This window comes from Vanacampus margaritifer, chromosome 4 (genome assembly GCF_051991255.1).
Source record: "Vanacampus margaritifer isolate UIUO_Vmar chromosome 4, RoL_Vmar_1.0, whole genome shotgun sequence".
Classification (NCBI taxonomy): domain Eukaryota; kingdom Metazoa; phylum Chordata; class Actinopteri; order Syngnathiformes; family Syngnathidae; genus Vanacampus; species Vanacampus margaritifer.
The window spans coordinates 12293466-12581823 of NC_135435.1; the positions used below are offsets into that span (position 1 = coordinate 12293466).

General features: G+C 38.6%; 17 protein-coding genes and 1 long non-coding RNA gene across 45 annotated transcripts in view; 6 read left to right on the forward strand and 12 right to left on the reverse strand.

The window, feature by feature from the left end:
• Positions 1–7566: 7566 nt before the first annotated feature.
• stk16 (serine/threonine kinase 16) lies at positions 7567–12695 on the reverse strand. Its single transcript, XM_077564834.1, has 8 exons — positions 12608–12695; positions 11872–11992; positions 11477–11696; positions 11243–11376; positions 10948–11035; positions 9905–10033; positions 9680–9801; positions 7567–9106 (listed from the first exon to the last, which is right to left on the reverse strand). The coding sequence occupies exons 2-8, from the start codon at positions 11955–11957 to the stop codon at positions 8968–8970; spliced, it is 918 nt and encodes a 305-aa protein (XP_077420960.1). The 5' UTR covers positions 11958–11992; positions 12608–12695; the 3' UTR covers positions 7567–8967.
• A 495-nt stretch (positions 12696–13190) lies between these two features.
• pcnp (PEST proteolytic signal containing nuclear protein) lies at positions 13191–17244 on the forward strand. The gene is made up of 5 exons (XM_077564211.1): positions 13191–13295; positions 13758–13984; positions 14394–14468; positions 14960–15015; positions 15976–17244. The coding sequence occupies exons 1-5, from the start codon at positions 13250–13252 to the stop codon at positions 16082–16084; spliced, it is 513 nt and encodes a 170-aa protein (XP_077420337.1). The 5' UTR covers positions 13191–13249; the 3' UTR covers positions 16085–17244.
• A 53-nt stretch (positions 17245–17297) lies between these two features.
• Positions 17298–24854, reverse strand: LOC144050694 (interleukin-18 receptor accessory protein-like). 3 transcript variants are annotated; one of them, XM_077564208.1, is made up of 12 exons: positions 24676–24854; positions 24410–24605; positions 23108–23264; positions 22867–23035; positions 21847–21918; positions 20857–20977; positions 20594–20748; positions 19170–19310; positions 18536–18634; positions 18328–18465; positions 18130–18245; positions 17298–17873 (listed from the first exon to the last, which is right to left on the reverse strand). In XM_077564208.1, the coding sequence occupies exons 1-12, from the start codon at positions 24761–24763 to the stop codon at positions 17586–17588; spliced, it is 1740 nt and encodes a 579-aa protein (XP_077420334.1). In that variant the 5' UTR covers positions 24764–24854; the 3' UTR covers positions 17298–17585. The 3 variants fall into 3 exon arrangements, with proteins under 3 accessions (XP_077420334.1, XP_077420335.1, XP_077420336.1); XM_077564209.1 differs by lacking the exon at positions 18536–18634 and having other exon boundaries at positions 24676–24853; XM_077564210.1 differs by lacking the exon at positions 24676–24854 and having other exon boundaries at positions 23108–23337; positions 24410–24549.
• Positions 24855–26188: 1334 nt separating this feature from the next.
• Positions 26189–42206, reverse strand: LOC144050654 (interleukin-18 receptor 1-like). 2 transcript variants are annotated; one of them, XM_077564141.1, is made up of 10 exons: positions 42197–42206; positions 30499–30748; positions 30186–30372; positions 29957–30107; positions 29105–29170; positions 28845–28971; positions 28622–28776; positions 27923–28066; positions 27386–27538; positions 26189–27301 (listed from the first exon to the last, which is right to left on the reverse strand). In XM_077564141.1, exons 2-10 carry the CDS (start codon positions 30690–30692, stop codon positions 26955–26957), a joined length of 1524 nt encoding a protein of 507 aa, XP_077420267.1. In that variant the 5' UTR covers positions 30693–30748; positions 42197–42206; the 3' UTR covers positions 26189–26954. The 2 variants fall into 2 exon arrangements, with proteins under 2 accessions (XP_077420267.1, XP_077420266.1); XM_077564140.1 differs by lacking the exon at positions 42197–42206 and adding an exon at positions 32284–32332.
• Positions 42207–47769: 5563 nt separating this feature from the next.
• LOC144050567 (serine protease 23-like) lies at positions 47770–53204 on the forward strand. The gene is made up of 2 exons (XM_077563940.1): positions 47770–48021; positions 50893–53204. Exons 1-2 carry the CDS (start codon positions 47996–47998, stop codon positions 52061–52063), a joined length of 1197 nt encoding a protein of 398 aa, XP_077420066.1. The 5' UTR covers positions 47770–47995; the 3' UTR covers positions 52064–53204.
• A 534-nt stretch (positions 53205–53738) lies between these two features.
• On the reverse strand, positions 53739–71621 carry tmem39a (transmembrane protein 39A). 2 transcript variants are annotated; one of them, XM_077564532.1, is made up of 9 exons: positions 71338–71621; positions 68140–68332; positions 63863–64085; positions 62564–62647; positions 61430–61584; positions 59515–59872; positions 59254–59441; positions 59064–59184; positions 53739–56374 (listed from the first exon to the last, which is right to left on the reverse strand). In XM_077564532.1, the coding sequence occupies exons 2-9, from the start codon at positions 68250–68252 to the stop codon at positions 56138–56140; spliced, it is 1479 nt and encodes a 492-aa protein (XP_077420658.1). In that variant the 5' UTR covers positions 68253–68332; positions 71338–71621; the 3' UTR covers positions 53739–56137. The 2 variants fall into 2 exon arrangements, with proteins under 2 accessions (XP_077420658.1, XP_077420657.1); XM_077564531.1 differs by having other exon boundaries at positions 71326–71621.
• A 763-nt stretch (positions 71622–72384) lies between these two features.
• Positions 72385–81629, reverse strand: ildr1a (immunoglobulin-like domain containing receptor 1a). Of its 2 annotated transcripts, XM_077564611.1 has the most exons (10): positions 81388–81629; positions 80516–80587; positions 80076–80246; positions 79843–79992; positions 77802–77921; positions 77546–77692; positions 75689–75814; positions 75437–75618; positions 73640–74227; positions 72385–73521 (listed from the first exon to the last, which is right to left on the reverse strand). In XM_077564611.1, coding segments are annotated over exons 2-10 (1524 nt in total). In that variant the 5' UTR covers positions 80517–80587; positions 81388–81629; the 3' UTR covers positions 72385–73482. The 2 variants fall into 2 exon arrangements, with proteins under 2 accessions (XP_077420737.1, XP_077420736.1); XM_077564610.1 differs by lacking the exon at positions 80516–80587 and having other exon boundaries at positions 81388–81628.
• Positions 81630–84352: 2723 nt separating this feature from the next.
• On the reverse strand, positions 84353–110216 carry LOC144050909 (uncharacterized). Of its 5 annotated transcripts, XM_077564594.1 has the most exons (11): positions 110058–110216; positions 103840–104199; positions 101246–101365; positions 96186–96242; positions 93050–93196; positions 92790–92957; positions 91400–91528; positions 90755–91097; positions 88875–89604; positions 86914–86946; positions 84353–86623 (listed from the first exon to the last, which is right to left on the reverse strand). In XM_077564594.1, exons 1-10 carry the CDS (start codon positions 110170–110172, stop codon positions 86914–86916), a joined length of 2202 nt encoding a protein of 733 aa, XP_077420720.1. In that variant the 5' UTR covers positions 110173–110216; the 3' UTR covers positions 84353–86623. The 5 variants fall into 5 exon arrangements, with proteins under 5 accessions (XP_077420720.1, XP_077420719.1, XP_077420723.1 ...); XM_077564593.1 differs by lacking the exon at positions 86914–86946; XM_077564597.1 differs by lacking the exon at positions 86914–86946 and having other exon boundaries at positions 103840–106123; positions 110058–110200.
• A 714-nt stretch (positions 110217–110930) lies between these two features.
• Positions 110931–118089, reverse strand: LOC144051060 (coxsackievirus and adenovirus receptor homolog). Its single transcript, XM_077564828.1, has 7 exons — positions 117759–118089; positions 116454–116620; positions 115201–115417; positions 114899–115063; positions 114100–114216; positions 113852–113978; positions 110931–112348 (listed from the first exon to the last, which is right to left on the reverse strand). The coding sequence occupies exons 1-7, from the start codon at positions 118072–118074 to the stop codon at positions 111847–111849; spliced, it is 1611 nt and encodes a 536-aa protein (XP_077420954.1). The 5' UTR covers positions 118075–118089; the 3' UTR covers positions 110931–111846.
• Positions 118090–118907: 818 nt separating this feature from the next.
• On the forward strand, positions 118908–122906 carry LOC144050588 (uncharacterized). 2 transcript variants are annotated; one of them, XR_013293876.1, is made up of 3 exons: positions 118908–118986; positions 119727–119800; positions 122018–122906. It is a non-coding gene; the product is annotated as an uncharacterized LOC144050588 (long non-coding RNA). The 2 variants fall into 2 exon arrangements; XR_013293875.1 differs by lacking the exon at positions 122018–122906 and adding an exon at positions 121835–121989.
• On the reverse strand, positions 120233–126904 carry vegfd (vascular endothelial growth factor D). Its single transcript, XM_077563972.1, has 8 exons — positions 125924–126904; positions 122405–122606; positions 122201–122321; positions 121960–122029; positions 121744–121871; positions 121546–121664; positions 120699–120864; positions 120233–120603 (listed from the first exon to the last, which is right to left on the reverse strand). Exons 1-8 carry the CDS (start codon positions 126035–126037, stop codon positions 120585–120587), a joined length of 939 nt encoding a protein of 312 aa, XP_077420098.1. The 5' UTR covers positions 126038–126904; the 3' UTR covers positions 120233–120584.
• Positions 126905–127428: 524 nt separating this feature from the next.
• On the reverse strand, positions 127429–133116 carry pir (pirin). The gene is made up of 10 exons (XM_077564499.1): positions 132968–133116; positions 132243–132339; positions 132049–132141; positions 130210–130290; positions 129630–129836; positions 129482–129566; positions 129207–129251; positions 128583–128665; positions 128442–128508; positions 127429–128367 (listed from the first exon to the last, which is right to left on the reverse strand). Exons 2-10 carry the CDS (start codon positions 132333–132335, stop codon positions 128228–128230), a joined length of 894 nt encoding a protein of 297 aa, XP_077420625.1. The 5' UTR covers positions 132336–132339; positions 132968–133116; the 3' UTR covers positions 127429–128227.
• A 376-nt stretch (positions 133117–133492) lies between these two features.
• On the reverse strand, positions 133493–141282 carry LOC144050858 (uncharacterized). Of its 8 annotated transcripts, none has more exons than XM_077564493.1 (10): positions 141180–141282; positions 139640–139850; positions 138227–138372; positions 137940–138155; positions 136274–136637; positions 135952–136085; positions 135583–135822; positions 134087–134248; positions 133746–133835; positions 133493–133659 (listed from the first exon to the last, which is right to left on the reverse strand). In XM_077564493.1, the coding sequence occupies exons 2-10, from the start codon at positions 139848–139850 to the stop codon at positions 133495–133497; spliced, it is 1728 nt and encodes a 575-aa protein (XP_077420619.1). In that variant the 5' UTR covers positions 141180–141282; the 3' UTR covers positions 133493–133494. The 8 variants fall into 8 exon arrangements, with proteins under 8 accessions (XP_077420619.1, XP_077420617.1, XP_077420618.1 ...); XM_077564491.1 differs by having other exon boundaries at positions 138227–138375; XM_077564492.1 differs by lacking the exon at positions 141180–141282 and adding an exon at positions 140663–140789 and having other exon boundaries at positions 138227–138375.
• Positions 141283–144162: 2880 nt separating this feature from the next.
• Positions 144163–148159, forward strand: il1fma (interleukin-1 family member A). The gene is made up of 7 exons (XM_077563926.1): positions 144163–144314; positions 144392–144510; positions 144694–144790; positions 144919–145279; positions 146639–146764; positions 146939–147069; positions 147860–148159. Exons 1-7 carry the CDS (start codon positions 144303–144305, stop codon positions 148085–148087), a joined length of 1074 nt encoding a protein of 357 aa, XP_077420052.1. The 5' UTR covers positions 144163–144302; the 3' UTR covers positions 148088–148159.
• Positions 148160–149398: 1239 nt separating this feature from the next.
• ace2 (angiotensin I converting enzyme 2) lies at positions 149399–165057 on the reverse strand. Of its 2 annotated transcripts, XM_077563704.1 has the most exons (19): positions 164093–165057; positions 160121–160252; positions 159876–160034; positions 159693–159786; positions 158137–158280; positions 157290–157405; positions 157099–157204; positions 156877–156968; positions 155708–155880; positions 154335–154561; positions 153489–153633; positions 153277–153375; positions 152825–152947; positions 152096–152274; positions 151963–152021; positions 151785–151882; positions 151577–151693; positions 150739–150933; positions 149399–150664 (listed from the first exon to the last, which is right to left on the reverse strand). In XM_077563704.1, the coding sequence occupies exons 2-19, from the start codon at positions 160187–160189 to the stop codon at positions 150568–150570; spliced, it is 2292 nt and encodes a 763-aa protein (XP_077419830.1). In that variant the 5' UTR covers positions 160190–160252; positions 164093–165057; the 3' UTR covers positions 149399–150567. The 2 variants fall into 2 exon arrangements, with proteins under 2 accessions (XP_077419830.1, XP_077419829.1); XM_077563703.1 differs by lacking the exon at positions 164093–165057 and having other exon boundaries at positions 160121–160309.
• On the forward strand, positions 164369–224550 carry nhsb (Nance-Horan syndrome b (congenital cataracts and dental anomalies)). Of its 6 annotated transcripts, none has more exons than XM_077563696.1 (13): positions 164369–165146; positions 208608–208760; positions 208840–208976; positions 209184–209231; positions 210222–210266; positions 210396–210440; positions 210724–210786; positions 211083–211278; positions 211381–211512; positions 212441–212593; positions 214378–217506; positions 217795–217915; positions 220352–224550. In XM_077563696.1, exons 1-13 carry the CDS (start codon positions 164867–164869, stop codon positions 220983–220985), a joined length of 5136 nt encoding a protein of 1711 aa, XP_077419822.1. In that variant the 5' UTR covers positions 164369–164866; the 3' UTR covers positions 220986–224550. The 6 variants fall into 6 exon arrangements, with proteins under 6 accessions (XP_077419822.1, XP_077419827.1, XP_077419824.1 ...); XM_077563702.1 differs by lacking the exon at positions 164369–165146 and adding an exon at positions 204222–204421; XM_077563701.1 differs by lacking the exon at positions 212441–212593.
• Positions 224551–230152: 5602 nt separating this feature from the next.
• Positions 230153–257213, reverse strand: scml2 (Scm polycomb group protein like 2). Of its 3 annotated transcripts, none has more exons than XM_077563145.1 (14): positions 257093–257213; positions 253522–253595; positions 253302–253367; positions 252919–252989; positions 251154–251388; positions 249360–249448; positions 248985–249228; positions 237260–237570; positions 236183–236312; positions 235873–236079; positions 234077–234250; positions 232533–232748; positions 231970–232121; positions 230153–231094 (listed from the first exon to the last, which is right to left on the reverse strand). In XM_077563145.1, exons 2-14 carry the CDS (start codon positions 253541–253543, stop codon positions 230969–230971), a joined length of 2043 nt encoding a protein of 680 aa, XP_077419271.1. In that variant the 5' UTR covers positions 253544–253595; positions 257093–257213; the 3' UTR covers positions 230153–230968. The 3 variants fall into 3 exon arrangements, with proteins under 3 accessions (XP_077419271.1, XP_077419270.1, XP_077419272.1); XM_077563144.1 differs by having other exon boundaries at positions 231970–232124; XM_077563146.1 differs by lacking the exon at positions 232533–232748.
• The window catches only part of cdkl5 (cyclin dependent kinase like 5), a 53787-nt gene continuing 22339 nt past the window's right edge, over positions 256911–288358 (forward strand). For 2 of the 3 annotated variants that reach the window (XM_077563140.1, XM_077563143.1), the window contains exons 1-5: positions 259786–260091; positions 272157–272481; positions 274422–274456; positions 287329–287374; positions 287461–287597. In XM_077563140.1, the coding sequence (XP_077419266.1) occupies positions 272445–272481; positions 274422–274456; positions 287329–287374; positions 287461–287597 (255 nt within the window). In that variant the 5' untranslated portion in view covers positions 259786–260091; positions 272157–272444. Of the gene's footprint in view, positions 257027–259785; positions 260092–272156; positions 272482–274421; positions 274457–287328; positions 287375–287460; positions 287598–288358 lie in introns of those variants that run through there. The other variant, XM_077563141.1, reaches the window with a different exon arrangement.

Genomic DNA, 288358 nt, shown 5'->3' on the forward strand with positions numbered 1-288358 from the left:
CTTGTTAAAGCTTTCTTGGACTCAATTCACTTTGAGCTAATAGAGCTATAAGTATTTGCTTTTCCAGGACTGTTTAACTAAACAACATACAGCATGATGATGATTTTTATCTTTCAAACATGAACCTTTGAGCTGTTGACCTTCCGTAATCCAACCTATTTGCACTCGTTGACCTGCCGTCTAATGCTGACTCAAAACAAACGTGTCATGTCTTCACCTGAGAAGTAATGGCTCCAAGTGAATTAAGTGGCATTAATGTGGATATATGTTTGCTGTGGTGTGAAGGCGTGTGGTTGATTTTTGTGTGGCACTCCGGGTTCAAAAGAGGGTTAAGAGTGAGGCAATCTGTCTACCTGCCATCATCAAAGCTCATTGTGTCATCAATTAAAAGGTCAAGTTAGAGTGGCGGCATTCACTGTGAGGATTATACACCAACTTGCATGTAAGTACAGGTACCTGAAAAACACTGTTGTATGTTTTCAATTATGACCACGGGGGTTATGTCCTTGCTCAGTATTAAAGGGGAAGTCAACCCCAAATGTTTTTTTAAATTACAATAATATGTTCTATGCAGCCCCACTAGTCTAAATACCGTATTTAGGTTAATATTGTGTTAGTGGAGCAGCAAAATCCAGCCATTTTTATCCATCTCAGGAGGCGGCCATTTTGCCACTTGCTGTCGAATGAAGATGACATCAATGTTGCTAAAGGTCTCAGGTAATAGCCAATCACAACGCAGCTTCAGAAAACAGGTGAGCTGTGATTGGTCGTTGCCTGAACCCTGAGCAAGTGTGATGTCATCTTCAGTCGATAGTAAGTGGCAAAATGGCCGCCTCCTGAGATGGATAAAAACGGCTGGATTTTGCATCATAACTCATATTCCACAAATGTAATACTAATCAGAAAGTCATGTTTAGACTAGTGAGGTCACATATAACATTATTGTCAAGAAATTTTTAAGGTTGATTTCCACTTTAAATCATCAGTCCATTCATTTTCTGTCGCATGTGTTATCATTAGGGTTTTGGATGAGCTGGAGCCATTTTGAGCAAGAGGTAGTACGCTCTGGACTGGTCAGTCGTCAGTTTTAGGCCAAATAAATGATCGTTCACACACAAACTAGCTACTATTTATCGTCTGCTTACAACAAAGATCCCGACATCGCTTACTCAGATTGTTTCTATTCCATTGGAAGAACGGCCACCAAGGAGCCATTTTGTCTGTCACCACATCACGGATTCAAATATATAAGTCCAAGTCCACTAGTGCCGTTAGCCACCGCTAACCGCAGAACAGGCAGAACAATGACAGCATAATGAAGTCTTTTTTTAAGCACTCTTATGGCGATTGAACATTACTTCAGAACGAAGTTGTGTTGTTGACGTCGGTCACAACAGTTTTTGACGGCCGAAACACATTCTCCAAGACGAGTCAAGTCAGCCGTTACGCCACAACACGGTGCCGGGAAAAACTTCAATATAAAAGCGTCAAGGCATTAATCTCCATACATAAGGTAACATTTATTTTGAAACTGGTTTTCTCACCGCATATTGATGCAGTGTTGCCAGATACTGTATGAAATATCCTCACAGTGTAAACTGCTTACTGTAAAATCAATCAATCAATCAAAAATAACATGTAAATGAGAGTAACTCGGTCCGCCAGGCATGTAAACGGGTTACCTCGATTGTTGCACAAAACGGAATTCTGACCTAAACCCGAATATTGACTGCATGTAAACGTAGTCACTGTGAGACTCCAGATGTAAAATTTAAAACTGATGAAGCCTTTTGGATTAAAGTTTAACCGTCTTCAACAAACAACAGAATCCAGTTGCATCGATTCAACCTTTGCGTGCGTGCATTTTATTGGCCTCACAACCTCAGTGTGACTGCATCCAATTGGCATAATTGAGCTGGGTCACATGATAAAGAGACCCATAATAATCAATGCAGGTGAAATAAAAAACAGCTCCCAGTTATTACTTTTGTCCTTCTCCGCCGTCAATCCCAAAGCCCCCCACCCGCCCCACACATCATTTTAACAGACTGGGAGCGCTGTTTATTTGAAGAAAATGTTTGACACCTCTAGACGCGCGGAGGTGAAGGCAGGGGGAGGAGCTTGGGCTGAATACCAGCCGAGATAGATGAGATGTGACAGGCCCGCCACTCTTGTCATCAGCATGACACAGCTGTCACGGCCCTATTTCAGGAAAATTAAACAGCCTTACGGTAAACCGGCCCGCCGGCTGGGGGGAAGGAGGGAGGGCAGCGCGCCACTAAAATGCGTGCGTGAGAATAAAAACGCTTGTCGTATGCAGATGGACGTTTCCTCTCCTCTCCTCCTCCCACCGTGTTTGCCCTCCCTAAAGCGCCGCCCTCTCTTATTGACATGGTAATGGATCCAAATTGATGAAGACACTTCACTCATTCAGTGACAAGTCTACTGGCCAGCTCCATAAACAACGCCTCCTCATCCATCACTCATGAAGAACCTCCCTCCAGCGCCTGCTTGCCACTTGTCGGCCGGGGACATGTTTAATCAGCTAATTTACTCTTCTTTGGTCGGCATTAATGACCGCGCCACTATAGGATTAGTTTGTCATGAGATGCGCTTAATCAGTGCTGATGAACTGCTCATCAAACTATTAGCCTCCTTTTGCCTTTGCCATGCTTAGCGAAAGGTGAGAGGCCTGCATTAAAACACAATCTGCTGGGTCATGCTTCTCTTTTTAATTGGCAACAGCAGCTAGTGGTGTTGTTTATGAAGAACCTTCACAGTCGGAAAGACCGCCAAATTACCTTGACGTTACCAAAAGGCAAACTTGAACAAAAACAGGCCAATTCACCAAAGAGTCATACAATTCTTCTGGGTGGCATCAACTAAAGTGTTCTCCGAAATATATCCATGTTATTCAACCAAGGCAGAGTGATTGTGAAAACAGAGTAAATAGTAGGCCGAATAACAGTGGAAAAGATGCTGTGTGAGATTGAAAGCGAGACTCAATGATAATATACATTACAACAGAGGAGTTGATTTAAAAAAAAATAGACGTGGTTGAAAGCCAAACAGTCATAAAAATACAGCATATGCCTCGAGACAATCTTGTCGCCCCTTTTGCTGACAAATGACGGGGGGGAAAAAATGACGAGCTATCAACCATGCACCAACAGAGTAGGTTTTCGTTTATCACCAGAATCGTAACTAAGCAGGTCCATCACTAACAGACAACCATTTTGTTGACGACTCTATGAAGGCATTTCATGTATTTTACATCAGGCATGTTTTTGCTAAGGGGTCCCCATGAGGGGATCTATTGAATTCGTTACAACGGTGTGATCCACCTCTCATAGCAAAAATTGGAGAGTTAAACTTGTTTTAACTCCCAGTGTCATTTTAATGTTTTCAGAGTTAAATGGCGTCCAGAGTAGTTGTTATTTCACAGAGTTGGTCACCTAGAGTTCGATCAACTCCAGAGAGTGTTAGAGTGACTCCAACTTAAGGCATGTTGAATTGACTCTCACAGAGTTGATTTCAACACTTTTTCAGAGTTAAATGCACACTTTTAAAATAGTGAAAATATTTCACACTGGGAAGGAGTACATTTATAACTCACGAAGCAGAGTTACTTAACACTACAGGAGTAGACATTTAACTCTTCTCATAAAAGTTGACTGCTAAAAGGCCTGCTGCGACCTTAACCTCTAGGCTATCCAGCCGCATAATTATTTGGACATTAACTTATAAGTAAATTCAACCTGCAAGATCAGCCAGTCGAGAATCGGATTTCAGCGTATTTATTTATTTTTTAATAGCGAAGCCTCGAAAAAAATACTCGGACATGTTTTTATCAAGGCTTCATCTCATAAAGTACTCGCTGAAAGTTGGCTATCTGTCAATGATGGGTCGATGTAACGGTGGTTTTCAACTTCAACCCAACATCTCTTTTGAAGAGAGTATCTGAAGTAAGTAAATGTTGACCACAGTCAGACTGAAAATGAATTCATGGCCCCAAATGTTCCTTTTGTCCGTCAGTATTTCCCAGCAAGGAGGAAAGGAGGACGAGGAAAATGTCTCTGACTTGTCTCTCAAACTGGAGACGAGCAGGTGAGACTTCAATGAAGCAATAGAAAGGATGATCAAGGATGATGAGTGGAAAAGGGGCCTCCTGGAATTTGATTTTGTTGAGGAACTTTCCTTTTTTCTATCCACGCAAAGATGACCGAGGAACTCGGATGAAAGGTTGCTGGAATTCTAAAAATGCTTGAGAAGATTCCTCGAGGTCACTGACGGTGTTAATGTTTGAATGAAGTGACAATCAATGAATGTCGTTGAGGTTATTTAATCATCAAGAACTGCACTTCAACAACTGAAACTAATGTTGGTCTCCGTCTGAAGACGAGGTCCTTGCTGTTTCCACACAAACACACAGTTACAGTGCAAGAGAAAGAATTGTGCCTTTAAAAGAATTGACAACATCCGTCCTGTTCTGACCCAATACAGTAAATAAAAAGTATTGATCCATCCACCCCAACTACCACTTTAAAAGACTTATTGTTGAGGTCCATTCCGTCTAATCACTTGGCAAAAGAGTCTGGCGTCTAAATAAAGAAAGGAAGATAAATAAATAAATCCGTCTGGGGACCAACGTGTTGCTCTCACCTTTGCAGATGAAATTACCCGAAAAGCTGTTACAAATCAATATAATCAATGCAATCAGCTAACTGACACAGGCAATCTCCTGCCAGTAAGTAAAATACCCCCGCTGGAGATATTTCCATCTCGAGTGCCATAATTGCCCCCAAGGGTGACGTTAGGGTGCAGCATTTTGTACACTTAATTAAATTAGTGAGCTCAGTGGACAGGGTGGGTTGACGATCTGGCGCAGAATGGATCGCTCTGGCCCTGAGCCAGTAATTAAGGCAATACCTTTCCTGATTACGCCAATCCCCCTTAATGAACTCATTATGCATTTTAACCCAAACACACCCATGAATTAATGAGCGAGAGGAAAGCGTCTGCATGGAGGAGGAAAAAAAACACATTGTAAATCATCCACTTGGTGGTGTAGACGTAATGGCCATATTTCTCCCTCTTTCCGCCGCAGCCAAGGGTAATTTAGACGCGAGTGACAAGCGCAAGTTTTAGGTCTTTGCAAATTAAACATTAAATAAATAGGATCTTTTATTTGGCGGAAACTTCAAAGAGGTCTCGGAACATTTCTTTGTGAATTGAATGTACTGGGAAAGTGACACCTGCAATGCATCCCAACGTACGTGTCAAGATGAAAGAGGCTGACTAGGAGCGGTTTAGCACTGACCCATAATGCTTTGCTAATTAAACATCTCACTAATTGATTCATGGCAAATCAATAAACCCCGTGGATAGTTTACGGCGTGAGAGTTGCAGTCAGTTGCAGGAATGAAACGCAAACTCAGATTAACTGGATAATGTGAAAAATCCCTTTGAAAGTGGCACTCAAATGAAGGTTGACCTTGCGCTTGTATTGTATGACATCACTTCTGCCGGCGCTTGAGAGTCAATAGAAATGTGTGTGGGAGATAAATTGGGGCCCAGGGGAGTCTGGGGTTTGTGGGGGCACCTGGGGAAGATATCATCTGCGATATGATTATTTCAAGTGTAATGAATTCTATCTAATGTTTGTAAATAAAAAAGGCACATGCACTGTAAATACTCCCTCCCCCCCCCCCCTTTTTTTTTTTTTACGGCTGGTCATTTACGGCTTGTCATTTGTGTGTGTTTGTGCCTTGGAATGTAATCGGGGCAGCAGTATAAATGCGACATCTGACTGATCTGGGTGGATGTGAGGGTCATAAATCCAGCCGGGGGTCCAGTTTCATTTTTGTTGTCAAGGACTGTGCACACCAAAACAAATATAACCGAGGTAATAAAAGGGCACTTTTCATTCAAGACTAAAGCAATATGACAAAAAACCCTGCAAGAAGATTTATTCTATACACTAGCAATTTGAAATGTGCCCAAATCGCATGTTTTCATTTACTTTTAACATAATTGCTTCCACCATATGTTAGATGGACATTTGCCATATTGTTGATTTAATGTTTCTGAATGGGCACACACGCTGATGATGTAACGTGATGATTGATTCATTTGGTTTCTAGTGTTGAATCTAGTCAAAAACAGTACCATGTCTAAGAGCTATTCGGAATTATTTGGCATACTTATTTATTGTTGGGATGTTCTATACCCTTTTTTTCAGACTGAAAAGGTACGAATACCTTTTGAGTAATTATCCTTACCACTTCTAGCGGTACATAAAATTCCCTTAATGACAGAACATTTTAAAGAAAGATATATATATCCCAACATAGAATTTTTCCTTAAAATTGCATTGAAATGAATGGCAATTTTATATTCTTCTAATTTCTAGTTGCTCATCGTAAAATGGCCACAAGAGCACGGCCAATTCGGGTATCGTCGGCTACCATCACAAATATCAATAACTTAACATAATGCTGGTATCAGCACTGATATCATATCTGGTATCAGTACCCCCCCATACCTATTTTAGTTCATTAGGTTTCAGAGAGGGCTAAAATATTCAAAACACCTGATGCAGTGTAATTTTACGAGATTGTGAAAATAATCATACAAATTATGAAAATCTTACTATTATAACATTACCTTTGTGTATACAGATTTTATATCATACATATATATGTTTAAAAACGTATTTTTCATAATGGGTGTAAATGATTCACCCCAAAAAAGTCAAGCTTTTTCATTTTTACAAACGTATACTATTTAAAACAAATGCTCTACCTTCTTTCTGATATTTGGAGTACATTTTTTGTGTGTTTAAAATTGCTTTTGCATGGAATTTCAATTTCAATAAACATTTGCTGGGGACTAAAAACTAACATTTCTAGCATACATACAGTATATAGATACACACGCACACAGGCAAAATTGCTGGCACTCCTCCTTTAAATCAAGAAACGCCACAATGGTCATTGTTGAAACTAAAGAGACTGGAATTTGCTTTTTGGCAAGTCACATCAGCTCAATGTTTACGGATGTAAACATGAAGCACACAGAGAAAAGAACAAAGTACCTATAATGAAATACATGTCTTGAATTTGTACAGGGTACAATGAAAATATGACATATTGAAACGATCAAGTCAGAAAGCAAAACACATAACAAAAAAATAGTCAGGAATGGCTGAAATCAAAACACTGCACTATTGTAATTATTATTATTTTTATTTTTTTTTTAACTGTTCTACCGGTATTGAATGTCATTGAAAGAAGCCAAGCAAGCTGTCTGGAGAAGGCACCCCTTTAAACCTGCGAAAGCTGGACATTTGCTGATTGGGGAGTGTGCCAAAACACTTGTCGATGGGTGAACAGAAATCCTCTGATGGATTGCAGCGTTCACCACAAATGGTTGTGTAGCAAAATATTAAGTTAAAAGCGCAAGTCGAAAGGAAACCAAGTGGTACTCCCATATTTGGCCAATATTGATTTTTTAAAAGAATGCAGTTATAAAATAAAATAAAGCAATGCCAGAGGTTTCATTAGATACTTTTCAGTAAATGTTTATTTAAAACTTTTGTCAGTTTCAAGCTATTTCTGTGACATTTGTAGGTATTTATTTCTTTAATGGAATGCTACAAACAACTTTGTCTTCATGTGTACTCATGCATTGCCTGCCATTCAATTGCTTTATAACATCCCAAAAAATGTACAACTGAAAAAAAACGATAGCATTAGTCTGATATCATTTTCCACAAACAACACCCACTATTCATGGTTATCATTACAGGAATATTAAACATTGACTTTCACACAATTAGTGAAACAAAGTGATAATTACCATTGAAATAATTAAATAGTTTTCATTTACAGACAAGGGCAGGTTGCCACTGCAAATAATACAAAAAAAAAGTACCATTAGCATCTAGTAAAAGAGTGACAGAGGCCCATTGAGGGCGAGCCCTGAGAGAACAAAAGTGTCTAAAAATCACACATGAATGCAAGTCTTCACTTAACATGAACACAAACGTGGGATGTAGCATGACGTTAAGGTTACAGTTAAAATGTCTCACGTTATTATCAAAACGATTGAAAGCTTAATTTGTGACTTGTGGAAGAGTAATATCTCACCTCTGATGATGCACCGCCACCGCGTGGTCACAAGTGGCAATGCAATAAGGCTCTGCTACTTAAGTGCAGTTGTGAAGTTGACTGATACTGTTGTACTCATTATAGTACACGTGTGTAAACACGTTACAGGCCACAACTAAGAAATGCAAATATTATTAAGTAATAATACAATTAATAAGGTGACATCCAATCTAACCTCTTTCTTTTAGCACAGAACGTCAATCTCAATACTTTCATCCACACGACCATTTAACAAACCGTTACAAATTAATCTCCATGCACCAGTTCAAATAGAAATAATAAAAAATATATTTGAAACAACAGTTGGTCCTGTTGGGAAATCTGCTTATCTGCTCACCAATTACCGAGCTTTCTGATCATCTGGATTCAACAAAGCACAATAGCATCAATAATACAAATATTGATCATTGTCGAGCTATTAGGCGCCTGCAAACAGATTCCGACAATGTGTGGAAAACTTCTCTATGTTGATCTCTATGTTGTGTTTCCAGCTTGTAACTACCTTATTTGAGCACATAAGGCACATTAGAACAATTTTGCAAAAGCAAATACAATGGAAAGCAAAAGCAGGGAATGGAGATTCTATTAAAGGCCTTTTGATAATATTGTAAGCCTGTCTGCCCAGCACAAATTGTGTGTGAAGCAGTAAACCATTGAAAAGTTAAAATGTCACCTAACCTCCCAGACTAAATATACAGTATATCCTTATTTTCACCTTTACACTCGTTAATAAATTAAAGATTTCCATTTCTGGGCGTAAAATAGCAACTATTCCTCAATGTGTGCAAAAGTCCTTTTAGACCGTGTTGGTTTGGGTGTTGGGGCTGCAACTCTGCAGGTCCTGTACCTGCTCAAGAACCCAGTAGATGTTCGGTCTCTCCTGGGCGTTGGATACCATTATGGAGCTGAGCAGCAACTGCAGACCCTCTGAGTAACTGCAGGAGACACATTTAAACAAAGAAATGCTATTTGGTAAATCTGTGCCGAGCCACAAGTATGTGGAGGGCCACTGTACGCCATCTTTATACAATTTTCTTAAATAGAATGCTATTTTTCCTTATTAAACAAACAAACATTTTTTTTTTTTTGGGGGGGGGGGGGTCAAAGCTGGAACGGATTATCAGCATCCCCATTCATTTTAATGGGAAAAGATGCACAAACACACAGAAAAAAAAAAAAAAAAAAAAAAAAAAAAGGGAGAACAATGATGATGACATTTCAAATGATCAATACTGAGATCTCCCAGAAAAAAAAATAAATAAAAAAAATAATGGGAAAAGATGATTTGAGATACTCATACAGTATCTTAAGGCACCATTGTATTAAGTATAAGACTACGTCCGGTCCGGTCCATCTATCCATCCATCTATCTAGTTTTCCAGAGTTCCAACCTCCAGGGACACACCACAACATGGAAGCGTGACAGAAGTTAATCCGTTTTTTTTGTAATTTAATCATCGTGTCAAGCTAATGAACTAACCCCAGTGTTAACAGTGATGACAACTCACCTGCAGGGCTGTGGTATGACCACGGGGTTCTGGACTGCCAAGGCGACACTATCGCCTCTCTGAAACACGAGGTCGTAGGGTCCCTCCAGCACCATCATGCAGTATAACACACAGCCCAGTGACTGGATGAGTACAGAAAGAAGCAAAATAAGGGAGAGGGCGCTTTTGACAAAGTCACAAAAGTTAATAAGATTCACCAACTAAAAGTCAAATATCGGGTGTTACCCAAATATCTGTGCGCTCATCAACAACACAGTAGCTCTCCACATTGAAGAGTTCAGGTGCACGGTAGGAAATGGTGCATCGCTGGGCGGCCCAATCCTGTAAAGTCATTGCTTCTCTGGATCCCCGGACCTGGAATTGAGTCCCAAATGTAGAAATAAAGTGTTTGCGGGGGAGCCCAAGAGTGCATGCAACTTCCATCCATCCATTTTCCAAACCTACTTGCCGGGAGCACCAGCGATTGCGTTGCAACGTGCAAAAAGCTGGTACAGTGGATGGAATATAATGTCAGGCATCCTTCAGGCACATGTCTTAGACAGGCCCAGCCTGGAGCCTCAGTTGTTTACTCTTCGTAACTTTCCACTGCTACGGCCTTGAATTTCTCTATCTACTACACTCTAAGCTTGCTCACACTAGATCATGCTAGTTAAGACTGCAGACAGAGTCATAAATAGGAAAAATACAGAGGCATCATTTAGGCTGTGTAAACCCACTTTACCACGGTAGGATAAAAGGTATAACTCGGGGTAGTTAATGTTAGCATAGCAGACACTAAATAAAAAGATAGAGCAGAAGTTTGGACGGAACTTAACGTGCAAGTTATGAGTGATTCAAAAGGGCTCATAACAAACGTTTGCCTCTTCCACTCACAATTCTAATTCCATCACTTCAAACTTCATATTGCATTTGCGGTGCTCTCCCAAATTGTCTATGGTAAAAAAAAAAACATTTGACCACACAAGACATGCAATTTAGTAAAGTCTGCTATTTACGATGTTAGTAAATCAGGCCCTAAAATGTGAATACTTCTCATAACTTTAATTCCAAAACTTGCCACTTATTGTGAATGGCTGAACATGATCTATTATCCACAATTTTGCTCGGTAAACACTATGAAGCAGGTTACCTAATCCAACCAGTTTGTCAAGATGCGTCACAAACCAGTAGACAGTATCTTAATTACACACTTTAGGGAAATTAAGTGTGTTTTGGGATATGTCCATCAAATATTCTCATAATTGTTCGAAATGGTAAAAGACTCTTACCTCAACGTGGGCTATGTTCATAGAGCCCAGATCCATCAAGACGGGACTGTCATCCTCATTCAGAAGCACATTTGTAGGTTTAAGATCTCTGAGCAAAACACATCCAGAGGAATCAACATTTTCAGACTAAAATGAAAGATTGCAGAGGTACTTTGACCAGGGATCCTACATCTTAAGACAAGTTAAATTCAATACTTTTATTCCATTTGAAATAAAATTTCTGAGGAAAATAATAATGAGAAAATAGTCAAAGTACCACTGTATTTAGTTGCACGGTTGTATAAAAAGTTCTTACCGGTGAGCATAACCTTTGTCATGGATGGCCTTGAGTCCTGAACAGATCCCACGAAAGATTTTTAAAATCTGTTTTTCGGGCATGTAGCTCCCTTTTTCTCGAAGCTTCTCCAGAACCGACCACAGACTACCCTTCTGTTTGTGTGCGTGTTTGGGGGGGGGGGGGGGGGGGCAGTTTAATCACGTGTTTGCCAAATGGTTATTACTTTGCAAAAAAAACGTAGATGCAACTTACACTTATGTAAGGCAGAAGCAGCCAGGCTTCACTCTTCCCGTTACGTTCAACAAAGGTGTGCGCCACAAGGGTAAGTATATTTGGGTGATTAAACATCTGATGCATCTCCATTTCTGTCTGGGCCTCCTGGCGGCCTTCTCGATCATGACACAGGATCCTCTTCAGGGCATAGAAGCGACCATCCTTTACCCCCTCAACGAGGTCCACATAACTGAAACCACTGGATAAAGAAGAATTTGGCTTTTTGTTAAAAGGCAATGTTTGTCCAAAATAAATAAATGAATACATACATATATATATATATATATATATATATATATATATATATATATATATAATACCAATGCAGACTTATGTGTGTTTGCATCTAAAATGCACCATACATGTAATCTTACCCCTCATCAAGTTTCTGCAAGAAGTAGTATTTTTTGCTATCAATGGTGATGGAGCCACGGGAGCAGATGCACATAGCCTGCCCCATTTTGACTGGAACATTATATTATTTAAAAAACTAGCCTGTGAACATAAATATAAAAGCATAATTAGAAAGAAGGAAATTAACACAATTTAGTCAACATGCAAGTCCTGGAGGGAGTGCAGCGAAGAAAAAATGTGCAAAAGAAATATGAAAAGAACTAAAAGTTGGGTGGAAAAAAAACACAAAGGTTAATGAAAAACATAAGAATTTAGGTTGTAAATGTATGTCAATGATTCCGATAGTATTTAGGCCAAAAGAGAAGGCCTTGCTGGACCGCCTGTTGTTTTGGAAGCGAAGTAATAAATTAAACATCTTTAATATTGTATTCAACTTGCCTTAAGGGGACAGTCTACCAGACGTAACGTAGCTACGAGTGTTGGAAGATCTACAATTCATCACAAGGCTAGGGTTATATTTTGACCTTTTAATGCAGTTAAATGAGTTAATAAAAATATAACGTGGTCACTAGATGAATGTTTACAGGTCTAAAATTGAACTGAGGACAACAACCTCACTGCACGTCGGCCACCCTCACCTCAAGTAAACATCGAGCAACCTTTAGAAAACGCCAATATCATGAATGTAAGTGTTTTTATTCATTTGTTACCTGATAATTGCGCGAAATTATACGCCAATATGCAATGAAAGATTACCTGTTGGTTAGCATCACCGGGCTTTCACCGTTCCGGGTTTCTGACGTCATGGACTAGCATTCTTCTTCTGTAGTATACAGAAAAGCAAACAGATGTAAACGCGCTAATAGAAAGCTGGTGGCCAAACTGTGTAACTGCACCACGGGCGAGTCGAGTCATACGAGTGGCACAAGTGCGCTGTTTTCCTCACTAGGAGAGCATCTGAGAGAGCAGAACAACTGCGTGTTACAAAATACTTTTTATTTTATTTTGACAGCTGCATACCACTTGTGCCAACAGTCATTCGCGCTAAACATTGGGAACATAAATCATACAGCGGTCTGGGGGCGAGATCCGCACCTGCTAAAAAAAGGGGGGTGGGGGGTGGGGGGAGAACACTTGTAAATACATATACACGTTCCCTTTACTCTGAAACATTTGTTAATGATTATTAATTATTATAATTACAATTAATGATTAAATATATGTACAGTAGCTCATATAGTTTAATGTATATGAGAAGTGTCTTAACTACTTACTACCACTTAATTAAATAATAATTAAAAAAGACAACAATTCTTCTTCGTTGGTGGCGCTGTGACACTCATAATCGAAACTAAAGCGAAGAAGAAGACGTAGTAGCTGCAGTCCATTCAAATCAAAATGGCGAACCACGAACGTAACAGGAAAAATTACCGCGACGACGGAGGTGATATCTGTGCTATTTTAATGATTTTAACTTATCCTAAAGACGCTTTTATGTAGTCTTTGTCTGCATTGGTTCACATATTCCCAAATCAGGTAGACAATACGTCACTTCTTGAGCCCTTCTTAAAATGTAACGCGCTAACATGTCAGGTGTTGTTTGGCGACGAAACTACCGTCGTTTGTTGAAAAAATAGCCAGCTATTAATCAAACGTGTCTTTATGCGCGATGTTGAAAATGTATTTAAGATGCTCAAACGCAAATGAATTGTGATCGACCGAATGTCAAACTGGGCAATACACGCATGAACTAAATTTGAGCGTTTCGTGAGTCACATTTGGTGGCTCTAAACCTAGCCGTGTAGGTAATGTCGTTGTTTAGCTCTTTGTAAAATAAATAAATAATAATAATTAAAATAAAAAAAATTCCGTTGTTCACCTGGGTGAGTTGTCTTGCCTCAAGCAGGGCCGCTGGAGGAGGGAGGCAGAGTGAAAACTAAGCCTGTCTCTTGTAGCACGGTGGGCGGAGGAGCGAGCAAACTCAAACGCACATCCCAGCATCTTTCTTCCGAGGATGAGGACGAAACCCCGTCTGACCCACCAGCGCCCCGCAAAGCCTCCAAAATAGGCTTCGGCATGAGCAGCAACACTGGGAAAATGTCCAATCCTATATCTATCAAACTTGGAGCAAGTGTGAGTACATACAATAGGTTTGAGCTTTGATTTTGTTAGTTGTTGAGCTGGTCCCTTGTGGTTTGAATCTGACACACACACACTAGTATGTATTTTTTTTCAGATGTAAATAACTTTTGAATCAAAGACCGACCATGTATTTTTTTGTTGTTGTAGCGTTTGTACTTTATTTACCGCCATTGAATTTAAGGAAGGGCAAAAACCTGCCTTCAAGGTGTCTAAAGCAAAGCATTAATCTTTAGATTATTATTTTTTTTGTCCTTGGGAGATAACCAGGAAGTGTTTGTCAGTTAGAATAGGCTTTGCTCACTCGCGATCCGAATGAGCAATATGGAGTTGGTCTCAAGCAAACATGTTGAAGGCCAATGCAGTAAAGTAAAATTTTCCTCTGTTTTCTGTGTTGCCGTAGAAACCCAAAGAGCCTGTACCAACGGCCCCACCCAAAAAGCTTGGACTGGCAGCCGTTTTCAATGAGGATGATGATGTAAGTAAAACATTTTTTTTTGTTTAAGACAAAAAAAAATTAACTAGGCAATTGTGAATGGAAGCCCTCTAAATATCTGACATTCAAAAGTGATAAGAGCAACCTCTCCCGTGTCTGGAGAGGGGAGTAGTCATGAAGCCTGTCTCCTATGCTCTGCAAAACATCAAGATAGCAATGTCCTTGATAAATTCTTTGCTTGTTATGTTTTGAAATATAATCGAGGTATTCTGATGTCATGGCTATGACTCGAGAAGTGAGGAGATGGGGTCGATGCTTGATATTCTTAAAGATGCGCGTCTGATTAACATACTTCTTCATCTCACACAGACAAACACATTTCCACAATGGTATACACACATGCACGCACGTGACCCTTTCTTTTAACGTGTCTGTACTGTATGCCTAAAAAACTTGTACGTACAAACGTATGGCCATTACTTGGCCAAACAGCACCAATTGAAATGAGCTAATAAAATGTTCTCATCTTGCAGAGTGAGCCTGAGGAGATGCCCCCAGAAGCAAAGATGAGGATGAAGAACATTGGCAGGTACTTTTACAATTACATCGTTTTACTTGGGATGAATCCTGACATTTTGGACACTACAATGAACAAAAACAAGAGTATTGCTTTGGTGCTGTCTTGTAGCTTCTTGGTGCAAATTATGTGCATGTGAATGAAGGAGCTCCATTTGGACAAAATGTGTGCTTTGCTGCCATGGTGTTGCATTTTGATATTAAGGAACTATGCTGGAGGGAATTGAGGAGATCCATGTAGACAAAAGTAGTGCTTGGCTGCCATTTTGTGGTATCGATGGGTAGATATTTGCCATTCGAGGCAAGGCTGAGTCCCTATCCCCTGCAAATAGTTACCCAGCTATTCATTGTTATGTTTTGACTCGAAATATTGTGCAATAGTTGAAATTCTACAGAGAGTTGTGTGCTAATAAGTACTACTTTCCAGAAACACCGCATTATAATCTCAAATTCAAGAAAAAGGGAGTAGTCGCACTACACTAATCCCACGACATTCACACCTTTCTTTTGTGCAACCGTTCCCCAGCTATTCAATGAAAAAAACTCATGTGTGCCAAATGTAAGCCTTTTTTGTGAGTTTGGTAAGATGAGTTTGAAATCATACATTGTTTTAGGGTCATTGCTTGTGGTATGCTTACAGGGTTAAAGTTAGGGTTCATATTAGGCCTGTGATTCTCAGTGTGGTATGTGGGGAAAAAGATCATGTGAAATGAACATTTAAGTACAATTCCAATGCTGCTGAAATAGTGTATCAATCGCCGTTTTCCCACAATTCGGGGTAGGTTTCAGTCTTTTTTTGGATTACTGTATTTTCTCCTTTTAATATGTATTCTAAGTTTTGTTAAAAGTAATATTTTTTTGTTTAAAAAAAAAAAAAAAGAAAAGAAATTGAGATTTACTACAGTGCATTGCATTTTTCTCCCAGGCAAGTCTAGTCAGCATTTAACATGTTTTTTGTCTGAAATCTTTTTAGGGAGACGCCAACATCGGCAGGACCAAACTCCTTCAACAAGGGCAAGCAGGGTTTCTCTGATAATCAAAAACTTTGGGAGAGGAAACTGAAGTCCCAGACAGACAAATAGTGAAACAAAACCTTTCCTTGCCACTCAAGGCACAGTTAAATCACACCCAAGCTCTCTACAAAGGCTTAAACTATTGTAGCCTCATTTTGACGATGTCCTATGAAGCGTACTTTAAGCCTTTTAGGGTTCTCGGTTTGTGCCCCTACAGCTATGTGCCGAGCAATGAGAAACACAACGACATGTGCTCAAGTCAAATGTGTAACAGTTGCTGCACATTACGTCTAATGGCCAATAAGAAAGGTTCACGGCTCCTTTTTCTTCCTGCTTCTTCATACATGTAGCTGGCAAGGTGTACTTCTTTTGAGCCGTTTTGTGTATACATGTATATAGAAGCGTGATTGTGTTTTGTTTTATCCATAGTAGGGTTGCAAAGGGCATTTCTGGTGGCTTTCCATAGGAAGTTGAAACGGACAATTTGGCAAATATTCAAAATCATGGCTTGTGACCGCAAAACCTTCTAAATTGCAATATTCATACGGCAAAGGTAGCCCTCTGTACTTGTATGAAATAAGGTGGTTTCAGTCAGGATTATGTTAAAATATATATTTTCCCCAACTATAAATTCCTTATTAGGAACCCACCTTTTGTGAATTCTTGGTTCATTCCCATGAATTCCTATGGAATGTTGCTAACATTGAAGCCACAGATTTTGCAACCTTAATCCTTAGATTAGTTGTGTTCAAGAGTGAAAGATTTTTTTTTTTAAATCGCATCAATTTAGTTTTTTCTTCTTTTTTTCTTTTTTTGCCAGCTGTGCCAGCTCTCCTCCCTCACCCATCCCTCTAATTGTATTTAGGTGTTTTTTCACTTTATGAAATTACACATGAAAGTGTCTCATTTTATTGGTCACCAGAAGTCTGAAATGTGAAAACCATGCAAATATCTGCCTCCTAAATAAACTACATGCTAGTACTAAGCGCGAGTTAAAGCCGAGGACTACCAGAAAACAAGACTTTAATTGATGCCTGATTAAAAAATGGAAATACTTTGAGGAAGAACAACATAAGTCATCTTGCTTCCGTCTCATTTCCTTTCTGATGCCTGCCACTTATAAATCAACAATATAACATTTGAATTTCAGAATTGGTTACCTTAACTGTATGATGACACACCACAGAACATTGTTTTAACAGACAGGCCAATAAACATTTTTGAAGATATTGTGTTACGTTGCTTCTGTCTGCCATAAGAAATGCAAACACTAACACATGAAAAACATTGAAATGTTTTATTTCCCAGCGGACAATATGTTGATCTCTTTTTCTCTGTCTTGCAAGTTGAAACTATCAGGCATAAAAATCCCTCACCTTTCGACGAAATTCGCTGTTTTTAAACCAAAATAGGAGTCAGTGTAGCTATACTTCAAAAAAAAAAATCATTCAGTGTTTGAAATGAGCGTTTTTTTCAACAATATTTAACATTTTCATCACAATTAAATGATGTAATGACTATCAGTACTTCGACACACATTGTGAAAAAAGTGGCATCAGTGCATTCCCAACTATTCCCAACTCTTGGTTTCTGTGCTAGTTGTGTACTGTCCATAATGGACATGTGATTTGCCTCTCGTAACATGTCTTACTCTGTGTGTGGGTAAGACCTTCCTCAGCGACCTCCAGAATTGGCCAGTCGCTCTTTCAGTGTGTCCCAAATTCCAGTCCAGGCCGGGTAGTACCTTCAAGGCCCTTTGGACCACTGAAGGCATAGGTGAATCTGGCTGTATGAGATGTGCGGAAGTTCTATTTGTCCGTATCAGCAGAATTTTAAGAGTAGAGCTCTGCAACAAAACCTTGGAAGACAAAAGTGTGAGTCATTCAGGGTTTGCTGTGATTCAATTACATGTACTGTTTGCTCCAGAAGTATTTGGACAATGACAGAGTTTATAATTTTTCCCCTGCATACACCATCGTAATTGATTTGAAAGAAATAAAAAAAAATTGGGTCAGTCTAGGGAGTGGAATAATGACTACAAAGGTCAATTTTTCTGTTATTAAATAAATGCAACAACATCTTTACAAACTTCTCTGTGATAGGTTTTGACTTGCCTTAATTCCTGATTCCAGAACAAACACAGCATTGCTGTTGGACAAATATTCAGTAGACACAACACAAATGAGGATTTGACTTCTTCGGATTGCACGCACCACATCGTTTGTGTAGGCTGCCGAGCAAAAAAAAAATAGACATCAATAGAAACCACGACCCCACTCATGTGGACGCATACTGAGAGTTGACCCTCTGACCTTCACCAGGAAGCATGTCCCTCTCCAGCAAACAGAGGCGGTACCCCCACAGGTCTTCCAAAACCAGGGGAATCAGCACCTCGGGTGGCCTCAAATCGCCGATACCATGCTCAGAGTTGAACGGTTCAAGTGGAGAATCTGCAAAATGAACAATACATTGTTTTTTGTTTTAGTCCGACCGCAGTGACCTGAAAACATGTCCCCCTACCGTGTGATTCTGGTCCTGACAGTGAGGGGAGTGTCAAACCTGCCTCCTCATGTGGAGGTGTCCACACGTAGGACAAAAACACATCAAACTCTTTCTCATCTGATAGAAGGGGGGAATCCGGAGATTTTAAATACATTTCAAATCACAGCTGCAGTTGACTTAACCTTTGAATATTTATGTGCAGTATGATCATTCTTATGCTGTTTTAGCTTTTCACACTTTCAAGATTACCTTGGGTGGAAATTTTGTACCTCCAAAATAATCACTTTTCAGGAAATGCCAAAAAACTGCATTTTTATTCAACATTTAACATTGTATCATCAAAGAGAGAAAGCCATTTTAAACACGTTAGATAAATAAATAAAATAACACCAACATGCATTGACACACCATTAGTATAGATTTGTGAAAGATAAAAAAAAACTTTTACGAAATGAGTGACATGAGCATTTTAGGCCTCACTCCAGCTATATATAAATAATATAAGAGTCTTTTCACTGTTTTGAGACTCCCCTATGGCATGTACAGTTTCAAGATTCCCCCTACTGGTGAATCTGTAGAGATGTCGTTGGACATACATCTACCACAGTAGTTAGTGTGTGTGCATGCGTGCGTGTGTGTGTTGCATTCCCACCTGCATCAACTTTTCCACGTTGAAAGCGTGAAATGTAAATAAGTTGTAGTTCCAACCATTTCACACGCAAAACAATGCCCAGGCCGGCAACCAACAGCAAAGAAGCAATTTGATAACCAATCAGGGATGATGGCCATTTTTCTGCAACCAAAACATGCTGGTTATATTGTAGGCAGGCTTGGGGAGTAACGGAATACATGTACCGCTGTTACGCAATCAGATTGCAAAAAAAAAGTACCTGTATTCCATTACAGTTACAGGAAAAAACATGTAATCAGATTACAGGTACATTTATTAAAAATGGGGATTACTTCGAGGGATTACAATTCCGATGAGAGAGTGCAAAAGAGGGCGAGAGAGTGAGAGAGAGAGAGAGTGCGAGAGTGCACGTGCACGCCCACGCGAGTGAGACCGTTGCTACATGTTGGGGAGGTGGGGACGAACAAACTGACTAGTCGCGTCCTCCGCGGAGGACGCGGGCAGTTTGAAAAAGCTTCACGGACGGGAGGAGGAAATGGCGACCGGTATTCACTGGAACTTACTCGGAGCGAAAGTTTGAGCTAGAAGTCCAGCGGCATGCTACGCGCTGTAGCTTCTTGCTAGCTAGCCCGCTAGCCTACAACTATAATGTGAGTTACACCTTCCAAACAAATCTTCCTCCCAACAATTCACTATTTAAACATCATACACAACATTTATACACGGCTAAACTTGTGGCTGGGATAAAAGTTCATGTCACACATTGTCATCCTCATTGGATGACTATCTATCTATCTATCTATCTATCTATCTATCTATCTATCTATCTATCTATCTATCTATCTATCTATCTATCTATCTGTCTATCTGTCTGTCTGTCGTCCGTCAAACTGTGAGGTATGGTTGCTTTCAGTGACAGTTCGAAAACAGCATATGGCCTTCAATCAATCAAACAAACAATCTACAGTATAGCCTACATGCTTTTTAATTACACAAGGATATTTGCTATTTGTAGGCTATTTGTAGTCCATATCATCCGCAAATAAAAGGGGCACATTGTATAGAATATATATTGTGGTGATATTTATTTTTATTTTGTCTTCATGAGCATACTCAATATTGGAGTAATCCAAAAGTAATCCAGTTACATTACTTTAATATTATGGTACTCGGATTACGTTACTAACTAAAAAAAAATAGCAGGTAACTTGTAGCTGTAATGGATTAAATTTTAAAAGTAACCCCCCCAACCCTGATTATAGGTTGTATATTATATATTTGACTATTTAGGGGTAGCAGAATCAAGCTTGACTTGGCCTATAAACCTTCTTCAGTCTCATCCACCCACAAGAGTAAACTTATCAGCCTCAAACAAAAGCTCTACACGCTTCTAGAATGCACAGGACCGTACTTCAATAAAGTGTCAATAAGCAAAATAAGCCTACCTTTAATTTTCCTCTTGAGTTTGACCGTGACGCTGCTGTTTTCAACAGCGTTTGTGGCCATGCAAGTGTATGTGTGGTTCAGATGAAGATACGTCACTTCCTGGATGATGGAAGTGTGCGTGACCATGAACTCTTCAAATGACAACCTTTTCTTGCTGAATCAGAGCAAAAATGAAAAATTCATTAATGTCTCAAAATAAAAGCATTCCCTAGATTATCAGAAACTACCAAACATATGACAAAACAATGCGACAGCGACTCACTCCTGGCTCTCGGTGTGTAGCAGAATTCTGTTGTCCATGTTATTCATGTACCACTGCACTTGTGGTGAAAAGTTGACCTCAAAAGGAAAATGTACAAGACATCTCAGAATGTGGGGCTTCCCTAAAATGAACGCAAAAAAATGAATGTGCCGTATTTGCAACAATTCAGCTTGACAGTGAAAAGGAAGCACTACATATTAAAAAAACCTAAAACATTATTATATACCATATGTCTTGGTTTCTATAAATGTGACGTGATAGTGGTGGTGTCAAGAGGCCCAGGTATCAAAAGGACGGTCCAATACTGCTTTTATTGCTACTTAAAGCTGTTCATACGCGGAAAATTTAATTTTGAATCGCTACTGCCACCTGTGGCTGAAAAATAAAACTACAACCCCTTTTTTGTAATTGAAACTCTGGTTTTTAACATTCACGGTATTAGAACATCAATTCAAACTTTGCTTGTTAACATTCACAACATAAGAAAACAGCAATTCAACATAAAAAAATAAAACCAAAAAATTAAACAATAAAAAAATAAGATAAATAAGTAAAAAAAAAAAGAATGTTAAATTAAGGTCAACTAAAAATAACTCACTAAGGATTTTCAATGTATATGTACTTTTCTTGTTTCTTGTCAATTTCAAGGAATTGATAAACAAATCAAATTATGCAAGAAATATATGATAACTCGGAAGGGATTTGGAAATTCTTATTTTGTGCCAATAAAATTTTCCGCATAAGAGTGATTGATTCCAAAGGATAAAGAGTTGTCATTATTAATGAAATTTGTAATGACACCTTTTAGATCAATTGTAATGATATGCCCAGTTTTCTTACATACATATTTTTCAAAATCCCTTCAAAATTTTGATGATACAGAAACTAACTGCTGCTTTTAATATCGTGACATGATGACGACAATATTGTGGCAGTTTTAATATCGTGATATCACGATATAGCCGTTATCTTTACATCCCTAGTGCTTACCAAGCTCCACTTCCTGTGCTGTGCTGCCATCAGGTAATGTAATCCTTGGAGGGCTCCTCGCTTCTTTAGAGGCTGATGGAAGGACATGTTTTCATTGTATTATTATTATTTATTTTTTCTTTTTTTACATTATTTTGGTTATTATTATTTTTATTACAAAATGCAAATATACTTATTTTCTTTACAACACTATACACCCCAACAGTTGCTTCGGTAATGACCAATCACAGCGCACCTTTTTTTTTTTCTGAGTATGGTCATGTGATGTTCACAAGCTGAGCCGTGATTGGCCGTTACCTGAGCCTTGAGCAACAGTGATGTCATTTTCAATCGACAGCAAGTGGAAAAATGGCCGCCTACTGAGATGGATACAGACGGGTGGAATTTGCTGCTTTATTCATTATCCACAAATGAAACACTGTTGAGATTAATGGGGCTGCATCAAATATATTGGTAAAGAATATATATAATATAGTAATAAAAAACATTTTGGGCTCGACTTCCACTTTTACTCATTCACTGCCATTGACGGTTTTAACACGTCAAAAATTCATTTGAACTATTTCTATTAGTTTAGCATTTTTTCCACTTTTGTTAACAAGAGTATGAAAACCTTTTTTTTTTTATTGTACATTTAGAACAGATATAAAATTTGTGATTAATTGTGAGTTAACTAGTGAAGTCATGTGATTAATAACAATAAAAAATGTTAATCGCCTATTGCCCCTAATTTTTAATAATGTTTTTTTTTTTATGAATTTATGGCAGTGAATGAGTTAAAGTGCTGTATTTCTTAGAAACCATCTTGTTGGACCTATGTCGAAATGACTTGAGAACTTCATATAGACCAAAGTAGTGCTTTGCCGCCTTTTGTGGCATCTATCTAAACAATTACAGTGCGTACATTATAATTTTTGGGGGGGAGCAGGGCTTCGATCGAAGGCTGAGTGACAGTGCCTGCCCCTCTTAATAGCAGGCGAACACTGTAAATAACGTATCGAAAATTCAAAGTGTACTTACGTATGGCGGTTACGTTAACAGGCCTCCTGAAGGTCCATTCTACTCCTTGTTCTATGAAGCGTGAATCACAAAAATATCGCCCCGTGTCAGATTGGTAAACTGTGCATAGATGCAAGTGGCCGTTCTTCACGCAGGAGTCACGATGCTTTGTCCACACACTTCTGTTACCCTGAAGAAAGGACATGCGAGTGTTTCTATTATTAAGATCTTAGGATTGTGCGTATGTCTGCCTATGTCTCACCTTGTACCAGGTGACACCTGTGCTGATTGTACAGCTGAAACCGGGGCAGGGGATCTTTCCTCCTGCACCCGCAAGCAGCATCACCACATCCACCTCCTCAGCCTTGTAACATGCCAGCCGGCGTTTGTCCAACACCTGGAGATAGAGGAATCTTTTGCTGCCATTTGACAGCAGAGATGTCCCAAAAACATGTTTCATTGGAAATTCAGTAGGGAATTGTGAGAAAAACTCTGAAACAGAGGACAGTGAACTGCTGTTATATATCGCGGTACGCTGCTGTATCGAATGTTTTGGGTTTTTTTTCTTCCTGGACTGCATCCAGCTGTACTGGAATCAGTTTGTGTTGATGTTACATCAAAGACCAACAATGAAGCTCATTAGCATTGTAGACTCAAGTGTTTATCAAATATGAAGTAAAAATAGAAACAATTGTAGGCCTACATTTAATACGATTATAAGCTACAGTAGCATTATGCAAAGTTTAACATTAACACTGTGTTTAAATTAGGGGTGTCAAAATATGTGCATTATTTTTTAGTTAAAGTTCCTTTAACACCACAATTTTTTTTCAACCCGCAATTAATGACACCCCCTTACTTGGAGAGCATGTACAGTTGCAACGCAGCAGACACGTCCATGTCGAAATTGAGCAGTAATTAATTTAATAATATTGCATGTATTTGTGGAGACTGGGATCAAGTTTTATTTTACAATTTTAAAAATGTGCAGAATTTCTGAAGTTGCTCCATGTTAAAGATTACAATAGCTCTTAATATGAAAAGAAAAATGCACTGAGCTGTCACTGATGCCTTACAAATGCAATTATGCCATCTAGTGGCAGAAAAATGACCTAAACACAAATCAATATCACACTCGTTTTTTTAACAGTACAGTACATATTTTTAAATTGTATGAATTATTATGAAATGATGAATGAATAATGATGCAGCCATATTTCTATTAGTTAAATTGTTTCCCTTATTTTATGTTAACAAGTGTATAAAAACTTTTATTGCACATTTAGAACAGATATAAAATTTACGATTAATTATGAGTTAACTATTGAAGTCATGTGATTAATTACAATAAAAAATGGACATCCCTAGTTTAAATGTTAAAAAAACGAATTAATTAATTATTAAAAATTTAAAACCGTTAATGATTAAAAACAGTTCAAGAACATTAAATGCAAATGTGTTGTAATTAAAAGTTCAAACAAAAAAAAATGATTCAATTGTTGTCACAAGAAATTTGGGAACCACTGCTGGAAGACAAGCAAGCACTCACAAAAAGCAGCATTACCCGGCAAGCAAAGTGTAATTTCCTGAATGTTTGGCTTCGATTAAGAACTCCCTTCCACAGTCCAAATTAAAGCCTCCATTTTCTTCTCTGCCTACTCCAATCTTGTACCATGTCACCTTGTTGTTAATGCACGGCATCAGAAACATTTCACCCTCCACCACTCGATAGTGCTGCTGTGTCATAACCTTATGTGGACCTGGAGACATTAGCAGAGAAAACACCTTTTTAAATCTAAACAAAATGCCTGCTTGTTTCAAAACAAATACCTGTTTTATAAAGTCGATTGCGTTTCACACAGCATCTTTCCAGGAAAACGGGAAATACCCAAAACAGCAGAACATATCCAGTTTGCATCCTGTTTGAATTATCACATCATGACTTTGTCTCGAACCAGCATGTGCTTTCTGCGTCTTGAGTGGTAGAGAAGATTTTTTCAAAGGGGATGATGGTGCCGAAGTAGGTGTTAGCTACTCAATGCAGTGGCTTCCTGTTGTTAGGGCATCTGCAATGACATCATGGAAATTGCCCCAGTTTGTGTATGTTGAAAGCCATGCTATGTGAATTACAGAATCATTTCAGTTGTGATGTGTAACATTTCTTATAAAGCGCGCCAAATCCGGTTATGCCGCAACATGCCCGGCAACACTGAGCATTTTGCTCTCTCTCATGATCTGTCAATATTAAACCTAGTGGAATTTCTTTACATGAAATTATGTCATTTGGTTGAGAAGTTTGCTGTTGAAAAATATCATGCTTAAATCCCTTTTGTTCAATATGTCAGTTTTACAGCAAACCTTGGCTATTAGTGACAAAAAACAGATGCAAGTGAGCATGCTGTGCCTCTTTTTGGAGAACTGTGCAAGCAAGAGAATGAGAAACAACATTTTATCTAGCCAACAAAATTTTATGGAGCTAATATGTCCTCATTAGAGAGATGTTAAAACGTCTAGTTTTGGTCTATTGGTAAAATAAACTTTACTTGACAAAATAAATTTATTTGGAAAGCCTCAACTAAGGAGCCATTTGGACTGTTTTGCATTTCCTCCAGTTCCCTGCTTTGAAAGAACGCACTTGGTTAGCCGTTAGCAACGAGCTAACCGTTGCTCCATGGGCTCTCACCCCTGTGAGAGCCAAGAGCCGAATGGAGGCCGTCTTGTCACTTGGAGTGACCCCAAGCCACTTGATCTTTAGATGTGAAGCATGTTTTACCCAGCAAGTCCACAATGGATAAGGAAAGTTCTTGGTTGTAAAAGTTCCGCAGGGAATTTATAATTTTCGTTTCCACAGCGTCTTAGAGTTCTCAGTAATTAATTAAAATGAGTTTGATGACTCGTTTTTTAACTTTTTTTTTTTTTTTAACTTGTATTTAAGCATATATGTATTTTTTGTTATTTTTATTTCCATTTATATTTATTTTTTGGGATAAAATTTTTGCAAATAATTTTTTGTATCCGTTTTTATTTTCACTTTGTCATTTATTTATTTATTTAATCATTTCTTTTTAATTTTGGCAGTTTTGGTCCTCCATAAATGCAGCCCGTCCCCTCAAAGTTCCAGCTTGGCTCATCAAAACCCTGCTGCTAAGACAGTACTCGGATGTCCCCTGGGGAATTTAATTATCTCGGAAATTTTTGTTGGTGGAAATCGCGCAAACTGAATTTTACCAAGGTAAATTGAAAAGTTCTCCAAAAGTTCCGGCGGTGGAAAAGCACCTAATATGGAAAAAAACACGTTGATTGTTCTTTGTTCCTTTGTAGTAAAGTTGTGTAATTTATTTACAACACGCATCCATATTGAACGTGACAAAATAAAAGCATTCAACGTTGTGCAAAGGAGTCTACTGTAACACAATTTAGCAGTAATAAATTAAATAACAATGCATATATTTGTGGGGTCTGGGGTCAAGTTGTATTTTAAACTTTTAAAAATATCAAAAATTTCACAATTTACTTCATGTTAAAAAAAGGCTCTTAATATGAAAAGAAAAATGCATTGCGCTGTCACCATTGTCTTACAAATGCAATTATGCCAAAATGACTAACACAATCACTCGTTTTTTTTTTAAAGTACATATTATTATTTATTTTTTATTGAATTGCTATTAAAAAAAACTGTATCAATGACTCAAAATATTCAAACATTTTTAAATTAGGGAATTTTTGTTTACATTTGATTGTAAATTTAGATATAAATTGAGATACAAAATGTGCGATTAATGTGTGATTAATCATCAGTTAATTATTGAAATCATGCGATTAATTACGATTAAAACATTTTAATCGACTGACACCTCTAATTTAAAGACCTTAAAAATACAAGTGCCATAAATGTAATAAAACATACCAGAGTAGCATATTCTATACTGCATATTTGACTTCCTGTGAGGCTGGTCTGGAACATACTACGGCGGGGAGATTCAAGGAACTACTTTAATTTGTGGTTACTTCACAGTTCTATGAAAACGACACCAGCGCAAACAAAATGAGTGTGGTCTGAGGATCTCATGAGATTGCTTGCAGGTGCACTTGTGCTTGTCGAGGACGGTTTAACACGGCAGAGCTTCTAAGGGGAAAGCTTTGTTTCCATTACGTGCTGGTGGGAGGTGATAGCGGAGCTTCTTCCAGAAGGCGGAAGAAGGTGACAGGGAGCTTAAGCCCTCCCATGTGACACAGTGGCCCGTCTTCTCAAGGAGCTGGAAGGCCTCTGGTACGGAATCCCATTCCGCTTCATTGGCTCTCTCAGGTTTGATGACAACCAAGCTTGTCTTGCGTTCTACTAGGGCTGCGTGGATGGCACTCAACAAGCCAGTCTCCAGACTCTGAGCCGCAGAAGAAGGTACCAGGACCACCGATTGACTTTGTTCTATGCAGTCGAGCAACGCCTCGGCCACAGCTGCGGCGCACCAGCAAAATTGTACGTTAGCTGAAAGTGATTTGCCTCAAATTATTGCGAATGGGATGAAATAGAATAGAATACCTTTTCCTGGTTGTACATCCCGTTCAAAGAGGCAGAGTTTATAACCAAAATTCTCTTCTAGAACGTTCTGCAGCCACCTTCTATCACATGGTTTCAGTCCTGTGACTTTGTCGCTATTATAACACATCAGAAACACATCATAGGTCTTCACACCTAAAAACAAAACAAAAAAACAGTGTGCCTTGAGGTATGAGTGAGCCAACAACAATTTTTCTTCGTTCAATAAAGCCAACGTTTGGCTTTTTTTTTTTTTTAGCGTAGTACGCTGGTAGTGCACTCAACTCACTTCACAAGAAGCAGCAGCTTGGTAGACCATGAACAATTCTTCAAGAAAAAGGCTTCAAGCTGTTTAATGCCACCCCTATTTGTTGCAGTTCACTGTCAGACTAAAACAATTTATATATATATATATATAAAATTGGAACACTAGTAAATCAAAGCACAGTAGTAGTTGAATAGAATTCCCATAGTGTGCAGTGTTTGTTTGTTTGTTTTTTTCCTGCAGAAACAAAAAGCCACCCGGTGACTTATTCTCACCTGAGGATTTCCTACGGCATCCCAGAGTGTCTCGCAGGAAGAGAGTGATTTCAATTTTGAATTTGACATAGACAATGACAGTTGCAGCCATTACTGCCACAATAACCACTGGGCAGAGTGCCACAGAAATGTGGGAACGTCGATCTGAAAGGAGAAATAAAACACCTAATATAGACAACATAAACAAGATAATAATATTAAACAGTGGCAGCTGGTCAATAGAGGGCGCTATGGTGCCACCCCACCATTGACTATGATCACCACATTCCTTAGGTTGAAGACATTACTATAAAATAAAAGTAATGCATGTCTAATTTAGATGAGCGGGATAAATAGTATATGCAGTAGTTAACGACAAGTTGTTTCTTTCTGTTAGATGTCATGATGTAGTTTTCATCATTTTAATGTTGGTCATGAAAGTGTAACATGAAAAGCTTATGTATTTTTTGAGGTGGAACTTGATGTAAAAAGTAAAAACAACACAAAAAAAACAATAACATTCTAATCACTTATATGTTTAGAAAATTGAACATGCCCATTGGTCATCATAAAAATAAAAAATAAAAATAATAATAATTTATCAGCCGACTAGAATTTCCTTGTCATTTGTAGTCGAAACAATTTTTTGTCATATTTTCAATGGAGGTTTACACGATGAGCCATTTAAATATTGCATCCAGCGATGCATCTTAGTCTTACCTTTTTTGGCCAAGTTGATGGTGACAGTAAGAGTGACGTAGCTTGATTTAGAAAGGTATTGCATTTTACAGGTGTAATTATTTAAGAGATCATTCTCTGTTACTCGTTTCAACACCAGATTTGCCGTGGCTTTTTTCCCCTTGGTTGTATATTCCCTGTAAAATGAGATTCGAACAGTAAGATAAGAAGATTTGTGCATCATTTTTGCATGTCGATTGTTTACCACGTATAATTGTAGAATACTGGTAAGGAGTCATCATCCCTTTGGACAAATTGGCCCCCGCTCAGCCAAAACAAAGAACTCTGGTCTGAATTAAATTCAGCTTCACATTTAATCACAGCCAGCGAACCTGAAAAATGAAATCAGTCGATGCAGACAGTGTAGGATTGATAACAAATTTGATTGAGCTCAAAGTTGACTTGGATAGACGCCAGCTCCCGGTGAAGCAGTAGAAAATGAAAAAATACAAGCGTGATGCTCACCTACATCCACATAAATGGTTTCATTGTCCAGTGGTGATAAGATAACAGGATGTTTGTCCAAGGTTTCTATAAAAATATAAAAATAGATCATTTAACATGTGTCGCTTTACTTTCTATTGTGCAGTAGATAAATATTTGCCTGCATGCTGATTTTTGGATGAACTGAGAGGAACATTTGGCCGTCATGGACAGCAGAAATCATTGTTCCATTAATCAGAACAAGTCAGCAGCAACAATCCATTCAAAAACATGAAGACGGCAATGACCAAAAGAGGGAGACAGAACGGGAAGGCTGTCGGGTCGCATTTTAGCGCCCCAAGTTTCTTAGATGAAAAAGAAACACAAAGTCAACAGCGGTTTTTGCCTTTGGATGTCTTTCTTATGATTGCGTAAGCAGTTAGGCCTGCAGTTGTTTAGATGTCATTCTGGGTTCTTTTGTGAGTTGTCATTACACTCTCGAGAATAACTTTGGGAAGGTTCTACACTGTTTCCAATTTGCTCCTTTTGTGGATAATGGTTTGAAGGAGTGACAAAGTTTTTGAAGTAGCATTTTAACCATTTCCAGATTTACAGTAAATAAATTCCATGGACTTTGTCATTGATCGTAAATTTCTTTGGATTGCGACATGATTATTTTCCTTGCAATCTTTTTTCTGACAGATACAAACAATTTTTTTTTGGGTGAACCCTTAATACAAAGTTCATTTTGAAACGGCAATTTGTATTTACTTTGATTGCATTTGTGAGGTAATAAAATTGGCTTGATAATCTGTAATGTTTAACTCGGAAAATTTGGGGGGAAAAAATGGATCTGCATTTAAGAAGAGGGAAAATACTTTTTGGGCGTCTTACGTTTACTAGGCTGGACGTCCAACACCAACGTGTAACTCCTGTTATAGATTTGACCATCAAACAGGTAAGGTCTGGTGCAGGTGTAAACGCCATTGTCTGTGTCTTCCACACTTGAGAAGTAGCTGACAACTTTCCGCAGTGACTCACCCTCCTGCAGGGTTAATTAGAACGTGATGCAGTTTCATTCTTCATTCAATGGTAGAAAGTATTGAAAAATGATTCTAAATACCTTGCGCCATATAATGTCATAACTGGTAAAGTTGGGATTACTCGGGGGTGGGATGTCGTTGTCCGGACAGGTCAAAGTGCAGGACTCGTGTGTGTAACACGTCATCGTGTACTGAGTACTGTTCTCCAGCTCTCTGGTCAATGTGGAGTACACGGTCAGCCTGAACCAGAACTGCTTGCTCACATTCCTGCCATGTGAAGAGGGATAAGAGTTTGGAGTGTGCCTATGGAAATTTTACGCACTCAACCAAAAGAACACTTGTGGTACACAATCTATGTTTGAATTGATCACAATAGGTCTGGTTCCAATTTACCTTTGTGAGCATGAGTAGTCGCCCTGATGGTTTACTGAAGCAGTGAGAATAAAAAGGCTCCTGTCCAAACACAAGAGACCCATCTGTCTCTGTTCAGCCGGTGATATCTTGCTCAGGTCCATCTGCAGCTTGTTCTCAATGGTCCATATCACCGGACCATGATATCTTCCCTGTTGACAATTCAGCACCACCATCTCACCTGCCTTGACATAAACGTCCCAAGGGGCGCTCGGAGTCGCCACACATCTACCTGTGGATTAGAAGTTTGTAATTTCTAAGTGTAACCTTTCAATGAGTCATTCCAGAATTAGAGGGCATTTTTTATTCTGCCTTGCCTCCTATCATTTTTTTTTTAACTCATTCACTGCCATTGACGGCTATAGATGTCAACAATTCATTTGAACTATTTCTATTTAACATTTTTCTCCCACTTTTGTTAACAAGAGTATGAAAACCTAGATTTTTTTATTGTACATTTACAATATTTAGAACAATATTTAAAACAGATATAAAATTTGTGATTAATTGTGAGCTAACTAGTGAAGTCATGCGATTAATTATGATTACAAATTTTAATCGCCTGACGCCCCAAATTTTTAATCATGTTTTCTTTTTTAGTCATTCACTGCCATTGACGGCTATAAACGTCAAATTCATCTCAACTATTTCTATTCGTTTAACTTCCCCCCCCCCCACACTTTTGTTAACAAGAGTATGAAAACCTAGAATTTTTGTTATTGTATATTTTGATTTTTTTTTTAAAATGAGTTCATGGCAGTGAATGAGTTAAATAACACAAGCACAAAATACAGAAACATGTTCTTACTGTGTAAATTATATTTGTCCTGAGACAACAAAAGTGAGCTACATGACTCAGCAGAAAAGACAAGCTAATTTCTCTGACCATGGAAAAGCCCTAAGGCAAGTCCTCACAGCCATTTAAATTTTTAATTTTAGCCATAATGGAGTAGTCAAACCACCCCAGCTTTTACTTTTATCAGAAAAAAATACATTAACATCAACATTTTCATTTGTTTATTAGATAGCTGTTTGTTCTTTAACAGTTGGCATAAAAGCTAACACAGCTAAATTAGATGTATTAAATACACAAAAAAGCACCTCTATTTAATTGTAAAGGATTTATTCAGATTTTTACATGTGTCCCAGGTAGTAGGGTTCGAACAATCACAGCAAAATATGTGATTTGACAAATAATATATCTCCTAAAAAGTGTACTGTTGATTGTTGAGCTGGCCATTTAAAACAAATGGCCCATTTTCAAAAAATGTTGGTGCGTAAATTATACTCCAATTGAATGACCCTAATACATTATGTTTACATGTTGAAGGGTGCTTTTTTTCCCCCCCTTTAACCACATCCTCATTGTTGGGCATCGAGAATCATGTGATTTCGAGAAAAACAAACGCAGCATTTCAGCAATATGCAATGTAATAGTAGTGTTACAAACGTAAGTACATTTGTGGTTTTATTAATTATGCATGATGGCAGAGTTACAATATAGTTAACAGCTCAACAACAAAACATTTTTAAATTGAAATATTTGATGAAACTGGAGATAAACATAAATTAACTTTTTTGACAACTTCAGTATGTGCATCAATCTAAAAAAATACTGCATGCACATTTGACTCATCTTAAAGTTTAAACAATATATACTCACAAAAAGTGTTGTGAATGCTGCTGTTAAGCTAGAGATAAGATTATTATTTTTTTAAATCAATGATATCAAATATAATGTAATAATCTCCCCATTTATTCACTGACCTGTTAAAGATGCAAGTAGTAAAAGCATTTGAAGGAGCGGCACCTTCATGATGGTGATGGCTGGAGCAAATGTGCGTTTTCTTTCAAACACGTTCACGGTTTCTCAGAATAGTTCTCTTAAAGTGAAAGTGAAACTTTAAGAAAGCGTGTTAAAAGCAGACATCTCTGGAGTTTCCAATAAACGAATGCCTTTGACACGTCATTTCATGTGACATTTTTACATGAGTTCATTAATGATGTTTTGATTGAACTGACACTGTCAGAGAATTAATTTTGAAATATTGTTTGAGTTGATAGATTAGACATACAAATAGACCTGTATTTGGTAATTGTTTTTGTCAGGGGGCAGTGGTGGTCGCGGACCCAAACGCGGGGAAGCAAGGCAAGAAGCAGAGGTGATGATGAAAAAAAAGAAAAAGGAATAGAACTAGAAAAATTCCCGCGGAAATTTTGAATGGGACTGCTGACTCTTGTAAATGAGCTGAACAGTTTAAAATTTAAACGACTGGAATCAGTCAAGAAATGTGGAAGTTAACCATAATCAACATAAACTAAAAGTATCTTACTGTCCCTTTAAGAAAAATGCAAATTCACGCACACACATTTGACTTGGAGACGTCACGCACCCACATTCTATTGATATTGTATGAGAGATGCACACCTCGAACAAAAGCCTCTCACGACTTAACGGTTAAAGATGCAGATTCAAGAAATGGCTCGTTAGAACGGCAAGGGTTTGGGGAACGCGAGCATGTTCTCACTTTTTTAATCGGATGAAAAATGACCAAATGAGAGCAGGTTGAAAACTTATGATTTATCCAAAATGAAGAGGAAAAAGGAGGCGAATTTAACATGGAAAAGATAGGTGAGTTAGTCCGACTTCTCCTCGCTTAAAGTGAAAATAAAGGTACTAAATGACACCTTAGCCAAATAAAAGTTAGTTTGTCTGAAAGAAGAGACTTGTCACTACAAAATGTGAGAATTTGATGTCTAGTGAGCAAAGATTGTGGCCATGGTGACGAGTTGAAGTGAAACTTTTGACTTTTGGAAATAGATTTTTTTGGTTCCCGCCACTCAAAGCCTAATTGCTCTACAGAGTGTGTTAGAAGGCTATTTCACTCACTGTCTTTGAACCCGCACAGGCATTTCATTCCTTAAAATAAATTTCGACACTGAGCTAAAGATGGGAAAAATTGCTACAAAATGAGCTAAAATTCATATCGGTCGGTTAACATATGCGCGCGCAGCGTGTCTTGGTAAAAGGTGCTTGATCTGTAATTTGTTCCCCCTTTCTCCATTCATTTCCTATAGGACTTTTTTGGGAGTTTTTTGGGAATTGCGTCGCCATGGTAACTTGGAATTCCTAGAAAAGTAATGCCGCACCGAGTCAGATCGAGCCACATCGTTTGATACCTCATTTGTCCCGGTGCGATCTACGGTACGGGCCGCATTTTTGCGGAAAAATCTGGGGATTTTCTAGGGTGGAGAGTAATATGTGCTGCTTTCAGCAGTCCCATAATTATACAAAGCAAAAGCGAACTCCAAATGGCAAGTGAAACAAAACGTGGGGAGGACAACAAGGCAAAAAACTGGCAGCATGACGGGAGGAAAACAACAATGAATCGACGCAGACAGGAGACTAAACACACACACAACAAGACACACTTGGGGCAAGACACAAGTGGCTGAGAACACTGATTGGTTGACACGAGGAAGGGCAGGATTACACTTAGCAAGAACAAGGGAGACACAGAAGGAAAAACGGAACCCAAACATGACAGTTGAATGTTGTACATGTTGGAAACAAAAAAATAAATAAACACCTTATCGTGGTCAAGGGGTTGACTACGGTGGAAAAGAGGCTAGCCTCCTTTTTTTTTCTTCCTTTACTTCTTTTACTGTTTTTTTAATACATGTGCTTTGGTTGGTTTACTCTTTTTTCAAGCTGTTAGGTTTCGGTCATTTGTTTTCATTGTTTCATTGACTTTGTGCGATATAACACGTTTTACTTGTATTTTTTCCCCTCTCTACATTCTACATGCATGGTTTATAATCTTAAAAGCATGTAGGCCTACACAGGGTGTTACCTTGTGCTTATTACACCTTAGTACATGGGAAGTAAAAGTGTCTGTGTGTTTTTCCATTTGGACTCTGAGGGGTGACTGTCCTATAGATGACCCTACCGCACCATGATGGAACATGATAGTGCCCCAGTGCATTATGGGGACGGATGTAAAATAAGAGGGCCTCAGTTGGGCCCCCCGAGTATCTCAGAAAGGATGGAGGCAGGAAAACAAAACAACACAAATCACTGGGAGTTCAAACTATGTCAGTAAATGATTTTTTTTTTTTTACTTTCTTGTGGGAGGATTGGTTCATTCAGTGAGTCATTTTTACTGAATGGGGCACTGATGTTGCATTGCAATATAACCAGTTGTGTGGAGTAACAAAGTGGATATACTTAGTTACTGTACATAGGAATTTTTTTTTCTGCTAGACTTCTAATTATTATTATTTTTTGACTTATGACATTTGTTCATTAGAGTTCTCCAGGGCAAAAATTCTCTATCCATGATGAGTGAGAATGTTTGGATGTTTTTGGCTACAAGAATGATTTGTCATAAACGTGTTGTGTCTTGTGTCACTTCAAAGAAATTGTTGCCAATTTAGCATTTTTTGTTACTTGGAATTTTTCAGCACTATTTTTTCCTTTTATACTGTATATTTTTTTATATATAAGAGCTTGTATTTTCAAACTAAGGAGTCAAATCAGTATTTCCAGTTTTAGTAGCCTTAGTTGCTGTGTGTGTGTGTGTGTGTGTGTGTCCTGCCTGACCTTGCTCATTTTCTAAACACTCTGATGGCACTGAAATCTAAAACAAATATTTTAGGAATGAGAAATGTCCTCCGAAAGAGGACCCACCCAGACAATTCTTGCACACACTTTATTCCCACACTTGTGATGGGACCAAGAACGCTATTGTTATAAAAGTGATAGTCACTTGGAGGATAGGAACATTTCTTCCTTGCCAAACCGAGGTCAGTTTAACAACATTAAGAGAAGAATCGGCAGATCTAAACTCATAGAAGAATCTGAACAATAACAACAAATGATTACAACATAATTGTGAGAAGTGTAATGGAATGGAACCAATACAATTCCTGGTTAATTAAAAGTTGAGAATGAAACAGTCTTCTTCATCACATGAAGAGACTAAGACAATTTCTCTGTGATGAAAACACTCAAAGATCAAGCCAAAGAGCCGCACCTGATCCCTCAGTCCCATAAGAGCATGTCTGACAGTTAGTGCACATACACGGCCTCATTCTCCACATGTACACAAGTACACACACATGCCAATAGCACCTCGTGTCACACACATAAAATATACCTCTACTTAAGCCTCCACCTATCCTGTTCCTCTTCCTGATCCTAAGCTACATCCTGATGTTTCCGCATCTGTTTTTAATGCAACATAAATAAGCGAGCGTACCAAAAACTGTGGAAGGTCAGACATCAAACACAATCTCTCTCACAATCACGCTGATCACTTTGGTTAGTTTTCTCATTGTAAAGAAAGAAAATGTGACTAAATATGCCAAATACTTGGTTGCTGCGCTTGTGTCAGTTGTTGGAAGGTATAAAATTATTGTAACAACGATACTAATTTCCATTAGCCCCTTTATGGGGTTTCACGTTATAGAAGAGGTGCAACAATTAAATCAATTCATTGACAACTTATCAATTATAAAACTAATCATTAATTACTTTGATAATCAATTAATTATTTAGAGATATTATTTAATTGTAGAATTTTAGCCTCTGAGCAATAAACGTTCACAGATTTCTGTTGTTCTCTAGTCAATAAAAGCAGGCCAATTATCTTTGTGTTTCATCAAATTAAGACATTTGTTTTTACTTTGGAAAATAATCATCAAAAGTTTTGCCCATTTTCCGACATGTTACAGAAAAAAAAACAGTAAATAAATCATAATTAATTTATGTTTATCTGCAGTGTCAATTTGAAGTAATGTCCTGTTTTTTTTTAATAAAGGGGAAGACAATTCAATCAGTTAATTAATTCAATAACCGATTGCACCGATTAAGATAATCGTTAGTCGCAGCCTGACATTATATGCTAGCATTATGCTAGTAGACTTTCATAAGACAAAATGAGATGTTTTAGTTGAATATTTTGCACTTTTTAAACTCTCCCTTGTGTTTATGTGTCAGTTTTACTGAGAGTGACTAAACACAATTAGCTTCATATTCGGAGAGCTGTGCGAGTGAGAAAGTCTTCAATTCCCAAAGTGATGTTATATGATAGACTCCCATTTGTAGACAAACAGAGAGTGCAAACAAACTCTAACAAAATAAAACACGTGCTTTAATAAGTTCAATTTTGTTGTAGTTGAATGGATGGATCGCAGAAGTTCACAATGTTATCAAATTATACTTATAACTTAACTTGTACTTATAATACATAAAAAATTGCAAATAGTTATGCGCCTGTTTCTGGACACACCACTAATATTCACTTTATATATGTATATATATAAAAAAAATGCACACTATTTCAGACCAAATCCTCGTCATCGGCTCACAATCTGCCGCAATTTATCATTGCCATTCCCTGTGCACTTGTTTTACTGGAAGCTGATGTAAGCGAGTCGAAGGGGGTTTTCACGCAATCCATCCACAGTTTGATCAGACTTTATGTGGGCGGGGTTGGTGAGGGTTCAATGCTATCCAGCTGTATGGGGATCAAGGTAAAGGTCTTACAGTTGTGTCAACATGTATGGAAAACCATTTGAGCATTTATTCCCTGATATGCGTCTAGTTCAGTGCACTAGTAAAATGACTGTCTTACTCACAAGACTAATTCTCTTAGGTCATTTGTGCCTGTGTGTGCGTCTAGCTTGATAAATGAGAGTGACTTAACATGCAATCGGTGCAATCACAAAAACAGATGGATGCAAATTCCAAATGTTTACCACTCCCTTAAGCACTGTCTATGAAAAAAAAAAATCCAGTCATTTTCCCTTGCTAGTTACTTAAAGCTGACTGACTAACAAATACAGGGAACCCCCCGTTTATGACTGTATAATGTTTTTAATACAATTATTTCCGGTTTCCAGGCAGATGACCATACTGTATTTTGTAAACAAAAACAAAAACATTTATCAACAACTGCTTTAAAAAAAAAAAAAATGCCACTGACATCTAAGGCGATACTGCATCCAAAATCAGACCTAACCTAACAAATGACCTCATATTAAATGTTCTGATTAAGTGATACTAAGGTAACCATCATAACACTGGAACAATAATCCCAATGTTATAAGGACATGGAAAACCCCTGCACAGGTCTCCCTCTGACACCATTTCCCACACGGAAGCTCTAATTAACCCATAAAGCGCCACACTTCCTGCTGGTCAATAATTATGCCGTGCCTGGCGCCTAGGCAACTGTTATTTCATGTGAGGAAGGGCGTGTGGTTGACAGAGGTGGAATGACAGCAGACACAACGGCAGACTACGGCAGGAAGTCTTCAATTAACTCGTACATCGGATCTGTTACCTCATCGAGGCGTCACGCCCACCTGCGGGCCAATGGAAACAGATGTTTTTGTAATACAGCCAAACTCTGAGATGAGGTGCAGAGGTGGCAACTGGCAAGTACTCATACACTGTAACTGCTGCTAAAAAATGTGGAACAACTGATATTTCTGTAGTACTGTATTGTGGAGGAATAGCATTAAAGTGTTTTTCACCATTTCAGTTTTCCTGTTTTCTTTTTGGCCTTGGCTAAAATTGTGCCCAGTGACGTATTTTGGCTCAAGCCCTACCCCACTATATGAAAACTTGAGTGCTTTTGTTAGCATTAGCTTGCGAGCTAGCTAGCGGCTAGCATGTCTCATAACAGCGTGGAAAGCCCTGCGATGACCATGTGGGATATATTACAAGTAGATACATTTCAGTATCCATTTTTCTGGTCGTAATATTTGTTTGACAGCTGACAGGTGCGGTAGCGCATTTAATATACATATATTAATAATTCAAATTTGGCAGTACCCATTGTGAAGAGGTGTTAATCTGCTCATTTGAAGCCGTTTCAGTCATAAATGGTCAAATAAAAAGGCTATTGTAAAGATATTTTGGGGTAAATTGTTTAAGTAAAAGTAGAAAAGGACTGACTCTGACATGTACCAAAACATGTCAGCATCCTGTATGGCGCGGCACGACCTACGTAATATAATTAGCGATTACTAGACCTACTATTATATATTTTAAAAAAAAGTATGTTGATGTAATAGGACATTTTTTTGGTGTGCATATTATTTAAATTAATAGTGAGTTTTTTTAAATTAATGAACAGTGAAAAATCTAAAAATATCTCCACACTGTCCTTTTGATAGAAGATTGGTGTTGATTAGCTTTCAGCTCCGTGACCTCAAAATCTAAATTCCTGACTCTCGTCATCACATTCCCAATGGTGCGCACCCACGCGCACAAGCGCACACGCAAAAATTGGTTGAGGACAACATAAGTAGAGATACTGATGATGCTTTTTTTCCTAGTTCATAATGCTGACACTTCATGTTTGAACATGTGTCACATGTCGCCTCCATCGCTACCAGGATGGATAAATTGGACCTTTGAGCTTTGGGGAACAAGCACAGTGGAAGAATAAGTTCCATAACAGGAAATGTGCATTATTGTGGTTTGTGTGAGTCATATGGCGTCACCGTGGAAGGCACACAGGTGACATGAATTTAATTGCTCCTGTGGATTCTCTTTGTGACATAAAATGACTAAGAGGACTTTTCTTTGCCAAAAGGTCGCCCGACTATGCATGTTTTTGTGTTGTGGGGCAACTCGAGTTAGCTCTTGGGTCCTCAATACATTAAACTTACTGAACTGTTTCGGTTCATTACAATGTTCAGATGTTTTGTGGCTCCAGACAGATTTTTTTGTTATTCATTTGGCCTACTAAGGATCTTTTGACAGTAAAGGTTGCTGACCCCTGCTCTAAATGAAGCTCCTCAATGTTACGATATGGTGGGATGAGGATCCAGGTGCAGGGAAACAGGGCGAGGAGGCAGAGGTGCAGTAAAAAAAAGGGGGGGGGGGGAGGGGGAATTTAATTAAATAAAAACAAGGAGGTGAATATGGATCTGACTAACAAAACAACATCCCAAAAACAAGCAAGGCAAAACGAGGGGTACTACAAGGCAAAAACGCGGCAGCATGACGGGAGGAAACCATAATGAATTGACGCAGACAAAAGAGAGACAAGAGACTTACAGACGGAAGCAAAGCCGACTTCGTTCCTCAAATCTCGTACACACAGAAGCATTTCAAGACTTGCGTGTGTCCAAAAGAAAACGCTGAGGACGTTTAACGGCTGTAATGTATATGCCAAGTCTGGAGTGGCGCTGTAACGCAGCCACAGGGAGTTGACGGAAAGCGTAGAAGAAGAATCAGTGAAGAAGACAAACACTTTTTTTTCTAACTTTATTGCAATCTACAGAACAAACGTGGCTTTGCATGTATCAAAACAACATGTAAAAGACGAACACAGAAGAAGTGACAATGGCGGGTGATTCAAGTACAATGTGGGAATAAAGAAGCAAAATATTTTTCTGCGAAACCATAAGCAAGCTAAGGAGGCTGCGCAAAACGACAACGAGCCGGCTATCCGCCATTGATGTTGACAGATTGACACGCGAGAATTGGCGCATACGTCATCAATCTGCGACAACACGTCGTCATCGAGCTGCGACCATTACGTCCTCATTGGAGGAGTATCCTGCATATGGTATCCAGATGGAAGCGTACGGTGCGCGTTTTGAAATCTTTCCACTCAAGAGCCCGGTTTCAAAAGTGATTGGTTTCAAGCTCCGAAACCGCGCCATCGTGGGATTACGAGGATACATTGAAACTGGCTTTTGTGTGGACGGGGGCTTAATACACACACACACATCAATTGATACGAGGCCCACCTGGGCAGGACACAAGTGGCAGAGGGTGCTGATTGGTTGACACATGAGGAAGGGCAGGCAAACACAGGTGGACATGACAAAGCTTGACGAGACTAGGAAGGCACACAAGGACAACATCACAAAACAAAGATCATGACTGAAACTAAGGTCAAATAAACTCAAACAAAACAGGAAATCAAGGAAATGAACCTAAACAAGACCCAACCAAAACCATGACACTCAACTCACTTCAGTACCAAGATGCCACCACCAGATGGTGGCTGGAAATTTTAATCAGATGATTAACATTGACAACATTTTTAGTGGACACGGTGGCCAGGTGCTTGCCCCGGGCATTCACTCTGCTTCGCACGCCACTGGGATCGTTCCACCGCGATTACCGCTATTTAATTCTATCTGGCAGATAAACTGCACTTGACTCATCAAGAGGCTTTTACTCAAGGATGGGTGGAAATTTCAGTGCTGGAGATCAGATTAGATGCAGACAGAAGCAACCAAAGTCTGAGTCACACCTCGGCGCAGTCGACGTGCCTTTTGAAAGGCAAAATTCAAGAAATTGTGATGATGAATGAGACATGCTTCAACTTGGATTACTGTGCAGACTGCTGAAATAAATCATCTCTCTGCTGTGGCCGGCGCAAGAGCCAACTGGTAATAAATAAGAGTGTTCCATTCAGCCTTACACACTTTTTATATAGTCGGAATGGAATTGGAAACTACATGGAATTCCCTCTTGTCAAGTAAAACCAAACTAGCCTGAAGTCAACGCTTTTCTTCTTTATGATGGACCAAAAGAAAATAAAAGAGCGACAAGCAGTACGTCGTATTTTAAATAACCACATCACACACCAATCAATCAAATGTTGCCACACAACGTGCTCCCCGCAATCATGACTTAAGGCAAGCGCATCAATTTAACAAAGTCTCCGTCCATCTGGAGAGCTGGCGTCTCGCCAAGCTGACCCTCCAATATTCACCAGTCCATAACTCGGACAAAGGGCAAACATTATTACTATTGTAAAACAATAACTGACTCAATTGGCTTCACTGGAGGAGGAGGCAGGATAAAAATGGCAGCTAACTCATTCTACATCCTTCATGATCACAATATATGACCACAGGGAACATGATTATTTTATTTATTTATGTATTTATTGTTTTTGTACTGTACTAGAATAAAGTCAGTGTAATTGCACGTGGACTACAGTAGGTGGCAGCGGCCCTCTCATTGCCAGATACTGCGAAATGAGTATTAGCTCCTCTGCAGACGTGTACCTAAATCCATTTTATAGACGAAATAGACAAATGATAATATTCGTAGTCACAGCGGAGATTTGGGGTAAAACAATTTCTTCTTTCTGGTCTACAGGAAAGTCTGAATATACATTTGCCATCATGCAGCACTGAGGTCTAATGGAAAAAATGCAATGTAATTTATTTTTAGTAATGAGTTTGCAAATTTTCATTAGACAATTATTTGTTTTAGTCGAACATTTGGATGTTTTTACATATATGTGTATTCTCTTTCGTTTTATGTAGTATTCTTCCGATACCGTTTTTTGGCCCCCGATACCGATTCCGAAACGCAGGCTGGCTTCAAAGTGCCGCACACCCTCATGGCAGGTGGTGCGCCAGAGGGCCCGGTTGGCTGCGAGAGCCTCCAGGTTGTCTGGCGGGATGCCGCATTTTTTCAGCACGGCTTTCAGGTGGTCTTTAAATCGTTTTTGTTGGCCGCCTATAGGACAGTGACCGGTACGCAATCATCTTGATTTTGCTAGAACATCAACATGAGGGATCGGATGGTATGCTTAAAGAAGTGTATTGTGATAAGTTTAAATGTGTTAGAAACATGTAAGAGGGGTAAACATGCTTAATTAAAAATGTTTTTTTAATCTGGCCTATCTACCTGTACATAGTGGCTTTTCATCTATTGCAGGCGGTTCAGGAACAGGATACCCTGCCATAATAGGAGTTCACTGTAAAATAAATATTCATGAGAGGCGAACTGATGCTTGAATGGTTACCTTGTCTGAGTTCCATGCAGGTAGTGTGGGTTAATAATTTTCCCTGCTGTGATTAACTGGTGACCAGTCCGGGTGGGGTGTAGTCTGTTTTTGTTTTTTTCAACATGGGAGAGGCTTGAGCTCACTCAAAAACCTGGAACGATGTTATGAAAAATGTTAGAAATTACATAAATTTATATTCGACTAGGGCTGAGCAATACATTTAATTAGTTTAATTCATCGTTATTTTGAAAATCAAATCGTTGAAAATTTGCTAAATCGAATTTTGTCTTCTGGATTATTTAAAGTTGTTGTCCTTATGTTCTGTTCCATCCAAATGTTATTGTGAGTTGTAATTTTTCACAAGTGTTTGTATACGGAATGGGTGGTTTACAAGACATGTTTACAATAGCTATCAACTACTTAATTGTGGCAATTAAGCACAAACTATGAATGTTAAGTTTATGTTAACACTTATTTAGTATCAGGATACATCATTGTTGTCTGAACAGTTTGCACAGGAATTATTTTTGAATAAATGAAACCTTTAAATAAACATTTGTTGGTTTTATTCGATTAAAATCAATAAAAATGTAATCGTCATGGATGACTGAAAAAAAAAAAACGGCCAACCCTACATACAACTAACAAATCTTGATTTATTTAACTATAATAAAGTGTTATTAAATTAACCATGTCTGTTATTTTAGGTTTTGGCAAAGTTTGTAAACGCACGGCACACAGCTCAAGTAATGGTCACAATTCTTGTCCACTAAAATTATAGACCAGGCGTGACAACAATATTACAACGGACACTATTCCTCAGTAGTCAATTATACAGTACAAGCAGTCAGTGTACCAAACAAAATATTTTGAAGTGTGATTTTTCAAGTTCAAATAACTCCATATTGTTGCTCTCGTGTTGTTGTGCATCTTTCACCGGTTGTGAGTCATTTTCCAAAGGGGCAGGAAGTCACACGCTGAGCCGTGCCAATGTTTTACTCACACACAACAGTCCAAAGGCCAAGTTCCGAGGGAGTGTTAAAATCACTCAATTAACAAGTGATCATTCATGTGCTGATGAAAGATGTATTATGGGAAACCCCGAGAACTCTTGCTAACACAAGGATCAAAATGTGGCACACCTCGACAATGGCAATGCACCTACAGAAAGATACTGATGAAAAAGAACACTCACGAGCGATAACATAAAACAGACTGGGGCCATAGAAAGAATGAAGAGATGTTTTCCCTTTTACACTTATTTCATGCAGCAGTGATTAAATTTCAAATTGAGAGCGAATGCCTGCCAAACAAATTCCACACATCATTCTGTAACCGACAACACAAATGTTGCCCTTCAAATACCATTCATTGAGCATATCAAAACTGCCAAATGAAAAGAAAATCTCCTAAAGATCTGAAAATATGTTTCTATCTGAAAAAACACGTTTCCTCCTTTTGTTTCAGAATATGGAAACCAGGGGTGTGCCCAAAAATCAATTCTCATATGAATTGCGATTTCTCATTTAGTACGATTCAGAATCGATTTTAAATGCCCAAAAATCGATTTTATTTAAATTAGTTTAAAGTGTCTTGCCCTTGTTCGTGTGTCCCTTTATTGGGAGCGCTGTTCATGTTGTACACGATTTAGCCCCTTAGGGGCGGTGTGGTTCTGCGCATTCTGATATACTGTTAAGTTGTAGCCACATTAGAGAGTTGAAGGAAAAAGTCACGATCAAGTTATTCCAATAAAAGTTGTTCTTTTGCAGCGTATATGCCGGTGCAGAGCAGATGCCGGTGAGTAATATTAACATGCTTCTCTGTATACGTTTTTGAAGCATTTTGTATGAACAGCCGTTCTTTTGAGTGATAAAAGTGCCGCGAGTAGCGCGCTACTTAGCATTAGTGAGTAAGACTAGAGCAGATGATAACAATTCTTTGCACATCTATAAATTGAAGCAGAAATCATTGTCAGTCAAATAATTTTGAATAAAAAAATCGCTTCTAAATTGAATTGCAGACCCAAAAATCTGAATCGAATCGTGAGACAGGCAAAGATTCCCACTTCTAACGAAAATCTACAAAAAAGTGCAGATACAGTGTCACAAAAGGGAGCACACTCTTTCATGGTTACAAAAAAAAAAAATGGAATGACACTTTGATACAATACGGCAACAAAAGTGTTTACACCCTAATGTGAAACACTTTTTTTTTTCAAGGTTCACACCAGCGACCTTCAAACACTAATGAGTCACATGACACTGGCGAGAAAAAATTATTTGGTCCAGTTTATACATTTTTACTTCTGAGTGTACTCACTTTTGTTGCCAATGGTTTAGACATTAATGCAAGATGTACAGTAACTGACTATTTGCATTAATTGTAGTAATGTTATCTGTATGGTATTTTCCTAAGAAAATATAAAATAATTACAACAATGTGAGTAGTGTACTCATGTTTGTTGCCTGTGGTTATTTTGAAGGAAATGTTAAATTGACACTGTTATACAAGCTGTACACTGACTGCTTTACATTGGAAAATGTGACAATGTGGACATTTTCACTTTGGGGTGTACTCACTTTTGTTGCCAGTGGTTACTAATTAATGTCTGTGTTTTGGGTTTTAAGGGGACAGTACATTTTAATTGTTATACGCTGTGCATTGACTACTTCACATTGTAGCAATGTTATTTATTCAATGTTGACTCATACGAATAAATAATACAATATTTATGGAAACGAGAGGGGTGTACTCACTTTTCTGAGATAGTGTGTACATACCTGTCAGCAGACAAGGAAAATATTATGAAACAAAAACACTGTACAGTACAGTACGAGTTCCCGCAATGACCGAATAAATCTTTAATTTAGCATCATTCGTTAGTTTTGTTTAGTATCATCTGGCAGTGTACTGTTTACCATTCGTCGTCATGAGGAATTATAAGTTGTATATATAACGGACTTTGGGTTGTATGTTCCTCTCAGACTCGCCCTTTGACTTGGCCCAAGTTCCCTAACATTTCACAGCAAAGAACTTCTTAAAGGTCTTTTGCGGTGATCTGCTGGAGCCAAACAGCTGTTTTGTGGCCTTGAGGGACAGCAAAAGGAGAACGAAATGAGAAAGCGAGAGGCGCAAAAATGGGGAAACAAAAAGGAATGGAGCGGGACGTAAAGAAAGCAGACTGAAATACAGTCAATGAGGGTGTCCATACGTGCTTGATTGTGTCAGGGGACAGAAGCATGAGAGTGGGTGGAATTTAACAATTAACATGGCCAGTAGTCCAGGGAATGTGGGTCTCCGTGACAACAGTGGGCACAGCCAAACACACGGCTTCTTTCATAAGCATCGCAAACACAAACGTCTTTCTCACTAGCACTGAGCAAGATGTGTTTATGAAAAGCCATTTCTTTTCCACTTCAAAAATGTATCTTGCACTCGTGAAGAAGATGAGGTGGAGCGAGCAAAACGTCTCGCCCCATATTCACTTTCAGTGTGTGTGTGTGTGTGTGTGCGTGTTAATTGTAACTGTGTTGTGGGACGGGAGGGGTTGCGGGTTATTGAGGGCAGAATTTGAGCCAGTAGGTCCACCCTACAAAGGAGATGTAATCACTAACATGTTTACCTTAAAACACATCAAGTGACTCTGAAGTCAGTGCAACATTGCATGATCACATTTTAATTCAGTAAGCAAGGAAGAAATAGCATAAATGAGGTTAGGGAAGTACCACAAAAGTTCAACAGTTAGATAAAAGCTTTTGGGTTTTTTTTTTTACATGGAAAACTTGGATGTTTTTTAGTCTACTTTCCTTGCACAGTTCAAAAGCAAACATGTAGGCTTAATTGAAAACTAAATTGTCCAAATCAAGTGCAAATTTGAGTGTAAATGGTTAATAATGTCTACATGTGCCTTGAGATTGGTTGGCGACCAGCCAAGGGTGTGTGTACCCCAACTCTCACCCCAAGTCAGCTGGGCTACACACTGCTCATAAAAAGTTGGGCTTTTGGGTTAAAAGGAAAGTCAACCCCCCATTTTTTTTTTTACCACTAGTCTAAACACGGTTTTCTGATTAATATTACGTTTGCTTGATTACAGTTGCTCAGGGCTCAGTCAATGACCAATCACATCCCACCTGTTTTTGAAGCTGAGCCGTGATTGGTTGTAAACTGACCCCTGAGCAACAATGGTTGTGTCCGAATGTGCACCCTACTCCCTGTATAGTGCCCTACTGAGGGGTCACGCCATTTTGCAGGGGTGTCCGAATGTCCAGGGAGCCAAAATGAAGGGCACTCAAAATTACCCACAATGCACTCTGAAAAGTAGTGAACATCGATGCTCCCTCAACCGGGTTGATATAGACCAGAATGCATTGCGAGTATGACTCGAGCGACAGCGCAAGCACGAGAATTAAAGCGATGCATACATATTGCATGCATATACTATGGAAATAATTCATTTGTTTTAGTTGAAAATATGTACCCCAAAGGAACTAACATACAGTTTTAAAACATTTTCATTCACAATAAATAGAGGGAGATTTTTTTTTTCTCAAAGTTTGACTTCCCCTTTAAAGTTCAGAGTGAACCTAAAATGTGCCGTCACTTTTACAAGTCAACTAAATTAGATGTTCTGCCACAGGAAGAAAATTAAGGCACAAACAATTACCAAAGGACTATTTATTTTATAATTTTAACACTTCTAATAAACAATTAACTAATTTGTTGTGCCCAGATCTGCTATGAACAGTTCACCTTTTTACAAGCTAATTTCTTTGGCCTGTCATATTTGTCTTTGTTTGGCGCAACCCTGTTACAGATACTGTCACATGAAAAACATATTTAAAAAAGTATTGTAGAATAAATACATTACAATTAAAGAAATTACATTAAATTTGGTGTTGCTCTAATTACAATAGCAGAGTTTCAAGTAACATTGTTTTTGCCTTGAAGTGTACGCTAGCTGCACTAGCTCCTATGCTAACTGGTCAAGAACAGCCTTAATTTTTTATAATTAAAAAAGAAAGAAAGAAAAACATCAACATTAAATGTACTTTTCTGTTCTTATGAGTAACAAGGTGGCATTGGTTTGAGTGATACTCTAGCTACCACACTGATAAAACATGAATTAGAAGCATAATTTTAGCTTACCTACTCATGGTCACATATGCAGCAATTAGCTTCATGACGTCACTTATAAAGTCACGTATTCTTTTTTTTCTTTTTTCTTTTTTATCTTAGAGCGCTAAAAAGGTTTTAGTAGCAGGTTGTGTATATGTTGAGACAACTCCAGAGCATAATATTTAAATAAATATTTGTTTAAATTTGTTGAACGTGAAGACAAGTCACACAACAATTGCATGTTTTGCATTGAATCAAACAGCACGTTTGTGGACGGGGCGCGGCGTGACTCGAGTGTCACGTGACTGACTTGCACACTCTCTTTCTGCAGATGTGACAGGCGGCAGGCAGGCAGGCAGACACGCATGCAGGAGACCTCCTCCGTCCTCCTCCTCTTCTTCCTCCTCTCCTCACCGACTCATCGTTGCAGCCCACAGGACATCCGTGCGCTGTCATGGGACAACTTGATGCATCGCTTCGGGATTAGTACGGAGACGTCGTGTTTTACTCCCGACACTCAATAGTTGACCATACAAAATTGCAAGACCTCAACTTGGACAGTCTGCGTTTATCTTGCATGAACTATGTGCTCCAACACTGGACCAACACGGTAAGTTTGTGTGTGTGTGCGTGACTATCCAAATAAGCGTATTTTATTTTACGTACTACACCTGTAATCTAAAATATTAAAACATAAAGTGAACTGATGATAATAATAAAGTAATAATAACAATAACGACAATGCTATATATAGCCTTGTCAGAAATCCGTGTAGCTCAGTTAAGCCTCTAGCATTTTATTTGATATTCTAAAATATATTCATAAATTATTTACTTCCAAGTGTAGTCGCTATCTAGTGTTTGCATGACTTTGATGCCATCAAACCATGTTTGACAACATGACATGCTAAAAGTTCTACTGGATTGGGGATATCTTGCTTCTCCAAATCTGTTGCATCTGTCATTAATGCAAATCTCAAATCAGTATCAATCAAGATCCCAACAGTGTTTGACATCATCATCATATCTGTTTCAAATGCAGGGAGCAAAAGTAAATCATAAAAATAAAAAAAAAATCTAGTACAAATACCTGAAATATCTATCCAAGTACAGCAACAAAGTACAAAATACTTACCCCACCAATGCAGGCCAAAGTATGAAATAAACAAGTTAATGACTAACTACAAATGAACAAAATGTGCAGAAAATAAAAGACATTGAGAAGTTCATGTTTTTAAGTAGGATATAAAATTTAAGTGGGCGTTACATTTGGCCCCAAAGTCAACAATCAAGCATGGAAAGCAAAGAGAGGAAGGGGTTTAACAAGCATGTGTGATTAAAGTCTGGCTTGATCTATGCATCCTAAATATACTCGGGTCATGAAAATATTATTAAGGCAGTCTTGTAGACTTAATGCCAATCCCTAAAGGACACTTTGGGGAATTTCCATGCGAGTCTCTTAAGGTTTGAACTTTGCCCTGTCCGACATATTTGCTCATTAAAATACAGTGCATGTCTGCAGCTGCTAAATTCCGATGCAGATGAAAGGCCTCTCCCTCAGCTCCCATGAGGTTAATTTTAAATCCATGATGCCGGTTTTGAGAACGTGGATGTTTTCCATGCACGCAATCAGAGGAGCTCAAACATGCGGCTTATTATTATTATTATTATATTATTAAACGGATTTTGACAGTATGCGGTCGTGACCAATTAATCGGATTCAAATCGACATCACAAAGTAGTACAATGCTATTGACCTATTTGACTTCTGTACACTTGTTTGGTAGAATTTGGTGAAGTTGTCGCAGTGAACACTTAACAGACTGCAAGTGGTTATTTAACGACTTTAGTAGATACATAAAGTGTCTTTCATATTAATTTATGGTTCATTTGCATTTATAATACATTGGATATTGTAATACAGATTAATTATTGCTTGTGTTTGTTAAAAAGTACATGGGAAGAGGACATCAAAATCACAATCTCAGTACATATACAGGCAAGTCGGAGGCAGAGAAGGTCCCCAACCAAACTTAGTAGTTATTGGGCCTTTTCAGAAAGTCAAATCACCCAACATTTATTTACAAGACGGTGCTTTTGAGAACAATAAGACTGTTTTCGACTTCACTTTTCCTTACCTGGCATGATTGCACAATGGCGAGTATAAAACTTGATGTGGAAATTGCCCTTAGCAGTCTTTAAATGTGAAGCTAGCTTTTAATTTATTTGATTGGTTGCTTCATTCTCTTCATGTAGAGTCAGTTAATGTCATTTGTGGCCTAAATATTGCCGCCGTAAAGAATTATGGACATTGTCCTTATGTGGAGGTTGGTCAAGAGTAACCTATGCTAAAGGTGGGCTAAAGGTTGAATCGAGGCACCTTTCCAAAGCAATTTTAGCCTTCCGGATAAAAAGGGGAAGAAAAACAAAAGTATCCGAAGAGGCCCATTGTTTCCACAGAGCTGAGAATATACACACGCCTGCGAGTATTGCCGTGTGCGCCGTGTGCATTGACGTAAGCATGTAGCTGCTAGTTTGCATTAAGCTAGTTTGAACTTCCGTTAGATTAATTTTAATGGTTTGGTTGAACTTTTCGATTTTAAAATACAAGCGTTTCCTCAAAGTGATTTTGTATGTTACTCTCGAGTGAAAAGAGGCGCTAAAGAATAGTTTCACAAGTGCGTTTTGATTAGTTTAAGGGAGCTTTAAAGTGGAAATCAACCTTAAACATTTCTTGACAATAAAATGTCATATGTGACCTCACTAGTCTAAACATGACATTCTGATTAATATTACATTTGTGGACTAAGAGTTACGCAGCAAAATCCAGCCATTATTATCCATCGCAGGGGGGCGGCCATTTTGCCACTTCCTGTCGACTGTAGATCACAGTTGCTCAGGCAGATAATGACCAATCACAGCTCACCTGATTTCTGAGCAACATTGATGTCATCTTCAGTCGAGAGCAGGTGGCAAAATGGCCGCCCCCTGAGATGGATAAAAACGGTTGGATTTTGCTGCTTAACTCATATTCCACTAAATATTCACCAAAATACCATATTTAGACTAGTGGGGCTGCATAGAACATATAGTCCCCCCCAAAAAAGGGTGTTGACTTCTCCTTTAAGTTAAACTGGGTTAAAGTAAGTGTTATTTTTTTTTTTACTGTCTGTAGCAGAGGTCCCCAACCCTGGTCCTCAGGGACCGGTATCCAGCCTGTTTTCCATGCCTCCCACAGCCAACACAGGTGATTCATATCATCAGCTAATCAGCCATCTCTGGAGAAGGCTGATAACGATCTCCACCTGTGTTGGCTGTGGGAGACATGGAAAACAGGCTGGATACCGGTCCCTGAGGATCAGGGTTGAGGACCACTGGTCTATAGCATGGATTTTCACAGATCACACGTGGGTTTGGAATCCTTTGTGATCCTTGATTCACCGTATACTGACTTTTCAGTACATACTCTGTTGCATTTCCAGGTTCCCGTCCGTCCACCTTCTCTTCCTCGTCATCCTTCCCGCAGTTTTCTCCTTCTCACGACCCCAGTGGATTCTTCAGCGTGTCCCAGTGGTCCTCCCACAGCAAAGCGAGAGTCGGCCGGCCCCACACTTCCTGTCACAAGCCCGTCTTGACGTCACCTCCCCGTGTGACCCAGAATGCCACAAAAGTTCGCCACTGCCCAGCTTTGAGGAGCTGCAGCAATTTCTGGCCTATGAGACTCTTCACTCAAATGGTCAACTCACTGAGACCGCCATTGGGATCTATGGTTATAACCTCGGGTCCAACAAAAGCCCCGCATACTCCTCTGCGCCTTCTGAGAAAGGTCAACGGTCACATACCAGACGAAAGCGTCAGATCTTTGGTCACGACGGGCGATACAGCATTGCGGGGCAGAACTTTGTGCTTCAATATCCATTCTCAGTGGCTGTCAAACTGTCCACCGGATGTTCTGGTACGCTCGTTGGCGACCGGCATGTTCTCACGGCTGCTCATTGTGTCCATGATGGTAAAAACTACGTGAAGGGTGCTCAGAAACTCAGAGTGGGCTTTCTAAAACCCAGACAACGAGACCTGCAGTCTCCAATTTCCAACTTGACTAACCATGTTGAGGTCGGTCCAAACGACGGCCCGATCGTGTCTGAGAAAATGAAGTTCCAGTGGATCAGAGCCAAGCGCACACACGTACCCAAAGGATGGATTAAAGGCAACGCCAATGACATCGGGATGGACTACGACTACGCGCTTTTAGAACTCAAGAAAGCCCACAAACGCCGTCACATGAAGTTGGGCGTGAGCCCTCCTTCGCAGAGACTTCCTGGGCGACGTGTCCACTTCTCAGGGTTCGACAATGACCGTCCGGGAGAGCTGGTGTATCGTTTCTGTCAGGCCGGAGAGGAGACGTCAGACCTGCTCTACCAGCACTGTGACGCCCAGCCGGGGGCCAGCGGGTCGGGGGTCTACGCCCGTATGTGGGAGGGGCGGCGTCGGCGTTGGGTCAGGAAGGTGATAGGCGTGTTTTCTGGCCACCAGTGGGTGGAGCGTCAGGGGGCGTCTCATGAATTTAATGTAGCCGTGAGAATCACACCTCTCAAATATGCGCAAATCTGTTATTGGATAAAAGGCAACTTCGTGGACTGTCGAGAAGGCTGAGGAAGGACACTGACGAGTCAAGACCACTCACAGCACTGATGAAAAATGAGCTCCGAAAATCACTGCGCCAACAAAAGTTGCAGATGCAAAATTATTACAGTGAAAACGCCCTTTCCTCATTCTGCAGGCCTCAAGATTGTTGATGTTTATTCAGACAAAAACAAGTGACAATAGGTTAAGATACATTTGAATGAGCCTCTTTTTTTTGTGTCTGGTCGGCTGGCACTGGCAACAAGTAAAGTTTTAAACAATGAGTGTCATAGTTTAGGCATTTTGTGATTTTTGGAGATGCGATGATATAAAAATTGAACAGCGAGACTCGGACAATTGCTTTATAATGCCAAGTGTGATAGATTGCACTGTTTGAACTTTCTCTATTGATCTCATATTTTTGATGAATGTACCAGTGAGCTACCAAAGATGTCATATTTGCTTGTGTCTTAACAGATAATCATATTCTTTTCAATAGTCAAAGCCATTCTTTCAAGTATGATCTATTATTTTTGCTATTGACTTTCTAAAGCTCAGCTTCAGGTGAATAGTATCATTTTAAGGGAAAAATATGTTGATTGTAAATTTCATGGAGACAACAAATCTAAAAAAGAAGTTGGGACAGGTAGCAACAAGAGGCTGAGTCAATTGCACTTGTAAAAAAAAAAAAGGCTGGAAGACCAGTTACCACTAATGACTTACTGTAAGGGAAATCACAGAAAGGCCTCAGCAATACTTCCAGAAAACATTGTGGGTGAACACAATCCACCGTGCCAGCCGCCGTTGCCAGATAATACTCTACAGTACAAAGAAGAAGCCATTTCTGAAGAAGACCAAGAAGCACAGGCGTTTCTCTGGGCCAAGGGGTCATTTAAAATGGAGTGTGGCAAAGTGGAAACCTGTTTTGTGGTCAGACGAATCACGATTGGAAGTTCCTTGTGGAAAAGTGGTGAAAATGGCCTCGTCGCAACTTTTTTTGAGATTTGTTGACACCATAATATTTAAAATCAAGTTTTCCCTTAAAATTATGCATTTTCTCAGTTTAAACTTTTGACCTGTCATCTATGTTCTATTCTGAATAAAATATTAAAATTTGGCACTTCCACATAATTGCATTCAGTTTTTATTCACAATTTGTATAGTGTCCCAACTTTTTGGGAATTGGGTTTATATATATATATATATATATATATATATATATAATTTTTTTTTTTACTTCAACTTCATCGAATGTTTTGTTACAGCGCCCTCAAGAGGGAGTTTGTGGGTGAGCTGTCAACCCCAAACCCTTTCAATAACCTTTGTAAATTACATTATTGTTTTCAGAAATGAATAACTGGCAAATAAATGAAATAAATGCTTTGGAGATGTTGCGTCGTCTGCGTACATGCTCAGTCACTTGTACAAACACACAATGTGTTCATTTCAACGCCATGTTTTATTTCAGATGCAAAAAAAAAAATGCTGAGGGTGAAATGAACACTGTAAAAAGCCGAAATATGAGGACCAGCTCCTTAAACAGTGAACGTGATCCACAAAAGGCTCAACTGCATGCTGGGATATGTTACACAGAAGGAAACTGAAGTTTCATTGACACCGGCATCTGTATCACTGTCACCCCATCTAACGAGCGACTCAAGACTCAAGTGTATGGAAGTGAAAAGGAGACTCTTTAGAAAATCTGTCTGAAAATGAAAATTTCAACTCAACTTTATTCTGAGGAGCTTTCAGCAAAACACCAAAATCAGGCAGAATGTGTTTGAGCAAGCACTTAAGTGGGATGAAGAAATCAAAATGCAAAAGATGTTTCCTATCAGGGCAGGTATTGTCCATTAGGAATTTCAATCAAGTCAACAGCGCCACCTTCTGGAGACAGTCACTACATTCAAGCTGGCCCGAGTCATCTGCACATACAGCAAACAAAACTCCAAGGCACAAAGAGGCACGTCCTCCTGAGCCTCACTCATCCTGAACCTTGACTGAATATATCAAATTCCATATTCTTCACGAACGTGTTTAGTCATTCAGGCGATGCGTGGCAAACATATTTCAATGAACCACTAAAGAAATGCTTTGTCAGCGGATTTGAACGCGACTTAAAATGAGGCACACGTCATCCAAAGGCAGGAGGGTGCATGAAGAGCTTAAGAAAAAAGGCAGCGTGCAAGGTGACCCGAAAGAAGCCAACTAACGGAAATACATGAATTGGTAATGAGACAGGCGGGCGTGGATGACTCCCAACACCGCGACTCAGCATTGAGCACCCATGTCATTAAACATCCTTTGAAAATGACATTCAGAATGTAAATGAGGTCGTTACGCGAACTCGACAAACACACACGGGCCCGATTTGGACAGCAACTCAGACGTTGATGACGGTGAACTTAAGGAGCACTACGAGGACTTCATGCCAAAACAAAAAGCAACAGCTTTGCATGAATCCATGGCCCATTGGTGCGAGGGACGCAGGCCAAGGTGAAGACGCCTCGGGCCGCAAACCCGCGATGGCAAACAAGCACGTGTCCATTGCGAAAGGCCGACTACGCAACATAAGCGCAAATTAAATGAGGAAGCTCATGCAGCAGTTTTTGTCGGCCAAGTGAGAAAAAGTACCAAAACGGGTCATGACAAAACTAACACTACTCTTGATGGACGTTAAAACTAAGGCTCTGTAAAATAGCATCTTAGCATACACTACTCGCAAAATGTTCAGGATGAAAAAAAAAATGAAGAAAAAGAAAAAAAAGAGCACTTTAATGGTGAACTTTATTTGACCTCTAAGCTTTTCAATGTACATTTTCATCTGTTCAATATACTATAATACAAATCTCTGCATGTTTTGTTTTTTAGCCACAGCTGCATTGGTAATTGTAAACATTAACACTCACTGCCAGGCCTGACCAAAATTGGTCAATTTCAGATTTTTCCCACAAATTGATCCTAGTGGCGAGTCTCCACGTGGGTCTGTTATATTAACAGATTATTAAACTAAGTGGTGACAATTGCTTGCTTTCGTCAAAAATGCAATGTTATGGGCTCAGAAAACGTGTCAGTTTTGGAGAATGTGAGGATTCTACTTGGATGCCGGTACGTGGAAATGTAGTATGAGTCGACATGGCATTTTTGATTGGCTGTTACATATCTGTGATTCAAATCGCAGGAAACTAGTAGCCCACACTTGGCTACTCATGAAAACTAACCAAGTCTAACAAACGTTAAACAGCAAAATACGCAACAGGTGTTTGATTTCCTGGTTTGATTTGAATTGGTAAACGGTCCTCCTTATACACTTCACATCTAGACATCAATTCATATTTACATTTTGCTGTCCAGCTCATTTGACAGCACAACAATCTGTGTTTAAAATCAAGTTTAAATAATTGGACATGTGAATTCAAACGTTTAGAGCAGGTCAAAGTTCGCTGGTAAAGGTTACAGTGCATTTTAAGTTCATCCTGAACTTTTCGTGAGTAATATAAGTTGGCACCAACACTTGTCTTTAAACACTTTTGGCGAAAGGTGAACTCTCTGCTGGTTGCCTAGCAACTGCCCGTACCATTCTGTGGCTGTTGCTGACTGAAGCTGAATATTTGATAAAAATAAAATAAAATAAAAAAATCATGAGCGAGGGGTAAGTGTCCGGCAGAAAACAACAATGTCTTGACTTTTCCTCAAAAACAGCTGCATCTTTGTTTTCCAATTTACTTTGTGGATCGAGTCAATCGGGGACAGAATGTATAACGGTTGACTGACATGGCCACTTTTTACATCTTTGGTGGAACTCCTCCCTCTTCTAGCAACACAACGCACATGAACGGAGCATGCAAATGTCGTCAGCGTGGTAATGCCCGGCGTAACTCGAAATAGTATACAAAATAAAATATTCTTTTAAATAGTTTTTTTGATTTTTTTTTTATAAACATTGCATTAAAAATGTAACCGTATCAAAACACGATTATGAGTTCATATTCCTGTCCCTCACCCTCCAACTGTGAGCGCCGAACACCCATCTGGTCTCCCAATTTTAACACTAGCGCACGTCCCCCACCTTCAGCGCACACGCGGTGGGTGTTGAGGGTGTCTTTACTGCGACTTTAAGCCCAAACTACTGGACAGGGGGTAGGAGTAGGCTTTGCCCAGCACTATGCGGTCTCTGAGCAGCTTGAAAAGGACATAGTAGTTGCAGAAAAGAATAAGGCCCAGAGAGAGAGTGTGGTTCCAGCGCTCAGACAGGAACAGCGAGTACAACTGATACAGAACCACGCTGGTCTCGATCCAAATCAGCAGGTTCAGGATCCGCAATGGCTTGTGGAAGAGGAACTGTAACACCAAAAGAGAGGATAAGGTCAGAAAACTTCAAGAGCATAAAAAGGTCCTCATGGGTAAAAAAAAAAGAAAAAAAAGAAGCTAATTCATATATCAACGGCTCTGGAGCTACATGTGGCTCTTTAGCCCCTCCTCTGTGGATCTCTAAAGGAATCAGTAGAAATTAAAGCTGCAATGTTGATCTTTTCCCCCCAAAATATCTTTACAGTAGTCTTTTTATTTGACCATTTATGAAATGTCTTCTAATTAGTAGATTAACACCTTAGCTGTTCACAATGGCTACTCCTGCAAGCCTCTGGCTAATAGTTTTCAGACTGGATTCAGGTTCTAATTTCCTCGCCCCGTCTGTGGATGTGCGCGGTGCATGTGAAGAGGGGTATGTGCTTTTTCATTTTTCGTCAGGAGGTGGCAGTAGCAATTCAAAATTGAATATTCTACGTTCAGCAGCTTTAATATTTTTACAGAATTTTTTTTATATATTAAACATTATTAAAATGAATTAATGATTAAATAAAAATTATAATAATTAAATATTTAAAAAATCCAAGAGTCCAAATTTTTAAGTTGTCAGAAAAAGGGAGACGAACGATAGATGAAAAAGGTTTAAATGTTACCTAAAAATGTCCAACAAGTAACAATAAATGTTCAAATACAAAAGAAGAAAAGCAGAAAAGTACCATAAATTGTCTTTAAGATTGCCCGAAAAAAGTCTGAAAATGTATTTTAAAAAAAGGCAGAAAAGAAAACAATCAAAAAGTAAAGTAAAAACCCTGAAAACTACCAATAAATGTCCACAAAATTGCCCAAAATGTCAGCAAATTGATAGCAAAAAAGGCAAATAAATGTAAAAAAAAAAACATCCATAAAATGTCCAAAAAAGGAAGACGAGAGGAATAAAATTACCATAATATATCCATAAAATTGCCAAAAATGTCAACATTTTACAGAAAGGCAGAAAAGTCTAAAAATTAATGACAAATGAAAAATTACCCCCCAAAAATCGTAAGACCAAAGGTAGAAGAAAAATAATCTCGAAGTATTGGATGCTGCATGTTTTTCTGTCTGTTGTAGCTCTTGGGCCCTCAATACATTTGACTAACACTAACACACTGTTTAATCCATCACAATGTCCAAATGTTTTGCGGCTCCAGACAGATTTCTTACATTTATTTGGCCTAAAATGGCTCTTTCGCTGACGCCTGTCGTACATTCTAATTCTACACTTCATTCCCTTTAAAATGATATACAATACATGGAAGTACCAACCAAACGGCATCCAGCGATTACTCGTCATTTGTCAAGATAAGCCTGGCGGGCCGCCACACTTGTGAATTGTGGGGGGAAACACTGACATTTCATTTCATTTCATCATCATTAATAAATGTCGCATCAAATGATGACATTGAGGAGTGATATCAATATTCAACAAGCATCTCAAAACATTTCTACTTCCTTGCATCTCACTATTCATCGCTGCAGAATGGAATTTCTGGTGGGAGGCGCTCGCAAGTTAACAGAGAAGCATTGAGGGCCAGTATGGAAATTGCATTTGCAAAAATTTCATGAGTCTCCATTAAAAAGCCAAGTATGAGCCTTTGAAAGAGTTTTTCTTTCCATTTCAAAATCTGTTTCCACCACCCAAACATAATTTCAGAAAAAGTGAAAGTATGTTTTTGCTTTTCTTGTGATGCACCTGATAGCCCATGTAGTCCATTTTGCCAACATTTATTATTGCATGTGAATGCCAAAAGATAGTTTCATGACTTATTGTGTTTGCCCATATGTAACGCGTATTTTCGCTAAAAATAGCAACACTACAAATTGCCTTAACTTCTAAAAAGCAATCTACGCTACAAGGTCCCCTTTAAAATTTTTTAAAAAAAAAATAGTTGAACACTTTTCATTCACTCCTGATTTTGAAAGTACTTAACCATCGATTTGTTGTATATGTTTAGTACTATGTGTTGAACACATTTATATCGTCCTGTGGTTTCTCTTTTTTAAGACAAAAAAAGGTTGCGCTTTACCTTGACTAGTTTCGACGACGACTGCCGCCTTCCTCAGATGCTGTCAAACTGACAGTTGTGACGTGTCTTATTAGCTGATGTTTCTGGGCGTAGCCGGCTGTCATGTGACGCTTCACGCCGACTACGCCCTCCGTCGCTCGATTTCCAGAGAAGTGGATCCCATGTATGCGAAAGTCGAAAAGGTCCTTCGTCCCTGTTTAGTGTGACCGGTCCCCATTCCCTGATCCCAAGTCAAGTCAAGTCAATTTATAAAGCCCTTAATCACACAAGCGTCTCAAAAAGGCTTCACATGCCCACAGTTGACAAATCAGCGACATCCCCTAATCGAACTCTATTGCTTCGTTTATCTATCTTTTGTATTTTTGTCTTTGTCGAAACTAGTCAAGCACAACCATTTTTGTCTTAAAAAAAGAAAAACCACAGGACGATATAGATTTGTAGACAAGATGAATTTTTTTTTAACCACAAATGTATATGGTTTCACAGCCTATCATAGTAGTACTGCTAGTAGCTATGGTATAATTTTGGGGGTCCTAATGGCGATTGTTGCCTTTTGCACTTGAACTCATCACTTTCACTACTAGTTCCGGTGCAACCCTTGATCATTCAAGTCAACCATTAACAGGTTACTATGATTTACGAGCACACATACTCACATAAAATCTCGCATGTGAAACATCAGAGGGCATGGCAACATTATACGGTCCAACTGCTTTATACAGACAGCGGCTGTGTCGTACCAACACCCCTTGAGGCCAAACCGTCTGTTCTGACCATCTGGGGGAAAAAAAGAATAAGAAATTGTTGCATTAACCATGAAACTTAAGAAGTGGGGGTGTCACTTACAAATGCTGAGGTGCGTTGCTGTATGATCCGTGCTCCAGCTTCTGCCATCGGCCCAGGTGGGCCGCAGAGCGATGGAGCAGGTCGCAGTAGTTGGGAGGCAGCAGCTGGCTCATCAGCATCACAAAGGCGTTGATCCACACCATGATCAGATGCTCGCATGACCAGCGCATGTCATAGTATTGGGTGCTCTGAAAGAACAAATGTGGCTACATACAGTCCAGCACTGAGATGAATTCAAACGACGCAGAAGAGCGAACCTACCCTCACAAAGCATAAGGGCAAGAAGGCGACATAATAAGCACTGAACAGCGAGTTGAACAGCACTTCCTTAATCCGCCGATTGAAGTCGCTCTTCAGCTCCTCCACCTCCGATCGAATCAGCTCCGGCGTGTGAGTGTGCGTGTGCGGCGGGCAGGTGTGCGTGGGCATGTGCTGCGGTGCGGAAAACTGTTCTCTGAGGTTCTCCCGTAGCAAGAAGAGGAAATCCCGGGGTCGAAAGAAGGGCGTGTCCGTCAGGTCCGTTTGCTGGTGGTCGGACGAGTAGTCGCAGTCGGCTGTTGACGTTTGGCTCTTCGCTCCTTCCTGGTGGAAACAGCAGAGCGGGACATACACGCCAAACCTAAAAACAGGAAAGGGGCACATAGTCATCATTGTAGTATAGCCCAATGAGTCATGTGTGAAAGCCTCAAAAATTGTCTATAGTCGTAGCGATCACTGATTAGCATAGAGAAAATGCATTTGAGGGTTGTCAAGATTATTTGAGACAAAAAAAAAGGAATTTCTATAAATGGCCAAAATACCCAAGCTAATAGCCATGCTGACTGTAAAACATGTTTGATTTACTTTTTTTTTTTTTTTTTAAAGGTCACATAAATCATGTTCATGTTGGTGGAACATTATTTTAATGTGCGCAACTGAAGCCCACATTTTAAAAAAAAAAAATCTGTGTGGGACTGAGCAGATTAATCACCATTTTGTTGAGTTGAGCCACATTGGAAAAGTGAGAGGAGTTTGAAGTGGCTTTCAGAGGAAGAAAGGATAAAAGGAAGTTGCCAAAAAAAGAAAGAAAGAATCCTTGGTGACTTTATGAAGAGCAGTGAGAGCAGCATCACAATGTGCAAATAAAACAAAGACATTACTCAGCATCAAAGTTGGAAATGATTAACAGTCATAATCAGTGGGCCGGGACAAGGGAAACTTTTAGTTACATTAGTCGGACAAATGTCTGTTACCAGTGAGGCAAAATTGGGCACTAATTTAGTCACTCTCAAACCTTTTACCCTTAATACGACCTAATAAAAAAAATACTCAGCGCTCCAAGTACCATCATCATGACCAATAGTAAAATGATAAAGTAGCAAAGTAGGCCTAAGTGATCGTTACAATAATATTATTGCAAGTCACTGTAACAATTTGCACAGTAGGATCATTTACTGTGCCGAAATATATTGTACTAAAAAGCGAAATATAACTGAGAGGCTTGTTTCAGACCACCCCCGCAATAAGATAAATCTGCGATATAAAAATACCATAGAGAAATACTCCCTAGGTATGTTTTTTTAATAGCATTTATGGCACTTAATTCTTAAACTGTCACACAAATACTACAAACACATCTAAATCTATAAACCGTAATTTATAGAGAGACAGCAAGTGCAATGAATAACAAAAATATGTGCAGTATAGTGTAATAGTGACCCAACCCCTCTGTGGTTACAGTAATGTAAACAATCCGTTATTTTTCAAACTAGCAATAAAAAAACAAATTTAACATCTCACAATATACATCAATAATCATGCTGAAAGATGTATATTATAAAATGATGAACATACTGACGTGACGTCGCTTTATGTAGAGTTTAAAAGCCGGATCCCAGATGATGACATTAAATAACTTTAAAAACAAAACAAAACTGTGCGGATGGCTTCCAGGCTTTCATTCCTCCTCTTCTTTTCAAATGTATGTTTCAAATGCAATCCCAGAGTAAGTTGTGTGTCAACATCTAGTAGTCAAGAATGAATTAAACCCAAAATAGACGACATTTAGAACGATAATGTCCCAAACAGTACGAGTAGGACGCAGATGTCAGCTAGTGCAGTTGCAAAACGTCGGCACACCCCTTTCTCCATTTGCTCTCATCAAATTTTAAAATACGAGCCAGTACAGAACACTCACGGGTATCCCAAGAAGAGGAGGTTGAGAACAGAGTGGTTCTTGCAAAGGTTGACCAGCGTCCAGCAGAGCACCCAACAACACATGGTGAGCAGACACAGTCTTGCTGCAATCAAAACCAAATAGCAGACCAGCGACCCCCTGCTGCTCTGAGACAGCTGGACAAAAGCAAGAAAAAGACGTTTCATGAATGAGATGAAACAGATTCATTAGCTCCAAGTGTCAGATTACAGCAGTACCTTGACTTACAAGTGCCCCAACTGTCGATTTTTTTTCCATCGCTGGGTTGATTTTTTGCTGCGTTGCAGGCAACTTTAATTTTCAAGTGAGCTTGAGACGCTCCAATGAACATCGTAACATCTGGCTATCATCAATTCATGCACTATAAAGGTTGTGTTGTGTGATCCTATTTTCCATTCATTGTGTGCATGTCTTTTTTTTTTAATGATGTGTCCACAGAAGAAGCACTCATTGAAGCACATGAATTAAAGCTTGAAATCACTGAAATACATTTATGTGTGTGGTGGACATGGCAAAGCAGTACAAGCGGAGTACGTCTATGCTTTAGCTAGTGCTACATATGAATAATGATATGTAATTCATAATTATGTCTATTTATTTAATATATAATTATTGATTCATTTATTGTGATTTATGTTTTATGTTCGATTTTATTGACAGCACTTTGTTACAGCTACAGTTCCTCTTTAAGTGCTTTAGAAATAACTTTGAGTTGAGGGTAGAGGGAATTGATCAAAAATTACTGTCAGCCAACGATTTTTACGCTGTGGATCTCTCTCCATGAAAAGATGGGAGGAGCTGCTGAAAGTGAGGAAAGATACGGTCAAAATTGGCAAAAAAAAAAGACGTGAAGATTACCTTGAGTGTAAGTGAAGTGAAAAAATGGAAAAGCATTTTTTTCCTTTACATTATATTGTATTATATACATACTGTACAATGCTAGTTTTCTTATTAAAAACACAATATTGGTGTTTTGGGGGGCCTGAAGCAGATGAATGGCACTGGGGATAGTTGATTTGAGATACGAGCCTGGTCTCGGAACAAATGACACTTGTGAGTCAAGGGTACGGCTGTATCTGAAGTAGACTCGCTGGGGGGGAAAGTGAGTGAGTTCACCTCTGAAACGATCGTCCAAACAAGCCTCCTGGCCAGCATGACTGTGATGAAGATAGCCAGGTGGTAGTCCATTAGATGGAAGCTCTGCAGGTCAACAAGCAACGGACAAAGGAGAGACTAGAATCCATTTTCATTGCACAATTCTTAGACTAGAATCAAGCAAACAGACTGATATTAATCACAAAAAGTAAGGGATTTCGTTTGACATTTCAAAATGAACCTAAAATGTGCATTAACCTGTACAATTGTGTTAATTTTATCAGCCATTTTTAAATGTAGTCTGTTTTAGTCCAATTTCAATCACACTTGTTAGTTTCTAACAGTTAGTCAACCTCATCTTGTTTTTATTTTGTCCCTTTTTAGTCGACTATAAATCTAGCATTTTTGTCTTTATTTTAGTCCAAGAAAACATAATTTTATTTGTCTAGTTTTAGTCAGCAAAAACTTTCAACGTTTTAGTCAGCATAATCATTTTACCCCTGTATATATATTTTTTGTCAGCAGATAATGTTGAACATTTCAGATCTAAAACTATTTCACATAAAATTTCCTCTCATCTTTTTGATGAAAAACAACTTGACACTCAATTACAGTATATCAACAAGTGGCAATTATGGCTCCATGCTATGAGCTAGTAAATTAGCCAGCATTAGTTAGCGGTCAGATTAACATTATTGCTGGAACGTTATAGCCATTGGATTAATGTTGCGCTATAATATAATAACATAATATAATATAATATAAAATAATATAATTTACTCTTTTTTTTAAATATATATTCACCGTGAATCCGACTATCCCATGTGTTTGTGCAAATTTTGTGCAAATTGCACTCGTTAGCTTCAGATTTGAATGGCTGTGGATGAGTCACTGTGTGTCCCATGACAGTGTCACAGTGACAGATTAGTAGAGACAAGATTTTACGAAATCATATAATTTTCGTCTAATTTTTGTTCATGAACTAAAATGTCCATAGATCTTAGTCCAGTTTTTATTACGTGAAGTACATTTTTACATTCTCGTCTTCTTTAGTCGACGAAAATGCATACTGATTTAGTCCTAGTTATTGTTTAGTAACGAGGGTTTTAGTCTAGTTTTAGTCCAGTGAAAAATGTGTGTTGGCCAAATTAGTTTAGTTTAGTTTTCATTGACGAAAATTAACTCTACTGTACAGGTCAATTTATATTTGACCTTTTCTAATTTTGAATGTCCAACTGTTTAATGTTTCAGTCTTTTTTTTCCGATCAAGACATTATTTGTTGTTACATTTTTACAGCTTCCAAAACGGTGTGTTCTTACGAGTGAGGTAGAGGTGGGTGGCTGGCTGTACGGGTACCACCAAACTGTCCTGTAGATGTTGACGTACTGCACAAACAAGGCAACCAGTAGATAGAGAAAGAGCAGGAACTCAAACAGCAGGCTGCTGTCCAATGGCAGCGGAGGAATCTTTGAGTGGCGGACGGGCTCGGGCGTTATGACGGCTGAGATAGGTGGCGCAGACAGACCCAAGGAGCTACTGTTCCTAAAAGAACACACAAACACAAAGAGTGAAAAAACAACAACAATGCATCACTGCATATTCTTTTCTTTTTTTTTCTTTTTTTTACAAACAATTGTACAGAAGAAAGCATCTAACTCATGATGCGTTCGGCAGAACACTTCACAACTGCGTACCTCATTACATCCTCCTGTTTATTGAAAGTTTGTGCAACTTGTTCCTAATTAACGTAGGTAAACAGTGTAGTTAATTATGCATGTGCACAGTCGTCACAAACGAACATGAGATGATTGAGAAGCGTAAAGGATGAATGAGGATTTGTTTGGATTTTTTGTACGAATCCAGGTGGTCATCAGTAAGCGAGCTGCCATGCGGACGATATGTTGTGTTCAATTAGCGCTGCAAGAGAATAACATGCCAAAATGCAGCTGTGCCTCATTATATCCTGTTTTAGCCTTTGGGCTCCCTACGAGGTCGCAAATTTGTGATACTACTTTCCAACATTCACCTGACAATCACTTATCTATTTCTTAAATATTCCTGCTGGCAGCAAGGCCGGATCAAGGAGGTTTCTGCCGTCTGGGGAATAAAACACCATGGGGTAGGACACATTTATTTATTTTTACCGCCGCCTCCTTGGTCGGTCAGTGCGCTCTTTGATTGGCTTCATTACGTTGACTTCACAGTCCACAGGGTCGAATGGCTCGAAAGTAGTCAGGTTTCTCCAAAAACATGAACATTTTTTCTTGTAAATATTGAACATCTTCAACATTGAAGATTGTCTGCTTCGACTCGCTTTGGAAGGTCGGGAAATAATTCTAAAGAATATTAAAAGTGTGTTTAAGTCAAACATGTTTAAAAAAAGAAAATAAAGAACTATCCATTTTATAGTGATAGACCGATATGTTTTATCCAGGGCCGATACGACACAATTATTAGTAGTCAGGGAGGCTGATGACCGATATTTCAAGCCGATATTCATTTGCAAGGAAAAAAAAGATCTTATTTACGTCAAATAACAAACAAAATAACTTTGTGTAAATTTCATTAAGCATATTTGTTAAAACAACTTTTCAAATTTTACAAACTTTAGACACTTTTGTTTAAAAATGATTAAAAATTGCAGGGAGCTTCCTGGGTAATCACCATGTGTAAAACTAAACTGAAAACTAAGCAAGTAAATAACTCTCTAAAGTTTTCTACTGCAAATAAGGTTTTCCAAAATTTCTACATAATTTTCTTAATTTTACCAATGGTTATTTTATTTAAAAAGCATCATCCTTAATAAAGTAGAAATTTTAATAAATTAAAACTTCCCTGTATCTCAATGAGCACTGAATGAATACAAAGGGAATTTTAGTTTTTTTTTTTTCCTTCGGGGTTTGTAAAAGGTTTCATATGATCTACGCAGACAGTGAAAAATTGTCTGAACATGTTAAAAAAAATTATTTGCAACAAGTAAAAAGTTTGTGAACTTATTACAAATCCTGATGAAAACCCAAAATTCACTACATTCGCAAGCATTCACTGCGAGATGCCAACTTTAACGGCCTTCAGATTTGTAAAAAGGCCGATGCAGATATTTGTCAAAATGCCAAATATATCGACCTGGCCATTAATCGGTCTATCCCTAACATTTTTCTACGGTCTTTGTATTGTGGATTTTCACCTATGGCAGTCTGGTCTGGAACATCCATCCATCCATTTTCTTAACCCCTTATTCCTCACTAGGGTCACATTCCCCCTTATTAAACGGGGGCACTATGGTTGAATTTAAAACCATGGCACAATCAAGTGATTGAAGATAAAGGTCCTGCTTTAACCACTGATTCAATCAAAGTGTGTGCCTGTAGAAAGTATTTCTTAACCTCGCCAAACCAGAATGACCAGCAGGACAACCAACCATGTTAGATAGGATGACCAATACTTCACCATCAAACAAAAGGCAATAAAGCATGCCCATCTACACGCTCAATAAGTGGACCTGCGAGGCATTTGTGGTCATGTATCTTGGTTCACCTATTGCGGATTCAGTGCATCGCAGACAGGACTCTGGACTGGTCTAGAAATGGTCCAGTTTGCTTCAAAACTTTGAGATAGTGAATGTAAAATTTTCAGCTACTGAAGCAAATGCGCAACTAGTGAATTTGCTTTTTTTTTTTTTTTTTTTTTTTTTTAGATTTTCAATTACAATTCTTGAATATTTTTGTTGCTGAAAAATCTACTCCACACTTCAGTCCATTTATCAGTTATATAGCAAAAATGTGTGGTGTGAATATTTACTTGCAAGTCGTCTTACAGTGTGCACCCTACATTTTATATTTGCATCCCTAAAATTTCCGGTTATGGGCCAATACGACGGCGTATTAGTATAAATATAAATGTATTTTTTAGAGGGCGGTGGCAATATACAGAGAAAAAACTCGCAAATTTGCCACTTTAAAAAGTGGCAACAGATTCGCGAGAAAAAAACTCTGAAAGTTACAAGAACTACACGTAATGTCCTACTCGACTGTTTGTGCCAATAATTTTCGGTGGGGTTTCCAAATAAGCAGATTGTAATTGCTTTAGCATAGATTAACCATATTATATTAAGCATTCGCTCTTTGAAGCGTTGTGTAAGGCCACTGGCCAGCGACAAAGACGCCTCGCTTTGCGAAGGTCCACACCCGGACGATCAAGCATTTAAGTTAATTTGTTCAAATGTATATTTACTTGTACATTTATGTTTAGAGAATTATTATTGACACATTTTGGTATTTTTTGTACAAGTATCTAAGTTGATGTGTCAAGTATGCTAGCATCTGATTGGTTAGTGTCAGCTGATAGGGGATCAGGAAGTGTTGTCGCTTTGGCTGCGGTGAATGACAAGCTAAAGTTTAAATTTAAGAATGAATCCGTCCCCATTCTGCCTTTTCATTTTATAAACTGTGTCCCATTAACCACCAAAGAATCCTCGCATAATTATACTATAGCTATGCTACGTGCATTTCTCGTAAGTTTCTGAGTTTTTTTCCCTCACAAATTTGCCACTTCATAAAGTGGCAAATTTACAAGTTTTTTCACGCAAATTTGCCACTTTATAAAGTGGCAAATTTTCCAGTTTCTTGGAATATTGCCCCCGTACGTGGCCCTAACACGCCGTCGTAGGGCCACTGTGTTCCTAGTTTAAAAAAAAAAGAAAGAAAAAAAAGGTTAGTCTGGCGTCCTGACAGATTTTTTAAAAATTCATATTTGTATTGCTGGTGGTAATACGCCAGCCACATGGAGGGATTTGGTTAAAACGTTGGGGGGAAAAAACATCATTAAAATACATATTACAAGGAATAAAGTATATGTAAAATAATGTAGAGCAGAGTTCACCAATTCCAGTCCTCGAGGTCCGGAGTCCTGCAGGTTTTGGATGTTTCCGCCCACTAGCACACCTGATTCATATAATCATCAGCATGCCTGATAACGATCCTGATATTTAGTATCAGGTGTGTAGGCTGAAACATCAAAAACCTGCAGTACTACGGACCTTGAGGACCGGAATTGTTGAACCCTGATGTGGAGCATGTTAACTCATTCACTCGCAGTCACGTTTCATCATTATTCACAAACCCGTTGAAAACACTGGGGAAAAGAACTTGTTGCAACATGGCTCTGGTTGATCTCGTATAGTCAGCTGCCACCTGCTGGCGTTTTTTTTTGTAATAACTACCATTGCTTTAAGCGACTTCTTCAGGTCAGAGGCTGCGTCAAAGCCTTATTTATGTATGCTCTAGCAAAAATAAATTTAAAAAACATAGAAATATGTTTTTGGGACCATGGCAATATTTAAAATAGAACTATTTTATACATTTTTGGGAGCAAATGAGGTAAAGAGCGCCGTTGTGATGACTTCCTCTGAGTCTTTGAACGCACCGCTGCTACTGCGTGTACAGGGGTGCAGACGCCAGGTAAGCGAGAGAGTAAATATCAGAGCCCACAGTCACCATGTTGCTGTATTACTTTTTCAGTATTTGTGAGATAAATAGACTAACGTCTCATCTTTTGATCCTGGACACAACAGTGAGAGAAACGTTGCAAGTCATACCTGTTTCTGAGGCCTGTACCATTGCCCAGGTTGCCTCCAACAAGAGTTTGCAGGGAGGGCAGGGCAGAGCGGCTCAACTGCTGTCTGCTGGGACCCCTGCGACCCCCTGGCATGGTCGCCGGTTACCGTGGCAACCCCGGACGCTGTGACTCCCCCGTTGCTCCTTAATGAGCGACCATATACGCTGAGGCCACTGTGAAAGAGAGCAAAAGACGGAGACTTAGCAGAAGAAATGTAAACTTGTTTCCATGACATTTTTCACTTTTCATCAAAGAGAAAACAAATGTGATTGTATTCTAAGAATTGAAATGGTGATGTTTTATCTCAAAATCTTATCGAGCACTTTCATGATTTGCGGTTTGGATACAATCCTGAGCTAACATTGACGAGTGTGATGTGACCTGAAGCTTCCAAAACACAAACATTGATAATGCACTGTGTATATGCAGTAAAACAGACATTGTGACCCCCCCCCCACACACACACACACACACACACTCATCTGTAAAATTGTGGCGGTAGCATTTTTTCCCAGCAAAAATCTTTGGAGACATGCAAGTTTATTGGATTTTAATTGATTATATTGAACTTCCCCATTCTCCCATATTTGTATTCTTCAGTGGCGTCGAGACTGAAACAGGTGAACCTGACGGCTTTTCCAAATAGAAAGTTAATTTTTGTAGTTACGGTATTATGTTGCTTCATTCATTTAGTTTTGTAACGGTCACATCAGATCGGAATCAAGTTGAAAGCATGGTGTGTCCTGATGCACAGGTGATGGCTGCTCTTACAAAATGACACATTGACACGCATTTGCAAATAACAACGGGAAAATAATGATCAGTGAAATCACAATGTGTCACATTCATGAACTGCTACCCCAAAGAATTGCATCCTGCAGTAAAAATCAAAGTGGGATTTGAAGCAGTCAAGAGTCACACGTTATAGTATATCGTATATATAGAGAGAGTTTCAGCAAGATTAAGATGTAAAAGCGATATCTTTAATGAAATGTGGATGAAATGGACTACTTTTATTTCTGAGGATAGACCCGACTTTGTTTGAATTAGACGTTCTCATAGATTTTTGTTTTTTTGTTTTGGGAAATCTGTTTTTTTTGTCATTGTGGTGTTTTGTTGTTGTTGTTCGGGGTTGTCGCTTGTGTAAAAAAAAAAAAAGGAGAAGAATCTTAAAAAGAAAAGAAAAAAAAAAAGAGTCACCCTTGGACCATTTTTCTATTTAGCCATTATTTCTGTCAATGTGAGTAACTAATGTCTGCACTTGCTCTGTGAATTGCCGGGTTGTGGGTGCCCCTGTGCTCACAAAATAAATAAATACATAAACATTCCGTCTCCTGTTATTCTTAAAATTGGCTGTTGTCGTCGCAAAGTTGTCATGGCAAGTTTTGAAAAACACATGACTGGGACTGGGTGAGGGGACATCTTCGGTACTTTGGTTAGATACACGACATACCATTCTTTTAGCTCTGTTTAAACTTCACTGGGAAAGTGGCAATAAACAGTTGGAAGTAAGCAACTGGCCTCTTTTGGAGGAATTGTTCACTGTCTGCTGCTTGTGAAGTCAGTGCTCCAAAGTCCAAAACAAAATGTTTTGCATGCAACAACAACAACAACAACAAATGGCCGAGCGACAGCATATCTCGAAAAGTGGGGTCACTCATAAGTCAGGGTGCCAATGTACTGTATTTAACAGTATGAAATTGCTCTATGCACAACTGTTCTTTCAAGTGCATTCGTTCTGGGAATAGGCAAGGTCAAGTTGTCACATTATTTATGAGGGACAGAAATGGCAACATGTTGGAACTTGGATAAGTTTAGGCACCACTACAAACTTATAAAGAATTCAAAATGTAAACTAATGATGGTTTTACAAAAGAGCTGCTGCTTGTTGGTGCGTTATGCTGCTATTTACATGTCGTCACTGTCCCGTGAAAAACACGTAAATTTTTGTCATTTTTACGGTTATGGGATGAAACTGAATGCAGACATCCCAAAAACGTTTTTAGAAAAAAACAAAAAAGGAAATAAGTGTTTTTCACAGGACAGCGATTAGTCGACTAATCACGACTACTGTTACTGATTAGTCGACTAGCAAAATAATCGTTTGTGGCAGCCATACCTGTCACACGAATATAGGATGAGCATGTATGGGACAAACTAAGTATGTGATGTCGTAGGTAGTTGAAAGAATGTGTGGTGATCATAAAAAAAGATGACCCATCTGATTGTGCGAATGAGGACTGGCATGAAAAAAAAGCCACATACATTTAACTCGAGACATGCAGTTGGTCAGCATCACTCACGGCGCGTTTCTTCAAAAATTAATTGGAAAAAAATCATTAACAGAGTAATCCATTGTTAAAATTGTAATTAGTGAGCTGCTCTAAAAATGAAAATGTGCAGATAATCCATGTGATCAACATCGGAATAAGTATCGGCCGATCTCACTCATGGATGATCAATATCAGCAACATACTGTAAATCCCTGATCAGAACACCCCTACGAGAATCTTTTTTTTTCTGATTAAATAAGACTTCTTTGTTTTTAGTAGGTTTGGTGTTTATATTGTCACAGAACACAATATGTATTCTGTCTGTTTTGAAACATCATAAGTCAAACTTAAGGCTCGTATTTGATCAACACTTAGGCCTACTGCAGTACAGTACTTCAATGTTGCCCATTGTGGTAGCACTTGGATAGCTGTGTGGTTTTGTTTAGTTTTTTGGCTTGTTTTTGTTTTAGTACTTGGTGTTAACCATTTGAGAACCACTGATTTAAACTATTTGACCAAATCAGTCCTTTGGTGACACACAAACACATTCGTAAAGGGGCAACGTTTCAGTTAAAAAGTCACTGGAGAAAACGGGAACTAATATTGCAGGAGAGTATTTAGTCATTTCATCTGGGTCAGACTTTAACCCTTGAAAGTATTTCAAAAAAAGAAACAAACGTGGGCTGATTTCATGTTGATGGCACCGCTGTGACGTGCACAAACTCAACCTGGCGTTTCTCAATTATGATACCAGGCAGCGTGCTGTTTTTTTTAATACGCCGGTTTGAAACTTCAGCAAATAGCTTCAAAAATGGGGGAAATATGTGGATGTGTGTATCTGAAGAACACGTACTGAGCGTTTAAAACGCCGAGCAAAGTCGCATTTTACTCACACGACAACATACGGGAGGGTGAAGTGAACGAGGATGCATCAGTCACTTGTGTGGCTTCCAGCCGGACGAGTCCAGACGGAACCAAGCATTCCTCCGCCTCCTTTTTACTCCAATAAGACCGAACACAGCACCGTGGAGATGAGCTCCGGTGGTTCCGGACAAGCTGGTGAGGTCCTCGGTCACTCCGTACCTGAAAAAAGGCGTCTTTTTCAAAAAGTTAAGCGCAAAGCTGCGAGGAGCAACTGTGTAAATGCATTTCACAGAGACCGACGTGGCAACCCCGCACCTCCTCTGGAATGACGTCATCAGCGCGCGACATGAATCATACAGTACTGAATATAATATGTTGCGGGTCAAGGCACCATCTGAGAATCTAATGTTCGTTATATGGTGGTACTACAAGTTTTTCACTCGCTTAGGTAGTAGTACAGATACAGTACTGTGGGAAAGAAGTATTGTTTCAACACAAGTAAAGTACAGACACAAATGTACTCAAGTACAACAGTGGAAAGTAAACTGTTTACTACTGTCCATGTTGGTTGGATGTGTCTGTTGAAACTGTATGCAAATGCGCTATATGTTTTAGAGAAAACCCAAACCGTTTCAGTTTATTGTGTAAATGCATTAGCCTATGAGACTCCCCATATTGAATACACAAAGCAAAGCAGGCATGCTAAATATTTGAAAGATTATGCTAAATGACAAGACAGTATGGTTTGAAGTTCTGGAATTATTTGCATGGTGTACGAAATGTTAGTGCTGATTTCGTAGCTGTTTAATTTCAATATCCATTTTAACACACTGAGTGAGGGGTAGGGAAAAAACGTGATCTTTTCTGTACAACTATTTAAAACATATGGTTTTACCATTCGGGTTCGGCTAGATTAATTTTCATTTTTAGGAAGGACAATTTTTTAAATATAAAAAATAAAATTAAAATAAACTTTTGGGGTGTGAAAGTGGATTTTTCTATCCATCCCACATCTGCTAACAGTTGTTTGACCCAGTATAAGGGAAAGTCATTTGTGAATGCTTAACTACACAAACTCAAAACAGGCATAATGTGGAACAAACACTTTAATTACATTCATGAGACATTTTTTCTTCCACAAACTTAATGTACTTTACAAATGTTAAAAAAATAATAATAATCATACGTCAACATTTGGACAGATAAAATTGTATCCTGTCCATTACAATGGTAGAGCTTAAACATCCTTGATTTCCCACAAAATGATATTAACAGTATTGTATGGCAATTATTTACACTGTAATGGCTTTTACATATTCTTAAAAAAAAGTCATCATTGTAATTCAAGGCTTCACATGATAACTGCACAATATTAAGACGACAAAAAAAAAATCTAACACATTGTGTAGATTTAAATAATTTCAAGATAATGAATGTAACAGTTACAGTATTTTGGCAGGTGATCCAGCGCTACTGCCTCTAAGAGCTATACTACACTCCTTACTTTTTGACATTAATAAAGGCAAAGCTGGTCACTTGCTGGAAAGAATGACTAAGACAACTCTAACACACTTACTTGAATAGCTATAGAGAGCTATTTGAGCATTAATTCAATATCCTTCATATCCAGCTTTATGTCCACATAGTTGTTGGTAATTAGAGTACGAGTAGGCCAAAAGGTGGGACTAGCAGTGGTGGAAAAAAAAGAAAAGAAAAAGAACAACAAAACCATTACTAGTGACTTTCTAAATAGTGAGGAAAAATAACAAAGTAGTGCATGGACCTTAAGATTTATATCAAGGATATTGACTGATACTAAAACATCTTTCCATAGCATTTATAGCAGGCCATTAACATTCAGTAACATTCTAATTTCATTGATGAACCATTAGAGGGCGTTCATACATTTGACATCAATTTTAAAGCATTTTTCTGCTGCCAGGAAGGCAGAATTGATTTGTATGCAACCAGGTGTGATGCTTTTAGATGAGGCCAAATATTTTGCTACTCTATTTCATATAATTTTCTGAGCACATATTGGTCAACACACATTTCTCATCATGATGGCTGAAAAGGTCTTTCAAATCGACCAGGAGTTTGACAACAAGGGTGCTAGCAACTCCCAGTTCAAGTGAGGTGTGCGTGCGCTCAGAAACAGAGGCCAAAGGGCGTTTTCACAGCTCCGTTCAAATGACGACGCTGGTGCCACTGCGAGAGCTCTTAACCTGAGAGAGACACACCAACTTTAGATTCATTTTCCTCACAGCCAGGAAAAGCTGATTGATTTTATTTTTATTTATTTATTCATTAAGTGTCACTAAATTAAAGCAATGTTTTTCTTACAGAGTAGTGTCCGTTCCTCCTTGGTCCTGGTTTGTTTCCAGGCTCGTACTCAGTGTAGCCGGGAGGTTTCTCACCCCAGCCTCTACCCCCTCTCCTCCCTCCTCCTCCTCCTCTCCGATTATTGTCCTCATCATCAGAGCTCCAGGACCCTCTCGCCCGACCTGCTCCCGATGGAGCGTAGTTTCCTCTGGACCTGCTGTCAAAGATATCATCCCTGGAACGGGATCGAGGGCGGTCCATGCCTCCTCGTGGCCCGCCACGCGACCGCCCATCCAGTGACTCCTCGCTGTAGCTTCTTGGAATGCCTCTGGACCTCGTCGGTGAGGGATAGCGTCGGCCCGGTGTCCCCCGCTCCCCGAAACCGCCACGGCTGCTGTCGCTGGAGCTTGGAGGGCGAGTCGTAGGCGCGGGGGGCGGCACTCGGCCCGGCTCGCGTATCGGCGGGAGGGTGATGACGCGGCGCTCTGGGGGTATGTCACCAAGGCCAGACATCATGCTGGGGGGCCCGGCTGAAAAGGGGACACTGATGGGCATGTGCTGGTGGGCAGGTGGAAATTGTGTCATGTGGGGGGGTGGAGGTGGCTGAGCCTGATGGCAGGAATACGTTTAAAAAAAACAATTAAGAAGGTCAATATCAAGAAATGATAGGTTTCCAGTTACAACATTATAAACATACATTACTTTTGTATTTCGATGTTTTATTTACAGTATACAGGCAAGTCGGAATTTAGAGTTGCGCTCATTCAGTGTAGTACCATGCTGTGTTGCAACAAGCAGAGCAGCACTGAGGTCTACTGGAAGAGACGCAGCTTGTAATGAATAGCAAGAAGAAGAGGCAGAGAAGGTCTCCAACTAATACTGCAGTGCCCAACAGTAATCATCAAAATTCCCACACAGCTGAGAGAATTTCCCTGTGAGAATTGTTGTATATGTTGCTGCATACAGTAGATATTTGAAGAGTTATAATTACCACAACTATTACACAATGAGCAATTTTGCTAATTTTCAGTAGCCTGTCTATGGCATTGCATTATATGTTGTGCGAGTGGACTTTAAATTTTTATTTTTTTTATAAATTATAGTTGATTGAAAATTTTTTGTTTAACTACACAATGTTTACTTCCTTTTCGTTTACATGACAGTTTCACAGTGAATTTCAAGTGGGAGTGACAAATTAACAGTTTGAAGCAAACACACCCAGCCTCTCACTTGGAGAATTGTGCAAGCAAGAGTCTTCTTTCCATTTCCTCAGTTATGTTATACAGGTATGAACAGCAACTAAGAAACACTTTAAAAAGTGTGTTTTAGTAAGGTTTTCCCAGGTCCAATCTGTAATAGATTACAGATTGGGCCTTGGTTTATTCGCCCCCCCTTGCTCATGTCCCCCGCCCCCCCAATCTAAGAAACTCGGGGCGCCGATTAGCAGACCGCCAGGCTTCCTGATCTGTCTACCTTATTATATATAATTTTATATATATTATTTTTCAAGTTTCTCTGAAGGGTTTTGACTGTGAAGGCAAATTCCTTGTGTTTTTACATACTTGGACAAAAAACTTTTTTTTTTAAAGTTTTTTGTATGGTCTCCTTGTCACAGATTATTTATTTATGTTTTTATTTATTTAGTACCTACTGCAGGTGGGTCTGGAACGTACCCACCACAATAAATGTGGTTTCACTCTATGCCATGTCAACTTATTTATGCAAATCAGTGTCTCAGTTGAGTAACAAAAATGCCAATTGAGGTCTTGAGATGAACGTTTGCGAGACCTTAGATAACAATAACAGCACTGTACATACCTGAAGCAGAGGACTGGCCATGTCCAAACCCCTCACCTGACTCTCCATGTAGTCAAGCATGTGATTGGTGTTGGCAGGCATGTGGCTGCCGGGGATACTCGGGGCAGGTACACTGTAAGCTGAAGACTGGGGTGGTGGCAGCGGCATGGGTTTCATCGGCATGCTCTTCCCTGACATGGATCCTATTGGGACAAATCATCAAATAAGCAGACTACAAAAGCAAATGTATTTTTTTTGCAGTGTGAGTTTTACCTGCATATAGCAGTGGGTTCATTTGAGATGAGGGAACATGGCTCATTGGTCCATATATAGGCTGTCCTCCCATCCACGGAGACATGGCCTTCTGAGCATCCTTCATCATACGATGCTGCATTACCGCTGAAAGACAAACAGTGAGGAGTTTATGAAGCTACAAACACAGGAATAACTTTTGTACACATTTTGTATGTATCCAAAACATATCACCAGAAGTCAAATCAAAGAATAATAAAACTCTGGGCAGCATTAGGTAGTTACATGCTACATTTTACTCTGTTACATATACTTAAGCAAAATGTTCAAAGTGACGAGTTCATGTGTAGCATGGCAGAAAAAACTTGTGACTTGCAGTCTAAAGAGGTATAACACATGTTTATATAAATAATAAAGCATCAGATTTATATGGCGCTTTTCTACAGCACACTCAAAGCGCACACAGGAGACACATTATACTCACACATTCCTCATACTCCTGTCCTAGGTTTACCTTACATACTACACAAAAAAACAGCTGTGACATGCTGTCATTTGTGTCCAACTAAAATGTTCAAATTTCAACCTACAAGAAGGTCACTTTAAATGTGAGAAAACATTTGGCAGTTTTCTATGTAATCTGCCTGGTGATGCTTTTGTGCTGATTTATGAGCATAAACAAAGGAAGTTGTAAAAGCTGCTGAATGCAAGAATATTTAATTTGGAATCGTTGCTGCCACCTGTGGCTGAAAAGGAAACTGCACACTCCCTTCTTCACGTACACAATGCGCACATGAAGACATCTCCAGAGAGGGTGAGAAATTTGAACGCAAATCCAGTCCAAAAATTATTAGTCAGAGGCTTGCAGGCAGTACCTTTTGTGAACAGCTAAAGTGTTTATCTGCTAATTAGAAGATTTTTCAGTCATAAATGGTCAAATACAAATGTTATTGTAAAGATATTTTTGGGCAAACTGTTACATAGTGCAGCTGAAAGATTAAATTACTTAAAGATTGTGTGTTAGGATTTACTATTTTGTTTTAGTTCAGGTTATATTTGTAGTCAAAATCTTGCCCCAGGGCACAGTGTGAATGTGTGAGTGCATGAATAATGAATCCATTCTATTGTAAAGCGTCTTCGAGTGCCTGGAAAAGCGCTATATAAATCTGATGCATTATTATTAAATAGCATATTCCCATTGTCATTTTGACATGCAAGCAGTTTAAAAAATATATCAAGAAGTTAACAGTTACGTAGTATTTAAGTAGTTTTTTTCCCACAGAAGTCTACTATTTTTCTTTTACTTTAGATGGTATTTTAAAATCCCAGTTAGGCACATTTATTTATTTATTTTTGAAAATCTGTTCTGTTGGTCAATACAGACATGGGTGTTATTTTTATAATTTGTATTTTTTTTTTACAATTAAATTTTTTTTTGATGATGTAATGTTGAAGGTTGAACAAAACTGCCGTTTTCGGGGTCTCCTGAAAAGTGAGTGTTTTATACCAGAGAAATACAAAATATAAAAGAAAATGTGGCAGCCTTTTCTGACATATTAATGGTGTGTCAACAAGAGACTTCGTACTATGAAAGACGAAAATTTGGCTAGATAGACTTTCAGAAGATATATTGTAGCGCCATGTCAACAGCATAATTAGAATGAAACATTTGTAGTAAGGATAATGCTGTTTCAACAAGTAACTAACTTTCGGCTCCATCAGGTGTTATCACCGTGAGTCAATACAGTGCAAGTTTACTGAGTACTGCAGATTTTCACTTAAGTGTGGGTGTGGGATAATCTGCAAATGAATGGCTTTCTGCAGTCAAATTCAATTCAAATGTGAAGTTTCCATGAAAAAAATACCAAGCCTTCCTACCTTTTTCCGGGCAGCAGCACTTCTGTGGGCAGCAGGGACAGCGCACATAGCAACAACATATCTGAGGACAACACTGGCAGCAGCAGATGCCAAATAAGATGATGAGCAGGAGAGCTCCGATGACGATGAAGAGCACGGTTAACCAATCTGAGGGTGAAGGAGGAAGAGTCACGTTTATAAATCTACAGTACATCCGAAGAAATGCACCTCATGAACATGTCACTGGGTGTCTATATTACAGAAAACGTTTTCTTACGATAAACAATAAGTTTGACTTCTTTGTCAGAGTCTCCGGTGGTGTCTCCAGGTGCGTCAACTGCACAAAAGTACACACCGTTGTCCCACCACATCACCTCATTGATGACCAGGTCAGCCTCTGCAAAAACACACACAATTGTTCAATTAAACAAAGTAAGGCTTAAATGAGCCATTTTGGCATCACAGAAGTATAAATAATTGGTCCTTTTGTGTTGATAGTTATTATACTGTATAAAACCCTGAGACAATAATGCTGTCAGCACCATTTTTTAGTATTATTATACAGTGTTTCCCCCACCATGTTAATACCAGGGCGAGCCACCCAAGTAGATTTCAAGATTTAATAAAATTATATATATATAAAAACACACAAAAATGTGTCGCGACCAGATATACTGCATGTAACATTAGTTCGCCGTCACTCACTTGTGGATTATGAGGTTAGAGGAGACGCAAGTAGCAGGACTGGGAAACCCCCACCCCACCCCCCGGAGTCCACCCACCCGAGTCCACTTCAAATCTGTGGGAAACACTGCAGTATATTAGAAAACGGCTACCAATATTCCTTATAATAATGCCACTAATCAGTGTGAATATTGAAGAGCATAACAAACCATTCCAACTTCAACATATTCACCTCATTCAGGACATCTGAGCAATTATTTTCCTAAAATTCTTACTTTTCCCCAGAATTATCATTACCATACACACACACACACAAAACATTTATGTGAATCATGAGACATTCAACAATAAAAGTTCCCCATATTTTCCATTCCAACTTCAAAATGTTCAGCTCATTCTAAACATCTTGGGAACTATTTTCCACATTCCAAGAATTCCCACAGTTTTCACACTAAAATGACCAAATTCTGAGTTATTTGATTTTCCTCCCCTTTCTTCCTCCTCCAATATTTCTCAAACAATTCAAAGACTCATTATACATTTTCAAATGAATTCCAAACATTTCAGTTCAGCTTTTCAGAATTGCAATTGCATGTCATATAAAAACAAATGCAGATAACATCCATAAACTAAAGTTAAAAAAAAAAAGAAGAAAAAAAAGGACATTTAAAATCCCACCCAGAACCAACTAAAAATAAGACAAACAAATGTTTTTTCTCTTTTTGAATAACTTATATCAAATGGACTGCTGGTGATAATCGAGCAGAAAAAGAAATAGTGTATGTAAATGTACTGTATTTTAAATTAGTTTTATTAAAAATTTAGGCCAGGAATCGCAAAGGCAAATATTGGCTGGAGGGATCATGAGAGAATGCAATTTACAATTTCTGTAGAAATTGTGTGCTAAAGCTGAAGTGAATTGCTGTACAATTATTTAAATTGTTAAAACGTACAATGTCAGACCTCAATTTGGAATAGTTTCAATCGCTTGAGAAATGTGGAAGGAGGTAAATGTGCAAAATGCTCATTTATTTATCTATTTGGGAATGTGTGTCTCCTAAATGAGCTGAATATTTTGAAGATGAAATTGTTTGAATCAGCCAAGAAATATGGAACAAAGAGAAAAGTATGTAAAATATCTCTTAAAAGGGGAAGTCAATGCAAAAATGTTCTTTACAATATTTTCTATGCAGCCCCACTAGTATAGACACAACATTCAGATTAATATTGCATTTGTGGAATATGAATTAAGCACCAAAATCTACTAGTTTTTATTCATTTCATGGGGCGGCCATTTTGCCACTTGCTCTTGACTGAAAATGACATCATAGTTGCTCATGGCTCAGGGAACGACTAATCATGGCTCAGCTCAACTCAACGTCACATGATTACGTAACTCAGAAAACAGTTGAGCCATTATTGGTCGTTACCTGAGCCATGAGCAACTGTGATGTCATTTTCAGTTGACAGCAAGTGACAAAATGGCTTTCCATTCAGTTGGGGAAAAAAACACAAAAATGCTTGAATCAGTGGAGAAATGTGGAAAGCTTAGTATGGCGAAAATTCACACATTCACACCATTAGATATTCTTTAAGATGTTCTCAATAGCAAACATGCTGTTGTATGAACTCACTGTCTTGGATTGTGATCTTGCGTTCGCGGTATTCTGCACCACGTATGGCCTCGTTGTTTCCTCTCTTCTGAATCACGGTACGAACTGTGCGCTGGCGATCGGGGCAGTCGTTAGCTGGATCCTGGCCCAACTGAAGTGCTGACTGGTAAGCTACACAAACGCACAATAAGGTGAGATTCAATGGTCAGATCAGAGTCCTCTCTATGGCTTACAGATCAAAAACCATCTCTCACCTGTGGAGTAGTATTCCAGTACAGGGTCCTTGCAGAAGGACTTGAACCTCCAGGTGACCAGTACATCTTGAAGGGGTGCAGATGTGGAGAAGTCACAACGCAGGATCACATTGGCAAAAAGAGCAGTGGTGCGCTCCTGCTGGGGAACGATCACCTGAATACACAGCGACACTGGAGAGGCACACCAAAAAATGACATACAGTAGATCATCATGCTTGTTGCTTTAATATGAATAAATGGGAAGTGCGAGCTAATCTGTGTGCCACATATAAATGTCATAGAGTGGAAAATTTCTACGGGAAGTTAAGCCAAGGCATTTTGAGAATACACTGCTTAGAAACTTGGGAGTTAACTGGGAATTGAGGGTAATTTAATGGAAAGAATAAATATAAACTTTTGTTTCATCAAAAGCAGACAATCATGCAAAGTAAATAGCTTACTGAGCTCAGTTGTGCCCGGCTTCTTTGTTAATTATGCATTATGCTGCCCCCTGGAGGCCGAGGTGCACACACCTGAAGGAGCAGCACAATGTCCACTGAATTAAAGCATGAATTCATAATGTGAAAAAATGTCCTGTATTAAAAATGATGTTGTAATTTTGTTGTTTGGGGGCAATGGTTACACATTAAAATTTGTATTCAATGTACAACAGCACTTTTTGTTTAAGTACTGATTATACTAAAATATATTTTCCCCACACAATATTTAAGTTCTGTTTTAAGAGCCAATAAACCTCTAGTTTATTCCATTTATTCCCAAAAATACTCATATTCCCATGGAAAGTTTCCTGAAAATGTCTGGCCTTTTGAAATCCTCTTTAGAGCAAAATAAAAGGAGTATGGTAAGAATTCGACAGTGAGTGTTTTGCTAAAACAACAGGGAGCTCATCTCACAGTGGACCAACCAGAAAAACAGGTGACACAGACAAAGGGCACAGGAAGTGAAACCAGTCAACATACATCAAGGTGGGTGGGTTGAAACCATTAAACTCCAAAATGAGCTCTTTCAAATTTATCGTAGGATGCTATGGAAAAAACAACAAAAAAACTCTCCAAAAATATGACAGCAACAATCACTCTAAATTGTTTCAATTAAATGTACAAAACGATCCATATGATTAGATAAAACATCACATCACGTGCCAGGCATGAAGAGGGCTGAAAATATCCTGAACCGGTTAGGGAGAGCGTTCACCCCTTGAACATATTTATTTGAAATGGAAAATATATATATATATATATATATATATATATAAAAGAGGAAAAATCACAACATTAGGACTTAACATAGAGAAAAATAAAGCATACGGTACCTCTGAGTAGCGACGAGAGAATGACGGTGGCTAGTAATCGCCCCATGGTGTAAAAACACCGCTGTCACGATTTAAAAAAAAAATACTATTTCAAAAAGCAGCAGAAAAAAGTACAAAACGCAAACCAGTATGAAGAAGGGTTTGTTTGAAACCGTATTTACCAGCAGCTACTCGTTCGGACTTCTTGTATGTTTGCGTATGGGACTGAACTGAAGTGAAGTCAGCCGAGCCAATTGACCACACCCCGAAACAGGTGAACGTTTCCTGTGCGGTGACGTCACGAAGCGTCACTGTGTTTGTGATAGTATTTTTTTTAGTTCATTGTTTCTACATGTTGTGTATACTTACTGTTCGTTTAAATAAAGTTTAGTGACTAAACAATCGTAAATATTTATAGAAGAAACGTGATTTGATTACAGTAAAATTGTTTTTTGTTGTTTTTTTTGTTAAAAAACGATAAAAAAATTTTAATGGAAAGTTCTTCTTAACTCTGAAAAGGATATGATTAAAATCACAACCTAGCTGCAATCCCGTTTTATTTGCATAATTAATTTATCCATTCCAGACCACGGTATACCTATTCTTTGGCAGCACTTTTATGTTATTTTGGCAAGTTAATTGTCGAACTTGTTACTTCCAGCCCTTTACACCAAGTAGGCATACCACTTTGAAAAAAAAAGTACTCCAATCAAGTAGCCTACCACGACAATAATCAACATTAAAATACAGTACTAAAGTAGGCCCCAGTGTAAATTTAAAGCAGGAAAGGGGTTTTATTCCTAAAAAGTATACCAGTTTATTATTATTATTATTATTATTATTATTATTATTATTATTATTATTATTATTATTATTATTATTATTATTATCAAGGTCATTAAACCCAGTTTACTGAGCTTAAACATAGGGGAACAACTGTACTTAAGAAACTATTCCATTAAAATGGACTGCAAATAAAAGTTAACCACAAATTATACTGAGGACAGGGTAAAACTATTGTATTTTTTTTTTAAACAAACAGTTCTTGAGGAATACTGTACTGTACTTTTTCAATCTCTGCAGATTACAACATGACATAAAACAAATGTAAATAAAGAGCGGTTGAGTCAGACGCAAATGAAACCTAATTAGTTTAAAAAATAATTGTGAGCAGAGAAGTTTGCTGGTTGTTGCTTGTGCCAAGTTTTCAAAACGCAATTAGATAGAATTAACAATAACTATTTATTTCAGTCAGTTATTGTTCATCTTCACTTATGTAAAGAAGTTGAATCAGTAATTCTACCACAGTTTTTTATTTTTATTATTATTATTTATTTATTAAATTTTTATTTTTTCAGTTATTTTTCTTCATATAATTGCGCTACAGGAACAGGACGGAGGTACACAATACACACGCAAGCATTTTGCCACCTGTGACAAAAGCACTTCTCAACATAGCCACTAGGTGCCAGTCTAAATCAGCAAATATACGAACAACCAAGCAAATTGTATGGAAAATGGTGCGACAGTACCTGCACATGCCCTCCCTCATATAGTCAGTGTATGTTTTTTCCCCCCTTGGTCTACACAATCCAGATATTGTTTTTGTTTGTTTGTTTTACTATTTTAATATATGCTGAGAGGTGTTTGCAATACAATATTTTGTCTACCTTATACCCTAGAGTAGGGGTGGCCAAGTTCGGTCCTCGAGAGCCACTATCCAGCCTGTTTTCCATGTTTCTCTCTACTAACACACCTGATTCATGATCAGGATCGTTATCAGGCTTCTGCAAAACTTGCTGATGAGCTGATCATTACATTCAGCTGCGCTGAAGGAGGGAAACATGGAAAACAGGCTGGATAGTGGCTCTCAAGGACCGAACTTGGTCACCCATGCCCTAGAGGGAAATGTGACCTAGTTCAGGCAATGCAGTTTCAGATATTCGATTTTTCATTTGCATGTATTTACAAATCTAACAAATATTAAAGTGAGTTTACTGTTCTCAATAACCTATTCCCTTTTGTATGGTGAATGATGACATCATGATCTCGTGGAGGGAGTTGCTCAACTACATTCCTAACAAAATCTGTAAGCATGAGTGGTCACTGGCTTTACCTCCCATCTGACTCACAGACAACCAAAAAGGGATTCTTATAAATGTCAGCGTGTACACAGTTTATCTTTGCATGAACAATATGTTTCGAGAAGAATATCCTCTTTGTTTGATTGTTTACCCTACTTTATAGCACAGCATGAACTGACCTTGTATGACTTCTGGTCCTTGTGCTTATACAGTTTTACTCTTTCGCTGTTTTGAGATTCCCCTATGACCCTTCAAAAACCAACAGGTGCATGTGACTGCAGGAACCTCTGCACAGTTCTTGGGACTGTTTCAAGCTCCCTCCTGAAGACTGCTACTACTGTCCCACAAAAAAATAAAAAAAATAAAATAAAAGACACACATATGGCATAGTTACCGTTTAAGATTCTCACCATTTTCCCCAATTTCTCAGATTCAACACAACCTAGTTTATCTAAAATTCATTGCAGTACATGGTTCAAGGATATCAAATACATTCCAAAGATATCCGAGGCTGAGCAAGCAGAACTGCTGCGTGTGTTTTACTCCAGCTGTGTAGTGAAGAATGGCAGCCTGTCACTGCAACAATGGACAAAGACATGAGTCATACTTGGCATTGTTTCCTTAGCCAAAATTAGAAAAAAAAATGCACCAAATGATATTCCATATCGCCAAATTAATATGTAATTGCTCCTGAAGTTCAAGTTTATGAATAAGTAATTTATTGAATTTCCTTGATATCCATCATAAGGCCCATGTATGGTAGTCTGCTTTTGTACTGACTAAAATGTCATTATTCTTTTATACACAAAAATAATGGGTACACATCGGAAATCTATACTGTAATCTTAAAATGGCACATTCTGTATTTTTATTGTTTTACACACAAAGGAAAAACTCAAGAATCCCATTTGCACAGCTTTTAATTGGGAATGAAGCTTCACTTACACAGAGTCAATACATGTTACTGTTTTATTAACTCATTCACTGCCATTGACGGCTATAGATGTCAAAAAATAATTTTAACTATTTGTATTATTAAAATTGTAATCATCTGACGCCCTTCATTTTGAATAATAATTTTTTTTAATAAGGGGCATCAGGCGATTAATTTTTTAAAATTGTTATTAATCACATGACTTCACTACTTAACTCCCGATTAATCACAAATTTTGTATCTGTTCTAAATGTACAATAAAAAAAATCTAGGTTATCATACTCTTGTTAACTAAAGTGGAAAAAATGTGAAACTAATAGAAATAGTTCAAATTATTTTTTACGTCTATGGCAGTGAATGAGTTAATAGGGACTTCAACAAATGAATTGCAATGTACATACTGGTACTAACCGGTGAATTAAATTTGGTCAGGAAAACAGTCAGCGTATTCGTATAGTCCAAAGTCCAAACATTTTTAGATTCACGTTGATGCATGCGAATCTCTTAACAGACAGTGCAGACTTTCCCCGTGTTGCCATAACCTTGCATGCCTTTGGATGGACAACAAACTGATGTGATTGGTCAACTAGTTTGTGTTTGCTGGTTGAGCTACTGTTTTGTGTCGAGTGTGGTAGCTTTAAAATAAAGAAATCCAATAGCGGCTTGGGGTGAAGGTCACACATTATTAGGCATTGTTATTTGAACTCTATCTATTGTGTTAAGGTTAAATGAACTTTAATTGATTTCCATATTTGGTGATACTGATTCATCGAAAAAAAATTCAAATAACATCCTCTGTTATTTGTTGAAAATACATCTAATTGCTGTATGCCATTTGAGTTTGAACTTCTAACAATGAATTTTTTTGTATGTTTTAAAATCAATAGTTGCATCTTGTATTTTTGTGCCGTATGAGTTAGAATTTGATATTTTTTCACCATCAAATTTTGAACTGATGTTTTAACAAATCTGTGTAAAAAAAAAAAAAAAAAAGTGTAAAATTGGCGCTCACTGGCAGCCACGCTTCCGTCAGCCTGCCCCGCGGGGGCAGCTGTGGCTACTTAAGTAGCTTACCGCCACCACAGTGTGAATGTGTGAGTGCATGAATAATGCATCCATTCCATTGTAAAGCGTATTTGAGTGTCTAGAAAAGCGCTATATAAATTCGATGCATTATTATTATTATTAAAATTCAAATTATTTTATGTATGAACTCAAATGGTAGAAAAATACCACAAGATCTGACACTGAATTATTTGTACCATTAAAATAAAGTCAACTAGTGTTATTTTTGCACAATTTGAGTTTGAATTTCTAACACTTACGTTTCCCCCCATGATTGTTAAAAAACAAACAAACAAACAAAAACAGTTTGACCTTGTGGTATTTTTTTGCCATCTGAGTTTGAATTTGAATTTAAGAGGTTGAATTGGTTGAATTTTTAAACTCTTTTTTCAATCTCTTAAATCTCTTTCCGATGGTTGAAAATGTCCGTTTGATGGTAAAAAAATAAAAAATCATTACTAGTAATTCAAATTTAAACTTAGATGGCACAGATATACTACACTAATTGACGCCAAAGAACTAAGTTGGCATGAGGCCATAGTCATGCTTTGCTGCATTCTTGTGGCAGTTATCGGAAATTGCAAACCTTTTTGTGTGGTCGTTAAATACTTGAGGTTCTTTTGTTATTTGCAGTAGAGCACAGTCTGCTGTACATGAAAGCTTTTTTTTATTTTTATTGTGTAACCTACTATATGTTTCAACTCAAAATGTTTTTAAACTTTGTTAATGATAGTTACCATACTGTTATCAACTCATACGTACTCTCCACTCTTTTTAATGTATTTGTCTCATCAAACAGAAATGAATGTGCTCATTGTGCCGGAGGCATAAAGCTACTTTTATTCGTTTCCATCCGCCTTTAAAAGAAGGAAGGTCAGTGGGGTGGTCCTGTCAGGAGGGACTTTCCAGGTCACACACCAAGCCCACATTAGTCCAGCTGAGACGTACATTTGGCAAGTGGTGACTCAAACGAAGCACCGATGACATCAGCAGTTTAGTCAATCTGCATGTCATCTATGTCTCCATTCAAGTGTACCAGTTACAGTGAGTCTTTTATCAGCTCTCACATACGTACTGCAGCTCCCATTGAATCACATGGTCTGCCCCTTCCAAGCGCTGAGGATCTTTCAGCCAATCACACGATGAGGGAGTCCCGGCTGAGAAGAGTTGCCTGCTGAGGATGAAAACAGTACAAGTGAGTTTACGTGGCAATGTGTGGATGAATAGAGGCGTGATTCCCTGGTTAGGCCACACGGAGTTATAGTGGTGAAGGGGAACTTAGGACAAACTGTACTTCAACTTCTGTCATTACGATTCAAACACACTAAAGTGGAAGCCAACTCTGGTAAATACCGCATTACATTTTGAGAAGGACTTTTGATGTTGAAGAGAGTTTCGCCAAATACTTTAAGGGGGGGATGTTAGTGAGGGTGGAGGGACTGGATGCAGAGCAGAAAAATCTACCTAGTTTTCATTCGGGTCGCACGCGAACCTGACCTGTAAAGGTAAACAGTTTAATATAGAGCAGTGGTTCCCGACCTTTACTGTGTCAAGACACATATTTTATATGAGGAAAACTCTCACGGTATGCCACCAAACAAAAACGTCACAAGTGGGTACACAGGTTTATCTCAAATGAATCTACCTACCTCGCGTAATGGAAGAGTATTTCATTACTATGCATGTCACTACATGCCATTGGCATAGAATAGATGAACAAAGACACATTATTTGCAGTAAATGAAAACTATATCGCAGTCATCCCTGCCGCTAACTCACAGATTTTTAAAGGGGAAGCCAACCGAAAAATCTTCTTTACAATAATATATGTTTTATGCACCTTCACTAATCTAAACGCCTTGTCTAAAGCAGGAATATCCACCATTTTGTCCATTTCAGCGGGCGGCCATTTTGCTACATGCTGTCAATTGAAGATGACATCACAGTTGCTCAGGGCTCAGAACCAATCACGGCTCACCTATTTTTTGAGTTTGAGATGTTTGCAAACTGAGCTGTGATTGGTCGTTACCTGAACCCTGAGCAACTGTGATGTCATTTTCACCCGACACCAAGTGGCAAAATGGCCACCCCCTGAGATGGATTTATACAGTTGGATTTTTCTTTAATTTAATTGTATTTAATTTACCATTAATCAGAATGTTGTGATTAGACTAGTGAGGGCACATGGAACATATTTAAAAATATTTTTTTTGGGTTGGATTACCCTTCAAGCAACGTTTTTTGTGTTTTTAAAGTGTCATGCAAGTCCGAATTTAGAGTCATGTGCCTTCAGTGTAATACCATCTTGTGCCGTAACTCTTGTGGGCAGGTATACTGGAAGACTTGCAGCAAGGAATTAACAGCAGGAAGAAGAAGCAGAGAAGGTCCCCAATTAATCTCCAGTAAAAATCATTGTTCAAATAAAACAGAAAGACTATATATGATATGCCGGTTGTATGATGTTTGTTTGCGTTGCTCGTCTGTGCGTGTTAAAGTAGCAGTTTTTTGAAAGTTTTCAATCACTGTAATAAATACGCTAATTCCATTAGCCTTTCTGCGGCATTTTATGCAGCATTAAGCTAGTAGACTCCCATTCAGTGTTAATTTGGACAATTGATTTTTATTTAGTTTTAGTTATAGTGTTTTGACAAAAAATAATTAAAGTTTTAGTCATAATTCAGTCATCTGATTGTATTTTAGTTTAAATCCAATTTTAGTTGACGAAAATAAAGAGCAATTTTAGTCGACTAAATTGACAGTTTAATAGATATTTTCCTTCAGCATACATTTAAACTTTTATACAGAAAATTATAACACACCTATTTGTAACTGTAGTTTAACATGCAAGACACATTTAATACAAAGGTGTCTTTATTAATTGTTTTAATGAAACATGTTGAACTGACAATAACATGAACTTAGTTTTCACCTGAATAAAAAAAAAAGTGCATAATTGCTTGAGATTAATCTTACAGGTGCAGTTTTAGTCTAATTTTTGTCTGAATTTTTTCTTTTCGGGACGAAAAATATGTAGAACATTTTTGGGTGTTAAAATTATCACTGCTGCCATTCGCTGAAATTAGATGGTTTAAATATACAAAGTTCAATTCTCATTTTATTTTATGTGTCAATTTTACAGTTAACTTAACTGGGAGTGACGAACTGCTCACGCAAATACACTTTGCTTCTTATTTGGAACCTGTGCAAGTGAGCGTGTCTTTCTTGATGAGAGAGTGGAAATAGGTCCTTGTGAATACTTTAAAAAGTATGTTTGAATAATTTTACATTTGTTTCAAGTGTGCGGGTGGATTAAAATAATTTTGGGAAAATGTGTAATTACGCTCTCTCTATAAAATGGTAGATCTGGAATGTGGAACCTCTCTGTGTCTCCTGATCAGCACCCGTCCCAACCAAATATAACTCACCACTTTCCGAGTCTTGTCTCTGGTCTCCCCTCGCCGACTGAGCGGGGAAGGAGCAGGAGGTTGCGGAGAGCGAGTGCATGCTGGGAGTGGCCGCGGAGACGGCCTGTCACTCCTGTTTCGCTCTGTATCCGAGTAAGGGGCCAGTGAATCGTCTTCAAGTCTGTTGCTAGGTGACCTGCTGCAGTGCCGGCCGGACTCCCCGCTGCTCTTTTTCGAGCTTCCCTTTGAGGGTGTGTCTGAATCGTCCTCTCCCCTGGCGCCGCTCTTCCCGTGGTTGACTCCTCGTAGCTTAGCTTTACGCTCCAGCAGGCTGTTCAGGAATGCGCTGTCATAGTCTTTCTCTTGAGAAGAAGTTGATGGTGGACTCACGTGGGGAGGGGGTGAGACGTCCCGCCCATTGCCCCAGGTGCCCCGCCTCTTTTTAGGGGATGGAAGTGGACTTATGTTATGTCCATTTTTCTTTTTTCTTCTGGGTCGCTCCTCGAGGTCACTGCAGTCTCCGAGCTCATTGCGATCGTCGTAGTGGTGCTGCGGTGGACCGTGCCGGTACGAAGGACATCTACTGAACTCCCGAAGCTCTGGTTCGTCGTCTTCATCATCTCTTCTTTCTGCTTGTCTGCGTCCTCTTTGCTTGTATGTCTCAGCGAACTCTTCCAGCTCATCCAGCGAGCCGGTCCGTCCCGCAGTTCGATAAGACTTTCTTTCCAGATGCTCCGATCGAGGGTTCCACCTGTAAAATACAAGAACATGTCAAAGCAGAACTGAAAAAGAAGGTGAGGACAGTGTAGGTATATCTTTGGGGAATCTATGACACAGATACCAAATACCGATACCACTGCACTCAAACAGAATTGCTGACCAACTTAATTGATTTGCTTCAAGTGGTAACACACGATTGAATTAAGTTAATCCAAGTGAATATATTAAGTTTAATGAATTTAGGTGATTAAACTTAATGTCCTCATAATTAAATAAGCTTTATATATTAACTTGGATTAACTTCATTCAATTAATTGAAGCAATTCAATTAAGTTGGTCAACATTTCTCTTTTTAAACTTAAGTTGGTTCAACAATGCTCTTTTTTGTGTAGTACATAAAAATCCCTCCCAAAAAACAATGACAGATCATTTCAATAAAAACCTATTGATCCCAATTTAGCATTTTCCTTAAAATTGCATGAATTTAATGGCAATTTTCTATCTGTCTAATTCCTGATTGTAAAATGGCCACACCGTTGCGAGTACCAATACCGTGAAATAGGATTGTATCGACAACGATAACGATACCTCGCAACAGTACTCGCCCATCCCTAGTTTTGAGTTACGAACATTGTCATGGAACAAATCAAACTTGTATTACAACTAGTGCTGTAAACGATAACATTTTTAAATCACATTAATCAAATCTTGATAAATCACGATTAATCGCTTAATTAAAAAGGCTTTTTTATGGCCATTTTTTGCCTGCTAAATTTGAAGAGATGTGTTTAATGTTATGAGGACATCTTCAACATTTTTCGATCCACTGCACACGCTCATCCACCTCTTTTTCTAATCAGTTCATTACTTGCATAATTTAAAATGGAAAAAAATCACCCCAAAATATTCAGAATGTCATACACACACATTTACTTAAATGCTTTACTATAATGCATGTAGTTATGTTTATTAAACTTTGACAGCACTCATTTCAGCGCACTACTGTATGTTGAAGGGACAGGAGGAACTTCATTTAGTCAGGCCGTAGTGTTGTCTAATAGGAAAGAAGGGCTTTGCCGCCATCTAGTGGCATCTAAAGGTAATTACAAATCTTTTTGTGTGTGAATCAATCACTCAGAGATAATCTGTATTGTATAAGATGCAGGTTTGCTTAGCCGTACCTGTTATGGCGATTCTCCTCACTGTGGTTCTGTTGCCGAGCATCACGTATGTGCCTGTGAGGCTGGGGAGGAGGATCATCACTGTAGCGGCGTGGCAGGATGGAGACCTCTGCACATGGACGGGGCTCTGGCTCAGGGTCCCCGCGATAACGCTGGGGCGATGAAGGGGGGTTGTCACGCAACCGCTGTGGCTCTGGGCTGCGGTTGTCTCTGTATCGTCTGGGTTCAGGTTGAGGATCGTCATCCGGGATGGGCGGAAGCGCTTTCGTCTGGACCTTCCGGAAAGTTTGGCGAAAAGCGTTTTCTCCCTCATGGAGGGAACTCAGCTCGGACACGCCACATGCTGGAAGGAATGGATGGATTAATTAGCATGACTATAAAATCACAATTTAGTATTAGATTAAATTGTATGGATGAAAACAGAGAGGAAAATGTGAGAGCTTATACATGTTTGATGAGAGAAAAGACATGCAAGTTTGGATATCAGAACTACCAGAAAGGCAGAATTGTTGAATCCAGAGAATCATGCAAAGACAAACCTAATAAGCAACAATAAGATGAGCATCCTAGCATGCGGTGTCCGAGGATTACATGAGCATGCTAAAGAATCTCTTGATTGCACATGGACGGGTTTCTGAAGCTTACACTGGTGACTGGCGGACCTGGTGGGGTTGAAGTGAGCCAGTTGGTTCTCTACATAGTGCAGAACCCTGAGAGAGTCCTGGTCCTGAGGTGAGGGCAAGCGGTAGGGAGCTCCTACTGCATGCATCGGAACTGGACATAAACACTGGACCCCATCAGCACTTTTGATTGTTTTTCTTGGTATGAAACACTAACTGTATGAATGATGCTTTTCTTTTCTTTATTACTATTGCTGTGGTCGAATTAGAATGACATAGAAGAAGGTAGGGATATTGGGCTTTGAACTTGAAGCGGAAGTCAACCAAGCCAAAAATTATTGACAATAACTCCCCATTAGTCTAAATACTGCATTCTGGCTAAAATTGCGCAAAATCCAGCAGTTTTTATCAAAAACAGAAGGCGACCATTTGCCACTTGTGTTTGAGTGAAAATGACATCACAGTTACTCAGGGCTCAGGTAACAACCAATCACAGATCAGCTTCAGAAAACATGATTGGTCGCTGTCTGAGCCCTGAGCAACTGTGATGTCATCTTCAGTCGACAGCAAGTGGCAAAATGGCCGCCCCCTGAGATTGATAAAAACGGCTGGATTTTGCTGTAAGTCATATTCTACAAATGTAATATTAATCAGAATGTCATGTTTGGACTAGTGAGGTCACATATAACATTATTGTAAAAAAATGTTTACGGTTGACTTACTCTTTAAATTGACCATATCTAAATATTTAAACTCAAATATTCAAGATCAAATTAAATTCTTAGGTTAGGCCTGAAACTTCAATATCCCAATTTTTATTTTTATTTTTTGTAGGGTCGCCAGGCGATAATTTTAATTAACCGCATGACTTCAATAGTTAACTCACGATTAATTGCAAATTTTATCTGTTCTAAATGTACAATAAAATGTATAATAAAATGTTTACATACTCTTGCTAACATAAAAGAGGAAAAATATGTTAAATATCGCTGCATCTTTTAGTCAAAGCTGCAGTAATTTTATAATAATTCATGAAAATTGAGTTAAAATTAAAAAGACGTACTGTACTGTAAAAAGCGTGTAATATTGATTTGTATTGAAGTCATTTTCTGCCACTAGATGGCATAATTGCTTTTGTAAGATGATGGTGACAGCTCAGTGAAATTCTGCACATTTGTAAAATTGTAAAATACAACTTGACCCCAGTCTCCACAAATCTATACATTATTATTAAATTCATCACTGCAAAATTTTGACGTGAATTCCTCCAGTTCAGGCTTTCCAAGTAAGGGGCGGTCATTAATCGCACGTTTAAAACTAGTGGAGTTATGGGAAATTTTAATTAACTCAAAATGAACACACTTTGACACCCCAATTTTTCTAATACTCTGTTATTAGAAGTGAGAATGACTGACCTACTGTGTGTAGACTACCATCTGAAGGAGGAACAGATGACAGCTTTTCCACCAGCGAAGGGGGTGCAATAGGCACCATTGCTGGGACGCCAGAAACAAAGTATGGCGGGTACACAGGTGTCTGCAGGGTGGAGCTTCCCGTCTTTATTCCTTTACCTGCCTCGTACACTACAATAAAAAAGAATATAAAGTGGTACTTAGTCTAAATTGTTGTGAGGCACATGTGAAATTTTCAGATTTGTGTTTCACGTTTCACTCACAATGCTTGGGGCAGCAGCACGTGTCCGGGCAGCAGCAGCAGCTCACGTAGCAGCAGCAAGAGTGAGGACAACACTGACACCAGCACACGCCAACCAACAGAAGGAACAAGACGCTGCCCAGTGCCACGGCTGCCACAAACACCCATTCTGGAAGAGCAGACAATCAACAAAGAAATAAGCACGGACACACACAAGAACGTTCCAATAAGAGGTGTACAATATTTGGCATTTGATTGAGACCTTTTAGTTTCATCAACCCTTACATACTGTTCTTTTTCCATGTACACATCGTATGTGCTGGGTCTATTCAATATCCTCATAATAATTGTCTATACCAAATCATGAATAACAAAATATATTCATAGCCTGTCTGACATTAACAAATGGATATATCAGAGAAGAAGGAAGGTGTAATGTTTTACACCACTCATTTTTGTATTAAGACAGCTGTGCCACGGGCCTGGGGGGGGTTAATAAATATAATAAAGATGATGATCATAATGATGCATTTAATAAATTGATTTCTATAAAGATATATTTATGAATATTTATGAATGAATACAATGACATCCACCACCACACCTATCAGCAGAGCGCAGAATCTGTCTGCCTGCACCTTAACTCATTTACTGCCATTGACGGTTATAAACGTCAAAAAATTCATTTAAACTATTTCTATTTAACATTTTTTCCCACTTTTGTTAACAAGAGTATGAAAACCTAGAATTTTTGTTGTTGTACATTTAGAACAGATATGAAATTTGTCGCAAGTTAACTAGTGAAGTCATGCGATTAATTACAATTTTAAAAAATAATCGCCTCTTGCCCCAAATTTTTAATAATCTTTTTTTTTATATATATATAAATTTCTGGCAGTGAATGAGTTAAACAAATTCACCAATATCACGTTACACCACCTGTGCCACCACTTAGACCTTTTTCACCTGGTCTAAAGTCTTGTTTACTTTCTGTCACCAAATTGTCAGATGCACAAAAAACAAAATGCCCTCTGTCTGCCAGATTCCCAAAATAGACTAAACTGGACTTGGCCCGGTACGAAAATCAAGATGCGGCAGTTTTTACGCTGAAAATAGAGCAAATTATGTTATTCTGATAAACAGACAGTTGAAAACCGCCCAAAAAAAGATATTTTGATACAAAAAAATGCTTGGGAGTATTGAGTGCTGATGATTACACCTTCATTCCGCAAGCAAATAAACTCCACAACATCTCTGGAGTGGAGACAGAAAGGGAAGGACGAGGCTGATAAGGACATTCTAACTATGTGAAATCAAGGGCAACAATATCTCTTTAAACACACAAATACACAGAGAGGAAACCTGATTTAGCTACAGGAAGGAAAGGAACAGTTCCCGCTGCTGTTTCAACAAATCCGTTTGTAATGGGATCTCATTAACAAACATTACCACACACATCCACTCCAAAGATAAGCTTCCAGTAAGCATTCTGTGTGGCCCAGTAACTCCTTATCATGTTGTCAGACGCATCTATACAATTGCTCCACAAACAGCACACTATGTGATGATTAAATATGGAAGGAGAACGGAATATCACGTAGACAAAAGTCCCTCCTTTTAGATGACTGTTTGTCCTGGGGCGTTTTAGACAATGAGATAGCAAGCAAGCCACAAACATAAATAGAACTTGAAAAAGCATAACAGCTGTTTTGCATGGGAGCTGGGCACCAAAAGCCAAAAGTGGATCTTAAAGAGCTTTGAATAAGTTCTCCACTTTGACTAAAGTCATCAACTGTTTACTTATAGTTTTAATGACCGTTTCTCAAATATTTTACACAAAGTACCACCTCAAACAATACTTAGCTCTCCAAGTGTCTCCATCATACAAACTAACATACAGTACAGTATAGGACTACTGGCAGCCAAAGTGAAACGTAAATTGAACATTATGCACAGACTGAACATTAACACTGTGCTTACATACAAAAAAAAAAAGTACTTAAATGATTCAACTAGGCCGGCACGGTGGCTGGCTGATTAGCACGTCCGCCTCCCAGTGCAGAGGACGTGAGATCGAGTCCGGGCTTCGGCCTTCCTGGGTGGAGTTTGCATGTTCTCCCCGTGCTTGCGTGGGTTTTCTCCGGGTACTCCGGTTTCCTCCCACATTCCAAAGACATGCATGGCAGGTTAATTGAACACTCCAAAATTGTCCATAGGTGTGATTGTGAGTATGATTGTTCGTCTCTGTGTGCCCTGCAATTGACTGGCAACCAGTTCAGGGTGTACCCCGCCTTCTGCCCGAAGCCAGCTGGGATAGGCTCCAAACTTACATAAAAATGTATGCCCATAACTTTTTAAAAACAGTTAAAGATTAAATGCAAATTTATTACGCCTAAAACTTAAATAGAACCGAACTATAAAAATATGTATTGTAAATGCAAAACAAAAAAACCAAATGAGTCAGTGTACTTATATTGCGGTTTAGTCACAACATCATAGTGGCCAAAGGGCTTAACAGAGGCTCACATTCACCCATCCACATTCATACATACATACCAGTGAAGAAAACAAAACAAAACACACTCATACAAACACAGAAAATTAAGGCGCCTTAATGTTCAAAAGTCTGTAATCTTTCATGAAAGCAGACTGATTATCGTTTATGTTTAATCAAAATAAGACATTTGAAAAACATCAGCTTTTACTTTGAAAAACATTGATCGAACCAGTAAATAAATCCGTTTCAAAAAAGATTGGTCAGTACGTCATCATTCGCTCTTGTGTGATATTGCTGAATTATTTGTTGTTTAACAGTTTAGTTTTGTTTTTAATCACTGACTAATACCTCATTAACAGCAACAGTAATCAGGATTTTTTTTAAATACATTTTAGTGCAAAATCAAATGTTATCAGGTTATTGTATACCATTGTAATCAGTACAACAATCAAATCTAAAAATAATGGATAGTGACAGCCCTAAACTGAATATGACCTGTCATTACAAAATAAATGTCAATGCAAGCAATTGATGACACATGTCTACCAAACCAGTTATTGGCTGAATAAAGCATAGATTATACAGTTAGCACACAGTTAGTGTTAGTAAGAGCGAAAGGAAGCAGATGAGGGTGAGGGTTGGGGGTTCATTATGCCCCTACCTGGCATAATCTTCAATTCAAAGTCAGGAAGCAGATCTCCAGGCAGGCCTGAGAAACCTGGTGAGAGACAGAGCACAGGTGAAGAGGAGAGGAGAGGGAATGAGGTGGATGTAACCAAAGAATCCTGCGTTGAAGGAGGTTATTGGTGCAGCAGCATGCATTCGGACAATGAGAAATATAAGAAATACAAGCACTTGAACACAATCACTGGCCACTTTATTAGGTATACCTGTACAAGCTCTTGGCATCCAATATACTGTAAAACCGGCAAATTAAGAATGTTAACTTAGATTGTTTTGATTTGTTGTTGTTGTTTTGTAAGGTTAGAATTGGTCTTATTCCACTTTAATCTGTTTGTGTTTTATCTTGTATTAACTGTCAAATGTGTTTCTGTATTTTACAACGTATATACGGTATGTATACAAATGATAGACTTTTTATTTTGCTTATAAACACTAGTGAATTATTTTACCGTAGATTAACTACTTCACTGACTAAAATGGCAATGAGTAAAAAAAATAAAAATAAGAATGACGAAACGTGAATAAAATCTCTAATTACCACCACTTCTGTTCAAATCAGCTCTGAAATTTAATGTGTTCTTGGTTTCATTACTTTCATAAAAATGACCACTAAAACATTTATTAGCTTATGCATTGGATCGCATCAGATTGTACAGGTGTAAATAAAGTGGCTGGAGTGTACAGACACAGATCAAGAATGTGAGTGCATCAGATAGTCAGTAAAAGAGCATCAGCATGCACCATTCCAGTCTCGTTTCAAAATGGATGAAATCAAAACAGAGTAATCGTTTGATTTGTGAAAATAACTTCAGTGATGACAGCTGCAGTGGATATGACATGCAGAGTTGAAATATGATAGGTGGCAGTCATCTTACAAACAGGCTGCGTGAAAACATTCCGAAACTTGGCGGCCTTGGCTGGAGCGTTCCGTTTATCAATTCAGGATGAATCTCTGAAGTCTTCTTATTAGTCACTTTAGAATTTTGCGATATTGCTATACCGGTAATTCTTTCAATTGCGCTGCTCGCAGAAAGTTAGGGAATAGGGATATTTGCTTTTTGGGTGAAATTTCACAATGACACTATAAGGGTTACGGTATAGCTAATTTTATCCTTTACAGGTGAACTCAATTTGACCGTCTTCAAACTCTTTGGAAGTATTTTATATACAAATGAATCGTGAAAGGTGATCATACCAGCGTGCTCTTGTGAGCAGTCGAAGCAGAAGGAAAGTGACAAAGCTACAAAGCTAAAGTGATAAACAATACTGCATGTGTAGTCCTGATGCTTAGCTTGGTCCCAGCTGACAGTGGCCACACCTCAGTAGGCATCTTTCAGGGATGCTTAAGTGCTCTTTTTCTGGCTTTGGGAACAGACAAAAAACGGTTCGGGGCCTGAAGGATTTGGGGGTTTTATGATACTGCTCTTCAAGATAGTATAAGAATGCTGTGAGTCCGCTGAAAAGACACACTAGCGAGAGGAACTGCAGCCATTTGTCTGTAAACTTGCTTGTGTCCAGAAGATTCTGTAAAATAAATCCTTCGAAGGGCCCGTTCAAAGATCTCCAGTCTGTATTCAGAAAATCAGGATTCTCTCTACCCGAACAACAACGGACACGCGGAAGACAAAGATAGTCTTCTAACAATACCTTAGGTTTGCTTTTCTGACACCAATCTGCTTGTGTGGAATTCCAGTAGAACTGCTGCCTCGGTTATCAGGTGTCAGATGACTCAGCTTTATATCGTTTCAAATATGCTGCTTGCAGAAGCGAAGCAGGTGGTATTTGTACAATTTGTTTACGCTACTTGAGCCAGAACGAATGATTCTGAAGGCCCTGGACAGATTATACTGGCAATAATAAATTACTGAATAAAATAAAATCTCTATGCAATTACAAACCCAATTCACAAAAAGTTGGGACACTATACAAATTGTGAATAAAAACTGAATGCAATTATGTGGAAGTGCCAAATTTCAATATGTTGTTCAGAATAGAACATAGAGAACAGGTCGAAAGTTTAAACTGAGAAAATGTATCATTTTAAGGGAAAACTATGTTGATTTTAAATTCCATGGTGTCAACAAATCTCAAAAAAGTTGGGCCATTTTCACCACTGTGAGGCATCCCCTCTTCTTCTTACAACAGTCTGCAAACGTCTGGGGAATCGAGGAGACAAGTTTCTCGTGTTTACAAATAGGAATGCTGTCCCATTCTTGTCTAACACGCGTCGCTCTAACTGTTCAACAGTCTTGGGCTTTCTTCGTTGCACCTTCCCCTTTATGATGCGCCAAATGTGCTCTAGAAGTGAAAGAAGCGGACTGCAGGCTGACCATTTCAATACCCGCAACCTTTTCCAACACAGCCATGATGTTGTAATCGGTGCTGCATGTGGCCTGGCATCATCGGGTTGAGAAATGCAAGATCTTCTCTGAAAGTGATGATGCCTGGATGGGAGCATTTGTTGTTCTCCAATCTGAATAAACCTTTCTGCATTGACGATGCCTTTCCAGATGTGGAAGCTGCCCATGCCACACGCACTCATGCAACCCTATACCATCACAGATGCAGGCATCATCGTGTTGAGAAATGCAAGATCTTCTCTGAAGATGATTTCCATCCAGTATGGCTTTTCGCCCTTGACCCTTACACACAGAGATTGTTCCAGATTCTCAGAATCTTTGGATGATGTTATACACTGTAGATGATGATTACTTCAACCTTTTTGCCATTTTTCGCTGGTAAACACCTTTCTGATATTTCTCCACTATCTTTCTGCGCAACATTGGAGGAATTGGTGATTCTCTACCCATCTTCGCTTTTGAGAGACACTGCCACGCCGAGAAGCTCAATGGACCTCATTAGTGTTTTTTTTTTATAAGTGCAATTGACTTTTCCAGCCTCTTATTGTTACCTGTCCCAACTTTTTGGAGATTTGTTGACATCCTGAAATTTACAATCAACATATTTACCCCCTAAAATGATACATTTTTTCAGTTTAAACTTTTGACCTGTTATCTCTGTTCTATTCTGAACAAAATATTGAAATTTGGCACTTCCACATAATTGCATTCATCTTTTATTTATAATTTGTATAGTGTCCCAACTTTTTTGGAATTGGGTTTGTATATTGGCTGTCAATTATGTGTAGCTTTTTACTATTTACGGGCTGGCTCAGTCACTTTTCCCCGTGAATAACGGGTCTCCGCTGTATTCTCTTTTCATGCAGTTCCTTCATCCATTTGGTGTTTTTGGATTTGTTAACATTTGCACAAAATCCAACATACTAGACTAAATTAGCAGTTGTTGTTTTACACACCATTTTTGGACACACGTAGACTAATTTGATTTCCATTATTACGCACAGTTTTACAGCGATCACCATTAGCTGCGAGACATGATGTCACCCTTCATCGATTGTAGTACACTATTCTGACCACTACCCCCGTCTGTTTCATTAAAAATAATCCCCATATTATTGCCACTTGAAGCCATTTGCTCATAAAACAAAGAAACCTCTAAACAACTCTCAGAGGCCCTAACAGTTGTTATGGGAACAGAAGCGCCTCACATGCCCTGTCCGCGACACTGAGACAAGGAGATACATTTTAGCTCGCAGATTTCTTGTGTGGCCCAACTCAACAAGCGCCATTATTCAAATAACGTTTTTTTTTTTTTTTACTAAATACCAGTGAGGTGCTGATGTGTGTTTTTGTACATACACATAAGTCTTCAAGTGCCGACAGAGCAGACAAAAGGACTGAGAATGAGTGAGAGGATCAAGCCTCTCAACTGTTGCTATAGTAACACTTGGACTTGCACATAAATTGAGTACACTGTCACTGTATAGTGCGACAAAGTAGCAACAATAGAACTACTGTATGCTGCAGTCATACACACTACACACATGAGATAATGTTAAAGATTCTTTAACAGTAACAGTAAGATATGTTTCTAAACACGATACACGCTCAAAGATGATTGCTGGAAACAAAACATACATAGAGTGAGAATTGTTCCGTACTAAGTTGTGAAAATTTTGTGTTAAACTAGCCCCTCCCTCTTAATATACTATAAGTGCTTGAGCACCTTCATTTGCATCATTGGTTATCCAGCACAATTGATTTGTGCAGTTAGCTAATTAGCTATGCTTTGAATATTACGCTGCAATGCTGCTTTAGAGCGCCTCATTGTCTGCCGTGAGTGCGCGCACGTCACGGAAATAGGTCAGAGAGTGGGAGCAAAAAAAGACGGCAGCCAGCGTGTAGACTGGGACTTTAGGCTGGCATGTCCACATTGGAGTGCCTTGTTGTAGGCCATGAGTGCACAGGCATCATGGAGAGAAGGTGGGAGAGAGAGGGGGAAAAAAATAAAATTCTGACGTGACAGCCAGCATGCAGACCGAAGCTTTAGAGTGCCTCGTTGTCAAGGCATAGAAAAGTGAAATGACCTGGTGCGATACATTTCAGTCATCGAAGGCTTTAAGCATATTGAGGCTGAATGTGTGGACATGAGATGTAGCATCCATTTTCTAGCTTTATCAATTGTACCTTTTGGTTCGATTATGACCATTTTGGCTAATTGAAACCAATGAAAAAAAAATTAATAACTTATTAACTAGACTGATTCATATAAAGGGCTGCAAAATAATAAAATCAAACAAGTTCTGATGTAATAAAGCAAAATAAGTGAGTGAGTTGCTATGACAACGGGCCATGAGTTCCAGCGAAATCACACCGCTTGTTATAAAGCAGCTTATTAATGAGGTTCCATTGTTCTCTTGGCGGTGAATAGGACCACTTTTGAATGCCACATTATGCAACACTGTCAATGTAAGCTCCTGCATTTGTTCCTTACAAAAGCTGGGGCAGGCTTGCGAATACTTGTACTTAAACTGGAGGTCAATTAGCGTGTGGTGGGATTTCTAATAAAGAGATGCTTAAGACAACAAGAGGCAATGGATGCAGCAAACCATACGAGAGTGGCATCTTCATTTCTAGGTGGACTAAAGCTGCTTCTCCAAAAGTATTAGCACCTTACCCAGAACAAGCAGCTCCACGGAGGCTTCATTCTGTCCCACCACATCGTCTGCTATAACCACTTTGCATGTGTACACGCCACTGTCCCCCCACTGGACCCCTGCGATGCGCAGGTCTGCCTCTGCAACACAAAAATAGCAGAAATTAAATGATTTTTTTTCAAGCTGCCGGTGATAAAAAATAATCAAGCAAACCCTGATGCAGTTTACAGTTCATGTATACAGTACTACAAAGTTGTCCTACTAGTATGCAGAAAAGTCATCTATTAGTGAAAACAATGTTACTGGTAAGACACAGTCGTTCTACTATAGTGTCCTAGCTAATCTTAGAGTGCCCTGAATGATCTTTCTAGTCTTCTAGTCAAGTTTATGCTACTCGTACTACAAGTGATGCTAGAACTTCAGCTGGAGATCAAGAACATGGAATAAATGTTCAACAACTTTAAATAAGTCTGCCTCATGTCTAGTGTTTTTTTGGCCAGAGAACTATCCACATACAGGACAAAACAAGGCTGCTGCCTCTATTGTAGGAGATCAGACATAAAAACAACAGTCAGGAAAGGGGTTGTATTCTTGATTTCCTTTTCCTGTTTGCCAAGGAAGCAGGCGGAGCGGACCAGACGTGCACCGCTTACTGGAGGCAATCTCCCCTTCAACATCAGTCATTCACTGCAAATGTCTAATCTAATGATCGGTCATTTCTTTTCTTTAACACCATTCACAGCATCACTATCACATCTTTATCCGCACTAGCAGAATCTGTGTCTTACTTCAACTGCATATCTTTAGCAAGGCAAAACTGTGCACTACTGGTACAACTGGTAAAGTGCTAGATGTTAAGTAGTAGCATTTCATAATGTAATTTGCACTATTAGTAGCACCAGTCACAATTTTGCATCACTAGTGACATGTAGTGGTCCAAGTAGTGTACAGGATTTAGAAATGTCATACAGTAGTCAAAATTTTTTTTACTAGTGAGACACAGTGTGAATTGTCTTACTAGTGCCATACGGGTAACATGGTGCTTGAGCTGGATAGCAAGGATATCGAACAAACAGATTTATGGAAAGCCATCTCAGAATCTACTAGTGCCCTGGATTGTCCATGTACTAGTGCTCTCTTGTTCTCAATAGTATTATTATTCCACAAGTAGAATAACTAGGGAACACTAGTAGAACGACTATGTCTTATTAGTAACATTGTTTCCACTGCTGAATAGAATTTCTGTACTCTAGTAGGAATTTTTTTGTACACTTCTAGGACTATTTTTTTAATATAATGTTTACAATTCAAGCACACTTTTACATTAATAGTAAGATATAATTGTGCTACTAGTATGCCAAAGTAAAGCTGAATATGAACGATATCAAATCAATGCTAAACAGCCATTTGAGAATCTACTAGTGCACTGCATTGTCCATGTACTAGTTTGCTCTTTGTCCACAATAGTATGACAATTCCATTATGAGAAGTCTCGGGTTCACTAGTAGAATGACTGTCGTACAATTAATATTTTTTCCACTACTGGCTCCCACAACATTACGACAATCCTGTGCACTAGTAGGACAACTTTGGCAAACTAGTAGTAGGACAACTATTTCACACTTGCGAGGCAAAGCTACTAGTGCAGGGGTCTGCAACATGTGGCTCTTTAGTCCCTGTCCTGTGGCTCCATGTGGATGTCTAAAAAAATGTAATTTATTTTTCTTATTTAGATCAAATATTCTTTAAATAATGATTTAGATTTTTTTTAAACCCATAATACTTAAATATTCCAAAAATGGCAGTCCAAAAAGGTAGATGAAAATTTATAGAACAAAATACTGTATAAAAAATTTCCAAAAACAGACCATAAAATGCCAAAAAGGAAACGCAGAAAATTACCATAAAATTGTCAAATATGTCCAAAAATTTAATAAAAAATGCAGAGGAAAAATTAAGAAAAATAGCTGTAAAATGTCCAAAAATGCCTGCGACCCATGCGAAGATTAAGGGGTTAGGAAAACGGCTGGGTGGATGTCCAAAAACAAAGACGAGAGGTAGAAAACTACTGCAATATGTCCATACAATAGCCAAAACTGTCAGAAATTTGACAGAAAGGCCGAAAGTAAAAAAATATATGAAAAAAAGAAGTACTGTATGAAAAATTACAAAAAGAAAAAACCTAAAAACTAAACAAAACGGAAGCTAAAAGGTAGAAGAAAATGAATGTCAAAGTATTGGATGCTGCATATTTATCCGTTATGGTGCAGCTCTAATTAGCTGGTGAGCCCTCAGTACATTAGAGTGACACACCGTTTCCTTCATCACATAATGTTCAAAAGTTTTGCGGCTCCAGACGGATTTTTGGTTATTTATTTGGCCTAAAATGGCTCTTTTGACAGGAAATGTTGCTGATCCCTGTATTGGGAATTTCTTTACATGATAAGGTGCAGTATAAATAAAGTTGACTTTGCACATACCTACTATTTCGGCCAAGTAGTGTTACAAGTGCAGCACAGTAGTTTAACAGCAAGTTTTAATCGAGCCACTGAAAAAAAATGTTCACCATGTGAGTGTAATTTGGGAAAACATGTGAGTGGTGCTTAGTCCTTACTGTTGATGATGGAAACGTCTCTGTTCTTGTAGTACTCTGACAGAGTGACGGAGGACCCAGCAACGGAGGCCACCGTTCGCACCGTGCGGCTGCTGTCCGAGCAGTCCAGGTAGCTGGCTTTCTTCCCGTTCTCGTGACCTCCCCCTCCCATCGGTCCGCCTGCGCTCAGGTTGTCGGAAAAACTGAAGGAATCCCGCGTGCGGTCCCGGCAGTACGACTTGTAGACCCACTGCACGATCGGCGTTTGGGTGGACACGCTGTTGAACTGGCACGGCAGCACCACCGACTGGAACAACACAGCGTATTTCTTGTCGTCTCTTACTAACACGTGAATTCCGCAGCACTGCTGCGGGAGGAAACCTGCGGAGAACAATAGCAAGTGACTTGACTTTTTTTTGTGTACACAACACAGTATCAGTCAAAACACGTTCAATGATCAACTGGAAATTTGGCGTTGGAGTGATTACTGATATCCTACTAGTGTGTGGATTTGTCCATGTACTACTAGTATGTTCTTTTGTCATAAGTAGAATGATTAGGGTGAGTAGAGTTCATCATCTGAATGATTAAGGTACACCAGTAGAGTGATAATAGTAAGCTTTTTTCCACTACTGCATGGAATTTCACCACACCACCACAAAAACCTAACTAGTAAACTAGCGCTAATAACACTACTAGGCCTAACTAGCTGGTATGTGTCGCACACTAGTAGCCTCCGGGAGCCTATGAACCCCAAAATAGTTTTGTCTTACTAGTGACATTTGCTTCAAGGATGCCACCGTTATTCTACTAGAAATGTCATAGAGAGGTGGGGGAAAAAAACGCTAGTAGTAGGCTAAGACAGTCATTCTACTAGTGCACACTAGTTCTGCTAGTGTGTCTTTTTCCTACTGGTGCACTGAATCGACTCTGACATATTTTTCGGTCCATGTACTTGTACACTCTTTGACCTCACTAAGAGGAGGCTCCTAATATGTGAAACATGCCTATAGTTGGTCTTAGCGGTATTACTAGTGCAGCTCAGTAAATTTGTAAGGTTTAATTGCTTACTAGTGAGCCAAAAGTAAAAATCCTCTCCACTACTTTTTGCACACTTGTACGGCAAATTTGGCAATCTAGTAGGACAACTACATGTTACTAGTCGGGCAAAACTTTGCACAAGTTCACATCTGTGCGCTATTAGTGCTACTAGTGAATAGCTATATGCTAACTACAATTTTAAGTAGTAGTACTAGTAGCACACATTTCTCAACTACACTGCAAAAACTAAAATCTTAAGTAAGATGATTGTGCTAATTTTAAGATACTTATTACTTAATTATCTTATTTGATCAAGCAGTCTTGGCATTGAGTGTTAACAGACAGTTTTAAGTACTGTGAGGATTCAAACAAGCATTTCCCACATTTTAAGATGACAACTAACCAACTTCAAAGGCCCTGAACTGGGCTTTCATGAGTTGTCTTATTTTAAGATTTTGCATAATCTAGTAATAAGATAAATGGAAAATTATGCAAGTATTTTGTTCAGTACCAGCTAAGTGGTCTAGTGGTAGAGTGCCTCCCCTCAAACTTAAAGTTTGTGGGTTCAATTCCTGGCTCGTTCATGACAAAGAAAATGGGACCTATTACCTCCCTGCTTGACACTCAGGCTAAGTTGTCCAAGGGTAAAAAAATAAAATAAAAATACTCATGTATTTTAAGAAAATAGTTCTATTTATTACAGCTTGAAAAAAGTCGACATTACTTGTTTTTAGTCTGAAAATACTATTTTCAAGACCGCAGTGGTTGATATGGGCCTAGTATTATTTTCTTATTTTTCAAAATCTTACAGGTACATTTAAGTAAAATGTTCTCGTTCTGTTGGCAGATCATTTTGGTTATTTGAAGTAAGAATTTTCTTATTTTACTATATTTTTTTCTTAAATGTTCTACTGTCTTTTTTGAAGTGTAGTGTCAGTTTCCCCCCAATGTAGTTCTACTATCTTCTTTTAGCGTTCCATTGACAATTGCAGATAACGAGAAGCTGGGTCTACTCTAAAAACGAGAAAGACAAAACAAAAGCACTCTAACCAACATGCAGTTAGAATGTGATAAAAAAAAACTAAAACAAGGCTGAGCTGTAACTTGGTGAACCCTGTTCTTGTTTTGGAGACTGTGAAGCTGCAGGCGCTGGAGTCACATGATGCCCAGGAGCTTGAACTCAGCAGGTCGGGAGCAACGTTCACCCCAAGGAGAAGCATGTGAAAGAAACACGCCTCCCCCACACATCCACACCCACTAACATCTGTGAAAACACGAGGTCCAAGGATCAGGTGTTTTCGGGCGCGCACGTTGTTGCTTCAGCACGGTTAACTTACACCTCCCTCGCCCGACTCCCACTGCCGTGCACTCACATTGTGTTAACTTAATTTACGCTTGAGCATATTTACGTCATCATACCACACTGCATTACTATCATTGGTCCTAACTTCATAGTGTCTATTTCTACATTGTTATGTCTGATAATTCTATTGCTTTTTTTGTTTAGTTTTTTTACTCTTTTACTATTTCGAGATTCCCCATGACCCTTCAAAAACCAACAGGTGCATGTTTCTATGAGAACTTAGGGATGGGTGGGTATCAGGCTTTAGTACTCACGATGGCAATACGATACCAGTATCGTCCGTCCTATTATGTCCGTTTTACGATGAGGAAATAATAGAAAATTGCCATTTTCATACAATTTTAAGGAAAATGCTGTATTGGGATTGTTAGACATTATTAACATTTTTAATTCTTTATTTCATATATTAACCATGTTGAAATGTTTTATAGATGTGAAGTAGGTAAAATAGTGTTGAACTCAGTATAATTTGACCTTAACCTAAGCTGGTACACCTTGTTTGGTCTAAAATTCCTTCTCAGTGTTTGCGCACACACATTTTGTTCTTGAGAACAGAATCTGCTCTGCAAGAACACAAACACACACTCTGTTTGCGCCATCGCTCACGGCCACTCTAAAATCCAGTTCAATTTGTTTGTGAGATTCTGTTTTGGGAAAAGTACCCTGAGAGTATATTTTGTCTAAAAAGAATGAACACAGGTGCAGTCTGTGTACGAAAATAATATTATGTAACATATTGTGTGAGAACCAATCTGTTCTACTCATTCAGAGTGGGAGGAGAAGAGGCGTTTTACTTTCAAAACTCGATACTATTAAATGCCCCCTTTCCCAAGGGAGGGGGCACATGGGCACTTTTTAAATTCCACCTTTTACGTGATGTAAATTGTTGCCGTGACCGGAGAATTCTCTGTTTAATAAATCATCCTTGCAAGGTGTTTTTTCTTACAAGAAATCTGTCTTCAAGTTTTTGGAACACGCAAAAGAGGACAAATAATTAGCCTCTTTCAGGATAAATAGGCATTTAAAATTGTCATTCGGGTTTTGTGGAAATTCTATATATCAAAAGTATTAGTGGTATCAACGACTACTCAACTTGTACTAATACATGTCTAAAAAAAAAAAGAAAAAGAAAAAAAAAGTGTCATCTAACATCCGTAATGGGATCCTGTACAAATGTGGTGGACACAAAGTCCGTTCTTGAGACCGTTTCAAAGTGTGAGGTTGAGGACTCAAGTGCAAGGAAGCAATGAGGCCAAGAAGGATTGCACCGGTACTCAAAAGGAAATTTAATCTCAAAAGAGCCAAAGAGGAAAGTAAACAAGCACATGGAATCAACAAATATGTCCAATCAACCAAGTCCAAAAACCAGAATCAAAGTTCCAAACAAACACATGGGACCCAACATGACATGAGCTCATCAATCTACGACAATGCGTCGTCATCGAGCTGCGACCATTACGTCATCGCTGGAGGAGTATCCTGCATATGGTGTCCAGATGGACGTGTTCAAAAGTGATCGGTTTCAAGCTCCGAAACCGCGCTGTCATGTGGACGAACGGCTTAAACGGTAAGAAACCTGGACAAGACTGAGGTAGCTAAATGATTGACACAAGGTACCAGGTTGACAAGCACAGGTGGGCACAATCAAACTTAACGAGACTTTGACAGAAAGGGACACAAGGAAACATGGCAACTAAAATCTAATCTAACGTCTAACTAATGTCTAACTAAAATCAAATCAACAAAACAAAGATCATGGCAGAAAACAATCTTTTAGCGCCAGAAAAAAAATAGATATATATTTTTACTTTTGTGTATTTTGGGTACTTTTTGAAAAATAAAATAAAATCATGACTTTTTGAATTATTTTTTATAACATACATCAAGATCAAAACAGGTCAAATTTGATGTGAATGGTATGTCAAATGCGCTAATATTTTTAAAGTATTTGTATGACCATGAAGAACACATTACTTTTAAAAAATATTTATAGTTTTTGTATTCTTTTAAATATATACTGGTACCAGAAATGAAGTTTTATGATAGTAACCCTTGAATATTATTATTTTTATTTCCATTCCCTAAGGGAGAAATTGTTTCCCAGACCAAACAAATCAGAGCTTGATGTATGCTATTGGTTCTGAGAAATTCCACTGAATTGGACTCCAAGGCAACAGTTTGTACTTTGTCCAGGGATCCCAGACTGTAAAAGTCAAGTGTACAAAAGAAGTACCTTGGAGGGTACCGTCTCAGTGACAAGACTTGACGGTACCCCTAAACTACATTGTTGTGCTGTGAATGATGAGAATAGAAGATCCCTGACAACAGTTGTGTACAAACCCTCCCACCCCATTTTTTCTTAAACTACCTTATTAGTGTTTTAGAATTTAAATAATGTTTTTGGATCAAACAACTGACAGAAATGCTCTTGGAAGAGCTTTCTCTTTACTTGTAGGAAGTACAACAAAAACAAGAGGACTGATTCTTCTAGGATCAAGGACCTACTAGAGCAACCCACACTTTATTACTCTGTTAGAACAAAATCCCTCCTGGGGAGAACATATAAGCAGAAGAAGGAGGTGGGTGGGGGGTTCCTGTTGCGATATTAGAAGTGGGGCTAGGAATGTTTTGAGGGCGTGGCATAATTTGTTGTAGTCTTGACTTGAATCATTAATTATTTTAGCTAGAAACGTTTGTGTAGGTGCAGGATGATAGGCATGACAAGTAACAAATAGCTTTTTATTTTTACTCCCTACATCTGGACTTTCTGCTTCTTTTCACACTGCACTTGGCAGTGCACAGCTCAACATTGACAAACCTGGACAAACCCTCCTGCACCCAGCCTCAAATTGAAAAATTTCAATTTGGTAGCGTGTCACTTTAACAATAGAAGGGGCAACCAATAGGACAGGGGTTGTTTGGCAAAGGCATTTCAGAGCGCAAACAACCAAACAAAAAGATGAGTGTGTACAGTAAAAGACATGGAGAAAATTGAGAAAGTAATAGCAAATGTGGTGTCCCAGTGTTCCGAGCTATAGGACACAAGATAAATGAAAAACGGTCAACTTCACGTCCAAATCCAGTAGGAATAGCCTCCAAGCTACTTCCTGGTAGGATGCTAAGCAACCACTTCCAAATATGGGCAAGCAAGACATTCTCCTTTTTAAGAGAATTGTGTGATTTATGTTGGCCCCAAGGAGGAGGTGAATGCATTGTGTCTCGTGCCAACATAAACCAATAGCTTCTGCTGTTCAAATATTCTCCAGATAACCTGAAAAAAGACATAGGCTACAGGTACATGAAAAGTGTATTTTTGTTGTTATCAATAACCCCCTTTTTATTTATTTTTTGCCTTTGTACAGTGTACACAAGTACATTTGGAAATTGTGTACCTTCTTTCCTTTATTGAGTAAAAGAGTTGAATACTGTACCTTTATTTCTACTTTACTACAGAGTACTTAATTCTTCCTCCTCACCAAAGTGAGGGAACCATATAAACATGGTTGTAGTCAGTCAACTCGTTGAATCCACAACCTCCCCCACTAACTCGGATTATTCACCCTTGGTTTAGTTTTAAATAAACTTCTTTCAAGGTGCTCCACTTGACTTTCGAATCAGTGAGCTCTGAAAAAATGACACATATACAAATTGCGTGCATAGTGCACAACTGCACACACAGACAACTTGAAAATGATCACCAGAGTCAAGAGGCAACATTTCATTTGAGCAAATGCTGAAATTTCGTCTTTATAACCAATTACTGCATCCATCTATCAGGCAGTGAACCGTATAACGAGAACTTAACCGTGTGGACCTGCTCATTCTTTCCACCTACCTGCCAAACAAGCGATCAAGATCCACCACTTCGGTATGAAAAACATGCTCCAGACGTTGTAAGTGAATTTCAGTCTATCCAAGTGGATGTTGCGCTCTATTCTCTTTCGTTTCATCTTGGATGTCACTTGTTGTTCTACTCACACAATCTTGGGACGTCGGTGCCACTGAGTAGTAAGTGGCAGATAACGGGACACAAGGTGTCAACCAACTATTAAAACGCGCTTTTCCCGAAAAGACTTTCACAATAAGAGCACACTGGCGAGGTTCCTGTTACTTGTTTCTTTTCAGGATAAAAGTGAAAAAGAACTACAGTTCAACATACGAAAAGCCATATGAGCATTTTTTACCCCCTATATCCTTGAAATCCCTCTTAACCCCTGGGCGTTATTTTATTTTGAAATGGCTTGGTCTGAACCAACAAAAAGCCCAAAAATTGTCAAATAACGCCCAGGGGTGCTAGTAAAAAAAAAAAGTTGTTGTCACTTGTAAAAAGCACTATTCAGCACTAAATTCCTCTTCTTTATGACATGTCCGCACACTAAACTATGTCACTAGTGAGGCGAAACAATTTTGGTCCTACTAATCAGGTCCAGGAAGCTCTCTACTGTGTGACGTCAAGTAGCCTGGTATCGTTAGTGCTAGTTTACTATAAGTTTAAATGTAAACTAGTAGGCCAAAAGTTGTAGTATAGTTTAAAAATATATTTGTTTTAAGGCTACTAGTAAGACTAATAGTTATTGTCTGGCTAGTTGAGATTCCCTTAATTTCGGTATCCAACCTCCAGGTGACCGCTTGAATTAGACTATAGTGCTTTCATTAGACGTGAGGTACTGCCCTCTTGTGTTCCAGATCCAATGACGAATTTCAAAAGTGTGTCAGCCTCATTTTATTTCATATTTCAAATGGAATACAGGTTACATTATTTTACAAAACATTGAAACACACACACAAAATATAATTTTTGTTAGCCTGCCTGAGAGACTAGCACCTAAAAAAGGTGACAAAGACACATGCTATGCATTGAATCCTAACAAACAGTGTCTAATCAGAAATGCACTGCACCCATTTTACATTGCAGTGAAAGCTTTGGCACACTACGTGGAATGTGACCAAACCTGACTGAACAAAATTACACTCGCGCATGTAAAACGCAACACGCATGCCTCAGCCAAGACAACTTAAAACCATATATTTTATACTTGAAAGAAGAAAAAGAAAAAAACTCTTGACAGATACACTCACACATTCACTTTTAAAAGATCATTATGGAATGGGACTTGATAAGGATACATATAATCTGTTTTTGTGTGTGTGAAAAATTCAAACTATAGAGATAGAACTGAAGCACTTCCTATACAACGGAGAAAAACAACTAGGGCATTGTTACTAAAAAAAACTGTTACTAAAAACTGGTAAAATAACCTATAAAGACAAAACATGCAACATATTATAAAAAAAACTCTTTTGTTCATGCGTTTCAGCACACTGACTGCTTTGACTCAATTTTACCATCAAATACATGCAGATTTTCTCAATCCATGGCATGGCTCATTTCCAAATTTGGCCATCTTAATTTCCAGAAACTTTTTGTCATTTTCGATTGGGATGGAAGTTGGATACGAGTCATTTTTGGCCGTCAATATTTTACAAAGCCCAGGAAAGTGGCAAGCTCATATCGACGATGAAAATGTCAGCCCCACCTCTGAAGATCAGCCATAATCAGTATATGAAAGTCCTTGGGGAATAATCATCAAGATGAAGGATGGTGATCAATGAATCTGTGGGGCTTATTCATCTCTCCTGCGCGGTTTATCGGATGGGACGGGAGGCCTGTCGCGATCATCGTAAGGGACATCATAACGATCATCATCACGGTAGCGCCGATCTCGGTTTCTCTCATTGTCATCGTCATAGCGCTCATTGTACTTATCACGGGGATCGCCACGGCGGTCGTCGTCGTAACGCTCACGGCGGTCTGCATACTTGTCACGGACGTCAGAATAGTCGCTGCGCCGATCGGTGTAATCGCTGCGACGGTCGTCGTAGTCACTGCGGCGGTCGGTGTAATCGCTGCGGCGGTCGTCGTAGTCGCTGCGGCGGTCGTCGTAGTCGCTGCGGCGGTCGTCGTAGTCGCTGCCTGGGTTGGGGTCACGCTCGCTGCGTCCCTCGTGCGGCTCCCGAAGCGGGGCCCTCACACTGGACTCGTCATCGTCCTCGATGCGTCGATCAGCTGACCTTTCAGCTCCGTTCTTGTCGGGCACTTTTTCGGGGGGCCCTTCCTCACGAACTCTGAAAAGTGAACACAACACTGTCATGTGACGGAAATGATTCGTTTTGACTTATACATTTTGTAGAGTTTCACTTTGCTGCATAGTCTCTGGTACATGTTTACGACGGCGTATTAAGGCCACGTATAAATATATATTTTAGAGGGTGGGGGCAATATTCTGAGAAAAAAAAACTCGCAAATTTGCCACTTTATAAAGTAGGAAATTTGTGACTATAGTGGCAGATTTGTGAGAAAAAAAACTCAAAAACTTACGAGAACTACACGTAATGTCCTACTCGACTGTTTGTGCCATACTTTTCGGTCGGGTTTCCAAATAAGGACATAATAATTAGTTTTAGCATAGATTAACCATATGATGTTAATCATTCGCTCTTTGAAGCGTTGTGTACGGCCACTGGCCAGCAACAAAGACGCCTCGCTTTGCGACAGTCCACACCCAGACGATCAAGCATTTAAGTTAATTTGTTAAAATGTATATTTATTTGTACATTCATGTTTCCAGAATTATTATTTACACATTCATACATTTTGGTATTTTTTTGTACAAGTATTTAAGTTGATGTGTCGAATCTGCTGCTCTCCGTCATTCACGAGCATTTACCTAAAGTATGCTAGCATCTGATTGGTTAGTGTTAGTCAGCTGATAGGGGATCAGGAAGTGTTGTTGCTCTGGCTGCGGTGAATGACGAGTAAAGTTTTTATTTAAGAATGAATCCGTCTCCATCCTGCCTTTTCATTTTATAAACAGTGTCCCATTCACCACCAACGAATCCTCACATGATTAGACTATGGCTATGCTACGTGTATTTCTTGTAAGTTTTTTTCTCGCAAATCTGCCACTTTATAAAGTGGCAAATTTGCGAGAAAAAAAAACTTGTAGTTAGTAAGTGGCAAATTTGCGATTTTTTTTCTCTGAATATTGCCCCAGCCCTCTAAAAAATATCTATTTATACGTAGCCCTAATACGCCGTCGTACATGTTCAATGTAAATGTTTTTTTTTTTTTGTCAAATCAGATTTCAGCTTCTCTGTGTTGCCATGCCAATCTATACTGCCTAGAGCCTCCAGAATAAGTCATGCTGACCCATGTAACGTTAACTATTAGCAGTGGGACTGTGCCATTAACTAATCAGATTTCAAATTAACTGAACTGGCCCTCAATGACTTCAGCAGGTGTCCGTCTTCTGATTGGTTGGTCAGAGCCCTAAAAGTTCCACGAAACAAAACACATCTGTAGCAACCTACACACTTTTCTATGAGCATTGTATGAGTACAATTAACAATAGAGCAATACAGTAAATTTAATTACATAACAATTGTTTTTTTCATAGATTGTCTGAAGTGCTCCAAATGATGCCCCCACCCCCCCAAAAAAATATACAGCCAAGAAAAAAAAACTCTTTAGAGTTTAAATAGCTTACCAAATTTATTTAAAAAGACATGAAATCAACCTCTAGTTGCCAATTAAATTGATCTCAAGTGTGTCCGGAAAGAAAACGTTACCCCATTGCATATTCCTTATCTTCCTTCTTCTTGCGGCAGCAGCAGCAGTAGATGACGACGACGAGGATGATCAACGCTGCAACGACTCCTGCAATGATTCCTGCTGTGGAGCCGATGTTCATGGACGCTAGACAGACAGAGTGCATGGAAGACCAAAGAACGAGGGAGGGATAAGACAATGCATTTTTGCAAAATAAAAAAGTATTTGTTTGGAGAAAAGCTTTAGCGATAGCAAAGGCGTTTCCTACGTGGCATGACTGTGAGGGTGACGTTGCAGCTGGCACTGCGGATCTTGTTGCTTGAGGTGCAGGTGTAGTATCCTGATGTCTCTTTGGTGATGTTGAATAGAGGCAAGATTCCAACTTCTGACAGACACAATCAGAATGAAACGCTTGGAGGCTTGCACTTCCTGACATTCCCTACTATATTATTTTCATGAAGACCATGACCACGCACAAAAAAAGGATGACATGAATCACACATAATACAAGCGCTCTGTCCCTTGTGCCTTTGAAGTATAATACTTATATTAAAATGAATGAAAAAGGGTTATAATGTGCTACAGATGCCCCAAGATGGCTATAAAGCATTATTTTTTGCTTAAATGAAAGTCCTCAACTCACTTCAACATAGTTCCATGACACAAGATGCCACAAGATGACAAATCCCCATAAAACACTATTTTTTATTATTATTATAAAACACCCATCACATGTATTTTTCCCCAAAAAATAAAATAAAATAAAAACCTCCCTAACTCTTCAGAATCATTTCTTGGCCCCAAAATGGCTGCAAACACTACATTTGTCTAAACCAAGCTCTTCGACAACCTTACAATTTAATATTTTTATTATTTAGACAATTTCAGTCCTATGTTGGCAGTCAGAAATTTGAGTAATACTTTGCTTTGAAACAGCAGCATGTGAATACTGTGGATGTTGTTCACTTCTTTCCATTTCAAGTGGTAAACATCTTAGTTGTCTTGTTTCTCATCCTAATTTTGGCAAGGATTATTGGTTGGATAGAGCAGATGTATGGTGTACTTACTGCTGGTACTCCTTGGGTCTTTCATACGAGGAACTTTGCGCACGTCAAGACTAGTCCACTCGTATTTGGGTGGAGGTGAGCCCTCCTCTGAGTGACAGGTCAGGTTGATGTTCTGTCCATATGTCGCTTTCCCTTGGATTTTACAGATGGGTGTAGACGGAGCCACTAAAAGCAACACAGTTACAGAAATGGCACACTGTTACATACTGTAGTAATAATTTTGTATACCCAAAATATACACACAAAAAAGGTGCCGACAATATGTGATGCACACTTATTTTCCAACCAATGAAAAATGCTACCTAGTACCACCAAGCGAGTGCTGTCGAAAAGCGTGCCCTCCGTGTCTCCTGGGATCTGCACACGGCACTCAAATTCTTTGTTGTCCGCAAGTGTGATTGAGAGAAGTTTCAGGTCGGCCTTTCCCGTGGCCAGGTTCACGTCCATTGTCACGCGTCCTTTGTGGGCTTCTTTGATGTCCAGCACTGAACCAACCGAGTAATAAGTGGCCATCACTCTCTGTTCAAATCAACAACATCACAATGGTTATCATATGTCGGCCTTTGGTGTCCCACCTGACATACTTTTTTTTCTTTCTTTTTTTTTTACCAGGGTGGCAGTTTTTGTAAGATTTTTTTTCCCCCCATTTGCAACTTTAGTACTTTAAATAAATACAAAAATTTACAGTTTACGTTAAATTGTATCATTGTTGGTCAATTGGAATGCATGAAAAGTACATTCTTAAATTCCTTGCCATTACTGGATTAAATCTTTCAATTGGATTTCATTCTACATTAAGGCTTCAACAATTGAGTAACTCAAGCAATTCAATTAATCAATCAATTAATCTCTGGTTTGAAACATCTCCCATTATCCAATTAATCAAATAAATTATCAACTCTCTACCAGATTACCAGTGATCCATTTTTGGTTAAGGCCCCAGTTTCATCTACTTAAATTCCAAAAGAGGTGTTAAATGACTTTCTGCATTCCAATGGAGCAAATTAATGACAATTTAGATTGTACAAAGTGGTGATTCCCTCTGCTGACCACAGAAATGAATTAGATTTCAATTTAAGGAGTGGAAGCACCCTTTACTGTAGAACTGTACAATTAGCAATAAGGGGGGGGGGGGGGTGTGTTCTGCACTGACTATAAACAAAAATATGTATTTTGGAGGTTGTTTTCTGCACATTGTAATGGAAATTAGCCTATGGCTATAATCCGATGTGGTGCGTTTACATGCATGTATCCAATGAGATATTTATCAACATACACCGTCCAGACTATATAAATAAAATTTAAACTGGAATTTGAAATGTCAAAAAAAACAAAATACAGTAATGGCATGGACTGATGTTAGTAACACTAATAAAGTAACAATCAAAAAACAATATTAAAAAAATATAGGCACTTATTTTAGGCCATAAACAAATGGAAATATTAGTAGACTACTTTTGAACAAGGCCTTATAAATAAATATTGATGAAAACAAATTGTCGTTTGTACTTATAGCTATGAATGACAGCAAGAGATCGATGGCTAAAGAACAAACCTCATCCGCATCAGCTTCTAATCCTTCCACAGACCACGTGATGATAATTAGTGGCGGATTGGTGACTTCAGATTGAAACGTGCATGGCAATGTTACGTTGTCACCTCTGGCATACTCGTACTGTTTCTCTGCGATGCTCACTTTTAAGGCACCAACACCCACCGACACTGTAATGATGTCAAAAAGATTATTGATTTAAAAGAAGAACCATTGCTCATAGGAGAATTCAGTAGCTTCCTCATCTCGCTAAATAAACTGAACAAAAATACTAAATGATTTTACTCTTTACACTTTAAAACAGATATTATTAGTTTTAGTCTTATTTAGTTAAAACAGGCTTGCAACTTTTTTTCCCCAAGATCCACGTATGACGACACCATGTAAAGACATGTAAATGGAGAGAGGTCGAGTCAACCGTGCTTGAGAGCTTGTAGACATGTAAAGTGGAAAAGGGACACCACTGACCAAGGAGCTTTTATTAATGTGATGCAGAACATAACAAGATATTCCCTATCAGTGGCCCTTTTTAAGGGAATCGTTTACATGTCAGTTGCAAGAATGATTCGTGGCAGCCTAAAAACTGCTTTCAAAAATGATGTTAAATCTGAAAAAGCACACACCTTTCAGTTGATATTTGAGTAGCCTATTTTGTGTACTGCGAATTTGTTTGGCTCACACAGCTAACTTCTGTTCTTATTATACTGTCATATTTTAGATGTCTGTATCTTAAAAAAAAAAAAAAAAAAGGAGGGAAGATATTTTGTGTGGACAGTTTATTTATTTATTGTGCCAAGTTATCAAAACTAATATAATTGATGGTAAAAATCAATTTGTACTTTTTCATTTCAGACTAGTTTTATAATTTCCCAAACACTAATTTCACCATTTTGGCTTTTTTGTTTATTTACTTGTTTTTACGCTGCCTGTTAGTGTGAGCTTCTGCTCATTACATATAGCATCTTAACAGCACAACTACAAAATGGTGGATTCCTTAGGCTTAGATGGTTCTCCAAGGATATTCGAACAGACTGTCGACTTTGTCAAGCTAAAGCGAGACAGCCATGTTGGGCGTTTCCCCATTTTATTACCATAGAAGGTTTTTATACATCAACTTGAGATATAAAAACATACAGGTTGAATCCGCCACATTTTAAAAACAAATGTGTCTATAATTTGACTGGTCTCCTGTAAATATAGGCCTAAACAAACACTTCACATGCCAGACAACCTGAGAAAGCTTCGGAGAGTAGCACAAACAAAAACAGGTGTGGCCCCTTAAAAAAAATATTGTGCACAATGACTCACTCAGATATAGAAGAGTGATGGTGAAAATCTTTGTCTCCATGGCCAGAACCCACGTTGGACTGCGGCCTTCGTCGTACCCGTTAAAAACGGCAACGCAAGTATCACACCTCAAGCGCTGTCCTCCTCGTCGATCAGTGTGCCGCTCCAGGTGAGCCGCCTGAGCCTGGAATTGGCTGTTGACTGACAGCTCCCCTGAGCCAATCACGGCCGCTCTCGTTGAACAGGTAGCATTTCTTGCACCGCCCACCAGACGTGTCTTGGCCTGCGCGCTGCCCACCTTGGCTTGGAAGGAGTTTAACCAGGAGACTCTCATCATATTTCAAATGTCCGTGATGCGTTTAAGCTACACCGTTGAGAAAAAGCGCATATTTGACTTGATTTATAGTAGTTAATTCATGTTGCGAGAATGAGGGGCATGCTAAAACAGGCATTTGGGTTGAGCAACAAACAAACGGTTTAAACCACAAGAGTTGGAACCTGTTAAACTGGTTACATGAGAACATGACCTCGCTGAGTTTTTAGTGTAAGCAGAAGTGGCAAAAGTACTCAAGTCCAAGCCTGTATTTAAGTAGAAGTATAAATACTTAAGTAAGTAAGGAAGGAAGGAAGGAAGGAAGTAAATTAGATAAATAAATAAATAAAAATAGAAAAGTAGAAATTTTGATTTGGCCCCTTTAGTGAAATAAATGTGTGTGTGTTTTTTTTTTAAAATGCAGTCCGAAACGAACAGTACAGAAGTTAAATTGAATTTCTACTGTCAATTACATACAATACCGTTTTGATAACTTGACATACATAAAATAATAATAATAATATCTGTGTGTGAGCGGTTTCGGTATTTGGTTTATGAGTTTTGTGGGAGTGAGTGAGGTTTATGTGAGCGAGGTTTCATGTGAGAGAGGAGGGAGAGAGAGAGAGAGAGCGAGCGCGCCCGCGACAGGAGAACCACGGCAGGTATGCATGGAATACTGAACACAATTTATTCAACAAAAACACTAACGGGGTAAAACTCTAAATGAACTAAACCAACAACGTTCTGAAAATACCCAAAATCAAAGTAACAACAAAACACAAGAGTGGTGACAGTGACAATGATCCGACAAAGACTGAACGAAACCAGGAAACTAAATACAAGCCAACTGATGAGACAACGAGAGACACCTGGACAAGACACAAGTGGCTGGGGGAGATGACTGGATGACACAAGGGAACAGGATGACGAGTACAGGTGCAAACAAAATGAGCAAGACAGGACACAAAAACATGATATACGCAAACATTTAAGGATATCAAATAAATGCTCAGATGACATTCCATACTATTTATGCTAGTTCCATACACTACAGCTTTGTCATTATATATATATATATATATATATATATACACACACACACACACAACTTTTTTACACTCATTCTGACACAGTAAATATTAAAGTATAGTTTGTAGTGGCAAAGGTATGGCAATGTTTTGGAAAGTTAAGTTCCTGCTGCTTTACTTTGCTTTGTTTTGCATTTTGTTTTTCATTACATTGTAATTTGTTATTCAAAGTTAATTTAAGAATGGCCTTGAAATAGATTTTAGCGCACACAGGAGGCAATGTGTTTTTCTACCACACTTTGAGGCTACTCACTAAATTCACATAGGGTGAACATTGCGGTTAATTAACAATGAGCAAAACAGGATTGTAATTGCCTATACATGCCACAAGATGCCGGCAAAACGTTTTTTTTTCTATTTGACAAGACGATAGCCAGACTGAATTAAAGCTCCTCCCCTCACTTCCAAATTGTTTTTTGGCTATAAGATGGTGCCAAAACAATATTTTTCCATATTTTGTCTGAATACATACATCTCTATGTATTACTATTGTTTATCCGTTAGGTGGACACATCCTCTGAATCACTTTGTAGCGTTGTTGCTCGAATCCTAGCCTTCACAAACTCCTTTTGCACTTTACCTACTCAGCAAGACCTTCCAGAAGAGGTTCAAGGAGCGCCTCTCTTGCGGCTGTGGTGAAATCATCAAAGCGTCAACACAAGGTCCGAATCATGACATGCGTATGACCACTCCATGGCCGGTGTGAGCATGATGAATCCTCGGCCGGGTTATCAGGAAGATTTTGTGTGAATGTACAAGGATGTGTGCCATGCCATCTAAATCTTTATCTCCTTTATTGTACAGTAAGTTGTGCCTGCAACTTTACTTTACTGTTCTTTCAAATTTACATTTGATAGTTTCTGTTTTTGTAAATGCGTTGTTGCTTGCACTCATGCGACCCGAGGAAGCACTGAAATGTCAAAAGAGGGTCATCAGAGGGCTTTTAGGTAGGTTTTAGGACGGCGAAGAGATAATGACAGAAAATGACTTTTGTGAGAAAAATGCACATATGGCACATGCCTCTAGGGGCAAGTACAGTATTGTCCTTTAACCAACATATTAGATGCGGTAACTGTTAATATGAACATTTAGATGAATCTAAAGTGTGGTATATTTTTTTCAATGAGAGGAAATGCCGATTTTTTTTCATTTAAAAAAAGTAAGATAAGATGTGAGCAATAATCCACAACTTCATGAGTCTAAATTATAAAAAATAATCTTTTTATAATCTATATATTCAGTGCACAAAAAAACAACAAATAACAAAATTCACACATTGATTCAAACTTAAAATTAGCATGTAAAAAAAAAAAATTAACATGGTCCTGTGACTAACTATCATCTCCGTTAGTTCACCTGATTTACATAAATAGTGTTGTAAATAAATTATATGCATCTATTTCTCTGCTTCCCAAAAGATTGGTCAGCAGGTTGTCCTAATTGCTGCTACTTGGGCCACTTGCATCTGCCGTTAGGAGAGAGAGAAAACAAGCATGCATTTAGACACAATCAAGTCCACCGCGAACCTCTCCGTATGTCAAGGTCCTGCCTGTTCTATACCTGCAGGAGGAGGGGTCAAAATGTTGACCTCTGTGAGAACAAATGGAGCTGTTGAGATGACAGCGTTGGGCCGGTCTAAACTGGGGAGTTGGCTCAGCTTGTGGAATGCAGTCACAACGATCCACATCGATCTCACAGTCAGGCATCCATGAAGTCATTGGCAACTCTAAACAGGAGGTCACAATCAAAGATTAATTTCTGGATGTTCTTGCATAAATAAGTCTCACATAAGTGACTTATTTATTACTGACTCATGACTGACGAGCTACATTTGAAAAACGTACAAAGTATTTTAAAATTAAATATTTATTTTCCAAGGTCACCGCTAAAAGAGCCACACGAGATGAATGCCGCTCTGGAACTAGCAGGGGGAATGCTAAGTGCTAAGTTAACTTTGCTTGCACTGGCTGGGTCACTAGTGAGGCTAAACATGGTGGTTCCACAGTGCAAAGCCACCTCCATGTCGGACAGTGAACAAGCTATGCTTATGACATGTATCGCTATCACTAAAGGAGGATGAGGAGTTGTGTGACACATTGAACAAGAAGAAACAACAGAAGAAGACGGAGAAGCTGTGCTACTATGCTAGCTGCTAAGCTAATATGAAAGTAGAGTAGAAAAACGCCATAATCAATGTTGGTAATATTAAAAGTGGAGTAATAAGCTATGAAACTATGAACAACAAATTAGTAAATAAACAAGTTTCTAAAAAGAAAATAATAGCTAAAATACATGTAGCTGTTATTTATCGTATACAGTACAGTATAGTTTTTCCCTGTAGGCTATTGGCAGTGTTTGTTTTAGTTATTGAGATTTGTGGAAGAATGAGTCAACCTTGCACACCCACCTGGTCTACTACTAGAGGGGTATGGTATGCATCTGTCACTCGCACAATCCCAAATCCAACCACTGACGCAAAGTCTCCTGGAATTCTCAGCCTCCGAAATCAGTCCGATCAGAGAACAACTGCAAAAAAAGATTCATACTGTACAGCAAGCACAGCTTACATCCATTTGAGAGAGCGAGTGACAGTTCTCAGACTCACCCGCTGCTCCTCTGAGGCTGAGCATTACGTCGTATAATGGCCGGCTCCATGCATCTGCATTCTGTATGATTGGCTACTTTTATTAACACAGGCTCTGGTACAAACTTGAATGGAATCACGCTTAGGACCTGAAGTGCATGCAGACACAAAACGTGTGTGAGAGATTCCGTCCGCTCAAGTCTCGAATGCCATTGAGGAGTGCGCTGGAGCACTTACAGTTTTATTGACAAGCACTGTACTTGTGTTTCTGCATGTGACACCTTCTTGATTGCAGCAGCCACCACACCTGTCAGGAAAAGAAAAGACATCACTGAAATAACATCTGTCCGGGTGTGCGCTGAATTGTCTTAGCAATGTGGACAAAGCGCATACTAGTAATGGACCTTGGATATCAAGAGCAAAAATGATTCGTGATCCAAATAAAGTGAAGGGCACGGAGATTTTGTGTGAAACAAACCTGTGGACGGACACACAAGGCGGCTTGAAAAACATGGACGGGTCGGTGCCCAACTCCTTGGCCACATCCACGCACGTCTCTCTGGGCATGCATTGTGTCCGCTGCCACTCCTCATCTATGGCTGCATGGGAGACAACATCCTTCATCCTTTATCCTCTCACACACAATCAAACAAACAGCACGAGACATGAGCTGCCGTCCTACCTTTGAGTATCTCCAGACTGTAAGACTCTGCGGCGTAACGGGTGGAGCGGTGGGAGCCAGCCGAAGGTGGCGAGAAAAGAGAGTCCGACTGCTGCAGTCTCATGCGGCACTTCCACAACTTCCAGTCGGGGAAGTCTGCAAGTCTGAGCAGCTCGTCAAGGCTGGAGGCTGAGCGCACCTTCCTCTCCCACTGCTTCATTACCTGCACGGACCACTCGTTGTCAGCTTTTCATCTACACCAGCATACGTGGCCACAGACAAGCTGAAAACGTAGTTCAATTGAACAAGGCCTGAATGTTATGTAAAAGTGTATGAGTTGTATAAAAATTCTGTTAGTTGAAAAAAATTGTGTATGAACTCGATTTCCAATGAAGTAGGGACGTGCAAAACAAGGATGATGATGACATTGGGGGGGCTTTTTTCGAGAAAATGAAAACAATGTTTTTCAAATTGTATTCAATTGACTACACAATAAAGACAAAATATTTAATGTTCAAACTGATGAATTTGTGTGTGTGTGTTTTTCTCTCTCCAAATGTTCCTTTTATTTTGAATTGAACAAAAGACTGGAAAAGTTGAGGCCAAGGGGATTTATCTTATGAGCACAACAGGAGGTTGAAAAGAATTTTCAAATCTTACATATTTTGCACAATATACTTTACACAACATCCCAACTTCCCTTGAATTTCGATTTGTCATTATGTAGAGATGGGACGTTTGACACTGAGACTCCGGAGCATGTGTCAGCCGAGTGAGATAGACTGCTCGAAACAATGTATCAAAAGCCCCGATGAAACCTCCGTGATCACGTGCTGATGACGTATGCGGCTTTATGCGCGCTAATGAGATACCGGAAATTACGTAACTGATTCAAACCTTTTGGCGCGGTGTCAGCTGTGTGTTTATAAAAATCGAATTAGTAACAGGACATCACAGCCAAGTGTCTCCTCACCAGTGTGTCTTCAACTTCGCAGCTCATTCTGTTTCTCATTCTCAAGTGCGCGTTTACATAACACAAGAATACAAAATTGTGATGTGCAGCCAGCAAATCTTAAGTCAAAGTCTGGGTATGCTCCTTCAGCATGCACAGGAGAGCCACAAACGTACTGTATGAGGGGACATCAGGGAAACAATTCAAGATTACCTTTCACATGCAGTAGTGATGTGTTTTTTTTCCACACAACACATTAACTCATTCACTGCCATTGACGGTTTTAGACATCAAAAATTCATTTGAACTATTTCTGCTAGTTTAACCTTTTTTCCGCTTTTAACAAGAACATGAAAACCTAGAAAAAAGGTTTTATTGTACATTTAGAACAGATATAAAATTCGTGATTAATCGTGAGTCAACTATTGAAGTCATGTGATTAATTACAATTAAAAAAATAATCGCCTGACGACCTAATTTATAATAATCTTTTCTTTTTTTAAATAATCTTTTTTTCAAATTATAATAATCTTTTCTTTTCTTTTTTTTTCAAAAAAAAATTAGGGCGTCAGGTGATTATTTTTTTTATTTGTAATTAATCGCATCACCTCAATAGTTAACTCATGATTAATCAAAATTTTTTTTATCTGGTATAAATGTACAGTATTTTTTTTCATACTCTTGTTAACGAAAGTGGATTTTTTTTTAAGCTAATACAATTAGTTAAAATGAATCTTTGACGTCTATAGCCGTCAATGGCAGTGAATGAGAATAAAGCACTCTCATACACACTACTGAAATGCTCTTATACACCAAACCGAAACACTCTGAAGCACACTACTGATTTTCCCCCTCTGCTCACATGAACTAGTAAAACACTCTTATACAAGTATTGTGTGAGATTATTTCTATTTGTATGAGTGTGAAAAACGCAGTAATCTTTTGGTAGTATATGGGAGCATTTCAGTAGTGTAAAGGAGCTAAAACAAACAGCAGAGCATGTGAGAACATGTCAGTAGCGAGTCTAAGAGCATTTCAATAGTGTGCAATGGAGAATTGCAGTAGTGCAATGAGAGCATTTTATTAGTTAGTGTGAAACAAGGTTGTAATGGTTTTGGATTTTTCACTATAATTCGTTTTTATTTCGTTTTGTCTTTATTTTTTGTAATCCAGTTAGTTTTATTTCATTTTTAGAGAGGGCTTGATAATTTTTAAGAGTTTTTAGGGATGCTTCATAATTTTTAAGAGTTTTTAGGGATGCTTCATTTTAATTTAGTTTCATTTAAAAAAAATTATAAATAAACATCTAGATTATTTGTCTAGTGCACGATAGAAAAAAAAAAGTCATTACGTAATAAAGTAAACTACAATTCTGACTGTTTGAAGTTCAGTGTTACCAAAATAAATGTATTTAAAATTAACACTGGATTATGGACTACTCATAGTTACTATATTTACTTTGATAAATTACTAAATAATCTTCTGTGAAAACACGGAAAGAAAAAAAACATGGAATCATGCTAACTAGCATCATTTGTAGCCTAATATTGTGAACTTTGAACCACTGCGAAAATGGCAGAGGTACATTCAATATCTGTTTTTATTTTCACTTTTACTTATTCATTTATTATTGTAGCTTTTTTGATCCTCCATATATTCAAGGCCCAATGTTACATAGATAGAGAAGAGGTTCAGCAGCAAGCCTCAATGTCCTCCCATGTGTTCAATTTGTTGCAGAAGCGTGAGCGTGGCCGTGTCTGCTCTGCCACTTCAATACAAACAAAGATTACATGCACTTTTGCCCAGATGATTCGCGTCAGCTAATGAGAAACAGCTTGTGAGAGGAAGATGACGATATTGAAGGGGGAAGTGAAACAGCATGCGGCTGGCAGAGAAAAATAAGGAGATCAAGGTAGAAAAAAAAGAAGATAATCAAAGTACGACTGTCATTGACGTTCCTTTTTTTGGTTATTCAACATCTCCAAATACCTTAAATAGTGGCCTACGACATTTAATTACTACATTACTACTTTCATTCATTTGGGTTTTCTTTTATTATTGGCTTTTTATTATTGGCATCAATAGTGGGAAACAACATGCAATTATTTTGTTTCCATACTTAAGCATAGATTTAATTTTTATTATTATTATTATTATTATTATTTTTACAGCTAAGCTAACTCTTCTTTACTTTAGTACAGAGGAGAATTACATTTGCCACCACTGATTATAGACAAGCGTGCAGTGCAGTTAGGATGCACCTGTTTGAAGACCATATGTATCTATCTATGTATCTATCTATGTATCTATCTATGTATCTATCTATCTATCTATCTATCTATCTATCTATCTATCTATCTATCTATCTATCTATCTATCTATCTATCTATCTATCTATCCATCTATCTATCTATCATCCCTCCATCCATCTATCTATCTATCTATCTACCTCCCTCACATATTCATCCATCTGTCCATCCATCCATTTTCTACACATCCATCCATCCATCTAATCTATCACATTCCAACTGCAACTACAAGCTCCTGTGACTTTTGCGCACAAAAACAAAACGTTCCATTCCACTCACCCGACTTCCAGCCTCTCTTTGCAGTCCAACGCTCCCATTGATCCAGCTGAGCTCCACCAACAGCGTCACCAAGCAGCAGGTTCGACAAAGAGTCGGCTTCATCTTCACCAGCATCCCGCCAGATCTTCTGCTCTGGCCTCTTAGAAGCACTCGCTATGAACTTGTCTTCCTTTTCACAGCTGGCTGCCTCTCTGACTGCCAGACCAGCTGACCTCCTCCGTGTATGTGCTGCATAAACTCTCAACCTTGCTCTGCGTGTGAGAGCGTGTGTGTGTGCGTGTGAGCCAGACAGACGCAACCTGTCACAAAAGCAGCCCCCAGACACCCGCCAGCCAAATGGAGGGGCTTTAAAACTTGAACGTCTTATTTGTGCAGCTTTGATGCAGTGTTCACTTGAGTAAGTAGGCAACGAGCTAGAAGCTGAAAATGGCCTCATAAAATTCAAAGAGTCCCTTGAAGGCTTCTTATCGCCCACCTTCGCCTTTGTCCAAATGGAGCCAGCAAAAAAGGCCCTGAGAGAGTTTAAGTCTGTTCCCTCTCTTTTTAGTTATAAATTCAAGTTAGTCAACGGCTGCCTTACACCTACTGTACGTCTTTATCCACAAAGTGCATGCTTTCCTCCCACCTTATTTGCTTCTTGCTCTCATCCTCTCCTACTAGTGCAGTTAAATCCCACCATCATGCATTTCTTCCGCAGACACACGAGCACTAACATGTGTTTTAAATGTGATCCAGACCTCTGTTACATGTGAAGGGGGAGACAAGTAAGCAGCACCGCCCTGCATCATGTCCAACAGATGACACCCCTCCCTACTTGGAAGACATTAAAATTAAGGAGGGAATGCATTCACAGGAGACACTTCATTAAACTGGAAGTCAACCTTAAACATTTCTTGACAATAATATGTTATATGTGACCTCACTAGTCTAAACATGACATTCTGATTAAGATTACATTTGTGGAATAAGAGTTATGAAGCAAAATCCAGCCATTATATCCATCTCAGGGGGCGGCCATTTTTCCACTTCCTGTCGACTGAAGATGACATCACAGTGGCTCAGGCAGGCAACGGCTAATCACAGCTCAACTGTTTTCTGAAGCTGATCTGTGATTGGTTATTACCTGAGAGCTGAGCAACATTGATGTCAACTTCAGTCGATAGCAAGTGGCAAAATGGCTGCCCCCTGAGATGGATAAAAACGGCTGGATTTTGCTGCTTAACTCATATTCCACTAACTCAATATTAACCAGAGTACCATAGTGGGGCTGCATAGAACATATTATTGTCAACAACAAAAATTTTGTTGACTTTGTACACTGTAATGAGATTTCAGATGAAAAGGATAACACACAGTCATCCCATTATCAGCTCTGAGTGTCTTGAATTCATTACAATTAATATTACCATTAAGAAATGTAGAAAAATAAAATAAAATAAGGACTAATACAAAACATAATAAAGATTCATGACATTTTTGCATTGATAATCAATAATTTGTACAACTGAGAACTAACGTGTTTATTAGTTTTGTGTAATTGTATTTGGTTAATACATAAAGGTGTGTCAAAATAATGTTGGACTTCTTCTAGTGCACAGATATCAAAATCCAGTCGCCGAGGGCCGGAATCCTGCATGTTTTTGAGATTTCCCGGCTCCAGCACACTCAATTCAATGATCGGGATCATTATCAGGCTCCTGCAGAGCTTGCTGGCGGGCTGATCATTTGAATCAGCTGTGTTGGACGAGAGAAACATCGAAATCATGAAGGACTTTGACACCTGCATTCCAGTGGCTTGCGAAAGAACCACTGATGTACAAATTGCATGTGACAGTGACTTAACTTTGATTTTTTTAATTCAGTAAATTAAATTTGTTATGCACAGTTCAGTTGTATAAGCTGTTAGTTAAATATATTTGCATTAGATCTTTTAGAGCTGTTTGTATAGGTACAATATTTATTTAACTTTTATGTGCAATGGATTATAATTGAATCATTATTTAATCCCCACCTCGTGTAGTGTTAATGTGCAAAGTACATTACATTAGAGCGACATACAATAATATTAAATACACCTTTTAGGAATAAAACCTCTGCTCCATTTTTGTTGAACACTTGGTCCAACTGCGTTACTATATTTGAATGTTGGTAATTGTGTTGGTACTTGGATTTGCTTCTTTTTTTTTTAGATGGCAAGTGGCATAAAAACAAAAATGTTGTCTTGTTGTTGTAATAAAATGGAATGTAAAATATACATTTCTTTTATGAAAAAAAATATTATTAAAAATACATGTACAAAAAAAATCATTTTGTACAACATAGTGGTCCAAAAGAATCTCCGATCTTAGATTTCCAGTTTAAGGCCCGCTCAAATCCATTTTGACCATTTCTGTAATCGCTGATCGCCTGGTCGATCTCCTCCTCTGTGTTCATTACGAATGGACCTGAGGAGCAAACGCATCAAGCTGTTTGTTCCTTTTAGGACACACATCAGAATATTGTGGACAAACGAATGTACCGTGCTTCACCACAGGCTCATTGATGGGTTCTCCAGCTATCAGGACAAAATGGGACACGTCGGAACCCTAAAGAGAAAGAAATACAAGTGGACTGAGGCAGAATAGCAGTGAGAGAGAGAATATTATGGAGTATCTTTTACCTTGTTTTCAAATCGAACACTGCCGCCATCTCCCAAAACCACCGTGTGATGGGGCTCCACCTTCTGATGCTCCTCTTCGGGGCCTTAGAGAGAACAATGTACAACTTCAACATCTCAGTCTCATTAAATTAATACCTAAGAAGGATACACTTTGACTCTTTGTTATTGTTGCAGTGAACATGTGGTGTTGGACATTAACTCAAGTCAACTCAAGTCAAATGTCTATTGTTTCGGTGTCATCAAAACATCTGAAAGCAATTTTGCCCAGTGTGAGAAACACTTTATGATATTTTTGGAAGGAGGAAATAAGACTTTCATAGCAGCTTTTGTGTAAAAGAGTTTGCTCTCACTCAAACACCAAATAAAGTGGAAACTCTTCTTAAAGTCCAACAGGCATGAAACGTGTTTCAAATGAAGCCATGATGTGTACATTGGTCCCATACCGATACCTGATATCGGTATTTTCACATACATTGATAAAACCATCCCCAAAAAATTTTTGGTATATGGTCTTTCTATATGACATATTTTCACCTATCGCATGGGGGTTGACTGTATAGCAGGCAAATCCTACATTATACTAGTAACACAAGAGCCTTTCTTGTTTTACATCCAGGCACTCACCAACATGAATGGTTCCTGATAGAGTGTAAATGAAGGCAGTCCATCCTGTGGACAAACAAATAAAATGTGTTTAAGGTGTATGACTTGTATGTATATTTTCTTCTGGAATAAATTCAACATAAATTACTCAGTTGATAACCAACAGAGGATTTGAATTACTATGAAGCTTTTTCTCTTTTTTTTGGGGGCCGAAAATAATCTTTTAAATGGACCACAAGAGAATGATTTCAATAACCAAACCACCTCCATACACTAAATATTTTCTCAATTTTTACCTGGGGGTACTGGCTGCACATGCTGGGCTCCAGTCTTCAGCACAAAATCCAAGTACATTGTCGGTGTCCTTGTGAAGACCTTGGACTGTAAAACAGCCTAAATCAATACACAAACAAATACAATTGACCCGATACAGGCAAAACAAGCCTTTGCTCCAAGGGCTTCTCCGGATATCACGGCCACGGTGACTCCTCCCTGAGTTGGTTTGGGGATCTCAGAGCTCCGTAGCTCCTGATAGGCTGGTTCCACCATCTTACTTTGCCTGGACAGGTTCACCCACAGCTGCAAACCCACCAAGGGTTCCTCAGACATGGGCATCTCAGCATGAACCACTCCTCGTCCTGCAGTCATCCACTAGACACACACACACACATTTTGCGTTTGCACTTTTACAGTATACTGCATTTTAATCTGGGTGTTATAAGGTATTTGTACTTGTAACGCCCTCTTGTGGCAGTTTTATGATCAGGAACTAAATTAGAAATTAGAAGAATAGAAAATTGCCTTTAATTTCATGCCATTTAAAAGAAAACTGCTGAAATGTTTCTTCAAAATTATCTGTCATTTTTTCCGTTAAACATTTACAACAGGTGATTTGATGACAAAGGCAAGCTGTTTGTATATTTCTTTATGCTCACACACTAACTTGCCACCATAGCTTCATGCCACAGATACGATTGCCATGGATTTTTTAAAATGTCATTCAATATTGTTGGAAAATAATTACTTGCAGATCTCCAGGTTGCAGTCGCCCTGAATGGCCACAGAAGTCTTCATGGGCTATGACCCCTTCCAACACGTACGTTACCTGTTGGGGGTAAAACACAGTAAAGGTGTAGAAGATAATATAGCAAATGTTGAAGCAACAACGCTTGATTTTCCCATTACTATTCTGAAGACTGTGAAAAATAGTCATCAGAACAAGCTCACTCAGTTAGATAAAACTTCCACCAACAGCTACGATCTGGAAGATTAAAGGGCATTTCATCTTGATCCAAGGGAACAAAATGTCATAACATCGAACATAAGCACAGCAGTTGGATTCGTCAGTGAGGTTGACCAATGGAGATGGAGAGGCAGACCAAAAAAGAAGTAGTAAGAATTATCCATGGTCGCTAATGGACAGTGATAAGGGCAGAGGTCTATTTTCATGAAAATCGGCAAATCTGATCTGATCGTTTTACCTCATGGCATACACATTGAACATTTTTATTTTATTTAAATGAACAAACCAACAAACTGAACCTCCTTGGTGGAGGTAATCACATTCGGTGAACTGTCATTTTCCAGGTTCTGTTCATGCAGAACGTACTCTGTCCCAGTGGTCAAAAGAAGTGCTGAGTTCGAGGTCATTAATTCAATTGGGAACATCTGAAAGTTGGACTTCCTACTGCGAGCCGCCTGTGATCTTTCAGCACAGCTGTATCTTCTCCAAAGTCATGTGAGTGTGAGCAAACACACCTGCAGAAAGGCATGCTGGGAGTGCAGCCCTATACACCCACGCTGGGAGATTAATCTGGAATGTTTGCGATAAAGTTGTTTTAAGTTTGTGTTTATAGATTCAGTGAACCCCCTCGGATTTTTGTTATTCGCAGGGGCTCCTGATTGAACACTGCCAGAGAAAGTAATGCACACCACATATGGTTTATAATTGATAATAATAATAATAATAATAATAATAATAATGCATTAGTAATGCACTTTAAGTTATAAAGAAATCTCAAGGTACAACAGAGTAAATAAAAAAAATAAAAATAAAAATAAAAATAAAAATAAAAATAAAAATAAAAATAAAAATAAAAATAAAAATAAAAATAAATGTTTACATGCTGACAAATGGTTAAAATAAAAACACATTTAGAGTCAGCAGGGAGTTGAGGGAAGACATTTAAAAGCGAATCAGCATTTTTAAATATTAAAGTTTTAGCTCCCTTCAAAGGCCTCAGGGACTCAGGGAGTGCATTCCAGCATCGTGGCACCAATGATTGGAAGGCCCTGTCTCCCATGGTGGCTCCAGGACGCCACAAGCAGGCAGCAATGCAAAATAAATAAATACAAATAATGCTTGCTGCCCTCTCGTGGAATAGTGGTGCCAAAGAGCTATTAAGTGAGTTCGGGAGTTTCATTTTGACCCAAAAAAAGGGGGGCTTTTACAGCATCTTTGTGTCAACAAATATGTTAAAGTGAACTGTGGAATTTTCATTTAAATGAAAAAACGTAGTGCTTTGACACCATCTTGTGGACTCTTGATGTCAAGTAACTGTGTTGGTGTGAGCTGAGAAGTTTAATTTAGACAAACATGGATAGTGCTTTGCTGTCATCTTGTGGCATGTACAAATAATCATATTTTATTTTTTATTTTTTTGGGGGGAGGGAGGTCAATTACTCACGGGGCTCCCTGGACCTTCTATTTAAACTCACAAATTAAAGACTACTTTTAAAAATTAAAATATACTGTATATGTTTTAGGAAACTCTTATGATAGTTAGTGGCTGTTGTTCATAATCACATCTGTCCAATTGTGGCTCAAAGATTATTGTAAAGAGTTTATAAAGTCAAAACCTACCGTTTCAAATCCTCTGTGAGGGTGGTCTGGAAAACCTGCAGGCTTGCTGACACGAAACTCATCCAGCATTAGAAAAGGATCCAGGTTCTGTAACTGGGAGTGGCATTTGGGATAAGTGCATTCTAATCAGAATGGAAGTTGGTGTATTTAGAGGAAAAACATGAATAAAATAAAATAGCTTAACACATATTTACCTCTTTTCTACCGATGCTTCTGCGAACACGAGCACCAGCTCCCTCATCCTGCTCCACACTCAGTACAACTTTATCCACTTTTCTCGTGCTCATTGTGCTGTAAAACATACATATTTGTAAATACACGTCTACAGTACTGATATAAAACGTGCTTGTAAAATTTCCAGATAACAGTAAGATTATGGTCTGAGTTGGAAGTTTGGTACCACTGTAGTTTTGTTGTTGTTTTTTTGACAAAATTTGGCACTCGCTTAACATTTATTTTACATTAAAACCTAGCATGCAATGTGTTAAATCTGCCCGATAAACCAGTTCCCACGAAATTAATTGGACGTCATTTCATCTTCACTAGTAGAAAAATGTACACATGGTAGATTACAACCATAAACTACGAGGAATACTGAGAAGATAAATAATATCAACTGAGATGACAGAGTCATCTGATTAATCTGAGAAGCGCGACTCCGTGACGTCATTGCCATACTGTAACACGTTTTGCTATTCGTAAATTAGTCACACGAATTCAATTCATGAATGTGTTTTAAAGAAGATACAAAAACAGATTATAAATCTCTCCGATGCATGTTTTTGCACAGTGGCTTTCCCCCGTACAACGGTGTTTGAATATGACGAGCAAACATGAATGTGTTCGAAGCAGACTTTATATAATTCTACACGCGATCAAGCAATATTTAAATTTGCACATATAGTACACACACACTCACCTCCAAGGTAGTTAATCCAAGTGGCTGTGCTATTTATTTTCTGTCCACTTGCGTCTTACTTGCGCCACCAAAACACGGAAGTCATTCAGCAGGTGGGCGTGGCTATGAATCATAGCGTGACTCAGCAATTTCCAACGAAATATTGTCCATTGTACAACATTGTATAACCATGTCAACCAATATATTTCTTTTCTAATTGCTTTTCCATATACTCCTCTGCAGAATTACTAACCCTATACAAAAGAAAAAGGGTTAAAATGGGGGTAAAGGCAGAAACAATATAAAAGTTCAGGCTGAAATGTACAAAATTAAAAATTTATTGTTCCTGGACAAAACTTTTTACACAAAAGAGTTTTTAAAATATATTATTATTGGCATACTATGTTACTGAGAAGAACCAAATTAAACACAATAAATATTTTAATATTTCAAAATTAACATACTTTCAAATCTATATGAATCAAAAATATCTATTATGTTATCTCCTCTCTCTTTCTCTCTCTCTGTCTCTCTCTCTCTCCCTGTAGTTAGAGCCATAAAAGTCCTTGCATTTGCTGAATATATTCTTCAGTTTTTGATCTCCCTGCTCTCAGCGCAGTCTCTTCCATGTTGTTGTGATGTTGCAGGATGTGCTTGGCAATTCTCATGCTGGCTGCCTGACCACCTGCCAGGTTTACTGCATGAGGTCCAATCTGTGGGTGAGAAGAGGAACAAGGCACATGGATCGAATGCTGCCTATAAAGTAATTATGGTATTGTTGTATACGCTAAAAGTTGACCTGAAGAGCAGTGTACTGCCCCATCAAATAAACGGGGCACCCCTCTGCCCACTGCAAACTCTCTGATATGCATGGCCAGCCATCCAGCACCTTTATGGGAACAAATGTACAGTGAATCACTGCATATGTGTGGTTTGATATTTACAAATTCAGGTAAAAATCTGAATATACATTTACATGTGAAAGAGATAGCCTACCCCTTAGAAGCTACTTAAAGCTTATTAGATGGGGGCTCGGACCAGAAACCAGACAATCAACAAACTAAACTTATGCAAACAAACATACAAAACAAAAAATGATCCTAACACTACACAAACGATTTCTAAGGAAGTTATCACCACCTGAATAGGGAATTCCTTCATCACTTCAGAAAGCAAAGGGTCCTGTTTGACATCCAGTTTACATCCAGTGGCCAACCAGATCATATCTCCTGTCCAGTGGTCTCCATTGCTGAGGGACAGCCTCCAGGCCTGATTCTTGTAGCACCAGCTGGCTTCACTCACCTGACCAGAGATTCACACTTGAGTTTCCTGGGCATTATAACATTATACAGTTAATTCGGTGTATGCTTGTTTATTCTCCCTGAATCTTCCTTCTCCATCTTGCTGATATTTTTTAACAATAGAATGCCTTCACAGGGGGAACTAATTGTTTTGTTGCATATTTCCTTCCTGCAGATGCTCCTAAACCAGGGGTCAGCAACCTTTCCTATCAAAAGAGCCATTTTAGGCCAAATAAAACAACCTTAAATAAAACAAAAAATATGTCTGGAGCCGAACATTGTGATGAAGGAAACAGTGTGTTAGTGTTAGTCTAATGTACTGAGGGCCCAAAAGCTAATTAGAGCTGAACCAAAACAGAAATATATGCAGCATCCAATACTTTGAGATTAATTTTCTTCTACCTTTTGACTTTCATTTCTTCTTCTTATTATTATTATTTTATTTATTTTTATTATTATATTTTATTATTTAGATTTTCTGCCTATCCCTCAAATTTTTGCAATTTTTGGGCAATTTTACGGACATATTATGGTAATTTTCTGCCGTTGTATTTTGGACATGTTATGGCTATTTTTTGAATTTTTTCCCTCCCTGTTTTGCTATGAATTTCAGACATTTAATTGATAATTTTGTGTCCATTTTATGGTAATTTCGGGATTTCTTCTTTTGTTTTTAGAATTTTATAGTTACTTTTTGAACATTTTCTTCCGTGCCTTTCCTTGAAAACATTTTCTGACATTTTTGGCAATTTTGTGGACATTTTATGGTAATTTTCAGGATTTCTTCTTTTGTTTTTGGACAGCTACGTTTTAAATGCCTTCATTTCTGCCGTTTTTATTCATTTTTTTGACTTTTTGGGCAATTTCATGGACATTTTATTGTAATTTTCCCTTTTTCCTCTTCATTTTTGCACATTTTATGGTCACTTTTTGGACATTTTTATATAACAACTTAAAAAATTTGACTCAAATGTAAAATATTTAATTATTCATGTTTTTTAATTTCTAAATAATTCATTTTAAAGAATATTTTATCAAAAAAAAAGTGAAATAAATAGATAAATAATTCCTGTACATTTTTTTTTAGAGATCCACAATTGGGGACCCACCGGAGAGGGACTAGAGAGCCACATATGGCTCCGGAGCCGCAGGTTGCAGACCCTGCCCTATACATTTGTCCTTATTGTGAACATCCTGTGATCTTATCACTCTATTGTAGGTTCTATCCCAGAGGTCCTCAAAATTTGTACTTAATCTACGTACCACGGTCTGCGTACTTTACGAATGGCCATCGTTCTCTTCCATCACTCATAATACAACATGCATGCAAATTACCTGGCAGTACGTCTTCACAGCCACCTGTCCTTTAAAAATAAAAGGCTGTAATTGGATGTAGGCCTCTGGAGTGACTGCACCTCCTTTCCTTGCCTGACGAATCATAGCCAGTCGCTTGTGAAGACTCCTTTCGTTAAAGAACTGTCTGAGGAATGCTTGGCCATCCATCTTGATGCCATGCTCCACGTGGGAGTAACGACCCACCAGGCTCTCCACATCGCCCACATCAAATTGCTTTAACTGTGAGAAATACGGTTATAAAAAATGTCGGCTATTGCTGTGAGTCATATATGCAGCAGTGGAAGAAAGAAATACTTTGAAGTAGAGTTTTCAGTGAGTACTCAAATGTGTAGTATAGTGTTAATGGACCTGGAGGTGCTTTCTCATGACCCATGTCACATGACAGGCCCCTTGCTGCAGTGCGATGGAGACAACATGAGCGCTGGTCAGACCTCCGCCAACCACCATTACTCTCTGGCCGGCCTCACACACCACACATGAGCCTAGAGACGCATCGGGGTGCAATACTTAAAAACAAAATTGCTTTGGCGCCATCTTGTGGCAAATCTGTTTTAAGCCACATGAAACCTTTATGGATGTCGTCGTCGAATCAATTATGACCTTGCTAGTCTTTTGGACATATTGCAGATTTCCATATTTGTGATATATAATTATGACACAATCTTCTTACCTTGTGTGTGATCGTCAGTGTCTTCAAAATGAGTCCTTGATAGAGAGTGCATGAGGTGCACAGTATGTTGCAGACGCTTTTCCGGGTAGCTCTCCTCGATATTAGTCACCCACTCCGGCATGTTTGCCATCTGAACACGGGTGGGCCCTGTTGCCATAACCACCTGTTGAGCTTTGAGCACGCCGCCATCTTCAAGATGGACTTGGAAATGTTTCACTCTTTTCTTCCTCGTCCCATCTCCTTGCCTTAAAGCCTGTTCCTCTATTGCGCTGACATCTTGGCACATTTGCTCGTCTTCAGTCACGGGGGTGATGCGAGTGACAGTTCCCTTCACAAGCACTTTGTCCAAGTTGTATCTCTCCACCTGTATGTTCATACTCTTCTGGTTAAACACTTCTGGTTAATCGCAAAACATTGCCATCCACGTATTCAATGAAGGCAGCATGCATGTTTTTGCAATGTGGGAGGATGCTGGAACACTCATCGAAAACCAAGGCAAGCATGGGGAGAACATGCTGGAAATTCCAAGCCTGAGCCGAGGGTCAAATTAAGTGAAATAAGATAACCTAGCAGCACTGAGTCCACAAGGGAGAGAGCCAATGCTGGCTTATTACCCAGCACATTGGGTTGAGTATTTCACCCAGCATGTTGGGTCTAGACCAGGGGTCTGCAACCTGTGGCTCTGGAGCTATATGTGGCTTTTTAGTCTCTCTCCTGTGTCTCCCTGTGGATCTAAAAAAAATAAAAATTAAAATAAATACAATTTGTATAAATTATTATTATTATTGTTATTATTTACATTTTGATTTTAGATAAAATATTCTTAAAATTAATTAATGATTTAGATAAAATAAAATAAAAACAATAATTAATATTTTAAAAAAATGTTAAGAGTCCACATTTTTAAGTTGTCAGTTTTTTAAAAAAAAATTACATGAAAAGTGACCATAAAATGCCCAAAAAGGAAGAGGAAAAGGGGAAAAGAAGAGAGGCAAAAAAATTGTCATAAAATTTCAAAAAAAGATCAGAAATTTGACAGAAAGGCAGAAAATCTATAAAAAAAATTATGAAAAACTAAAAGTGAAATAATAATAATAATAATCAGAAGTTGAAAGGTAGAATAAATTGAATCTCAGAGTCTTCCTGACATAACCGTCCTGACTTTACGTGAAATTCACTTCAATTTCAGTATACAACAAAACTGCCCAAAATGGCGACCAATCTTCAACCCTCTCTACTGGGTCAAAATAATGAATCCAACCTTGGGTAAAAGTCACTCAATCTGCTAAAAATCAACAGCTACTGTACCCAGTGGGTTAGCTTTTTTTTTTGTATATAGACAATGTTAACAGCCATGCAGGTGTAAATAGCAAGTAGACTGTAAAAAAAGAAAAAAAAGAAAAAAAAAGTATTATTAAAAAATATTTCGTGTTTTCTTCAAAACAATGGGCACAACAACAGCAGACACAAAAATGCAAGCAAAATAGTTCAAATAATACAACATAAAATATATAAAATTATAAATATTTAGAGTTTCAAGCTGATAACTTTGTTTATTAAAGTGTGAACACAATACACGACTTTTTAATTAGTCACATCCGATGCTAATTCGTCACGTCATGCTGAAGACACGCAAACACACACGACGTATTACAGACAGTCCGACCTGATCTTGAAAGAAATCCACACTTAGCTCCGTTCCTGGCAGGCTGAAGGACAAACTGTCGCTGAGGTTGGAGGAGACGTTCAGACGTTTTCTCTCTTTCCTGCCGAGCCGCGTGTCGTTGAAAAAAGCGTTGTCATCCAGGATGAGCACCCGGTCGGGGAGTCGATGAAGCTCAGTCACACGATTGTGTTTTAACACAAACTCCTGCAGTGCTTTCTGACAAAAATCACATACACACACATGAACGCCTTGTTTTAACGTCAGACCTTGTTGCCGTGTGTTTGTACCTTGTTGCCAGAATCCGTGTGCACGAGTGTGTGCGAGCGCAGGTGAGGGATGTTCAGGGCTGTGAATTGACTCTTCCATAAAGACGTCCACTCTCCGTAGGCGTCGACCACTTGAAGGCTTAGGACTGTCGGCCGAATGGCGCCTCCTGCTGGCGTGGAATAGGTAAGACGCTTTTCCACTGTCAGCTCTCCTGAAACATGATTAGTCTAGGACACAGTTCATTACCTGAATCACACACACTGCTGAAAAGTTCGCGAACATACTCCACTGAAATGCACATTCACTGAAGTTGTCACACGCGCTCACCAGATATTGCTCTCATACAAACTACTGAAACACTTTTAGACACGCTACTTTGTTTTTTTTGCCACTCACGCACAACTGAAACACCCTCAGCACACTACAGAAATACTCATACAGACTACTGAAACACTTTCACACATTTAAAATTACTGAAATTGTTTTCAAACACTCAAACATCTACTAAATTTCTTTCGCTCTCATGTAACACCCTCACACTCACGATTACAACAATTTTACAAAAATTTTTTTCTAATGATTTACTCTCACACAAACCACTGAAACTCTCTCACACACTACTGTCACACTCATAACTACGAATGAATGGCTGCCACGCAAATCCACTGAAACACTCTCACACCAATCAACCTTTCACACACTACTGAAACACACCCACACATACCAATGAAACCCTCACACATTACTGAAAACACTCACACACTACTGAAAGGCTGTCACACACAAACTACTGAAACACCCTTACACACACACCAATGAAACTCTCACCGATTACTGAAACACACTCACACACCATAGTGAACCTCTCACACATTACTGAAACACGTTTACACACCCTAGGGAAATGCTCTCACACACACTACTGCGCCGCTAACACTCACACAAACACAATTGAAACTCTCACACATTGCTGAAACCACTCTCACACTCTACTGAAAGGCTGTCACAAACTCCACTGAAACACTCTCACGCCAATGAAACTCTCAGTTTTCTGGAACACGCTCACACATCCTAGTGAAACACTCTCACACTCACCAATGAACCTCTCACACTTACTGAAAAGCTCTCTCACACTACTGAAACACGCTAACACACCGTAGTGAAATGCTCTCACACACACGACTGTGACACACCAATGTACCTCTCACACGTTACTGAAAACACTCTCACACACTATTGAAAGGCTCTCACACACACACCAATGAAACTTATACTTACTGGAACACGCACACACACCATGGTGAAACACTCTCACACTTTTTACATACAGTCCACATAAGCTAATTGAGTGTGTTTATATGCTTTTCTGTTTGACCTCAATTTGCACAAAGAATTTAGACTCATAATTAAATGCATAGCTGAACATACTGTACCATTTGTTACCTTCCTCTTTGTGTTGTCAGCGGATTGCCTGTTATGGGTTTGGTGGTCGAGCTCAAGTCTCAGCGTTTCACTACGGGACGGGGGAAGTTGTGACTCTCGCTCTGGATTTGAGTTGTGTTCGGGGAACGGGGCTGATAGCATGCTGGCCAGGGTCAAAGCGTGAGGCCCGCCCCCAATTATCAACACGTCCAGCATCACCATCTGATGCAGGATGACAATCACTCAATATAGCACACATTAAAGACATTCAAGAACTATACATGGGACATTCCAAAAATTGGACGGCAATTTAGGCAACATTTTTGATAAACTGACATTTTCTTCTGTATGATTTTTTTTGTTATGTTTTCCAAGAGAAACAATCATTTGATTCGTCCCACTCAACAATCAAAGTAGACTTTTTTTTTTCATATCATGTTTTTTTTGTTGTTGCTGGGTTTGACACAACCCTGTTAGATACTCAGTCACCTGAAAAACATGAATGCTGCTGCTTTACAACTAAATAAGGAAAGTTAAATTGTATTTGAATACAAATTTAATCTTAGCATTTTTCTAATTACTGGTAGTGTTGCAAATCAATGTCAAAGTTAGCCAAATCTGGAATGACCTACATGGCACTCACACTGACTCTATGAGTTTACGTTATTAATCATCACTGGATTTTTTGATTGACTTATTTTACAGCATACATTTGAGCATAAAATCAATAGTAAATAGAAAAACAGTAAGTGTTAGTGGTAGCTGATTATAGTCTTTGCCCTAATTGTATACAATTTGTAGATAATAGTTCCTTTTGTTTTGGGAATGATACTTTTCACTGCATACTGTAGTACATGAGTATTTCTAACCCTAACGCCCTCAACATAAGGCAAGGTCACACAATTTTGCTTCTCGTAATTACTTTCCTATTCCTGTGAGATTTTTAGCGTTCCTAATGACATTCTAAAAAACCTGATAGTTATAACATCAAATCCAAATAAAAGTCCTGCATCATGCACACCTTGTTGCCTTACTTCACAATGTAGCGTTTGAACGGTCCGCTTGTGTCCTGTTCGCAAATGTTGTTTTGCCGTCCCAGCTGTTGTGTGGACATGAAACTTTGCGGGAGCGCCATGTGCTTTTCATGTAACTCAATCCGACTATACGCATTTAGCTGGTGCAGGGATGGCTGCAAATAGTGTCAGTGTCTATATATACTGTACACCGTGTTCCAAATGATGATGCACGTTATGTTTTTCCTGACTTTTCCTTCAATTCAATAAATACAAGAATTGCGAAGCTGCTAGTATAAAAAAAGAAGTCCTTTTTTAAAATGTAACTTGACCTGTTAAGATGTTTTTGCTTGAAATAGTTTTACATACATATACATATATACACACACACAGAACAAATGACAAACTAAACTAAAGAAAATTAGATTACTAATCCATTCTAAATAATAATAAATAAAACAATTTCTGTCAGTGGTGTTGAATAAACAGTTTAAATGACCGTATTGCTAATTGTGAGACAGTAATGCGACATACTGACCGTCGTCTGAGTTGTTCCGTTTCTCTCGTGACGGTTATATCAACAGTGTTCGCGTTTCATTCAGCTGGATGATTGACAATGATGAGAACGGGCTCAGAGGAAGTAATATATCGTTTCAGTTCCAATGCCAGTAGAATATTGTACAACCGAGGACTTTTATTTCCTCTTTTGTTAGTGTTTGCTCATAAGTTAGAGACGCAGTGATGTCGAACGGTTAGGGAAGTGAATGTCTTGCCATTGTTTTGTAGTGAGCACACATCGCAAATCCCGCAAAAGTGATAACACGACACACATTTTTGTAAATATTTTGTATGATATATTTCCACGGGACAACACTTTTCTGTCACGAGGCAGAGGAAGGAGGACTCAGATGCAGAGTAGGAAAAAAAGGCCAAACAATGGCTAGAGTTTTATTTTCAACAAAAAAATCACCTCTGGAAAAAAACGAGGGGAAAAAACAAGGCACTGGCAGAGACAAACAAAAGGCGCTCCAATAAGGGAGGTAAAAAAACGCGGGTGGAAGCACTCACGTGACGAGACAAAATAACCGTGGACCACTGCTGTGAAAAAAAACCTTCTGTAGACACTACGGTAAGACATCGGCAAATGACAGGGGACTATTTAACAGCTGGGGTTAACAAGGCACAGGTGCGAACAATCAAGGTGTAACAACATACAAGGAAAGGCAAGCAAACTGAAACGAGATGAGTCAGACTTCAAAATAAAACAGGAAATGGCTAGGATAACGTAAACAAAGACAGACCACACCACGATGTAACATTTTCTACTATTTAAATTGTCACAGTCAGGGTACCGCTTGTATAAGTGTGGTTTTCGGGACTTATTGTCCAGCAAGCTGCTGAAACACTGACGCACTTCAAGAGCTGCTAACAATATTGCAAACATAGATAAAGAAGGGGTAAAATAAAAAACCTTACTGAGGTTTGTGGTGTCGTTTGCGCATGAATGTATTTTGAGATGATTCACACAAATTTGGATTCACTGTCTTGCTCAAGGACACTTCAACATGGTCACAACGGCTGAAGATGGAACTCACAACCTCCCGGTTTGGACACGAGCACTCTAGCACTGAGCCATCCAAGTCATTCCAAGTTGCAGGAAGCGAGCAAACGCTGTCATTTTTCTAATTACACTTTTTACCAAAAGTTTTTGTCTCAACAATTTTACCACAAAGTATTACAGTACTTTCCTCACCTTAAAATGTATCAAATGGAATGTTTCAAATGCATTAAACGACATATTTGGATTCATGACACAACTGAAATGAGACCAAAAGATTTTCTTTATCCCTTCATTTACCAATAAGTCCGACTTTTTTTCTGATCTAAGGTGCCATGAGCACTACAGGAAAGGGCGGGACGCGGCTTTGTCGTTGATTTATTTTTCATTAATCATTCAGGAAACTTCCAAATATGATCATGTTGACATTTTTGGAGGAAGTGCCTTTGTTGTTCTCTCAGAGAAAAGGGAAATGGCGACTTCAGGTTCATTGCCGAGAATATTTAAATAAACTGTAACAATACTGGTGAATACTGTGAAATCCTTGCTTCTTTTTTTTTGCCTATTGCTGTGATATTTCAGGCCTTGTTGTGATATAACAGAGGGTTTTTTTCAGGATATTACCGTTTATACAGGTACTGTATTCATTTGGAAAATACAACAAAACAAATGACTGTAAAATTTTACTGTTAATTATTGTAAAATGCTGGTCATTTTTTACAGCGTCGCTGTCACTTCCTCTTCATAACATGCCAATACACACTAGTACAAAGTAATGAAATGCCTTTTACGCACTTAAAATGCATTTGTTTCAATATGTTACCAATAAGCAACATGTCAATGCAACACAATAATGTTTAATCGAGTCCCACGCTGTCCATAATGTGACAATGTCTGCAGAAGAATTATGTTACATGTATTACGTTGTGTAAGTTGAACTGGAAGTTCAATGGCTTCACTGTAAAATATGATGTCACTATATTGAAAAACAACAACAAACTTTTATTTTGGTTTTGAACAACAACACTTTCTGAAAAACATCCGTTACCACTTTAAATATAATGTCGCTCAACACACAAGTCATTAATATCAAATCCACTGGCAACAAAAGTGAGTGCACCCCTAAGTGAAATGGCCTCTACCAGTCAATTTTGTTTGCTGATTCATGTGAATTGTTAGTAGAAATGTAACGATAAACGCAATATCGCAATATTAGAACTGCCACAATATTGTTGTCGTCATGTCACGATATTAACTCATTCACTGCCATTGACGGCTATAAACGTAAACAATTAATTTGAACTATTTCTATTAGTTCAACATTTTTTCCACTTTTGTTAACAAGAGTATGAAAATTTTTTTTGTTGTACATTTAGAACAGATATGAAATTTGTGATTAATCGCAAGTTAACTAGTGAAGTCATGCAATTAATTACAATTTAAAAATGTAATCATCTCTTGCCCCTAATTTTTAATAATCTTTTTTTTTTTAATATATATATATAAATTTATGGCAGTGAATGAGTTAAAAGCAGCACATCTGTTAAAAAAGAAAGGTTGATTTCCATTTGTGCAATTCCAGCACCCTATGGTGGTTCCTTTATTAGTGCGGTTACATTTTAATTAGACATTTTCTGGCCACCAATGTTTAAGACACACACAAAAGGGGAATGTTTGTGAATCGAGTTAATTTGAATTTAATGTGTGTGTACATTGGCAAGTAAGGGCCTCAATAGTGAACCGTGATTGTAGGTCATTTATGTGCATTGTATAGACAAGAAGTTATTTCTTTGTCACTGCTGTCATATGCAAAAACACAATATTGTGTGTGTATTTTTCTTCTTCTTTTTACTATGTCACGTTTTTGTACAGTATCATGAGCATTGATGTGATGGGTCCCAAAGTGAAGTTCTTGTTTCTAGAAGCTTGTTGTTCTTCAGTTTAAGATCAATTCCGCTATTTTTGTGGCCTGCGGCTGCTGCTTCCTCTTCTGTTCAGAGCAAAAAATATCAAATAGGACACAGGAGCTTCACGCTTTGGTCATTTTGTTGTGCGACCTGGTCAAGAGCGAGCGCGTCATCATTTGTGTACATTGTCAGCGACATGGCTATGCCGGTGGGTGACCAAGGCTTCTTTCTTATGTATGTGGAGGGATGCAGCGTAAAAGGTGTTGTTTTGTTTCCACATTGCAGGATTCGATCGTAATTGGAAGCGTGCTAATAGTTCACCAGCTCCACGAGGGGAAGCACCATTATGAAGTGGAAAATGTCGTCAAGCATCGAAATGCAGGTGGAGGAAAACACGTCATAAGGTATTTGGACACATCTTTTTTTTTTCTCAGCATGTGTAAGGATATCTTCAGATTGTGAAACTAATTTAACAACTCAGATAATGTGACAATAGGCAATATTTTATCCTACATTTATATGCAATACTCAGGATGAATTATTGTATTTTTTTACGTTTTTTTTTTTTTTTTTAAACTTGAACTTAGGAGGGGAGACAAGCTGGTGCAGATAAATGGCACTGACCTGCAAGATTTAACCCCTGAGCAGCTGGCTGAGGCCATAGCGGAGGGTCAGCCAATGTTGGTGAGATGACATCATCCATCACGGTTGTTTCTTCAACCAGTCACACCTTCAATGAGCCTCGCAGTAAATAACGTCAGAATTTTCCTGCCCCCCCATCTTCAATGCTGATCTCTTATTTCTGTCATCAGACGGTGCACAAGCCAGGCAGGAAGAATGAGCACAAGGAGCAGTTGTGCTCGACGAAGGATACCCTCCGCCCCGTCTCCAAGGAGGTCACCCTACTTGCATTCAGCATGGAAATGGTGCGAGAGGAAGATCTGCGGCAGAACAAGAGCAGTTTGAGTGGCGGTGAAGAAGAGCTTTGCCCGGCGGAGGATGAGGAGAACAAACAGGAAAGCGATTTGCTTGTTGTTACCATGACGGAAACTTGCTTCTCTGTGTTGAGAGGGAGGGGCTGCGATACTGGGAGCAGCTGCCGTGGATGTCATGGGGCAGGATGTACCCTCAATGACATTGTCATGGTGGCAAAGTCCAGCACAGTGACACTTGGTGAGTTCTTTTTTGAAAAAAAAAAGCCTCCTTATGACACTCAATAAATAATTAAGGATGCAAAAGTGTTAGGAAGGCATTTTCACCAGTGTCAAACTCAATTGAGCATGCTTTTCACTTACTGAAGGCTAATTTAAGGTAAAAAGAGCCACAAAAAGGACTGTTCACATTTCAATTCTCACTGAACCAGGAAATGAATTGGTCACCTTATAGACCAAATCATTGTTGTGAATTTTTTCAGGTCCTTCCTGGAAAAACAGCAAGTTGGGCAAAAAGTAATGAAATGCTGAGCGTAATAAAAGTTCAGAGAAGGTCAAATTAAGTTGATCTGTAAAGGTAGTTTTCGGTCTGTCCTGAAATTTTACTACCAAAGTCCAATGTCCCAAATGTTTTGCACTCTAAAAACAGTTGGGTCAAAAATGGACCGATCCACTTTATGGGTCAATTTGACCCAAATTTCTGGGTTGTGTTATACAAAATGACCCGATTTTCTGACCCAAGTAAAGGATCTGACCAATATTTATGTATTGTTTTATACTAAAAGACCAATTTCTTGACTTAAAGTTGGGTCAAATTGACCCAAGTAGAGAATTTGTCAATTTTTTTGACCCATAGTTGGGTTATTTTTGACCCAACTGTTTTTAGAGTGTGTGAAAAATGTATTTGCAATTACAGTAAACTCAAGTAAAATCCTCAAAAAGAGATACCCAATTTAAATACACCATAAGCATGTTTATATAGCATAATACCGCTTTTTAAAATAGTATTTTAATACAGTTTTAAAATAATACACACACATTTAATAATACATTGAAAGAGAGCAAGAGCAGTGAACGACAAAAAAAATCCTTCCCCCTCGAATCACAAACTTAACTAATAATTATGGCCAAAGATGTACATTACATAATTAATCTGAAAAAGGAGTGAAACGCAGGATTCAAGGGGATTAAAAAAGTTTTTTTTTTTTTTAGCAAAAACTAGACTGATCTTGAAAGCTTACTTAGGGTGTTCATTCTGCTTTCAAATTTACACAGCATAAAACAATACTTTGCTGTTATCTAGCGGCCAACAGTGGAATTATGCCCAAAATAAACTCCAGGAAGAACAAAACCGAGTTTTAAAAGTGAACAAAAAAGGGAATCCGAAAAAGAAGGGCCATGAATCTGAAACCTGTATTGAAGTAGCAGTTTCGTCCAAATTATTTTGAGTGCCTTAAAAGGGACGTATTTTACATACTAAAAGTACACGTTGATATTATAAAGACATTCTCAAGACAAGCGCACTATCACCATTGATTACGTTTATTTGACGAATGAATGTATTTATTTATTTTTATAACTTTGCTATGTTGTGTTACAGTTTCAAGAGGAGGGGGCACTTTGAAACAAATGAAGGCGCTGAACACTGCAGTTGAACATGCCGCCACGCACAATTATATACGAAACCTCTGCTCACAGAAGACTCTCTATGCTTCACCTAATCCAGGTTTCCATGCAAAATAACAGCCACCCTAAGATTAGAAATTACACCACTTTTCTCACTGCTCGGGTTCTTTATCAGATTCGGTACACGTTCTAAAAAGTACTATCTATGAAATATAGAACTATAAATTGACTTTTTGCTTTGTAAGGACAATTCTACGAATGTTTTTGTGCTCAGAGAAAATGACCATCTACTGCTACAAGTCAACTTGTTTGGACCCGAATTACCCAGTGGTTTTGAACTTCACAGACACCAACTGCTTTCTTAAGTGCTCCAAGAAAGAAGAGCGGGTGCTCCTACAAGTGGAGGTATTGACAATTTCTCATTGGGAATTTGCGAAATTCCACTGCAATAAAGCAAGTTCACACAATTTTTCTTGTAATTGCCTGTAGTGGCCATACGATGGCGGCAAAGCACATTTCTTTATCCTTTTATCACAGACTTTGCTACTTACGGCATACATAGGCCTACAAAAAGAAAACACACGCAAAGAGCACTGAACTGATGCTTACACAAAAATTCCTGTTTGGTAAATGGCCGACCCCCACCTGACAGACTCACTAGGTCACACGTAAATTTAGGTCGACACACTATACAGCAATTGTGTGTGCGACTTTCAGGTTAATTAATTAACATTTTGTTTGATTATGTTTTAATATTTTTATTTTACAATTCAGTATTCTTTAAAAATTATAATACAAAGACATTTCTATTCATGTAAAACATTTATTTGATAAACAGCAGGCCAGCTATCAAAAGGGGAAAACAAAGCTCTTTATAAAATGCATGACATTTTTCCATCCCCCCCAAATTTGGGAACAAAAAGCCAATAAATGTTTTCCATGTAAAATGGCAATTGGCTCCTCAAAATATCGTGGTAAATAAAATAAAAGTAAAAAGATGTTGCACAAAAAAAAGGAAAATCTGCGAAAATATGAATATGTATGAATATGCATACTCTACGATTGAACGGACTTGTTTATGGAACAAAATTAACTCATACGTTGAAGTGCACCTGTAATTATTATTATTATTATTATTTATTTTAACAACACATTTTTACCATGCTAAATAGCCATTCTGTCTTTGTTTTGGTAGGAAGTGGAAAAGAAGAAGCTGAAAAGCATTTCATTGAACGATGAGACCACACTTGGCTTCGTCTTCTATATGAAGACTGACAGCACAAAGCAGCGCAAGTTTGAATCTGCAGTCTACCAGGGATGGTACATCCAAATAGACGCTTCTAATTCTACTGACTCTGTGGGAATGGCAAAGTCAGATGGGCAGCAAGGAACTCAGTCATTCCTCTTTGTCATTCAACAATAAAAACAACTCTCTCTCTCTCTCTCTCTGTTCTAAATGCATGATAAAATAATAAAATATTTTTTCCAAGTTTTTCATGCGCTTATAAATGTCAATTACTTTAGTTCTGATATGTTCTTGAATTTCTTGAGCTCATGGCATTTTGTTGCAACTTTTTGAGATCCTCTCTCTGACAGGTTTTATTAACTCATTCACTGCCAAATATTCATTTGAACTATTTCTGTTAGTTTAACATTTTTTCCGCTTTTAACAAGAGTATGAAAACCTAGAAAAAAGTTTTTATTGTACATTTAGAACAGATAGAACATTTGTGATTAATCGTGAGTTAACTATTGAAGTCATGTGTTTAATTACAATTAAACATTTTAATCGCCTGTCGACCTAATTTATAATAATATATATATTTTTTTAAATAATCTTTTTTTCAAAAACTAATTTATAATAATCTTTTCTTTTTTTAAATAATCTTTTTTCCCAAAAATAAATTAATAAAATTAAGGCATCAGGCGATTATTATTATTTTTATTTGTAATTAATCGCATGACTTCAATGGTAGTAATCACAAATTTTATATCTGGTCTAAATGTACAATATTTTTTTCCCATACTATTGTTAACAAAAGTGGAAAAAAATGTTAAACTAATAAAAATAGTTCAAATGAATTTTTGACGTCTATAGCCGTCAATGGCAGTGAATGAGTTAAAGTGATTTCTTGATTGAGTAAGTCTGGAATTAATCAGGCTTGGGTGTGGTCAGTGAAAATGACCTGAAAAATGTCATACATATACACACACAGACAAGTAGACATATATGCAGTACTGTACTGCAGACTCAGCTCCTCTTTTGGCTTCTCAGTAAGGCAGTAATATTAGACATTCTTTGCAGAGGATAAAGAATATACTGTATGTCTGTGATTATTGTTATATTGTTATAGCATTTGCATGTGCTGCTTCACCATATGAATTCAGTTATCTGTTGTTGAAAGGGTTACAACATTGCCACTAAGATGCTAACTGTTAGCCAGTGTGCCTATAGAGTTGCATGGTGTATGTTAGCATTCGGGTATAAGAGGCTATGTTATTGCGATTTGTCACAATGCTGCACTCGTATAACAGGGTTGCATTTACTCACAAGTCAAAGCAAAAAACGGGCCGTATCTCAAAAACTCGCAAGTGAGGACACTTGTATCTCAAGGCAATGCTACTTTGGATTTGGGACTCATAGTGGATGTCCGGGAAAAAAATGAAAAAAAACGTGTAAAATTATGTTTGCCGTTGACAAATCTTTGCTATTTATTGATCCTTTAATTAACCATCCATTCATCCAGGCATCAACCAGACTTTTAATTACACAAAAAGGGGTAGAACATGTACATTCTACAGGCAACATTTATTGTAAAACAAACAACTTAAGTCTTGATCCAAACCAACTGTTATATATACAAAAAAATACTGTTATCATGGAATAATGCTTTACAAATGAAATATTCTTGTATTTGTGGAATTCTCACACACGATGTACAATTTATTGATTCTAAAATAAACCGATGTTGACAATAATGAAAATATAGTTGACATCTCATGAAACACGATGGTGCTCCTGTCCACTACAAACACATTTTTACATTGCATGGTATCATTATATAGTATTACAATCAACATAATAAATTAAATTAAATTATTATACACATAGTACACTTATTAACACTGATAAATACTCCTTAACAATGCCATTAAGTGTACATGAAAGAAACCCTGGAAACATATGCAAGGCTCTGTTAAACTGCTCTATAAGTATCCAGATTAGTTACACTGCTCACAAAAAGTGAGTAGTGTAAGTAAGTATCCGTGATATAATAACAGTCTGTAAAGGCCCAAAATAAGTTTCCACTTATGACGGAAGCCATATGATGATTTTTAATCCATCAACTGCCATTGGCGGCTATAGACGTCAAAAATTCATTTGAACTATTTCTATTAGTTTAAATCCCCCCCCACCACACACACACTTTTGTTAACAAGAGTATGAACATAAAATATTGTACATTTAGACCAGATCTAAAATTTTATATAGTTAACGATTGAAGTCATGCTATTAATAACAAATAAAAAATTAATTGCCTGACGCCCTAAATTTAATAATATTTTCTTTTTTTTGAAAAAAAAAAAGATTATTTAAAAAAGAAAAGAAAAGATTATTATAAATTAGGTCGGCAGGCGATTGAATTTTTTAATTCATTAGTTAACTCACGATTAATCACAAATGTTATATCTGTCCTAAATGTACAATAAAAACTTGTTTTCTAGATTTTCATACTCTTGTTAAAAGTGGAAAAAAATGTTAAACTAACAGAAATAGCTAGAATTAATTTTTGACGTCTAAAGCCGTCAATGGCAGTGAATGAGTCAAAAGAGACCTGATGATGAGCTACTGTTACTTTCATTTCCTCCGCTGGGACAAGATGATGAAAACCACATCATTCCTCATAGACCAGTTTGTTCATCACTACTCTCCTCATAGGCCCTGTTAGTGTGTCCGTCAGGCTCGTAAGGATTTTCCACCACCGCGTTCTTCGACTTGCTGCAAAAGGACATGAGCATAACGTGTCGTGCGGATGGAAGTGAGTGTAAAAGCGTGTAGCGACTTCAACTTACTTCCTGCGTTCTCTGATGCCAGAGATGATGAGGAAGAGCCCCATTAGCACCACCACTCCCATGACCACCCCAAACACCACCAGCCACACCTCCACCGGTTGCTCCACGGGAGGTGCGAGGGTTGCCGGGATACCGGCAAACTCCAGTGTGTGGTCGTCCAGTTGGAACGCGTCGTTGATTCGGCCTCGGGATCGTCTGCGGTCCACACAGGACATGTCAATCTAATATCCCCTCAATTCTCATGATTTTCAATGTTTTCATTTAGGAATATTTCCCAATTTTCCACTCCTTTGTAACTCTAAACTCTCTATAAATATGTACCATCACTTTTATTTATTTATTTATTTATTTTAAAGAAACAACACAACTTACCTACACAATATATCTTGTCATTAAAGTTAAAATCAAAATTATTTTCCATAAGCAGTTGTAACACTAGAGGGCAGTAAAAGATTAGTGTAGGTGTGGTTGAACTTGACACTGACAGCGAGGTGACAGAAAAACTGATTTGGACTTTTGGACTAAATAAATAAATAAATAAATTAGCCTGTATAATAAGCTGAAAAATTGTACCTCAGTCCTCAGTCCATCCATTATCTGAACCGCTTATAACAAGTTAAAAATAACTGAACAATAGTATCGATTTTTGAAAAAGACGAAATTAACCAAATTGTGACTAAACAGGATTCGGCCTGACGCTAGCAACACGAGTTGACCTTTTGGAACGGACCTACAGATGCCACAAGATGGTAGCAAAGCACAACATTTGTCTCAATGAAGCTCCTCAACTCTCTTCAGCATAGTTCATTAGCGCCAATACAGTAAAGTTCTGCCTCACCGTATGGCTGCCATCAAATCTTCTTTTGGCACATATACAGACGGATTCTTTGGGTTGGTAACGACAATGTAGAAGGAGATCCTGGGTGTTTGTTTGTAAGTTATGACGTGGTCCGCTCTGCAGGTGCAAGAAGAGAGCAAATGTTGTCACACAGCAGCAGTAACAAGTTCAAAAAAGAAAAAGATGAGACAAAGCAAAGCCTACTGACGTGAAGAGGAGAGTGTTGTTCTGTTGGCTGTAATATTGTCTGAGAGCGTAAGCCACGCTGGCCCTGAACAGGTACTGCTCGTTGGAGTTCCAGGAATACTACAACAACATTTTTTTTTTTTTACACGATTACTTCCAATGTCATTTTACACACAGTGACAGATAAAAGTAGGACTTACAGCGTTATCGCCCATGGCCATTTTTAAACTGAGCCTCACTTTGATGGCATAATCAGAATCTGCGATGAATGCAATATGTTACATGTGTTGTACATCCACGCGCACGCGTGCTTGTTTTTGTTCAGCTACTCACATGGATCCACGGCTGCGTCCCAGCCAACAGTGCGTTTGTGTTTCATGTTGTCCTCCTTCAGCCATAAGTGAAGTTTTTGGAAGTAGTCCAGCAGCGGCTGAGCATCCATCTTGATATCTCCGGATATTGTATGTAAAGCTCGGGTCCACGACCGGGAGCGACCCAACGCTAACATGTTTCTGACAAAACAAAAATGAGTGACGAATGCTGAAAGGAAAACTCGGGCAGTTACACAAACTAGTAAAATAAAATAAAATAAAATACAGTTGTTTATGGGATACAAACACAGTTTTGATCATATGCAAATGTATAAGAGTTTTGAAAATAGTTCCCAAATTACTAGCAGACTTCTCATTATGAAGCAGTGCTGTTCTAAACAGTATCAAAATAAGAAAGTCTGGTTTGTAGAGAAATATTGATTGGTAGTTTGTTTCTATAGCTGTGATGTCATTTTGGTAATATAAAGAGGTGAATGATAGTGATGGGAAAATGAAGCACTGTATATATACTGTATATATATATATATATATATATATATATATATATATATATTTACTCCTCTAAGTTGATTCCATTTTTACTGCATCTATAAACAGGAGTAAACAAATATCCGAGGTGCTTCATGAAGCTTCATTTGCCCATCACTACAGGCTGAATTACGCTAAGCCCCCATTTCCTTTGTCCAGGCCTCCCGAATGAAACTGTTGAAAGGAGAAGTAGTAAAGTTACCTGAGCTTGGTGCCTGCAACTGTCGAACCGGTGATGTCACACGAAGACAAGGCATCGGAATGATTGGCGGCACGACAAAGGGCTTTTTGGAACTGGAACTGGTAGATGGTTCTTGTGAAGTATCTGTGTGTAAGGACATCAACAAAACAGATGATTGATGTTAACGTTTGTTCGAATGCTTGTTGTTGTTGTTTTTTACACTGTGTGTGTATACTGTATATCTAACATCAGTTTGTATTTAAAATTATATTTTGTAATGTTTTGAGTAGTGTATGTGTAAGCAAGACAAAGCCAGAGAAAATCTATTTCTAAACATCTTTCAAAGGTACATTTTTATTGGATCTACTCCGCCACTCAGAAAGAGTTTGGGATGCTGGGCTTTCACGTGAACCTAAAATGCACTAAAATATGTCAACTTTTAAATGTACATTTCCAACTGTTTGACGTTATACCTAATGAAAGAATAGTCTCCAGATACGTGGAATAGAGCAGCAGGGTCACAGTAAGTTTCGTCTCTCGGCACCGGCTCCACCACTCCAACTAGCTCCCTCCTGTTATGGTAGACAACACTGATTGGAGCACATGATACAACTAACAGGGATTTCTATTGTTATCAATGAAGATATGCACTGTCTGTAAGTATGCAAAGTGTCTGTCTGCCTACTTCATCTCCCACCAGCGCTCCATCCATTTATCCTCGGGGATGTTTCCTGCGAACACCTGCCACCTCCACTCCTCCAGCATGTAGGTGAAAGGCAGAGTGGCCACAATGGTGAGCGCCTGCTTTAGCAAGAAGTTAATCTCTGTCTCTGTGGGGATGAAATAAGAAGAATGCAATTTGTATTCATTGTCAGAATTACTTGGAGTGTTTATGTTGTGTCACTTGATGGCAGTGAACACGAGCTTGATAGCTAGCTAGCTAGATATATCGCTAGCTATCAAGAAAGCTACATTTATAGCAAGTTAGCTTGCTATCTAGCTAGCTTGCTATCTTGCTAGCTCACTAGCTAGATAGATAGATAGATAGATATATAGATAGATAGATAGATAGATAGATAGATAGATAGATAGATAGATAGATAGATAGATAGTACAATATTCAATAACTGAAATGACAATAAATTAATCAATACGGTATTCAATTCACATTTTTTGTGGCAATCAGGAGTGAAGAAAGGGAAAACTGAAAAAAAAAAAGGGGGGATAAAAAGAGAGAATATACCCTGAGATAGTGTTTTCGTTGCTAGGCTGCCCTGTGCTGAGCCTTAGATGATCTGTTTTGTTTTGAATGTTTGTTTATGCACTTTTTTCTTTTTTTTTAATGGGTCGGTATTGTGGGCGGCGGTGGCCTGGGGATTTGTTTTTAAACTATTCGACAACACTTTGAGTTGCATTTTTTTGTATGAAAAGTGCTATACAAATAAAGATTGATTGATTGATTGATTGATTTAGAACGGGGAAAATCCATCATACTATATCTATGCACGTGTTTTGAAGAACCTTCTTTTACCGTTATCATAGGTGAAGTTTGAAGGCAGGAGGCCAAGGGCCTGCAGGTGCTTGGGTGTGGCAGCCGACAGGGACATGATCTCACCGACGGCCTCGTGGAAACCCTCGTTGGCGCCATCTCTCAAGAGGTAGGGCAGTTCCCGGTAAGCCATTTGGTACTGGTTGTGGCCCATCTCATGGTGGACAGTCAGAAAGTTCTCCATGTTGACTTTTGTGCACATTTTGATCCTGAGGGCGGTACGAGATGTGTCAATGATAGCAGTTTTATTGGGGAATAAAGATGTGTTATGATACCATATCTGATATTGAGTACCAATAAAAGAGATTGCGATATTATGTTTCTGATGGGAAAAAATAAAAATAAAAAATGTTTCTGATAAGTCACAGAGATAAAATAAACAATAAATAAATGAAACTGGAAGTTGCCAAGAAAACAAACTGCAATGGGAGTGTGATAGCAACCTTGAGTTGTTTTATTGTTCTTGGATGCAAAAATGTGAAAACGTGACTAGGACAAAAAAAAAGCTAGTAAGCTAAAATCTATTGTAAAGCTTAATGTTAAACCTCAGTCGTTGTCTTTGTTTTTGTTAAATGATATATGCATAAAATTAGAACATTGAGTTGGCCTAAGCGAATATCAAAACGACTGAAATAGGAAAGTGAAAAAAAATCCACTCAAATTCAATAAGACATATTGCGCATAAAAGGTAAATAACAAACTCATCTGAAATGTTTTAAAGCAAAAAGTTCTAAAAGATTAAATGTACTTTATAAATGTATTAGACTTGTGATTCCTAAGCATACCACACATTGCCTGCCTGTGTGTCCAATGTAGCCTGCATCATGTGTTTTTTTTTTCATCAAGAAAGCCTTGAGAAAGAATTTGTGTTCAATAATCCTGAAGTTATCTTTTGCATTTGGACTGTAGGACCTTATTTCAAGCAGCTGTCGGGAAACGTGAGTGCAGTACAGTGATTAATGTTTGACAAGACAAAATACGTTTTGTTACCATTATCAACACCAAAGAATGACTCATGACTGATCAGCAGTAAGATTACTGCCGCCAATGCATTACACAAAGAATAAATCTCATCACCAAAGTGTGTACTTCATTATTTAATAAGATGCAAAAAAAAAAAAAGTGAAATACAACAGAATTAGGTTGGGTCACTCTAAGTACCAACACAGATATTTATGAGACAAAGATTGTCATGAACACCGTATTTGATATCTTGATATGTAGCTTAATGTCCATAAACAAGTATTGTCTTTGTCACTAGTAAGTGCACGAGTAGAACAACTGTGATTAGGATTTTCTGCTTTTAATGTTTGTGTGTCTTTTATGGGGTAAACGTGGGTTTGTGTGCATGTTACCTAAAGTCCTTTCCATTGCCCATGTCCCAGGCTGTGGGATGGCAGACAACCTTGCGTCCGTCCTCAGGCTTCACCAGCATGGAGTTGGTCCAGAAGTTGTCAAACATTTTACTGAGGCCCACCGACACAAAAAAATTCTCCGCCTCTTGGAATAGTCGGCGCTCAGTCCAGCCCTGAAATTCACGTTGAGTCTAATGAGAATTGATGGACACAAACATCCATGTGCTGTTTGTGGAAAAACACCTTTAACACTATTTTCGCAAATTCCGTACCAATTAACAGTTTTGTTTTTGTTTTGTTTTTAAGGCTATCCTCCAATATTCAATGAAAAACTAATTTGCTCATTTTGTAGACAGGCCAAAGCGCTGTATTATATAAAAGTATTGCTTTGGTGCTATCTTACAGTATCTTGGTGCCAATGAAGAGATGACAAGCTTCATGTAGTGTTTTTTTAATTTATCTTTTAGTGTCAATGGGCAATGTCAAATCTTTTTTGATACTAATTGCTCACGGATTTTCGCTACTCGCGACATGACTGCCACGTTAACTCATTCACTGCCATTGACGGCTTTGAACGTCAAAAATTAATTTGAACTACTTGTGTTAGTTTAACATTTTTTTCACTTTTAACAAGAGTATGAAAACCTAGAAAAAAGGTTTTATTGTACAAAATTTGTGATTAATCGTGAGTTAACTATTGAAGTCATGTGATTAATTACAATTAAAAATTGTAATCGCCTGACGACCTAATTTACAATAATCTTTTCTTTTTTTTAAATAATCTTTTTTTCAAAAACCAAATTTTTAATAATCTTTGCTTTTTTAAATTAATATTTTTTCAAAAAAATAAATTATTAAAATTAGGACATCAGGCGATTATTATTATTTTAATTGTAATTAATCACATGACTTCAATAGTTAACTCATGATTAATCACAAATTTTATATCTGGTCTAAATGTACAATATATATTTTTTCATACTCTTGTTAAGAAAAGTGGGGAAAAAATGTTAAACTAATAGAAAAAGTAAAAAAAATAAAATAAATTTTACCCTATAGCCGTCAATGGTAATGAATGAGTTAAAAGGTCATTAAACAACATAACTGGTTGATGTCTTGAGACTAACACATATTACAAGAGACAGAGTAGAGACTCCGTTGTGCTGCACCTTTTCCACCATTGTTTTGCTGACATCAATCTCACCCTGGTAGGGCATGGAGAGAGGATACAAGTTGGTCCAGAATCTTCCCCACATGTCGCCTAGCAAAATCATAAAGGACAAACTCATCCGACATGCAAAACAGAAGGAAAATATGGCATCTGAATTTAAAGCTACTGTGTTTCTGATTTGATGGAATGAACCAAAATGTGCTAAATAATAAGACTGTACCCAAGAGATGGGCTGGCAGAGGTCCTTGTTCATCAATGTGGTCTGGGTGGACTTTCATCAGCTTAGCCCTCACATAAGCATGTAGCTCCTTATATAAGGGCAAAATCTGTGGGAAAACATCTGGCTGTTTGTCTACAAACATATATAATCGCCCTCTCCATTCCATGCTTTAGATTCCACGACAAACATACCTGTTTATAGATGGAGCGTACATCTTCCATCAGCTGATCTCTGGTATAATCGTAGGGACTTTCCTCACCAATAGTCTCGTAGTTATATCTCCAGTAAGCGCCATAGTCCTCAAACCCTTCAAGTGCACGAATTAGAGGAGAAAAAAACAGTGCAAGAGGTTATTTTATGTCACTAGGGCTGCAAAGGGGTGCATATTTTCAGGTGTAATTTCAGTACGTTTGCATAGGAAGCTAAGATGGGCAATTTCAAAGTCATGAGCGGTTATCATCAGCTCATTTTGTATTTAATTAGGCAAGGCTTGAGATTGCTGCGTCCTTTTCCATGAAAGATGTGAGTGTGCCACACGCAAAAAGAATGAGAGAAGAATGGCAGCGGATGAAGTCATACAAAGCATTCTGCATAATTACCAACACCTGGTCTAACCTGCATCTGTGCAAATATATGCCGCATGGCGTGGCGGGGAAGCAATTTGAGGGTAATGTAATGGAAATGGATCACATTCAAGTTGCCATTTTTTTCACTTTACTCGAGCAGCATATATCCATCCATCCATCCATTTTCTTGACCGCTTTTCCTCACTAGGGTCGCGGGGGTGCTGGAGCCTATCCCAGCTGACTTCGGGCAGTAGGCGGGGTACACCCTGAACTGGTTGCCAGCCAATCGCAGGGCAGCAGCATATATCCAAAGTTTCTTATTAAAAGCCAGCCTTCAATTGTGTCCTTATTTCTGCTCCATTTTTACGAAACATTTTCAACTTTTCCCAGAATTTTGCACGCCTATGTAGTAATTAAACTTTCTTGAAAAAAAAGAAGAAAAAAAATAGAAGAAGACTGTGAGGTTGCTCACCATTCAGTTTGGCAGCTTCGTTCTTCAGGAGGACATAATCTTCGTAGAGCGGCCTCATCCTCTTCCCCACCTCTCTCCTCCATCCCTCCCACACGTGCAGACGCTCGGAGTAGTTGTGGCTGGTGGCCATCACGTGTTCCAGGCCTATTAAAAGCAGCGCCACTAAGTGAGCAAGCCGGAATCCCCAAAAGTATTGACTCATCCGAAAAAACACCAACAGACAAGATTTGGATTTTGAATGTCTGTCTTTTTTTTTTTTTTTAAGAATTAAATTCAGGATCTTCTTATGTGATTTTGGGAGGAACAATTGGAAGATTGTAATTGGATTCCTGGGTCTCTCAGGCTGTGGATGAGTGGGTAAAAAGAAGGCCTGTGACAAAGTGGACTTAGAGTTTGATTCCCCTGACTAGTTTTTTTGGTATGTCGTGTGGAGACTCCTGAAAATAGCGACGTTTACACAAACTCACTTCTGCAATGGGTTAGATACAGAGGTCATATTTGCAGGCGCTTATACAGTGCAAGACAAAACAAAAAAAACATAACAATATAGATGACTTTTTACCAAAAGTATCACATTGTGAAAACATTTCTAGTTCATGATACATACAGTATTTGTTGTTTAGATTGTTCTACATGAGCTACTTTTATTGGCTGCAAAGTTTTTGTGTCTACCAGTTTTGTTGTTGTTGTCATCATGTGACTATGATTGTTGTTGATCCGGCTGTTGTTGTGCTTATTGTTCTCTCGTTCATCGTCAGGAAGCTGAAGCCTCTAACCTGTATTCTCTATCTATTAATGTCCACACAACCATCATCAAATCAATCAAATTTCTAATTTATTATTATTATTATTGTTGTTGTTTTTTTAACCATTAAAAAAAAAAGTGAAAAAAAGAAGTGTCTTTTAGATTCAAACTAAGATGGCACAAAATATCCCAAGACTTTTCTGTGCCACCAGAATTTTTGTGATCGTTCAAAAAACAGTTCCAGAAATTTGATGCTAATTTGATTTTTGATTTTTTTTTTCATCAGATGGCAAAACTTTGATGGCATAAAATTCAAAAATTCAAACTCTAACTAAAAAAAAGTTGTTGTTTTTCCCTCCCCATCCAAAAATTCAGTGTTAGAAATTCTAATTCAGATGTCACGGATATTTTCATGAAATGTTTCATTCCCTCCGTTGCCAAGTGCCCACTTCAGTTGATTTTCTTGCATGTATGAGGAGTGTGGGTGTTGTGAACTATAAAGTGCTTTGAGATAACTTCTGTTTTGAATTGGCACTATATAAATAAAATTGTCTTGACTTTGAAAAAAAAAGGCAACTAAAATAAAAATGTCTGCAATAGCTATCCACAATGGAAAACACCTTTCACAGCCCTATTGGGCAGCCTAAAACAAATCCATGGCTCAATATTGTACTCTTTACAATTTGTCATACACAAAATATGAAATTGCAACATACATTTTTAAAAAGACAACAATGCCCCCTTTGTGTGTTAATTATAAACAGCCCCATTCCATAAGAGCAAGTGAGCTAATTACTGTAACAGCATGTACCTGGCTCCAAAGTCTGACAGTTAAGCGGGTCGTCCATCATGCACACAGTTGCCGTGCTGTAGATTGTACTCATGTCACCCATGATCTTGCTCAGCTGCGGGCGGATTTGAAACAAAATGGCAGCATAATTTTGAAAACACGGCAAGGACCAGCGCATTTTGACAAATGGAATTGAAGACTTACGTGTGAAGCTTTATCCTCCGACAGAACACCGGCACCCTTGTCTTGTAGCGCGATCAGCTGTAATTTGGTTTTAGCATCCTTGATTTCGTTAATGGGGAATTTCTGAGCCTGCTCAGACATTTCAGTGTAGAACTTGCCCCAAAGTTGACCCTCTTCTGACTGGACGCATGAAAACAGACATGAAATGTGTCATCAACATGGAGTGACAAGGCTAATTTGAAAATAAAAACACACCAAGTTCTCACCAATTTATCCGAGTTCTCCTGTGTGATGTTGGTGTTGTAGGCCCATGATGCCAGTGAGTATTGGTACATACGCGCACTGGCCTCCTTGTCAAACTTCAGCAGGAAGTCCTTCGCCTGGTTCTCTACTTGCGACTGAACGGAGACAGAATAACAGAAAGCTAGCACGCAAAATAAAATCTTTCCCGACATGCTGCGAGCCGTTCGCGATCACACACAATCGCACTCTGAGAAGGAAGGACACTGTACACTCTTATACACTTTCCATAATCTTCCCTACTGCCTTGGCCTTTGGACAGAGTCATAACCGAGGGTGTATCTAAGTTTTCCTTTAAAGATAGCGTGCTTCACTCCAGTGGCCACTGAGATGGCTTTTGGAGGCAAACAGTGCTTGAAAACTAAAAGACATCCCTCGGAAGTTGTAACATGAGTTTGAAACAATTTATGCATGAGCATGTTGGGCCTAACTGTACAGGAACCGCACAAAAGTTGAACTCTAGGAATGACCCTGCCCTCTCCATTACATGAATGAATTCTTATTTAAATAAATGTTTCATATTAAAAAGTTTAGATTCAATGAAGCTGTATAGTACATAGAAGTTAAATAAGCCACAATTACCACACTTTGAGAATTACTCATGGTGTAAATTAAAGTTGCCCTGAGAAACAATAGCAACAAGTAAATAAGTGATTTCTATTTTTTTTAATTCTAAAATAAATAACAGTAGCTCTTGAACACCTCCTAAAATACATTTCTTATTTTTCACTCTTGATGACCAATTTACAAACTACGTTTTTAAATCAGATTCATAGGTATGATTTTGCTGATTTCTTACTTGTAATTGTGATAAATATACCCCTATATATACACACTGTATATATATATATATATATATATATATGCAGTGTATACATAGGAGTATATTATAATAATTTTACTGTGAAACTGTCTTTCATTTCATCATACATGCAATCATGTTCCTAAAACCTTTTTAGATATAATAACGCATCAGATTTATACAGCGCTTTTTTAGACACTTAAAGACGCTTTACAATGGAATTGATACATTATTTGTGCGCTCAGACATTCACACTGTGGTGGCAGTAATCTACTAGAGCCGACCTTCCGGTTACTGTACGATCGTCTCTACACCCTGAGCCACGGCCGCCACAAATATATCTTCATATCTGGAGGAAGAAAAAACTAGTTAAAATCATGACTCAGCAGAAATGACATCAAAGTTATGAATTTGGGTAAACCTAAAGTAAAAATTTTCTAATTCATATTTTTTTCAATGTTTCCAAACCACTCAAACAAAACAATCAACGTTTTTTTTATGAGCTAAATTTCAATTTGATGAATTTTATTTCCAAATTGAAATTTAGCTAAAAGAAAAACTTTGATTACTTGGTGGCAAAGAAAAATGGTATTTTTCTTCTGTTTGAATTTCTTAATGGATCACCATGACCCTGTGATGTCAAGAAACAGGAAACAATAGAACAGTGCAAGTCCTTATCAGCTAACAGTGGATTTCATAGCATCATAAACAGAAACTTCCCTGTTAGGCCTTAAATGCTGATAACAGAGCAGCAAAAGGTATAGTGGCTGTCAGCTGTACTGTATTTATTATTCTAATTCATTACCAACACTAAATTATTTAACACTTATTTCCTACCACAAAAAACAACAAAACGCACCAACACAACAATAGTAGCCCTATTCTCTCTCTCTCTCTCTCTCTCTCTCTCTCTCTCTCTCTCTCTCTCTCTCTCTCTCTCTCTCTCTCTCTCTCTCTCTCTCTCTCTCTCTCAAAATATGTTGGAGTAACACTGGCACTGACTTAAGTACTGTAAATGTAGGGCTACTTTTTAAGAACAGCACTTGTTTTGATGAAATACACACTGTACAGTACTGTACTCGTACTAGAGAAACGCTGTCAGAAGGAAACAGCGACCTCTTTCGGTTCTGGTTGGTGATGCAGCCTTAAATATACATGCACATAAAAGTTAAAATCTTTGGGGGAGAAAAGTTCTAAAAGATTAAATGCTAATATATTGCATTGTACTGTTTACAAACATTATGAATTGACCCAGGCAGGACTGGCCATCTGGCATACAGGGCAGGTACTCGCAGAGTCTGTGTCTTTTTGGGCCATTGCAGTGCTATTTAATTATTCCCCCTCCATTTTACCCCAAGAGACCAGCACACAATTTATAGGAAATGGCCCATTAATCCATTTACAATATAGGCAGCAAACTGAACCAGTTAACATAAGTGGCAGAGTTGCGTGGTAACCAGGGGACCTAACCAAAGTCAAAATGCCAGGGCTGATTGTTATTATTATTATTATTATTTTTTTTTTTTTTAATTTTGTAGTTCAGCCATAAATTGGCCTATAGACATTCTCATAAAAACTCAAGGATGCAAAGCCATTGTAATATTTTTTACTTTTGTTTAAAAACATGAACTTAAAATAATTAAATATACTGTAGGTCACCATTAACTAAAGTTACTGTATTTAAAGAAAAACAGTTTCTCTCAACTTTGTAGCGTAGGTTATTATATATAAAAAAACAGTCACATTTTATTTTGTTCCCCCTTTTCACAATTCTCCTTCAAAATGTTTAATTCAATGTTTTTAATAAACCACACAGACCAATAAGCAAGTTATGCTTTTGAACAGCAAAGGATTAGCTCAAGTACACCCAACATCCCAAAGCACACATAATGGTAAACAAACCCGTGGAATTTAATCAAATGCAGTTTACTGTACTGTATCTAGTGACTTGCAGAGACGTTGAACAACATTGGGGGCCGTCTGATAAACAATGTGCAGTGACCACATTTTGCTGAATGTGTGGTCCAGGCGCTAAGCCGGCCTGTTGTCTCTTTCATTCACCATGATTCACATATAGCCAGCAGGCTCAGTCAGTATAGAGACGTCTGCACTAAATCTGCTGTTAGGGCAAATTTGAAGAATTGACACTCAGCCGATTGACGGGAAACCGGTACAGCGCCCCACCACATGCATACAGTGAAGCAAAGGGGGCAAAAGTAGTCACACTCTTAGCCTAATAGTGTCATTGTCCAAGTATTTTTTTTCTTTGTTGTTGTTGTTATCAGAAACCAAGACAAATGCAACAAGTTTAACAAAAAATAAACACACTCAAATTATAGCAAGTACATTAATTGCTGAAGTTGTTTTTACATTGTGCCACTAAGTAAAACATGACATAGGCGTTTATGTACTAGGCTAATGTGTTAAAAAAAAAAACTTTTTGAAAGTAGTAAGTAAAAAAAAAGTACAGAGTGAAATGTATTTAAGTACAAAAGTAAAAATGCCTTTTTTTAATGCCAATTATTTACAATAAAAATTGAATAACTTGCTAAATTAGTTAATGATAACAATTGGAAAACATCTTAAAACGACGAAGAATTTTGGAATGCCAGATGTGGTGACATTTTTCATTTTGTATGTCAAATATGTTCATTGGTGTCCTGTACATGTAGATGGACATGTTTGTGTTTTACAGCGTTTACTTGCTGTCCTTTTTCTATTCCTTTGACTGTTCTGTTGGCCAACTTGAGTGGAACAGATGCAACAATGAATTAAATGAAATCATTATTTAATTTTTTTTTTTTTATGTTCCTATATATTTAAGTGCAGTGTTAAAGGGACAGTGTGTAGTGTTTAGTGCCATCTAGTGGTGAACTAAAAATGTATTCATTTTAAAAACCCACTATTAAATGGCAATGTGTGTGTGTGAGTGTGTGTATGTGTGTGTGTTCTATCACATGAATGTACATTTTTTTTCACAATATAATCCTATGTCTAGTAATAGCTAAATATATTACATGCCACACCTTACAGGAGACTGACATATTTCACCACCATCTTTCTGCTACAGATACTCGAAGAAGAACTTTGTGAACATACTGTAGTTATATGAAGCTAGTGTTCAAGCGCTATTTACCTTCCACAGCTGGGGCTCTCGCCTTTTGCTAGCAGCAGCTAGCCTCCTGCTAGCAGCTCTCGTTAGCCGCTATATTGTAAGCAAATTGAAGACTGTCCAAAGAAGTAGCCCTCTTGTGTCAGATGTTCTTGCTTTTTTCCTGTCATCCTCTCAAATTTTACACTGCTCATGTCACAGCACCACATAGGGTCCAATTAAAAAAAAACAAATTGCAGAAATCACAGGAAGTGGAAGCTTGCCCTGAAAATGAACGTGAAATGTGTCAAGAGGCGGAAATGTTACGGTCATGTTTATCGTCGTAGGGTTAGGGCATTTCCTGAAATACTCTTATTTTGAAACTCGCCTCCGAGTGTTTCCTGGCGCTCGTTTTTCTGCCTTGACGGTGCGCGGAGGCGAGCCCGTCCGTGATCGCAGAGGCGACACGCATCCTCCTCCTCCTCTTCCTCACACCACTGACCTGAGCTCCCGAGCTTAGCCGTGTCCTGACTGCATGCGTGTGTGCATGTGTGTGCGTGCGCGTGTGTGAGCGGGAGTGTGAGTGATGCCCATAGTAGGCCAGCAGAAGAAGAAGCAGCAGCAGCAGCGGCGGGGGCAGCAGCAGCATGGAGGATCTCAAGGAGAACTTTGGATTGCCGCTCGGGAATAACGCGCGGTCGACCTGAACCTCAGGCTGCACGTTTTGGATATATTTGTTTGGATGTTGTCCTTCTTTGCACCTTTTCTAGACGCTGGGAATTTACGTTTGCTTTCCAAGTCTCGTTCGGGGCGTGCGAAATGCCTTTCGCCAAAAGGATTGTGGAGCCGCCGCTTCTGTGCAGGCACCAGATCCCCAACGATGAAGGTCTGCTCTTCGAGGACCTGTGCGCCATCACCAACGTGGTTCTGTCCAGGACCTTGCGGCAGCTGTCCGACCTGGCCCGGCACGCCTGCTCCTTGTTCCAAGAGCTGGAGAACGACATCGTCAGCACCAACCAGCGGGTCTGGGGGCTCCAGAACAAAATAGGCCAGATCCAGCAGAATGCCAGTGCCCTAGACCCCAAAAAGGAGGCAGTGCGTAAGTACAAGCGGATGACGCCCCCCGATCATCCCCTCCCCAAAAAATATGTATCCACCTGAGCCATGTGTGTTATTTAAACTCTCGTTTAATCACGCACATATGTGTGCGTTCATGCTTCGAAGGGTGCCCACCCATATGTCATTTCGAACGTGCCACACACACGCATTTTCACTCATTCGGTCCCAGTGTGTGTTGACTCTCGTGCCCAGACTGGAAGAGCGTGAAAATTTGCGCGCGCGTGTCTGCACGTGCGCGAAGATGCGCGCGCGCGAGTACGTGTGTGAGGGGCGTGTGTTGCCGCTGCATTGGCCCCGCATCGCTGTACCGTTACTGCGGCTTGCGCACACCCACGCGCACACACACATGCAGGCATGTCGGCTTTATCTATGAAGAATGTCACATTCTTATCTTTGCAGTCGACTATTTTTAAATGTGTGTGTGTGTGTGTGTGTGCGCGCCAATCCCCCAGGCGCGCGCCATTCCCACCCTTTTCACATGCAGCGGCACCATCCCAGCATCGGTAATGAGTCCAGTTGACCATGTTGCAGCAGTGTGTCCCTGTAGACGGGAGCCGATGGTCGTGACAAGGGTGTGCGAGGGATGTGGCCGCGCACGGATTCACGCAAGCCCTGACTGGCATCAACAAAGACTACATTGGTGGAACAACAGCTACATATTATTTATGTCCTCTGCAGCAGCTACAGCAAGGCCTCGCTCATTTTCTCCCGCTTGCTTAAATCATCACAATTAAAACCTGTCCGGGACAAATTTGATCCGTTTTGACATTTGACAGCAATAAAAAAAAAACTGGTTTGTTTTTCCCCCACGGTGAAATTTCACTACTTTTCCTAAAGTGATCCATAATAGAGAAAAATGAAATATATTTAAAGTTAGTGTACACTGAGGCTGTTCCGGGTCAATTTAACTGCTAATGAATTCATGATTTACCTATGTGTTCAACCAATAAAAATTTTGTAATGGTGGCAATCTTGAAAGTGTGTAACTCCAGAAAAAAAGGAAAAAAACAAAAAAAAAAGTGTGTAACTATATGGCTTTTTTTTAAGAGACAGCTAGCACATTGTAAAAAAAGAAAGAAAAATCATAAATTCTGAGTAACGGCTTTTTAAAGAGACAGCTAGCACACTGTAAAAAAAGAAGAAGAAAAATCATAAATTCTGAGTAAATTTTACAAGGAAAGTTTTTAGTATATTTTACTAGTTTATATATATATATATATATATATATATATATAAAAACAAAGGTACTCAAATATTGAGGAACGTACTCATGACCTTCAGCTTGGGAGAAAGCCACTCTACCTCCTGAGCCACGCCACTCTTGCTGTTTGCCACTATGCTGCATTGCTGGTGTGTCCCAAATGAGACCAAACGGGTCTCTTGGAGTTACAAGGATTCCGCCAACCAGGGCTGGACTGCATGGTACAACAACATCGCCTGATAATGTTTCCGTTTATGATTACAAGACTAGTACCTCTAAATTGTGGGCCAGACTCTTGGGGTAAAATGTAGGGAAATAATCATTAAAAAGCACTGCATCTGCCCCAAAATCAGCCCTGAATGCCAGATGGCCCTGCCATCAATATACTAACACACAGGTGGTTGAGTGGATATCCCAACCTGAAGGTTGTAGGTTTGTTTTTCAACCCTTGATTATTATTATTATTTTTTATTAACTGGTAAAATGTACTCAAAACTCTCCTCGTAAAATTTACTGCGTGAAGTAAATATTACACTTTTTTTTTTAAAATAGAGGCACGAAACAATGCAGTCTATGGTACCACCACATTTGCACAGGTTCATCCAAAACCTGCCCCCGTTAGTCTTTGAAGTGTCATGGGGGAATCCTGACACAGTGAAAGAGTTAAAAAAAAAAAGAAAGAAAAGTGCATGGAAAATGAACATCCTGTTTGCTGTGTGGTTCAATGAATTCAGCCCTGATGGTGAGACTGTGAGATAAATTGTTGCATCTTGACACAATAATGTGCCAGCAAGGTTGTTTGTCAGCTGCAGATTCCACCCAACATAGACAAACAACCGCATGACTTTGGAATTGAGGCAAGGAAAACCCCATAAACACACCAGATATGAGACTTGAAGCTCATGTTAAAATCAAGTCTAAGCATAAGAATCAGTAATCTTGTCGGGTGGTTCCCTGTTTCGAGGCCTTGCAACCCAAGAATATTAATTTCTTCAGGATGTTCTCAAAAGGGAATATTTCGGTTGAAGATTAAGGCCAATTTATTCTAAATATGAGAGAAAAGTGACCCTAGTGGGCACAGGCACATGGATGGATACCATAAATGGTACTAAGGTTAAATTCAGCTCAAATCCACCAGAAAAAAAAATCACAATCTAAAAAAGAGAAGAGATCAAATTATTATTATTATTATTATTTTAAAGTTTTAAAACAATGTCATGTCCAATTTATCTACCTTCTGACCATTTTGTATGAACAAGAACCTGTTGTGCAAATGTGATGGAAACACAGTCAGTTCTAAAGAATGTTTCAAAACATTACCCCAAAAATATGCACTGTACAAAGCTTGGACTTATTGAACACATTCTGATAAATATAAATCCATTTTAGTGGACACAGGTGGAATTTGACCCAGATACACCCTCAGTATACATAAACTTTGTAGAACGTCTTCAGAATAACATTTTTAAATATGATCATTTTGTCAGACCGATACACATATGAGTATTTACTCGAGTACTCACAATACCAATACCGAGTACTGATATCACCAGTAATTATGAAACATACATTTTCAATTACCATAATGATATTTAATTGTTTAGAAAGACCTTTCTTTCTTTGTGATTCGCCAATGTGTCACCATCACAGTATAGCGCCAACTACTGGTGAGGAGGAACTTACCTAAAAAAAAAAGTAACTGATACCTTGAAATAAGGCCTGCATCACCTGATCTCAGTATTTGCCCATCTCTAATGAAAACCAAGATCTCTTTTCATTATTATAAATAAATACTGTGGAAAAAGTTGACAAAAGTACACAAAGTGGGGAAATATTCAGTGATTGTTTGTCTGGGATTTCAACTTGGCTGCATAAACGGTTTGTGTCCTCTTTGCCAACTCTCATACTTGGAAGCTCACCAAACATTTGCTATTTTTATTCATTTTTTTTTTAAGCACAATTATTTTTGCTGTCATACTATAGAGGCAGAAATCACCCCGAGGAGCGGAATTTTTTTTGTGCAAACAGCCACATTCGGTCTCCGGTACAACAGATTCTCCTCACTTCTTTGTTGAGCCACTCAAGACAGAAGCTAGTCAATATGGTGCAAACTGGGATTGATCCTGGACTTGGCGGTAGGCAGATGGCTGATATTGCAGGAAAAACAATGTGTCGTGTGCTCCACTCATCTGTTATTATGAGCAGTCAGTAGAATCCATTAGATGTTACTAATGACACAATGAGATGAGCCATGGTCAACCCACTGGAACTTTTTTAGGGAAAATGCTTTCTTTCACATTACTATTGATCCGACATGTCAAACTTTGGAGGAAGTTAGTGTTGTAACTTTAGCAGAAAGTACAGTACTGTGCATTAGTATGAAGATATGAGCATCTATACAGTGGAACTGCACCTTTACTTATAGTTGACTTTTTTATCCAATCAGTTTTCCTTTAATTCATACTACACTATTGCATTATGCTGAGATGTATTTTTAATATTTTGGTTACCTGATTTAGTCACACAAAAAGTGTCCACGTATTCATCTATCTGTAAATGCAGTGAAGTTTGACACCACTGCAAAATTAACATATTTTAATATTCCTCTGACAGTGTCAGTTAAGATTAAGCATCATAACCTCTTTAAATGCAGAACGTTATACTGCACAAGAAAGTTTGGGAGGAGATTTCATTTTAAAAACATGACGCACGCAGACGACTTCAAAGAAGTTTCGTAATCATCACCTGCTTTTTCCAATATATTCCTATCAAATAATTCGAAGCCCTCAGGAGATGAGGATGCTGCATTTTTCCCAAGCCTGAGGGAAACATTGAATTGTTGTGAAAATGTCACATCAAACGGCCACGTTTTAGATTAATGATGACTCGCAGGATTGCGTAATGTCCCAAGAGCTATCGTGGACCCTGCGAGAATTGTCAGACAGCTCTGCATGTTTTTTTTGGTTGCTTTTGAACACATTTGAGCTCATTTTCTAGCATTGATTGTCCACACTGGAGACATAATAGCTTTGCATGTTTCTTATCATTTACAGCATAGAGTTACAAATCTTCGTCATGCAAACCTGTTATTACAATGTTAAAAAGCTATTTTTTACAAGATAAAATAAAATAATGCTCTAATGATCCCGAGTGGAGAATTGCAACACATTGTTTAAAAATACATATCAGTGAATATGTCAAATAAAAATACACAGTAAAAATTTTTATCCACTTATTATTATATTGTTATATATCTCTCATGTTATAACGACTATTTGAACCCAAACACATCAATATTTCAACACAAGCAATTATTTTAGGCATATAGATAAATAATATAGATACATATTTTATTCTTTATCCTTTGCGAAAAACGTTTACGTAGTCAGTTGTGAAACTCTTCTTCTATGTGCCTGTATTATAGTGCCCCCAGGTGGCCAAGGCAAGCACACCAGAAGGATCAGCACAATGGCCACGGAATTAAAGCAAAAATAAACTCTTTGCTTTCTTTTGACTTATGACATGGATGTTACTTTTCTTACATTACATTTTTTTGTTTTTTTTTGCAAAAGAGGATTCGATTTGCAAATGTGGTCATGGCGCGGGATAATTGAAGCCCTTTCAAAAAGTTTCAAAATTGCCTATAAATCCCACAAGGTGGCAGCAAATCCTTCTTTTTCTGTTAGACAAAGTTATGGCTTGACAAATTGAAGCACCTCCCCTCACTTACAGAAAATGGTGCCAAAGCAACTTTTTTTTATTAGCCACACTGCGTAAAAATGAAGAACAGATAGGTAGGTCTCCCCAAAAATCTGAAAAAAATGTCACTGTCCCATACGTTGAACAAGATCAGATTGTGACAAAATAAATAAAAATCATGTATGTCGTATAAATAAAGTCATTTACCAGGCTAGGAAATAGCAAAAATCTGAGCACTGAACATAAGTCAGAAGGGATTTTGGGACATTGATCTTGTGGCAACTAGATTGTCTTCTGCTTTCTTGTGTGGAGGCCCTCAGCGCAAACTTGACTTTGAATTAGCCAGTGTGGCCAGCCGGGGACTGCTCCGTCTCTCTAGTCTGCATAGTAACACAAGAGAGAGAGAGAGGGGGAGATGTGTGCTTTAACCTTTCCGCTGAGTCAATCACTCTGTCACTCTCTCGCTGGGCCTGCATTTGAACTTGTTGTTGTTGGACAGCCAGAAAGCTAGAAAAAGATCATGCATAGAAGCTTTCTCCTGAATAGAAAGCATACTATAAACGATTATTTTTGAGGCAGGGTACACCTTGACAGCCAATCGCAGAGCACATACAGGATTCCGCTACAGTATTTGTGACTCACCAATTTGCAATTTTGTGGGCGCGTGTTTGGACCAAGCCCAAGTCTAATATAAAGATAGTGCTTTGCTGCAATCTTGTAGCATTTATAGGCAGTGCAGTGAACCCCGCTATTTGGAAAATTCCATAAGTAATTGATGCACCCCCATAAAAAGGCTGATACTGTTCTAATTTCTGCGATTGCCTATAGTTGACACAAAATGGTGGTAAAAGTGGAAATTCTGATTCAGTGCTGTCAATAGCAATGCTAAACTAGCATTAGCACTGCAAACTGAAATTTGTTTCTAAAAATCAAATTAAAGGTACAATATTATTTTACTAATGTAAAAAGTGGCTAGAAAAAATACAGTAAATACTCACATAGAGCACAGATCTACAGTTTTTCTCCATAGGTTTGGCACATTTCTTGAAACTGAGATGACATTTTCAAAATATCATGGACAAATCCCAAAACTACCTTACAATTGGTCTCAACTGAATGGTATTTCTCATTGCTATCATCAAATTGCCAATGTCTCAATTGCCTAAGTGGATCTGTGCTAATGGTTGGGTACATTTAGCCTACAGTTAGCACTATGTGCCCACATTTAGCACATTTTCCAAATGAATAGATCTTGCTGATCGAACTGGATTAGTTATTTTTCATTCTAATGACTATCCTCTCCAAAACATGTCAGCAGGATTCCAGTGTGTAAGTCATAATATACAAAATCATATGTTCAATTGTCAAAATGAGTCCAGCATATCACCGGGGATCCGTGTAGAGCAGAGGTGGGCAATCTCGGTCCTCGAGGGCCGAAGTCCTGCAGGTTTTGTAGGTTTCTCACTTCCAACACAAGCTGATTCCAATCAACAAGATCGTTATCAGGCTTATGCAGAGCTTGCTGATGAGCTGATCATATATCAGGAGAAGGGCAACACGCAAAACCTGCAGGACTGCGGCCCTCGATGCCCACCTCTGGTGTAGAGGATGGTTGAGGCATTCATGACGTTTTTTTCCACGCTGCGTTGCAAGGGAAAATATCGGCTGCGATGTAGATGAAAACCTTTGGATAAACAGAGAGCGGTGTATGGATGGAAGGCTCGTGAAAGTGTTACAGTAGTTGGTTCTTCATTTACGCTGTGCGAGATCTGATTTTAGTTATTGGTTTTTCATAAATATACAGAATTTGGCCTACACTTTCTTTTGTTCCACTCTAATGTGTAAGTAACTTTGCGTGAATAAAAACTGTTGCAATTACCTTGACTGAATGTCAAACCGCAAACTTTGAATACTGCTCTTGTAAAATATTTTTTTCCCCCTCAGTTTTAAATATAATTGTATTTTGTTAGCTGTTGTGAAGAAAATATCTAATGATTTTAACTTGCGGTGCTCACAGAATGTCAGAAGGGATGATGCATTTTGGGGGCAATGACTACTTGTATGAAATAGAAATGTGATTTTGACACATAGGTGAGCTGTTTTGGGAGAGATGTGATCTTTTGCAGATAATCCAAAGAGTTATGCAAAATCATCCAAGTTCTTTTTGGCAAAATACCTAAGTAAATGCAGATATGCCAAAGCAATTGAGAAGGATCTTTGCAGCTGTGACTCAACTGACTCTTTTTTTGGGAAAGGACCTTGGAGTGAAGCATGTGTGAGCAGTTTTGTGATAGATATTTGCTTTTGCTAATGAACTGATGTGAAATGTGTGGCCAAATGAGCTTGCCGTTTTAAAAATGTCATCTCAGTTTCAAGAAATGTGCCAAACCTAGGGAGAAAAACTGTAAGTGCAGCAACAAAGTAATTTTAATGAATGAATTGAGATGTTTTCATAACACCAATTTCTCACCGGAGCTGGTTTGCTGCAAGGGTGAAAAGCATCCTTTTTTTTTTTTTACAGCCAATCCCCGAGTGTTGGCCTCCATGCAATGCTTACATGTGTCCATTCTCCTCCTCCTCTATCCATACCTCATATTCCTCACTGCCCTACTTTCCCCATCAGCAGCAGCATTGAGAGACGTGCGCTTCTTGACAGCATATTTAATGTTTAATGCACTTTGATTTCCACCCAGACACAAGCAGGAAAGGAGAAAGTTTGATAACAGTGTGAAAGAGTGAGATGCATAAGAGAAAAAACGTGGCAGAGTAGTGTGGCGCTTTGTGCTGTGAACAGGGAGAATAATAAGAGAAGATTTACAAAGGTTTACTGTTGATAATATTCACCATCAATTCCAACATGAAAATCAAGTAAATCTTAGAAGGAAAGAGAAGTCTATTCTAACCTATCTATCTATCTATCTATCTATCTATCTATCTATCTATCTATCTATCTATCTATCTATCTATCTATCTATCTATCTATCTATCTATCTATCTATCTATCTATCTATCTATCTATCTATCTATCTATCTATCTATCTACAGTATCTATCTATCTATCTATCTATCTATCTATCTATCTATCTATCTATCTATCTATCTACTCCTGTAGCTAGCTATCCAGCTAGGTTGTTACCGTGCCATGTTAGCTAGTTATCATGTTAGCGAGTGATCTAGCCCGCTATCAGCTACAAGATATTAAAAAGCCAATACTATACTTGATAATATTCACCATCAATTCCAACATGAAAATCAAGTAAATCTTAGAAAGAAAGAGAAGTCTATCCATCTATCTATCTATCTATCTATCTATCTATCTATCTATCTATCTATCTATCTATCTATCTATCTATCTATCTATCTATCTATCTATCTATCTATCTATCTATCTATCTATCTATCTATCTATCTATCTATCTATCTATCTATCTATCTATCTATCTATCTATCTATCTATCTACTCCTGTAGCTAGCTAGCTAGCTAGCTTGTTACCGTGCCATGTTAGATAGCTATCATGTTAGCTAGTGATCTAGCCCGCTATCAGCTACAAGATATTAAAAAGCCAATACTATATAATCCTTTCCCCCCCCCACAATTCACTGAGTATTTAATAAATAAATAAATGCTGTCTGACAATATTACGTGACCCTGTTGACCTGCAAATGACTGCGCACCACTCAGACAAGCTAATTCAACAGTCTGTCAAAGGCCCCCTGGTCACAATTACATTCCCACTGCCCGGCCATACTACTTTGTTATTTGGTTTGTGCGACTGGATCTACTGATGATCAGGATCATGATGAGTATTTGGTTCATGAAAAGGACTTTACATCAATGATGTATAGATATTTAAGAGTTACAAATTCACTTCTAACCATTGGGCTAAAAGAGACTATTCACTCATGTGGGCACTCAGCCAATCAGAGGCACAATGTGACTCTAATCTGTGTGCGCACAGGGTGAGTCGCTTTAATTGAAATGCATAGGCCGTTAGTAGATAGTTGGGGATGCGCACATTTTTATTGTGTCATTACATTAACATAGCACATAGACAGTTTTATGTACAAGGGCGAATTTTAAGTGCAAACCCACAATGACATTTCCTTCATCAGTCTAAAGCCTGGAGGGCAAAATAAAGAGGATGAGTTTGAGTTCTGAACCAAAATGTCAGTTTCATATTTTTTTTATTTTACAATTTAGATCGCTTTAGTCAAGAAACAAGATGGACACTTAGCTACAATTGCTCAATATTATCCAATACAAGAGTAGTGTCAAAAATACTCTTTACAAGTAACGGTCTTAGCAAAAGTTTTATTTTCAACAATGTTAGATAAACTTAACTCATTCACTGCCATTGACGGCTATAGACGTCAAAAATTCATTTAAACTATTTCTATTAATTTCAAATTTTTTCCCACTTTTGTTAACAAAAATATGAACACCTAGAATTTTTTTATTGTATATTTAGAAACGATATAAAATTTGTGATTAATCATGAGTTAACTAGTGAAGTCATGCGATTAATTACAATTAACAATTTAATTGCCTGTCGCCCCAAATTTGTAATAATCTTTTCTTTTCTTTTTTAATTCATTCACTGCCATTGACGGCTATAAACGTCAAAAATTCATTTTAACTATTTCTATTAGTTTCACCCCCCCCCCCCCCACTTTTGTTAACAAGAGTATGAAAACCTATATTTTTTTTAATTGTACAATACAATTCGCCTGATGCCCCTAATTAAAAAGAAAAGCTAATTAAAAATTAGGGGCGACAGGCGATTAACATTTTTTATTGTAATTAATCGCATGACTTCAATAGTTAACTCACGATTAATCACAAATTTTATATTTGTTCTAAATGTACAATAAAAAAAATTCTAGGTGTTCATATTTTCATAACAAAAGTGAAAAAAATGTGAAACTAACAGAAATAGTTCAAATGAACTTTTGACGTCTATAGCCGTCAATGGCAGTGAATGAGTTCATATCAAAATCCCTCAATACTGAGCAATTTGAAATTACACAATCTAAACATGGCAAAATAGAATGTAAAGAAATAAACTGGGTTTAAAAAGTGGAATGAAGCTGAAAGTCACACACATTGAACTCTGTAACCTTCTCCCCGACTTTGGTGTTATGATTGGAGCTGCTACTTTAAGTGCTCCTGTCTGTGTCCCTGCGGCGGCTTGCAATAAAACATGCATGCAGGACTTGTCGGGCTGAACATTGCCGCATGTGCTCGGACTGGCGGCCTTTTGAAGTGGATTCAAGGCCTTTTTCATGCGGCACTCAACGCAAACATCATTTGAATGTCGCTGTCTGTTAACTCATTCACTGCCATTGACGGCTATAGACGTCAAAAATTCATTTGAACTATTTCTATTAGTTTCAAAATTTTTCCACTTTTGTTAACAAGAGTATGAAAACCTAGAATTTTTTTCATTGTACATTTAGAACAGATATAAAATTTGTGATTAATCGTGAGCTAACTATTGAGGTCATGCGATTAATTACAACAAAATTTTTTAATCATCTGACGCCCCTAATTTTCTAATAATCTTTAGGGACATCAGCCGAATTGTATTGTACAATAAAAAAAAATCTAGGTTTTCATACTCTTGTTAACAAAAGTGGGAAAAAAATGTTAATTTAATAGAAAGAGTTAAAAAGATTTTTGACGTTTATAGCTGTCAATGGCAGTGAATTAATTAAAAAAGAAAAGAAAAGATTATTACAACTTTGGGGCGACAGGCAATTATTATTATTTTTGTAATTAACTTCACTAGTTAACTCACGATTAATCACAAATTTTATATCTGTACTAAATGTACAATAAAAAAAAATCTAGGTTTTCATATTGTTGTTAACAAAAGTGGGAAAAAACGTTAAACTAATAGAAATAGTTCAAATGAATTTTTGACGTTTATAGCCGTCAATGGCAGTGAATGAGTTAATTGATTGTGACTGGTAGAATCAGGCGAATTGTTAACAAAAGTGTGTGTGTGTGTGTGTGGGGGGGTTGAATGTGAAACTAATAGAAATAGTTCAAATGAATTTGACGTTTATAGCCGTCAATGGCAGTGAATGAATTAAAAAAGAAAAGATTATTACAAATTTGGGGCGACGGCCAATTAAATTTTTAATTGTAATTAATCGCATAACTTCACTAGTTAACTCCCGATGAATCACAAATTTTACATCTGTTCTAAATGTACAATAAAAAAAAATTCTAGGTTTTTATACTCTTGTTAACAAAAGTGGGAAAAAATGTGAAACTAATAGAAATAGTTCAAATGAATTTTTGACGTCTATAGCCGTCAATGGCAGTGAATGAGTTAATTGATTGTGACTGGTATTAAATTACAGAATGGAATCCAAGCAGGTTGCCTTTTTTTTTCTCGCATGACTCTATCCAACGCGTGCACCTCGCTCACGCTCCAGTGGCTCGTTCAACCCAAAATACAAAACGCTGGCTGCAAACCAAAAAAGGATGACATCAGCGACCGACGCGGGCCCGTGTGAGTTTGTGAGCGTCTTGGTCATGAGCGGACGTCTCCGGAATCCCCGCGGCTCTGGCGCGCAAGCGTGCTGTTATGCCACGCGGATACATGAGTAACTTTTCCTCCGGCTTGATGTTACGTAATAGTCGACTTTTATTGACAAGTGCTTGTGAGCTTATTAACTGTGTCAAGAATGTAAATCGGTCATTTACTGGCAGCAAACATTGTTCCTTAGCAAATGAGTTCACTCTGATCATTTGGTAACTTGATTTTAAATTATTCAACCACCTGAGAGTGTCTACTTCTAATGAGAAGGCTCTCGTTCACAAAGTCAAAAGCGCAGTTACTACGACCTGACTGAATAATGCAAACGGTTTATATTTTGAGGAAATGATTCCGTTTGCGTCGAATGTTTACATTTTTGCAGCTTTAAGAAGGATTACATTTCCAAACACCGAAGACTCTTCATCTAAAATCAACTCAAGCAGAGTTTAGTCACAATTCTATAAAACCCTAAAACATTATTCCCTTGATAGTTTGTCCCTGGCAGGCCTCCATAGGGAGCGCCACTTAGGAGCGATGAGTTTCCACATCATCCCTCAGAAAGAGGCAAAACGGGATGTCCCCGTTTCTGTCCATTACAAAATAGAACATGTTGTTTTATTTTACGTTTGACTAGATCTGACAAGGTGGTTGACCCTTGGAATTTTTCAATATATAGTTCTACAAGCGCAACCTGTCATGCTATAAGTGTGCTGAACTGTGTTACTAGTGAGGACAAAAAAGCAAGTTTAATGGAAAGCTATTTCAGCAGGCGTGTCCATAAAGTCTGCCTACACGTACTTCTTAAAAGCAAACAATGTTACTCAATTGTAATGTTGAAAAGTATGATTTTCAACACGATTTCCATCATTTTCAATGCATCATTTGATGGGCTTTGCATTCGATTACAGATTTAGAGAGAATGCATTACCAGTCAATGTGCTGAAATTAAAGCTGACGCTATCGAATATTTTTAGAAACGATTAATCGACTAATCTGATTCATTTTAATTTTGTATTAAAGTGTATTACAAAAGCATTTTTTTCCCTGACTGTTTATGAACTCCGTCACTCTCACTTTCACTGAAGCAACGCCCTTCTCTCCCGGCTGTTTTAATGGATTTTGACTGATTTTGCAAGGCCCACAGAATATTGTGTTCCATTGCTATAAAAATAAATTAGAATCTCTTTTTTCATCAGGAAAAAAAAGTACATTTCTATCTGTTTCCGTCTTTGCAGCAATTAGCATTAGAATATAGCTAATAATAAGTTTCATCATTATTCACAAAGCTGCATGAAAGCCTTCTGTATGCTGTAGCATAAAAACAACAACATAACAATCTTATAAATAGGTCTTTGGGACACTGGCAATATTTAATGGGAGCAAATGAGTTAACCAGTGATTGGTGGTTATTTCGTACTTTGTATTCGTAAAGTGATAAAAAAAAAGGAGGGATTAATGTTGTACTATGTTACCAGTTCGGTCATTGTTTTCCAAAGTAAAAACATGTTTGCAAATGTCTTATTTCGATTAAAGACAGAAGATAAACATGAACATTATTTCATGAAGGACTACATCAATTAGTGAACAATTACTGTTAATATGGTGAAATCAGAGTATTTGGACAATTTTAAATGAAAAATGGCTCAAAACGATTACTCGATTAATTCGACAATCGATTACTTGCCGATTAATCGATTCATTTTGACAGCTCTAGCTGAAATGGACGGCAATGCAGACCTATTCCATCAAGTTCACCTGAATTAAAGTACAACAAATTATGCATTAAAAATGATGGAAATCATGTTGAAAATATTATCTATCAATATTACAATTGAATACAGTAAATAGTTTTTTATTAACTTACTTTACCAAGAAATTAAAGGTAGAGTTGTCAAGTTCTGTACCATCTTGAGAGAGCTCTCGTTTTAACGGGTGAGGACTTCCTCCGTAACAGATTGTCTTTGTCAGATCCTTAGCGCGCTGTGAAGAGGAGCCGTCCTAATTGGACTTGGAGCGAGCTGCGGCTGCGGGTGAGAGAACATCCTGATCACGTTTCAGTCGGGTCGGAACACAGAACAGAACACAAACAAACAAGGTTCTTCCGAAACGGCTGCGAAATCCACTTCGATGAATCCACTTTCCAAGTGGGTAGGTGAGGACAGACAAGGATTTACTAATAAGCCATATATCCGTCACTAATGGTTGCATCCTAGCAAATGCTGACCAATTTCCACACAAATAAAGCACCCTAGTCTCTTTCTTCACAATAAAGGCAATCCACTGCACGCTAATGCGCGCACGCACTGTCCTTCATGATGAGCGAGTGAACGTACCTCTGGATGACAGGCCCGACATGTGTGAGCCAAACGCTCGGGGCGAGCACAGCTGTTCCAAGTGAAGGGAAGAGTGTCGGGAAGAACGCGGCGTATTGCCGTCTTTTTTTACTTTTGTTCGATGACCAGCTGGCAATTTCAGCCTCACGCTCGCATTTCACAACACCGGCGCAAATAGTCTGATGCTAAGCAGTGCGGGAGTGTTTCAAAGAAGTCACGCGACGTTTGCAAGTTGAACCGTGATTAGTCGTTAGCTGAACATGAAGTAACTGTGATGTGATTTTCAGTTGACAGGAAGTGGCAAAATGGCTGCCCCACTGAGATGGATAAAAATGGCTCAACATTTTTGTAATGTACATAATTACTAGGGGTGAGCCCAAAAATCTATTCTCATAACAATCACGATTCTCATTTAGTACGATTCAGAATCAGTTTTAAATATCCCAAAATCGATTTTATTTCAATTATTTTATACTGTTTTCCCTTTGTTTGTGTGTGACTTTATTGGGAGCGCTGTTCATGTTGTACCCGATTTGGCCACTTAGCGGCAGTGCGGTTTCACGCGGCCACTGTTAAGTTGTAGCCACGTTAGAGAGTAGAAGGAAAAAGTCACGATAAAGTTATTCCAATAAAAGTTGTTTTTTTTTGCAGTGTGGAGCCGTTCTTTTGAGTAATAAAAGCGCGCTAATTAGCATTAGCGAGTCAGAGTGGAGTAGATCATTCAGATTCCTTGCACAGCTATAGATTGAAGCAAAAATCATTGTCAATCAAATCATTTTGAATCAAAAATCGTTCTGAATCGATTCTGAATCGAATCGCAGACCCAAATATCGGAATCGAGTCGAATCGTGAGACATTCAAAGATTCCCACCCCTAATAATTACACACAATACAAAGAACTAACCAGTCATGAAGACTCTAGCAAAGAAGACTTTCACAACTACTGAAAATGACTCAGCAAATGTCAGTATTAGGAGTTGTTTTTGCAGTGGATAAAGAATACCTGCCAATAACTGTTATATTGCCTGCCTATGTTACGTCACCATAAATGATCATCGGTCAGATATACAGTTCCATTCTTTGTTAGCCCGTTTGTGGTATAAAGTTGTGTGGTTCAAATAATTCTTTCTTTTATGTTTAATTTTAGAGTAAACTGGGAGTAGCATTAAACAGCTTGAAGAATCCATTTTTGAAGATTAGTTGACCATCTGCCAAAGTGTCACTTATATATAAATGAATAGTGAGTGGTCTAAAAGTTGATTAGCGAACAAGAAAAAAAAAAACCTTGACATTGCAGTCATGTTTCTCAATACAACACGGTAAAAATAATTACAGCATCTTGACAGATATTGCCCCCGTTCTTTGATCTTGTAATTATCGCCACAGAGTCGAATAATTACAGTAGCAGCAAATTACAATTAACTGATTGTGTGTCTTACAGGGGACTCCCTTGGATAAGAGTGTCATGTGTGTGCGTGTGTGTATATTATTCCCGTGAGCTTAAGTCCCTACAGATGATACACAATCGCAGATTAATAGTCCAACAGATGAAAGTGTCAATCCCTATTATTTGCGTCTGAATCGAGAAGTGCTTCTTGGTGTTCTTCGGTGTAACCTTCGCTATAATCCAAAATGAATCCGTTAACTGACAGATGATACTCAAATGGTCATTTAACTCAATTGTGCAATGATCAGCAAATGTGTTTTTTTGTATTCACATGCGTCACATGAAATTAGAGAAATCTTCAGATCTCAAGCAATTTCATTTAAGATCATTAATAAGTCATTAGCAACTAGGAAAAAAAAGTGTTGTGGGTTTCCCTCAATGTCCTCACAAGACTACACTTCCATATTGGACAATTTATGACACATTACATAATATACAGCATTTCATTCAAACGGTATGAACGTTGTTGCCATGGTCAGATATGAAATCAATTCAGTTGAGAGTTAAGATAAAGACGCGTGGATGAGCAGCCGAGACCTTTAATCCATGCCAGTTGAAATAAAGCACGGCCATATGGTTTGCAGTGGATCAGGAGCAGTGATCCTGAGGATGATGCGACCCTGCTTGAACCTGTGTTTGTGCGTGTGTGCGTGCGCAACATATTCACACCATCTGATGTTTAGCTTTGCAGCATGCTTGTTGCACCAAAATGAACATTAGCGTGTGCTAATGTTGATCCAATCTATGGAGACTTTTGTAGCCTCTTCATAGGAACTACTAGTGTTTTTTTTGTTTTTTTTAACCAAAAGTAAACCACTTTTTTGGGGGTATGTATGTTGTCTGAGAATAATAACATGAGAGAGAGTAATATTGTAATTCACACATGGTACTGAAATACTCCCATTCACATTACTGAAAAGCTCTTACACACATTACTGTTTTTCACATTTAGGAACTTATGTGCTCTCACATTAAAAATAATGAAACACCAAAACACTACAAACACTCTCACATTCACAACTGAAATTCTCATACACACTACTGAAAAGCTCTCACACACATTAATGTGTTTTTGTTCACTCACATTTAGGAACTTATGTGCTCTCACATTAACAGTAATGAAACCCAAAACACACTATAAACACTCTCACATTCACAACTCTCACATTCACAACTGAAATTCTCATGCACACTACTGAAAAGCTCTCACAGACATTAATGATTTTTTTCTCACTCACATTTAGGAACGTATGTGCTCTCACATAAAAGTAATGAAACACCAAAACACACTATAAACACTCTCACATTCACAACTCTCACATTCACAACTGAAATTCTCATACACACTACTGAAAAGCTCTCACACACATTAATGTTTTTTGCTCACTTACATTTAGGAACTTATGTGCTCTCACATTAAAAAAAGGAAACACCAAAACACACTATAAACACTCACACATTCACAACTGAAATTCTCCTTCACACTACTGAAAAGCTCTCACACACGTTAATGTTTTTTGCCCACTCACATACAGGAAATAAGTGCTCTCACATACAAGCAATGAAACACTAAAACACACTATAAACACTCTCACATTCACAACTGAAATTCTCATACACACTACTGAAAAGCTCTCACACAATGTTTTTTGCTCACTCACATTTAGGAACTTATGTTCTCTCATATAAAAGTAATGAAACACTAAAACACACTATAAACACTCACACATTCACAACTGAAATTCTCTTACACACTACTGAAAAGCTCTCACAGTCGTTAATGTTTTTTGCTCACTCACACAGAGGAAATAAGTGCTCTCACATAAAAGTAATGAAACACTAAAACACACGATAAACACTCTCACATTCACAACTGAAATTCTCATACACATTACTGAAAAGATCTCACACAATGTTTTTTGCTCACTCACATTTAGGAACTTATGTTCTCTCATTTAAAAGTAATGAAACACTAAAACACACTATAAATACTCACACATTCACAACTGAAATTCTCTTACACACTACTGAAATTATCTTCAACCATACACACTTCCAAACGGTCACTACTAAACTAAACACTCTCACCCATACGATTGTATTTTTACAGTCACATACACTACACTGAATTGCTCTGACACACACTCCTGAGATACTCACACTGATGAAATGCTCTCACACCACTACTGATATGCTCTCATACAAAGCAGTGAAATGCTCAACTAAAACATTATTTACTCACACACACTACGGAAACTCACATGAAGACTACTGTAAAATGTTCTCACACACACACTAGTGAATTTGTATTCGCTCATTCATAAACACTACAACACTGTCAAACACAATTCTGAAACACTCTCATGCTCATCCCTGAAATGCTCTCATAAGCATGATGCACATAATTTTTGTGCGTATAGATGACTGAAACCTGTGATTGGCTGGCAACCTTTTCAGGGTGTATTTGAACTCAGTCATAGAAAGTGACCCTTATTGGGACAAGAATTGCAAAAAGACTGAATGGATGGACAGAATTGAAACACTTTCACACACACACTACTAATAATTGTTTGCTCATACGCAATATATAAACGCTCTCACATAACCCACTGAAAAAACAAACAGTTTTCACTCACACATATATCTTTGTCAATACAGTTCGGTGAAATTTGGTGTGGCTTTCAATGAATGCATTGATTTGTTTTTTTTTGTCAATTGCATTCACACTTAATATCTAGAGACAGATTATTTCAACTCAAAAAGGGACAAATTTCGAGGAATTTAGTGTGTGGGTTGGTTTGTTTTGCCCTATGGATGATTTAGTCCTTTCTTTTAAAAATACGGAGACTAAGCGATGCTCATGCTGAAAAATAATTTCGCTGCAATTTCCCTCAAGTAGCCTTCTCATAAAATATTGTAATGCAGTAGTGATGAGAAATGTCTAGACACACAAGGCGAGTTGTTATGTTGTCTCTCGTTGGCTTTTTGTTTGAAGGTAATCAATCTTTAAGGCCGATGCGCAGTTCTCTTCGATGCACGGCGATGCCGAAAAAGCACGCACACACATTCAAGGCCGTACGACAGAGTCAGACAAACACACTGTTGCGCAAATCCATGACCAACGCTTGGAAGTCCCAGAGAAACTGGCCCTTCTCTCATCCTTGGGATGAAAGTGGGAGGGTGGGGATAATGCATTATACATTCCCTCTTCTCTTCAACTGCTCATTATGATACAGCCACAGCCTCAGCTTCAAAACAGATCGTTCCTAATGAGACTCAAGCCTGCCGCAGAGCCTCATAGTTATAGGTGACACCAAGATTTAGGATCATTAATATACATTTTATGATATCTCAACTGTGGCTATTAACATGTCAAAACTGCTGATTTAGCAGATTGTGTCAAAAAGCTGGGGTACTCTTTTAGTAGAGATAGACCAGTATGTTTTTTTCAGGGCCGATACCAAGTAACCGATATTTGGAGCCGGTATTCATTTTCACGGAAAGAGAAAAAAATATTGGCGTCAACATTTTTATAATACAAATTCCAAGTCCTTTTCAGATTTGCAAAATGTTGTGTTTAGTATCATTTCAATCTTAGACAACAGACATTTTTTGTTTTAATATTCTAACAAATTTCAGGGAGCTGCCAGGGCCATCAGTACACAGCAAAATCGCCAGTATTAGATAAACACTGAGAGTGTTAAATCTAACACTAGAAAAGTGTTTATATGTGTCCACACCAATAAGTGTTACTTCTGTCACACTTAACCAGTGTTACCCCAACACTGTATAGTGTTAAAAATCTACACTGGTAAAAAATGAGTAGTGTTGAAAGTATTCTACACTAGTGTCAGTGTTAAACATTGAATTCTGCCAAACGACACTTAACTCTGGTGTTTAAACACTTATGAGTGGATTGCACTAGTGTCAGTTTTAAAAACTTAACTCAAACTACACTTTACCCTAGTAAATGGTACTTTATTTATACAGCGTTTTTCCTCCTTGCAAGTTTCTCACAGTGTTTTACATTTTGACTACACAGCGTCAGGAGCAAATGGTGGCTTCAGTATCTTGCTCGAGGATACTTTGACATACCTGTAGTCACACTGACCCAACAACAACCAGTGGATGTATTGCTATTGAAATATTGACAATGCACTCGAAATTTTAGAAAAGTTTCTCCTTCACTGAAAATTGTGGTTAACACAATTTTCCATTGACATTTTATCCGCCGTCAGATTTTTGAAAAAGGCTGATACTGATATTTATCAAAAAGCAGAATATCTGGACTGATAATTAATCGGTCTATCCTTATATGCTTGTGAGTTTTGTTGTATGCCTTGTTTGTCGCTGTTCCATATGTTTGAATAATTCAACCTGTGCTCATTTCTGTAAGTCCGTCTATGTTTCACATTTTATGCCACCGCTCGGTTAGTAGTCTTCACCTAGACAAAATTATACGTTTGATTGAGCATTTTGGTGTTTATTAATACAATATTTGATTCTCATTTGTTTTCCGTTTTCTGTTTTACAGTAAACTTGAAGCATGCGTACTTTTCCTCTAGTTTAGTGAACTGTGAGCGCGAGTGTTTCACTCCTCTTGATTTCCTCAAAGTGATGTTATGAAGTCTCCAACTTCTTTTTTTTTTCTTCTTTTTTTTCTAGGAGAGCTCAGTATTGTTCATTCGATTTGACATGTCATCATTGCTCTCCTTTTTTATTTTTTATTAAAAAATGTTTATATATATATATATATATATATATATATATATATATTTTTTTTGTATGTGGGTGAGTATGTGTATGTGCGTGTGTGTGTGCGTGCGAGCGTGTGTGTATTCATCAGTTCACCTAAAACCTATTAAAAAAAAACATACTAATAATATAATATAATAATAAATTGCCAAATGCAGAAACATCAATGTAAGTTATCACGATGTAGTGGCTCTCGCTAACAGACAGAATTAAGTAACCAGAATTAGGTTAAAAAATTCTATATATACGTAGACCATGTTTCTATAAATTTTGATATTTGGTTTTTATTTGAGGCAGATATTTTTTCCATTAAAATGTGATTTATGAGGAGGTTAGACCATTGGTCGATATTCAGAGTTTGTTTATTTTTCCAGTTAACAAGAATTGTTTTTTTTGCGATAGTAAGGGCTACAAGTGTAGATTGAAATTGTTTATGTGGTAGGTCAGTTGTTGTTAGGTCACCTAGCAAACACAAGTTTGGAGATAAAGGTATCCTGCAGTCCAAAATAGCGGAAAGTTTTTCTAAGACTTTAGTCCAGAAATACATAACCGGAGTACATAACCATAAAGCATGAACATAAGTGTCTGTAGTGTTTTGTAAAAATTGGAGACAAATGTCGGAGTCTGAGAGTCCCAGTTTCTTCATCATATATTGAATAATGTATGTTCTGTGAATGATTTTATATTGGATAAGTTGTAAATTTGTGTGTTTTGCCATTTTAAATGCGTTTTCACAAACTTGAATCCAAAAGTCAGATTCCGGTCTCCAACTTCTTGACAGCGAGAGTGAGAAGGAAGCGACACTAAAGAATACTTTCAAAAGTTTCATTGTATTTTAAGATTTTTTTCCCCCCACATGGTTTCTATATTGCATGTGAGTGTGAAACAAAAACCCCGTGTCAAAAAATGGAGGTTCACTGTACTGAAATTATGATCTGCTCTGATGTGATGGACTTTAGTACATCCCATGTGCTCACTTCTGTTTGCATTTGTGAATGCAGCCACAGACCTACAAAGCATTAGGGCTAGTTTTTAATGGCAGGAGTCCATATGGTTGAGGCCCGTTCTAATTGTAAATCCATGGTGAAATACAAGCAGTGCGGCAGTTTCCAAGCCTTGAACAGATTTAGGGAATAAATGCCTTACTTAACTCCGGAGTAAACAGATAGATTGGATAGGATAAACACTGATCTTGTTATGTTGGGTCTAGGAGAAGTCGGAGTGACAGCAGGTCTGAGCTTTAGAGTTTGTTGAGTCTTTGGTTCCGCTCGGGAGGCACTGGGGATTCGGTTACATTTATTTGAGAATATTTGACATCTGAAAGGGGGTGGCACTGCGAATTTGTGGATCACAATCACAACAATGAACATTTCCTTGACTTTTTAGTAGGGATGCATCGAAATAAAGTTTTTGGGCTGAAACTGAAAGCTGAAACGCCGAAAAAAAAGAAGAATTTTTTAAATTATCATTGCATTTATTATAATTAATTAAAATAATAATAATATGATAAAATATTTAGGCCTATTTAGCACAGGTATTTTAACAAATCACTTTATAAATTGAAATGCGTCCACGCCACAGACATCAGAGACATGTTGGCGAATGGTACATTAAACACTAAACGCGGGGTAAGCAACTGAACATTTTCTGGCGGTTCAAATGCACTTTATAGTCAATATACAGTACTTCGCACCGGCGTGCACGGATGACGCATTTGTAGGCTATTTGGAGCGGGACACGGTGCGACGCACTTAAAATCGGCAAATTCACGCAATCACCAACGTTGAAAAATAAATACATTCCTTCGCACCGGCCAATCGGCTTTGGGAACGGACTGCAAAGTCACACACGGCGTCCTGTACAGATCTGAGATAGTGGTAAGTGTTTACTTGTTTAAAACTGTTGATAGCAATAGTGCTAACATTAGCTAAAATATTTAGCACGGCCACCAGAATGCAAGTGAAAAAGTGGAAGCGCTCGAAGTGCTCCCATCAAAGAAAAAAAGGAAGGCGCTGCAGGAGAAAGAGTGGCTCATCTGTAGTTTTTTTTGGTTTTTTTTGTTTGCGTCACCACAACATTCTAATTCGGCCATATTCTTTCGGCTTCAATTTTATTACGCCCGAAAATGCATATTTTTGCCATTTTCGGCCGAAAATTTCTGGTGACCGAATATTCGGTGCATCACTACTTTTTAGTAAACATGCTCACAAGGACCAGATAAGCAAGCGTGCACTCGAGCAAGTTGTCTAGCAAGCTGCTCACACATGAACTACCAAATTTGCAGAAGCACCTGACGGTCTTTGAAGGGGTCATCGTAAACAGTAAAAGAATCCGAGAAAGTCATGAATACGTATATTTTTATGGGACAGCAGGAACAACATTTGAAAGAGTCCTAGGAACTGGCTGTGTTCCCGCTACATTTGAACAGGTTCCAGAAAAACAAACAAAAAAACATGCACATTGGTGGTGGGATAATATAAAAATGTGTTGTTGAACTGGAAGGAATAGAAAGAAGGAGCGAAAGAGTGAATTGAGAAGGCGATGAAACTGAAGCGGGAAAAGATGATGACAGGAGCGGATAGAAGAGAAAGAAACCGTAGCCATTTTACAGTGAGGTGTGTGCATGTGTGCGCAATGCTGAGGGACAGAGTATGTCGCATGTGCGATGGGCCAGTGCGTAAGAGAAGAGCAATAAGGCCAGGATTCTTGGAGGAGACTCACTCTCACTGTCACATCAATCGGACGACAACATTGCACGCTCAACACTGCCGCCCTCTCTGTAACGACAACCATAGCATGCGTAGAAGAGGAGGAAGCAAGACCGTTTCTTTTTCATCTAACAATTTTAACCTTGAATTAAATAGTTTGCCATGTTCTGAAATATATTAGACATCTACAGAAGAAGACCTACTCCTGATTGATTTGCTTTCTTCTTACCTATTAAGTAATTTTTTAAAGTAATTTTGTTTTCTTTCAAAACTAAAATTCAACAACATAATTTACATACCGGTAAATTACTTTTTTTTTTTTTTTTCCAGGAGAGCTCAGTATTGTTCATACATCATCATTGCTCTCCTTTTTAAAAAAAAAAAAAAAATTAAAAAATATATATATTTTTAAATATATATACATATATATACAGTACATATACACACACACACACACACATATATATATATATATATATATATATATATATATATATATATATATATATATATATATATATATGTATATTTTTGTATGTGGGTGAGCATGTGCATGTGCGTGCGTGCGTGTGTGTGCGTGTGTGTGTATTCATCAGTTCACCTAAAGCCCATTAAAAAAAAATCCCATACTAATAATATAATATAATAATAAATTGCCAAATGCAGAAACATCAATGTAAGTTATCACGATGTAGTGGCTCTCGCTAACAGACAGAATTAAGTTACCAGAATTAGGTTAAAAGATTCTATATACGTAGACCATGTTTCTATAAATTTTGATATTTGGTTTTTATTTGAGGCAGATATTTTTTCCATTAAAATGTGATTTATGAGGAGGTTAGACCATTGGTCGATATCAAGAGTTTGTTTATTTTTCCAGTTAACAAGAATTGTTTTTTTAGCGATAGTAAGGACTACAAGTGTAGATTGAAATTGTTTATGTGGTAAGTCAGTTGTTGCTAGGTCACCTAGCAAACACAAGTTTGGAGATATACCGGTAAATTACTAATTTGTCGGTAATTTGCCTGCTCCGTTTTTATTTTAGTCTCTCTCATAGTAAACAAAACCCAAAGCGCATAAAACTCAAGCAAAACAAATGTTGTTATTTGATCGATTTTGTAGATATTATCACATCGTGCTAGCCTAGCTTAAATTGCTGACATGAGTTGTTATCAGTCTAGCAACTACAATGGCGTCTTTGACATTTGGGTGCAGTTGGCACGGAGGACGTGGGGGACATGTTCCCCTCAGTTTCATAATGACCACTATCCTTTTCATCTACTTTTGCCACGGCAAAAATCTCAGGTCAAACTAACGTTCCTCTCCCATCTGCTACAACTACTGATGCGTTTAAGGTACACAGAAAATGTCGGATTTTGTACCTCTGAGTCAGAATTTTAATCAACCATCTTCCTGAAGTCAGATCTCCAACTAGCAAGGCGGACTAATCTTACAAGGAAAACATAGAATTGATGCTATCTGCTAATCATGTAAACAAAATAGTTCAGTGTTTTCTTGTACTTTCACACGGCTGACAAACGCTAGGAGCGCGCGGCTCTGGCGTTACTATTGCGAGCAGCACGAGTCTTACCGCGCTGTGAAAAATGACACGTCGGCTCAATGTGAAGATAGAAGGAACATTAACACACATAGAAGACATTTTTTACACTACTAGGAATACTACTTGTGTTATTTAAAATGTACATTTCTTGCACATTTTACATAATCATTTCTATTTATGTAAATTTGTTGTTCATAATTGATTATTCAAGCACAAATGTTAAAACAAGTTTTTTGCGGCTGACAACAGTTTCATCATGTGTGATCGATTGTTTAGCCATTATTTCAATTAAGAATTTTACAATAGATTTTTTTCCCACATGCACGCACATATACACACAAACAAACACACACCCTCGGTCAATTTTTCATCCCACCCAGCTCCCCGCCCCACGCACAGGGGCTCGGGGGTGGCATGGGTTTGAAGTTCGAACCCCGAGTGAGTGGACAGTCCAGGCACATTATCGTGTGCCCCCCCCCCTTTTTTTTATACTTTGAGCACCTGCCCCTCCAAAGAGCTGTATCAAACCAAATTATACCAAATGAACCCTATTTTAGTTAACTACTATTACAAATATGCGCAATACTAATCTCACAATGAATATTTAATTCCCTGCTCAATAATATGGCACCTTCATCAATAGGGTCATTGTCAAAAGGACATGACGTGTTTGTGACAAAAGTGGTATTTACGCAAAAACTTGTCGCAGCGGACTTTATGAATGAGGAAATGAAATGTTGTGATGTTCATTGTGAAAAACCTGTGAAAAACCTGCAACCAACCAAGTTTGGTTCATGGAACATGTTACTACGGTAACTGAACGAGAGCTTAAGTGTCCTCTTTTTATGAAACAGGCTAGAGTTACCTCTTTGTCTCTGGTTTCAATTACCTCGCTTTCTGAAACGGAAAACGCAGAGTTTCCCACATTTCAGGGTTTCCTGACCCAGAGTTCTCACTAAACCTGCCTTGTGAAATAGACCCCTGGAATTTAACACTCGTCAAACTATTACATGTTCACCCTTACAGATATAAGCTGCATGGTCTTTTGTTCCGGACATTTGGCAACAGGCGTAAAAGAGGTGGAGACAGCCGTCTTAAAATGATGGTTTTCACCAAGGAAAATAGGGGTGTTCAAAAAATCGATTCGGCAATATATCGCGATATTACAGCGCACAATTCATGAAACAGATTGCAACCTGTTTATTAAATACAGTGGCTCACAGTTATAAGCCTGAAGTATAAGATAAATACATTTTCATACAAATCTTACAGTGTACATGTACAAGTTTACTGATGAGTATTTTCCAAATTTCAGTCAAAAAAAATCACCAAAATTGACTTAGAGATTTGTGTCAGGATTAATCGTATCGAATCGTGAGATTTTGCAATGTTTGCTATGACCCTTTTATGACCCCAAAAGAGTTGAAATGATCAGAAAAAGATTGTTTTTCTTGTTATTTTGCCAAATCTTTGTCGTTGCCATGGTAACGCAGTCATCGCTAAGCACTGCGGTGCCAATTAACAGATGCCATTTGGACACTGTATTTAAAGACGCAAAATCAGCCACTGCTTAATAGATCACATTGTGTGCGCTAAATTCATCCATTTGCATCTACTCCTCCCATTATTTAGCACGATTGGGTGGAAACACAATTCTGAATGTGTTAGTAATTCTGAAAGTTAGTAGAGCAGCTTTCACATCTGTTTGGGTGTACAATCAAGTCCGTGCCCATTTTTGGATGTACAAACATTTAGTAAATCAGGCTGTTGATGTTTTTATCGGGCATTGGAATTTAGTGAAAGACTCCAAAATATAATGGCAATGTATGAGTACTGCACCTATTCCTGGGAGGACCAAACATGGAAGTGCAGAAGAAAAAGACCCTGGAAGGCTCTTTTAAAACGAATATTGTGACTTTCCAAAGTGTGTAAAATACACCCGTTATCACAAATTTATGATCCATCTTCATTTTATATGCACTGCCGCATACACACATACACACGCGCGCGCGCGCACACAGCTCCAGGGTGTGCCCAGCATCAGCGCGAGTACTCTCTCTGCCTGCTCTCTTGCTCCCCGTGTCCTCATTGGTTCCTGCCAAATCTGGCCATCCAATCACATTAGGCGGAGCGAGTGTGTGCACAGACTTGCAAATAATCTGCGCTTTTACAATAACAGCACACAACCTGCACTGCCATCTCTCTACAGTATATCCTGCTTTGTTTTGTATGCGCGTATTCTTCTTCCTTTTATGAAAACATTGATGTTGAGTGCTGAATGTTGGTTAAGGGTCTCGAGGGGTCATGTTAGTTGTACGTCAACCTTAACTTTCCAAGTAAAAACTGTATACACTATGGTCTACCTTCCATAAACATATACTTATTTGTATATATAACATTATAGCATAAATAAGACACTACATTTTCAACATTGTGCACTAGTTTCTATTTGTGTCTATTTCTTGTTTTCCTGAGCCAGTGGTTCCGCTGAGTGGGGGCTTCTAAAGCTGTTGTGAATTATTAAGCAGAGGTGAATTATGGGGCTGCAGCGAGCGAGAGAGGGCGACAGAAAGAGCGAGAGCGAGAGAGAGAGAGAGAGAGAGAGAGAGAGAGAGAGAGAGAGAGAGGTCTGGACAAAAATAGGTCAACCTAGTTGTGGCAACCCAGGCAAGTAGAAATGATTCTCTCTCTGAGGAGGAGTTGTGTGTGTGTGTGCGTGCGCGTCGGGGAAGGTTGCATATTTTGTCAAGAGCTCACGAGCACTTATTCATAGCAGACAAACAAAGCTCCCGCCTGTAAGCCAGTCGTGTTGCGTGTATGTCAAAACATAAGAAGTACATCTCGTCCATAAAAGGAAGCTATTGTGGAAACGCAAACAATCATTATGAGTGTGACACAACAGTGCAGTGACTCACGAGTTCAATTTGTTCTGCTTGTAACTCCACTTGCTCGCATTTCAAATTAACATATCCAGTTCAAATGAATGGAAATCCTATGATGTCAAATCCTAATAGAACTTGATAAAAGACAATGTAAATAAAAAAATAAAAAAATAAATAAGGTTTCCAAAAGTGCAATTACTGTATTTTGGGACAAACCCAAAGTCACAACAACGGTAGTATTGTAAGATTCAAGTAAAGTTCACTAAAGTTACTAATAACAAAGTCAAACTCGTTCTTTGAAAACGGCAAGTATTAAAGATATTCCTTAAACGAATGAAGGATTATTTTACAGTATGTCTATCAGGAGTCGTCATAACAATGCATCTTGAGCTTTGTGTTCGTTTTGTTGACGTTCTGTTTACGAGGCTACTTATGAATTATTGGTTCTGAAATAGTGGATGTGTACTTGACATCACTGGCACTCAAAGCCGTTAATCCTTGATGCTCATTAAAATGGTCCCCTGAGATTAGTCATGTGATTTCACATGAAAGTTTTGTTTGACTTTTGATGACTGCGGCATGTTTTGTAGACAACCAGTCAGATTCAATTCATTTGATTTCCAAATGAACAGTCTTGGTTGTTATCCAACCTTTAAAAAAGTCACAGCAAGATTAAGGTGTTCACATGGAATTTAAAAGTTTGGTTTCAATCAATGGTAATTGGTAATGGTTTACTTTTTTTTCTGTTTTGTTTTGTTTGTTGTGCATACAAGCATACTAACTGTGTTTTTGGAGTAATTAATCACAGACAAAAAATTCCCAGGACCAAAATTCTAATTACGATTAAAAAAATGGCATTCCTTCACGTTAAAGGGTGACAAAATCTAAAAAAGAAATTGCTTATAGAGTCCGTCAGAGAAAGTAAACAAATAATTAATAGCAAAACAAATATGAATTAGGCTTACATTTAATGTGCAAATCTCAAATCACAATTAAAAATCAGCACACCCTGATGTAAAATTGTGCAAAAAATATATATATACTGCTGATATTTTCAATGAAAACATTACAACTGGCATTTAGTTTTGTGTTCTGTAATTCATTCAAATATTTGTGACTAAGGATTAATTTGCCTTTACTGATTCTGTTTACAACCAAATTAGTTAGATTGATCATTAAGCTTAGATTAATCAGATCTCAAAATGAACACTCAGCACTCAAACAACAAAAAAGCATTGCTAATAAATTGGATTGAATAGTTAATGCATGGACAATATTTCCATTTTCCAGTTTGTGCAATGTCCTTGTACAAATGTCTTCTCTTTTGCATACCACGTATCCATTTCCTATACCAACAATTGCTGTTGAAACATTAAACATTCCTCCCATGTGGCTCTAATAAAATATTTGTTATAGTATAAATATTCATCATTATATTACTATAATATAATTTTAACCTTGTAGGCCCCTTGACACATGCGGTAATTTCCTGATTCATTTCTGGTTTCAGTACTGTGTAGCATTATTGTGTATTATTTTCTCTAAACAAATGTATTAATAATGTTATTAATTCAAAGATGATTACTCGCCACGGTAATGCACTTCCAGCCAGACACGTGACTGTATGTGTACTGTATCACCCAAGCACTTACTTTCAGCGCCACATGTACAATAGCATAACAAAGAGCATGGGTTTGTCGTCTTTCTCTTGTTACAACTATCCTCCCTTTGTGGTAACAATTTTTTTTTTTTGCTGCCATGGGAACAATGATTAGTGAGTTATGCTATATTGGCACCATATGCAAAGCAACCGTTTGGCTTGGCATCATGTTGAGCCACATTAGCTTGCCAGCCGTAGCGCAATTTGGACATTTGCTTGTAACGCTAAGCAGTGAACACAGAATGGGATACAAAGACTGTAGACGGACTGTAAGCGTTACCATGATCGCCTGGTAGGGTCCAAACTCTTCCAAGTTTGGTTCCTCTGAGGCAAATTCATACCTTCTATACCTTCTAACACCCCTATGGAACAGCTATGCTAATTTCCCCTAGCCTGTCCATGGCGTTTGGCTATTGAGTAATTCAACAAATTATAATAGCTAGGCTGCTAGTAGATGCTTACTATCCATTTGCTGTAAAAAGAGCTCATCTCTGCCATTTATCAATGGTCATCTCGGCTATGTATGAATTTGCTCCACATTTCACACAGTAGAACTGTGATGGTCAAAATAAATAACAATAAAAAAACAGCATTCAAGATTTTCCCCTTATTTTCTCGAATCACTCTGCCTTGGTCATATGACATAGTAGGGTTTCTTTAATAGTACATTTTAGCTTTGGATTTTGCCACCCATAAGTAGCTGCTTTGTTTATTTCTGTATTTACTTATTAATTTTTGTTTCACAAATTTGGAACTCGGTCAAAAGATTTGGCTCTGAAACACCAAAATGTCTTGAAACTGTCTGTCTGATAGTAGGTCATAAATATTGTTAGGACGCTTGTGACTGCACTTCGACAATTGATGACCTCAGAGCCAGTCTAATTAGATCTTAAGAAGAAAAAAAAAAAGCTTATCGAGAGGCTGTCGCAAATACATCAAACACTCCTTTGATTGTTTCCTGTGAAGACAGGCTGCTAAATGCATTTCTATATAATCTGCTTGCTCCTGTGGCTGCTATTTACATCATAATCCCACAAGTGCTATATTGCAGCACAGTTGAGCGGTTCAACAAGAGTTCAGAACAAGAAGGAACACTTACTGGCTGATCTTGTGATTTTACTCCTTTTGTTTCCTTTTTCTTTTTTAATAAACCTTTACTGTTCATTTTCCATGCACAATTACTGTAACATGTTCTGGGTCAATTTCGAATATCCTCAGAATAATGGTCTATACCAAATTATGGACTCCAGATCTTTTCAAGGTGTATTAATAGTCCGTTTAACATTAATAAACGGATGATGCATCCTTAATCAATGTTTCGGTCAAAAGGGGAAGTGTATTCTCATCTGCTATTTTGCAGGTACAGCAGAACCTCAATTTAACAGACTAATTGGGGCAAGGGCTCGTCCGTCAGAGCTGATCAAAGTACTTTTTTTTTTTCACAAAAAAACTGAGACGTGTACACTACTGATGCCAGTAAAAACGACACCCATTGATACAAATTGGTTGATGACTCCATGGTGGATGCTAAGCTAATATATCCTATATGCTCCATTGTTTCTCCCCCTGCTAACATGGCTGCCTCATCTGTCCATACATTGTTTTTGATGGTAAAGTTGCCTCTGCCAACATGGTCGCCACATTGACATACTTTTATTATATATCTTTGTATGACCTTTGTTTCCTGTATTTAGTATGTAAGATCATTCTTGCGCTATTTTGCTCACTTTTCCGAGATTTCACCAGGACACCTCGTTAAGACCAGCAGGTGCCTGTTTCTCTGGGAAACTCTGCAAATGTGGTGGGAACACAAAACAGTTCTTGGCACTGTTTCAAGCTCCACTTTAAATAATTGTTAGAAGTATTCCAAAAATAAAAACGTTTGTGGCATTTCCGTTTTTAAGATTCCCACCATTGCCACTAATTTCCTTAATTAACACACAGGTAAATCTAAAGTCCAGGGTCAAATTTGAACTGACAATCGCATTTTTGTGTATTTTAAATCAAATTTCAGGGTGAACCAATGACATTTCTGGTGTTTGTAGCGCTGTCAAATTTGACCCGAAAAGGGAAATTATCAGCATAAATATACTGTAGGTTGACTGCAACAATTCCAGCAGTTGACATGGAAAAGTCGAGAGGTGTTGCCACACCTGATGATTGTGTGTGTGTAATTGTGGGCATGAGCGTGATGGATGGATTGCGCAAATTGCATCACAGCATGCATTTACGTACTTTAGTGTGACTGAAAGCCTACAAATGCACCTGTGCGTTAACAGCGTATACGTAGGCTATTCCACAGAATTGAGGTCATTTGCTGGCTGGAACTCTCTCAAAAAAATAAACGGAGATTTCCATCTTCTGTCACCTTTGAATTTGTAAATAAACATATTGGACTACTCAAAATGTTTTTATTCATAACTTAAGCAACTTTATTTGTCATTGTTTTATTGTACTGAAACTCCTCATAGCAAGTTATAGAACAGTAGTGATTTTATTTATTTTTTGCTTAGATTTAACAAATACATGAAATATAGCCACATGACATTTACACTACACAAATTAGAGATACAATAACCCAAAATAAAATAAAATAAATAAATAACATCAAAAACTAATTTAGGTTACAGAGAGATTTTAATCACCCAGGTCGTGTAGTATACGGTATCCTTAAATAAATAGAAAATAAATGAGTGAACTCACTTATGGCCTACCCATTGGCTGCAGAGGATGTGAACAATGCAATATATGGACTTGTTGAATATTCTCAAATTTTAGAGGGGGTCATGTGTTAGTTGAGTGAAAATGACTAAAATGTGAATTGAAACTTTATTTATGTATATATTTAAAAAAAATGAGCTCAAAGTATAAATATTCTCAACAAAAATATAAACACAACACTTCTGTTTTTGCTCCCATTTTTAATGACATGAACGTAAAGCTCTAAAACTTTTTCCACATACACAATATCACCATTTCACTAAAAAATTGTTCACAAACCAGTCTAAATCTGTGATAGTGAGCACTTCTCCTTTGCCGCGATAATCCATCCAACCTCACAGGTGTGCCATATCAAGATGCTGATTAGACACCATGATTAGTGCACAGGTGTGCCTTAGACTGCCCACAATAAAAGGCCACTCTGAAAGGTGCAGTTCTTGTTTTATTACTGCAGTCTTTGCAGTCAATACTAACTGGTGACTCAGAAAACCAGCACCAGTCAGTACTGACTGGTTTTCTGAGTCTTGACCCAACTTAGAGTCTAAAAATTGGGGTCATTTTGCATAAAACAACCCATAAAGTTGGGTCAAATTGAGTGGATCGTTCCCATTTTTTATCCATAATTGGGTTCTTTTTTATCCAACTGTGTACAGTTCATATACACACATGCAAGACTACAGTTATTATTGATGTGACCTACAGCTATTAACTGTATACAACTTTTGATTTCTTTATGTTCTTTTTCATTTCATATTTTTTATTCAAAACACATTAAAAATATATATATTTCGGGGGGCTCCATTCATTCCATTAGTCAAGGAACAAATTCAACTGGATAGTCAATGTAGCACATCTGTCGCATCCGAACGCGGCGAAATGCACTCGTGTGTTATCTGTGTGTACGCACGTCTGCGAGGGGTGATGAGGTTTATATGTGTGTATGTAGGAAAATGTGAGCGAGCGCAAGAAGGCGGGGCGAGCGAGGAGAAGCATGACCTACATTTGGCAAAGCTCATCGTATGAGCATGAAACTGCCTAACATCACCCCAGAGCTCCTCAGCATGGAGGCACGTGATTGGCTGCTTTCAGCTCCAGCCTGACAACAGCACTGGCATCACCCTGGGGGGTGGGGGCAGGGGGGGTAAAGATGTGGATATGGGGCGGAGACACATACATTAAAAAATAAATAAAAATGGAGAAAAAAAGGACAAGGTCAGGGTGACACTTGTGTGTAAACATTTGTATTGTTGACATTTTATTCCCACATTGCGAGTGGCAAGCAATGGAATTTTGGTCAAGGTTATCAAGTGGTAAAGATAAGATAAGGAATGAATCGTCCTACAAGCAAATGATGTGTTTGTCACGTCAAGTATAGTTTTCTTGTGTGTAATACTTCTGATTAGTAGTATTGTGATGGTTTTGGAGGGAGGGGTCTGCAAAGGAGTGACTGACGGATGCTGACTTTAGTGTAGCAAACAGTCACAATACAGAGCCAATTTGTATCACAACACCTCTGCAGCTGGCAAAGACACAAGTGGGCACACACACACACACACACACACACACACACACACGCACACACTTTGACAATGTGCCTCCGCCTTTCTCGTTCCCAGAGATCCCCAGGCACAAGGCATTGTGGGATTCTCTCTGGCAAGGCTCGGGCTCTTCACAGCTTTAATCTTTAAGTTGTTTCCATAGAAACGATATGTTCACTCACGAACTGTCAGATGGCTTCTAAAGCAAGACGTATGCAAGGGAATGTCCTCAGTGAACACCCGCCCTTGTCCAAGCCAATAATAAAGAGAACATCTCAGTCACTGTACAGACGCATTGATCTCGATTATAAATAATAAGGAGTAAGTATTGAGCATGCGGCACGCAGTACTTCAATTATTAATTTCCTTATTCCTGGAGTCAGATTTTTTTTTTTCTGCCGCAATCCAAGCTAATTTATATGCTGTGCATTTTCTGGTTTGTTGAGGACACTTGGAGCCCTGCTAGGGTTATCTAAGGTAGCCCCCACCCCTCTGCATCGCATCAAGCGTACAGTGAACCCCCACTATGTCGCGGTTCATCATTCGCGTCCCTGCTTTCTTGCACATTTTTTCTTTTTTTGCAAACGTTGTATTTACACTATACAGACAAGCCCAAATTTAGACTTGCATGCCTTCAGTTGCCTTTTTTTTCCTATCTGAGCAGGATGACCTGGAAGAACAATAAGGAGAGTTAGTTGTTTTTTTTTACTTTGAAAAGTGCTTAAGGAAAGAAAAAAAAGGTTGTTGATCCTTCATGGCAACAATATTTAAAGCAACAGGCCACCGATGAAGATTACCGACTCCACACAAAGAAACTCGAGTTACAGAAGTTAAAGAAAATAAAACACTTAGGGTGAAAAAGTGCAAAATAATAAATAAAATAATCAATTCAAAAACACATGGAAACTATAAAATGAGATATAGCTACATGTCATATGGATTAAAATACATCATAATACATGCTGAATAAAAGGTTCCTAAAAGGCTAAAAACAAGTGCAGCCCAGTGTTAATTTTAAAAATAAATTTTAATTTAGTTGTAGTCTTTTAACCAAAATTAATTAAAGTTTTAGTCATAATTTAATCATCTGCTTGTATTTGAGTTTTAATCCGATATTAGTTGATGAAAAATAAAGAGCAATTTTTATACAGAAAATGATAACACATGTAACTGTACTTTAACACGCAAGACACATTTAACACAACATTGTCTTTATTAAACTTTGTTTAACTTTGTTCCAATGGAACATCTTGAACTGACAATAATATGCCGTCTTAAAGCTTAGTTTTTATCTAAATAAAAAAAGTGCATATTTGCCCAAGATTAATATTACAGATGCCCAATTAATATAAATAAACATGTTTGAACATTAAATAAAGTGCCGTGAACAGTTTATTTTCTCCCACCTGCATTCTATTCATTCTTCTGATTGGATTTTGTGAATTTTCGTGACTGTGTTGTTTTCGTTTTCATTTTAGTCATTGACAAAATTGTCAATTTTGGTTCGTCATTGTCTCAATGAATGGCTTCTATTTTAGTTTTTGTTTCAATTTCATCTGAAAAAAAAATTCTGTGACAAACAAATATGACAAACATTTTTCGTCTATGAAATTATCACTGTTGCAGCGATCATGTGCACTATCCCTCCCTAACTTTTTAAATGATGGGAGTGGAATGAATAAGCCAAGTTTTATTGTTGCAGAGATAGAAAATTTCAAATAGAAACCACCCAAAAAAGTTCGGGAACAAACATATTAAATAATATTAAAGCTCAAAGTGCGGGTGGTGGTACGCATGGTGAGCAGGGAGCGAAAACGATGTTAGACATCCTAATCATTACTTTAGTAGCCATTAATTTAGGCCATAAGAACATAAAATGTCAACCTCACAATTGAGACTATTGGGGGCAGTGAATTAACACATCAACATAAGTTTCGCCTTTTGAGTGATTCTCACTGTTGGCGACAACCTGAACAAAATAAATACAAGCGTGCGAATACAAAAAGTGTAGATTCTGAATTGCAATATAAGATCCATTTAATACTATTTTTATTAACTCACACACAGAGTTCACACACACACATGTACACACATGTACACACACACAATGACCAGCAGTATGAGTCTTCCCCCAAAGACAAGCACGAGTCACCCATTCGCTGCCTATGTGCCCGTTTCCATGGAGACACGCAGTTAAAAATAACATAGGCGATGGCTTGTTTTGTTCCATTCCCGCAACACAGCTGATACAGTGTCAAACAAACGCAATGTATCATAACTTATATAGCCCAATTTGACCCCATTTGCTCACCACTGCTTTGAGACACTAACATGTTTCAGTGCGACAGTTTTGTTTATCAACAGACTTCAAATGGACTCACTCAGGAGTTAACTATTTAAAATCTGTGCGTGAAGAAGGTAAAATTTGCATTTTTTTTTTGTCCTTATGGGAGAAGAGAGAGAGGGGGGTTTTCTTAAGTGGAAGACGAGGCATTGGCCACTATGTGTTTCCCCACTTTTACTAATCCAAGGCACATTTGGGAAAAAAAAATCAAACAAACAACAACAACAATGTGTTCATTATTTAAACTTTATCCTTAATAGGTGTAATATGTTGTCTCACTAGGGGGCAGTAGCCTACAAGATTTTTCAGGTGTGGAAGCAGGGTAATCCCTCAGACATCTAAACTGTCGTTATTTTGATGATAATTTCCCCGACTTGCCAAACTCGTTGTGATGTAACAGTGATTTAAAAAAAAAAAAAAAAAAAGGCTTATGGTGGACACTGTGATTCACCCCTTCGAACAAACACAGACAGGCCATAAACATGAATATAAATGAGCGTTTCAGTCGCGCACACTTGTTATGCCAGAAATGATTTGCAGGTCAGAGGGGTTGTGGAAGGGGGCCACGAGACAATAGTGCAGGTGTGCAGCACAGGAAAAGGGATGGGTAGGGAGAAATGGATACACAGAAACATTATGAATATGGATGCAGAGAAGTACAAAGGAGCATCAGGGCCACACTGAAAGGAGAAAAAAAAATCATGAGATTAAAGTTGAAATTTAACGAGGGGGAGACATTTCTATCTGGTAACATTATTTAATTAAAGAGGATATATAATGATTTTTCCCCCCCCATTCATGTTTCACAATGATGTCACGCGTAATTTCTCGACAACCACGTTGAGGTCGTTTGGCCAGGGCATGAACGATTGAGAAAACGGGGAAAATGGCTTCAATGATCATTTTATTCTTTTTTCCTACCGTAGTTTGAACATGTTAGTCGGAAAGAAGATGTTGGCTAAAGTACATGGAAGGGAGACGAAATGCTGGCCGTAAATATGTTTAAAAATAGATGTGGTGTAAATTCAGACATATTTAATATGATCATGGAGGGACTGGCTAATTAATTGTCTTTTCTGTTGCTTGGATTAATGGTACAAAAATTATTTTTGGATGGCGATAATAAGCTGTAGCGCTTAAATTAGCAAGCAGTCTAGCCGTTATGTTTTACTAAATGAATCAAAGACAACCCAACCAAACATTTGATGTCGGACAGTCGGGTTGGAAAATGTCTTGCAAGTTTTTGTCATCATTTCATTTTAGGTCAGCAGAAAGCAGCACTTGTCTTTTGCCAGCCAGCCGGCCGCGACTACGCCTCCCCCCGCACACACACACACACACTTTTGTTTACAAACATTGAGAAACATTTTACAGTATATCATTATTCTCTATTGTTGTACCTGCCTACCCATCTCACGCGTAAATCTTTGGTGAATACCTATTTCTGAAAATATGCCTGTAAGCAATATTCTGAATTTTGTGACAATATAAAGTAGGTTGGGTGGAGATCAGCCATTTTCAAGCAATGGACTCCCCCAATTTCTTTTCTTCACTTCACTTCCCCTCACACAATGGCAGCTTTATTCTTCAATGAGAATATAGATGTCTCGAAGCACCACCTGTTTACTCGAAAATCTACTTTTTTTTTCTCCTAACGTTACTAGAGCTTGGTTTCTATTTTTTTTCCCCTTTTCAGAATGGACCTGATATGTTTATTTTTATGGTTCATTTAATTCATCAAGCAATTCTAGACATGCAGGAAGGTGTGCTAAACCTTATTTAGTGGTAATTGTGTAATCCTAAACTCACTGGTTGAAAAAACAAAACATGCAATGTGGTTGTTGACACTTTGCTACAGCGTAGTAGTGCACAAAGTAAACAGCGTGTTTTGTGTGCAATGCGAAGTTTCTGTTCCCTCAAAACATAGCCATTAATGTCGAAACCGCTGGACACTAAAGTGATTATTAGCCATTTTAGCCATTAGCAATTATCCATTTTCCATCCCCATGGCATGTGACTCATAAGTGTTACAAAGTGTGACTACGGAGAAGGATGCTGAATTTGGTGTCAACAATCAATAGAATACCTCAACACACAGTCACTAATGTCCCAACCACTGGCAACAAAAGTGACTACACCACTGAAGTGAAAATGTCTACATTGGGCCCAATTAGCCATTTTCCATCCCCCATGTCATGTAACTAATTAGTGTCACAACGTTTCAGGTGTGAAGGCAGTAACTGAACACATAAACATTAACATCCAAACTGCTGGAAACAAGTGACACATCTAAACCAAAACGTCCAAATTGAACGCAATTAGCTATTTCCCCTCCCCCTGTCATGTGACTCATAAGTGTTAAAAGGTCTCAGGTGTGAATAGGGAGCAGATGTGTTAAATTGGGTGTAATTGGTCAACAAAATGACTCAACACAGCCATTAATGTTTCCCCCAAAAATTTGAGTGAAAATGTCCAAATTGGGCCCAGTTTCTAAATTTTATTTACGGTGTCATGTGACTTATTTGGTGTAAATGCCAAACAGCTGTTTTTAAGATGGTGTATCACTAAAAACAAAATAAACCTTGTTTTTTTTAACCACATTAATCAAGTCCCTAGTTGTAGTCAGCAGGTCTGTTCTAAAAATGTAACACCAGGGCAGTGATCATTATATGATAATATTTGTGGAGATTTATAGACATAAAGTTGATCATATTGATATTTATTTGTTGTCATACCTAAATAATGAACATGATCAGCACGTGCCGGCATATCATACACAAAATTCTAAGTAAGTTTTGCAAATTTGCTATTGCACAATTGTGTATGAAACGGGAAGCCCTCCACGTTAATCAGTCTCCAAGTGGCTCTCAAGTTCATAAAGGTTGATGACCCCTCGTCTACACTGTCATTCTTATTTTATGGTATCTTCATTGTAAAAACAAAAAGAAAAAAATAAGTATTTTTCAATTTTTTTTATATATATATCTCAGCAATCTGTGGTCGAAAACTCAAAATTCCTCAAATTAACTGCCAACAGTACAAAATGCACTCCAAAATCAATGACAGCCAGAGCTCCAGATTACAGCAGATTACGGGCAGGGTCCTTTTTCCTTCTCTGCTTGTGAAAGATGTCTCCTTTTTCACATCACTGAGATCTGAATGGCCTTGTGTTGGAATGACTGATGTTTTTTACAACAACGAAAGTGAGTGGCTGTTTCACACACGAACATACTTCGACTGTCACTTACTGCATGCAGGCATGCGATACACTTTCGCAGCATGTGGCGGATTAATGCATTAATACTTTGGAGCTGACTACCCTCCACCCCGCCACCCCCTTCCACATATTACAGCATCATGAGGAGATTACGGTCAGGGACAGGCCATGCCCAGGCGGGACCCTACCATTGCATTCAAATGATGAGGGGGGTGCTTCACTTGAAAAACAGCTCCAAGCGAAGCATCTGTGACGGAACATCGTTCCTTTTAAGTACAAAGTCATTTCCGGCAAAAACAAAATGATTTCCACTTCTCCACTGGATAAAGCAAGCAGAAATATTTTCAGGCCATTGTTGGGCCATCTGATGAGGGAGGGGAAAGAAGGGACAGCAGGTGGGCGGGTGAGGCGGTGGAGGGGGAGGTTGTGTGACTACAGATGTTGGCCGTCTAAATGTTTCGTTTTACACAGAAATATTTTTAGCTGAGTTTGCGAGAGACACTCGAGAGCCGCAACATACAAGAGAAAGGGATGAGCGGCAAACAAAGAAAGAAAACAGGGAAAAGGGGGAAGCAGTGAACAGCTGCTAATCATGGCTTTGGCTTGTCTCGGGATTGGCTGCGCCCCCGTGCCATCGAAAGGTAGGGTTAAAAATGACTTATTCAATAACTTGTATAAAAATATCATTTGAGTCTGTTTCCTGGAATAGGAATGTGAATCAGTGGAAGGAAATATTCTGTCATCAAATCTGGTTTGAAATTGAATGTAGTAATTTGACAGCAACAGTTTTAAGATTACTTAAAACTACCATTAAAGTCATTCTGTGGCCCTGAAATTTGCGGACTTTTCCCAATGTGACCAAAATAAACAAAAAATTAAAATGTTTAAAAATGTCATTCTCTTGTATGGTTACTACTAAGTTTGTCTACATTAAGGCTGTTGCAGGTCAAAATTGACACGTGTTTACAAAAATGGTTTGAACATTTACCAGTTTGTGCTCAATCAAGAAAAATGGTAATAATCCTAATCTTGAAAATGTAAAACTACGCATAGCATAAATGTGGGTGTTTCTATGGAACAGTGGTAATGGTGTGAAACAGTCCAGAGATGGATCTGTGGCGAGTTCACCACATTTTCACAGGTTCCTGCAGAAACATGCACCTGTCTTTGAAGTCAGGGGGGAATCTTGAAACAAAAAAAAACGTAAAACAGCATGCATACACAGCAAAATCGCCAGTGTTAGATTAACACTGAGAGTGTTAGATCTAACACTAGAAAAGTGTTTATGTGTCCACACCAATGAGTGTATATCGTACCCTTTTTAAAGTGTTACTTTTTTCACCCTTTACCGGTGCAACTTCAACACTGTTTGGTGTTAAAAATCCCTTTTTAATCACTGTTAAACACTGAGTAGTGTTGAAAGTACTCTACACTAGTGTCAGTGTTAAACATTTAATTCTGCCAAAATACACTTGACGTTGGTGTTTAAACATTTACTGTATGAGTGTATTGCACTAATGTCAGTGTTAAAAATTGACTCCGACTACACTTTACTCTAGTAAATGGTATTTCATTGATATAACATTTTTCCTAATTAAAAGACCCTCAAAGTGCTTTTTACATCTTGACTACTGATAGCACGGCATCAGGAGCAACTGGGGGTTCAATATCTTACTCAAGCATACTTTGACATAGTCACATTGGCCTGGGATTGAACCCACGCTCTCTGGCTTGTGAGACGACCACTGAACCGCATTGCCCCAACAACTAGATGTATCGCTATCAAAATGTCAACAGTGTGCTGGAAATTTGGAAAGTCTCCACCGGAAATGAGGGTGTGCTCAATTTAACACTCAAGGTAGTGCTCTTTAGGTTATATCCAAAATCCATCCCAACACTCAAAGAAATTTACTCCGACAATGTAACTTTTTATGCTAAATAACACTACTTACTGCATATTTGATCGATCACACATGTGCACTGGAAATGTAATATTGACAGATTTGCTGTGTACTAAAACATGAGGAACTAAAACTTTAAATACATCTGTAATACCTAGACATTTATTAGCAGGATCTTCTTGAACCGGGTCAAAATTGACCTAAACTATGCGTAAGGGTTAAATTAAACACAGCATTGATTGTCTTTGTGCAACAGGTTCTACACAGTTTGGAACAAGCAGCCATCAGAAGCAATCAAGAGCACCGAGACAGACTATGATGTGATTGATCTTCAGCTTTTGCTCTCGTCTTCACAAGAAGTGACCTAGTGGTCCTTCCAGTAAACTTGTGACCACAACTTTATGTAACAGAAATCTATGACAAGGTTTTGCACTTTGCGCTATAGAGTGCTGCTTGACCCAGATACACACTAATACGTCATCGCTTAATGACTTCTATTCACCATCATCTTGACTTGTCTCAATCCAACTCGGTACAAGTTTCTATTTATATGCTGGTGATGACTCACAGGTCTATTTCTTGTCAGACAACAGAGCAACTCAATAAAACACAATCCTGTTTTACAGATGTTAAAAATCAGTGCAATGAAGTACTAGTGGTTTAAATTTCATGATGAACCATCCATCCATTATCAACCAAAATGCTTATTTAAAAAAATAAAAATAAATCATCTCAAATTTAATCTCAAATTTCCAGTTTAAGGGAAGCAAAGATATCATTTTATGCTGCCAAAGGTTTGCAAATGAGTTTTGAAAATCACCCAACAACTTGTGCATCTATTGTGACATGAGGCAGAGTAATTGTGGGCATGTGTAATTGTGATGCAGAGTATGCTAACTCGCGCTCCCATTTAATCATCCCAGATGGCCCTAGATGATCCTATAATGCAGTCGTGTGCGCCTTTAGACAAAATGTTACACAGGCACTGAGGTGAAGTCAATGTTGGCCTGACTGATCTGCTGCAGCGACACACTTCGGCACCGAAATGGTACAAAAACGGATGCCTATGAGAACAGCCGGTCAAGTTTGATGTTAAAATGACACCGAATCATAACATCTGCTTGGCATTTGAGACAGAGGGCTTGGACCACATGAGTTTTTAGCGAGTGCAGTTGTTTGTATGTGTCCACATTATGGACATACTTCCTTGACACCAATTACAACTTTCTTATTAGTTAGGGTTGTGGTGCCATCCTGGTGTTACAGAAAGAGCTCCCAAAAATTTGGTATAAAGAGATTAAATGTTCAATGAATCACTAAGGATAGGTTTCATTGGGGGGGTTGAGACAACACATATTGAATTGAAATGTTTGTTGTCACATATGCAAAGAATGGGTCAATGAAAAATGCACCTCTGGCAACTCAGTTTACGTATGCCAGAATTGTTCTTCAGTCAAGAGAGTCTGAAGAGTGAGGAAATTAATTTCCCATCTTCTGTTTCATTGTTTAAAAATGGATTTTCCTGTTGTTGGAACTACAGTATGTCCACATGTCAGGACTGGTTTAAATTTCATGATGAACCACCCATCCATTATCAACCAAAATGCTTATTTAAAAAAAATAAAAATAAAAAATAAAAAATCATCTCAAATTGAATCTTAAATTTCCAGTTTAAGGGAAGCAAAACAGGCATTTGAGGCTAAGAGCTATGACCTACAGTATATGCTAGCAGTTCCTAAGGACTTTAATCTATTACATAATATTATATGTTAAAGTTTGCTCAATGACTATAGTACATTTTCAAGATCAATGATACACAGTTTCTCTGGCTGTTAAAAAACAAACAAAACAGGAGAACAAGGATAAATTTGTCCTTGTTTTGTTAGTTGCGAAATCCAATATGACATCTTACTCCATATAGTGTGACAACTTAACCGTTGGTGGGGCAACATGTCACATGTTCACTGCCTCTAGTTGTTGGCTTATAACTGTGCACTGACACAAAGTATGAAAATGACATGAATAACAACACATTAGTACATAATATTAGTTTTCTTGCGATATTGAGAGATTGTCTTAGCAATTGTGATTATCTATTCAATGAAAAGTGTACTCATTAAATTAAAAGCTAATAAAGTAATAATATATTGCCCTAATGTTTTAAACAAAGCACATTCAATAAAATAATAAATTAAGTTTAAAACCTTTTTTTATTTATTTATTTTTGGGTTATTTGTTTCATAGTCTGAACTCATTTCAATTCAAATTACCTTTACTTGTAGCTTAAGTATTTCCTGTACAAGTCCACATTTTCTTTTGGGGCTTCTGTATCTCAATCTAGAAAGAGATTATTCCCAATATAGAAAGTCTTCCTTGATCAGTCCTCTTCTGAATTAATGCTTTGAGTCTTTTTAACGGGAGAATGATCTTTCCACAGACACTGACAGTAAATGCGAGTTAACTTTGTCACCTTTTTTTTTTCGTGATGGGATTTACTTTTACTTGATTGTTGATGGCGCTGACAACATGATGCAGATGAATCTTTGAGTAGCACGAGGAAATACTGTATATCTTCTAAGAGAAAATTAAAAGTATTTTTCTTAGTAATGAAATGTACATGTAGTAGTGCTTCTCAAAGACGTATTGGTACAACTATATGCCGTACACGGTGGAATTTTTGCTGTAGAGGCAGAAGATAACATGAAAGTGGCACTGAGAAATCAATGTATTCAAGTTAGCCGGTCTTTGTGAATGGCAACATAAGATGGCCGCCACTGACTTCACTTGCCCCAAAGGCGAGTAAGCGCCATTGACCATCGACCAAGTCTGTGTTACGTGAGCCTGTGTGCTCTCGTCTACCCTCTGCTCTCAAGTTGCTCACAGTTTTTCTTTATGTTTCCCAACCTCTTTTGTCTCATTTTTTCAGCGGTGTCAAACTTGGATATAGAGAGCAAGCTGTCGGTTCACTATCAGGCCTCATGGCACCAACAACACAACGTGTTCCATCCATGCAGCCGACCACCATGTCTGGAGGAACTGCACAAAAACGCTCAGCTCAGCCTCCGAGCCCTGCACAGAGGTGACAACTATTGTGGCCTGGATTTCCGTTATGGCCATTTGGATGCACATTTTCACACGGGCATGTTTATTATTTTCAGACGAAAAGCAGAACGAGCGGCCCGCCAGTCGGGAGAAGAACAGGGTGACTATCTCCATCTCAACGGTGCCCCCTTTACCCACCTTCCCATCACCACATTCCATCAGGCGGCAACAGAGGAGTCGGCTAGCACGAGCGGTAAGCAGGACGCAGCTATCGCGTGAGCATGTGGGGGAATGGGCAGGACATTGTTCACCTGGTAAACTTGATTGTCGCTAGTTAGTAGAAAAACAAGAAAAGAAACATAGTAATGATGACAACAGGTCAAAATTCGGTTTTACATTTTGTACTACTTTCTAACTATAATCAAACTGACCCAAAATCTTATGTGGTGTTGCCATGCAGCAAGAGAGAGAAGAGCGAGAGCGAGAGTTAGACTGTCAACCCAGGAAGGTAAAAAATAAAAATAAAAATCACCTGCTGTATGTGTTTACACGATCCCATCATGTACTGTAAAAACTGTCATTCCATACATTCCATATTCCTGACCTTTTGACATTGGCCCGTTGACCTGACCCAACTCCTGACCACCCCTGGCTACCATGTCAATTTGCCATTGATGTTGATCGGTGCACTTTGCTGTCTTGTAAATCAATTAACTAATTTCCTCCCAAAAATGTATTAATATGTTGTATTTTAAATGTTTTAAGTGTCCCAAAGGCCTATTTATACGTTTTCTATGTTGTTGTTTTTTAATGCTAGAGCATATAGAAGGCTTTGATGCACCCTCTCAACTGCAGAGAGCGGGTGAATCAATGGTATTAATTACAAAAACGTCCATCAGGTGGCAGCAGAGTATAAGAGATCAACCAGGGCCGTGTTGCAAACAAGCTGATTATCCCCACAGTTTTAAATAGATTTGTGAATAATAATGAAATGTTGCTATATTCTAATGCTAATTGCTGCAAAACGGAAACAGACTTACAAAGATACTTTTTTTCCTCATGAAAGAAGAGACTCTAATCTTTCTTTTGGTAGGTTCCATGTTTTTATAGCAAAAGAACAAAATATTCTGTGGGCCTTGCAAAATCAGTCAAAATCCAGTAGAACAGCCGGGAGCGAAGGGGGTTGCATCTTGTGATAAGGGCTGGGAGTGAATGAGTTAATGGGCTGTTGCCTCTAAATTGTGGGTCGGTCTCTTGGGGTAAAATGGAGTAATAATATTAATTGAATAGCACGGCATTTGCCCCAAAAGATGCCAGCCTAGGCCCTGTATGCCAGATGGCCAATCCAGCCTCGGTTTCATTGTTATCATGTATCGTGATTTTGTTGGTTAATGTAACTCATGACAATTCTTCCTCTTACCTTCACTTCTTTGTGTTTGACGAATAATCTTTCCAGCCACACTAACTCCCTCTGCTATTTCTGTTTTGCTATTTTAAGGAGAGGACAGTGAGAGAAACGGAAATCCAAACCGTTCAGAGAAAAGTAAGAATGATAAGCGAGAACATTTTTTAGATCTTTGTCCACACACAGATATTTAAAGTATATCATCAATTCATGTGGTGAGCTTGTGCACAATTTTGACTGCTATTATTGTGTTTTCCACCTCTGTAGGAGAGACCAGGGCGAGAGGCGGATATTCAGACGATACAAAAAAAGGTATGGAAGATTCTGAATAGATGTACTTCAAAGACTTAAAAGAGTGAGCCATGTTTATTCTCAAAAGGATAAAAGAAAGGAATCTAAATGAGGATTTTGGTCATAATAAGGACAAAAGTTATACAAGAAAATAGGACACTTGAGGACCTTGAATGTAATTTGAGAAAATGTTTTGCTTCACTGTTTCTAATGGAATGAAACTCATTAATTCATCCTTTTATTTTTATTCTTCTTCATAACATCTTTTGTCTTTTCTTTTTTTTTTTGCACCATTTATTTATAGTTTGGGTGCTTTTACCCACTTCATCCTATTGAGGGATGCATCTTCATTCCGTGGAATAGAAAGGTATTGGATCTGTGTTTTGTGTTCAACTTCACTTTATTCCATATTCACATTTGTTCTGCTATTACTTTTTCTGTTGATGCATCATTCAGAGGAGGATCATTCCACAATTAGACCCATTTGAATTTCAAATCATCCATGTACAAATAGAGAAACATGCACGTCGTGTCAATTAGTTATCTTGAGACAAAATGTGAACGGCTTAATATAATTTCTTCAGCAGACCACAAGATGGCAACTGTAAGGATGCCCCCTTTCCTCTTTTAACACTGCTTGTTTCGGTTGACTTTGACCTGAAGGCTACCTCAACGGGCGAGGGAGACGATGATGAGTTGTTAACAGGTCACCAAAGAAAGACCTCAGCACCTGCTGTCCCCGCCACCCAGGACAAAGAGACCAAACGGTCCAAAGAAAACGTGTCCCATTCCGATCAAAAGACAACTTCAGATGACTCTCGTGCCGTCTCCTCCTGTATCATCCCCATCAATGTCACAGGTAACACTGAAATTTGATGATTTTTTTCCCATAGTACTCAAAAATGTAACTATTTAATAATGCCATTCTGCTTCTTCATCTTCTTCTTAACCCCCCTCCAAGGAGTTGGATTTGATAGAGAGGCAAGTGCACGTTGCTCCCTTGTCCATTCTCAGTCGGTTCTTCAGAGAAGAAGGAAGCTGAGGAGGCGGAAGACCATCACTGGAATACCCAAACGAGTACAACAGGACATGGGTATGTTGGGTCATATTGTTGTTTTTTTCTGCCTTACTTTTATAGATTTATGGATGGCTCAGATCTGGGGAAGATCATACTACAATAATGAGATCCTTTACAAGAATCATGTAACTGAAAGAAGACATATTATGAAAACTGAGTTTTTATTTTCTTGTGTATGAGTATTTGGATCTCTGCTGTGTCTGTAACAATTAAATGTGGGGTCAGGGGTCGGGTCACATTTCTGTTTGCCGATCTGTCCACTGCATGCTCCACATGCATGGATCTGCACACAAGACAAGTAATTAGAAATTTGGTGGCTTGGTAACGACGTGGCAATTCAGATTCAGCGTTCTGCAGCTCTGCACTCATGTGGCACACTTAGCAGTAGATAGGGACTGGTACAGCATTTTTTTGGGGTTCAACCCCATTCCCAAAAAAAGGGTGGAGTTTAACAGGAATAATAAAAATTAAAATGAATGTGATCATTGATTTTGGTATACCTTCCTAAACCGAGGATCCCCTGATTAACAATTAAATCCCAAAAGAAAAATTAAAAAACAAAATTACTGGTTGCAAGTCTCCTATTTCCTGTAATGTAACCACTACCACCCCCAAACGAAAGAAAGAAAAGGCACCAAAGATCTGAGCTATCTCCTGGTTCATCTTTGCTTTTTTATTGATTTATTTTTCCATGTGCATGCAGTCTTACCAAACAATGTACAATTCCAATGTACATTGGACTATATTTGTGCATTGAAAATTAGACTTTCAAAAAGGCTATCCTACTATATTATCACTAATTTTACTTCTGGGACAAGCCAGAATATGCTAGAGCACATTTTTACAGTCTTGTGGTTCACCATCTCTCCCTCATATCCCATGATGAAAGTGGCTTTAACATGACATTACTGAGACTCAGCATGCTATGTCATTTTACATTCAGACTCAGATGAATCACCAGTAGCAAGAGAGCGGACAGTAATTGTCCATGCCAATCCGCACCAACTCTCGCTGTGTCACGAAGACTTCTCAATTAGTGGTCGCCTTCACCACACTCGAGACTCTGGCTGCCAAACAGATGATTTCCTCATAGCATGTAAGTTCCTTTGAATGTTTCCTCATGTCATTCCTTCCCATTTGTATTTGTCCACCAGGTTGTTAAAAGAACTAAACGCAAACACCAACTTGTTAGAATTACTAATAACATTTTATACTAATATACTGTGACTGGATAGTTTCATATCAACCTTTTCCTATTGCTATGTTTGAAAACAACAACCATCTGTTGGCCTCACAAGTCACCGATATCAAACAACCATCCCTATCCCATTCAGTACAGTGAACCCACGTTATTCGCGGGTGGGGTAGCAACAAAGCACTGCTGTGAAAAGTGAAAGTGACACCCCCCACATACTGTACACACACACACAGGGGATTTGCATTCCAGAGAGATGCCACAAGATGGTGGCAAATCACTTCAAATGGAGACTGCACTGTAAAAATAGTAGGGTCAAAAATAACTCAACTTTTTGGGTTATTCAATTAAACCAAAAGGTTGGTCCACAAAATAACTCAAAAATTGGGTTGTTTTGTGGGTTATTAATTTACATTCAGACATTAATTTTAGGGTTAAATAATTCAAAAATATTTGGGTCAGTTAATTTTTCACCCAATTTAATTGGGTTAATCAATTTACCCATATGGTTGGGTCAAATGAACCCCCCAAAAATAATAATATTGGTTGCTTCGTGGGTTTTTATTTAATTTGACCTAACATTTTGGATTAAATAACTCAAAAAGTAGGGTTGGTTCATTTTTTACCATTTCAATCAGATTATTCAATTAACCCCCAAAAATGGGTCAAATGAATAACCCACAAAACAAGCCCAAAAAATTGGTTGCTTTGTGATTCATTAATTATGATTATTATTTTTTAATAATTTAGTTAATTTAATTGGTTTAATAACTCAAAAAAGTGGGTCGGTCCATTTTTGACCATTTCAGTCGGGTTATTCAATTAACCCAAAAAGTTAGGTCAAATGAATAACCCACAAAACAAGCCGGAAAAAAGTTGCTCTGTGTATTAATTTTAAATTGCTTTAACTTCATAATTGTATTAATTTAATTTGTTTAGTACTGTAACTCAAAAAGTTGGGTCGATCCATTTTTGACACAATTCGGGTTATTTATGAGTGTGGCATTGCTATCGGATTCATTTACTGACTGTGGAGAATAACCAGCAAAGCATCGACACCCATAATGTAGCATGGACACAGTTGTGAATACATGTTACATAAACAATTGTATTCCGTAGTTCAATTATTCAACACTAACCACAATACGTACCTTCAAAAAAGGCTCATCAATAGTATTAGCTAGCATACTAGCATAAATATCATGCTAGCACAAACTGAAGTGGTGTTACATATTGCCAAAACAATATGCATCTTAGCACTTTACACAAACGGTGTAAGTCATTAAACTCATCTTTTAGCATTTATTTACGCACAATAATGAATATTGGCAAAGTCGACTAGTAGCTATTAGTAGCTGCACAGTGAGAGAAGCAAAAACATACTTTCTGTTTCAGTTTGTGGAGAAAGACCGCCAACAAAATACTAAAAATTAAATAAAAAATTTAGATTAAAAAAAAGCCAAACTACAACAACAGCAATATTCCACAAGATGGTGCCAAATTAACACTTGTATTGCTTTAGCCTGAACACAAAAAAGTGAGCTTTTGAGTGAATAAGGTTGAGCTTGCGAATGTCAACTGCGAATATGCAGGGGTTCACTGTATATCCAACACTGTGCAATTACAATGGAATTGTCAATAATCAAGTGATGCAATGAATGTCTCCCTCTGTTCCCACTCTGCAGGTACAGCTGCTCCTTCCAGGAGACGCATCAGAGCTCAAAGAGGCCATCAGGGAATCCCAACATCTCTTTCCCACTCAACAGGCAACATTTCTTCCCTTGGTGACCAGTCTGACTCTACAAATACAAGTACTGCAACGCACACTGGACGTTTGCGATCTCGCAGTCTCCCACGAGAAGGTGGACGCCTGATGGATAGCGATGAGGACGACGATGACAACTACGATGATGATGATGACGAGGATGAGGATTTGTCACCATATGAAGCGGAGGATTTTATTCCACCTGGCCCGAGTCCGAGGCTGAAGATGATGATGATGAAGGATGAGGAGGAGAGCACTGATGACCAGGCAGCTCCTGAGCCGCTGCAACTAGGAAGCCTGAAACGTCTGCAACGATCTGGGGAAAGAGATCGAGGAGGAGGGAGCCCAGAGCATTGCTGGATGGAGAGAGGCCGTTCTCGCCTGCCCCGCAAAGCTGACATGGGCAGCTGTGAGATTTCTTCTAGTTCTGATACTTTTAGTAGCCCAATTCACTCTGTGTCTACAACAGGAGTGCTGAGTAGCCATGTAGACCACAAGGAAGACCATCAGTCATCCAGTGGCAATTGGAGTGGTTCTAGTTCTACCTGCCCATCCCAAACCTCTGAAACCATCCCCCCACCTTCTTCTCCACCACTTACAGGCTCATCTCACTGTGACTCTGAGCTATCTCTTAACACTGTACCCAATGCCATGGATGAGGGATTTTCCCTGGACCCCTCGTACCATTCTGAAATGAGACCTCAAGGACCAGGCCACAGGTCAAGCTCATTCACATCATCAGCAACCGACCAGCTGGATGATGCAGGGGTCAGTACAGCCAGTGAGGGGGAATGGGCATATCCTCCTGACCAGGACCAACTGGACCCAGACCAATACCATGACCAGACCCAAACACAGGACTATAGATCCAAACAAGCTCTAGAAGACCAAACATGTTTCAGTGAAAAAAACAACACTGACAAAGACACTGGCTCTCATTGTTCATCTGATGCAGAGGGTTTGTATACATCTGAGCAATTTGGGAAAAGTAATCAGAGTTACGAACACTACATGTACAACTATGCAGACCAGGGGACTGAATCCAACATTGGGGCATCACATCCTATTTCCCACGGAGTTTACTCTCCATCCTCGTCTGACTACAAAACAGGCACTATGACACTGGGGAGGCCTTGTCGTCCACTGAGGAAACCCAAACTAAAACCTCCTCCACCTATGCGAACGACCTCCCTAAAGGAGGCTAGTAGTAGTGTTGATGTAGGAACAGACACACAAGCAGATCAAGACCAACCAAAGATGGTTCATGAACAAGACCTTACATTGTCTTCCACAGATATTAAGTTGGAACTGGAACTTGGAAGCATTCCAGAACCATTAGAGACATCTTGTCTTGTGGCAGAGCCTATGGGAACATGGGTAATGGGGCTCGGAGGAACTGTGGATATAGTGGAACCCATGTCCTTCAGCTCAGCAGACACACACTCATTTAAGGATGAAGGAGCAGTGCAATCTGACTATGCAGACCTGTGGCTTCACAATACAGAGTTGAAGTCCAACAATTGTGAGTACAAATCCCTGTCTAATTTAAGCACAGTGACGGGCACAACTGTTTTGGATTGTATGAAGTCGCCAGACAGCTCGTCCTCCTCCACCGACACACAATCCCAGCCACTTTCCCAGTCTTCTGAGACCAGAGCTGCTAGTCCACCTCACCCGCCTGGAGACTTCAAACTTGGGTCGCCCGAGAAGTTGGCTGGTCTGGCTTCACCATCCAGCGGTTATTCAAGTCAGTCAGAAACACCGACTTCTACTTTGCCCTCAACTTCAGCAGCATTCTTCCCAGGACCGCTGTCCCCCTCCACCGGCAAAAGAAAGCCCAAAGTACCAGAGAGAAAGTCTTCTCTTTCGTCCTTGCAACACCATCCGAGAGAAGGAACTTCTATTTCCTCTGCTTACAAGAGAGACCCAGACTTCCCACCGCCACCTTCTCAGCTCGATCTTAACATTCTTCATGGTGGCTATGTCAGACATACACTCTCACACAGAACACAACACCTGCACACACTTCACCACAGCAAACACAGAGTAGCAAATGTTGTTCCCACTGTAACAAAGGTGTTGGTCCCTGAGTCATTAAATAGCAACGCCCCACCATGTGCAAACTCTACCGCTTTGATTCTAAGCTCTAATATGCTGGCGATAACTCCATCAATTCTACGTTCAGTGCAGCTTCACTCTGTCAGCAAATCTAGTAATACTGTGACCAGCTCAGATCTGGAATCTACAAGTGGAGCAGTTTCTGTTACCAAACCCAAATGTCCTCCCAGTGGTGCAACTCTGGCGCCACCCCCAATTAACATTAGGCCGCTCCCTCCTCGTAGACCGCCCCCCAGACCTCCAACTCAGGACCACACCTCCTCCCCTGATCACGCTCAACCCCCTCCACCTGGACGTCACCCTGATGGGCCTCCTTCTTACGAAAGCCTACTTCTCAGACAAGATCGATATGGGCCTGGAACTTTCTGGTCGATGACAGCATTCAGGACTCGCTTAGACCCGTTTTCAGAACTCTCTGATGACAGTTCGCCTTTGCATAGGCCAGTGCCACGTGCTCCTCACCCTTCACCAGTTGATCTACACACACATATCCGTTCACACACAGAGTATAGAGGGCTCACACATTCAGCTCGCGCACACCCAGAGTTTCGGATCTTGGGGGAGCGTTCTTTTTCCCAAGATGACGATGATGATGAGGAAGATGAGGAAGAAGAAGAACAAGTAAAAGAATCACAGAGGGCCACATGTCACAGGGTGGGCATGCGAACAGATCAACCTCCCCCTCCAGCCTACGAGTTTGCTGGAGGATCCCACCTGGACTCAGGGCCCTGGACTAGTCCAGTCAAAGTGCCTGGTACCACAGTGGAGACATCGCATCCTTACCTAATCAGCGATGCAAGGAAGATGAGACAAGTGGTGCAGGAAGACGAGGAAGAGACATCAGGTGCTACCAGAAGTGCCCATCACCTGCTGCCACACGAGAATAGAGACGACTCCACCACTCCTGACACAGAAGACTATTTCAGTAAAGGTACGCTTGTGTGTATTTGAACGGAAATGATCAGACATACAGTAGATCATGGTTCCCCAATTCCGGTCCTCGAGGGCCGGAGTCCTGCAGGTTTTAGATGTTTCTGCCTACCAACACACCTGGTACTAAACATCAGGATCGTTATCAGGCATGCTGATGAGCTGATTATATGAATCAGGTGTGGTAGTGAGCTGAAACATCTAAAACCTGCAGGACTCTGGCCCTCGAGGACTGGAATTGGGGAACCCTGCAGTAGATCATGTGTGATATAAATGTTTTCTGTTGCAGATTCCACACCCACTGACAACTCACTTTCCCCTTTGACGGATGACGCCAAAGTTGATGACGATATTGCAACATCACCCAACAAGTCCAGAACAACCGAGGATCTGTTTGCCATGATACACAGGTACTGTAAATTTACCACAACACAATTACCAGAGAATGCAATCTAAAAGCTTAATCTTAAACTAAACTAAAGTTAAAAGCTGGACTGACATATGACACATACAAATCTGAATGTGTTGCCTCCTGTGGTGCACAAGCCTTAACCTGATAGTGTCAACACCATATTCATCAGAGCTGAGGTCTCAAAGCTACAGAAGCGTATTGCATTCACTTAAGGTCGGGCAGGGGTGGGGACTCCTGTTTTTCTGACTATTTTTTGGGGGGAGCTTTGTTTTTGTTTTGTTTTTGTTTTATTTTCAGTTTTTTTTTATTTTTTTTTATGTTTTACTAAAAAAAATTATCATAAAAACTATTAAGACTGGAAAAAATATTCTGAAAAACAGGGCAAAAATTATTTTAAAAAAAAAAGGAAAAAAATATTCTGAAAAACAGAGTTTACGACAGCGTATTAAGGCCATGTATAAATATATATTTTTTTAGAGAGCGGAGGCAATATTCCAAGAAAAAAACTTTTTGCCACTATAAAGTGGCAGATTTGCGAGAAAAAAACTCAGAAAGTTACGAGAACTACATGTAGCGTACCAACTTGACTGTTTGTGACAATAATTTTCGGTTGGGTTTCCAAATAAGGAGATAATGATTGCTTTAGCAGAGATTAACCATATTATATTAAGCATTCGCTCTTTGAAGCGTTGTGTACGGCCACTGGCCAGCGACAAAGACGCCTCGCTTTGCGAAGGTCCACACCCAGACAATCAAGCATTTAAGTTAATTTGTTAAAATGTATATTTACTTGTACATTTAGGTTTACAGAATTATTATTTACACGTTCATACATTTTGGTATTTCTTTTGTACAAGTATTTAAGTTGATGTGTCGAATCTGCTGCTCTCCGTCATTCACTAGCATTTACCTAAAGTATGCTAGCATCTGATTGGTTAGTGTTAGTCAGCTGATAGGGGATCAGGAAGTGTTGTTGCTCTGGCTGCGATGAATGACAAGTAAAGTTTAAATTTAAGAATGAATCTGTCTCCATCCTGCCTTTTCATTTTATAAATAGTGTCCCATTAATCACCAACGAATCCTTACATGATTAGACCATAGCTATGCTACGTGTATTTCTCGTAAGTTTCTGAGTTTTTTTCTCGCAAGTCTACCACTTTATAAAGACGCAAACTTCCGAGTTTTTTTCTCAGAATATTCCCCCTCCCTTCTAAAAAAATATATATTTATACGTGGTCCTAATACGCCATTGTATGTTTCTGTTTTTTGAAGTAGTTTTTTTTTTTTACCTCTGCATTTTCCCGCATGCAATAGGTTTCCGTAAAATCTTAATCATTAGCTTACTAAAATCATGCCGATCAAACATGTTCAAATACTTACATGCTCCATAAAACAATAAACCTAGCTTACATTAAAATGATAGTATACAGTAAAAAAAAAAGCATAAAACCTTACCAACACTGTGTGTGTTTCCAATTATGGTACAACCTTAACTGAGCCAGTAAGTCATATAGTTTAAAGCATTAGTAACAAAGTCTGCTCCTTGAGGGCCTGAGTCCTGCATGTTTTAGAGGTTTCCCACGTTCAACATATTCATCATATTTAAGATCTGCAGGAGCCTGATTATGATCCCGATCATTGAATCAGGTGTGTTGGATTAGAGAAACCTCGAAAACATGCAAGACTCAGGCCCTCGAGGACCGGATCTTGACACATGTGGTTTAAGGTATGTTGGAGGTATGCGGGAAAGTGTCCACCATTAGAGAGTCTGCAACAAGTCACTTGGAGTTCAGAGGTAAAAAATAAATAAATAAATAAATAAAAATGATTCCAAAAAACTGAAGCTGGTGCTCTGTTTTTCAAAAAAAAAAAAAAAAAATTCCCAGTTTTTCTGAATAATGTTTTTCTGAGTATTTTTCCCTTTTGTTTTTCTGAATACATTTAACCTGTTTTTCCAGAATATGTTTTATGACAGAATTTTTTTTTTTAAATTCTGAAAAACAGAAAAAAAACAAAAAAAACACACACAACAAAATAAAGGTCCACCCCAAAATTTGTCAGAAAAACTGTATTTTTTCTTTTCTTTTTTCAAGTGAATGCAATACCCTTCTGTGCAAAGCACATATAAAAGATACTGAGTTCATCTGAGAGGCTGTCTGTAGCGCGAATGTTGCTAGTGGTGGCCGTTTAGTTTGTGATACGCTGCAGACCTCGCTACATACATCCGCCCAAATCAGTAAAGCTTTTCCAGGTTCTCTCTGTACTGTCCTGCCTGTAGTAATGGCTTTCTCAGTCGGTACTCCTTAGTTTTGTAATCTGTCTCTTTACCTGATTCAAAAGCAAGGGAGCAAGCAAGTAGCATGTGATTACTATGACCGTGATTACTATTACTGTTCTAACTGTCTAAATCTTGATTCGGACTTTTTCCATTCAGATCCAAGAGAAAGGTCCTGGGCCGTAAAGATTCAGGAGACTTGAATGTAAAGTCTCGTCTCTGCCCCACAGTACCAGTGAACCCGAACAGTGTCACCAATGCCATTATGCCACCGCCCCCTCCGCTCAACACCCCAGCCATCATAGCCACCGTTTCCGGGTCACAACGCGTCCCTGTCCCAATCTACCGCAGCGCCAAGAAATCAAGTACATCCAATGAAGAGTTTAAGCTCCTGTTGCTTAAGAAAGGCAGCAGATCTGATTCTAGTTATCGCATGTCGGCCACAGAAATTCTGAAGAGCCCTATAACTCCAAAGACCCATGGGGAATCCATTCTGGAAGGCCCCATTGGTCAAGCTGAAGAGACCCCCCCAGTGTACCAGGAGCCGCCACTTTCCAACTTGGAACCAATCCAGATACCGGGCCTCTTCCCCAGGGCCAATTCTGAGAGCTTCACCCCCAAAATCCTGCCTATGACCGCTGCATCTCGACAGGGCCGTTCTCGGGTCCCACCAGTAGCCAACAGTAGTCGCTATAGTACTCGTAGCCGCCTCTACACTGCTCCCATGCAAGCCATTTCTGAAGGGGAGACAGAGAACTCAGATGGAAGTCCCCATGACGACAGATCTTCGTAGAATTTGTTGACAGATATTCTCGTTTTTGAAATGGCTCCCCTTCCTACTTTTATAACATTGGGTGTCTCTTGATAAATTTGGTCTAATGCACCCTAAAATCTGACTGTTGCTAAAATGTGCCCAGTACTAGAAACTAAGGAACTTTTGGGTTTCAGATGTTGTGAGAAACTGAATGACAAAGGGTCATTATAAAATAAAATGAAAAAAGTTTACCTTAAAACTATATAAAAAGGATTGCGCCCTCATAGATAAAATATCTATTTTGATTGAACTGTCTTTTATACACAAAAAAGGAAATGAAGCTAAAAAAAAAAAAGAAGCTAAAACAAGACATTTTGTGAAAGGACTGCATGTTCAAGCACATGCAAGATTCACTGATATTTGTACTTCCTGTCTTGTTTGGTGTGGGCGTGTGTGCTGTTGAGGAACTGTTTTCGCTAGAAATTAAAAACTCCTACAAAATGTAATATTCTTCCAACTGTTGGTGCCCAAAGCAGTAACCAGACTTTGCATAGGCGCATTACAAATATTCCTGCCAACAAGCAAGGTTTATCTTGTGCGTAGGTTACAAAACCAACACAAAACCAACACAAAACCAAGTTTTTGATTATTTCCATCAGTAGACTTGGAATCAGGAGCATACCATAAAGATGACCACATATTTCATCATAGAAATTATATCCTAAAATTTAATATGATGCATGTATTTTTGTAAAGCGTCTCCAAACATGATTCTAAAGTTTCATCATGTTGCATGACCCTAACGGAAACATCCCCTAGATTCTCAATTGTCTGTCACCATTTTTGTGGTTCCTTCCTATCGTTTGCAAAACGATCCTGTGAAAAGTTTTAGTGACTGATTGATTTGTAACACATTTCCATTGATCCAAATGATTTTTTCCTGGGATTTTAAGGAGCAAGGGGCCCACTACTATAGTAGACGGGATCCATTTGTGGAAGACTTTGGGACAATCGCAGTGGCCTTTCTTTGCTAGATTTGCTTGTGTTAAGCGTGACTCTACATGGACCCTGGCCAGAATCATATTTTAAACTAACCTTAAAACCGTGTCATGCTGTTCTAACTTGAAGCAGAAAAGAAGCTTTTCGAGGCGGTTTTAGAGGCGCCATTCAGTGCAAATGGTGAAAATGCTTTAGAGGGTCCGAAATCGGGTTGACCAGAGAGTTATTTGCAAAGCTTTCCAATAACCGACCTCTCTTTTGCACTTGATGATTATTCAAAAATATTCAAAAGAAGTTATATCTTATAATGAAATTGCATATGTATATTTGTATTGAATATAAAGTCATATCTATATAAAACGACAAGAAAACATTTTTAACAAGAGTGTAGCAAAGAAGAACAGGTCTCACTGACAACATGACATACAAATCTTAACAATGAACACTGTTCTCTCCTAGTTGCCTACCCTTCATTTGCACTGACCCAGTAGCACGAGACAGGTGAGAGCTCAACCTGGTGACTGCTGTGTGCCGTTTCATCGAACCCGACAAGTATCATTCATGTTTAACAATTAACACACTCCCAACGTTTTCAAATCAATTCATTGATGGCTGTAGCCTTTGGAATCCATTTTAAACGACGGTTAGCTTGAACAGTGATTCTCAAACTTTTTACCAACAAAAATTACTTTCCCCCCCCAAAGCCAAAGCCCGCCCCACCCGGCCGGGCTCACTGATTACTTGTACCGACAACGAGAGGGCAAGGGGTCGTGTTATTTTTGTCCGCACTGACGTGGTTTTGAAAATGTGACTTTTTAAAACCTTGTTATATCTTAAAGCTAGTAATTGGGCCATGTCCATTGTGAGCCATTGTAATATTATGCACAGTTTGCACATTTACACTGCACTAGAAATATAGAATACAAAAAATGTTGATTCAGTTCAAATGTTTTGCACACAAAAGTAAATTATTATTGTACCTAAATAAATAAACAAATTCTTGATAACAAATGTTTTCAACTTGAAAGTTCAATAAAACTGAATTCTACATGGGCAGTGATCCCACCGGCCACCACTAGAGGGAACCCACATGCCACTGCGCACTGAGAATCACTGAACGAGCCATCGGTTGACAGCTTGAACTCTCACCTGTCTATCACAGAAAACATTTGCTCACATTCAGAGACTGCACTTCAATACGAACCATTCACTGTATTCTGTGAATACCTCAACAAACATATTATTGTTTTACTGTAAATGCAAGATAGATAGATAGATAGATAGATAGATAGATAGATAGATAGATAGATAGATAGATAGATAGATAGCGTAGCAGACAACCACATACTCAGCGAATCTGAACTACAAAACTGACACTGTGTAAGTTGGAGTGAGTAAAAAGCTGTGAATTGCGCATACGAATTTTACATTCATGACACCCGCACGGCTTCATGGCACTTGTTCCTAACCATTGTTTTTATTTGTTGTGTTTTCTATCGCATGCAATAAGACACAAATGACAAGAAAAAAAAAGAAAAAAAAAAGGACTCCACCATATGATTATTTTTTATCTGAGGGATGTCTCCAGATGAAAAAAGAATTTGTATTTTCTGTTCTAATGTCAAGTTCAATAGTGTGTTCAATAGATGTACAAACTGTCTGGCTAATTCTGTTCTGTATAGTTGTGATCACAACAGGGGTTTATCTTGTACTGTATATCTTACTCACTGGACAATCATATGTTTAAGAGAGAGAAAAACAAATATATGGGAAAATCGGATCACTTGTGGTGCTGGGTCCTAGTCCTGCTTGAGCCGCAAAAGTTGGCGTGAGAGATATTTTTACTTTCAATTGGACAGCTTGAAAAAAAAATGTGACCATAAAAGGCTCAAAAGTGACATGTAAAATAGTTGTTCTACTTTTGTTATTTTTAAAACTTGAATTCCTGTTTAATATTATAGACAATGGATGTGAATGGGTTATCTCTCTGCCACTTGAAGAATGCTATGTGAAAATTATATTTTAAAACTTGGAAACAAAAAAACAACAACACTGAAAGCGTTGAAGATTTGTGTGGTGTGTTTGTTTTTCCGTACTGTACCCGTCATTTATCCCAACGGTGTAGTGACACAATTTGTATCATTTCTGAATTGAGTGGATAAATGACTAACACTATTGGATTATTAAGACAATGTGTTAACATTCAAAATCAATTTTAGCTCTCATTTATAAAACAATTAAACCTCATTTTACTTGGGGAAACAACAAAAAGAAGATTCTTAAATTCATGACTATTTTGTTCCAAGTGTTTCAATGTTTGCATACAATTTTGCTCTAATGAGATGTGACAGACACTGGACATTTTTTTCAAAGGTGTACAGTATGGAGTAGCACTAAACAGAGTTTAAAAATTTCAAATATATGTGAGAAAATACGCAAGCATAACTGTCTATTTAAAAGAAGCTCCAAGTTTAAAGGTAGCTAGGACATAACAGATTTGAATCATTTTTGTATTTTTGTATAAACATGTAAATACATTTTTAAAAGAAAACAATGTTGAAATTCTTTCTTTTGTAAAATAACCAAATAAAAGAATGAAAACAAATGAGTTTTTCCTGATTCATTTCAACAGATTTTCACGCTTTTTAGAACAGTAATAGAAAAAATTTGGGGAGGACGAAGAAGTTGAATACAAAAAGGAAGAAATAGAAAAGAAGAATACAAAATCCAACAATTTATATTTCATAAGGTGGCAAGAATGCCTATTTGCCATTTTAAACATTTTCTACAAAAACAATTGATGTAATATGTAAAAAGTCCAACAATTTATATTTCACAAGGTGGAAAGAATGCCTCTTTGAAATGTTAAACATTTTTCTACAAAAACAATTGATGTAATATGTAAAAAGTTGTAAGAAAATTCATACTCAAAAAGTGCAGACACCTGAAAAAGCTACCCGGGTAACAGTTATCAAGTTGAGCTTTATTACTTCCAAACAGTTAAATTGTAACACGACTTATAACGGTATTAAAACCCTTCATCAAACGTGCACCTAAATAATATCAACACTAGATGGCAGCTACACATAGGCTAGTGTGGCTTCTGTCACAGCGGTACACAAAAATACTGGCCAGTGGTGACGAGTAACGGGGTACTAATACTTTACTGTAGTTTTCGTTCGTCATCCAAAAAATGACGTAAACGGAGAGGTGTAAAGTCAACTGCGAACTGGGGTTTGGTTTTAATGATATCTCGAGGCAAGAAATAAAAGCCATGAGGTTTTCACCGGCGCCATGTCTAGCAGAACCGCTCAGACAGTTAGTTAGCTTCTTTGGCGTTGGAGGCACACCCAGACCAGATATAAATGAGGCCATGATTCAGTCACCAAATTACTTTGTGAAGTCAATTTGAAACTACACTTACCTCAATTAAATTGAACAGCCTTTAGCCGGGCGTGCGTTTGGTACCTCGGCCTTCAGTTTGGACTTTTCACCGCCATCATGCTGCACTTTTAAAGCTCTTGATTTATAGAAAAAAACGTAATATAACAGCTGCTACCGTGCAATATCTGGAGCGCTACGCTTATAGGTTGCTCTACAGATGTGTTTAGCTAATCCTACTTGACTTACTATGACCAACCAGAGGCCCGCAAATTGTTGAATTTGATGGCCCCAGCACGATCGATTCGGAAGACAATCGGCAGATTAGTTATATATAGCAACACAAAATCTGAAATCTGATTGGACAATAACAGTAACGTCCACATGGACGTACATGTATTGGAGGTAGTCTAGCCATGCAAGAGAAACGCTAAACTTTTTAAATAGAAGAATAGACTGTGGGAAATAACTTAATGTCTTATTGAACAAATATTTAAATGTGGGTTGTTCATGCAGGTCACAATGGTCAGACCATACTTGAGAGAATTGCATTGTGGCTGTACAGCTGAAAATGTTCCCACAAGGTCAATATTGTGGACCAAAATATCTAATCCGCTTTAACAACAGAAATGTTGTGTAAGCTATACTAACAAATGTATACCTAACAGTGGCTGCTAAACAAATAGTACACCCTTTTTGCATTTGATTAATGTTGTTTTAGAGGTGTTTCCATTCGAATTTTAAAGAGTGTGCTTAAGACCACTGTCACATCCAAACCCCACCCTTGCCGCGCACAGCAGTGTGCTTTGATGTTTCAGTGTAAGAATTAATTATTCAATAACTATACATGTAGTTGACAACAATATGTGTGTGTGTGTGTGGGGGGGGGGGGGGGGGGTGTACTGTGACCCCTAAGGGGTAAAAAAGAGAATTAATGAGGATAATTCAGAATCATAATGTACTCAATGAATGTGTTTTTAGTCAAATCGTGATGAAAATTGAGATTTATTATTAATATTTTAATTCCAGACAACAAATGACTGGAAAACACCTGGAAAACCCCCCACAATTTGGGGGGGGGGTTATGGTTTTATTGAATATATAATCATAAAGAAAACACATTACAAGTCTAAAATACAAATTGTAAAAAAGAAAAGATTAGGAAGAAAGAAAATAATTTATATGTTCAAAAGGGGTAGGAGGAAGTTAAAAAGATGTCTAGTTCTACCCCTTATGTGTTTCATGTTGATAAAATGATAAGGTAATGTATTTCAACAAAAGGAAATGTATAAACCTAATCATATATACAATTTAATATACTTATGACCACCAAGTTGTTACTTTACATGTACAGTGAACCCTTGCACATTGGCTGTTCACCTATAACCAGATTTGTATTTGGGGGGGAAGGGGGGGGTGTGGGATTCAGTTTTTATGCCCAATCTTGGTCCCAAGGAACTGTTGAAGTGAGCAGAGCAGCATCATTTAAACAATAGTCATCATTTGCCACCACTGTAAAACAGTAAAATCATGTCAAGTGAAAATGTTTAATTGTGTGGCTGCATAGCAAATATACATAACAAACAATTTTGAGCCGAGAGTAAAAAGTTTATATGTACACACAAGATGCTGCAGGGCACTAAATGACAAGGCATTTCAAATATACATACTGTAGTTGGTTATATTGTAGCTCCTCTATGAAGTAGTGCGAACACAAAAGCTACTGTAAAACATACTCTAAGAACATACTAAAACCTGAGTTTCACATTAAAGCCAGATGGTTTCAAGTATGAACTGGAAAGCAACAGTGTGGAATGAGACTACAGCAGACATCCGATTTGGTTCGAAAGCCTTTGGGAGGCCTAAAAAACAAAACAGCTAACAGCAAATCAGTAATTACTCTGACAGCATCAGTAATGCTGTCGCTTTAGACAAAAAAGTGCACTGGATAGGTTTTTCTCAGAGCACTGGATCGATCACAACTGGACTATCTGGTTGTCATAGAAGACATCCGAGCAGGCTTCTGAGTTCATGCACAAAGGGTTAGAAAATATAGCTCTACTGCACACACTGATAAAGTCTGCATGTCTTCTAAGACAGCCAGATCAGTCCAGTTGCAATCAATTTAATGGCCTGAGGATCCAAAAACCTGGTTGAATGAGATTATTTACAGGCTTGATACACTTTATTATACAATAAAAGAGTAAGAAACTTTTGGCATAATTGAACAAACCTCCTTCTGTGTCTGGAACACTTTTTGTACAGCAATGGCAGTAAATCGCCTTGCCTTTATTTCAATGTCAATACTTGCAAGGTTCCAGTCATCGTGTGTGTGTGTAACTGTCAAAAGATTAAACAATGAAGGTCAAACTCAAAGTGACACTGTTGAGATCATGAAACAGAGACAAGTAACACATTTTCTGCAATTGCAGCATGAGTGCAAGATACTCAGCAAAAATGGTGGATTCAATATTTGTCAGTGTTAGTGAGTTATTTCAAACAACCCCCTCCCCCTGACATTCGGACCCTTCCCCCTCACTTGTCACACACATGACTGGGGCACTCCAGTACCTTTATTGTATGACTCATTACATTCTAAGACGCAACCAGTCAGAAATGTTATTGCATTGGTAAGCGAACATCATAATGGTGTGTTGGCTGTCAGTGTAAAAATGTTGAAACAGCAAAAGCTACAGTGTTTGTCTGAGGTTGTGTGCTTAAAAGTAATTCATGTAATTAAATAACGGCCTGGTGCTGTTCATGCTAAGGCAAAAAAGACTCATACAAAAACATGCCTCTGCACAGATATTGGATACTAATTACACTTAGGCTAATGATTATAAAAACTTACTGCTTTAATGTAAAGTAAATGTTTGATCAAATAAAATAGAGAAAATAGATCGTATCAGAGAAAACAATGTTGAGGTCAAGAACAAACTTCCACCTCTGAAACCAAAACCATAGACCAAAAAGTTGATCTATAACTTATTTCTGATGATTCATTTCTTTAAAATAATTCTGTGTAGTCAGCACTACAAAGTCCAAAATTTTGAAACCGTGCAGGGGTGTCCAAATATTTTCCAAACCAAAAGGATTTTATGGCCACTTTGAAATTCTTCTTTTTAAAATTTATCAAACAGACTAAAACCAATCCATATAGCAATTACTGTATATGTGTTTTTTTTTTTGTAAATGACTGTTACATGGAAAAACTGCTATGTCACAACTTCCTGTTCTGCTCTGATATGTTCACAAATTGGACCTTGACGCGTGTGTGGAGGAAACAAAGTGGATGAAACCATTTTTGCTTTTGTAATAGATCTCTATACACCAGAATCTTATGAAGAGAAATTCCGTTGTCATTTTAGCTATAAATACAGCATTGAGGTATTGAATTTAATTGGTTGGTTCCATGACCACGGTTGTTAACTATAATCATCTCTCCCCTTTGAAATGAATGGATATGGTATTAATCTGTATCAGCCTCCTCGTACTAATACAAAAAACACCAAACTATAATATTTTACCATTAAAACCATACAGTGAAGACATGAAATAAAATGTGTAAAAAAATAAATCAAACCAATGGAAATTTCTACTCTAGTGTGTGAGCCTTGGCTGCCTGCGGGCAGTACAATGCAGCCATACATAAACTGCAGTCATATTCATTCTTCGCAGAAGAATTTTTGCTGAAAAGTTCAAGAAAGAAAGAATGAAAAAACATCAACCCAACGACGGCTCATATCCCCAAAGATTGTCAAGTCGAATTACTTGTAGCCATCACTCACTGAAGTTAAGGACTTTGTGTCCTTACATATATAGAAAACCATGTGGTAGTAATTGTAGTTCATTGTTAGTGGTGTCGCATTCCCCCAATTTTCATGTTGCCCCTCCCTCTTTCTGCTACTACTGCTATATGGCCACTAAAAAAAAAAAGGACGACAGACCGCAAATTGCCTCCAGGAAGAGGTGGGTAGTAACAAGTTACATTTACTTGAGTAGCTTTTTGAATTTTTTCCCTCTAATTTCTAAGAGTAATTTTACCACACAATACTTTTTACTTTTACTTGAGTAGATGTGTGAAGAAGGAACGCTACTCTTACTCCGCTATATTGGGCTACACGAGAGTCGTTACCCGCTGCCCCATTCATACATTAAGATTTGCCGTATTTACACGTAAGCGCTCTGCTTGTCTGACTGTGTGGGAGCATTTCCTTGGACACATTGCTTAGGCAATACACAGGAAATGCGGCCCTGGTTTCAGACTGGCAGGCACGAGAACCCAATAGACTCGCATCATCTTTCAGGTGAGTCTTTGGGGTTCTCACGCCTGCTAGTCCTCAACCAGGGCCAGATTTCCTGGACATAAGCAATATGTCGGCACTGCTCCGCTGTCTGTCGGCAGCAGTGATTTGAATATATTACCTACATATAGCCGATAGACCATACATGCGTGCAAGCGACAGGGCGGCTCCTCTCGTCTCGCGAGCAGACTACTATATAAACTATACGTACAGATTAGCATATATAGCTCGTAGGCTCTTAGTATAGGGCTGGGGGGTGTTTTTTTTTTGGGGCGAGTTGTAAAAAACAATAAATAAAAATAAAAGTAAAGACAAAAATCAATAAGAAGAAGTGGGCGGTATGTGCTGCTTTGAAGACCCCCTTTTTCTTTTATCGCTCAGTTCTTTAGACCCCAATATTAGATTTGTCAGTGGCATCTTTTGTTGAATTACAGTTATAATTCTTTAATTAAAAACAAATATATATATATATATATATATATATATATATATATATATATATATATATATATATATATATACACACACACACAAGTTTCCTCTTGTAAATATCATTAAGCAAATATTTTTTTACATGTATTTAAGGCAAGTTGTAAAATGTCTGAAGTCCTCTTGTTTATGTTTAACAAATTTAAGAAATCATAAATCATTCTGTTTCTAGTACTGTCTCAAATGTTTTCCAATTTTGATATTGTAAATGTATAGGATCATACGCCGAGAAACTTGGAAGGAGTAATATAGCGGCCTTTCGGCTTCAAAAGTCTTGGCCTATCGGCTATCCAGTAATATATACAGATCAGTGGTCGTGCTCCCACACAGACAGTCAAGCGAACTACTTACCAAAGTCGCACAACATTTACAGTTAAGTGTGCCTTATAGTCGTGAAAATACGGTACTCAGTACTTGAGTATTATTTTCATTTTCAATACTTTTTTACTTGTACTTAAATTATTTTTTTTCGACTACTTTTTACTTTTACTCGAGTAATATTATTTTGAAGTAACGCTACTCTTACTTGAGTAACATTTTCGGCTACTCTACCCACCTCTGCCTCCAGGCTACAATTTGGACACCCCTGCATTAGCAGTTCATTTCTAAATTCTAAATATCAAATTCATCATCTTGAAAGTCTGGATTAAAAACATCAAGAATGTGTAAATTGTTGATTGACAATAGCCTGCAGGCTGCTTAACCCCCCCATGTACATTTAATATGTACAGTACATAAAACAGCGCAAGGACGGCTGTTATGGATGGCTTCCGTCAATGCTGCGTCCCTGTCCAAGAACACATACTTGTGTTTTGTGTCTACCAGTGAGAGGAGAACGCATCGGTCCTTTTATTGTTTGGTCTGTTTCAGCTTCTCGATGTGATGACAGAGTTTGAGCGCGGGGCCAAGCTTCAGTCCCATGTACTTCATAATGACGTCACTGCGCAGCAGCATCAAGGCCTTGCCATCAATCTCCTGCAGGCACAGCAACACGCATGTTGGCAGGAAGACAGATGACAAACACTTCATCCCAGGATTCAAACAATGATGACTGAAAAGATGCTGCTGGCGAAACAATCCAGTCTAGGTGGATTTCAGCAAAGGGGAGTGGGGGCCAATGCGGCCATACTTGTACTTGCAGGGTTTTATATAAAGTTTGAGGCGCCGAGAAGCTATAACGGGAAAAATTTGATCTGACCAACACCATATTTAGCTGCAATTAGAGGTGTGCGATATTGACATCAATTTATATCCCAACACTATATTTTGGATAATGAATAAATATTAATAGATAATATATAATTATCTATTAATGATCATAATTACACTGAAGAATGGAATTGCCATTTTTCTGTGATCTATCTATTTATAATACTGTATAAATAATTAATATAGGCACAATCAAATGTAAAAAATTATTAATACAAATAACATAAAACAAATATCCAGTGGTCAAATAACTACTGTTGAAAATGTTTGGTAGTACAACCACTTTTAAAGTGGTATGTTGATAAGGTTTGTATTCATGCTTAGTGTGCATTAGTGGTGCCCGTTTCAGTGCAACGCTCTCTCTCTGTATAATACTGTATATTCCAAATGCAACTCTATCAAAGATGACGTTTTGAAACGAAAGCTGTCTGTTTTTTTCTTATTTTTTGTGCATGTTTTTTTTCCCTCAAAGTTAAACAAATACTAATGGTCAAAGTATTGTAAAATAATTAAAAAAAATTCTGTTGATAATTTATATCTTTGCTGCTTTAAGTGTTAGAGGGCCAAAAAAGAAGTCCATGTGTCGGAGCTATTTATAAATAGTGTAAACAGGACAGAGTTGTTGAAACTGATGTACTCACATGTTTCCTAAACAACTCTACATGTGGACCAAGAGTGTGCGGGTCAGCCTCCTGGACAAATCGGATCACGTCATCAACTGACCAGGAAGACGCATCGTTCCCTGAACTTTCCTTGTCTTGTGTCGCGTGGTCTGGGCCTGTTGTTGAACTAGCTGCTGAAGGAAAGAATGACAAGCATCAGGCTTACAATACGTAGGCTTGCAACATTCTGGGAATTTGGAAATTTGCCAGGACACTTTTGGGAAATTAAGAAAAACAAACCATGAGTTTACAAAACTGAAGTTTGGCTCTTTCGTATTAATTATTTAATAGGGAATTTAAATTGGAGAATATATATTCTAGCCTAATACTGACTAAAACGGATTTCCTACAAGTATTGTACAGTTGAATATGAAGAGCCCATTGCCTGAAAAGGGTCAGCAAAAAAAGCAGAAGCTAGGCTTTGGAAGCTTGAGGGTAAATACTTTTTTTTTTCCTGCATTCTAAATGAGAATGAGATGGGGGGTTTTCATCTAACATTTTGAGCTATATACATACACAGTATATAATGTATGTGATCCTACCTTCCACGCGTCTGTGTGTGGGCACTTGTCCGAGTTCACTTGGGTTAGAGCTGACTCTTCGTAGAGGTGGAGGCGTGTGTGAGTGTGTGGCGTAATACTGCCGTTCCCTCTTCGTCGCCCGATAGTCTGCCGCTATGTGAGGGGGTCGCGCGTTGGGTACAGAATCCTTTGAGGAATCGTTGTTAGATGTGCTGTTTTCCGTGTGAGGCAGTGGTTCTGAAAGGTGAAATCAACACTACTTGAGCTGGGCTTTCCTCAAATGAATTGACTTACTGTCTGTTAGAGACTCGGGCAAGTGAGCAAATGACCAAGTTAAATGCTTACTTATCTGTACAACAAAATATAAATATAAATTCAGAATATAAATATATTGTGAAGAAGTGTTTAAAGGATGTCTGCGAAGTAAAACTATTTCCAAATTTTGTTTTTGTTTTTTAATAGTCACTGTATCATGGATTTTACTGATCGCGGTTGGGTCTGTACCGTATCCCCTACATTAAATTCACACACTGACACACTCACAATAGAACTGTCATAATGGAGATTTAAAGATGTATTGAGGTATTTGTTGTATGACTGACAGATGTCTAACCCTGTCACAGTGTGGCACACGTTCTGGACTGGCTTGGCTCTCCCCAGAGAGAAAAATTGTCCGTACTAAAACTTTATGTACAATGACTAACATAATTTCACAGCGGAGTAAATAAAAGTGGTAAAATGCTTTTCAATAAAACACAATAGACCAAAAGGACAACTGAAAGTAATTTGCAAGAAATTATGCTGTATCATTTTAAAAAGTACTGAACTCTTTTGCATATATTTGAATTTCATATTTTTTTTCATCTATATATGGGGACCAGGGTGTGGAAAAAAAAACTAATAATCAATCCATTATCTTAAATTAGGGCTAATTAAAAACTCTTTTATGACATGTCATCCCAAAAGTTTTTTTTGTGTGTGTTGATTTTAGAGCAAATGGCAAATTGTTACAGGAATGTTTTTTTTTTGCACATCCAATCCATAAAAAGTTGCAGCTCAATAAATGTTAAAAAAAAAAAAAAGTGGAGGTTCCCACCCGAACTTTACATACTGTATTTGATTAAAAATGTTTGAATATTAAATTCAGTGATTCTTTTACGCACCACTAGAGGGAGCCCACTTGCCACTAGGGTACTTATATCAGATTTTAAAATGTGTCTTTCCAAGCATGAATGGCAAAATATTATAATTCATCTTGGAAAAATATGATAATCTGATACGATTATGTATAAATATAAAAAAATATTTTGTTATTGCCACATTATGACTTTTTTGGTTAAAATAGGGAAGTTTATCTTTCCTACGTCATTTAGGGAATACATATTATAGATATGATTTAGCTGGAATTATGATTATGAGGAGGCCCTTGGAAAATTGCGAAGCTGGTCAAAGCTATTCTATTGTTTTTTTTTGTGTGTTTAACTTTTATTTTTATAAAGATGTTTATATGGGATGGGGAGGGGTGGGTGGGGGTTATGTATTTATCTTTATAGGCATGCACAAACCTGACTTTGTCCTGTCAAAGAAGCGTGTGTTTTTGCTGAAGGGGCTGAAAGGCTGCGAGCTGAACAGGCTGACACTCTCCAGATGTTGACACATGTTCTCCAAGAACCTCAGCACAGTGGACGCACTGGAGACAGAGGGGAGCTTGACATAACGGATACCATGCTCGGAGCGCACTGTAAGACACAACATAAACGCATACTGTATTATTCTGTGCGCTGCGTAGGCTCACACCTGCTCACACACAGGCTGAATGCATTCACAGTTAAAGGAAAACAGCAGATGGTTTGGGGTTAAGCGCCCTCCTTTTATCAGCACAAACCCACAACCCTCAATCTGCGCACAACACCCTCCCACCCAAGCCAAGCTTGCACAAACACACAAATTAATGTCCCCCAGCCCCTCCCCATTGGCCCACGCCTTTGCCAATTCAACCCCCTCAAGGGAGACTCAATCCCAGCATCCAAAAACAGGTTAGATGCACATGTCACTTCTGATTACAGTCCCAGCGCTCACATCAGACGTGGCCACGGGCATTATCTTTTATTTTCCTCCTGTATCTCTGCAATTTATGCCCAAAATGCACACACACAGTCAGAAACATTTATTTCTAAATGACTTTCAATTTGATCTGGCTGATTGCCTATATGGAGAAGGGAATGTGTAATGATTGGCAACCTCCTCCAAGGCCAAACTGTTGACAAATGTGGAAAAAAAATGTTATTTGTAATTATTGGTGCATTTGTTTGTATTTGTGGTTGTAGGATTATGTGACCTTCTTATTCATTCAACTCATTCAATCCCAAAAACGTGCAAAAACGTTTTTTTGTTTTTTAATAATTTGTCCTTCACTTCCAAAACGTTTTTTATGCTGTTTTTTTTTTTATGCAAGAGCATACAGAAGGCTTTGATGCAGCTTATTGACATGAAGAGGTGGCTCAAGGCAATGATAGGTTTTAAATAAAAAATAAAAAATAACGCCAGCAGGTGACAGCAGAGTAGAAGAGATCAGCCAGGGCCATTTTACAACAAGCTCTTTTTGTCAGTGTTTTCACCAGGAATGTGAATATTGATGAAACTTAGCTATATTCTAATGCTAAATGCTGCAAAAATGGAAACAGATACAAATATACTTTTTTTTCCTGATGAAAGAAGAGACTCTAATCTTTCTTTTGGTAGGTTTCATGTTTTTATACCACTAGAACACAATATTCTGTGGGCCTTGCAAAATCGGTCAGAATCCAGTAAAACAGCCGGGAGCGAAGGTGGTTGCTTCAGTGAAAATGGCTGGGAGTGAATTAGTTAAGATCAAGAAAAAACAAAACAGAAATAGGCCTAGAATATATTGTACATCCAACAGACACAACAATATACAATATGACCATCTGCATAATGTAAAGAGACTAAAGCCCTTAGGTGCTGTGATGTCATTTTCAGTCGGCAAGCTGGATAAAAACAGGTGAACTTTTCTGCTTAATTCAAATTCCACAAAGGCAATATTAATCAGAATAATGCGTTTAAACTAGTGGGGCACATACAAAATGTTTGACTGGACTTTCCCTTTAAACTAGACAACCCAACTCAATTACCATGATGATCACAGAGCAGTGCTGGCATCAGATTACCAAGATCAACGGAGTTAAGCCCCTCAAGAAGAACAAACAAACACCCTTACAAATATGAGCAATTCCAAATCATAACTCTGGCTCGAGGCAACACAGCTGCTGCAACCCATCCGCAATTGACCGTGTTCATTCCAAAGAGTTGATTTCTTGCGTGTGCATTTAAGACTACAGACCTCGGATGACCTCTCCTCCTGTGTGGGACTGGCTCTGCAGGAAGGACAGCAGCACTGAGGGCTGGTACGTACAGTCCACACAGGCCTGGACGGCCTGCTGTAGCACTGCGTTGACCGGAGCTGGCCCAAAGTGGTCTGGGAGCTGCTGCACCAGTTTTCGGTCAAGATGGGGGCCATAGTCGCCATGTTTGTTTACATAAACGCACACTGGATGGACGCAACCGGGGAAAAAAAGAAACAAATGTATGTTTTTCAATCTATTTTCAAGCACATTTCTGCTCATCTTGCTTGTATGGGCGATTACACTTACCTGTGCAGACAACGTTTGAGTTGTTGTTATGATGGTTGTCTACTGAGACATGGCTGGTGCTCAATCTGGTCTCTGGAGGAGATGCTGGAATTGATGATGAGCCCAGTGACTGCCCCACTCGAGGCTTCCTCTAAAAAAGAAGAAGAAAAAAAGAAACCCCCTGAACTGATTCTAAGTTGTTATGCAGTGATTTACTCAGTGTACTTTAATGGTCTGACAATCACAAAGTGCACATACCACAGCTTGTCTAATGTATTCTTCTCAACTTATAAATGTAAACACCTTCATCACTTAATCACCTTACAACATCCATCTCTGATCTGTTCATTCTTTACAACGAACTCTCATTTTCTCAGCTTTTTATAGTGCACAGGCAGTTGCGCGGATTCAGTGAACTACCACGTTGTTCTGCAACATGCCGACAGCACCGACTTGTCGAGCAACTCAAGTCGTTGTGGCAGTGAACAAAATAGTCATCCATTCCCAGAGCTCTCCATGCAAGCCGACCCGCTCACTCGACCATTGAAAGGCAGTTTGCAACGGCGGAGTCCAACCCAAGACACGCTTAGGACCGCCCCCTCATTTGAATAACATTTCATGCTGACAGGGCATCTGCAGCATGAAATAAATGAATGTGAGAGCAGAGCGTTTTTATTTGATTGACATTCTATTCATATATTTATATTTTTATTTTTGGAATCTTCTTTTTATTTTGTACTTATTTATACTTAATAGTTGCTTATTTAATTTGACTTTTTTTTGTTTAATTTTTGAATGATATTTTTTATATCCGTTTTTATTTTCACTTTTATGCATTTATTTTTAATTTTGGCAGTTTTGGTCCTTCATTAAAGGCATGTGGGAGGGTAAAACTTTTTTTATTTTATTTTTAAATCTCTCTCTCTACATCACAGAATTCCACCCATTGCAGGTGGCTTTGTAACAAATCCCTAATCCGTCACTGGTGTTGTGCATTTGAGTCACGAGTGTGTCTGGAATGCATCCTCTATAAAAAATTACATTTTTAAAACCATCTTTCCATAATTATCCCAACAAAACATGGTAGCATCATCTCACCTTGCTCCCAGCCTTGGGCCCTCTCTTCCTGTGTGGTCTGGGGGCCAGTTGAGTGGTCCTGACAGGGCTCTGTGACGCTCCATTGACCGCTGCAGCTGCTGCAGCCTCAGCGGCGGCCTTCAACAAAGCAATAGTCTGCGACTTGGGACGACGACCTCGGACACCCTTGCGAACAGGCAGGGGTGGCAAAGGGTTGGGCAGGCGGTATGAAGTCTGCATCGTGGACGAGGAAGAGTTGGAAGTGGAGCGGCGTGTTGTGAGGGAGGCTGAGGAAGATGAAACGGGGGCGAGGAGAGCACCTGGAAGGGTGACTGAAAAAGGAAGAAAAACAGATTATCGGTATGCTATTATTATCCTACTTGACAAATGGGAAATGGAAATACTGTATGAAAGCTTTCTACAGAAATTATAAAAATTGCATGTTTGTAGTTAAGATAACTAAATCTCAGTAAATATTGGTGGTAAGAACTACCATTTTCCCATTTTCTGCGATATATTTCCATGAACTGAAAGAAAAGAGCAACGGAATACAGCAATACAGCACAATCCAAAAATACAGTGAATCCAATGAGTATTTCCAGCAGTATAGACAGTAAGTCAGCACTCTTTAATTCATCCATTAAAAGGTTTTCTTCTCATTTAGATTTGAAGGTTTGATTTCCAGGGTCCCTTGGCAGGTTACATATATAACTGGGGACTGTTGGAGCTTAGTCTCACAAGAATTTAGTGGGATATATTAAAGGAAAAACACTGTAATTAGTATGAAAACGGATGTATTTTAGGGCTTAATTAAAATATGAATTGACATTAGGGTAAAATATGTTGTTTTTAGCACATTTTTTATGGAAAATGACTAGAAATCAGTTCAGCTCAAGTATAGTAGGTAATATAATGATATAATGTTTTGTACGATTACTTACTTAACTCTTGAAATACTATTGAGCGAATATACATGCTGAATGATGAGTCAGATTATTTCCCAGTAAAAAACAATCATTCTTCTCATATAATAACACAAGCATCTCACTAGAAGTGGAGTGAAAAAGAAAGAAAATGGTAAATGAGAGTGATAACGTGGCGGCCGCGGCTCAGGGTGTAGAGACGGTTCAGTAACCAGAAGGTCAGCTGTTCCGATCCCCGCTCTCCCATCATGTGTCCTTGGGCAAGGCACTTCACACACATTGCCTCTTGTGCTACTCACACTGGTGTATGGAAGGTGCAAATGTTTGCTGGAGGTCAGAGGGGCCGTAGGCGCACACTGGCAGCAACGCTTCAGTCAGCCTGCCCCAGGGCAGCTGTGGCTACTTAAGTAGCTTACTGCCACCACAGTGTGAATGTGTGAGTGCATGAATAATTTATCCATTCAATTGTAAAGCGTCTTTGAGTGTCTAGAAAGAAAATCGCTATATAAATCTGATGCATTATTATTATTATTATTAACTACATATTTCAATGCAAGCACATTGAGACGTGCACGGTCCTGTCAGTGAATGTGAAGGCTCTCGAGGGGTCAAGGCTTTCATTTAAACCTCCCGGAGAGGTGTTATGAAGGGACTAAAAGCTGCTTAATTGAGAAAGCAGAAGAAATGGGTGTGGAATCATGCAGTGTTTTGTTCCGGTTGTGAGACGGACAGCTCAATTGCTCACCAGGAGCGGTCACATGTGCAAGCAGAGGAAAAAGCAAGGTGGTGTGTGCTTACTCACAGCAGACACAAATTCAAGGAGGGAAAAAAACATTCCCAATAGGAAACCAGGAGCCTATTCTGATCTTTATGCATTTGAACATGTTATGATAACCCTATCCATTTTTAACTGCAAAATTTGGATATGGTATGTGATTGCAGCTATCATTTAGAATTGAATATTTTACTGGCTCTTGCATTGATTCGGCATTACAGTAATTTCTGGACTATAAGCCGCTACTTTTTTGACTTGCATTCGACCCTGTGGCTAATACAAAGGTGCGGCTTATCCATCAGATCACAAGGGGGCACACTATAAAGGAAGTGCAAGATCAGCAGGCAGAGCAAAACAAACCAAGTGAGCCCAAATACAGTAGACAGAAAAAGAGGGAGACAATTTGCAATGAATTATGGAAAAGAAAGTAGCGGGAGCCCGGTGCGGTAACATTAAAACACCTGCGGCTTACAGTTGGGTGCGGCTTATATGTGTAACAAACTTGAGTATTCCCCAAATTTAGCTAGTGGGGCTTATAGTCAGGTGCGCCTTGTAGTTAAGAAATGACTGTATGTAAAACCAAAATGTGAATGTAAGAGGCAGGTAATATTATTGCTGTCTGCCATCCTCATGTTTCACCCTATAAATGTCTTTGACTTTGAGTGTATTTAGCTTTAAAAAGTGAGTCTAGGCCTGGTGAATGTTGGGGAAGTGAACGAATGAGAGTGTAGAGTTGGTTTTGTGAGCTCAAGTTAGCGGTTGGCTGTTAAATGGCTACTTGTTAGCCAGCTTGCGTGTTTGGGTGCCAGTTGTGACTGTAGCTTGTGTATGATATATACAAATTCATTCATGTCTGATTTGCACTTATTTTCATGTAAACCCAACATATAAGATCAAAATGTTCATGTGTAATAAATCTAATACTGTTTATTGGGAAAAGAACATTTAAAAAAATGCATATTAAATAGCAAATGCAATATTGAGTGGGGAAAAAAAACCATTTAAGATTATTTTCCAAAACCATCCAGTCATACTTAACATAATCCGGAGAAGAAATATTCAACAACAAATTGTGCAAGCATCACACATCCCGTTCAACATAATGGACACATATGGCCCCGATCATGACTATATAATTCAAACTCGACCCGCTGACCTGTGTAACACAGCCTGAGGAAACACGTGAGAGTTTGTGTGTGTGTGTGTGTGTGTGTGTGTGTGTGTGCGGTTTTGCTACATTGTGGGGCCCATACAAGCGTGTTTTTCCAGGTTTAACTTCCATTGTGGGGACCAATTTGAAATTGTGGGGACATTTTGGTGGTCCCCACAAGTTCAGACCTCTTTTTGAGGGCCAAAACTTGGTTTTAGAATTTAGGTTTGAATTGGGTTATGGTTGAGGTTAGGGTGGGGTGGGGAATGGGGGTAGGCAATCATTTTGGATGGTTTGGGTTAGGGGAAGGGGCTAGGAAATGCATCCAGTCAATGAAATGTCCCCTCGATGATACATAGACAAGTGTGTGTGTGTGTGTGTGTGTGTGTGTGTGTGCGTACATCAGAATGAGGTCGCAGAGTGTGTGTCTGCTGTCTGTAGGGTGGGGGAGGGGCCCTAAAGAGTTCCTCCTCATCTAATTACACTATCCCCCCCACCCCTTTTACAAACTGAGCTTCCTCACATCATCAGATGATTCAACCACATACAAATACACACAACACAAACACACACGCAAAAGAGAACTTAAAAAAACAAAACCAAATATAGATGCGTCTGGCCCGACTGACACGCATGTCTAAAAACACTCACCAGTGGTAATGAGAGTGCCTAAAAATGTGAGTATAGCGAGGCTCAATCTTGCGTTAACTGCTTCCTGATGCGCTACCCGCACACACATGATCAAAAACAAATGGGGCTCCAAATGTGCAGCCAATACAAACTCAAACTACAGACATTTGCAGTTGAGTGAAGGCAAATCACTCCTATCACAAGTCTGGATGCTTACAAGTTGTATTTGAAACAAACAAAGCCACAAAACGCTCAAATTTACACAAAAGAAAAACTTCCTGAATGTGATGATGAGGATTATAGACCAATTTTGCCTTTTCTAAAGCCATGCAGCACTCACTGATATATTCATGAGTGTGGCTAGTCTTAAAGTATGTACCGTATATGCTGAATAAATATCTTGCCACTACAAAGAAGCAATTAGTCAGCATTGGTTCCCACGAACACAGCAAAGAAAGAACAAAAAAAGTAACACAGATACAAGCATTACAAAGTTTTTGCTATTGATTCTGCAAACAACATGCTCACCAGGAAATGCCTTCCAAAAAGCAGAAACTCAGTGCTGCGGCTTCCCGAATAGTGATAGTAGCAGCCGTGGTACTAATGACTGACAGTCGCTTCCTGTTCCTTTCTTTGAAACAACGCTCCGTTTACAGATTTCCTCTCTCACCCGGTTCCAGTCCAAACTTTCGACTCTGCTCTCATCCTCTGCACTTCACTGCATACGGTAATCTCGCTGGCTTGACACTACTCGGGTCTGTTTTGAGTCTACAACAAAGCCCACTCTACTGGCGCTGGCTGAAGCTGCTGTGAAGCTTCCCTCCCAATGAATGAGAAGCAGGGGGGGTTGCATAGGGGGGAGGGAGGGGTTAGGAGCAAGAGGAGTGGGTGGGTGTGGTGAATGGCATTAGGGGGGTTGAATCCTTTATTCGTGTTATCTGTAGGCCATATCGACAGTCTGCATCAGTCACCTGCCTCTCGGCGAGTCTCAGGACAAGGGGGGGGGGGGGGCAGTGTCAGGGGAAAAGGGGCTAACGCCGGGGCTCATGGGAGCGAACAGGGCTGGGAGAAGGCTAGAGGGGCGGGGTGTCAGCTTGGGAGGGTGGGTAAAAGGTTAAACTGGATGAGAAGCATCGTGACTAAAACTCATAGTAGAATCTGCTGTGCACAGAAGCATGCTTTCACTCAACACACACACACACGCACACGCACACATGCTGACGGCCCAGGCGGGGGTCCCTTTTGCTGTAACCCGAGCCTTTTCAGACATTTTCACATGAAGGATGGCCCGGCCAAACGTCAGGAAATAGTGGCATGGTCAGATATCAGCCATTCTGCAGAACAATGAGGAGCTTAGCAGCTGCAGGAAGGCTAACATTAGTCTCTGATATCTTCATCTGGCTCTAATGACCAACACCGTCTTGAGCGTCCAGCACTCTGTTTTTTTTTTCTTCTTCTGGTTTATTTTTATGAGGGCAAGTTGACTTTTTTCGGACAAACCCCCTAAAAGGGTGATATATCACAACTCTATTTGATTTTACTTGATTATGTAATGCTGTTGCCAGATAACCATGAAATTCCAATTAACAATCATGTCTTTGTATGAAGGAAGTGAAGCAGTTAAAGTGTAAACTTAATTAATTTTAAAATAAGTTTGTATTTCAGTGTTCTGCGTTTTGTGTCCGTGCACCAACTGCTCCAATATGGAACAAAAAAAAACATTCAACAATATCCTGCAAACAAAGGTCTGAGTGAACGATCTTATTTAATCATAAGACACTGCAGGGAGGTTTCATTCAAAATTAGAGCTGTTAAGCGATTACATTTTTTAATCAGATTAATCATATCTTAGAATTTGATTAATCACTTAATTAAAAATACTTTTTATCAAAAAACTTTGCCCACCAAATTTGAAGAGCACCTAATATGTGTTAATTCTTTCGACATTTAATGTTATGAGGATGTCTTCCACATTTTTTGATCCAATGCAAGCCTCATCTTTTTATAATCATATATGAAGAAGAAAAAATCCCAGTATTTTGACTAGAACAAATATTCAGAATGTCATATGCAAACATTTATTAAATGCTTTAAATGCAGTTATGGTTTTTGCTCAAACACAACCTGCGCTACCTTTGACGTAACCATCCGCTGTCAAGCTAAAAGATCATCTGCAGTCAAAATTAATTGTGTGATTGATCTGCGTTAATACATAATTAATGCAATAATTTTTTGTGATTAATCAATGAGTTGATGCTTTAACATCACTATTTAAAATATATATAATTTTGAACTGGTTTTGAACAATTTCAGTTTTCCTGGACCATGTTTTCTATTAAAATAATAATAATAATAATAAACTACGAGCACAATTGCAGTTCTCAGAAAACTCCTAAATTGTTTACATACCACTAGGGTATGTAAACTTATGTTATGATCACAACTGTCCCAGGGATGTGATTTGACCAAAGTGAAATTATCTGAAAATTTAGCCGGGGGTCTGGGGGCCGCTGGCACCCAGCTAGGTCCAGGGCAGTGCCCTGGTGGGGGGACAAGGGGGGTGGAGCCCCCCGGAGCTCATGGGTTTTCCGTGTTTTTAAGTACAAAACAACAACATAAATTTTCAATGTATATTGAACCATCCCATATAAAATGGCAGTTTTAGTCAACTCAAAATCAGTCACATTCACAAACATTGGACTGCCTTTGCTTTTAAAAACTATCACTGAGAATATCATCACATCTAACTAATGTGATTACTAAGTTAACACATAAATAATGTTGAAGAGTTCAAATTTCATGAACAAATAATTGTATCATGACCAAATGAAAAGTAACTCATATTAGAGCATACCACAAATGTCTGTTATAGCAGAAGATGTTATCTGTCGGAGTCATGTGCATACACAATGAACTACAACTACTAAAAAAATAAAAATAAAATAAATAAAAAAAATCTGATTTTTTTTTTTTTGTGGCCAGTTTTCAAAGTTTGAATACAAGGTCGCAAACCAGCTGGATGTGACAAACTATTTTTTATTATTGTACCTACAAAATATGGAAAATGTTTCTCTTCATGAATAATTTAGCAACTCTGTATTCTGACCCAATTCAAAAAGCAAAGTGGGATCACATCCAAGGTTGTAACTTGTGAGGCAAACGTGCAGCAGAGAACAAAGAGATAGAAGAGAATATTAATAATTAAGCTATTTTAAATGTAGATAGAGAGCACGTAAAGCTGATTAACACCTCATTAACTGTTCATCCAAGCCTCCAATGTGTTCACATATTTGCATACAAGCATGGCACCTGTCTAACTGTGCACATTATCCCCTTTTTGCACACGTCAGTCTCACACTCACACACACACACACACACCTACCTACACCCCCCCTCTCACACACACACACACACACACACACACACACACACACACACACAGCACAAATCTGTGGTAAATCCCCCACATGGAGCAGCCTGGTGATCTCATGTACATTTGAGGATGTGAGGACTGAGGACGTCACATCAAGCAGGTTAAGGTTCCTCAAGGATTAATGTATCGGTAATCTGTTGGCCATGGAGTCTAGTATGGAACCATATATAGTGCATTCCCTGACATATTTTTTGATATGAATGTTGCAGATAAAGTCACCTCCATTGAAAAAAACCCTCTTCAAATAAACACACACATTCAACATGAAGCCCATGATTCATATTTACAGAATTATGACACAATTGCTATGGCGTAAATAGCTCAGCCCATGAAGGTGGGGATAGGCTTGTCGTAAAATTGTGAGATTGTCATTATCTTTATCATTTTTGTACGATCTAACAAAACTCTTGCCAGTACAAAATATCATAAATTATGGAGTACAGATCGGAGATATACGGTGCCTGCTTTCAAAATATTACGGTAAAATCTAAAAAAAAATAATAATAATTCTGAAAGACAGGGCAAAAGTCAGGTCAAAGTGATTGCCACAAATGGCTCATGTCTAAATATCGGCAGATCAGCTCATTAGTGCAAATTACATGGTGACATACTCGTGTCTGCAGAGCATAACTACTATATAATTATATGCTTGCTGATTAAAATGAGTAGCTTAGCTTTGCTATCAAAATTTCAGAACATTAAGTTCACCACCAGCTCCTGCACATGCATGCGTACTGCAGACTGTTGTGTGTAGAGGGCCAACCCAAAAGACTCAGAAACAACTGGAAGGACCCTCTCGAAAATGAGAAGATCCATCTCAAGAGGATAGCCTTGAAAACGATGAACAATTCAGAACATAAATAGGAAAATCTTATTTTATCAGTTATGTGATTTTTGTTTCCCCTTTTTTTGCACTGAAATGCAATACAGTGGATCCCAATTGTTCGTGGGGACCGGGCCAGCCGCCCGCGAATAGCAAAAGTGAACTGTTGGATTTAGATCGCTTCAATAGTACTTCGATTCGATTCAATATGGTACGGCTCAGTACGAGAGATTACGATGCAATGAGTTTATCGTCATTTCACAATTCACATACATATGAATGATCTTGTCTGTACTGTTAAAGTTGCATTTCCTTCAAAGAAATATCTGTCCAATAATAGACGAGTCGATATGTATCTCGATTTCATTACAGGCCAAAAGTTTGGACACACCTTCCCATGCAATGCATTTTCTTTATTTTCATGACTATTTACACTGTAGATCACATGTGTCAAGATCCGGTCCTTGCGGTCCTGAGTCCTGCATGTTTTCGAGGTTTCTCTACTCCAACACACCTAATTCAATGATCAGGATAATTATCAGGCTCCTGTAGAGCATGCTGATGAGCTTAAATATGAGCCAGCTGTGTAGAACGTGGGAAACCTCTAAAACATGCAGGACACAGGCCCTCGAGGACCGGACTTTGACACCACTGTTGTAGATTCTTACTGAAGCCATCAAAACTATGAATGAACACATGTGGAGTTATGTACTTAAAAAAAAGGTGAAATAATTGAAAACTTGTTTTATATTTTAGTATCTTCAAAATAGTCACTCTTTGGCTTGATGATTTTTTTTGCACACTCTTGGCATTTCCCCGATGAGCTTCAAGAGTAAGTCACCTGAAATGGTTTTCCAACAGTATTGAAGGAGTTCCCAGAGGTGAGAATGCCAAGAGTGTGTAACAGTAGTAAGAGCAAAGGGTGGCTATTTTGAAGAAACTAGAATCGATGCTCTTCAGTGGCTTGTTCCCAAGTAGTAACACGATGTACATTCATTCAAGAGCAGCTATTGGCCACAGTTCACACCAAGCCACTCTGCACAACTGACTGCCTCACTTGAGCCAACGTTCAAGCTTATATGTCCATCCTGACCATTCATATGAGATGTTCCTTTGTCTGCTATCATAAACAAAATCACGGACACACTCGCAACAAAGCAATAAAGAGCAACAACAATTTACAAATATTATATGGGAGCAATACAATTATTACATATTTAAAGCTATTTTTACATGGAACATGCAAATGTGCAATACAGGGAATTAACTCTTTGACTGCCAAAAACGTTAAATAACGTTTAGTAAAATCCTATGGAGTGCCAAAGACGTTAAAAGACGTTTGTTTCAAAACAGAGGTGAAACTAACCATTTTCTATTGTTGATTACTGAAAAACGGAATAAGGTAGAAACAAACTTTTTTCTCTGATGGAAGATGAGAGTCCAATCTTTCATTTGGTAGTATGTGTGTTTCCATAGTCCAAACACATAATTTTCTGTGGACCTTGAAAGATCAGTCAAAATGCTTAAATCGGCTGGCACCCACGGCATCCCTTTTCTGAAAACGTCTGGCAGTCAAAGAGTTAGTTATTGAATACATTTGAAAATAATTTATTTATTATTATTTTTTTCAAATGATTTTATTATATATTTTTATATTATTTATTATAAATTATTTATTTTAATAAATTAATTATTTATATTATTTCCCCAATATTTTGTACCTGTATGACAAAGCCATAGTGATCATTTTTGATCATTCTTTCTTCTCATCTTACAAATGTAACCTAGGAATGCTAAGGAAGCTAATAATATAGTACATTGAACAAGTTTCATATCCTTTATATTGTTAGTGTAGTAATTCAGCATGTCTGCTTTGTTGTTTTCCTTGTGGAGACTACTAATAATTAATTTCCCTTGAGGGTGAATAGAAATATCTATCAATCCATTTATCCATCTTGCGGACCTTGCTTTGTGCACTGGGACTGATGTTTATGTACAAGTGCAAGTTTTCACATGCTTTTCCACTATAACACTGTGTAAGCCTCATGCTTTTGTAATGTGTGTTGACTTAGTGTTTATAATTCCTTGGGTGCCAAGATAACTTCTTCTGGGTGAGTTGTGTCTGAACAGCCAGATTGCCGCACAAGGACATGCTAATATCAGTACTCCCAAACACAGGGCTGTCCGGGAGTTACCTACACTCTAGGCTATGTTGTTATTGGGTTATAACTCATGATTGTTTTTCTTACACAAGCTTAGCTTGGAACAGTTATCTTTTTTTTTGTGTGTGGAGTTTAGTTGCGAGCAGCTCTTTGCTTCGACAAAAGAAATACAAGAATGAACTTTACCAACCTATCCACCATTGGCTTCGAGGTTCTTTTTTTTTTCTTACACTTATACATGTAATGGCCCTAAGCGGTTAAACATCCACAATACTGAACTAATAGAATAGACCCACGTTACAGGTATACGGGTTAAGGGATATATGAGTGCACTGATAAATATCAAAGTCTGAAAAGTGAAAAGTGACCTCAAGCACAGACTGATGGGCTCTGGTGTTTTGGGGACTTTTAGAGCCATTCTGGTTTCAAGTGACTCCAACAAGACTGCTCTGTCTGGTCTGATATGTGACATTAGAGAGCCCAAAAATCCTAATGGATCTGGTATCATGATTCATTATGGTGCTTTGAAAGCAAAAAAAAAAGAAGGAAAAAAAAGATTGTAATCTGACTCCCCATACATTGTTAAATTAAGATGTGCCACCTTCAGATTGAAGATTTTGCTTGCACTGCACTCTAGCGGTAAAATGTGGTAATGTCACAACACCTTGCATGACAAAAGCACCAGGCACCATTTTTACTTTAGGCCCTGCTCACAATTGTAGTTTGGCACTCTGGTATGGACAAAAACCAAAGTAAAGTAAGTAAAGTAAGCTTAGCATTTGTAGTGGCTAATTTATCAGACCAAAAGTTGCCCAATAACAGGATTAATGTTGCAAACTGATAACCGTTTGAAACGTTAATGAAATTCAACATTGCCCAGCAAACATGCAATTGGGTTGAATTAAGATGTTCTGTTTTATGTTACATCGTTATCAGCTGAGATGTCATGAAAAAAAAAAAAAATCACACAAAATATACAGTGCAAGCAAACGGTAGCATTTACGAAGTAGCCCTGGATGCAGAGTGCAGTTCGAGGCATGCCTCCACGTCGGGTGAACTTAAATGTTTGACTCCGCCCACACGGATTTTTCTAAATGGTTTAAACTGATTATTTTCCAACAAAATTTGCAGATTTAATGAAACGCCATATTATGACGTAAAGTTTTTTTTTTGTAACACATTACGGAGCATCGAAAATTACAAACACTCAAGCCTCAGTCAGGCGGGGCGGAGCTAACTAAACGGTTTGAGGAAGAGGCAGAAATGCAGTACTACTATGTCCCCAGCAGATCCCTGGACGGTAGAGGTTAGTATTTGGGTTTTGGTCAGTTTTTAATTTTCGTTGTTCAATAAAGCGTTCAAAACATACTGCAATCGCTATTTAGTAGGGTTATGGTTAGGTTTAACAACAAAGAAAAAAAGAAGGCGCTTCAAGGTCAAAAATCTGTGTGGGCGGAGTCAAACGTTTAGGTCCATCTGACGTTGAGGCATGCCTCAAACTGCGCTCTGCATGCAGGGCTTACTCGCATTTACAGCTGTACTAATCTCTGTTAGTCCATCTATGGTGCTAGCGGATTTTATTTAGATGAAATTGGGTTTAAATATGCAATATTCAATTACTTTTACTCTTATGTGACACTTTTACAGTACTGTACCTATCATGGGGTGATATGAAACATAAATCCCAAACAAGATAAGAAGGGGTTCAACTGTTGAATCATTTGGTAGGTTTGCTCAGAATCTTACAATACCATGTTCAAAAAAACAATGTCTGTGTTAATGATGGAACACTCACCTACCTAAATGTCAAAACAAAATGTATGTCAAATTAAAATGAAAGCTACACTCACAGAAGTTTCCAGGCGGCTGTAAACTGTGTTTCGTCAGCACACACCAGCCGACAGGGAAGATGTCTCTGGAGTCGAAAGGGCACCAGTAGTCGAAGGCACCTCGCCAGCCATCAAACATGACAAAGATCTCCTGACCTTTGACCTCACCTACGGTGGCCGGACAAATTAGGTAAGGGTTCTTCCTGTCCACGGCTTCCAGCTTCATACCAGGCTTGAAGTAGTTTTTAATTGGATTAGCAGGTTCCTAGACACAAGGTTTTTCAAGTTGAACAATATTGACAATATATATACATATTTTTTTAAAGTATATCAGGCTCAGTATGCAAAAATATGCACAGCTAAATTATGGGATAGCTTCATACTTCAAGAACAAACCTTCTTAAAAGCAGAGGCTGGCGCCATCTCTGCTCCGCTCAGCGTTCGGAGGAGGAACATAGGCCACGAGGAGGCGTTCATTCTAAAACCTGAACACAAATATTTAATTACATTTTAGTATTTTATGATGCTAATGAGACCAAGCATTGTGATCAAATGGATGGATACAAATATGTTGATTTGCAACAAGGTGAAAAGTAGCCTTGGCTGTGAGAAGACTGCCATTATGGTAACCAATGCTTGATGGACTGAGTTTTTACTCTAGTATCGTACTACACATGAATTACTAGAATTCAATGACAAGGGCTGATTACCGGTGATTGACAGTTTACCGTGGTTTTAAAAATGTCAAGGTTTCAATAACTGCTAATACTTACTTTATTAATTTTAACCATAGATGAAGATGATCCTTTAGCGTGACAGCGGATGGCTACATTTAAGGTAGCACAGGTTGTGTTTGAGCAATAAACATAATTACATGCATTAAAGTAAATCATTTAATAAATGTGTGCGTATTACATTTAGAATATTTGTTCATGTCAAAATATTGGGGTCATTTTTTTTTTCAATTTTAAATTATCCAAGTAATTACCTGATTAGAAAAAGAAGAGGATGGCGCGTGCAGTGGATCAAAAAATGTTGAAAACATCCTCATAACATTAAATGTCAAAAGAATTAACACATAACCGTTGCGCTTCAAATTTGGCGGGAATTTTTTTTGACTAAAAAAGCCTTTTTATTTAAGTGATTAATCGTGATTAATCAAAATTCTAAGATGTGATTAATCTGATTAAAAAATGTAATCGTTTGACAGTTCTAAAATAAACTTGATTTGTGTAAATGTCCCTGTAAAAAATGCTTGATCTAAACAAAGTGTAAATAAAACAATCTTAGCCAAATATAATGTGTGTAATCAATGTGTCATGTAATAATTAATACTGAAAGTAACATAACTTTGTGTGATTTACTCCAACACGTCCAAGCAGGATACTTGCAGAGTTGAGCAAACGAGACGGTTATTACACCGTCAGAATTTAATATCAGCCCATGCCTAGAACTAAGTAATACTACTAAGTAATAGAACACAAGTCATAATACCTGCAGAATGTAGTTATAGTGAATTTCCCTTGTGGATGAATAATATCTATCAGTCTCTCTATCTCCTTAGAAATCTTTCCATCATCTTTCTATCAGAAGATGGGAGCTTCCACTTTTCTTTTAGTTCATCCAAAAGATATCGTATTTGCCGTTGTAGAAAGGGCCCTCAAATTATTTAACACCAAACCCATTCAAGCTTTGCGGACCTTGCGTTATGCACTGGGACAAAGTCATGCTGGCACAGAAAAGAGCCTTCTCCAAACAGACCAATGTTGGAAGAGTAAAATTGGCTAAATTCTCTTGGGAAAATGAACAATTATCGTGTACTGTACATAGTAAATCAAGTGTAACAGAGAATTTGACTTGGCAGGAAAACACCGGTGATAGTAATAACAGTAACAATGGATTTGCTCTATGAATGTATCCAATTAAATAGGCCTCTAAAAGAGATGGGAGCTAAATGGAATCATTACTTTTATAGTCTGCAATGTGTGTAGGGAGTCAAATCTGAGAGGCGGCATCATAACCAAAGATGGTGATTGGTGGATTAGGGTAGCACGGCGCAATGTGGATTCAGTCCAATTACTAGTTACCATGTTATTATTTCTTACACTTCATCATGACAATATGCTGCTGGTTCAATCAAGCTGGTAAATGTGTGTGAACGCATGAAAGAGCATGCACGTGTAGTCTCACCCAGCGGAGGCTGCAGCATGTCCCCGTTCCTCTCACAGGTCCCAATCGGTTGGATGTCAGACGAGTCGACCAATCTCCAGAAGTCGTTGGTGTTGTCACTCCCATCCAGACGCAGGCGGAGCCGAGTACCCATCATGCCCATCACCGTGGCGATGCACACGGAGTTGGAGTTGCGCGGGTCGCGGGCCTCAAGCTTCATGCCAGCCTTGAAGTCATTGGAGGGGGGAATCCTGGACTGAAGGCATGTACAAAAATGGATCGTCCATTACCGTCATCTGGTTCATTCTATTGGAGCTAACATGAGCAATTACACTTCAATATTGTAGATCATCCTTCACTCCCCAGGTACAGTACATTGTGGACTTTTAATACTTATGAACACCGTGGACATATAAACACGATTCAAATTTTGGGGCACTGCTACTTACAGTTATGCTCATGAGCACAACTGCAGGTCAGATGAGCACGTATTGAGCGTCCAACCTATAGACGCATCGGCGATATATCCAATATATATACATATGAAAGAGACCTGGGCTGGATTTAATTAATAAGGTACATGACACAATGAACAAAAAAAGTCAGGATTGACCTGCAAATCTGAACGTGGCCTAAGAGTACTTGTCTTTCTTCTGTGTTGTTGCTGTGAGTGTTAAAGTAGCATTTTGCTTTATAATGTATGTTAACATGAATGTACCAGACATTATCATCATATGAAATTACTGTCTATGATTTGGTTGAACATTTTCGTATTCAATTATACAAAGTATAATTATCTTGCTGTATGCTCTGTTTGTATGTGTTACTGCTCCATGTGAGCAAATGTAGAAATTGTTTGAAGATTTCACTGTAAAAAAAAAATAAAATACAAAATAGACCGTTAACATAAAAGTATTTGTTGAAAATTCACCATGATGCGCAAACACCAATGGATAAAGTTATAAATTGTCCATAACTTATATTGTTCCAACTAAACAGTATGAGTTTTGGCCACAGAGGTGACTGTTCCATTGGCAATTAGCGGCACATCGTAGATTGATCTGGTGTGTCACCACCTTTGTTCATATTAAGGTTCCTCAATAGCCTTTTTTTTTTTTTTTTACTTCTAGGATGATAGAGTTTGTTTGTTTAGAGTTTGTTTATAAAAGTATTGATTTACTCCACTAAAGGTCATATAATATTCTATACTGTATGTAACAAATGTAACTTTCAGGCACTATATGTGTGGCGCTTTATTATGACTTTGTGGCTACAAGATCCATCTTCTACTTTTAAACTTAGCACATTACGTAAAGTTCACATATTCAAATTTTACTCTTTTGTATGAACAACTCACCTCAAAGAGTTATTCACCTTTGAACATATGAACACACGTTAACATTTGAAAACATATATTGATGTGTGAAAATGTATTCACTTAAATTACAATAACATAATGGCTGAAAATGTTTTTACAGTGTAATAATGAGCCTAACAACTACGCTAATTTCTGATAGCTTGTCAATATCAGTTTGTACTGTATGATGGAATTAAGCTAACAAATGTCCGCTCGCTTAAAACACAATGTTTAATTCCCTTCATTTTATCCAAATGATATCTTGACTGTGAAAAAATGAAAACAGTCATTAAGCAATACTGTAAAAAGTGTGTTTTCATAAGTTTAAACGTGTTTAAAGAGTGAGGGAGGAAACTTCTTCAACAATGCTTACAAATGATAAACAGGGGCTCATTACACTGCAGTGTATAGTTAGTAATGATCAGCTACCTGTTTGAAGCAAGTAGGTGATGCTGCAATTGATGAGGTCTCTCTCAGGTAGTCTTCCCAACTGAACGGCTCTAGCAAAAGAATCAAACAAGGCTGTAACAAATTACATCACACACAGTGTTGAAAGGAAAGACACCACTTTGCCGTTAGATGCATAAATTGCCTTTACTACTTTGAAAAAACATGACATTCGCTAAATTGTGACTTATGAGGTTTCGGCCCAACACCAGTGATATACATTTTACATATGGCTTGGCTGTTTTGGTTTCCCAGAAAGGAACCAGATCTCTAAAATGGGTGAGGGACAGAAATGGACTCCCACCATTTCTCAATTTCTAACAGTGAATGCGGTAACGGATGACAAAATGAAGTGGCACACTCACCATTAGATTTGTCAAGTGCAGAGCCTGCGCCGATGCTCGGCCTCTCTTTCTTCTCCTCTTTCTGATCTGGAATCAAATGATGGTCATTTGCATTCGAAACAGTACACTCACCAGGCACTTTACTAGCTGCTACAACTGAGAATTTGACTGTGATGATTTGCTCTGTCAAATGTTCAGCTGTCACAAATATTGGTGACATGAGAAAATAGAGAAGACCAACCTTTGTGTGGCGTTCGGCCCATGGTGACCAAGATGTTGTCCCGCAGCAGCAGAGGGCGACAAACAAGCTCTTACCTTAAAGCACAAACCACATAACCTAGTTATTAACACGCACACACCACAATAAAATCATAATAAAACAAAAACTTGGTCATTTGGAATGGTTATTGTAAATTACTCTTTAACATAAAAAATATTTTATTTTTTTGTCCATTAGTTTTTAATTACTTAAGTGTTTCAACAAGCCCAAAACTCATTTTAAATGCAGCATTCAAACCTAACAGTTTTGGTTTTTAGTATTTGAATATTGGTTCTTAGTTTTTTTTTAGGTAAAGCAAAAGCAGCAAGCCCGCAATTTAAAGAAAAAAAATGTTGAAGTTATTTTTAACTATATGGTAATGTTAGATGGACTTACCGATATATAGAGCTTTCTACACCAAAAGGTGCAATCATCAAAAATATATCAACATGCTGACTAAAAATTGTGTTTTTCTTTGTGAGTAGATTCTCAGTCATCCATGTCACAGTAGTAATCTGATTATCCGCTAAAATTAAATTGCGGAAACTCGACTGTCTGTTGAACACATTGTTTGTTTGTTTGTTTGTTTGTTTTCTCCCCCTCTGAAAACATTCAAAAATGACTGGGGCAATTATGCTATTCGGCAAATGATATATCATCTTTAACCACTACCAATAAAAATTCCTTACCACATATTTTGAGGATGAAAACCGTGCATAATCATCCAGATAAAGGGTGACCATAGTCCAACTTTCAGATGTCAGTAACAAAAATTCAACTGTGAAAAAGAGAAATAATCCAAGGCAAAAGGACATCAAAAAAACAGAAAGATTAAAAAAGAATCCATAATTGTCACCACACAACTGCCACCTCTGCAATGTAGTGTAACCGCTCCTCCCTGTGAAGCTTTTCTGTCCTTGCAGAAGAAAGCCTTGGAGTAGGAAGGAGCCATAAAGATTCCGAGGTGCCATAAAAAGCAATTAAGATGTGTGGATGTGGGACGTCTGCAGGCCCACATGAAAAGGATTCCTGCTCCGCCACTCGCTCAGCGACAGACGACTTCAGTTTTTGCACGCCTCAGTCTGCACCACTCATGAGGGTCATGCTTAAGAGCTCAGCAGACCAGGAAGCACTTCATTTTTACAACCTCCATTTCCACTCAAGATGCCTCTGGTCTGAGATTAGCGTTATGATGCTTACATGCAGTAGATGAGAGGGGGGAAATTGGTGGTTTCATGAGCAGTCGTAATTTTTGATTGACAGGAGTTTTCAAAGGCTTTGTTAGCATGAGAAGCATGTTATAAGAGTGACTCTTTCAAATGGTGACAGAATTTGTGCATCAAAAAATAGGGCCTTGCAAAATGAATTGCGTGTTTGTACCCAAACACACAAAACACTGAGAGAAGCTAAGCACATGTAATGTGATTTTATCAAACCTGAGACAAATTGCGTAGGTTGATTTTGCGTTTAAATATGGATTCTGTCTGGAAGACAGGTAGAATTCGACACCACTATTGCCTAACCAAGACTGAACTTACAACTGTGGTGAGAAGAAATAGTAGGGAAAATGAAATAACAGGAAGAATGGATCATTTCCGCTCATTTAAACCTGCTGAATGCGGAAAATTGAATTTTTAATTGCTACTGCCACCTGTGGCCGAAAAATGAAACTACACACACCCCTCTTCACGTACACGTGACGTCACATCCGCAGACAGAGGGCAGGAAATTCGAACCCAAATCCAGTCTAAAAACTATTGGCCAGAGGCTTGCAGGAGTACCCATTGTGAATAGCTAAACTGTCAATCTACTAATTAGAAGATGTTTCAGTCATAAATGGTCAAATAAAAAGGCTATTGTAAAGATATTTTGGGGCAAATTGTAACATAGAGCAACTTTAAACATTTTTTAAATTCCAGAAACAAAAAATATTGAGAGATATCATGTGTACATCAATGCAATTTCAGAGCTTCTGAATAATCTGGGCAGACAAAACAACCGTCTTGTTCTGTCACCTATGACAAAATTCCTTTCAACAGCATTTTCTTGTGTCTAGGTCATTTCAGCACAATGTGCTATTTGGTGGTAGACCCTCCCAAACCCGTTTTTCCAGTGTTTCATTCCAATTTTTAAATGCAACATTCCAGTTCCAACACACTTGGAAATTGGAATTAGACCAAACATGGCTTTTATGAGATTCTCAAAATTATCAAAGTGATACATTTACTTTGGTAACTCAGTTATACGTTAGTTTGCAGTTGAGTTTCAGTTTTACACTATGATTATTAACTTCTTCAAACTAACATTGATCAGATGCCAAACTTTGACAATCACTGATCTGTGCAATATTAACTCAATGTCCAAGTTTTGTGCAACCATTCTTAAGTGGACTTCATAGAAAAGAACAAATAGTTTGTTTATGGTGAATTCTCATAGAGTGGAAACTACTGTGCCACCGTAGTTTTTTTTTTCTGTACACACTGAGCATCTGACTATGGATTTAGTTATGTTAATAAGAACATTTGTCATACCTGTTCTTTGTTGTTTTTTAAAGACTTACACTCAACACTTTGTACATTTAAAACTGTGGCACAGATGAAACATCTTTTGTTTCACGCAGTTAACTCAAAAAAAATGGAAGAACTGCAGGGCAATTAATAAATGACTATAGTAAAAGAGCAGTCCTGAAAATGTACCAGTCCTGACATTCAATTCAGTCCCTCTTTTGACTGTCCACAGTGCTTATGCATTATTTGAAACAATTTCCAGGTTGATGTTTGCCATTTTAAAATAAGCTAATAAGGGCTGCTGCTTTTCCACCAACAAGCCCAGGATCTTTAAGTTCTGGGTAAAGGGAGTTTTTGGTTGTAAAAGTTCCGCAGGGAATTTATAATTTGTGTTTCCACAAGTGTCTTGGAGTTCTCTGTAATTAATTCAAATGAGTTTGATGAGCCCAGACGATGTAAAAGCAACACACACAAAATTGACCAACCAATCAGCCTTGGTCAGTGCATATGGAGGATCAAAACTGCCAAAATTCAAAAATAAATGACTAAATATATAAATAAATTACTAAAAGTGAAGATAGATAGATAGATAGATAGATAGATAGATAGATAGATAGATAGATAGATAGATAGATAGATAAGCAGCGTAAAAAGTGCACGACGCATTTCATTCTTTCCAATTTGGTGGGCGGGACTGCGCTCATTATTCTCAAGGCTAACGGCTGCTAATGTTGCATTATTAAACATCACGCTGGAATACAATCACACTCGGTGGACGCACTTGTTTACTAAACAGCGCGTGGGAATGCAGCGAACACATAAGTAAAGCGCCGCACTTCAACGGAAATCACAAAACTATATAATAATAATAAGTCGCCTTCATCCCAGCAACATCATGCAGTACAGTGGAGGAAAAACACACACTGCCAGCACATATCCTCCAGGGTGGCAAACAACGCGATTCTGGCTCAAATGACGGGGTAAGAGGCGTGAAATAAGTTCTCGGGAGTCCGCGTAGGGAAAGAAAGGGGAGAAGGAAGACATACCGAGCGTTGAAGGCGCTTATTTTGATGGTGAAACCCTCACTTTCTGTCAGATGCAGGCGGCCGCCATGTTCGCTGCAGCTCCGCGCATGTCTGTCGTCACCGCCACGACACACGCCCGCGCACAGACACACGCGCGCACACATGATCTGCAACAAAAACACACAAGAGAGAGAGAGTATGTGTGTGTGAGCAACAGGGGGAAAATCATTTTACACTCTCTCCAAATGCACATTTTGTTACGGGTTGATTTTTAATAATAACCTACATCAGACGTGAAAACGAAAACAAGAAGGTATGAATGTAACTTCCGGGTTTTGACGCGCACAAGGATGAGGACTGATGTTACCTGCATTTATTTCAGTGGATAGATGACATCATTTCTTCAGTGGGATAGTTTGATCGGCCCTTTGGAAGCACAGTACAGTGGACCGCCGTTATTCGCGGAAGATATGGGCTGGTCCGGGCGGAAAAAAATTAACACCTCAAAAACGGGGGTTGGCTGCTCACACCCCCAAGAAAACAAACCAAAATAACAACAACAAAAATTCTTGATTTATTTATTTTGTAATCTATTAATGGGCGAATCCCTTAGTACTCCAATGAAGGAGTCCATTCTAGTAAATACACAAAAAACGTAGCTTTTTTGTTTTAACTATAAAAAAAACTGGACGGCACGGTGACTGACTGGGTTAGCACGCCCGCCTCCCAGAGCAGAGGACGTGAGATCGAGTCTGGGCTTTGGCCTTCCTGGGTGGAGTTTGCATGTTCTCTCCGTGCTTGCTTGGGTTTTCTCCGGGTGCTCCGGTTTCCTCCCACATTCCAAAGACATGCATGGCAGGTTTATTGAACACTCCAAATTGTCCTTAGGTGTGATTGTGAGTATGGTTGTTCGTCTCTGTGTGCCCTGCGATTGGCTGGCACCCAGTTCAGGGTGTACCCCGCCTACTGTCCGAAGCCAGCTGGGATAGGCTCCAGCGACCCTTGTGAGGAAAAGCGGTTAAGAAAATGGATGGCTGGATGGATGGATAAAAAACTGTGAAAAAATAATTAAGACTCCTAATTCAACAAATCAAATTCTACTCAACTCATTTCAAGTCAGGCAGCAGAAACAAAATATTGTTTTAGTCAAGTCATCTTTATTTATATAGCGCTTTAAAACAAACGGGGGTCAAGGGTTTATAAAGGTTTAACATTTAAAAAGAAGACATAGGCTATACATAGAGCTTCATCCGTGTGCATGTGGAAGCCAAATTAGCATGATAAACCGTTAAACTTATGACATTAAAACGTGAAATGTATTGGAAAAATTGGAATAGAGGAAAAAAAGAATGGGACGTTGAGTAAAACGCAAATAAATGATGCCTGCAACATGTTCCAAAAAAGCTGTGACATTCACCAAAGAACTTTTAAGACAGACCGTGGATTGTAATGATAAACACTGACTTTTCTCCCATGTTATTTGCATTGGTGTGACAGTAACAGTAAAGATTTTGATTGACATTGACTTAAAAAAGCAAATGTTTACCGAAGACTCAATTATAAGTTTATTCTTTGACTATTAACCCATAAAAATGTATGATCACTTTTATTATCACATATACACATAACAAAGATGCATAACTAGATTTGAAATCATCCATCCATCCATTTTCTGAACCGCTATCTTCAAGAAGGTTGGGGGCATGCTGGAGTCATATCAAAAGCATGCAGTAAAAAAACAGTTTCTTCTAATTTACATGTAAACATCTTATTTGACGGGTTGGTATTTTTTTGGGAGGGAGGTGTGGCAACATTGTTATTAAAAATTAAGGAAATTTGTAATTTGGGGGTATTTTATTTAACATGAAGTTGATGTGCATTCATTCTTTGGCTTGGCAGGCCACATATTGACGTTGCATTGTGGCCTTGTGTTTGACACTAGTCAAAATGTGTTGAGGCAGAGTACAAGAGTATATAGTACTTTTGCAACATTTGTCTTTAATTTTTAGTCTGTAAGTGAACTTTTTGTAACTTTATTAGGCTAAGTTTTAATTACTAAAGGAATTGACTCAATAATCTCCTTTCAGTGTAGTATTTTGCACAAGTGCTGTAAGTAAAAAAAGTATAAGTATATTTACTCAAGTAAAGAGTGTACCTACTTTTGCCACCTCTTCTTTTTGTACCTAGAAAATTAGAAACATTTCATAGTCTGTCTGTACTTCTTTAGTTTTTCTGAAAATAGTTCAATATACAGTACCTGTACATCTATTTATTTTTGCCTTTTTTTAAAAACAAAAAACAAAACATCAGCTTCAACTTTGGTAGATGCATTGCCACCTCTGCTTTTCAGAGACTGGACATTTTTAGTTTTGCTTCTAGTAAATGAGTTGAAGAAGTACTTCTTTTATTGGAGTCTTATTTTTTACACAAGTAGCTGCACTTGTGTGTTTTGCATTTGCCACATTTGAGTAATGTGGATAGATGAAGAAATAGGCCTACAGTAAGTAATGAAGTAGGCTATTCTTACTTTGTTACTTTTTCACGCTAAATAGTGCACATCCTTTAAAAAAAATGGGGGCGTTTTGCACAGGTCTCCAGAAGTGCCACATGCACGGTGGTTTTTACAGCCTTTATGCAGGAGGTGGGGGTGCAGTGTAGGTGGAGGAGAGTGAGGACAAGCTGCCGCATGATTTTTACACTCGCATCAATAGAAGGCAAAACGTGGTGTGTTCGCGGACTAATCCTTAAAAATGCTCGATTCCAATCTGAAGTTGTATGTCATCATCCCAGCTCCCGATGTTGGATGCTGAAGGCGATGCTGCGAGGTTTCTATTGGCTCTTGGTGCCGTCGCTCACAGTCTTTTTTTTTCTTTTTTTTTACATACTTGCAGCTCGAACCAGCTGATGATGCCCAGGCACTGAACGCGGAGCCTGGGAACAAGTGTTACATGCAACTTAAGCCCCGTCGTCGGCGTTTTATTGACTGAGGATTCGCTCTCACCTCCACGTCCAGGAATTGAGTGAGTGATTTTTCATCATGTCACGACGCATAGGCCTGTTTGGGCTTTTCTCCCCATGTCTCCCCACTCTCTCTCTCACACACACACACGGCTCTTCATTTTCCCACCTCATTCTCTCCAATGTGCATGACGCCTGCTCGGGCATCCTCACCTCACATCTAAGGAAAACACGTTTATTTAAAACACAAAACAAAAACAATGTGTCCGATGGCTTTTATGCTTCTTAATGACTGCGTGTAGAACGCGTTGAGAGCGCTCATTCGTGCATCTTTGTCGGCGCAACATTGTCGTGAACATGCTTAGCATATAATGTATGCACCGGTTGCTGTGTAGGCTGATGTGCAGCGTGCACAGTGCTGGAATGGTGGCGCGCTCCGCAACGCAGTTAGACGGTGCAGCAGTGTCAGTGCAACAACCCGTGCATCCTCTCATCACATTTCTTGTCTCTCTCACGCTCAACCACGCGAGGCGTGTTTGTTTCACATCTACACTAGCAGAGTCATTCTTAATTTCTGTTCTGCATGAAAGATGTAGAGAAAATGTGATCAGGACTGCCATGAGGATGTTTCCCCTGCACCTATAGAGATGCTCAGCTTTTTGGATGTGTTTCCTTAATGGGCTCGATAATCACTCCTCAGTGGCAGCAGCATATCCTTCGATGGCCTCAATCGCTTCTCCTCGAAGGATGTGCACCGCATAGGAAGACGCCCACACAAGCACATGAACCACATCATCATTAAAAGTGTGTTTTTGGAGATGATGAACAAGTGTTGGATACATAGTCATTGTGGGAAGTAGCATATAATTGGACTCAAGATTTTTCAGATATTTATACTTTGTTTGAGTATTAATTTTTCTGACAACCTCTTACTTTTACTCCCTAGATTTGAAAACTCATATCCGTACTTTGTCAAAATAGACTGCTAACTTTTTTCAACCTTTTTACAACACAAAGTAGGGAAAAAAACCTTATTAGAGAAAGACAGGTAAAGTCACTCATGCTTGAGGTTTTTAAGTGAGATCTTTTCAAGCATATGAGGCCAGCTGTTGCTAAATATGTAGCCTAATGTCTTCATGCCACCAGAGTGGGAAGGTGTGAATACGTTGATAATGTATCCATCCATTGTAAAGCATCTTTGAGTGTCTAGAAAAGCACTATATGAATCAGAAGCATAATAATAATAATAATAATAATTATTATTATTATTATTATTATTATTATTCATCTGATTTATATATAATAATAATAATAATAATAATAATAATAATTATTATTATTATTATTATTATTATTATTCATCTGATTTATATATAATAATAATAATAATAATAATAATAATAATAATAATCATTATTATTATTATTATTATTATTATTATTATTATTATTATTATTATCATTATTATTAAGGGAGCTGATCGGCCGGCATAAGGAACATGGCTGATGAGCAGCTGAGGAGGAAAACCTAACAATTAGAGGAGGAAAACCTCACAATTAGACAAGGCATGGTCAAGTTCCACAGGAAAACATGACAGCATGAAACAAAACTAAAATGTAATCTGTACAAAGTCAACAAAAAACATGGCTCATGACAGCAGACGTAGACTAGTAAAGGTACAGGTACAAAAGTAAAACGGCTTTACTGTGATTCAAAATATGTTGAATATAGGCCTACTACTAAAACATCAGACTAAGACTGAGGGAGGGGGGGGGGGGGGTCAAGGTTAAGTATTGTAACAATGGAATATAGGTTTGTGTGGCTCAGGAGCTGTAGTGTATGGTCTTGTCATATGTATGAATGAATCACTTCCTGCTCGCCATGCGCCCAAGTGCCCTTGAGCAAGACACTGAGGGGAAGCTCAGCACAGCTGCTGCCGCCGCCGTGTGAATGACTGAAAGTTTCGAGCACCCTTGATGAAGAAAAGAGCTGCAGACGTGCAACTGGCACCCATGTTCATCATGCTAATGCTGGAACATCGTTTAGCATAATGCATTCTTGAGTTCTAGCACAAAACTAAGCATGCAACTATGGATAATGGGTAGTATCCATACTTTTTCTTATAATTTCAATTTAAGCATACGGGTGACATTGGCATTATGGACTAATATTTAGGGACTGTGAAAATGAAAGTATTGATTAGGGATGGGTGAGTCCCGATACCAGACATCGGTATCGGGCTACTCAGATCCACCTGTAAAAGTGAAACCATATACATTTTTTTATCTGCATTATTTTACCCCTTCAACTTGCTTTAAACACATTTAAAGCTTTTAATCTAAATTGACAATATAACATGTACCCTGTAAAGTCTTTTTGGTGATTTTTTTCCTAAATACATACAATAAATTTGAAGATAAGTGCTGAAAAAGACTGAGAACAATTTAGTACTGAGTTATTGAGACATAGCGTTAAACTATTTTTTGTATTTTTAGTTGTTGGATTTTTTGGGCCCCTGGCATGTATGGGCCCACACTAGCCTACTATATAATTACTGATCACCCTCATTTCATCTGTAGTTATCCATCTCGATTGTAAGTTTATAAAACCTTGGCCCATTTGTACCACTACAATGCACAACTAGCTCGCAGGCTAATGAGCAAACAAGCTTGCACGACTGCAACAGGGTCCTCCAATACGCAGGGGCCTCGATTGATGTCGTTGTGCGCGGGTTCCACTCCCAAGTACATAACACGAGATTTTATGGCCTAATTTTTTTTTATGCTGGGCAATGTTTTAATTCATCTAAATTTGGCAGGCTTGTAAACAATACTTTTCTCTGTTGTGTCATTTTCTTTTGTCCCTTTACAGGGTCTTTACATATTTGTACTCCTCCCACACACCTTTAACACATTTCAACTTATTAAAATACACTTTACAGCGTATTCCTTAGCTCCTGTGTTTTCACTCTGGCCGTCAAGAAACGGGGGACTTTAGTATTCTGTCACTTTAACGAAACAAAAAAGAAGACACTGATCACTGGCACAGTTCTGAGATACAAAGCATGGTTGCTTAAAAACTGTCACGCCCACTTGAAGTTGCTGTTTTTTTTCCACAACTACCACCAAAAAAAAGGAGTTAAATATTGTATATTTAAATGTTAACTTTAAACAAACCATATCATTTTGTGTGCTTGCTTAATGCTAGCATACAATGCGAAGCACAGACAGGCTAACAAAATTACCATCAATTTAACTGTAAACATAAACCTTCAAAGAAATAAAACCGAGCAGCAACACATACAAACAGCATATATTTTCTGCTTACTAGAGCTTAAAGTAGTTGTAGACTACCTTTGCCTCTTGTTCTTGCTCTTAATTATGTTGCATCTCCATCCAGTAGAGCTTAGTGCTGTCTGGCGTGATGCGACGTAACGTGTTGCTACCCTCTTGGCTTCTAAGTCGAAATTGGGACTTGTTTGTACAATGTACAGTTGTGTAAAAACCCATAAAAGACAATCACTTAAAAATCCCTATAGTTCACAAAAATTGAATGTACAAATTAGATAAGTAATTGTAATGTCCTATTTGCCACCTCCTGTGCCTCAGCCTGATGAGATGGAAATGGACAGGGAAAGTTCAGCGTGTGGAAGTCATGCATGACATGGTTTATAGATGTCCTCAAGGAAAAGCTACATTTCTGTACATTTCCATGCACTAGTTAACAACCATCAGTGCCAAGAATGTATCAATATGACATTCTTTATGTATGGAATCACACAAAGGAAGACTTTGAACTGGTCCCTTCGAGAATTGGTATTTGGAAGAGAAACAAAGACAACTGGAACAATTATTACGAGGATTAATAGTCATTCTTTTTCATATACAGTAAATGCTTTATTACAGAACAGGGGAAAATAAACTTTTTGGAAATCATTAAACGCTTAACTGTATTCAAATAATTATTTTACTACTGACACTTATTTGTACTTGTCATTGAGTCAGCTTAGCCTGAGGCTGAAGCTAACACTAATAGAGCAAAACAACTTCAGCTTTTCGAGAAATACCAAATCAATTTGCTTAGCGGTGACAACCAACCAAAGCCCATTTACAGTCTAAAAAATACACGTTAACTTCACTCTATTCTTTTTGCAACAGTCTGTCCTATATTTACAATGAGATTTGGTCTGGTTTAGCTTGCAGCAGTTTATAACACTTTGCCTTGCTTTCTTCAAACGACAGTTGTGTTCTGCCGGCAGAATCACTCACACTACTGTATAAAAAAACGACTCATAAATGTAGAAGTATTAATTAATAAATTACAAAAGAACAGATTCTAGAATGTAGGATACTTAAGTACAAAAGTATTTAACATGACACATTCACCACTAATCAGTCTTGTCACCAACAGCACCATAATTGACTAAGGATGTTCAATAACACTTTCTTTCAGACTAATATCGGTAAGATTATTCACTGTACTGAGTATCAATACTACTAGTACTTTTGATACTTTTACATAAAATTTCACTAAACACACTGACTGATAATTGTGAACAAAGATCTCTTGTTCTTTCTGGCACAAATGGTGATTCACCCATGTGTCAAACTGCAGCAGTGTAGTGCCAACTACTCGCGAGGAAAACAGCTCAATGTCTGATTTGTTTTCCTGAAAGGTGCATTGTGGAGTTTAAAATGTTAATTTTAAAGACTTTTCTCCATCAGGCATGATCCATCAATGCACAGATGAGTACAAAGAGACTATCCCCTAATATCTTAGTTTCAGTGTGGAGTGTTAGACATTTAGTGTTAGCATACGACACAATTGGGATGGAAACTGAGCACACACACACAAAACAAGAGGCCGGCTTTGAGCACAGCCCAAACTCCAGATCAGACTCCAAGAAAACCCAAAAAACAAAGAGTTTATTCCAGCGCACATACTCGCACGCACACTAGGGGTGGGACGATACGGGTAACTTACGATTCGATACTGTGACGTTATGTGGCCCGCGTTAACGATATCGTGATTCACAATATCTACGATATTCTATCTTTTGTCAGAAATGTTCTCAATGATATATCACGAAATTCAGAATGTGAGTGAGTGAAAACTTCCCGACTCTTCTTCTTTGCCAATAGTGTCTTGACACCAGTTCTTCGCCACTGCTCCCCCTACTTTACTGCCACTTGGGGGATTAGCGCCCCCACAAACAGGAGAGGAGAGATTAAGTATTGACGGTGACAGCAAAGGATCACAAAAGTCATGGCTCGGATCAAATCATGGATTTGAGTCACATATGTTTCGGATAAGAAAACAAATAAACAAGAAACAAAATCATTTATTTTATAAAACAAGGTCAACTCAAAATGTCTAATATGGCCGTTTAGGATTTAGGAACACAACTTTAAGTGCAATAAGAGGCAGATCCATTCTTACTGTATACATGGTCCATGTATACAATAACAAGGTATTAATGGCTTAAAGTTGTGTTCTTAAAATCTAAACTGCAATATTTGACATTTTGAGTTGAATGTTTTTATTTATTGGTAAAGGTGCTTTGTAAAATAAATGAAGACAAAGTTCTATTATCTTTTTTTAATTTTATTATTATTAATAAAATGGTGAATAATGAAAAAGGCAAAGTGCAATTTAAGGCACATTCCCTTCCTTTAAACATGGAGAGTGAATTACAAAGTAGCCTAGGTCCAAGATATTGAAAAAGAAGAAAAGAAAGCAAGCCAGGTAGCTGTCACTCATTACTGTTGCCAGCACTCGTTTGCGTTTTGCACTTTCAGGGCCACCGTACCATATTAGGCTAATACTAGCTGCTAGCAACTAACGTCGGAGACTTGTGCTGTATTATACAATAATGGCTGAATTTACTAGCGGTTTCTTAGCGTCCTAAATTAGCGATTAAATATACTTTCTGGATAGCATTGTAATAATGTTGGTAGAAAATATGTAATTTCAACAAAAACTTCGATATGTAGTCTAAGCCAACACTTCGAAAAAATAAGTCAAGCTGGCGATCACTTCGCCTCGCATGCCGACTTCAAAGTAAAAGCCAACCAATGCTACTGCATTGTATTGTTTGGTAAAACTTTATTTTGAAGCTAGCCATAGCGTAGGCGGCGTGCTACGTTGAGTATGTTTCCAGCTTCATTGATATGTTGAATGGCGGGGTAAATCCTTTTATGGTGTCATAAAATATCGATGCTGCCTTCAGTGTATCAATATATTTATTGCAACAGAAAGTGCAACAATATATTGAAATATCGACCCCCCCCACCCCCCCCCCCCCACGCCTAACGCGCGCTCCATGCACAAGCTTGACACAGATTCTGCAGTTACGCTCTAGGCCAGAGGTGGCAGTCATGAGTCAAAAAGGAAAAATTCCACAAAACATCTTTAAGTATTGATGGCTGGTGTCAGTAGCCTTCAGGAGTGCCCGATAGCCGGTATTTACTTCATACTGTTTAGTGGGGTAGCGGTCCCTGGAGAAGTGGGGATTTTATTATTTCTGATGCAATGACGAAAGGTTGCACTGTAGTGCGTTTAACAATCAACATTTTATTTCAGCCGCTTACAGAAATTACAGCGGCCACCACGTCCAGCAGCAACCCGCCGAGTCCCTATGTGCATGCGCGCTGACCCCAGTTGTCAACAACATACAGAAGTCACATGACCCTTACGTACAATATGGCAATATGTCACATCTCCCTTAAAAAATTTTTTTTAACAACAAACACAAAAAAAACAGATACAAAATTTGGACAAGAAAATTTGCAAGTGTGTCATTTTTAACTACAACATATGCATCCCTAGAAAGTATGTCCATTTGTCAGCAAGTACATGTCCAAACTCGAATTCGTGGACACTACATTTGTTCAATCAACCTCTGTGGGACTTTTCTATTTCTGTTAGACCTCCTTAATTCACTCCGTTCTGTAGTTTGTACAGGTGTTACCCATGTTTCTAGTGCAGTTTGAGCAGAAACTGTATTTTCTAGTGGAATGTGTTCACTCTCCTGTGGTTCCACTGGTTCTATCTGAGGTACATACAGTAAGTGTTTTATTAATTCTCCTGCATGTAACCCCTTCTGGAGTCTTGACATCATATGACCAAGGTGCCACGCTTTTCAGCACTTGCGCCTTAACATTCTAACCTTTCCCGTCGTGTATTCTAACTATCTCGAGGACAGAGTGACCTCAGTGATCCTTTGTCATACTGCCTTTTTTGAACTCCCTTGTGTTTCTCTCTCACATGTAGCAACCCTTTGTTACTCAGGTCTGCTTCAGATTCTACAAGGAATGGTAACCTTGTTCTAAGTTTTCTGCTGAACAACAGTTCTGCGGGTGACTTCCCATGTTTCAGTGGAGCGTCTCTGTAATTTAACAGAGTCAGATATGGATCTGAGTTTGACTCCAAAGCTTTTTTTTTTTTTTATCATTTGTTTTGCTATTTTGACACCATTACAGTGTACAGTGGACTTGACGTGGCATGTTTAAACCCATGTGACTCAGCAAACTCTCTGAAAGATTGGCAGTGAAATTAAGGTCCATTATTTGTACTATAGATGGAATTCCGTGACATGCGAAAGATGACTTGATGTGGCTCATCACTGTACTGGCGGTGGTGTCCTTCAATATTTCCATTTCTGGGTAACGAGAATAATAGTCCATTAGTAGAGCATAGTCCTTGCCATACACAGTAAAAAGATCAATTCCCGCTTTACTCCATGGTGTAAGTCTTTCGTTTTCCTCAATCCACATTGGCTCCTTTTGTTGTTTATTTCTGTACTTTTGACAGACTTCACATGCTCTGACTGTATCTTCTATTGCACAGTTCATCTTGGGCCAGTCTAGTACTTCTTTCGTCCATTTTTTTGCATTTCTCCATTCCCAAATGGTCCTCGTGAATCAATTTAAGCATGTCTTTCTGAAGCATTTGTGGGACAACTATTCTAGAACCTCTAAATAGCACTCCACCTGTAACTGACAACTCATCTATGAAATTGCCAATATGGAGCTGGAAAGGTGTTTGGTGACCAACCACTTTTTTATGCCTCTCATTATTTTTTTAAGTACGTCATCATCAGAAGTAGCTTGAGCCAAATTTTCCCACATTTTCTCTGACACTTGGCAGCTCTTTTTCTTTTTTTTTTACCAGATTCATATGCACTGTTTCACTCTGCTCCTATCTGGTGTTAGATTTTGTACGCGATAGTGTATCTGCAAGTAGCAGTTGTTTACCTGGGCTGTATTCTAACTTCAGGTCGTATTTTTGCAAGTTCAAAAATAGTCTTTGGACCCTGGGTGGCATGTTCGCTAATCCCTTTTTTTGCAATGGAGACTAGCGGTTTATGATCCATCTCAGCCCACACTGTTTTGCCATATATTAAAACGTGGAACTTCTCATAAGCATATGACAAAGCCAACGCCTCTTTTTCTATCTGGGCATACTTACATTCAGCCGCAGAGAGTGCTCTAGAGGCTTATGCAACAGGTCTCCATCGGTTGCCATACTCTTATAGTAGGACGGCCCCTAATCCTGATTTAGAAGCGTCTGCTGAGATTTTTGTTTTGCGCTTTTCATCGTAAAACCTCAAAACAGGAGCTTTTATGATTAATTGTCACTCTTCTTTGGCTGACCTGGACACCCTCTGCTGTTAACACTTCACCTAAGAAGGTGATTTTGTTTTTTGTGAATTAAATTTTTTTTACATTTAGTTTCAACCCATAAGACCGGGCAGTTTCTATTTTTTTTTTTTTTACCCTGGAGAGCTCAGTATTGTTCATTTGACATGTCATCATCATTGCTCTCCTTTTTTTTGTTTGTTTTTTGTATGTGGGTGTGTGTTTGTGGGTGTGTGCGTGCGTGCGTGCGTGCGTGTATTCATTAGTGCACCTAAAACCTATTAAAAAATCCCATACCGTTCACCTAAACCGAACACTTCAGAATCCAGCCAGAGTCGTGGGGCCGTCAGGAGACCCGAAGACGGACCAAAGAAAAGAAAGGAAAGTGAAGTCCAGCACCGACCAGACATCACCCACCAGGCCACCAACCAGAGTCCTTCACCAACCCCAGAGACATCTGAATTCCAACAAATCAGGGAGACCTCAAGGGCCCAAAGGAGAGACTGAGGAAATGTAGGAAGGACAGAGGAAGCAGAGTGAGCTCCACAGACACCAGCCTCCACCGATTCAATGACCTGAGGAAGAAGCAGATTGTGTCTGAGTTTCGGTAGATGCTGGTGTGGTGGATCTGGCATGCATGAAAATCTCCACCAAAGAGGGGAGCCGTCGACCCCCGCCAGGACAGAGCAAGCGCAACACCTCAGGGCCCCCCAGGCCGGGCAGTTTCTAATGCTTGAGCTAGTCTGGCATCGTGTTCTTCAACCATAGATCCACTAATCAGTATGTCATCAATGTAGACCTTACCCGGCCGGCACTCTGTCAAATATTTGTTGTATGGTTCTATGGAAAACTTTAGGAGCGGATGTTAACCCAAAAGGCAATCTCTTAAACGAGTAACGACCAAAAGGAGTGTTAAAAGTGCAGATCATAGAGCTCTCCTTGTCGAAACAAACGTGCCAAAAACCAGAGGAGGCATCTAACTTTGAGAAATATTTGTATCCTGCTAAGTCTCCAAAAATGTCTCCTCTGGTTGGAAGTGTTCCCTTTCAACATGTTGAGTTCTTTTGGGTCTAGGTGGGTGGATTACTGGTTTATAGTTGTCCTCTAACTGTATCTTATGTATCGTTTGGAGTTTTCCTATTCCTTGAATTACATCAGCATATTCATCCTCCATATTACGCTCAATTCCTTCTTTGTCAACTATGTCCACTTTTCTCACTAGTCCTAGTAAGATACTTGCTTTCAAGCCTAAAAGTGACAGGTTCTTTTTGCCCTTGACAATGACAAATTCAAGTTCATGGGTTTTATGACCATCTCTTAACGTCATTTTACATTTTCCCATGTGAGTTACGATTTCCCCATTGTATGCCCTCAGTCTCAGTTGAGTTTTTCTCAATATGAGATTTGACCTGTAGATTCGGTAGCTCTGTCTCTGCGATGATGTTAGCCTGGGCTCCTGTGTCAACTTGCGATGTCTGCCCCATTCACATAGTATTTTTTCAGTCCACTCCTCATCATCGGACTGTGATATGTCGATTGATCCCACAAAGCTCCTCGATGTCCTCGTCATCTGAACCGTGGACTAGGTTCACTCTTCTTTTCCTTTCCCTTGGCCGCCGTTGTCTGCATGCACGTGCGAATTGGTTCCTCTTCCCGCAGAGTCGGCTGGTCATTGACGAGGCAGATGCTCTCCCCCACAGTTGCCACATGCTCGTAGTTTCTGTTCCCTGCCGACGTCCTCATTCGAAGTTCTTTTCACCTGCTTGTTGGTCTGTCTGGTCGCTATTGTTTGTGTCTTGCAATCAGCCTCGCTCATCATGCCCCCATCCATGGATTCCAGGCGCTGCTGGGTGACTTTCCTGGCTTGGCATATCTGTATGGCCCTCTCCAGTGTCAAATCCACTTCACATAGTAACTTCTCTCTGAGTCCTTTATCTCTGACACCCATCACAATCCTGTCCCGGGTAAGGGAGTCTGCAAGCTCCCCGAAGTTGCATGGCTGGCAAGCCAGTAATAAATTCCTCGACTGACTCTGTTTCGGTTTGGTTTCTGCAGTTGAACACATACCCTCTCGTATGTTTCATCACGTTTGAGTGTACAAAATTGTTCAAATTTACTCAGCACTGCATCATAGATTTTTTGTTCATCCTCTGTCAGTTGGAACGAAGCTATTAAAGACATCTATAGCTTCAGATCCCGCCACCGTCAAAAGGAGCGCAACTTTTTGCTGGTCGCTCTTCTCCGTGGTCCCAATTGCTGTTAGATAGAGTGCGAAGCGCTGCTTGAAATGTTTCCATTGTTCTTCAACATTACCTGTCTGTTTAAATTTGCTCGGAGGCTTTAGCTGCTCCATTTTTATTCAATGTTATCCGTCCATCGAGGCTCACACCGTGCCAAATTTCGAGCGCTGCTCAGCTAGCTTAGCCTTTAGCTCCGTGTGGCGCGACAACGCTGCTCCCTCGTTCCTCGGCTCACGACCGCCAAAGTCGAAGGCGAGGTCCGTGTACCCCTGGTCCCATATATTATTTCTGAGGCAATGACGAAAGGTTGCACTGTACTGCGTTTAACAATCAACTTTTATTTTAGCCATTTACACAAATTAGACGTCCGGCATATATATATATTTATTTTATTTTATTTATTTATTTATTTATTTATTTTTATACAATATTTAGTGTACAATGAACAAAAATGGTGAAAAACGGTCTGGTTAGACATCAGTACTGTATTGTTTTGGTCTGAATCAAACTATTTGTCCTCATTCTTGTGTTTTAACCTACTTAAAAATCAAGTAGCAGCCTAGCTAGTAGCTACTATAAAACTAAACTAGAGCATTTAGTTAGTGTGTAACCAACAACGTTCACCCCGGGAATCAAACTCACGTCGCGGTTGAGTGTCTCGTGTATGAAGGTAAATCAGTTAATGATATGAGCTAAATTTCTGGGTTACCGTTGCGGCTCGGGAGAACAATTTGAAGGATTCTTTTCCAAGGCATGACCTGAAAAAGAAGTGGGTATACTCCATATGCCCGCGTATAACCTGGACTACACCACTGATACTGATGTCATACTGATACCAAGTTCTCGCCTATGCCTATAAATGACTCTTAAATAGAGCCATGGAAGTGGAATATCTTGCTTTTCTGAAACTGTTGCAATGTTGTCGTTAATGTTCCTTGATCGACGTTTATTCCTATCGCTGCTGTCTCTTTTTTTTGTGCCGTATAATAAGTCCCCCAACATCTGAAACAATCAAGATGGCTGATTTTACCTCTCTGTGTAAAGGTAGCTGTCGATTTTGAGCAGACTGGGTCACTTTTACTCAATGTTGGGTTCATTGTTTTGACCCAGTGAATCGAGCTGAATGGATATACAGTAATGGCCAGTGTACTGAAGTTAGAGTAAATTTAATGTAACGAAGTATCAGCATACAGTATTACAGTACAGTACAGTATTCTGACCTTTGGCTTGTTTGTTTTTGTCTTCCAGGCACAGCTGAGTGAAGGGTTCCAAAAGACCGAGAGAGGAATAACCTGAAGAAAACGGGCGTCATAAATAAAAGAAAAATGACATTTACAAGCGCCAGAGCAGTAGCATGAAGCAGAGGCGGACGTGAGGACGAAGAGGACTTTCCACGATGGGGTGTGGTCAGAGGATCACCGCATTTCTCTTGGACTCGACAGTCGCCTCCATCTCCATCTCGCAGCAGGAGTGTCGCCGCTGAAGCGCGCGCGTCTCGTTTCACCTGCTGGAGGAGCTCCGCCAAACGGTGATGTGATGAATAAGTTTGAAGTCCTTGGCATTGTGGGTGAAGGTGAGTTGCTGGATTTTGTTGCATATACGTATGCACGTACTCATCTGATTTTCATGTTTTATATTTTCATGCTTGTGGATGTACATGCTTTCCATTTAATGTCAATGCAAATGTGGCAGACGTATTGGCTTCCCAGTCCAAATTTTTCTTTGACAGTGGGAAGGGAACATTTTTGTCATGGTGTGTGAGTGGAGGACCCAAATGCAGGAAAGTAGGAGAGCCACGGCAGGGATGTGGATAACGTAGTTTTAATCCACCAAACGAACCAACACAAAAATCACGCTCGAGGGCGGACAAAAAGCAAAACCAAAATCACGCTCGAGGGCGGACAAAAACAAACACAAAATCACGCTCAAGGGCGGACAAAAAGCTAAACCAAAATCACGCTCGAGGGCGGACAAAAAGCAAGTCATGGGAATCAGGAGTAGAGTCTTGTAGAAGCTTATTTCGTCAGGTCAGGTGAATAGCGTCTCGGAGTAATAACCCGACACTTCTTGCTGCTTCTGCCAGGCCTTTATCTTGGCCTGATGAACTGATGAGCAACAGGTGTGTTTAGCGGGCTCCGCCCTCCAGCTGTTTCCCCGGTGACTGAAAGGGAAGCAGAAACAGCTGACCCCAATCATGACAATTTTAACTCAATTTCTGAGTAGAACCATGCATTCATGACTGACCCCTCAGGAAAATATGTTATATATTTATGTTTAATTGTCTGGGAAATATTATTGTTTTAAAATATTTTGTGGCTTTTCATCTGCTCACACGTGTTAGCCTACTGTTTGAATTTTTTATTATGTTAAGATAAAGAAGTTTTGCATATTTACCTGTTTTTGAATATTTTCCAGAACATTCATTTTCTAGTATTGATGTTTCTTTTTCTATTATCGCTATCAGATGTACAGTCAATTACACTCTGCAACTTATATGCAAAACATCAACAATAGCACAGAGAAACATCTGTTGTGTTTTCAGCACTTAACGGCAGAAAGATAGAAGAACTAGATTGCAATTAATAAATAGCTATAGAGTATTTAGAATGAAAATATCTCCAAGTTTGTGTTTGAAATTTGAAAATGAGTTAATAATGTTGATGTGTCATGGAAGGACTCTTTTAGGTCCGGATTTGAACCCTTCAAGCTTGTAACTCACTTAGCGGCGAATGATTGTGAACGTAGCAGATTTCTACCTTAAGGCTATCAGATGACATTGTTAAATTATTTAAGATCAAGTTTGTTCATTATTTCAGCATATTTGAAAATACGTAGGGAATGACTGCAATGGGGATTTTGATGTTTATTTTATGAAATTAAAATTAAAATATATATATTTTTTAATCAGCAGAATAATTTGTAATTGATTGATTGATTATATTGATTATACACAGCAATATTTAATGATGAATTGCAAAACACCCAAGCCAACAGTGTATGAAACTGTTGATAGATACAGTATGCAATGCATCAAATGTATGCAAAATATTGCACATTGAAAGTCGTATTTTAATACCGCGTATAAATTTGGATAATATAAACAGCATTTAGTATAATATTATATGAGTATAATATAAGTAATAAATAAACCTCGGGGCAATGCAGGCTAAACTCTTATGTCATTTACCGAGTGGGGTGGCTGACAATTTGCACTGCAGATAGAGAAAGCTGCAGATTGTGCTGCCAACCTTGTCAGCCCATGATGCATTGCACATCAGCAAAGAAACTGCTTCAGAAAATCATTACAATACTTTGTGGAAGATATTAGTCAAACGAAACAGTGAAAGAAGCATGCAGGAGAGTTTGTATGCCTCACGCCTTCGTTGTTTTTATTTTTGGTGCTTCTCACCTCATGCATGTTTGGGAGGCCACAACATAATTAAGAGGTTGCACCTTTAAAGAATTTCTCAGACTCATGTCTTATTGATCCTTTTTTTCTGTTTCTCTGTGAAGGCGCTTATGGAGTGGTGCTTAAGTGCCGACATAAGGTAAGAACTCTCATCATTGCAGGTCTATTATTTATTTACCCGTATATGACATCATATTTCACTGTTTGTATTTGAGGCATCCTTTGCTCAGTTCATTGGGAAAATTATGTAAAATAGGATGAATGTCTGTTTTCAAATTTGTGTATAATTTGATCGACTTCCAGCTGCTCTTTGAAAGAAGTTTCCAAATGAATGACATTCATGTATTTGACATGAATGGCACTTCCAGCGGTGCCTTTATATACTTGAACGGGTGTGTGTCTTCCTCTGCTTGCGGTTTCTCTGCAGTATGTTTTATCAAAGCATCGGCAATGTTGTCGGGCTGCGAAGTCTTGTGAATTGCACTTACACAAATTGCTAGGCACTCTTGCAGAAATGATGTTCCAATTGAAATGCAAGGGTAGATAATGAGATAAGACATTGTTAGGCAGGACATAGAAGAGTGGACAGAGAGCCAACAGGATAGTTAACACAGCCCTGACTGTCATACTTTGCCTTAATCCACCATAAATGTAATATAACAGCACACAACTGTGCCACAAAAATCATCTGGCGCAGTTCAGAATCAATATTTATCTAATTACAGGACAAAAGATTTCGATAAAATCCATCATACTCAACAGAGATGCTGATTATTATACACATTCATGCCGTGTTTTGCTAGTCGAACTTGGCTTACTTCGGCCGACCAATCACAGGACAGAAAGCTGATGACATCATCAAGGGCCAGTACCTTGGCCTTGTGAGGACTAATTAGAAATCTGATTGGTTAAAGAAACAGCCACATTGCTAATATAGATTAGATTGACAACAAAACCTTAACAAATTGAAGAGAATATGTAAATAAATGTATTCAATTTTATTGAGCAATCTAGGTAGTAAATGTAGGTCATAGCAAGCATATTTTAATCAATCAGCAATGTTGTGACCAAAGCAAGATTAGATTAATGTAGCTATTATTAACAAAGTCGATTAGTGGAGTGATCTTGTGAATTGTTTAATTTCAGTAAGAGCTGCAGAACAAAGGATTGACTAGTATGTTGTATTTCTTTTTTATTAAAAAAAAAAATGTGTATCTTGGTTTTTGAGGTGACATAAATATCACAGAGAGATTTCTCATTGATTTGATATTTGGTATTTCTGTAAATGCCCTGTGATGTGTACCCAGTCGGTGGGATAGGCTCCAGTTACCCGTGATCGTAATGAGGACAAGTGCCATTGAAAATTAATGGGCGGATGGCGAGTATTTCTGTACAGTTGAACCCCAAATGAATAGCGCGCATCATTTATTTTATTCTGTCACTTGGCGTTCACTTCCAACATATTAACACTGCCGCATGAACCTCACTATCGGTTACAGGTCCCAAATGTTGTTTCTTTAGAGGGTTTGATATGTTTTATGTTTTTTATGTTTTAAGCATTACTATGGCTGTCTTGTTGCCAAGGGTCTTTCTTGACGCGAGTTGGGGTGCTTCACTGAGACAAAAGTAGTTCATTGCCACCATCTTTTGATTGAAACCGACACTTTCCTTTAGAGATTAAAATTAGTTTCATAAATGAGTTTTAAATAAATGATTTCATAGACGGTTCTTTGTTTTGAATGCTCAATGTGTTTCCCCTGAACACAAACCTCCTCAACACTGCCTTATAAATGTTGAAAGACGCATGAATTATATACACAGAATTCAAGAACGTGAGTACTTGCGCTTGGCTCCATTTAAGAAAATGACAAATTTAGCAGAACTTGATGTGTAAATATTAATGATGCAGATATAAACATGAATGAAATTAAAGAACGTTATGCAATGTGATGTGCTAAAATGCAGCAGGCAGTTATTTGTTGAAATTTGTTGACATATTTTCCTGATGTCATCGTCTGTCAATGTGGTGCTTCGAGGGAGCTGTTTACACTCAGCAACGATACCGTACATTGACTCTACATAATATTAGAGGTGCAACGATTATTCAATAAACTGGCAACGATACAATTATCAAATTAGTAATTATTTTGTCAATCAATTAATTGTTTTGATTTTCCCATGTGTGATGCAGCATGCATACTAATTATTTGGGTAGTGTGTGCTATTATGGTTTACTGTGTACTATTAGTGCCACTTGAAGTGGAACCCCCCCCCCCCCCCCCGTACTAGTAAGACACAGTTGCGCTACTAGTACATTGCATTATATTGCCAGTGAGGACAAAAGAGTACCGTAGGCCTACTAGTACATGGATCTTAAGAAGGAAATCAAGGATAATGAGTGCTGTACTGTATATGTCAATCTCAGAGTACATTCATACTACTACTAATATATAAAAACATGTTTTCCATTTTTATTTGTATTTATCTATTTTAATATATTTTTACATTGTAAACTACTTTGAAAAGAACACCCAAACTAGGGTTGGGGGTCCATCCATCATCTCCCTCTTGTTCGGGGTCGGGCCGCGGGGGCAGCAGCTTTAGCTGGGAAGCCCAGACTTCCATCTCCCCAGCCTCTCCAGCGTGTTCTGGGTCGTCCCCGGGGCCTCCTGCCGGTGGGACATGCCTGGAACTCCTCTCCGGGGAGGCGTCCAGGAAGCATCTGAACCAGAACTGATTCCTCTCAACGCGGAGGAGTAGCGGCTCGACACTGAGTCCCTCCCGGATGACCGAGCTTCTCACCCTATTTTTAAGGGAGAGCCCGGACACCCTGCGGGGGAAACTCATTTTGGCCGCTTGTATCCGGGATGTTGTTCTTTTGGTCACAGCCCACGACTCGTGACTGTAGGTGAGGGTAGGAACGTAGATCGACCGGTAAATTGAGAGCTTTGCCTTTCGACTCATCTCCTTCTTCACCACAACGGACCGATACAGAGTCCGCATCACTGCATACACTGCACCGATCCGCCTATCGATCTCCTGCTCAAATCTACCCCCACTCGTGAACAAGTCCCAAAATACTTGAACTCCTCCACTTGGTGTAGGATCTCATCCCCGACCCGGAATAGGGCACTCCACCCTTTTCCGACTGAGGACCATGGTCTCGGATTCGGAGGTGCTGATATTCATCCCAACCGTTTCACACTCGGCTGCGAACTGCTGAAGTGAGAGTTGGAGATCACGGCTTGAAGAAGCCAACAGCACCACATCATCTGCAAAAAGCAGAGAGGCAATGTTGAGGCCACCAAACCGGAACCCCTCAACGCCTCGGCTGCGCCTAGAAATTCTGTCCATCAAAATTATGAACGTAACGGTGTCAAAGGGCAACCTTGGCGGAGTCCAACCCTCACTGGAAACAAATTCGACTTCCTGCCGGCAATGCGGACCAAACTCTGACTTTGGTGTTCCAGCCCGTATCAGGGGGCTCGGTACCCCATACTCCCAAAGCACCCCCCACAAGACTCCCCCGAGGGACACGGTCTTCTCCAAGTCCACAAAACACCTGTGAACTGGTTGGGCGAACTCCCGTGCACCCTCGACGACCCTGTCGAGAGTGTACAGCTGGTCCACTGTTCCACAGCCGGGACAAAAACCACACTGCGCCTCCTGAATCTGAGATTCGGCTTCCCGACGGACCCTCCTCTCCAGCACCCCTGAATAGACCTTACCAGGGAGGCTGAGGAGGGAGTGAGGGTTGGGGGTTTACAAAGTAAATTTGGGTTCCAAACTAGCAATAGGGTTTCAAGTTAGGATTGTGGTTTCAAATTAGGGTTTCAAATAAGGAGCAGGGTTTCAAATTAAGGATTCAAACTAAGGTTAGGGTTTCAAATTAAGGTTAGCATTTCAAGTTAGGTTTTCAAATTAGGGTTAGGGTTTCAAAATGGGCTTACTTCCCTATCTATTTTGAGTATTTTCAGCCTGAGGTTGTCAAATGCTGTTTCTCAGTTCCATGAAATGCTGTTGAGTGGAGACCTGAGCAGTCGATTGTCGGATTTCCTAAGGAAGGACCTGCCGCATGATTCCTGCTGACACGAAGTCAATGAGATTCATGTTCTCATGTGAAGTCAGACCCTGCCCGGATTAATAGTGCATTTGCTGTACAAGAGCAGTTATTTTTACTTTTCTCAGCTGGAAGCAGGGGAATAGACAAAGGGTGGGGGGAGCGAGCAAGAGATGCACCGTGAGCGCGTGGCTGCGTGCGCGCGATGGAGTGGAGGTGCAGAATTGAATATGTAGACCTTGCTGATGGTAACTGGGTCACCCTATTAAGAGTCGAAAGCCGAGCTGGGATTGCTTTGAGTCAAACAGGAAGACATGCAATAACTACTGGGCTGTGACCCAAGCGTGTGACTGTGATGGCACTTAACTTAATGCATTCCAAATGTGTACGTCTAAATAATGCATTCTTGTACAGTATGGTGCGATGTGGAGGGATCATTTAATTAGACCAGCTAACGCGTGCCAGCATTTGTGCAATGTTCCGCCACACTCTGCAAATGTTGTAGCGTATGTGGGTGTGAGTATGGAGGCTTACATGTTTTCTTCAATTTGGGGTTGACAATAGCTACATGCTAGCCACTATTTCCTAAAGCCAATTTCTTAGTGCTGAAATGACCTGTGAATTAATTACATCAAATTGTGTAAACAAAAGTTATGCAAGATAAAGCAAAAACTTGAAATGTTGAAAATTCAGGGTTAAATTTTGGGGAGTTAATTTTTAACTCCTGAAGTGTAAATTTGGCCATTTTCAGAGTTAAATGGTGTCTAGATTGTTGTGTACTTTGCACATTATTTGTGCTATTTTAAATTCAACTATGTAGTAGAATTTCATTGTATTTGATTTAATAAATAGAGAATGAGTTGGCTCTGTATATTTTGATCGATTTATAATTCTTATGGCTCTTTTTTGCAGTTTGAAAACAGGATCGGTATTTGTTTTAAATGCGTTTCCCCAGATTTCCACACAATAGGTCAGATGTGGTAATAATAATGAACAATTAAATGTGTATAATGACTTCTTATTCAAAACATCCTTTGTTTTGTAAAGGATCCCTGTAATTTTTGACATTTTGCTTTTGACGTTATCCATGAGTGACTTCCAACATATTTTTTCATCAATAACTACACTAAGAAATGTATTTTCATACACTCTTTCTACCATAATTTGGACTTGATGTGGGATATGTCTAGTGCCAAAAACTATTAACTTTGTTTTGTTTAAGTTTAGTGATAATTTGTTTAAGTCAAACCAGTTTTTTAATATGTTCAATTCATTCTCCACGGTAGTCAGAAGCTGCGTCAGGTTTTCTCCTGAACAGTAGAGAGTTGTGTCAACAGCAAATGAGACACTTTTGAATATTTTTGAGACACAACAGATATCATTTGTATACAATATAAATAATTTGGGGCCTAGCACAGACACTTAGGGGACTCTATGAGTAATCTTCAAGTGTTCTGATTGTGTATTGGTAATCTGTAAGTACTGTTATCTATTGTCCAAATAACTCTTCATCCATTTATATGCCAAACCTCTTATGCCATATCTTTCCAATTTATTAATTAACCCATTTGCTCCTAAAAACTTATAAATACATTCTATTTTAAAAAATTTAAGCGTCCCAAAGACGTATTTATATGTTTGTTGCCAAATTACTGCCAACATTAACAAAATACTCGTACAATTTAACTCTATAGGTGTTGAATTGTTCTGTGTATGTATTAGTTAAATAAGCCTAAACAAACTAACTCAATCTGACGTGGCAAAATAAAACAGCAGAAAACTGCTAATTTAAAGAACTTAATTTAAAGTCTAATTTAACTCATTCACTGTCATCAAAAATCCACTTTATTTCAATAAGTTTAATTTTTGAAAACCTAGAAAAAATGTTTTATTGTACATTTAAAACAGATATAAAGTTTGTGATTATTCGTGAGTTAACTAGAGTCGTCAATTTTAATTTTAATTTAATTTTTTAAAGAAAATATTAAAAATAAAAATATTTTTTTAAATAGAAAGTTTATTGAAAATAAAAATAAAAATATTAAAAATATATATTTTTCAAAGTAAAGATTAAAAATTAAAAAAATATTTATTTTTTAAATAGAAAAGATTATTGAAAATTTAAAAAATAATATATTTTTTTAAAGAAAAGATGATTATAAATTTAAAAAATAAAAGTATTTTTTTAAAGAAATTATAAAAAAATTGAAAAAATAATTAAAATATTTTGTTAGATAGAAAATATTATATATTTTTTTTAATAATAACATTTTTTTAATAGAAAAGATTTGGAATCGTAATTAATTGCATGATTTCACTAGTTAACTCACGATTAATCACACATTTTATATCTGTTCTAAAAAATTCTAGGTTTTCATACTCTTGTTAACAAAAGTGGGGGGGAAATGTTAAACTAATGGAAATAGTTCAAATTAATTTTGACGTCTATAACCGTCAATGGCAGTGAATGAGTTAACTTAAGAACTGTGGACAAAATGGCAGTTCATCCAATTTTAAGACAACTAAAGCTGCTTGTGTCCTAAGTAGAATAAAATATCAGAGTATATTTATAACTGTGCTGACACCACAGTGGCTCCAAATGCCGATGAGTGAAGGTCAGAGACGCCACACGTGATTAAAACAATCATCAGCACCCTGCGAGATGCTGTCACAGAGCTTGAACGCAGCCTGCTACATCCTGCATAATAACGGGGAAGACCCCCTCTGCCGTTCACATCAATCTCAGCTGCAAGAACATGTCGCTGGATTACAATTCTCTCCTCAGACATGTGAAAATGATGTGGGTTGTTTTTTGTTTTTTTTTGCTCTCTGAAGCATCTTGAGCCAAACAGTGAGTTTGTGTGGGAGATCTCGCTGCCAGCCCCTCGCTGTGCACCAACACTGAAGCACCTCTGTTGTCTGACCCAGCACTGGAAGAGAAGAGATGGCCGAGAGAGACTCATATGTGTGCCGTACTTCTCTTTAGTGCCTCTCCTGCTTGAATCAATTGTTATTAAATCAGGAATTTGGAATTTGTTTTAATTGGATTGGAGCACTTAATGAATATTAATTCCATTCAAATTCATTGAAAATAAAAAGGGAATATTTGTAAATTGTACTTATTAGTTCAATATAACCGAACCGTACTTAACTCTTTCACTGCCATGGACGTTAAAAGACGTCAAGTAAAAACCTACGGAGGGCCGCCAATGACGTTAAAAGGCGTCATCCAATTTTATTTTTTTATTTTTTGAAACGGGTGGAGGAAAGCCTTGGCCAGCTGTGGTGAAAGTTTCAAGCAGAACGAGTTAGCCTAATGACTATTTTTGGCCCCTAGATGGCAGCAATGACTCTCTTTTGACAAGATTGGGTAGGCGTCAGTAGAAGACGTGAGGCGGAGCTAGAGGGGACAATGGCTGGGGAAGGGAAGAGAACATGGCGACCGGTTGCAAGCGGTTCACGCTCGAGCAGTTTTTTTCAAAGACGAAAAGCATCGACCAACGCTAAAGAGCACATTGATGACGACGATGATCATCATCGATGATGATGATGGTGACTCCGAGGTTGGAAGCATTGACGCGGCAGTAGAAGACGTGAGGCGGAGCTAGATGGCTGAAGAAGCGAACAATGGCGACCGGTTGCAAGCAGCTCACACTTGGGAATTTTTTTCAAAGACGAAAGGCATCGACCAACGCTAAAGAGCACATTGATGACGACGATGATCATCATCGATGATGATGATGGTGACTCCGAGGTTGACGCCGAAGTTGGAAGCGCTGACGCGGCGGCTATGACGACGTCATAAAGGTTCACCGGCTAGCGATGCTAACACCGGAAAACGCGGAGCACAACCGAGCACGCTCAGGCGGACGCTCAGGCGGACGCTCAGGCGGACGCTCAGGCGGACGCTCAGGCGGACGCTCAGGCGGACGCTCAGGCGGACGCTCAGGCGGACGCTCAGGCGGACGCTCAGGCGGACGCTCAGGCGGACGACGACGAGTGCCCCGAGTCCAATGCATATTCATCGGAGTAGTGGGTACAGTCTGCTACTTGCTATTCCCTGGAAAAAAAGGCCGTCAAGAAAGTGTAACGTCTGCACGCGAAAGGAGCCATTGCAAGTGAAACTAATCTGTTGTGCAAATCCTGCTGCGTCTCCTTGCACGCATGGGAGCGTTACAAAAAGAAAAACTGTATTTGAAACATCCACATAATTGTAAATGGTACCACAGTTGCACACATTTATAAATAGTTTGCGAAATTGTTTTGTCAAATTGTTCACTGTTGAATGGAAATAAACGTATTTTGCAATCTAAAAACACTTTTTCATTGTTGGTGGTGGTGTATTACAGAAGTAAAGCACTATTTAGGTGTTTGTGGCATCATTCATGGACAAAAAGAAGTGTAGAATTCACTAGAGTGCATGAAATAACATCGTTTCACAAAAAGCTCTTTTTCTCCGCTTTTTGTTTCAAAACAGAGCATTTTGGTGAAACTAACCATTTTCTATTGTTGATTACTGAAGAACGGAATAAGGTAGAAACAAACTTTTTCTGATGAAAGATGAGAGTTCAATCCTTCATTTGGTAGTATGTGTGTTTCCATAGTCCAAACACAACATTTTCTGTGGACCTTGAAAGATCAGTCAAAATGCTTAAATCGGCTGGCACTGGCGACAGCCCGTTTCTGAAAACGTCTGGCAGTCAAAGAGTTAAAAATGCACTGTACTGTAAAGTTTAAGCCGCTGTAACATAATTGTTTTCATAAATTGTCCTTAAAAGAGGAGTTTTAATATTCAGGCTGCTAGCAAGATTTAAATGTAGCCTCATATCACTCTCAGTCTCCGACTAACGTCTACATGCGCTGTATGCAATGTGCTCTGTCAGCCAGCCGACATTAGCCACAGGCTGCTATGTTGGTAGCATGACGTATTCATGAAAGGACTCTTTTTCATGACCAGAGTCAATCTTGTCAGAGTTAATCTAGCGGTGCGTGGCCACTGTGGCGTATCACTGTGCTACGGTGGCCCGGAAGTGTAAAACACACACACAAAAACATCAAGTTAAAAAACACAAAACAATGTTTGTTTTGGTTTAGTTATTTGTTACTTGTTTTGTTTCGTTTGTGTTTTTTTGATTTGTGTTTTTGATTAACTTTTTTTTTTAGTCAAGTTAGTTATTTGTTTTTTTGTGTGTTTTTTAAATTTGATGTTGTGTTTTGTTTTTGTGTTTTTTTTTTTTTTAAATATAGTTTGTGTTTTTTGTTTTGCACTTCAGGGCCAGTTTACTGCCACAGAAGTGGGTTAGCCCCGATATTGGTCATTTTGCAGGCCAGCGGGTATGCAAGAGGGAAGAAATGGTCACAAAAACCTACTCCAGTCATGACCAATCAATGCATCTCATTTTCTTTAAATGTGGCACGTAAGTCGCACACTAAAGTCTCAACACCTTGAAGTGGGCGCTTGGAGACTTTGAGCAAGTGTGGAACTAAGAACATGGAGGGCATTTTAAGTTTTGACTTTTGATTTTTGCCACCATCTTTTTCCAACTCCTTCCAACTCTGGGCAGCACTATGGAACGATGCATCCTACCCTTTGTCACTATACTTCTTAACTTGATTTCATAGTGACTTGCCAATCTGCGAATCTCTGATGTGCTATTAATTGCAGCTGTGTCACTCTGCATCACAAGCTTTGATTGACTCCAACTACCAGAGACAAAATTTATTGTGTATTTTAACGTACTTGGCCAGTCAAGATTATTCTGATTCTGAAATTAGGAGAGGGGGAACGAAAATAGGATTGTTGTCTGCTGCTTAGAATATTTATAAATTCTCACCACCAAAGACGCATTTCCCAAAACAGCACAAAAGCAAAACAAGATGCAAAGCCTTCAATGCATGTCAAATGTGCGTTTTTGTGACAATGTATTATTCATGTCCACCACGAGTTCCTTTGAAATAATGCAACAGCAACGCAGCAGAGCGAGTGTGCCTCATTTTTAAGACTGCTTTTGCATATCACAGAAATGACGTCCTCGGAAGATTAATTTGAATCTATGACACCTCAAGCCAAGAACAAAAAGCATGGAAGCCCCCCAAAAATGTGTCTGCCCCTTAAATGAGGACTTTTAAGATGACATCACCGCAAGACCGTGAGAGAGAAACTGACAAAAGTCATTTTTCACTACAGAGACGAGACTTGTCCAGCACTTATTGGCTGTTGTTTGGTCACATGATCAGACAATGTGTGCAACCTCTTGAGAAGTACAAATGTTGTGTTTGTTTTCTTCCCACATGCAGGACTCTCCTTTGCACACAGAATGACTCATAGCTTAATGGTGGTCACCTAGCTTGCTTTTACTTTCGTCTTTTTTGCCTTTTCGGTGATTCCTGAATGACGGAATTGTCAAAGTTGAATTAAAACTAAAATGTTTGTTTAGGGCATTCGAAGTAAATATAAATTAAGTAATTGAGAGGTTGATTTTAGGGCCAAAATAATCGACATTTTATTGAACATTTATGACTTGAAATCATCATTTGGTAAATGGGCTGTAGTCATTTTGTAAAGGTTACTCCACTGGTATCAATAATACTGTGTGCCTGCTCTTTTTGTTTTATTTTATTTTATTTATACTTTATTTCAAACATTTAAAATGACATTACAACAAAGGAGCATAATATGACAATTGTGAAAAAACAACAACAAACAGAGACATTTAACCAAAACCATAAATAAATAATAACTACCAAAGAAACCCATTTACAAAAAGGAAAGAATTGCTGATTGAAATGGAATAGGATTAAGCAACTGCTTATCTAGTCCTGTCCCGATTTTACCTCACTTATTACTTTATGAACTCATTATTCGTAAATGTTTTAACAAACATTCTACTTTCAACCACTATTTTGTTATTATTCCTCTCTAGTGCATTTTTGTGCAATATATATATATATATATATATCGTGACACATTCAAAGATTCCCACCCCTAATATAAATATAACATATATATATTAGGGGTGGGAATCTTTGAATGTGTCACGATTCGATTCCGATTTTTGGGCCTGCGATTCGATTCAGGAATGACTTTCAATTAGGAATGTTTTTTTTTTATTCCAAATGATTTGATTGACAATGATTTTTGCTTCAAACTATAGATGGATTGTAATGATCTACTCCAGTCTGACTCGCTAATGCTAATTAGCGCGCTACTCGCGGCACTTTTATCACTCAAAAGAATGGCTCCACCCTGCAAATAAACAACTTTATTGGAATAACTTGATCGTGACTTTTTCCTTCTACTCTCTAATGTGGCTACAACTTAACAGTGTATTAGACCGCGTGGAACCACACTGCCCCTCAGTGGCCAAACCGGGTACAACATGAACAGCGCTCCAAATAAAGGCACACACAGACAAAGGCAAGACAGTATAAAATAATTCAAATAGAATCGATTTTGGGACATTTAAAATTCGATTCTGAATCGAAATACTAAATGAGAATCGAGATTCTTATGAGAAGCAATTTTTTGGCCCTAATCTACCAGATTCCTAAACTTTAATGTGCGTGAGAGTCTATTATTGTGTTTAAGGTATCCTACATTATTTATTATTCTTATGTGTATTTATACACTGCTTTCTCATTTAAACTAATTCCAACCCAAAAACATATAAATACATTTTTTTAATACTTTGTCCTTCACTCCCTAAAACGTATTTATAATTTTTTTATGTTTTTTTTTTTAATGCTAGAGCATACAGAAGGCTTTGATACAGCTTCTGATATGAAGAGGTCGCTCAAATCAATGTTAGTTATTACAAAAAAACGTCCAGCAGGCGGCAGCAGAGTGTAAGAGATCAGTCATGTTACAACAAGCTCTTTTTGCCAGTGTTTTCAACAGGTTTGTGAATAGTGATGAAACATAGCTATATTCTAATGCTAATTACTGAAAAACTGAAACAGATGCAACCATACTTTTTTTTCCCCGATGAAAGAAGAGACTCTAATCTTTCTTTTGGTAGGTTTCATGTTTTTATAGCAATAGAACTGAATATTCTGTGGGCCTTGCAAAATCGGTCAAAATCCAGTAAAACAGCTGGGAGCGAAGGGGGTTGCTTCAGTGAAAATGGCTGCGAGTGAATGAGTTTCAATAAGTGTCTGGCCTTTCCCAACAATCCAACACTGCGTGCTACCTTTGCTCTAACATGTTTTATATGTGGTTTTATTAAGTCTTTCTTGGGTTGACTGTGGTTGTTGACCTCCCGTTAGCGCCCTGCTAATATATAACGAGTGTTCCTCTGCTGCCAGCACCACTAGGTCCTTGTTTAATGTTATGGAGAGTTAAGAGCTCTAAATCAACACATAGCTATTTCCCCTACGCAGTGTTCACATGATTGATGACACCTTGTTCTTGGCCAGCAACCAGTTTTGCCATTGTAGGAACATTATTGATAGCACATGTAATCCACAAGTGGGAAATATCTACAGTATATTACATTCTGTAATAGCATAATTGAGCAGACTCCACAGTCGAGCTATCAATGACATTAATGAAGTTTAGTCATTTAGGATTATTTTCAAGATTATTACGCATGTTTGCTGAAAAAAAAACAAAAATACATGCTTTCGTTGATGCTGTCTGGGACGTTCCAGCAAATGTGGTATGTGTTAAATCCTGAGCACATCACCTCGTGGGGCAGCAAAAGCCACCTTGAAAGACTGAATGTAGAACTTGTCTCAATAAACTGGAAGTACTGTATCAGTTTGGTTACATAGCTCTCCACTTCCTTATTTTTACATATCTGTCCATCTGCTCATCCAGCAATCCATCCAAGTGCATAGCCAGGAAAACGAATATGCTTTCATACTGCCACTTGTTTACAATGAGACAATAAGGATTGGGATTATGATTGCATCCATCCATGCCTTTCACACGTTTGCTTATACATTGACAGGAAACCAATGAGCTGGTGGCTATCAAAAAGTTCAAAGACAGCGAAGGTGAGCAGGACGACGGCAAAAGCAAAGAAAAGAGCATCATCATCATCATCTTCGTCTTCATCGCTGTGTTTTACTTGTCCACGCAGAAAATGAGGAAGTTAAGGAGACGACCCTTCGGGAGCTGAAGATGCTTCGCACACTGAAGCAGGACAACATCGTTGAGCTGAAAGAAGCCTTTCGCCGCAGGGGGAAGCTCTACCTTGTCTTTGAATACGTAGAGAGGGTGCGCACTTATCTGCCACTGTGAAAACCGTGCTGCATTCACACACTTTTTTTGTTGAGGGTGTTCAGTTACACATTAAAAAAAGCACATCACCATGGCAACATATGAACTTTTGTTTTCAGTGAATAATGGTATTCCCTCACTATGTTGCCGTGGTATCCGGCCCAGTTGTTATTTTATGCCAGGTTTCATTTTAATGTTCGAAGTAATTTTTGCCCTCAGATTTTTCATTTCTGAGTGAGAAATATGGTAGAAAGCTATTTTCTGGGAAACATAGAGCAGTCAACATGTACGGGAACTTGTGAGAGGAAGGGAATAGTGAAAATCTGTTATCAAAAGGCCCCACAAAAAAAAGTTTATAATTGCCTATAGGATGCCACAATATGGTGGTAAAGCACTACTTTTGTTGAAAATAGTGCACTTTAAAAACAGTTGGGTCAAAAATAACCCAAATTGGGTCAAAAAGGGACCAACCCAAATGCTTGGGTTAAAGTCGGGTCAAATGAATAACACACAAAACAACCCCCCAAAAAATGGGCTTAGAGTTATTCTTTTGACCTGACTTTTTGAACTATATGCATAACCCAAAAAGTTGGGTGTGTCTCAAAAAAGAAAAAAAATGTTTTTTGGTGGGTTATTCATGAGTTAAACTTTTTCATTTCAATAAAGAAACCAAAACGCAATTTGGGTTATTTTTACCTACATTTTTGTTTTTCATGCAGAACCCAAAAATTTGGGTCAGTCCTCAAAAATCTTTGCTT

Coding starts and splice junctions, on each gene's coding strand:
- LOC144050654 (XM_077564140.1), bottom strand. CDS start 32,332: ATGAAGGTGCCGCTCCTTCAAATGCTTTTACTACTTGCATCTTTAACA. Junction 30,749..32,283: donor ACTACTTGCATCTTTAACAG/GTCAGTGAATAA, acceptor TCTAATCCACAG/GTAGATGTGTGGCGACTCCG. Junction 27,539..27,922: donor ATGCCGTAGGAAATCCTCAG/GTGAGAATAAGT, acceptor TTTTGTTTTTAG/GTGTGAAGACCTATGATGTG.
- nhsb (XM_077563696.1), top strand. CDS start 164,867: ATGCCTTTCGCCAAAAGGATTGTGGAGCCGCCGCTTCTGTGCAGGCAC. Junction 208,761..208,839: donor CCTCCGAGCCCTGCACAGAG/GTGACAACTATT, acceptor TATTATTTTCAG/ACGAAAAGCAGAACGAGCGG. Junction 210,441..210,723: donor TTCAGACGATACAAAAAAAG/GTATGGAAGATT, acceptor ATTTATTTATAG/TTTGGGTGCTTTTACCCACT.
- vegfd (XM_077563972.1), bottom strand. CDS start 126,037: ATGCTGGTGAAGATGAAGCCGACTCTTTGTCGAACCTGCTGCTTGGTG. Junction 122,322..122,404: donor CAGTCTGGAGATACTCAAAG/GTAGGACGGCAG, acceptor TCTCCCATGCAG/CCATAGATGAGGAGTGGCAG. Junction 120,865..121,545: donor CCCCTCTAGTAGTAGACCAG/GTGGGTGTGCAA, acceptor CCTCCTGTTTAG/AGTTGCCAATGACTTCATGG.
- tmem39a (XM_077564532.1), bottom strand. CDS start 68,252: ATGCCAGGGGGTCGCAGGGGTCCCAGCAGACAGCAGTTGAGCCGCTCT. Junction 59,185..59,253: donor AGCAACGCACCTCAGCATTT/GTAAGTGACACC, acceptor TTTTTCCCCCAG/ATGGTCAGAACAGACGGTTT. Junction 56,375..59,063: donor TTTCACATGCGAGATTTTAT/GTGAGTATGTGT, acceptor TTGGTGTTACAG/TTCCTCTTCCACAAGCCATT.
- stk16 (XM_077564834.1), bottom strand. CDS start 11,957: ATGGGGCAGGCTATGTGCATCTGCTCCCGTGGCTCCATCACCATTGAT. Junction 11,697..11,871: donor TTGCAGAAACTTGATGAGGG/GTAAGATTACAT, acceptor TTCTTTATCCAG/TGGTTTCAGTTATGTGGACC. Junction 9,802..9,904: donor ATGAGCGCACAGATATTTGG/GTAACACCCGAT, acceptor GTACTCATCCAG/TCACTGGGCTGTGTGTTATA.
- pir (XM_077564499.1), bottom strand. CDS start 132,335: ATGAGCACGAGAAAAGTGGATAAAGTTGTACTGAGTGTGGAGCAGGAT. Junction 128,509..128,582: donor GTGTTCGATTTGAAAACAAG/GTAAAAGATACT, acceptor CTTTCTCTTTAG/GGTTCCGACGTGTCCCATTT. Junction 128,368..128,441: donor TGAGCCTGTGGTGAAGCACG/GTACATTCGTTT, acceptor TTTGCTCCTCAG/GTCCATTCGTAATGAACACA.
- LOC144050567 (XM_077563940.1), top strand. CDS start 47,996: ATGTGCTCCAACACTGGACCAACACG. Junction 48,022..50,892: donor TCCAACACTGGACCAACACG/GTAAGTTTGTGT, acceptor TTGCATTTCCAG/GTTCCCGTCCGTCCACCTTC.
- pcnp (XM_077564211.1), top strand. CDS start 13,250: ATGGCGAACCACGAACGTAACAGGAAAAATTACCGCGACGACGGAG. Junction 14,469..14,959: donor TTTTCAATGAGGATGATGAT/GTAAGTAAAACA, acceptor CTCATCTTGCAG/AGTGAGCCTGAGGAGATGCC. Junction 15,016..15,975: donor AGGATGAAGAACATTGGCAG/GTACTTTTACAA, acceptor AAATCTTTTTAG/GGAGACGCCAACATCGGCAG.
- LOC144051060 (XM_077564828.1), bottom strand. CDS start 118,074: ATGATGAGAGTCTCCTGGTTAAACTCCTTCCAAGCCAAGGTGGGCAGC. Junction 116,621..117,758: donor CATCACTCTTCTATATCTGA/GTGAGTCATTGT, acceptor ACATCATTACAG/TGTCGGTGGGTGTTGGTGCC. Junction 115,418..116,453: donor TAGAAGCTGATGCGGATGAG/GTTTGTTCTTTA, acceptor TGATTTGAACAG/AGAGTGATGGCCACTTATTA.
- LOC144050909 (XM_077564593.1), bottom strand. CDS start 110,172: ATGAAACGAAAGAGAATAGAGCGCAACATCCACTTGGATAGACTGAAA. Junction 104,200..110,057: donor CTTGATCGCTTGTTTGGCAG/GTAGGTGGAAAG, acceptor TGTTCTCCGCAG/GTTTCCTCCCGCAGCAGTGC. Junction 86,624..88,874: donor GAGACAAGACTCGGAAAGTG/GTGAGTTATATT, acceptor TTTCATCCTCAG/CAGGCAACTCTTCTCAGCCG.
- LOC144050858 (XM_077564491.1), bottom strand. CDS start 139,850: ATGGTGATGCTGGACGTGTTGATAATTGGGGGCGGGCCTCACGCTTTG. Junction 138,156..138,226: donor ACACGGATTCTGGCAACAAG/GTACAAACACAC, acceptor GATTTTTGTCAG/AAAGCACTGCAGGAGTTTGT. Junction 135,823..135,951: donor TCATGAGAAAGCACCTCCAG/GTCCATTAACAC, acceptor TATTTCTCACAG/TTAAAGCAATTTGATGTGGG.
- il1fma (XM_077563926.1), top strand. Junction 144,791..144,918: donor CGGAGGGTCAGCCAATGTTG/GTGAGATGACAT, acceptor TTCTGTCATCAG/ACGGTGCACAAGCCAGGCAG. Junction 145,280..146,638: donor GTCCAGCACAGTGACACTTG/GTGAGTTCTTTT, acceptor GTTGTGTTACAG/TTTCAAGAGGAGGGGGCACT.
- ace2 (XM_077563703.1), bottom strand. CDS start 160,309: ATGTCGGGAAAGATTTTATTTTGCGTGCTAGCTTTCTGTTATTCTGTC. Junction 157,205..157,289: donor TACGCTCCATCTATAAACAG/GTATGTTTGTCG, acceptor GTTTTCCCACAG/ATTTTGCCCTTATATAAGGA. Junction 155,881..156,876: donor GCAAAACAATGGTGGAAAAG/GTGCAGCACAAC, acceptor CGTGAATTTCAG/GGCTGGACTGAGCGCCGACT.
- scml2 (XM_077563144.1), bottom strand. CDS start 253,543: ATGGGCCGAACGCCACACAAAG. Junction 249,229..249,359: donor CAGCCTCTGCTTTTAAGAAG/GTTTGTTCTTGA, acceptor CCTTGTGTCTAG/GAACCTGCTAATCCAATTAA. Junction 236,080..236,182: donor CTCAAACGTTGTCTGCACAG/GTAAGTGTAATC, acceptor GCGTCCATCCAG/TGTGCGTTTATGTAAACAAA.
- ildr1a (XM_077564610.1), bottom strand. CDS start 81,433: ATGGGGCGATTACTAGCCACCGTCATTCTCTCGTCGCTACTCAGAG. Junction 80,247..81,387: donor TCTCTCGTCGCTACTCAGAG/GTACCGTATGCT, acceptor GTGCCTCTCCAG/TGTCGCTGTGTATTCAGGTG. Junction 74,228..75,436: donor TGGCCAGTCCTCTGCTTCAG/GTATGTACAGTG, acceptor TCCTGCCATCAG/GCTCAGCCACCTCCACCCCC.
- LOC144050694 (XM_077564208.1), bottom strand. CDS start 24,763: ATGCAAACTGGATATGTTCTGCTGTTTTGGGTATTTCCCGTTTTCCTG. Junction 23,036..23,107: donor CAGGTGTCACCTGGTACAAG/GTGAGACATAGG, acceptor TCCTTTCTTCAG/GGTAACAGAAGTGTGTGGAC. Junction 19,311..20,593: donor ACTCAAGAGGAAAATTAAAG/GTAGGCTTATTT, acceptor TTTTGGTTGCAG/AAAAATGGCCATCATCCCTG.